The following is a 288,358-nucleotide window of genomic DNA, read 5'->3' on the forward strand; positions in this document are numbered from 1 at the left end:
TTGTGCCTTGGTTTGGGGCCAACATGCATAATGTTGATAGTGCATGACTAAAGTCATGACAGCATACATAAAATAGTTGGACTGTTCAGGTGCCCAGAAACGGTTCTGGCTGCTGGGTTTAACAAAAGCTGCACAGTGCTTCCGACATAGACTAGATGTCTGGTGGTATGGGATGGGGGGTTGCCCTCACAGTGGAGTGAATCTGCTACTCTCACAAGGACAGAATTATCACTGAAGTAGGATGTGGAAATATCCAGTATACATTTGCATGCATCTGAACGTTAAGAAAGAGAGAAAGAAAAGGAAGTAAAGGCATAAACCAGCCTGTGTTGGTTCCCTCCTGTGTTGGACTACAACTCCCATCACCCCCAGCCCAACACATCAGGAGGCATCAAGTTGGGGAAGGCTGTTCTAAACACTTCCCGCCACCGAACAGAATTTCGGCGTGTTGTTGCATCCCCCCAGATTTATTTTCTTGAAGTTTCTAAACTCCAGCCAGCAGGTGTCTCCATTCCGCTGGTCTCTGAAGCTCTAAGTATGCCTAGTTTCTTAATTAATTAACTAATTAATCAATCATTTTACCCCACCCCCACCCCTTTCTGGGACCCGGTGATAACAACCGAGAGATTCACTCTCTGGCCTCAGTTCTCGACCACCTTTCATCAACGTACAGGGCTACTGGGCGGGCAGCAGGAATTACAGCAGCTCTCTCGGCTAGCGCGGATCAGCCGCCTCCGGGCCAGATCCACCTGCGGAAAGCGCGAGCGCCGCTCCGCCAAGCCCGCAGGTGAAGAGACAGCCGCGCTCGCGGGAAGCGCCCCTCCGCCGCGCCGCTTCCAGGCTCAGCGCTCCACATTGTCTCTCTCTCTCTCTCTCTCTCTCCCTCCCCGCCCCCGCGGCTGTGATTGACAGAAGAGGCGGCCATGCAGAGCTGCAGGCGTCTGGAGCACACGCCTCGGAAGGCGGGCCGCGAGAGGGACGAAGGGGCTGGCCCGGGCGAAGCAGCCGAGGGAGGAGCCGCCGCCGCCGCGCTGGGCAAGCCGAGCGCTCCAGGCAGCGGCGCCCGCTCTAGGGAAAAGCCCCGCCCCGCGCCGCGCCGCGCCCCGCCCACCTCTCGCGCTCGCCTGGGACCGCCGCCGCACCTTCCTCCCTCCGCCTTGGGAAACGATGCCTGAAGCACTCGCCAGCAGCAGCCGCCGCCGCCGCCGGAGCAGCAGCAGCCGCAGCCGCAGCAGCCGCAGGAGCGACGGAGCGGCGGCTTCCGCGCGCGTCCGGAGGGAAGCGGGCGAGCGCGCCACTTGACCCGGCGATGGAGCCGCAGCCCGAGGGGGCCGTCGCGCGGCGGGCGGGTCTCTGAAAGCCCTTCCCGAGGGGGCGCCGCCCGCGGCGGAGCGGGGATGCAGGCGTAGGCAGGCCGGCCGGCCGGAGCCTCTCCCCGCCGCCGGACGGGATGTAGCCCGCGCGCTCCGCCGGGCGCAGCCTGCGCAATCCGCGGGACTCGTCCCGCCGCGGGAGGGCAGGCGCCGCCGCTACAGGTGAATCGGGCGCCCGCGCCCCGGGCCGGCGCGGGGCGGCTCTTCTGTTCTTGCCTGCTCATGCCGGGGGACTCCTGCTAACCTCTCCCTCCCTCCCTCCCGCGGGCTGGGCCGGATCTATTCGGACTCGGGTCTCCCTCGGCCGGGCGGAGGAAGATGGCTTTGGTGCGGCTGCTGCCCGTCCTCCTCTTGGCTCACCTGGGGTGTGCGGCCGAGGGCAGCCCGGGGCAGGCCGCGGCGCCCGGCAAGGGGAGAGCCGCGAAAGAGAGGGCGCCTGGTCCCGGTCCGGGCGAGAGCGCGGCGCTGCCTCCCTCTGCCGGGAGCAGAGCGGCGGAGGAGGGCAGCGCCTTGGCCCAGAGGCTGGCCCGGGAGGTGCCCCCCGGCGTGGCTGCTTTCCTCTACAGCGGCGACGCCCGGGCCCTGCGGCGGGCCAACTGCTCCGCGAGGTACGAGCTGGCCAGCTTGGCTGGGAAGGCTCGCCTGGCTTCGCAGCCGGCGCTGCACGGCGCCCTGGACACCCTCCTGCACGCCACCAACTTTCTCACCACCGTTCTGCAGAGCAATAAATCCCGGGAGCAGAACTTGCAGGAGGACATCGAGTGGTACCAAGTCCTGATCCGGAGCCTGCTGGAAGGGGACCCCAACATCTCGCGGGCGGCCCTCACGTTCAACTTGGAGCCCCTGTCCTCGGCCCCCCAGGTCTTCCTCCAAGCCAGCCGGCAGGACAGTCAGATCCTGCTGCAGGACTTGTCTTCCGCGGCTCGCTTCCTGGCCAACGCCTCGTCCAGCGAGACGGAGTGGTTTCACAGCCTGAAGCGCAAGTGGAGGCCCCACCAGCACCGGAAGCCCTCCGGACCCGGTTCTAAGGCGGCGGAGAGCAGCTTGAGGAGAAGGGAGGGCCACCCTGCAGAGAAGAGCCACATCAAGTGGTCCTCTCCGTACCTGGAGTGCGAGAACGGGAATTACAACCCGGCCTGGCTGGTGACTCTCTCTGCGGCTTTTTATGGGTTGCAGCCGAACCTCCTTCCTGAATTCAGGTAGGAGATCTGAGGTTTTGTTAAGGACTCTCCACCCCCCACCCCCATTCCTAGCAGATCTGAATAAGAGGCAACTTCATTAAGGTGGGTTTTTTTAAAAAAAGAAACCTAAGCTCAGGGGATGGAGCCATAGACTATACTTGCATAGCATGTCTGAATGGGCTGACACCTGTCTTCTTTTGTCCTTAGCTTGTGGCACAGCCTTCAGGGGTAACATTACTTTAAGTCATTTGCTGCACAATCCCATCTGTGTCTACATGGAAGTAAGTCCCGTTGAGTTCAGTGCATCTTATTCCCAGGCACATGGGTATGGGATTGCAGCCTGATCCTATTCAGAAGTTAGTTAATGGGATTTTCTCCCAAGTAACTGTGCATAGGATTCTCTGACATTAGAATGCTGTTTTCCAATGTCCAAGGCAAACAGTTAGTTTAAAAAAAAAATCAATTTGCAGCTCAATCCTATGTATTTTTACACAGAAGTCCCACTCTGTTCAGTGGTGCTTACTTTCAGGAAAGCGTGCATAGCATTGCTGTCTTGGATGCAAAATAGGAGCAGGAAGTATAAAGCTCTCCTTTAAAATTGGAGAGGTTCCTTCCTTTAAAAGAAACAAAAAATGTGTCTGGGCTGAGGTTAGTGGCATGCTCTAGAAGAAAACAAAGTTCTGTGCAATGGTTTTGCACACCCATCTGACTTAGGAGCTCAGGTGGCAGGGAATAGGCCTCGTGATCAGGAGTGTAAAGGATAAACAGAATAGAAAAGCAAGTCTATCGCCTCTCGTGATAACTTCCAGCTCCCTTGAATATGCCAGCTTAGCACTTTGGTAATGTTGCAATGAACACATCATGGCTCTATTCTAGATAAAGTTCATCAAAACTAAATCCCAGTGAAAGCAATGGGTCTTAAGTTAATCCTGAGTAGCATGAGACATTGGTTTCAGTGGGACTGGCAAGGCTCTCCTCTGCACTAAATCCCACTATGTTCAGTGGGGGTTACTCCTTAGTAAGTGTGTTTAGGACTGAGGCCTCAGTCATGACTAGCTTTTGCTGAATCAGGGCCCATGGCATTAAAGCAGCCCTCCCCATCCTGGTGTCCTCCAGATGTGTTGGACCACAGCTCCAATCATGCGGCAGGGGATAACGGGGGTTGTAGTCCAACATGTCTGGAGGGCATCAGGTTGGGGGAGGCTACATTAGTCACTTGACTCCCAAATTGCAGACAGTCCAGCCAGCCCCCCAAAGTTAACACCGTTATGTAATTTTGTTCTGTGCAGCTTAGCAGTTTCAATAATCTATTGGCTTTAGTGTATAGGGGCCGCGGTGGCTTAGTGGTTAAGATACTGAACTGCAGACTGGAAGGTCGGCAGGTCAGCAGTTCGAGACCCGAGTGCTGCGTGACGGAGTGAGCTCCCGTCTTCAGTCCCAGCTCCTGCCAACCTTGCAGTTCAAAAGCAAGAAATTGCAAGTAGATAAATAGGTACCGCCTCGGCGGGAAAGGTAACAGCGTTCCGTGCACCTCGGTGTTCAGTCACGCCGGCCACATGACCACGGAAGCGTCTTCGGACAGCGCTGGCTCTTCGGCTTAGAAACGGGGATGAGCACCGTACCCTAGAGTCGGACACGACTGGTTGGGGACACCTTTTTTTAGGCAATAAGCTTGCCTCTCACAGTTATTGCATTAATGGCAGCAGAGTAGTATAACTGGAGCCAGTGCAGCAAATGATTGATTAAGCTGTGATAGTTAATGTATAGTTATCATTAACTATGTAGAGGTGTTAATGATAGCCTTTTTCCCAGGCTGACTGTTCCGAGGATTCAGATCCGTGAGTTGTTCCAGCTGTGTGAAGTAAGCCACTATTCCCATTTTAGAAATGGGGATTTAGGACCAAGAGTAGACAGAAAAAAGTCCTACAACTCCTAGCATTCCCCAGCCAGCTGCGCCCTCAAAGCGATTTCCCTTAGTCTCAGCTTGAGCTGGGATTCGGATCTAGGCCTCCTAGTACCCCAGCTCCTTCAGGCCTGTCCAGCCAAAGCGCTGCCCCCCCCTTCATTTGGCATTGCTGCCTGATATGGATCTAGTATGTCTCGGAATTCACTAGGTTGGTGCTTCAGCTGTGCTATTGCTGGCTACTGCAAGTAGCTTTGAGATGATTTTTGAGGTGGTATTTTTAGTAAGTAAAGTAGGTGCCTACATTCGCTTTCTGTGGGAAGTGTATGGATTTATTTTCATGCCACTTCTGTTTTGGGAAGGAGCTGGTAAGCCCAAGGCATAATGGAGAAATAGTTGCTTACTGATATTAGCCACACACACAATATATGTACATGCTGCAATACAAACCATGGTATCCTGCACTTTTACATTTTGATCTGTTGGAACTACAGATGTATGGATTGTGTAAAATCTGCTCTGTCTGTTTCACGGATGGTTAGGCGCCTTTTGTTCCATTGTCCATTCACAGACGGATTTGAATTTTTTCCTGTTCTGAGGAAAAATACGCAAATAATTCCATAAGAAATTTCATAACAATTTACATAATTTACCTTAGTGCATAACATTTAGCGTATTGTCTCCCATTCCATTCAACTTTGCCCCGTGTATATTTACCAGTCTTAGCAGAAATGTGTGATTTTCCTATGAATAAATATGTATACATTTTGGGAAAGTAAAAAAGAAAAAAGATCCGGAAGTCCATGGACTCTGCCCGGCCTGAGGGGGATGGTCCACGGCAGAGTCCGCAGGTCGGTTTCTTAGAAATCCAAGCTCATTTTAGTCCATCTCAAATTTTTCCAGCATCCCTAATTGAAACAGTATATATCAAGAAAAGCTGAAGGCAGAGTTTCCAGATCTCTGTATGATGGAGGGATGAATTTATAGGAGGGGGAACATTATTCATTCTCTGTACCATCCTTGCATGGGTTCATATAAGAAAGTTACCCAAATAACTTCCAGGCATTTTATTTATTTATTATTTATAACCCACCTTTGTGCCAAAATTTGGTGCCCAAGGTGGCTGACAATAAAATATAGGTTAAAAACATCTTAATTAAAACATAACATAAAACAAATACTTTACAAGCACCACAAAAGAAAAAAGCAGCACCTAACGGATTAAGACCCCTTCAGTGACAGACGCAGACCAGCTTGCATGCCAAAGGCCTGCCTGAATAAAAACGTCTTTGCCTGTCAGCCAACTTAGCCTCTGTCAAGAAGGAGTTGCAGTGCCTGGGAGCAGCCATCGAGAAGGTCCCCTCCTGTGTCCCCGCCAAACATGCCTCTGATGGTGGCGGGACAGAGAGAAGAGCCATGATGGGTATCTAATGGAAAGACCATATTGATGAATATTTCAGATTATGGGTCAGCAAGCACTGGTGATGTGGAGACACGTGTGCACTCTAGGACCTTGGTAGGAGCCATCTGTATCTGGATGTGTTGTGGGATCCCTTTTGCAAAGTCACCTTTTTCTCAGGCTACTGTCACCTTGAAGACCCCCTCTGAGAGTTTATTGCATTAATGGCAGCAGAGTAGTATAACTGGAGCCAGTGCAGCAAATGATTGATTAAGCTGTGATAGTTAATGTATAGTTATCATTATCTATGTAGAGGTGTTAATGATAGCCTTTTTCCCAGGCTGACTGTTCCGAGGATTCAGATCCATGAGTTGTTCCAGTTGTGTGAAGTAAGCCACTATTCCCATTTTAGAGATGGGGATTTAGGACCAAGAGTAGACAGAAAAAAGTCCTATAACTACTAGCAGCTGTCTAGGGCAGCCTTCCCTGATCTGGTGCCCTTGAGATGCTTTGGTCTTCCAATTCCCATCAGCTCCAGCCAGCATGGCAGTGGTCAGGAATGCTGAGTATTGTAGTCCAAATCATCTTGAAGGCACCAGGTTGGGGAAGGCTGCTCTAGCGGTGCTTGCGTTGAACATTCCAAAAAGCAGGTAGACGTTGTCTTTTGCCCTCATTGATGCTGCCTGGTCCATCGTGGCTGTTCTTTGCCTGGCTTCCTTCCGTCCAGTCCAGGCTTCCTTCCTACTTTGCCAAGCGGCTACGTGACTGCTACCATTACTCCCCAGGTGAATTGGGGGCCGCTTTGGTTTCTTCCATTGGTGTTGCTGTCTGATTATGTCAGTCTTGCCCAACTTTGTGTCCTCCAGATGTGTTGGACTGCAACTTCCATCTTTCCCAGCCACCATTGGTTATGGTGGCTGGGAACAATGGAAGTTGCAGTCCAACACATTTGGAGAGCACCAGATTAGGGAAGTACTTGAGCATCTGTTAAAGTACCTGAGCAGCCTCAGTAAGCCTTTATGTTGGACTGGGAAAGAAATTAGTCCAGCTGCCAGGCTAACTTCCACTGAGTTTTTCAGAAGGCCAAATATCTGCCAACCTTGCTAGTAATAAAGGCTTGCGCAGAAACTGCCTCTGCCTCTTTAAAACCACTGGGTTGGATCCAGGATCTGCTTTCCTTGATAATAAGGGACCTTCCTCCCAATTTTGGGGGATCCCTCCCCTGCCTGTCACATCTCATCCCATTCAGCAGGGTCTACTGACTCTGTGTAGCATTTTCAGGGGATTGGAGGGATGGCATGGAAAGGAGGGGGCAAGGAAGTCCCCTCCGTCAGTGCAGTTGATCCAGTACAAATCTGGATCCAACCCTCCATTTTTCTAGATAAGTCTCACAGCTGGATGCCATTCACATGAGGATAGCCCAGGGCTTGACCAAGACATTTTGCCGCAGGATTTATCGCAAGGATTTATCTTGCAGACATATCTTTTCAGAGATCTCTGCAGGGTAATTTTTAAAAACTATGGACCCCTGAAGAAGGCCCAAAATACAGGGCTGAAACATGTTGGGTTACTTTGAGGAAGAAAAAGAGATATAGATATAGATATATATGAATTTGAGACTTTCTGTTTTTTTCCCATTGGGTTATTTTGGATGTTCTCCAGTTCTGTGTGGCCCAAGACATCTTGCTGTCTGCAACAAGGGACAAGATCCTCCCCTCCCCATTTCACACAGAGAAGCTGACTAGACTGGCAGTTGAGCCTGGACTGGCATTCTCATGGCATTGGGATGGTGTCTACCACCACACCTGAGGGCAGCAGTCTAGTTTAGAGGGTTCAGAACAGAGTGTGTGGCGCACACATCTCTGACCTCCAAGAGAGGGGAGTGGTCAGGGGGCTGAGGAGAAACAGTTGGTGCGGTACCACTGCTTCCCGCTCCCCCCAGCATCTGCCACCTGAGGTGGTTGTTTCACTGTGCCTAATGGTAGGGCTGGTCCTGGGATACTTGAAATCTGATTGTGTACTGTTGCAGTCAGCTCCGGCTCCTGGTTTTGGCGGGTCCTTGGAAGGCCACCTGAATGGCACCCTCCCTCAGTGAGTCTCCCTTCTCACCACCATTGTCACCAGTTGCTACCGCTCCTCTGCTTTCTCATCATTGCTACCACTTGCTTGTTTGACAGGCAGAGAGCCAGGGAGCAAGTAGGCAGGGTCATCTGCTGCTGCTCCTTCTCGCCATCTCTGTTGTCTGGACCAGAGCGAAAGGCAGGTGAACAAGCAGGTTGCAGTGGTGAAGAGGAGGTGCTCCCCCAGGGGGTTCTTGTCAGTAGGCCCCTGCTGGAGTGTGGGCTTTCAGCAGGTGCCCTACCATTCCTACCCTTGACACCGGCCCCGGTTGCAGTTCATGTTGGCGTTTCTCTTTCCCATACAAAGTATCATATTTAGATCAGGTTGAAGCAGTCTCGTAAAAGAAGCAGTCCTGGTCAGTGGGGCAACACTGCGGTAGTGCCAGCTGTCATCCAGCCTAGAAGCAATACTTTCCACACAAACTGTCCAGCAGAGGTCATCCTGGTAGCAGTGACAAAACACTTTCCTGCCTCCAAAGTTTAACCCCTTCTCATGGCACATTGACTCACATTTCCCACAAACCTTCCGACTTACAGTTTTGCTGTAAAATACCGTGGCACCCTCTGTGCCTTTGTATCTGGTGATTTTTCTCTCTCTCCTACTACCTTCAGCTTGCACATAATGTTAGGACAGCCGTGATTTGAAGTTGTAGCTTTTTCCTACCTGGAAAGGTTAGCATTTTAACTGGCCCTTTCAGCTTTGTTAAATTATGGAATTTGCTACCAGAAGTTGTGATGATGGTTACCAACTTAGGTCGCTTTAAGAGGGGATTAGACAAATCCAAGGCTTCTTGTCATAATGACTGTATAGAACCTCCAGGATCAGAGGCATCTGAATACCAGTCACTCTTCCCCTCAGATTCTTACAGCCACCTGGTGTGTGTGTCTATTTATCATGTTAGGGACCACATATTGCTATATAAGACAAGGGATGGTGGTGGAACCTCTTTCAGCCCAAAAACTGGATTCAGTTTCACAGAAGCTCTCAGGGGCTGCGTTCCAGTGGTGGGCTGGGCTGAAGACAAAAGCAGCCTGGTCAAAAAACCCAAATGTACCACCATATTTTATCTTAAAGCTCTAACTGCCAGTAACTAAGCATTAGGAGAGCATTTCAGCCTCTTAGAATGTGGAAAAACAGTCCAAAAGCTGGGAAGCTATCAAATGATTGGCAGTTGGAAGAAAGTGGGAGAACCAGAGGAAGGGGGACTTGGCCATCTGGGGAAACCTAGAAGGCTGGATTTGGCCCACAGGCTTGAAGCTGAACACCCCTGCTATAAGAGTCTGGGCCTTGTAATGGACTAGACAGAATCTTAAATGTTTTGTTGACTTATTTCTACATTGTTTGGCCTTTCACACACAGGGTTCTGAGTGAGGTACATGAGGTTTCCAGGCCTGTATATTGTTCAGAGGTATGTACAGGTATATGTACTTGTATATTGGTTGGATACTGGCCCAGTCCTCCTGGAGACTTTACAGCTGTGTGCAAATGGCCTCTTGAAATTTTCCACCCTATTTGTGGGCAAGGAAATTGGAGGGACCACTTCACTGAATTTCTCCACAGGGAGGAGACATTCTCCAGCAGATTCTCAGAGGTGGGGCACATCATTAGCAGTGGCAGTACTTCAGCTTCTTCTCTCCCCACCCTAAGATTTTGTTTTTTGCTTTTTTTGGCGGCCTAGTCACCATTTTGCATCCTCTACAATGCCCTAGACGTACCATCACTGTGGGGCATGGTGGGCAGTGGGAATGGCAGCTATCCCAAAGAACGGTGGAGAATATTCAGATAAAATTCTACAAGGTTGTGTCGTGTTTGATCATCCTCCCCCTTTGCAATCAACAAAACAGATACTTGTAGTTCAAGCTCTATTAGGGCTTTATTATGCTAAAGGCAAGCCTTTTCACAATGCACATTGAAGGAAGCTCTCAAACTCCCCCACGCTCTAAATGACTATTCTAAGATCTCTGTTTGGGAAGACAAACCACAGGGTAGTGAAGTTGCCGACAGTTTGCCCATGGACACCTACAGTCAAACCAGCCTATCGGTGATGCCCTTCCTTTAGGGTGGTTTCCTTCTACATTGGCTTCTAAGAGTGGCTATCCAGGCACAGCAACTTAGCCCTGTCCCTAACTCCGCCCTCTTCGACTTGCAATGTGCTCTGGCATCTCTCAAGTTGTGCCCCTCCTTATCGGAAACCTGGGTTCCTGCAGTGGAGGGGAGAGGTGGTGACTTTGCCTGGGCCATCTGTTTGTCAAGGCCTTGGGGGGATTCTCTTCCAGGCCTAGGGGGCTCTGGGGGATGTTCCTCCCCTGTTCTCTGATCAAGCTGTTCCAGCTCTGATTCAGAATCAGAGTCCTTAGAAATCTCAAGGAGCATGGGCTCAGCCCTGACAGTTAACTTTCTTTTTTCAAGGATGGGTGAGAAAAAAAAAACCACCCCTGAAAAATGTCTTCTGAGAAATTTCAGGTCAGCTCTAGTTTTCTTAGAGGGATTAGGAGGAGCACTCACACCATTGTCTGAGCCCAGTGAGCAAAGCTATATTATGAGGTTTCTTAGGTTAAGAAACACTGTGTCTGAAATCTAACTGTGGTGACCTGTACATAAACTCCTGCTTTTCACTACTGAGTGAAAATTTTAGCATTTCAGGGAATGGTGGGGAAGATTTGTTTGTAATCTTAACAAAAGTAGAAATAGGATGAAGAAATTTGGAAAGCAAAGTTATAGGATTGTGACTCAGAAAAGCCTCTCATATATATATATATATATATACACATACATACATACATACACGCACACACACACACAGCTTTTCCTATGCAAAGATAATCTGCTGCAGACATTAACTTCCCAGGTGACTGTAAAAATACATATAAGAAACAATGAATATATCTGTATGTACACTAGGTAATCAGTGCTACCTTTGGAGGTTAGGAGACTCTTTTTTCACACTATACTGGTAATGTATAAAAACAGGAACTTACAAGGGCTTGGATCCAGGATCTGCTTTCACAAGAGGAAGGGCTCTGCTCGTGTTTCTTTTCCAAGTGTGTGTTAGCAAATCATGAGCCTGAAATATAATTTTAATTTATAAGAGTGGGGTGGGGGGTGGGGAATCCATTCACAATCTGAAATTATAAAAACGAAGTGCAAAAATTATTATCATGTTATTATATCATTACCATTAATCACCACACATGTCTCTCAAAAATAGGCTTTTAATTTCCCTTTCTCTTTGTTGCTGAATGATAATGAAGCTTTTAAAAATTTCCAAACTCTTCTGTTAAGACCCTTAAGAGTAAAAGAAATAAAATATTCATCTTTCTCTCCTTACAAAATGCTGCACTGAGTCTTCCCCCCAGCAAAATGTCTCTATGAGCCATCTGTTAGAGACATATTAATGTTCTAGTTTACAAGCTCCTTCCCATTTAACTGGCTGGAATGAGAGAAATAACCTTTTGGTACATTTTCTTGCTAAGCAAGCATCCAACATCTGATATCTTTTCCAGTTTATCTTGGGGCTGCAGTATCCAAAGCAAAATATACCTACCCTTTAAAAGAGAGGGGGAAAATATCTGTGTAGCAGGGACATCGCTAATCCTAATCCTATGGGCCCCCAGCCCTGAATCTATTCCCCAGGGCTCCAGATCTATTCCTCAAAGCTCTGACTGTCGATTGGTGCCATGAGAAAGGGTCCCCCCCCCCCGCAGCTCAGTTTCCATACAGGGGATACGGTTCAAGGGGGATTGCAGCTGGAGAGGGAAACATTAACTCTCTTCTCTCTACTGGAGAAGGAAACGTTAATGCTCTCCTCCCTACATGCTGCACCCCCCCCCCGCCATCTTCCCCTGCATGTCAAGTAAGTTTGGAAACATACCCCCCCCACACACACACACATTTTCTACTGGTTTGGGATAATCTGGGGCAGGGTGCAAATGAAATGAAGAAGTTATTTATTTGAGATGATTTGGGTAGAAATTGAATTGGCTGGCTTTGGGTCTTGTGAACTTTAAAGAAATCCTAGTAATTATTTCTAAATTTACATATATAGATATAAACAACTTACGCAGAATTGATGCAGATCTCTGTCCTATGGGCCTGAGTCCCAAATCTTTTAATTGCCTAGCAGCACCCCTGCCGTGTAGCATTCTTCGCTCTTGGGAAATGGTTTGTATAGGCCAGGGGTAGAGATGTCAGAGAAACCTTCAATAAAACAAAAAGTGTTTGGATTTTCATGAGTCCATCCTTGGATTCTGCAGTGGACTGGCTTTCTCCTTTTGGGGCAGATTCCACAGACTTGCAGACTGTTTTTCTAACATTCCTAGGTTTTGTGCAAATTTTGCTGAAGAAAAATATGCAAAATTAAAAAACCAGCCAAAAATGCACATTTCCCCCATAGGCTAAAGCATGAAAAGGCACATTGTGCATTTTTGCATGTGCAAATTTGCGCAAATGCACGTTTGCACAAATTTTGGAAAAATCTGATTCTGTGTATGGGGGGATGATGCAACAAAAGGTGCTTGACAATCTGCAAAACACAGATGGAATGGATTTTACACAATCCTAGCCAGAGGTGGGCAAAAAGGATATCTGGATCTACTGGTAGATCTCTGGGTTCTTTGCAGGATATCAGCAGCAATTCCTGACTCCCAATTGTGTAACAACAAGCAGCAACAAAATGACCTCTCCCACCTGCAAAAATTATGTTGCTGAAATGAAGAAAGCTGGGAGGAGGGGGTGTAACCTGGAGTGAAGTCTTGTGTAGAAGGACTGTGAGGTCCATTCAGTTCTGGTAATCAAGAAAAATTTGTGGGCTCAGAATGCTTTAATTTAAGTGTATATCTTTTGCACGAGGCTCCAGTTGTTGGAACTCAGGATTCTAGTACAAAAACAAACCCCAAAGTAGATCCCACAAGCCTAAGGTCTGCCTGCCTCTGGAATATAGGCCGTGTTATTTCATAGACCCCAACAATCCCTGTTTTCTAGGACCTGCTCTTGGTAAATACTTGCCCCTAGTTGTTCTAAATGAGAATTGATCTCATGGTCATTCTTTGGGTTCAACTGCCTGCCCCCTGGTCTCTAGAAATCAACAGGGCATTCCTATACATGTCTACTTGGAAGTAAGCTTAGCAGCAGAGCTTGATGGGACTTGCTCGCAGCTAGATGAGTGCAGGATTGCTCTGCCATCTTGGAGGAGGGGGCGAGATGATGTATCTTGTCTTGAATGCACATGCATGTAGATGCCCACACGTGAATGCTATGGTGGTGTGTACCAACAGACTTGGCATGTTGATGATGCTCATTTTTTTTAGCCCGATAGCTACTCTCCCTAACCCCTAACATATCTTGAACCTAAAAAGCAAAGTAAAATAAAATAAAAACGTTACTGGCTCTTAAATCATAAGGAACATGGAAAGATGCCTTATACTGAGTCAGACCGTTGGTCTACCTGACTGGCAGTGGCTCTCCAGCACTTTGGGTAGCTCCTTTAGAGTTCTGACTGAAGCCCACTTTGGGTTAGGGGTGGCGGAGAATTTCTCCACGAATCTCGGGGAGGCCGAATGCCAATGCATTCGGCCCCCCGAAATTGGCGGTGAAATTCTCCGCCCCCCCTGGGATGGGACTTACCTCCCTCGAATGTCCATCTCGGCGGTGGGTCCCGGCGGCGGTTCGGCAGCAGTTTGTCGGGGGCGGGGGCGGCGGCTGGTCTTCCGACCGGCTGCCGCCGCCGCCATTACAAAATAAAGTAAAAAACAAAACAAAACACATGATAGGCTACATAAATCGTTACATAGCCTATCACGGGTGACTTTGAAAAAAAAAAAAAAGCGCGTACGCAAATGGCGGCGCCCATGGGCGCCGCCATTTGCGTTCCTTATTTGGTCCCAGGTAGTCTACGTAAAGATTTACGTAGACAATGGCGAAAATAAGGGCAACGCTATTCGGGGGTAGCTATTCGGAGGGAACTTCGGGGGGAGAACCGAAGCACCTCCCCCCCACCGCGAAGCAAGCTGCGGGACCAGGTAAGTGCCTTTCATACATCCCTACTTTGGGTAGCTTCTTTAGAGTTCTGACTGGTTCTGACTGAAACCCAGAGTGGACTCACTGCCCTACTGAAATAGGAGCCACCAGCCTCCACTGACCAAAGGTTTAAATAAATAAATAAATGGATGGGTGATTTGGGCAATATTAAAATGGTTTTTTTCCAAACGCATCCCTATTTCCATCTGTGAAATGTTTCGGGGGGTGTCACACCCCAGTCCTTGACTTTGGTTGGGTCATGTTTATCATCTTCTGTCTTTCCCACTGGGGTCTGCGTCAGTGCAGGGAATCCCAGAGAAGGCGAATATAGTGAGAAGCAGAGAATGACCAGGAATATCCCCCTGCCACTCAACCCATGTGTAAACACTGGCCCCACTCAGACCAACGGAGCAAGCTTTCCATAACCAACTCTAAGCCTACTACATCCATTAGGGTTTGGCCCACATTGGAGACACCGTCTGCAATGATGCTGCTCCCAGGAATGGCCTGACCAAACTGGGACCAGGATATATGTTTATTTAAGATATTTATAAACTGCCTTTCATCAAAAGATATCAGGTTGGTGAACAATAAATACTACAAAAATGGTCATGCAACCACAACATTCAATTAAAACAGTAAAATACCATCTTACAATGGTGTTGAGGCAATAAAAAATACAGTAAGGCGTAGTGGCTGATTTAAAATGCCAGGCAAACAGAAATGTTTTGACCAGGCGCTGAAATGATTGCAAGGTTGGTGCCAGTCGCAGCACCTCTGTGGGGAGGTGGTCCACAAAGAGAACCTCGTAGCAAAGAAGCCTCTTTCCCTAGTTGCCATGTTACCAGTAGAAGGTACTTTGAGAAGATCCTCCCCTGCAGATCTTAAGACGTGGGCAGGCTGGTGTAGTATATTGGCCCTCCTGGCTTGCCATAGCAGAAAGTGCCTGAGTCATGTTCGGCACTGCCTGTAGCAGTCTGTAGCATGGCCTGTTTTCAGCAAGCCTAATTTATTAAGGGCACAGTCTTATCAGATCCGCCCTAGGTAGTTATAAGCCTCCAAACCAGGAGGCTTACGTGTATCCAATGCAGAGCGAGAGGTGCATTGCACCTTCTGCTCCGCATTTTAGCTTGACAAGCTTTTCTGCCCATCTAGCAGAGGCTTTGGGAAGGGGGAGGGAAGGAAGCTGGGGTCAGCAGGGGATAGCTCATATCCCCATGCCCCTAGTCTCCTCCCCTCCCCAACCACCGACACATACCCTTTCCCCCTCTGTGAGCTCATGTTTGTGAGCTCGTAACAGCAGCTGGCGCGGTTCTGTCTACACCAGCTGTGAGGGGACGGGGTGGGGAGTGCGGGTTCCTGGCTCTGAGGTCGGAGCCCTGTCTCTGACCTTGGATCCAGGAAACCAAAATATCCTGTGTCCCCCCAGATGCTGTCTAGGGACATAGGATTGCTCCCTCCAGCTGATGTTGGCTGTTTTACACCCTCTGTGTGGCCTTTTCCTCATGATATATTTTACTGCTGACAAGGATGGGATGATGGGAAGGTGACACAGAGGATGTAAGACTACCAACAACGGCTTTAATAAGTACCAGCACCTTGAATTGGGACTGAAAGCAAATAGGCAACCAGTGCAGCTCCCTTAGAATTGGTGTAATATGGTCCCATTTGGCTGCACCCAGTTACACTGTAGCAGCCACATTCTTCCCTAGTTGATGCTTCCAGGGCAGCCCCACGCATAAGCATTGCAGTAGTCCAGTCGGGAGGTTACCAGGGCCTGGACCATCATGGCCAGACTATACCTATCCAGGGATGGTTGTAGCTGTGAACCAGCCAAAGTGGGTAAAAGACAGTCTGAGCCTATAGTGACCAAGCCTGATTCAGGAGTGTCCCCAAGGATGGTCTGCTCTTGTATGAAGCTTCCTGCTCTTTCGCAGGTACTGACTGCCACCTAGTGAAGTGAGTCAGACCGTGACTGAGGATCAGGCCTTCTCTGTGGTGAGGTTCTCAAGCTTTTTGATGAATTGAGAGTTAATAAATCACCAGGCCCAGAAGGCATTCATCCTAGGGTTCTTAAAGAACTCAAGTATAAAATTACTGATCTTCTAACCAAAATGTGTAACATGTCCCTAAGATCAGCTTCCGTACCAGAGGATTGAAAGATTGGAAACACCAATTTTTAAAAAGGGATCCAGGAAATTACAGACTGTTTAGCTTAATGTCTGTTCCAGGTAAATTGGTTGACAGCATTATTAAAAATAAAATTAGTTAGCACATAGAAGGACAAGCCCTGCTGAAAAAGAATCAACATGGCTTCTGGAAAGGTAAGTCCTGTCTCACTAACCTTTTAGAGTTCTTTGAGAGTGTCAACACATGGACAGAGGTGATCCAGTATACATTGTTTACTTGGACTTCCAAAAGGCTTTTGACAAAGTCCCTCACCAAAGACTCCTGAGCAAACTTAGCAGTGATAGACTAAGAGGAGAGGTCCTCTTATGGATCAGTAACTGGTTAAAGAACAGAAAGCAAAGAGTAGGAATAAATGGTAAATTCTCCAAATGGATGGATGTAAGGTAGTGGGGTCTTAGAGGGATCTGCATTGAGCCCAGTGTTTTTCAATTTATTCATAAATGATCTGGTATTAGGAGTAAGCAGCAACAAGGCCAGGTTTATGATGACACCCAATTATTTAGGGTGGTTAAAATGAAAAGGGATTGTGAGGAGCTCCAACAGGATGTCTCCAAAGTGGGAGAATGGGCATCCAAATGGCAAATGTGGTTCAATGTAAGCAAGTGTAAAATGAGGCACACTGGGGCAAAAAATGCCAACTTCAAGTATAATCTGATGGGATCTGAGCTAGCGGTGACCAACCAAGAAAGAGATCTTGGGATTGTGGTGGACAGCTCGATGAAATCTCAACCTATAGTGCAGCTGCTGTAAAAAAAGCAAACTCCATGTTAAGCATAATTAGGAAAGGAATTGAGAATAAGACTGCCAATGTCATACTCCCCATACGCAAATCTATGGTGTGACCACACTTAGCATACTGCATACAGTTCAGTCACTGTATGAAAGATATTGTAGATCTGTGAAAGGTGCAGAAACAGGCAACTAAAATTATCAAGGGACTCGAGCAAGTCCCCTATGAGAGAAAGTTACAACAGCTGGGATAGTTTAGCTTGGAAAAAAGGAGAGAAAGGGGAGACGTAATAGAGATGTCCAAAATTATGCATGACAGGGAGAATGTAGATAGGGAGACATTTTCTCCCTCTCATAATGCTAGAACCCAGGGTCATCCCATAGAACTGATTAGAGGGAGATTCAGGACAGATGAAAGGAAGGACTTCTTCACACAGCGCATCGTTAAACTGTGGAATTTGCTACCACAAGATGTAGTGATGGCCACCAATTTGGATGGCTTTAAAAGGGTATTAGACAAATTCCTGGAGGAGAAGGCTATCAATAGCTACTAGTCCTGATGGCTATATGCTACCTCCAGTATCAGACACAGTATGCCTATGTATACCAGTTGCTGGAGAACATGGACTGGAGGGTGCTGTTGTACTCGTGTCCTGTTTTTGGATTTCTGGTCTCCAGTTTGGTTGGCCACTGTGTGAACAGAATGTTGGACTAGATGGACCTTTGGTCTGATCCAGCATGGCTCTTCTTATGTGACACTCCAGCTCTAGAATTCCCTCCTTGAGCCTAGGAGCGTCCTTCTTGCTCTTAGGCACCAGGTGAAAATGGTTTGACCTTGGGTTCTTGAAAGAGGCAATCATTCAGTGTTTGTATTTTGGTTGGGGAGAAGAATCAATTTGTGACTTTCTCATCCTCCTAAAAGCATGTTTGCATATAGAAGCTTTCATCCGGTACCACATTTCCTCCGCTGGCACAATTTAGCCAAGCAGTAATTGAAGCGAGAAAAGATGATTTAACGAGCCCTTTTGAGTAAATTAATGGGAAATCCCTAGATATGCCATAATCCATGCCATATATCTGAAGGCACATTAGAAATTGCCATAATCCCATTGACAAAATAGATTTCACATCTGACTTCTCCATACTGTCCTGAGTGGTCCACAGGGATTCTCTCTGCAGGTGGATTCTAATTCGTATGCCCACATTGCTGTGCCCTGCTTTCTGGTTGCATTTATTTTTAGTAAAGACTGCTGACCCTTTGAAAGTGCATGCTGGAAAATGGTAGCAGTACATCTGCACAGGAGAGAGAGAGGGAGAAAGGGGGTTGGGGAACTGCTTGTATTCATGAAAAATGAACTACAGGGAGAATTCATGCAGTCAAGTTATATTCTCCATGTTGTCTTAATACAGAGGTGGTCCAGATCATGTGGTGTGGTGTGGTGTATTCCACTGGTAGACTAGAGCTCACATTTCTGCACTGCCCTTCCAGGGCTGGTTCACAGCTGCACATCCACCTCTTTCTGACTAGAGCACCGAGTGATTGTTTCCAAATGTGAATTGGGCCATTCCCTCTTATTCAGTCCTGCTTTTCTGTATCGGATGGGTTGAAGGTGGATTATGAACATTCATAAATGGAAACCAAGACTGTGAATGGGTCCATCAGACATTCTGAACAGGGGTAGAATCAATTTGGGTGGGGTGGGGATGGAGGCTCTGGATTATGCCCACTGGAACCATCCCAGCCTCCATGCGTTGATTGGTTGTCTGTACGCAGAGCCCATGTGCATACTTTCATAGGCTCCTCTGTATGCATAGTCTGGGACCTTGCATTTGGCTTACATACCTGCCTGGTGTAAATGGAGCTGAGTAACATATGGGCTTTGTGGGCAAGGGGCTGCAGCCATGATCCTGGCCTCCCCTCCATGTGTTGATTGTGTCCCTATTCAGAACGTCTGTATAGGGCTGAGCGGTTGAATGATCAAGTGATGTAACTGCCATGCATGAACCCGCCCTCAGTGACTTGCCTGAGGTTTGCTGGTTTCGTTCAGTTCTACACCTGCAAGATGGAACCCTTCATGTTCTGCCTGGGATAGAGGTTGTGTGAATGAATGGGATAGTGGATTGGAAATGACCGAAAACTCACTCCGAGCCAGAGATTAATCTTATGATCTGTTTTCCATGTTGGAATTGTGCACTCATGATTGCTCACTCGGGGAAGTTTGTGGGTCCTTTATACGATGTTGTCATCCTCCAGGGCCTCTCCTGTGCTTTACAACCATTATTGTGGGTTTTTTCCTAATGAGGAAAGTGTGGTATTATTTAGAAATGGCAAAATGAGAGTCTCATGAAATTGCACAATTCTGCTATACCACAGTGCCATCTAGTGGTTGTAAAATGAAATATACAGAAAGGCAGAGAAAGAACCCCCCTGGAACAAAGTACATGTAAAGGAGCGATCTTAATCCTGCAAAGAATCCGGAAGTAGTAGCCTCAGTAAAGGTGCGGGATAAAAGCCTCATGTAGAAGTGCCCCTAGTGTAGTGTAGTGATTGCAGTGTTGGACTTGGAAAAGGGGATCCATGTTCAAATCTCCCCCGCCCCGAGCCATAAAGCTCACTGGGTGACCTTGGGCCAGTCACTACTTCTCAGGGCTAAACTACACACTGTGTTAAATATATAGCACACAGCATTTTGTTTACCTTAGTGTAAGCATGTGGGGCCACGATGCAGACCAGAACCATGGTGCGTATGTAGGGGAGGTTTAAATCTCCCCCCCTAGCCACACTTCCCTCCCTCCCAAATCCCCCCCCCCCTGGAACTAAAGAGAGAGAAACCCTCAATAGGTGCCAGTGGAGTTTCTTTTCTTTTAGTCCCTGTGGAGGTGGTCCTGACTTGGATTGAGCCCCCACATGCTTACACTAAGGTGAACAAAATGGTGAGGATCAGCTGCATGCTAGACATGCTATACATTTAACATAGCATGTAGTTTAGCCCTAAACCTAACCAATCTCTGAGGGTTGTTTTTAAGGATAGAATTGGGGGCGGGGCGGGGAGGGAAGGAAGCCTATCTGCTGAGCTACTTTGAGGAAAAGCGGGACAAATGTAATACGGTGAAAGAGAATATTTTCTTCAGTGAGACAAGCTTCTAAGATAAGAAACTCATGTGCTGAGGGGCTCTAGAAGGTTGATGGAGCTACACTAAACCTTGGGAGAGGAGGGCAGCAGATTGCTTATATTGCAGTCTAGGTGGTATCCCTGAGAAATAGAGGTTGGTCTGCCAGGCTTATGGTCAGAATTCTTCTCTGGCAGCATGGTGGTGCCCTCCAGATGTTTTGCACTTCCACTCTCAGCCCCAGCCAGCATGGCCACTGGTCAGGAATGCTGGGAGTTGTAGTCAAAAACATCCGAAGGGCCTCAGGTTAGAGAAGTCTGAGCCAGAGCCTGGCTGTTGGGAAGGAATCCTGGTTTGAGTCCTATTCAGCCTTTGATCCTGGGGCTAGTTCTAGACTTAGTGATAATTATCGTCAACCCATCAAAATCAATGGGGCCGAGGTTAGTCCTGACAAACATAAGCCCTATTGATTTCAGTCTGTCTAGCCTAGGTATGACTAAATTGGAATCCAACCCCTGGCACCCCTCAGTTGTTTTCAGTTCTCTTAAAAATCTTGTCCCCCACCTAAGACTGAAAGATAGTTGTGGCAGCACTGAGTCCTGGCATTTTGCTGTTTAGGAACTAACAGCTGCTTAAAGGTCATAGATGATTATTCATAATGAATTGTTGTAGCCACTGGCCTCTAAGCCAGACTTCTAAAATAGAGCACTCAACTTGATGTTCTCTGACAGGTGTTACATTTTAGAAAGTAACCACTGTATGATAGTGGGAGAAGGATATTTCTAACCCATTCATGTTTCTCTATGTTTAACCGTTTCTTCCCATGCTTTTCCCCTGATCTAAATTGCACCCCCCACCCACCCAGGCTGCTACTAGCAATACTGCAGGAAAAAAAAGACAGGTACAATATAAGTACCTATCTTTTTTCCGTAGCGGGGTAATAGTAGCTTTTGGGTTGGGTGAATGTAGAGCAGGAAAATGGTGCCAGAGGAAAGTGTTAAACAACATCTTGTGCGGTACACCTTCCCTGATCAAACTAGCTGCTACCAATGGTTGCTCTGAAGTAAAGACAAAGACAGCAGGAGAGCATTATGTGTACTTTGGCATCATTCACATTCTTCTTTTCCCTTTGGGAGTCAAAAGTGTAGACTCAGGTGGTATCACTGATGGGACTGAGTTTAGCCCAGGGGTTACCAGTTGCGGACTCCAACTTTATCGACACAGCTGTCTGGGGCATGCTGGGAGTTGTAGGACTTTTTCTGTCCAAACATGCATAGGATTGTCCTTTAAGTGAGTGGCTGTCACTAGATCTTGTGACTGGGGCAGGCTGGGAGTTGTAGGACTTTTTTCTGTCTAAATGTGCATAGGATTGCACCCTTAAGTGAGTGGCCATCATTAGATCTTGTGGCTGGGGCATGCTGGGAGATCTTGCTGGCTGGGGCATGCTGGGAGTTGTAGGACTTTTTTCTGTCTAAATGTGCATAGGATTGCGCCCTTAAGTGAGTGGCCATCATTAGATCTTGTGGCTGGGGCATGCTGGGAGATCTTGCTGGCTGGGGCATGCTGGGAGTTGTAGGACTTTTTTCTGTCTAAATGTGCATAGGATTGCGCCCTTAAGCGAGTGGCTGTCACTAGATCTTGTGGCAGCAAATCCCATAAATCTCTTTTGTACTATGTGAAGAAATGCCCACTTCAACCCTCACTCACTGGGTGGGCTTTGGGCAAACTGCTATTCTCTCAGCAGTCACCTGCTCTGCAGTACAAGCACAGTAATACAGGGCTGCCTTACAGGCTTCTTGTATGGATTCCGCCAACGAATGGACACGAATTAACTTTGTACGCTTGAATGGGCGATAAGTTATCAGCAGTGTCCCTAGCTCTAACATGTGACTCCTTGTCTATGGGCATTCAAAGTATTACGTCTGTGGTACTTCGTGTTAGCAGTGGAAAACAATGCCAGATAATGGAATATTGATAGACATCAGGGAATTAGTGTTCAGTAGGAAAAATATGCTACATGGTTGTTGGAAGTCTACAATTAATTACCATTATTGGTTTGTTTATTTCATTAACATATCATTGAGGCTTGAATTCTGCTAAGCAGTACTGTCAGGCTGCATGAATAGCAAACTGGTGTTGTGCTGCTGACAAACCAAATTTTACTCATCATGCGGTTAATGTTCTATATCCGTATCAAACATCAGGGCAGCACAGCTAATAGGGCTTCTGCTTTGTTTAGCAAATAGATAATTCATTTTAAGTTTTTAATTCCACCCCAGTCATAAAGTTTGAGGGTAGGCTGTGACATATTTAAAGACTCCCCCCCTCAAAAAAAAGTACACTCCCCCCCCCCCACAAGGTAAAGCACGAGCTCAAAAGAATTCCCCACCTGCTGGTAAACTCCATCCACCATTGGACACCTTTGTGTTTCACCCCATCTGGTTCCTTCTGCCCAGCCCAGGACCAGCCCAAGACATTTTGCTGCCTGAGGCAGACCAGCCAATGGTATGACCCCCATTCCTCACTGGATGACCTTGGTCACTACTACTTCTAACCCACCTCACAGGGTGGTTGTTAGGGTGGGTGGGGACTGTGAATCAGCAAGCATGTGGGCAGGCAGGCAGAGTGTGTGAATGGGCACTGAGGAACCCAGTGCTTAGCTCTTCTTCTGAAGTGTGGCAAGTGGGGCAACGCTTCCTCTGCTAATCTCACCTTGCCTCATGGTTGGGCTGGCACTGGACCCTGCAGCTCATCCAGTACTCTGCCCAGTATCCTGCCTCCAACCCCAACCAATGTGGGGCTCCTCAGTTTGTTTCTGAAGCTAGACTGCCCCTCCCTCACCTGGACTCCCCCTTGTCTCTGCTTCTCAAATGCCTCCCTTTTAAAACGGTTTGGTTTTGTGACAGCGTCTGGCTTGGCTCACTTCTGTGAGACACGTGGAGCCTGCCTGCCTGCCTGCCTGCCTGCCTGCCTGCCTGCCTGCCTGCCTGCCTGCCTGCCTGCCTGCCTGCCTGCCTATCTATCTATCTATCTATCTATCTATCTATCTATCTATCTATCTATACCACCCAATAGCCAAAGCTCTCTGGGCGGTTCACAAAAATTAAGCCCAAAAAGCACACAGTAAAACATTATAAAATATGAAAGCATTAACATCACAATATAACAATACAACCAGAATAAAACCAGAATAAAACCCAGCAGCAATGCAGATATTTAAAATGAAGATTTAAAACAGCAAAGCTAAAAGACTAGAAAGCTAAAATATTAAAATGCTTGGGAGAATAAAAAGGTCTTCACCTGGCACGGGAAGGAATACAGCTTAGTTCTCTAGGAACGCTTCTTTTCATGGCACCCGTTCCTTAGGTTTGCCAGCTTTTTCCTGGCACTTTCATTTTGGTCTTTTTGGTGCCTGATGGAGACCTTCTTATTCTCCCAGGCTCTTTAAGCCAAAGGTGGGCAGAAGGTAGATTTCCAGATGTGTTGGACCTCAGTGGTCAGAAATGCTGGGAGATGAATTCTAAAACATCTGGAGACTTTCTTTCTCCCCACCCCTGTTTTAAGCAATTCTTGGGCTTCTGCTGTTTCAGTATGGACTTCTTTTAACCTGAGCTGCTAATTGTTTGTTTTATGCTGCCTCTGTCAGAAGGAAAGTTGTTTACTGCTGCATTTTTACTGTTTTAATTATTGCATTTTATATTTTTAACACTTTTTTGTCTAGTTTTGATCTGTAAGCTGCCATGGGAATGTTTGTTGGTGGGTGGTCATATACATTTAATCAATCAATCAATCAATCAATCATGTAGCTTTGAGCAAACATATGAGCAAACATTTCCATGTCATTAAAGGCTTCGCTTGTTTCCAGTCATGTAGTTGTTAAAGGCATAGGAGTAGCCCAGTCCAGGTCAGTGATGCAGCCAAATTCTAGGGCGCTTCAGCCCAGCCCCCCCTCCTCAAATGACCACCCAGAGAGCAGCAGGTGACGAGGACATCAAGGCAGAAGTTGCAAATTCCATTTGATTCCTGTAGTTACGATAACAAAATCTTATTTAATTATTTGTTGATGTATAGTCTAACTTACTGGTGTTGGGGGACTTCAATGTACATTCGGAGGCCATCCTCAAAGGAGCACCTCGGGACTTCATGGAGACCATGGCCTCCTGGGAGCTGCACCATATTCTAACTGGGCCCACCCATGTAGCCGGTCATGCACTAGACCTTGTGTTTGTTTCTGGAGAAGTGGGGAGTGATCTGGAAGTCGGGGGTATATCCACCACCCCCTTGTCATGGTCAGATCACTATCTGGTGACGTTGGACTTCTCGGTTCCACAACCCCTCCGCAGGGGTGGAGGACCCATTAAAATGGTCCGCCCCAGGCGTCTTATGGATCCAAATGGATTCCTGAATGCGCTTGGGGATTCTCTGGGGCATGCCAACGGCCACTCGGTCGAGACCCTGGTGGGTGGCTGGAATGCCGCAATCACTGGGGCATTAGATCAGGTGGCTCCGAAATGCCCTCTCCCCCTGAACAGGGCTCGGACTGCACCATGGTTCAATCCACGGTTACGAGCTCTGAAACAGGAGGTGAGATGGCTAGAGCGCTGGTGGTGGAAGTCTCGCTCCAAAGACGATCAGACACGGGCTAGAACTGTATCTTCAGCCTATCACGTGGCGGTGAAGGCAGCAAAAAAGGAATATTATGCTGCCTCCATCGCGTCTGCAGAGCGCTGTCCCAGGAGGCTGTTCCAAGTGGTCAGGAGCCTGGTCGGTCCTGTGGCTCCGGAACCACTGGAGCAGTCTAAGGCCTCCTGTGAGGCTTTGGCAAGGCACTTTGCAGATAAAATTGATCAGATTAGGTGTGTTACTCTGCACACTGTGGATACAGTTAGTGAGCAAGAGGCGGCCTGTAGCAAACTGGTTTTGTGGGATCGGTTCCAGCTTCTTCCTCCTGATGAAGTGGACAAGGTGCTTTCATCTGTAAGGCCAACCACCTGCTTACTTGATCCTTGCCCATCTTGGCTCATTTTGAGCTGCAGAGAGAGACTGGGTGAGGGGATCAAGGCGGTGGTGAACGCCTCCCTTGAAGAGGGAGTGATGCCATCAGCCCTCAAGGAGGCAGTGATAAGACCGCTCTTAAAGAAGCCCTCCTTGGATCCTCAAGTTCTGAACAACTTTCGCCCAGTCTCAAATCTGCCATTTTTGGGCAAGGTGATTGAGCGGGTGGTGGCGGTGCAGTTGAAAGCACACTTGGAAGAAACTGATTATCTAGACCCATTTCAGTCAGGCTTCAGGCCTGGGCATGGGACAGAAACGGCCTTGGTCGCCTTGGTGGATGATATGAGGAGGGCTCTGGATAGGGGTGAATGCTCCTTCCTTGTTCTCCTCGACCTCTCAGCGGCTTTTGATACCGTTGACCACGGTATCCTCCTGGACCGCCTGGAGGGGTTGGGCATTGGAGACACTGTATTGCAGTGGTTCCGGTCCTTCCTCTCCGGCAGGTACCAGAGGGTAGCACTGGGAGAGGAGGTTTCGGACCCGTGGCCATTTACTTGTGGGGTGCCACAGGGTTCCATCCTCTCCCCGATGCTATTTAACATCTATGTGAAGTCGCTGGGGGCTATCATCAGGAGGTTTGGGGTGCAGTGTCATCAATATGCGGATGACACGCAGCTCTACCTCTCATTCAAATCTTCACCAAGGTTGGCCGTAGAATCCCTGACCAAATGTCTGGAGAGGGTGAGTGGCTGGATGGGGAGGAATAAGGTGAAGCTGAACTCTGACAAGACCGAGGTACTTTTGGTGGGAGACAAGAGGAGGCTGGGGGATGTTGACCTGGTGTTGAATGGGGTATGGCTACCCTTGAAAGACCAGGTCCGCAGCCTGGGGGTCATTTTGGACTCCCAGCTGTCCATGGAGGCTCAGGTGTCAGCTGTGAGCCGGACAGCGCTGTATCAACTCCATCTGATACGGCGGCTGCGCCCCTTCCTTCCTGACCATCTGCTCCCATCGGTAGTACATGCCCTGGTCTCCTCTCGTTTAGACTACTGTAATGCGCTCTACGTGGGGTTACCCTTGAAGACGGTTCGGAAACTGCAGCTGGTACAGAACGCGGCGGCTCGCCTGATTAAAGGCAGCCGCCTGCGAGATCACATCACTCCAGTGCTGAAGGAGTTGCAGTGGTTACCAGTTATTTTCTGGGCCAAATTCAAGGTGTTGGTTTTGACCTTTAAAACCCTATATGGTTCCGGCCCAGCCTATCTTAAGGAGCGCCTCCAGCAACACCAGACAGGCTGCTTAACAAGATCAGCCTCGGATGGCCTTCTCTCTGTCCCATCAGCCAGGACAGCTAGACTGGTGGGGACGAGGGAGAGGGCCTTCTCTGTGATGGCCCCCACTCTGTGGAACTCCCTCCCTAGGGAACTCCGTCATGCCACCTCTTTAATGAGCTTCCATCGTGCATTAAAAACGTGGTTGTTCAGGCAGGCATTTGGGGTGGGTTAGGGTATTTTAAAAAAAAAAATTATGGTAGAATTTTATTGTTTTAAATTGTTTTATGGTGTGTTGTACATCGCCCAGAGTGGCTGGGTGACCAGCCAGATGGGCGATTAATAAATTTAATAAATAAATAAATAAATAAATAAATAAATAGCCTTTCCTAACCTAAGGAATTTAGTTTAAGCTGAACTTAAGTCCCATTCATTTCAATGGGTCTATTCTATGTAGGACTAACTTTGGATACCACCCATTGTGTTGTTAGGGGGACATCTTTGGCAGATCTCGGAGATCATAATGAGACACAACAATATCCAGATGTTTTGGACTTCATTTTCCATCATCCCTAGCCACCACTGCCAATGATCGGGAATGCAGGGAGTTCTAGTCTAAAATATCTGGAGGGCACCAGGTTAGGGAAGGCTGATCTACAGCATCCCTAAGGATTGGGGCAAATTAAGAAATAAAAAATCAGTAAGATGGAATAAGACTTAGTGAAATTTCCTACCCTTCCCTAATGTAACTTCGAGACCCCAAACCAGCTCAAACAGGTAAGCCTTACAAAATGTCTGAGGCTTGAACTTTGGCAAGTCTGCAGTTCCATAATGTGGGATAGGAGCAGCTACCAAGAATATCTTCATGCCCTTGATGATTGAAACTAGTGAACAGACACTGGGTTGCAGCCAAAATTAGTCCTATGTAGAGTAGACCCATTGAAATGAATGAGATGTAAGCTAGTCACCATTTCTTGAAACAAAAGGGGGAATGAGATACCTTCTAGTGTTGTTAGATACAGGCAAATTTGAGAGAATCAGCAATTCTTCCATTTCTGGAATGTTCTCCTGAGAGAGGCTTGCTTGGTGGCCTCCTTACCAGGCTAAGACGTTATTGTCACCAGACTAAGACATTTTTATTCTTTCAGGTCTACCATTATGCTAACATCATGTTATCATCAGTCTCTGTTGATGATGGTTTTTTATTCTTTAGTGGTGTTGTTTTTTAGCTCTTTTATGTGATTATGGGCACAATCCTATTGGGATGGCTGTAAGCCTCCGAACATGGAGGCTTACGGCCATCCAATGCAGAACGGGAGGAGCAGAAGAGGCCATCTTTGTCTCTGTGCTCCTCCTGCTCTGTATTTTGGCTAGACTGGCTTTTCTGCCCATCTAGCCGGGGCTCTGTGGAGTGGGAGGAAAGGAAGCTGGGGAGGCCTGAGGATACACGTAAGCTGGCCTCCCCAGTCCCCTCTCTTCACCGCCCACCGCCATGCCCCCTTTCCCTCCTCTTTAAGGTTGCTTTTGCAAGCTCTGAGAGGCAGCCGGCGCTGTTCTCTCTGTGCCAGCTGCAAGGGGGAGGGGGGAGCTCAGATTCCTGCATTTGTGGTCAGAGAGTTGTCTCCTACCTCTGGTCCAGGAATCCAAAATATGCTATTGCTCCCCAGACTCTGTCTAGGGGCCACAGGATTGCTCCCTCTGGATGCAATCCTATGCATGCTTAGACAGAAAAAAGGGCTACAACTCCCAGCTGGCTGGGGCATACTGGGTGTTGTAGGCCTGTGTGTGTGTGTGTGCGTGCGTCTAAACATGCATAGGATTGTGCCTTAATTCACTTTTACTGGTAGTTTTTTTCATCCCTTTATTCCAGACTTGGAACGTATTGTTAATTGCTGTGTTTGTGTATATATATTTTAATTTTTCCTTCTCTATTTAATTTTGTAAGTTGCGTAGGGAACTGTATTTTATAAAGCAGCTAATGAATATAGCTAGTATATGAAATGTCACATGCAAGTTCCTTTGTAACTCTTGAGGTTCTACCATGTGAGCCTGGAAACATCTAGATCTCCAGGCATCTGTCTCTCCTGGGAATCTGTAACATGAGCAACATTTAACAGTCTGTTTTGACCAGCTGTTCCTGTTGTTAGATGCCATTAGAATGGGAGAGAGGGAAGGCAGATGGAGGTCGCAGAAATCGGGAAAAAGGTCATGCTGCTTGGCTGAAATGGGTGTGATACAAGAGAGAGTCCATGTAAGATGCAGCTTTAGCAGAATGACTTTTCACTCATGAAGGGCAACCTAGTATAGACTCCCATAATTCAAGTTAGTTGGTTATAAATGGCCAGTCATAGCTTCCGTGCACTTTGCACTCATTTCAGCAGAGCCCTTGTGTATGCTTTACTTTACTGTTATTTTATTTTAAACGTTTCTGGGCTGCCTTTTTAAGGCTCAGATTGGCTTACAAAAAGTAGTTAAGACTGAGTAAAATAAATAGAAGACGCACATACGAAGGAGGTCAGAACATAGGCTGCTGCCTTAACCTGAGTCATACCTTGGTCCATCTACCCCAGTATTGTCGACACTGACTGGCAGTGCCCGTCCAGGGTTTCAGGCAGGCGTTTTTCCAGCCCTACCTGGAGATGCCAGGGATTGAATCTGGGAACTTCTTCATGCCAAGCATGGATTCTACCACTGAGCCACAGCCCCTCCCAACATAAAATGGCAATTTAGCCAGAAGGCTAACAGATTAGCCAACAAGACTAAGGACCCAGTGGGGAAGACAAACCTCACAACCCCATCTGGAAGATTGCAAGGTGAGGAGCTATGCACCTCTTGGTGGGAAATGAGTCCACAGCCTTCAGTGTCAAGGTCCTCTTCTACCTGCTACACTTCTTACCTTGCATGAAGCAGGGCCTCATTAACTGTCCTAAGTTGGCATGGGGTGAGGCGGTCTCTGAGATATATAGGCCTGAAGCCATTAAGGGCTCTGCCTGAAAGCAAACGGGCATCTCACTCTTAATTCCAGAACAACTTGAAAAGCCTTGGTCCCAATACAGATCTCTGTGGGACCCCACTATTTACTTCCCTCCACTGGGAGAATTTACCATTTATTCCTACTCTCTGCTTTCTGTTCTTTAACCAGTTACTGACCTAGAAGAGGACGTCTCTCTTATTCCATGACTGCTAAGTTTTCCCAGGAGTCTTTGGTGAGGGATTTTCTCAAAAGTCTTTTTGAAGAACAAGTAAACAGTGTCTACAGGTATAGATGTAGCATCACTGGTGTTGAGGTTCTCTAATAAAATAAACAGATTTTATTTCAAAATGTCAGTTTTATTTGATTTGGCCTCTTTTATTATTATTATATATATCATTTATTAGAAGTATTTTTACTCTGCCCATGTTAGGATATCAGGGACGGGGCTGCGTCAAGGATAGGCAGTCAAGGAGGGCCCACACCCCAGCAGGGGCCCATTGACAAGAGACCCTTGCTCTTCCTTTTCAGTATTGCAGCCTGTTTGTTCATCGGCCTCTCACTGTTGTAAGCTGGTCTGAGCCCATGGGTTACAGTGGGATAGTCTGTCTGTCTGTCTGTCTGTCCGTCCATCCTGTAATCAATTAAGTAATTCCAGCCCAATCAAGAATATTTTACATAGACAGTTAATTCCACAAATGATGCATAACATCTCACTGGATCATATAGACTATATTATTCCAATGTATGAAAATGTTGTGAAATCTGCCCGATACAGTCCATTCTGTGACACAGATAGCTTCTGTCGATGACAAACAAAATGAATGGCTCTGCTCCATCATAACAACACATAATCTCTGGATGATTCAGAACAATTCTAAGAGTCAATTGGAAGGTTATTGTCATGGTATTTTCAGAAAAAAAAGAGACGATATAGCAGGGGGGCTGAACTACTTTCAGCTCAAGGGCTGAATTCAATTTCAGAGAAGCTGGGGGGGGCACATTCCAGTGGTGGGTTGGACTGAAGGTAAAAGGAGTAGGGCCAAAAACACCAGCATATTTTAAATTAAAATTCTTACTGCCAATAACGAAACCTTAGGAGAGGCATTTCTACCGCAGAAAAAAATATGCAACAGCTAGGAGACCACCAAATGACTGGCTTTTGGGGGAAAGGGTATGGAGCTTGTGTTGTGGCCATCTGGCAAACCCCAGAGAACTGTATTGGGATCCCAGGTGGGTTGGATTTGGCCCAATGGGCTGTGCTTCACCATTCCTGCTGTATGGGATCAACGGCACCTTTTGGACTAGACCAATATCTGTGGGATGGGAGGATTAAAAACTGCATGAAGCTTAAAAAATAAAATAATGCTTAAAAAATATGCAACAGCTGGGAGACCACCAAACGACTGGCTTTTGGGGGAAAGGGTATGGAGCTTGTGTTATGGCCATCTGGCAAACCCCAGAGAACTGTATTGGGATCCCAGGTGGGTTGGATTTGGCCCAATGGGCTGTGCTTCACCATTCCTGCTGTATGGGATCAACGGCACCTTTTGGACTAGACCAATATCTGTGGGATGGGAGGATTAAAAACTGCATGAAGCTTAAAAGGTTTGCAGCCATTCATTGATGTATAGCAGCTGAGTAAATGTATCCCTTCTGTTCTTGGCACTCAGAAGCAATCCAATTTTGGCACTCATAACCAGGACAACTTAATGAGATGCTGCACCTCTCTCATCACACGTTCTCAGAAATGCAGTGAAGATTGAGCACTGTGTTTCCCCCATACTTGCCAGAGAAAGGACAATGGTGTGCTTGTGCTATGCAAATTAATAGTCTTTTTTTCTTTTCTTTTCTTTTCTTTTCTTTTCGTCTCTTCTCTTTCCTGTCCTCCTCTCCTCTTCCTCTTCTTCCAGGGGTGTTGTGAAAGTGGACATAGACCTGCAGAAGGTGGATATTGACCAATGTTCAAATGAAGGCTGGTTTTCTGGGACTCACACATGCCATTTAAATAGCACCGAGGTAAGAAAACCGCAAGGGCAAAATTTTAATTTCAGCCCTGTTTTGTACGTTTTGCAGTTTGTACGGAGTAGGTCTTGTCCTCACTTCTATGCCTCCTAAATGGGAAAGAGCCCTCCACACATCATGGGGTATTCAAGGTTCCAGTGGCGTTGAACTCTGGAATACAACAAGACTATGGTCGAGAGCAAAAGGCTGCTGTAACAAATGGGACACAAGAAACAATGTTTGCTGTGGTGGCCATAAGACAAATTCCAGAATCCATATTAAGTCAATGCTTTTATTAGGCCAACTCAAAGGTTGGGAAAAACGTGCAAGCTTTCTAGATCTCCAGATCTCTTCATCAGGCAAGAAGTCACCAAATTCAGATGAAATGGGGGAGGAGGGGTTGGCAGACATTCATATTAGGCTCTACCAAATTATGTGATGGTTTCAAGTTGCACATGGGCCTGCCCCTCGGAGTCCTGGGATCAACTGTTTGTTTCTTGTTCCCAGCAGTCCTAGGGGCAGTCCAAGGGGCAACCTGAAACCATCACGTCACCTGCTAGAGCCTAATTTGAATGTCTGAAGCTCCCTCCTCCTTCATTTCTTCTTAAGACTGTGACCATGTGGCCTTTGTGACTTCAACTTCCGCCTTTATCCCCACTTGTGTGTTGTTGTTGTTTTAATAACATCTTGCCTGATGAAGAGATCTGGAGATATTGAAAGCTTGCACATTATTCATGACCTTTGAATTGGCCTAATAGAGGTATTACTCTAATATGGATTTTGTAATTCATGGGCCAATCTTTCCATTGTGGGGATAGGTTTAGTAATCTTATTTTAAATGTGCGGACATACTTCCAAGTACAAATGCATGGTATCGCAGCTTTAGAAAGAAAGACAGGAGGGAACTGTCCTCAGCAGTTCTGGCTCCAGGTTTTGGAGGGCCCGTGGGCAAGACACCCTCAATGCCCCTCTCCCTCAGTGAGTCTCCCTTCTCACCCCCATTGTCATCAGCGGCCCTTGCTCCTCTGCCATTGCTACCACTTGCTTACTTGAGAAGCAGAGAGCCAGCCAGGAAGTAGGCAGGGGCATCTACTCCTTCTCACCACTTCTGCTGTCTGGGCCACAGCCAGAAGCAGGTGAACAAGCAGGTTGCAATGGTGAAGAGGAGAGACAAGTCCAGGGGCACTTGTCCATGGGCCCCTGCTGGGGTGTGGGTCCTTGGCAGATACCCGACCTTGCCTACCCTTGGCGCCAGCCCTGGTCCGCAGCATAGCAGAACAACTATGGATGGCAAAACAATTTGCTCTTTGTTCTTGATCAGTTGTTTGCTAAGGTTTTGCTTTAAGTGTTTGCTTTTGGCTAGTTTTATATGGAGGAGTCCCTTGGGGTTTTTTGCGCATGAAGGCAAGTTGAAAGTTGAGAGGAGGTGGACAAGGAAAAACCCACCACATCTATTAAACAGAGCTGCCTTCACCAACTTGGCGCCCTCTACATGTGTTGGGCCACAGCTTCCATAATTCCCAGCCAGCATGCCCATTGGTCACACTGGCTGGGGATTATGGGAGCTGTAGTTCAACACATCTAGACAGTGCCAGACTGGCGAAGATAGGAATAGAGATTTTTTTTTAAAAAAATCAAAGATCTTTCTCTCTCTCTGTGAGGAAGGTTGATAGTTACCAAGATGCTGCTCTGGCTTCAAGCCAGGTGGCCAGCCTGGGAGCCCAGGAGAAGAAGGATGATTAAGGAGCAGGGCTGTGGTAGACCTCTCACTGCTCCTGGCTTGCAGAGGCTTTGCCCCAAAGTTGCCAAGAGATGGTTTTTATACTGTTTCCCAAATCAGTGGCTCAGGCCCTGTCTTCTTCCACACCCTTTGTTCTCTTGAACACAGGCACATAAGAACATAAGATGAGTCCTGCTGGATAAGACCAAGGGTCCATCTAATCCAGTATTCTGTTCACAGAGTGGACAACCAGCTGCCCATGGGAAACCCACAAGCAGGACATCAGAGCAGCACCCTCCTGCCCATGTTCCCCAGCAACTGGTATACATAGGCATATTGCCTCTGATACTGGAGGTAGCATAGAGCCATTAGGACTAGTAGCCATCGATAGCCTTCTCCTCCATGAATTTGCCTAATCCCCTTTTAAAGCCTTCCAAAACGGTGGCCATCACTACCTCTTGTCGAAGTGAATTCCATAGTCTGACTATGCACTACATCAAGAAATATTTGGTTTTATCTGTCCTGAATCTCCCACCAGTTTCATGGGATGACCCCGGTTCTATATTATGAGAGAGTGAGAAAAATGTCTCCCTGTCCGCTTTCTCCACACCATGCATCATTGCATATGCAAAAGAGAGAGACCTCAGCCCTGTAATATCAGTGGCCTTGGCCGTTCTTCTAGAGGTCACACGGGATTGTATCATCTGGATTGGGCCTGCTCTTAGTCTGGGCCCGTTTAGACTTCTTCATCTTGGAATTGTGCAATTTATCTTCGGCCAGTTTGCTGTCACATGTTGCTTTCCGCTATCCCAGAAGCATTGGCCTTGTTCCGGCTTTCTTTGCCTGTTCTGTAATGCTTGCAGCAAATGTTCCTGCCTCTGAGATGTGAACTGCATGCTGGAACGAACATCATGTTGCTTCTTTCCCTCCAGCAAGAGTGTCTCTTTTAAGATATCCGTTCATTCTCACACATACTTGCACAATTCAAAGTCCAATAGCCTGAAACAATTTATATGAAAAGAGTGATAAGGCTTAATATATTTAGGTTGCATTCCTATGCATGTTTAGACAGGAAGAAGCTCTACAACAGCCCAAGCTGGCTGGGGAATGCTGGGAGTTGCGGGACTTATTTCCGTTTAAACATACATAGGATTGCACATTCATTCATTCATTCAACTTGTGACTCGCCCTGTAGCCAAAGTTCTCAGGGCAAGTTATGTAAACACAAAATAAAATACAATAAAATCCAGTTACATACAATGGATAGTATCCAGTGTGAATCCTACATAGAGTAGACCTGTTGAAATGAAGTTTGTGACTAACTTACATCTTATTCATTTTAATGGGTCTACTCTAAGTAGGACTAAGACTGGATGCTGCCTGATATAAAAAAACTAAGATTAGCCATGAACACAATTTAAAATAGTTCAAAGACTGAAATGTCAAAAACAACAAATACTACGAAGACTGAAAATATCTATGGAGATAGGAACAGCTCTAAGAAGCAACTTTAAGCTACAGTGGGGCAGTAAAGTGTATGGCAAGTTAAAAGGCAGGTAAGAATAAAAGGGATTTGGCCTAGTGTGGAAAAATCAACAAAGTGCCAAGTGGACCTCTCGGGGGTGGGGGGATTCCACAATTGGAAGTGGGTGGGGTGGGTATCACTGAAAAGGCCTTTCATGTGGCCCTAAGTTCTGAAGGGCTTTCTAGATTAAAACCAGCACTTTGAATTGAACCAAGAAACACCAGTGAAGATGATGCAACACTGGCGTAATATGATCAAAATATAGCAAAAAGGTATCTAAAGCCTAACAGGTTCAGTGTAAGGATCAACATCTTTCAAAGACTTCCCTTGATTGTTCCTCCTATTCTTTTTAAATTTATTTTAAAAATCAACACAAGCAAAAGCCTGTTACTTGTGAAAGGTTTGAATGCTATAAATAGCTATAATTACCTTCTGCATACAGTCTGAGCGATGGAGAGCGTTAGAAACACAATTAATTATAGCACAAACCAAACATTTTTAAAACGTTGGTTGATAACATGCTGTCCTCGTAGCCACCAGACTCAGGACATGATCTGCGCTTATGCTCAACTTGTATTTTTGTAAGCTGAGCAAAGATGGCAAAAATGCCATACATCTCCAGTGCTCTCGCCTCCAAAGGAATTAAAAATCTGGATAGTGTTGCCTAGTGCTCAAATTACAAGAGGGCCAGGCCACACTTGATCCTTCTGATGGCCCCTTTAGGACACAACCCTCTGCATGTTTAGACAGAAAAAAAGTCCTGCAAGTCCCAGCATTCCCCAGCCAGCTATGTTGTAGGATTCTCTAAATATGCATAAGATTGCGCCCTTAGCTACTTTTTTAAAAGAAGGTTTTAGAACAAGGATGGGAACCACTGGCCCATGTCCTGATGTGGCTCACAGGGGTTGGGTGGGGTGGGGGTCCCGCGATCTGACCTATCAGCTTCTCGCCCAGTCCCTACCCCCTGTCACCCAGACCAATATCTCTTCTCTCCCATCAGAGTTGGATCAGAGCTCTTCCCTGTTGAAAGTGTCGTTTCTCTTATCTCTGATTAGAGTTAAGGGATTTTCTCTGCTCCCCCCACCCCACCCTGTGTTGCCTTTAGGGTTTAAAAAAGACTAATTGCAGTGCAGGGGGCATTTGGGGGGCACTGCTGTGGAGGGAAGGTTCGGGGGGGTGGAGCATATGGATTTCATAACTTTTCTCTCATACTTTCAGCATTGCTGTTGCCTCTGGAAGCTTTCACGACCCAGAAGTGCAGAGTTTGTCGTAGTGGAACGGCAGTCCAGCACATGGTTTATACTCAGACCCTATGTGGAGATACTTTGAATGTGTCTTTTTTTGCTCCTGCGTCACACTGAGATGACAGTTTTATCATGGTTTCCAGCATGACCCCACAGTCCTTCCCAGGTGTTGTTGTTCAGTCACTAAGTCGTGTCCGACTCTTCATGACGCCATGGACCATAGCACGCCAGGTCTTCCTGTCCTCCACTCTCTCCCGGAGTGTGCTCAAGTTCATATTCATTGCATCAGTGATGCTATCTAGCCATCTCATCCTCTGCTGTCCCCTTCTCCGTTTGCCCTCAGTCTTTCCCAGCATCAGGGTCTTTTCCAGAGAGTTTTCTCTTCGCATTAGGTGGCCAAAATATTTGAGCTTCAGCTTCAGTATCTGTCCTTCCAATGAACAGTCAGGGTTGATTTCCTTTAGGATTGAGTGATTTGACCCCCTTGCAGTCCAGGGGACTCGTAAGAGTCTTCTCCAGCACCACAGTTCGAAAGCATCAATTCTTCAGCCCTCAGCCTTCCTTATAGTCCAGCTCTCACAGCCATAGGTTACTACAGGGAAAACCATAGCTTTGATTATACGAACCTTTGTCGGCAAGGTGATGTCTCTGCTTCTTACTATGCTGTCCAGGTTTGCCATAGCTTTCCTCCCAAGGAGCAAGCGTCTTTTAATTTCATGGCTACAGTCACCATCTGCAGTGATCTTGGAGCCAAAGAAAATCCAATCTGTCACTGCTTCCATTTCTTCCCCTTCTGTATTCCAGGAAGTGATGGGGCCAGATGTCATGATCTGAGTTTTTTTAATGTTGAGTTTCAAACCAGCTTTTGCACTCTCCACTTTCACCCTCAACAAGAGGCTCTTTAGATCCTCTTCGCTTTCTGCTATTAGGGTGGTATCGTCTGTGTATCTGAGGTTGTTGATAATTCTCCCGGCAATCTTAATTCTGACCTGTGATTCATCCAACCCGGCGTTTCTCAAGATGTACTCTGCATATAAGTTAAATAAGCAGGGCGACAATATACAGCCTTGTCGTACGCCTTTCCCAATTTTGATTCAATCGGTTGTTCCATGTCTGGTTCTTACTGTTGCTTCTTGTCCCTCGTACAGGTTTCTCAGGAGACAGGTAAGGTGGTCTGGTACCCCCATCTCTTTAAGAATTTGCCACAGTTTGTTGTGATCCACACAATCAAAGGCTTTAGCATAGTCAATGAAGCAGAAATAGACATTTTTCTGGAATTCTCTTGCTTTCTCCATGATCCAGCGAGTGTTGGCGATTTGATCTCTAGTTCCTCTGCCTCTTCGAAACCCAGCTTGTACTTCCGGTAGTTCTCGGTTCACATACTGCTGAAGTTTAGCTTGTAAGATTTTGAGCATAACCTTGCTGGCATGTGAAATGAGCGCAATTGTACGGTAGTTTGAACACTCTTTGGCATTGCCTTTCTTTGGAATTGGAACGTAAACTGACCTTTTCCAGTCTTGTGGCCACTGTTGAGTGTTCCAAATGTGTTGGCATACTGAGTGCAGCACTTTGACAGCATCATCTTTTGGGATCTTAAATAGCTCAGCTGGAATACTGTCATCTCCGCTAGCTTTGTTGTTAATAATGCTTCCTAAGGCCCACTTGACTTCACTCTTGAGGATGTCCGGCTCAAGTTCAGTGACCGCACTATCATGGCTATCAGGGATATTAAGATCTTTCCTGTATAGATCTTCTGTGTATTCTTTCCACCTCTTCTTAATCTCATCTGCTTCTGTTAGGTCCCTGCCTTCTTTGTCCTTTATCATGCCCGTCTTTGCACATAACGTTCCCTTGAGATCTCCGATTTTCTGGAAAAGATCTCTAGTCTTTCCCATTCCATTGTTGTCCTTGATTTCTTTGCATTGTTCATTTAAGGAGGCCTTCTTGTCTCTCCTTGTTATTCTCTGGAAATCTGCATTCAGTTGGACATATCTTCCCCTTTCTCCCTTGCTTTTCACTTCCCTTCTTTCCTCAGCTACTTGTAAAGCCTCATCAGACAGCCACTTTGCTTTCTTGCATTTCTTTTTCTTTGGGATGGATTTCGTTGCTGCCTCCTGAACAATGTTACGGACCTCCGTCCATAGTTCCTCAGGCACTCTGTCTATCAGGTCTAATCCCTTAAATCTATTCCTCACTTCCACTGTATATTTATAAGGGATATGATTGAGGTCATACCTGAATGGTTTAGTGGTTTTCCCTACATTCTTCAATTTAAGCCGAAATTTTGTGATAAGAAGCTCATGATTTGAGCAACAGTCAGCTCCAGGTCTTGTTTTTACTGACTGTATAGAGCTTCTCCATCTTTGGCTGCAAAGGACATAATTTGATTTCGATATTGACCATCTGGTAATGTCCATGTGTAGAGTTGCCTCTTGTGCTGTTGGAAAAGAGTGTTTGCTATGATCAGTGTGTTCTCTTGGCAAAACTCTATTAGCCTTTGTCCTGCTTCATTTTGTACACCATGGCTGTGCTTGCTTGTTATCCTGGTTATTTCTTGACTTCCTACTTAGTCCCAGCCAATTTAAACTCCCCTCACTGGACATTATTGGGGTGATCCGGTAGACATTGTTTACTTGGACTTTTGACAAAGTCCCTCAGCAAAGACTCCTGTGCACAGTTCTGGTCACCATACCTAAAAAAAGATATTATAGAGCTGGAAAAAGTGCAGAAAAGGGCATGGCTACCAATTTGGTTGGTTTTAAAGACGGATTGGACAAATTCATGGAGGAGAAGGCTCTCAATGGCTACTCGTCCTGATGGCTCTGTGCTTCTTCTAGTATTGGAGGCAGTAAACCTATATACTCCAGTTGCTGGGGAACATGGGTGGGAGGGTGTTGTTGCTCTTATGTCCTGCTTGTGGGTTTCCTGTTGGCATCTGATTGGCTACTCTGTGAACAGAACATTAAACTAGATGGACCCTTGGTCTGATCCAGCAGGGCTCTTCTTAGCCAGTGTGGTGTAGTGGCAAGAGTGTTGGACTAGGAGCTGGGAGATCCGGGTTCTAGTCCCCACTTGGCCATGGAAGCTCACTGGGTGACTTTGGGCCAGTCACAGACTCTCAGCCCAGCCCACCTCACAGGGTTTTGTTGTGAGGATAAAATGGAGAGGAGGAGGATAATGTAAGCCGCCTTGGGTTCCTTGCAAGAGGAAAAAAGGCGGGGTATAAATGCAATCAATCAATCAATCAATCAATCAATGTTCTTAATTTATTTAGGGTGCAATTTGGATATTAATTTATTTAGGGTGCAATCCTATACATGTTAAGACAGAAAAAAGTCCAACAACTCCCAGCATTCGCCAGCCAGCTTAGTTGGCTGGGGAATGCTGGGAGTTGTAAGACGTTTTTCTGTCTAGACATGTATAGGATTGCACCCTTAAAGCATTTTTATCCCATTGTTCATCCAAAAGGGCTCCCAGAGCAGTTTACAGGTCAGTAAAACAAAGAAGGCAGCCTTGCTCAGGGCTTACAATCTAAAAGACACAACACCAAAAGAGAAGGGGTTGGGGAAGGAGGAGGAAAAAGAAGCAGATCCTGGCACCAGTTTTTTACGCGACTAGCTGGGATGCAAGCAATTCAGGCAGTCTGATGGACTGGCTGCCAACTAGATCACAGTGGAGGTGACTGTTCTCTGCAGAGCTGATGGAATGGCCCTGCTTCTTTGCTCTCTCTCTCTCTGCTCTGCAGCCTGATGGAATATGTGAAATTAGAGACGTGACTTTAGTATTTATTTATTTATTGCCACACTGTGCCTAACTTTGCCTTTGTTTACACTGAATCTTCTCTGCTTTTTTATTTGGAGAGATCTGTTCGGAGTTCTTCATAGCATGCATGGCAATTCAGGACTGAGCACATACTGGCTGTCATAAAGAAAGATGTTTTTACTCGATAACCCAGACTCCTCTTAAAGGATTTATAAATGAACCTGGGGGAGGATAGTGCAGCCAGAAAATGGCTTGCATTCTCCTAAAGCGGGAGCAGCAGTATGCCAGATTTCAGGCCAAACAGCTTGAATTCCTCCTTCCTTGCCTGCCCCCAAGGCAAAATCTTCCTTCACAGCATAAGTTAAACTTGGGAGTTTTTGTTTGTTTTTGTAATTTTCTTATAGCTCATTCAAAGCCTTGTATTTTAAAACATAATTAAAACACAGTTATGTTAGTTGGTAAATAAATGTATCTTCAGGCAAAATATTGCAAAATCAGAACAAAGGAAGCCCCCTGCAATTTCTGTCCACAAGGAAGTCAATCATGTGATGCTTGAAGATAATGGTTATGGCTGCAGGCTGACTGTTCCTTTGTTAGGCTAATAGCCCAAGATGGACGGTTGATATTTCATCAATGCAGAGCTAATGACAGGAGATGGTTTTCCCTGATGGGGGCAGGAAATCTCTCTCTCTATTGAGAGAGGATAGCCCATCAGAGATTAGAGAAGAAAGTGATATCTCTCTAGTCCAGCAGAAGGGGGAGACAAAATGGACATCAGTTTATAAAATTTGCAAATTTAGAAATAGTTATTGTAATTTAAACAGAAGCACAGTACATCTCACCTTAGCAAAGAAGTCTGTGAGCAGGGGACTTGTGTAGCTTGCTCAGTCTGCTGTCCAGGTGCTGTTGATGAGCAAGTTTAAGGCCCAGCTCTATCTTCTGATGGTTCGTTATCTTTAAACTGGATTGGACTGGTCAGCCCTGCAAACAAAGGATGCCTTCAAAATAGGGGACAGTTCCCTAGCAGCCCTTCAAAGAGAGAACTGGCCGCTGTAAAAGAGGACACATGGCTGTGCTGGGTGGCAAATGCCATTTAATTTTATTTTGATTTTTTAAAGGTTAGGTGCTAAAATCAAATATTGCCTCTGAAGTTGGCTTTAGATTTACGTTTCACATCCCATTCTCAAAAGTCTGAATCTGCTGGGTTTTCGAATTGTTTTGCCTGCAGAATAAATTCCAGTGTAACTCTACTGCTTGGGCGGTTTTCAGATCTCAGGAGTATGACCAAAAGCATGACAGGATGTAAAAAAGCAGGAGATCATGAATGATGCATGAGAAAGTCTGCAGTTCCTGAGCATTTCACCCTTAAAAGTGGAGCTGAGTTTTATTTCTCTGGGCCAAGCTGTGTGGCAGTGGCTTTCAATTTAAAAAGGTGCTTTTGCAGGGTGTAAAACAGGTTAAAATAACTTTAATAAAACCTGATCTGTATGGAGCTTAGCGAGGCTCGGATTCAGAAGGACTCTACTTCTGGAAGGAGGAATTAGGGAGCAGTTTAGCTTCTCTGAGGGCCAAACTAGAAACGACATGGCTGGTTAGCAACTACATAAGTGGTTTGTAAAAACAGAAGTAAACAGCAGGTGTGGTGGGAGCTTTAATCTTTGCCTCCCCCCACTGCAGTTCCAATCTGGATTGGGGCCCCCTTCCTGCATCTACTGTTGGCATTGGAAGAAAATCTCCTGTTTGTGCCAGTGGAAGTTTTTCTTCCAGTGCCAAGAGCAGGTGAAGGGCCCTGATCTAGAGTGGGACCACAGCAGAGGAGATAAATGGTTAAAGACCCCCCATATCTCCCATCATCATTAGGGTTGCAAGCCAGATTGGGCCTCACATTTTAAACATTCTTTTAATTGCTAATTTTGTGAATGGAGTTATGCTTAGTTTGGGCCCACAGAAGACTGGGATGCATGAAAGCCCCTCTTACAGTACATTTTATTTTTTTATTTAGAGTGCCATCCTGTGGGGTTGGTGCTCTGTAAATGGAGGGTGCCAAGTTAGGAGCCCTTCATCGATCTGAAGTCCTATCAGGTAGAGTGGGAGGAATGATGGAAGCATGTTTGTCTCCCGTTCCTGCTTTTTACCATATTTAGCTAGACAGGCCTCTGAGTGGTGTGTGAGGGCAGGAATGGAGAAGCTCATGGATCCAGCAGAACCACATTTCATAGAATCATAGAACAGCAGGGTTGGAAGGGGCCTACAAGGTCATCGAGTCCAACCCCTGCTCAATGCAGGAATTCAAGTCAGAGCATCCCTGACAGATGGCTGTCCAGCCTCATCTTGAATGCCTCCAGTGTGGGAGGGCCCACCACCTCCCTAGGGAATTGGTTCCATTGTCATATTGTTCTGACAGGATGTTTTTCCTGATGTTCAGCCGGAATCTGGTTTCCTGTAACTTGAGCCCATTATTCCATGTCCTGCACTCTGGGATGATTGAGAAGAGATCCTGGCCTTCCTCTCTGTGAGGAAGTCCTTGAAGAGTGCTATCATATCTCCCCTCAGTCTTCTCTTCTCAAGGCTAAACATTTCTGCTCCTCCCCCTGCTCCTCAGCCACCACCCGGGGACAATTGCAACCTCGGAAGAGGGCCTGCTGCGGAGCTTTCCCTGGTGGCTGCGAGGGGGTGTGGGGCTGTGTTTGTGTGTGTGTGAAATGCCCACACAGATTTCCCCCTCCTGAGGTTGTAGTAGTGTCTAGGGCCTCAGGGGGCTGAGAATCCACAATATCCTATGGCCTCATGGGATGCCCACCCAGGGAGCATAAGACTGCTCTGTTAAAATATTTATAGGCACCTTTTAGGGGAAACCCCAAGGCAGTGTACAAAATTTGGGAGGAAAGGGTTTATCATCCCTTCCCTGTGCCCTGGAACCCTGAAAATCATCCCTGCTACCTTGCCGTTAACCTTTTTTGGGTTGGTGGTGGAGGAGTAGGGAACCCCTTGGTGTCAACAAAGCTTTTGTTTGAGGTGATTTGGATGGGAAATAAATCGGCAGGCTTTGCTTCCTGTGACATTTAAATAAATCCTAGTAATTATTTCTTAATCTGTTTTGGACTACAACTCCCAGCATTCTTGACCATTGGCCATGCTGGTTTGAAATGATGGGAGTTGAAGTCCAAAACATCTGGAGAGCACCAGGTTGGGGGAGTTTGCTGTAACTGTTTAGTAGAGACTTGATATTGCATAGGCATTGTCTGTAAGAGGCTTCTGTAATGAAATCCATGAATAAGGACTCGAGCAAATAGTAATAATGGAATGAAAAGAAATGGAAAACAGCAAGGATTTGACATTTAATGGGCTTAATGAATGGTGGTGCAGCTGGTGTGCTGTTCGCCTTTGGGACTGCCTTATGAAAGCCAGATCGAGAGTGCCAAGGGGCCAAGTTTCTATTTACACTCTTCTCAGAAAGAGCAAAGCAAGAATAAGTAGGTCAGGGTGACTGGGAGATTTTTTGTGTCGCAGCTCAGGAGAAAGAGCTGCATGTTGAGTAGAGGAGGGCAGTTCAAATCACAGGGACATAGCATTTGACATGGGAAGAAAGGTATACCTTAGGGCTGCTGAAATTTAGAAGGAAGGCTGACTTTAGATGGACTTGCCGAAGGATAAATGGCATGGGGAGATTAAACAGAGACTTTTTGAAGTTGGGGCTCATCCACAGAGACTGACGGGCAGTAGGCAAAATTGCTGTTTGAAACCATGGATATTCATGGTCTCGGGTGTACATCACAGGTAAGGGACTCCTGATCCAGACTGGGACCTTGGTCGGGAAGGGGGTCTTTAAGCTCCCCCCTTCCCCAATCCTGCTACCTGCACTCCCATTTGTGCCAATGGAAGCTTTCTTTCCACGATAAATAGCAGGCGCATGGGCTGGGCTGGGCTGGGAGTGACCTGGATTGGGTCAGCCATGGGGGACAAAGTGTTAATACCTACACCTGCCAGGATCCCAATCCTGATTGGGGCCTCCACACCTGCTATTTACTTTAAAAACACACACAAAACACACAAATGGTATTATGTGTAGTTTGGCCCTAAGAAAGCCTGTGTAATGAATAGACCCAGGAGTCCTAGGTTCAAGGCCTCACTCAGCTGTAAAGTGCTATACAAAGTAAAGCAGTTACATCAGGGATGCAGGACTTCAGGCCTGGGGACAAATCTGGCCCACCTGAGGGCCACGCCTCCTTCCCCTGGCTGTACTCCATTTCTCCCAACCACCAATTGTTTGGTGGTAGCTCATGTTTTGTGCAAAGTTTTGCCCCATTCTAAAAGGTTAGAATGCCTCTCCTAAGAGTTTCTGCACCCCTGACTTATATCCATTTTATGCATAGCTGAATGTCAATTCATATGACTATTTTTATGTGTTGAAGGTGCTGTAAGTTCCTACATGAATTCATATGTAGGGTTGTTTACAGTGGTGTCTTTCCCTCCGGGGGAAGGGAACTGCTGGTGGAACTGATGTGAGATCCATGTACTGAAGTCGATTCTGGGGCACCCACGTCTGACTGCAGGAAAGATCCACTTCTTACTGCTCTGCATATATTAATATTAATCTTATTGTATAAGATTATAACATAATGTGATTGGAGTTTGGAAGGCTTGAAATGTTGACTCCTCAGATTTCTACAGGAGGCCCAGTGGTAGCATCTTCATCTGTCACACCAACCCAAGTCCTTGTCATGGGGCACTTTGATTTTACCCAGTGGTTTGGGTATGTCATTTTAAAGGCTGCTAATTGTCTCCTTGCACATTTGGGACTGCATATGACTTTTTGTCTCAGGTTACTAGTGAAGAATGTTAGATAAGCTATACTTAGCAAGTGCAATATTGTGATAGTGACTCATTAAAATTTGAGTCTAAACTATTTTTGAGAATAAGAACACAGGTGGAGAACAGGTGCTATGTCAAAAACAAGAAAAGAAAAGAAAAAGGGAACTGCACACAACCCTCTGTTCTTTCCTAATTTGGGGAGTGAAATTCTGTACTCAGTTTAAAACTGCCAAAACAACCACTGCATCCTTCTGCAACAGCCAGGGGAAGGGAGGCAGTCCCTTTGGCAATTTGAGATGCTCTCCTGGGCACCATCACAAAATGGCTGCCATGGGAGGCATGGCAAAGAACAAGTAACCTGCCCTAAAGTCTGAGTACAAGGCAGAGCAGGGGACTGAGCCCCAACACACTAAACAATTCCTCTGAACCCACTGTTTTGGGCACCAACAGAAACCCCAGCTGCCAGTAAGAAAATGTGTTGATTTTTTTTTGCTTTGAGGGATGGGTAGGGCACCAAGAAAGGGCCTGGGGGCACATTGTGCTCGCAGGCACCATGCTGCCTATCCCTGGCTTAGGGTGTTAACATTTTCTATTATCGTTATTCTCAATTTGAAAAAAATATATTATGTATCAGTACATAAAAGGGCTGAAAATGTTTCTGATGCCTATGTCATTATGAGTAATACGAAAGCAAGAAAAATGAGCTCTTTTAGGGAAGCTGACAGCTCAAATTAGGTCTCAGGAGCACAATATCCATCTTAAAATGCCAGCTGCCCTTTGGAAACAGAAGTAATAGAAAGGTGAAGATTTTGTTGTGGTTGGCGTTTTGTGTGTGTTAATGAAATCCTTTTACCCTGACTTCCGGACTGCATTTGATCTCTGACTGTAATATCAAAATCCTATTTATTTCTCTAGAACATGTCATAAAAAAAAGAAGAACATGTAAGATTTGAGTGCTGGCAGGTTTCATACAAGCAAAATATAGTGTGTCGGGTTGGGAGATGCCTTTCTCTGCCTCTCAGACATTGAAGAGCTACTGCCTGTCATAATAGATGCAGTGGAGGCTGGTGTCTCTGATGTCAGTGGGGCAGTGAATCTGCTCCGGGTTTCAGTCAGAACCAGTCAGAACTCTAAAGGAGCCATCCAAGGTGTTTCACATCTTGAATAGCTCCTTTAGAGTTCTGACTGAAACCCAGAGGGGATTCACTGCCCCACTGACATTGGAGCCACCAGCCTCCACTGAATAGATGGTACTGGGCTAGATGGATCAATGACCTACTTCAGTGCAAGACAGAGTCATGCATTCACATTGCAATCATATACAAACTTACTTGGGAATACATCCCATAGACATCAGTGGGACTTAATTAAGAGTAAACATGCATAGAATTGGGCTACCAAACTGTACTGGACAAGTTTCTCAGAAAACCCGTCCCACCAGCAGATGTTATTGGCTAGAGGTTGCTTGCACTAGTGTTGACTAGGATACTGCTGGAAGTTAAGAACTTTACGACAAAATCTGATGGATGTTTGCTCAGATTTAATTCTCACGCGGTGTTACTCTCAGGTTTGCATGGATGGGATTGCAGCCTTAAAATTGCACTGCGACCCGTGGGATTTAAAAAGTGCTTAGCTCACCAGGCTCTTATCCATTGCTCTTTGGAGTTGCAGAATATTTGACAGAGTATCCAAGACGTTATGAAAAAGCTTTGGCTGGTGTGCAGTAAACGCCCTAGAGATATTCATCAAGTACGCACAATCAGAATTGGTTTGTGGGAATTGAAATGTATTCAGACACTGTTATTCCTCTAGCTCACGGGTGGGAACCAGTGGCCCTTGAGATGTTGGGCTGTGGCCATATTGGTTGGGGTTGATGGGACCTGGAGTCCAACAACATCTGGAGGGTCTCAGAGTCTCCATCTCTGCTCTAGTTAATTTTATTTTGTACTTGAAGTAAACAGTACTAGGGCTACCAGGCGATGAAGATATTCCACTTTTAATGGAGAGCCAGTGTGACTTTGTGAAAAGAATGACTGGACAAATTCATGGAAGATAAAGCTATCCATGGCTACTAGTCTTGATGGCTATGTGCTACCTCCAGTACCAGAGGCAGTATGCCCATGCACACCAGTTGCTGGGGAACATGGGTGGGAGGGTGCTGTTGCACTCATGTCCTGCTTGTGGGTTTCCTGTGGGCAGCTGGTTGGCCACTGTGTGGACAGAATGCTGGACTAGGTGGGCCCTGGGTCTGATCCAGCAGGGCTCTTCTTATGTTCTTAGTGGTGGACGGGTTAGAGATACTTATCAGGTACCTGTTTCCAAACAGTCTTGAGGAAATCCTCTCTCTCTCCCATTCTCAATTTATTATCTGCAAAAGAGGAACACCAATAACCAAACTCACAGGTTGTTATGGCAATTCTTATTTGCTTTGCTTGGCCTGCTATAATTGCTACAGAAAGTGTTGTTTATGATGAAGTTGTGGGAGTTCCTGCGGGGGGACAGTAGCTTGTGCACTTTGGTGCACTCACGATTCCCTGAGATTTAAGGGGGAAATGTGTTTGAAATAAATGAATGGATGCAGAAGAGGAGAGAAAAAGGCCAGAATATAACTGGCAGTTTTATAAAAAGTTGGCTTTAGTGAGCAACACAAATTTCACAACGGTATGAAGGTAGGTTGGCCATCTGTCCTCTTTTACCAAGGAAAGTCCTCTGTTTGAAGGGCGGCCAGGAAACTGTCCTCTGTTTTGAAGGCATCCTCTGTGTGAAGGGCTGTCCAGTCCAGGTCCATTTTAAAGATTAAGAACCATCAGAAGGCAGAGCTGGGCTGTGAAGTTGCCCATGAACAATTGGCACCTGGATAGCAGACTGAACAAGGCACACAACGCACCTGGTCACAGTCCTTCGCACCGTGGTGAGGAGTACTGTATTTCTATTTAAGTTATCATAATTATTCCTACATCTGCATTTGTACATATAAATTAGCACATGCACATTTTATGCCAAGCACTGTCCTCTTTTGTCCTCTTTTTTGTCTGTTCATAAGTGGCCACCCTATGTGAAGGTCCCACTCCTACACCGGGGTGGAGCCTTCGCTGAGCTGGTGGGGGGAGAGACCAGTGTGGGGAAGTTGTCCTGGTGACTTCACACAGCTTCAAAGAAGGGGGAGGGGGCCTGCCGGCATCTGTCTCTCTGTCTTTGCTAGGATGCTGTTAAGCAGGGTGGCTACTTACGAATCACCAAAAAAGACACAGTCTCTCCCTTCCCCCCTCTCTCTGTGTCATACATACTCACACAATGAGCTATTCCCTCATTTCCCCTTCTCCCCCCCCCATCTCTCCAGTTCCTGCCCCATCTCTGCTCCCAACAGCACAAAGAGGCTTTGGAGATAAGCTTTATTGCTGGAGGATGGGGGACAGGCATTGGGGCGGGGTCACAGCATATGGGGAAGGTAAGGTTAAGCCTTCCCAGTCCAGCTGTGACTCTCCCTGAACGTTGCCCTCCGATGCAGCAATTAAGCTTTTTAAAAAGACTCCATGGGTGCCCATGGAAACTTTAAAAAGTGCTGCAGGCCAGATGGGATGCCTCATGGCAGGGCCAGCATCAAGGGCAGGCATGCCCACTGATAAGAACCCCCTGGACTTGCTCTTCCTCATTACCATTACAACCTGCTTGTTCGAATGATGGAGGTGGTGAAAAGGAGGAGCAGTAGATGCCACCCCCAACTTTCTCATTGGCTCCTTGCATGTCAAGCAAACCAGTGGTAGCCATGGGGATAAAGAGGAGGAGCAGTAGTGGCTGATGACAATGGCAGGGAAAAGGTAGACTCACTGAGAGTCTACCTTTTCCATTCAGGGTCTCTTGCACAAGGGCCCCCCAAAACCTGGAGCCAGTGCTGCCTCCACGCCCATGGGCCACTGGTTCCCCACTCATGCTTTAGAGTTTCCGTAGTCTGTCCCACAGGATGAGACTTTCGAATTGCTCTGGGAATGACAAAAGGACATAAAAAGTGAAAACATAACAACTGGTTTGAAGCAGCCATTTTGTTGTATTGTTATGATTGATTGCTGTATTGTACTTTTACTCTTATCTTATTTTTATTGTCTTTTAATATACTGTTTTACCAGCTGGGAGGCCTTTGAGCCAGAAAGACATATGCAAATAAACTATAACAAAAACCTGAATGATATTTATAAATACTGCAAAAGCCAGTCCAGATCACTTGACACTCAAGAACAGGTATTTTTGAAATGAGACCCTTCTGCTATTCACACGTTCTCTAGACTGTTCTTTTTGTGTGTGTGTGAGATGGTTTATTGTTGCCTGGAGCAAGCTCTGGAGCATTATTTGGCAGTTTTGTGGCAAGATTAAAATGTAGATTATTGTGTGTGTATGTATATATGAGTGTGTTTGTTTGGTGTTTGCAACAGTTTCATTTATCAAATGTCCATTTGGCTTCATTCATTGCATTCCGGCTGTTACGCCATCCCCAAGAGAAGCGTGGAGGAAGAAGAATAGCAGGAGGGAATGATAAACAAAGCTGGTTGCGTGCAGTAGAGACTGGTGGCTCCTATTTCAGTGGGGTTGTGAATCTGCTCTGGGTTTCAATCAGAACCAGTTAGATCTCTAAAGGAGCTATCCAAGGTGCTGAATGCCAATGAATTCAGCACCTTGGGCAGCTCCTTAAGAGTTCTGATTGGTTCTGACTTAAACCTAGAGTGGATTCATTGGCCCACTGAAATAGGAGCAACCATCCTCCACTGGTTGCAGGTGTTTTTGGTTCAATTTAATGTATTGCCCTTGCCAGGAGCAAGCCAGAAACCCATACTGAGAAAGCACTCTCAGAAAGTCTTTCTGTAGGGCAGGGATGTAGAAACTCTTTCAGCTCAAGGGCTGAAGTCCATTTCAGAGAAGCTCTCAGGAACTGCATTCCAGTGGTGGTGGTAGGGTGCGAGGGAAGGGGTGTTGAAGGCAAAAGTGGGAGGGTGAAAGGGATGGGTCCAGACATCAAGGACACCAGCATATTTAGCTTAATGCTCTTACCTGCCAGTAACTACGCCTTAGGAAAGGCATTTCAGCCTTTTTGTAGATTGCGGTGGGAGGAGAATGCACAAAAGGTGGGAAGCTAACAAACAACTGGTGGTTTGGTAAGAGGGGCTGGGTAAGAGGGGGTGGGATCAGGGGAAGGGCCAACCCAGAGGGCTGGACTGGGAACCCCCCCTGGACTGATTTGGCCCCTGGCCTGAGGTTCTACACCCCTGATGTAGAGGCTTGGGGGCAGTGGGGGTGTACACTGTTTTAATAAAGTAACTAGGAGGGAATATGGCATCAAATTATGACTGCAATCCCACTATGAACTGATTGAAGTTAAAAAATAAACTACATGAACTAACACAAGTGATTCTATTTAGGTCTCGGCTTTTTCTTTAGAACAGGGATGCACAACTTGTGACCTTCCAGATGTTTTGGCCTACAACTCCCATGATCCATCAATATTGGTTATTCTAGCTAGGGTTGATGTGATGGGAGTTGTAGGCCAAAAGATCTGCAGGGCTTCAAGTTGCTCACCCCTGCTTTAGGACTTGAGAAAAGGGATTTTAAAAACTGGGCTTTGGCATCATTTGCCAAAAGCTTCTCAAGTGAGCAAAGGGCAGGGAATACTGGCATTCTCTTCCTGCTTTGCATCGTTGTTCTTCATAGGAAAAGCCTATATAGGAGAGCGACTTGGCACCAGTTTGTCCCTCCTTCAGAAAGAGTTATATATAAAGAAAGGTGGAGGCTTGGCAGAGCTTCCAGTGATAAAAGTAAGGCGTTGCAAAACATGTTTTTCAAATTAAAGAAAAAGTGGGTTGCTTAGCTACAGCTCTCCAGCCACCCTCCCTTAAAAAAAGAAAAACAAGGTGTAAATAACAATAAAGTTCATACGCAATGGAGCCCCTACACAACTGCTATCAGGAGTATATGGAGCATGGAGTCACTGATGGCATTACCTGGCACCTCCACATGGGGCATATACATATGTTTACCACAACTGGCACAGTCATAGTAGCTCAAGAAAGGGTGAGAACCTTTCTAAGGTGTGTGTGTGTGTGTGTGTGGGGGGTACAGGGACAATTGCCCCTGGCCTCACACATGGAGGGGGGGCCTCACACATGAAAGGGGCCACATTGCTGCATTGTTGCCAACTCTTTTCTTCCGGAATCCCACTAACTTGAACTCCATAAACCTAATGAAAAGGCAAAACAAAACAAACTCTACTGGTGGACCTGTCCTTTTGTCATAAAAGCCTGAGCAAGGTGGTTGCAGGCACAGGCAGTGCTGACAGCAGCAAGCCAGCCCAGCCATAGTCAGGCATACCCTATGGTGTCCTCAGTGCGGTGCCTACAGGCATCAGTGTGCTCACGAAGACCTACCGGAGTGCCCTGCATTTGAGGGGCCCTGAAATGAACTTTCTGTTTCAGGCAGAAAGTTCATTTGTGCCTTAAAAAGGCCTTGAAGAGGGATTCCTGAACCAGGCTCGTGCAGCTGCACAGTGGTTGAGCTTAGGTTATTTGAGGTATCACTCCTCAGGATTTCCTATCGAGGTCAGTTTTTCACATTCAGTAGCCCTGGTGACTCAATTCCATGCATTCTTTTAGGTCAGAGGCGGTTCACTGCTGTTCCCCACCCCACCCCCACCCACTTTCCAGAGATTGAGAGTGGGTGGCTGAATGGCTGAGTGATGTTGCAAGAGGAATACAGAGAATGGAAATAACACAGAGAAAAAGAACGTGTTTCCTCTGCACTGATGTGTAATCATGAGACTTTGTTGGAATTGTTCTTGGCAGGAGCCAATGTTCTCTCTCCTTTAAAGAGTCCCTCCGCTTTTACACTTTGCATTTCCTCCTCTGTGGATGGTACATCGAAGAAAATATGTCTCTGAAGATTGTATAGCTACAGCAGGCTCCCCAAACCCAAAGCCCTTCCAGATGTATTGGACTACAAATCTCATCATCCCCATGCAGCAGTGATGCTGGATGGGGATGATGAGAGATGTAATCTGTCCCATCTAGTGGGTGCCAAGTTGGGAAAGCCTGAGCAACTGAGGCCAGTGCAATGCCATTTTTTCGTGACCAATACTCTGCAGACCAAGAACTTCTAGGAGTGATCAGATGACACACAGTTGGATCCTCCTACTGTAAAGTCAGACACAGTAGGCTTCAACTGTCACTTTGCTTCCTTGAGTTGGAAATCCTTTTTAGTGCTATCGTAAAGACTAAGTACCAGAAAGGAACCCATCTTTTGCTTTCATTATTCTGTTTTGTTGTTTATTCGGCCAGTCGCTTCCGACTCTTCATGACTTCATGGACCAGCCCACGCCAGAGCTTCCTGTCGGCCGTCACCACCCCCAGCTCCCCCAAAGTCGAGTCTGTCACCTCCAGAATATCATCCATCCACCTTGCCCTTGGTCGGCCCCTCTTCCTTTTGCCTTCCACTTTCCCTAGCATCAGCATCTTCTCCAGGGTATCCTGTCTTCTCATTATGTGGCCAAAGTACTTCAGTTTTGCCTTTAATATCATTCCCTCAAGTGAGCAGTCTGGCTTTATTTCTTGGAGAACAGCCTGGTTTGATCTTCTTGAAGTCCAAGGCACTCTCAGCATTTTCCTCCAGCACCACAGTTCAAAAGCATCTATCTTCCTTCGCTCAGCCTTCCTTATGGTCCAGCTCTCGCAGCCATAGGTTACTACGGGGAATACCATTGCTTTAACTATGCGGACCTTTGTTGTCAGTGTGATGTCTCTGCTCTTCACTATTTTATCAAGATTTGTCATTGCTGTCCTGCCAAGAAGCAAGCGTCTTCTGATTTCCTGGCTGCAGCCAGCGTCTGTAGTAATCTTTGCGCCTAGAAAGATAAAGTCTGTCACTGCCTCCACGTTTTCTCCCTCGATTTGCCAGTTCTCAATCAAGCTGGTTGCCATAATCTTGGTTTTTTTGAGGTTTAACTGCAACCCAGCTTTTGCACTTTCTTCTTTCACCTTCGTCATGAGGTTCCTCAGCTCCTCCTTGCTTTCAGCCATCAAAGTGGTATCATCTGCATATCGGAGATTGTTAATGTTTCTCCAGCAATTTTAACTCCAGCCTTGGCTTCATCAAGCCGAGCACGTCGCATGATGTGTTCTGCATACAGGTTGAATAGGTAGGGTGAGAGTATACAACCCTGCCGTACTCCTTTCCCAATCTTAAACCAGTCCGTTGTTCCATGGTCTGTTCTTACCATTGCTACTTGGTCGTTATACAGATTCCTCAGGAGGCAGACAAGATGACTTGGTATCCCCATACCACCAAGAACTTGCCACAATTTGTGATGATCCACACAGTCAAAGGCTTTAGAATAGTCAATAAAACAGAAATCGATGTTTTTCTGAAACTCCCTGGCTTTCTCCATTATCCAGCAGATATTGGCAATTTGGTCTCTAGTTCCTCTGCCTTTTCTAAACACAGCTTGTACATCTGGCAGTTCTCGTTCCATGAATTGCTGGAGTCTACTTTGCAAGATCTTGAGCATTACCTTACTGGCATGTGAAATCAGTGCCACTGTTCGATAGTTGGAACATTCTTTGGTGCTTCCCTTTTTTGGTATGGGGATATAAGTTGATTTTTTCCAATCTGTTGGCCATTCTTGTGTTTTCCAAATTTGCTGGCATATGGCATGCATCACCTTGACAGCATCATCTTGCAAGATTTTAAGCAGTTCAGCTGGGATACCGTCATCTCCTGCTGCCTTGTTAGTAGCAGTGCTTCTTAAGGCCCATTCAACCTCACTCTTCAGGATGTCTGGCTCTAGCTCACTGACCACACCGTCAAATCTCTCCCCGATATTATTATCCTTCCTATACAGATCTTCCGTATATTCTTGCCACCTTTTCTTGATCTCTTCTGCTTCTGTTAGGTCCTTGCCATCTTTGTTTTTGATCATACCCATTTTTGCCTGGAATTTACCTCTGATGTTTCTAATTTTCTGGAAGAGGTCTCTTGTCCTTCCTATTCTGTTATCTTCTTCTGCTTCCGCACATTGCTTGTTTAAAAATAATGCCTTATCTCTTCTGGCTAACCTCTGGAATTTTGCATTTAATTGGGCATATCTCCCCCGATCATTGTTGCCTTTTGCTTTCCTTCTTTCTTGGGCTGCTTCCAGTGTCTCAGCAGGCAGCCATCTTGCCTTCTTGGTTTTCTTTTTCTTTGGGACGTTTTTTGTTGCCGCCTCCTGAACAGTGTTGCGAACTTCTGTCCATAGTTCTTCCGGGACCCTATCTATTAAATCGAGTCCCTTAAATCTATTCTTCACCTCCACTGCATATTCATGAGGAATATTCGTGAGCTCATATCTCACTGATCTGTGGGTCTTCCCTATTCTCTTTAGTCTGATTCTAAATTGTGCAATAAGAAGTTCATGATCTGAACTACAATCAGCTCCAGGTCTTGTTTTTACCGACTGCATAGATGTCCACCACCTTTGGCTACAAAGGATGTAGTCAATCTGATTTCGGTGTTGACCGTCTGGTGAAGTCCATGTATAAAGTCATCTCTGTACAGTTCCATATACATGGAACATTGGAAAATAAGAAGAGCCCTGCTGGATCAGACCAAGGGTCCATCTGGTCCAACATTCTGTTCACAAAGAGGCCAACCAGCTGTCGGTGGGAAATCTGTAAGTAGGATATGAATGTAATAGCACCCTCCTGATGGTGTTTCCCAGCAGCCACTGTTCATAGGCATAGTGCCTCTGATAGTAGAGGTAGCAAAGTGCCATCATGTCTAGTAGCCATGAATAGTCTTACACTGGATTCCTCCTCCTCCTCCTCCTCTGCAGTGGCATTCTTTCATAGGTTTAATTCAGGGTTGGGCAACCTGTAGGTCAAAACATCTGGAGGGTCACAATTCCCATCATCCCTCACCACTGGCCTTGTGGGGGCTAGGGCTGATGGGAGTTGTAGGCCAAAACATCTGGAGAGCTACAAGTTGCCCACCTTGGCTAAACTGATAGATGAAGCTACTCAGGATGCAAACCTATAATACTTACCTTGGAGCAAGTCCTATTGAATTCAGTGGGGCTTAATTCTGAATAGATATGTATAGGATTGCACTGTAAAGCTTTGTACTTTTAACTCTCGGCTTCACTGATCCATTCTTTTAAACAACAACAACAACAACAACAGTGAATTGACTAAAGCTTTAGTTTAATTGCCAAAGATCAATTTTAATCCACGAGGTTTAGTGTTGAAAGCACACACGTTTGGATTTTGAGGCCATTTTCATTCTGGTGTGTTTTTTCCTGTATTAGAATAAAACTGATTAGAATAAAGATGGAGTTTCCTTCTAAGTACAAAAGTGGGAGCTTTTGTTTATTATATTGTCAGTAATCTTATGCTACCTTCAATATCTCAAAGAGGCATCTATATTAAGGTTTTGGTAATGTAATAATTAAACTTTTTACTTTGCGAATTTTGTACTATGCAAATTTTGGTGCTATGCCAATCAATTACAAGGAAGGTGAATAATCTACTAAAGGCTTGGCCCAGATTTAATTAGAGTACACCCACTGAAAACAGTAGGATTTAATTTAATTATTACTAACTTTAGTCTCATTGTTTTCAGTGGGTTTACTTTAAGTGTGGTTAAATATGGATCCAACCCACTATCTTTAATTAGTTAGCTACTTCACCCTAGAGTGAAGTAGCAATACATGATTCTCACCTCTCTATATGGATATTCATTTTATTATATAAGCAAATTGGGCTGATATATTAGGATGAATAACTTAACATGGTTGGGATGGGGAACTGGAGGTGTTCATCCCAAGTATTTTTTGCAATAGGCACAACAATAGCATCTTCACTTGTCATTCCTTCTCCTGACCTTGTTAGGAGCAGTTTTGCTTTGCATGGTGATTCTGTCATAGTTGGCGAGATGAGAATCAGGGTATGGTGAAGTTATTTTGTGAATGCTCCATGATTTTGTCAGATTTCCTGGCAAGTTATGCTTTCTATAAGCATCAGTCCACAAGGTACTTCATGAAGTAGCATAAGGTACAAAAGAGAGGGCCTTCTCTGTGGCAGCACCCTGACTTTGGAATGCCCTCATGAGGAAGATATGATTGGTGCTATCTTTGCTTTCTTTTCAGCACCAAATCAAAATGTTCCTGTTAGCAAGGTGTTTAAAATTTTATAAGGTTGGATCGAGATATGTGCTTGCAGCCAAACTGTAGCAGTGGCATTGTTCCATGGAAACCTTGTGCAAGTGGTAGCACAACATGCACAGCTTAAAATATGGCCTTGAAATAAGAGGACATGATGCGTTGGCCAATATTGCACAAGAGTCCAGCCCTCATGTCACCCAGTATCCTGAACAAGGATCCCAGTGTTAGTGGAATGAGATCATGCAATGGGAAAGAAGGTTTTGCCCTTGCACAACATTCCTTCTATTCATGTAGGACAGAATCTGGAACCAACCCATTGGTTGTTTTTCAGTGGTGTGTGTGTGTGTGTGGGGTGATAGATTAATTGATTCATTCATTTGCTTGCTGATTGAATAGCTTTTATGCCTCTTATCTTGTAATTTTATCGTTGTTACTATATTGTATTTGCCCTTCTATAAGTTTATGTTCACCGCCCTAGGATCTCTTGTGGATGAAGGATTGTTTATATATATTTTAAAAAATACATAGATATAAATAAATGATGCCCCAAAGATTATACAATCTAAACTTCAAAAATGGACAGGGAGACATAAATACATGCTTTCCTTTTAAAATATATTTGCATCCTTAGGGGTTTTGCATTTGTTATTTCACCCCTGCTTGTGTGTATTCAGTCAGTTTCCTTTATGACATTTCTCTCCTGCTCATTTAGCCCTGTGGATGAGAAGCAGGATACTGTGTCAAAATGTGTGGAATTGCCAGCTGTCATCATGTTGAACTTCAAAGCCCTTATTGTGCATTGTGAGAATGCCCCTCTGTAATGCTGTAATTTAAATTTTGGAGGAAGGGACAAATGGGATGTGCTCATTTTTCTCAGCAATGGCTAATAGGCTTCCCATTCAGCAGATCAATCTTCCTTTATCACTTTCATTGATCCTGTCCTCCTGAACTCTTTGTTCAATTTATTCTTCTGTGCAAGGAGTGCATTTTTATAAAGTGGCTTTATGGATGTGGTCCAGAGAATTGAGGTCAAATGAGTTTATGGGAAGGTATAGATTCTAACCTTTTGAAACACAGTTTTGTATTTGGTGGGGGTGGGGAGGGAAGAAAGTACCCATTTATTTCTTATCTCATTTTTAAGATGAACTACAAGAAACAGGTGTCCTAATGATACGATGTATCCCACTTCCCTTATTTATCAGAGTTCCCACTGTTATAAATGCTTTGAAATCTGTGCTGCTTGTTTCCATTTAATCACCTCCTTGCTTCATCAACCATATTTTGAAAACTTTTGGGGGGGATGAGTGGTATTGATGCCCTCTCTTCCTTCCTTTGTTCATTGGACTTCTCTTTTCTTTTCTGCCTATCTCTGCTCTCCTCTTGCTTCTTTTACAATATTCCATATCCTAACAAGAACAAAAGAAGAGCTGTGCTGTATCAGACCAAGGTCCCTCTGGTCCAGCATTCTATCCACACAGTGGCCAAACAGCTGCCCACGAGAAACCCACAGGCAGGACAGGAGTGCAAAGCACCCTTCTGCTGCAGACTGATTTCAGCACTGAAAACTGTGGACAGCTCCTTCTACAAATGTTGGTTGTTTTCTGTATTCTTTGGCTTGATACCATTTCTACGTGAAAGGGATATTCCTTGTGAACAATGAAAGTTTCTTATATTTGTTTAAAACTTGTATGAACGTTGGATCTGTCTCCCCAACTGCTACCTTCTATAGTTATTTTATATTCTTGTCACCCTCACTGCGTGTGCAGACAGCATCTTGGCCAGTCTTGTATCACTTTGAAAATCACTCTCTGCTTTTCAAAAGGGATTATGCAAAAATAACACCATCTTTCTCAACAGTGACCATTGCAATCACATCTGCCTTTTTTAGAGGCAGCTGAACATTCTGTTAATTCTATAGAGCCAAGCTGCTCTGAGAGGAGAAGCAATATAGGATGCACAGATAAGGAGAATAAAATTAAGTAGCAACTAATGCAGCCTGCCATCAGGAAAGTTTATAATCAGGTAGGGAAAAGAATGAAATACAGGTAGACACTGCCCCTCTGACCAAAAGAAGAGATGTATATAAAACAGCTTCAGTGAGGTTCAGTTCACACAACTGTTTTTCTCCACTGTGGGGTGCCTATGTTTGCAGTCTGCTTGTATGTATGTATGTATGTATTGTTGTGGGTTTTGGGGTGGGGGTGGGGGGTTGAACAGGAAAGGTTTAATGGGGGGAGGTTGATGGTAAATGTTCCTCAGTAGTCAGTGGCAAAGTTGGCAGCCACATCTTTCTGTAAGCGAAATTACAGGTAAAATGGCCCAGAAAGGCTAGGAGATGTTGAAGGAGATGACTCCTTTTTATCCCTACTGCCTGCCAGAGAGAAGGGGCAAGTTAGGTGTGAGTGGAAAACAAGGGAGGAATTTTGTGAGACAGACTACAGTGTAGAGTGGGACAAGGAAAGATGCCCTGGGTTTACTTTGAGCATTGGAAAGTGCCTTTTGGGTGGCTGCTTCTTTCTGGACAGCTGATGTGAGGAAGTTGTATATGCTGTTTGAGTGTGGTAAGGGTGGGAGGGATGTAACCACCAAGAGTAGCTAGGCTGGTGAGTACAATGAACAGGGACTTTTCAATGTTGGCCCTGCACCAGGCTCCTTCTTTTTAGATCTTCAGGAAGGCTCTGAGGACCCACTTGTTTTTGCTGGCCTTTCCATTGTCTGTAGGATACAGGTTTTATTGGTGTTATCTGTTCTGTTACGGTATTTTTTATTAAATATTTATTTATGTTCTGTTGTATTTCGGCAGTATCCAGCGGCTCCATTCTGCAAACTCAAATAGCGCTAGTGGAGCTCTGGCAAATCTTTTTGTTCTCAAATGCTTGCACAAGCGCTTGTACAACTGCTTGCATAATGGCTTGCGCAATGACGCTTGCACAAATATAACTTTAGTTGGCTTCTCCTCTTGTGCATAGTTGGAAACCTAGTTTCTGCTAGTGCAATGTCATTTGCACTAGTGGAATGACACAGTTGGATGCTGCCCTATGTTTTTATCTTGTACACTGCCTTGAGGAGTTTCTACCCTTAAAGGCAGTTACCAATCCTTTTAAATATAAATAAATAAATGTAAAAAGTGAGGTCCCCCAAGGATCTGTATTGGGAATGCTGCTTTTAAACTTGTTCATTAGTGATCTGGAGTTAGAGGTGAGTGGTGAGGTGCCAGGTTTGACAGTGATAGTTCTCTTCTGCCAGAGCACACATTTAGGAGCAAGCAGCCCAGCTGTTACTCTTTTTCTTTCTGCTGTAGCTCCAAGTGCCAGGAAGTATTGGATGGATGAGATGTCAACAGTCCTCACTCAGCTTAGGTGTTCCAGGAGCAGCTGCTGGTTCTTAAAACCACAGAAGCCCTGATGTAACTAGATGATCTGAAAAAGGCTGCCATGGTTGGGCACTCTGTGCTAACTCATTTGGACAACTGTAACATGGTCTGTGTCTGCCTTTGAAAAGTGTTTGGAAACTTTGGCTGGGCCAGAATATTGTAGCCAGACTATAGACCAGGCTGGTTATAGGGAGCACGTGATCAGCTTGTTACAATAGTTTTGCTGGCTAGTGGTCTGTTTCTGGACACAATTCAAAATGCTGGTTATGACCTATAAAACTCTACATGACTTGGGAGCAGGCTGTTTGAAAATCCACCTTCTCCCATATGAGCCTGCCCAGGTTTTTTAAAACATTTGGGGAAGGTCCTTCTCTTGGTGCCATGCCATTGCAGGCTCATTCAGTGGGAATGTAAGAGAGGGCCTCATTGGTGGCTGCCCCACTTCTCTGCTCTAGAACTCCTTGCCAAGGTAGACTAGGCCAGCTCCATCTTTGTTGTCCTGCTGCTGGAAGGCAAATATGATTGTATTCAGACAGGCCTTTGCGTTTTAAGCCAACATGTTTGATCAAGTACGTTTTATTGGTGGGTGCCGTTTATTTCTTTTTGATGGATGAGTTCTTAACTGACTTTGCTTTTACGTTTTAATTATAATTGTGTATTTTAGTTTGTGGTTTATGGTTGTTAGCCACCTGAGCAATGTTTGTAGTGGAAAAGCAGGATATACATGTAATAAACAAACAAACTTGGTCTTGTGACCAGGTCCAAGGCAAGCTGTGCTTCCTCCCATTCCAACTCCCCATACATACAGATCATGAACCTGGCAACATTTTCCAGCATCAGTGGATGCATGGAGTAAGGGGCTTTGGATTCATGTTGACTCCTTTCATAGGATTAGATTAGCATGGAATCATACAGTCTTGTAATCTTGAAGGGGGGAAAGTGGTTATGGGAATCCATCCTGAGTTAGGATGACACACTGTCTTGTTCAGGAACAAAGTTTGTCTTGTTTGCAGGAATGAAGTCAGACAGTGTTGTTATACTGGAAGACAGAAGTTGAAAGTTGGCTTTATTTAGAGAAGTATAGAAGTAGAATTATGTATATATGAGAAGTAACCACAATTGGGCTCTGCATGCATCACTGTACAAATGGTTGGTGGTCTCGGCATTAGAAATACTGATCACCTGTTTGAAAGGGGGGGGTAGGAAATGCTTCTGAGCACCCCCTCCATGCCACTTCTTTGGTATCTGGAGGCTATGCAGTTCATCAGCCTTCCCCAACCTAGTGCCTTCCAGATGTGGGTGAGCCTAGCGGACTACAGCCCCATTATCCAGATCCAGCATGGCTTATTGACTAGGCCCACCCACTTGGGATTCTATGAGACCAAAATGTTTAGTCGGCAAACATATCCAGCACCTTCTTGCTACTCATAGTGGTGCTCCTCATACAGCAGTGGTGCAGGATTACAGACTGAAGGAAATTTGGCCTAGTGATCCCTGCAGATGCTTGGGACCTTTCCAGGAAGAAACAATCACCCTCTCCAATAAACAGAAAGAGAAAATGATTGATCATAAAAAGCTGAGTCACCCTTGGAACACTTTTCGTTTAGCTCATGATAATGTAATGATGTGGAAGGATGATTTCTCTTATCCAGTTCTGAAGAGCAATCATTCCACTAATGTTATACATAGAGATTAGTTAAAGAACATTTTAGCTCCTCAGACTCTATGGCTTGAAACAGCTTGGAGGTCATTTCATCCTGCCACCCCCCCGACCCCTGTCGAAGGCAACATCAATAAAATGCCACCCTGCTATCAATTTCATCCCCATTATGTTGTGTCACAAACACCGGAGTCTGGTAAGGACATTGATGGGGGTGGCCAATATGATTTCTCTCAACAAGATTTGCCACACCCCTTCACTCGCAATCTGAGACTTGGCATTCGGGAAGAAAAAGAGGCAGCCACAACAATACGTTTTGGAATATGTCAACCCCCAGCCAAGCCTTATGAACCAAAAAGCAGCCTTTCCCAGCTCTGGGTCCTCAGATTATATTGTAATACAACTCCCATAATCCACAAGCAGCATGACCAATGATGAACAATGATGGGAGTTGTAGTCCAACACCATCTGGAGACCCAGGTTGGGCAAGGCTGACTTAAAAGGTGCTCCTGTTCAGGGCAAAGCAGCCTGGATCAAGAGCCTTCTCGTCCTTCTTAGGCCTTGGCTGTATGGATGTTTCATATGTATGTGTTTCATACATGTTTCATGTATGTGTTTCAGTAGGAGAGAAGGGGGGAATGAACACCTTTTTTTCTTTTAACATTTAAAAAAATCCTAAGAAATCAAATAAAAATCAGAAGGGGCAGGGAGCCTTGGCTGGAGCATGCTGGGAGTTATAGTCCAAGATTTCAGGAAGGCACCAGGTTGGGGGAGGTTGGCCTATGAGCTGGCTGAGGAACCAGGCCTGAGCAGGAGAAACTTGGCCACACTTATTTCAGAGTCCAAAGGGGTTCTGTGTAGGGTGGCCATGTGTCCTCTTTTACAGGTGGCCGTCCTCTTATTTGAAAGGCTGCCAGAGAAACATCCTGTGTTTTAAGAGCTGCCCTGTCCGATTCCAGTTTAAAGATTAAAAAACCCATCAGAACTGTTGCCATCAACAGTTAGCACTTGGCAGGCTGGCAGCAGGCTGAACAGGCAGGTGCACAGAGGTCACCTGGTTACACCGTTTTGCACTGTGGTGAGATAGACTGAATTTCTATTTCGGTTATGATAAGTTTGCATCTATGCCTATAAGTTAGCAAATGCAAATCAGTGTCCTCTTTTGTCCACTTTTTTGGTGATGTGTTGTCCCCTTTTGGGGGCAATTCATAAATGGCCACCCTAGTTCTGTGCCCTAAAACAAGTTACAATGGAGAACGAGACCCTTCTCATTGTCAAGTCAGTGCTGTAATTAGACTGGAATTGGTTAAAAGCATTCTGGGCTTCTCTGGTTCATAGAAACCATGGGATTACGGTGGGTCTGACATGACCCCTCTCCAGCTATCCACTGTTGCTCCCAACGTTGCACTAGGACAGCCAGCTTTGCAGCCCATCACATCCCATTTTTGCCTTGCACAGCAGACCACAGTTCTCTGTATCCATGGCAACCCATCACCCTTAATGGGCTGTAGCTATGAACAAGGAAAATAACTCATTTCTACCCGAAGAATGTGGCATGTTTCCCATGAAAATGATTCAATTATATACCAGGAATTTGATAATTACTATTTTTAGCCTGTTTTTGTCTAAACACTCTCTAATTTCTGTTCTATTTCTTCTCTCCCTGTCTGAACAGTTTTGTTTTTGTTGTTTTTTTTTCTGCTGGGAAATGATTTCCAGCTTGAATTACTGTTGCTATGCTAATTAAGTTTGGTAGATGGAAGCATGTGGGAGAAGTTCATCTAAGATCAATGGAAAGCCACTTAGTCCTGTAATTTTTTGGGGGAGGGGGAAATTCAATACCCATACTGCTCTACGTCTGCAGAGGTCACTCAGTTTACAGCAGTGTTAAATGTTCAGTAGATTGCTTCCTTAGTCTCTGCTTATTTAATGCATTTCTTAGCCTGGGATGTTATGATGGAGACCACCAGTAGGGCTGTATATATACTGGGATTCCACAGAACAAGGTAAATCGGTGCAGAATTCTGTTTCTGGAGAATCTTTTCATTTTTTAAAAAACATAAGAGCATGTTTCTAGGCCAGAGGTCAGCAACATGGCACCCATCAATACCCCTGGGTGCTCCCACCAGGGCTCTGTTCCCCCTCCCCCTTCCCCCACTCACCCCCGCTGCCGTTTCTGCTACCATTCCTACCAGTGTGCTCAGCTCAGCGGCAAGGAAGCGGAAAGAAACTTCCTGCTTCCTTGTGTCACATTTCTTCATCCTCCCCCTTCGCAATCAACACACTCCAGGAAACAAGGCTTTGGGCTACACAACTTTATTAGTTAATGACTAGCTTCTTTACAAATGCAGATTCTAGGAAACTCTCAGATGGCAAAGGAACAGCTAATCCACACATCTGTGAATATCAGTAGAGGAGATGAAGTGGAAGTTAGAGAAGTTGCTAGTAGTCTGGGCAAGAACTTCTCGGCCGGACTTGCTTCGCAGGGATGCCCCTCCCTTAGGGTGGCTCCCTTCTACGTTGGCTTCCATGAGTGGCCAACCTGGCAGAGCATCTGAGCCCCACTGCTAACTTTTCCCTCTTTGCTCTGCGACAGACCCTAGCATCCCTCAAGTCATGCCCCTCGCTCTCCTCCTCTGAAACCTGGGTTCTCATGGTGGAGGAATGGGGGAGCCATTCAGGCTGAGCCATCTGTGTGTCAAGGTCTTGGGAAGAAAGTCTTGCCATATCCGAGCTCACTAGGGAGGGTGCCTCCCCATGTTCTGGCTGTTCCCCTTCTGAATCTCAATCTGAGCAGCTAGACATCTCCACGCTCTCAGATCCATTCCTGACACCTTGCTCCTGGGGTGAGTGTGGCAGCAGGAAGAAGCGGCAGCAGGGGTTGGGGAGAAGAGGCTACAGTGCTTGCGGGCAGGCAGGCAGAACTGGGGGCGGTAGGACCAGCGGGTGCAGGGGGCAAGAATTGGCAGCCGTGGGGTCAGTGGCGGGCAGGTTGGTGGGGGAGGACCAGAAGCTCTGGCAGTGGCTGGCTGGCAAGTGGGTGGGGGTCATCAGTAGCAGCAGAATGGAGGAGGAGCAGCAAAGGCAATCCTGAGTGGGGGAGGAGCAGCAGCATGGCAGTAGGCGGCAGTGGGGGAGGGGTGGCAGGAGGGAAGGGAAGGAAATCCTGAGCAGGGAGGAGGAGGTGGGAGTCCGGGTAATCTGGGGCAAGAGAATAGGGCATCTGGTAAAGGGGGAGGGGGACAAGAAAAGAGAGGATTGCGGAAAGAATGGTGAATGTGCCTGCGGGCCTGGGAAAGATGACAAATGTGCCTGTGGCCCCCCAAAGATTGCCTACCCCTGTTCTAGCCCCTGTTGCAGCAAAGATATGCTTTGAGGTGTGTGGGCAAAGCCTACTGGAATGGAAGAGCACCTGCTTTGCATCCAGAAGTCCCAGATTCAGTCCCCAGTACCTCCAGGTAGGGCCTGAAAAAACCCAGCCTCAAATCCTGGAGAGCTGCTGCCAGTCGGTGTCGACATTACCGGGCAAGATGGACCAGGGGTCTGGTGACTCAGAGACTGGTTCACACAATCGCCGTGGCCGCCTTCCTGGATATTCGAGCTGCGGCTGCAGCTTGTCATGTCATCTGAACCAGGGGACCATGGGTCTTGCGAGGGTTAAACAACCCTTGCCCAACCCACCACCCCCGGGTTTGGATGTGACAAACTGCGGTTGCGGATTGAATATTCAAAACGGCTGCTGGCACATGCTGCAACCCACGTACTGCAACCCACATGCCACTGTTTGATTGTGTGAGCTGGCCCAGTATAAGGCATCTTCCTCTGTTCCTGTATACTGAAATCTACCCATTCAGACTATTCATCCTACACAGCCCTGTGTTATTCAGAATAGCGGACACTCTCCAGGGTCTCAGTACAGTTATTTCCAATCACTTATTGCCTGATCCTTTTAAAGCGGAGATGCTGGAGACAGAACCTAGGACCTTCTGCATACAAAGCTGCTGTCCTTCCCTCTGAAATCGGCAGTGGAATCAAATGAGTCTGGCTTTCTATGACTCCGACCTGCAGATTCCACAGCAGACCGGCTTCTCCCAAGTTGCGAAGATTCCACGGACTTGTGGAGTGGTTTTGTGACTTCCCAGAATTTTACGCAAATTCGGTTGTAGAAAAATATGTACAATAAAAAGACACCAGCCAAAAATGTGCATCCACCCCCCATGAAAATGCCCATTTTGTGAGGATTTGCACATTTTCGCAAGTGCAAATTTTTGTGCAAATTTGGGGAATTGGAAAAAATCCAGTTCCTTCAATGAGAGGATCATTGAACGAAAGGCATCTGACAATCTGCAAAATGCAGACAAAACAGATGTTACAAAAGCTGTACATCCCTAGCAGAGGCTGAATAAGATTTCCAGCGGCTGGGGGCTTCAGTGTCCCGCACATCTCCTGGCCCCTCCCCATGACTGTCAACACCTGAATAAATCAACACCTGAATAAATCTCCCCATGACTGTCAACACCTGACTGTCAACACCTGTACATCTCTTTTATAAGCCCACTGTAGAATCCAGTCCATGGAAGACAACTGGCTTGCTGTTTGGAGGGTGTTTCTGCCACCTAGAATTAAAGGTCGTCAGCAGTGGTGTTTGTGTTTCAAGGGGAGGGCCCTTGCTCAGCAACACCACAGGCTTGGCATGCCAAAGGCCCCAGCTTCACTCTCTGGCATCTCCAGGTAAGGCTGGGCAAGACTCCTGTCTGAAGCCCTGGACGGCCGCTACCAGCCCAGGTAGATCAGCCTTCCCCAACCAGCCACCCTCCAGATGGGGTGGACTACAAATCTCATCGTCCTCTGCAAAGTATCGCCAATGGCTCTGCTGGCTGGGATTGATGGGAGTTGTAGCCCCACACGTATGGTGGGGTGCCTGGTAGGGGAAGGCTGGTTAGACAGTAATGGCATCAAATGGGCCAATGACCAAAGTCGGAATAATCCACTTCCTTCAGAGGGTGATTTGCTCTTTCCTGCCCCATCCAAAGTGAACTTCTCAGTCCAGCCAGCTGAGAAGTTATGTTGTCTCGTCTCTACACCTTAATTTAAAGGGGGGCAGTGGTAATGACTGCTCTGCGTTCTCTCTCCCAGCCTGGGGGGCGGGGTGGTGGTGGATGTGTCCCATTGTGCTGTCAAATCTAGTTGCGAACTGGGTAGGATGGCCAGTTATCTGTTTTGAAGGGCTGGCAGAGGACAGTCCTCTATTTGATGAGCTGTCCAGCCCACGTCTGGTGGAAAGTCAGAGAACCCTAAGGGGGACCCTTGCCATTACCCATCAAGAGTTATTACCTGGACAGCAGACTGAGCAGGCGCACAGGTCACCTAGTGGGTCTTCTCTACTCCACTATTGTATTTGTATTTCTTTTTGAGTTATAGTTAGGATTTCTAAATTTGCACCTATGCATATAAATGTGCACATGCAAATATTATAAAATTGGTGCTCTCTTTTGTCCTCCTTTTTTGTAGATGCATTTCCTCTTTTTTTGCTGGTGTGTAAGTGGCCACCCTCCAACGGGGAGTGCAGGTGAAGAAAAGAAGAGTTTTCTGCATCTTATTTCCTCAAATAATTTTTGGTAAAAAAAAAAAAAGACAAGCACACCCAACCCTTCCAGGCTTCTATGTTACATAATGGTTGAATGGCATACCACCCATAATGTCATTCTATCCCAAACAGATTTAGGCTATTATGACACTTTGGTTATTACCTGTGACTTAACTCTGAAATTTTATACTACAAAAATAGCATGTTAAGGGGGGGGGGGCAGGGGAAGCATTTTCCCTGGATAAATGAATCAGAGGCTTTTTCTGAAAAGCTTTCAGTGTTGCTGCTTTGATCTGCTATTCTCTTGGAGTCTTTGGCCTGCATTGAGTTGCATCCTTTCCTGTATGGTCTGTGAAATTAGAAGTGCGGGTAGATAAATCCCAGCAGTGCCAGTCTGAAAAGCATTTGGACTTGGCTGATTATGAGGAGAAGTCACTTCTCCACATAACCTTGGCAGAGAAGTGGAAAAGATGTTATCAACTCCTGGTCATTGCAAGGCCTGGTCACTGCTACCATGGTTGCAAAGGAAAGCAGACATCATCAATTTCAATCTCTAATGGTGCACCAGTAGGGTGGCCACATACACATCATAAAAAAGAGGACAAAAGAGGACACCAATTTGCGTAACATTTACATAGGCAAATTTATATGTTTAGGTGGAAATTTAGAAAACAATAAAACAATAACGATAATTTAAATATATAATACAATATATCTCACCATAGTGGAGAAGACTAACCAGGTGACCTGTGTGCTTGCTCAGTCTGCTGTCCAGGTGCTAACACTTGATGGGCAAATTTAAAGCCCTTGCACTGCCTCCTTATGGTTCTTTGACTTTAAGCCAGACTTGGACAGGACACCTCTTCAAATAGAGGACGCCTTCAAACACAGCTCTTCAAAACAGAGGTAAGGTAGGCCACCTGGCCACCCTGTGCACCCAGGCTGAGACACAACCACACTGTGCAGAGGCTTGATAGGGTGGGAAGGGCTTAGCACATTCTGCTCAGCTCTAAAAAAAGTCCAGTGAGTCCCTCCAGCAATCCCCCCACCTTCCCTGAGGGAAGCCATAGAATTCATCTTCAGATTCCAACAATTTTTGGAAGCTAACTTTGGAGAGACCAGGAGAGTTACCAGCATGGTTGTCAGTGAGCATGGGTTCTCCTCTGACTCCTCCCAACTGTGCATTTGATTAGCCTAGGACAGGGGTGGGCAACTTCAGGGACTCTGGAATTTCAACTTCCCAGAACCCCTCAGAGGCCTCACCCCCACTGCCAAATTTTGGTGGATCCAGGCGCAAAAGAATAGGCAGTTTTCTGCTCAACTGCAGCAGCAAACAATGACAGTGGCCTAAAAGGACCAGGTTAAGGATTAAAGTCAGGTTTGGCCTTTTTAGGCCACTGGCATAGCTTGCTACCTGAATCCAGCAGCAAACCACCATTTCTTGTGCAGCAGCAATTTCAAGGGCAGCACGGTGTGGCGGGCTCCGCACTTCATCCCGCATGTGGCCCACCCCTGACCCAGGAGTTAGAAAGTCAGTCTAATTCATTCCCAGTCAGAGGAACCCTTGAGCTTGTATGCTGCCGTCTCTTGGATTGACTGTGCTGGGAGGGGTCAAAGAACCATATCTGTATTTCTTGGAATTCCTTAAATGTCAAAACTGAAGCATGGTCCAGTTTGCAAAGTAAAAAGCACATTGTAGAAATGTCCCAGAAATGTAATTTCAGCTGTAAGTGCTGACAAGTCTCCAACAAAAGATCATTTTTCAGTTATGGGACAGCCAGTGATAATACTTTTCAGGATATGGTGCACGAGTTCAATAGTCTAAAGTGCATTTCTCAGCAAATCTTAGAAATTTGTGATGAAGTATGAGGTTTGTTAAGGTGTGCCCAGTTTATTCACACAAATCCTAATCACTTTCTGTCTCTTCACTCACTGACTCTCCCTCCCTCAGACCCTATCACCCTTTACAACCCCCCCTCTCCCCACAAGCTCTATCTTTTACAAACCCTATCTGTTTTAAACCTTATCTGCTTTCCACACACACAGCTTCCTGCTTACATAGCATACTTCATTTCTCCTTCCCACTCACTCAGCCAATCATCTCACATATGTGGCCTGACCATATTTCCTTGAGACAAAAACGGGATATTGGGATGACAAAAACGGGACGGGGTTATGTAATATTCCGTATTCATGAAAAAGTAAGACGATAACAAAAGTTTTATTACATGAATATATTGAGCTAACTATTATTCTTCAGTGACAGAACTCATACAAAAATTTAGGGAGACGTAGAAGGGTCTGTATTTCACCACGATCGTACCATGAATATTTCTCTGATGAAGTAATCTTACACAGCACATTTCGGTCTTTCAACACCTTATCATAAAACTTCTCACACTCCGTGACACAATTTTGTTTTATAACTAACATAGCCCTCGTTGTCTCAACACTTAATCTAGATTTCTCCTTTGACCACATACTGTTCATAACAGAAAATATTCTCTCGTCAGGTGCTGCACTTCCAATTGTGTACTACACACTATAACAAAACAACTGCAGCTCCCTTTGTGGTCTCTCAGGCTATAAGAGACCTAAAAAACAACCTAAACTCACTGCAAAAGAACATGGAAAGGGGCGCAAATGAATAACACTAATTTATTGCATATACACAAAAAACCACTCATAAATATACACATATAAAATACTTATAAAATATCACATGAGCAGTAAACAAATATGTATGGCATACCACACTGAACACTCTAATGCAGGACTGCAGTGGTCAGACTGCAAAAAATCATAAACATACACCAAAAAGGGGAAAAAAAAGGAATGAACGCCCCGACTGCTATCACAAGCCGGTATATGCTAAAGTCCCACTGGAGAGTTCCGCTGTAATAAAAAAATAGCTAACAGCCTGTTGAACTGAAATATGAGTCCGAAAAGTCCGAATCAAACTGAATGTAGGGCAGAAAGGATCTCTATGGGTGGAATGATGGTAGAAATAACAGTAAGACTCACCCTCCTGGCTCCCACACACTGAATGGGGCTTAGCGGCCGCCTCTCGAATTCCCCGCCACTGCAGACAAGCAAGGGGGCGGCGCCTGATCGTCGCTAGCTCAAGACGCCTGGCCCTGACTGGATAAGGGAAATGGAGCTTCCTCTTTCGTCACACTAGTAGTTTTACTGCACGCATTGATTAGCATAGAGCCTTATGAGAAACGCATTCAGTTTTTTACAAAAGATTAAAAACGGGACAAAATTGACATTTATATTAAAAGAATGGGACAGTCGGGAAATATGAAAAAAACGGTACTGTCCCGTTTAAAACGGTACATATGGTCAGCCTACACATATGCAGATATACCCTTCCTCCTGTCACTCATCCCTCTCTCACTCTAGATCTACTTACCAAAAACATATAGAGTTATAATATTAATACACATAAAACCACAGGTTTATAATATACATACGTGTAATGTCACACAGTTGCGGGAGGGGGGGCAATCAGAATGAGGACCACAGCACATGTGGAGGGGTAGAGTGGCCATGTGTCCTCTTTTACAGAGGATAGGCCTGTATTTGAAGGGCTGCCAGAGGACGGGACAGTTTGAAGGGCTATTTGAGGGGCAAATGTCAGTTTAAAGATAAACCATAAGAACTGGGCCTGCCTGCTGCCCAGGTGTTAAGTCTTGATGGGCAACAGTTCACAAGTCAGCTGGTCACATTCTTTCACACCCTGGTGAGTTGTACTGTAATTGTATTTAAATTATAAGGATTATTTCTACATTTGTACCGATTGCTATAAATTAGACCATGCAAATTTTATGCAAATTGGTCTCCTCTTTTCTCCTCTTTTTGGGTGATTCGTAAGTGGCCACCGTAGGAGGGGGGATTCCCCCCAGCTGACATTTGCCCCCGGAGAGAAGATTCTGTTGGTGCCAATGGGAGCTTTCCTCCACAGCTGATTAGCAGCTTCAGGGGGCAATTTTCATTGGACCTCAACTTGGGTGGGGGAAGGATTAAAGGTCTCCTGCCTGTGACCTTGATCCTGATCCCCCTCCCAGTGGTTGCTCTTTAAAGAACAAAAATTGCGCACATTCCATTTGGCATCACATCTAGTTTGACACCACATCTAGTTGAGCCCTATGGCAGATGTATTCCTGATCGTTTTAACTGGAGAAGTCATAGACTAAACCTGTGACATTCTTCATGTTAAAGCATGACTTCTGCCAATGAACTATGGTCCCGCTCTGATTTTTCCTAAAGGAACAGCCCTTGCCTCTCCTTCCACAATAGGGGTAAGATTCGGACATCTTCTGTTCTGCAAATGACAGTTCCAGCCAAGTTACCACCCAGCTACCAGCAAAAAATAAGTCAGGGCTGTTCCACGTCTGGGACACAAACTCTTGTTTTAGGGAAGCCTGTGCATTCTTTAGTCAAGCCTCCTACCGGGTTTGCTGTGAACCTGGGCCATTTAGGGCTTTAATGATAATAACCATCACTTGTTCCAAAAACAGACTGGGAGCTAGTCCCATCGTTTCATTTTTTCCCTGCCTTTTGTCCAAAACTCGGGGAAGCACTGATTTCTCCCCTTTCCATGTTATCTACATAGCAACCCTGTGAGGTAGGCTTGGCTGAAAGATGGTAACTGACCATGGTCCCCTTGTAAGCTTCATGACTGAGTGGGGATTTGAACCTGGGTTTCCCTGCTTCTAGTCTGACACTCTAATCACTACACCATACAGGTTTTCTTCAAGGTGAGAGTGGGTCTCACTTTAGAATGCCCGTTCCAGCCTTGATGTAGTGCACAGAGACAGAACAGTGGAGAAGACTGGGCACCAAGGTGGTATAGTGACAGAGAGGAGGTCTACCTTTCCCCAGCAGGAACAGCTCTCCTTTGCACCCCAGAAGGCCAAGAAACTACATCTTTGTCATCCATTCTGCTGTTGTCACCAGGTACCCCTTTCAGATTTCCCCTCCAGGATTGTCACTCAAGTCAAGTGTCCCATTTATATGATGGGCAGGCCAGTTCCACACCCAAAAATAGTCACTTGGAATTGCTTTTGTTCTTTCTTGCAATTGCTGATGTCTGTAGATAATGAACTACCACAGGCTGTTCGTTGCACTTGTACGGTCAAGCTCTTAGAATAAAAATAACCTACCATGATTTCACTTATGAGAGAACAAAAGTAGGGCTAGCTGGGTTGAATCTAGCAAATTGGGCTCTGAGGGCCAATATACAGCGAGTCACAGTTTCATCGGCCTTTTCTTTTGTGTCATTGAAACCAAATAATGTCTCTTGACTTTTTTTTTTTATCGTTGTCATTTTTTTTTAATGTAGAAAACCCCTCTTTAAATCAGTATCCTTGACTCAACTGGGCATTTTTAATATCTTTTCTGTTGCCAACCAGATACTTTCTTGCTCTGTGTCATCACCATGGCTGTGATTCATACAGCTTTGCTTTTCATGGAGATGAATCACTATGTTTTGGGCAATGAGATGGCCCTGCTGTCTATGACTACTTCATCTGCAATAGATTGATACGATGTTCTGAGCTACACTATTGTAGGACAGCAGCTGCAATACCTAATAAGAAGATAGTAGATCGTAAGCTGTGAATGAGTGAAAAGGCAGTTGGTTTGCTCCTCGGGGGAGGGGAAGAGCAAAAGGCCACCCATTTCTGAGTAGATACAGATTTGTGGGGGGACTGTATCTGATTTATTAGACAGATTCTGGGCGAATTACAATATGAAAAACACAGAGCCACCACCAAGAACAGCAGTCCTGGCCAGTGGAGACTGGTGGCTCCTGTTTCAGAGGCGCAGTGAATCCACTCTGGGTTTCAGTCAGACTCAGTCAGAACTCTAAGGGAGCCATCCTATGGCCACTAGACACTGTCTAGAGGGCCATAGGATATGCTTTTTTCCGGGAAACGACCTAGGAGCTCGCTCTCTGCGGTCAGTTCCCAGAAAACCGACCTCCCCCCATGCCTGCGCTGCCTCGGAGGCAGTGCAGAGAAGCCCCATCCTCCGTGCTCGGAAGAGGAGCATGGTGTGACTGAGAGGGGTGGGGCTGGGGGCATTCCAGGGCGGGGACAGCAGAGATGCGTATATGACACATCCTATGTGTCGTATATGCAGCCTCCTCTCCCGGTCGGCCCCCCTATGGCTAGACAGCCGAAAGTGGCTGTCTAGCGGAAAATAGCAGGGCAGGAGAGGCATGGAGGGAACGATCCCCCCCCCCCCGGTGCCTCTCCTGCCTTGCTTAGGATAGGCGGTTGCCTCTGAGTTCAGAGGCGGCCACCTATCTTGATAGGATTGCGCCCTAAGGGAGCTATTCAGAGTGCTGAATCCCAGCCTCAAAATTGGGTTCAGTACCTTGGATAGCTCCTTCAGCATTCTGATTGGTTCTGAAGGAAAACCCAGAGCAGATTCACCGCCCCACTGAAATAGGAGCCACCAGCCTCCACTGGTCCTGTCTGGAGTTCTTCCTCTCTTCCACTCACCACATCTTGTAATGCGCTGTATCATGTCCCAGTGTCATTTCCCTGCCATTGGCAGTCAGTGATGTGGACCTGGCCTGGGCGAAACATACAGTATAGTAATATTAGGTTGCAGGATAAGTTGCACTACACAGGGTTAGGCAACCTGGTGCTGTCCAGATGCTTTGAGCTATAACTCCTATATGCCCCAGCCAGCATGGCTGACGATTAGGAATTATGGGAGCTGCAGTCCAAAACATCTGGAGGGCACTGGGTTGCCTGTTCCAGTTATAAAGCAAGAGCCCACGACTGGTTTGCCCTTCTCATAAGCGACAGAACCAGTGGAGGCTGGTGGTTCCGAGGTCATGGGGCTGGGAATTAGCTCTGGGTTTCAGTCCAGGTTCCCCTGGCTGGGGAATGCTGGGAACTGTAGGACTGTATACTGTCTAAACATGCATAGGATTGCATCCGTAGAGCTGCTGTGCTCCTTGCTTCTCCTGTTCTACATTCTTGGAGAGGTGACTTAATCTTCTGGTATCAGTGTTTTCCCACAAGGCTGATCCACATTCTCATTCATCTGAATAGTTCATCATTTCTGGAGAGCAAAAGCATTTTCTGCACTATTCTATTATTTATGGCCTGGCAGAAGAATTTACCTGGTGAAGGCTGAAATGGCTGACATTCACCTCTTTTTGTCTAGGGTGTTTTTTTTTGGGGGGGAGGGGGGAGTATGAACATGAAAAATTGCTGGGGTGGCCTTATCCTTTGTTCATATCATCTGGTACTTTAGGATGTAAAATAAAGAAGAAAGAAAAAGGCATCCTTAAAAATCAATACTTGAATCCCTCAGCTCCTTCTGGAAGTCCACTGTACATTTTATCTGGCTTTACAGTATATCTATATTTATAAATATAAACATTGACAATGTCAAGTGCCTCCCACACCAGTTGCTGACCCATCCACTCCCTTAGATTTGACCAATGACAAATCTGGAGACTATTTATTAATTGCATAACACATTGGTATTCCTCTCTAGTTCCAAAGAGCTCTATACTGCATATAAGAGCTTATTCCAGTTTGTACTCTCAATAATCTTGTGAGGTAGGTAAGGCCAGGAGTGGGGAGAAACTAGATCTCCAGATGTTTTGGATTTCAATTCCTGGCATTTCTGGCTATTGGCCATGCTGGCAGGGGCTTCTGGGAGTGGAAGTCCAAAACATCTGGAGATCTACCTTCTGCCCACCCCTGGGATAGACTATAGGATAATGAATTGACTAAGGCCATCCAAATCAACTCAGATCTTTCCAGTCCCAAGTCTGATATTCTATCCATAATCCATTACATACTGTCATTCAGCTTTTGATTTCCCTAGTAAATGCTACCTTTGGCCTTCATTCAGACAAGGTTAATTCCTGGATGAGATTCAGAAGGGATTTATCCTTGGTCTCTCATCTGATCTACCAGCCACCCAGCACTGGCTGTGTGCTCCAGGGAGGACTGTGCAAAATGCGTGTGTGTGTATTCATTGGGCCTGGGGAAAGGTCACCAGTTTCCCCTTCCAGCAGTGGCTGTTCTAAGGTGCCCACTTCCACATCTCCAAAAAAGAGGACCACAGAGAGTATTGATTTGCATAAAATTTGCATATGCTGATTGTTCTGAACAGAAGCGAATTACAATAACTTAAATAGAAATACAATATATCTCACCATAGTGGTGAAGACTGACCTGGTGACCAGATGACCCATGTGCCTGCCTGCTCAGCTTCTTCTTTAGGTGCTGTTGATGGGCAACTTCAAGGCCCCTGCCACCCCAGCTTCTTTTGGTTCTTTATAATGGACCAGACAGTCCTTCAACTAGAGGATGCCTTCAAATGGAGGAGTGCCCTCTGACAGCCCTTCAAATAGCACTCTGTCCTCTATAATGTAGGACACATGGTCATCCCAAGCTGTTCCCACCTCTGCTCCTGAGGGTCTCCAGAGGTCATAGAATCATAGAATAGTAGAGCTAGAAGGGGCCTACAAGACCATCGAGTCCAACCCCCTGCTCAATGCAGGAATCCAAGTCAGAGCATCCCTGACAGATGGCTGTCCAGCCTCGTCTTGAACGCCTCCAGCGTGGGAGAGCCCACCACCTCCTCCACTACCTCCTTACCCATTCCTTAGGTAATTGGTTCCCTTGTCGTATTGCTCTAACACTCAGGAAGTTTCTCCTGATGTTCAGCCGGAATCTGTCTTCCTGTAACTTGAGCCCATTATTCCGTGTCCTGCACTCTGGGATGATGGAGAAAGTGTGAGCTGCTGCCAGAATGCAGAGATGGAGAAGCTATCCTGGGTGGGTAGTACACCACGTGCAGTCCTTTGGATTTAGGCCGTTGTGTTGGAAGAAGGCCTATGTACCCTTGTGCTTGTTCTCCATTGTTGCTCTTTCTTCACTTGGCAAGACAAATTTTTTTGTTTTGTTTCTCATTCATCGTAAGAGATTTGCCTGAAAATTCAAGGAGCCCCATTCAGCTGGGGCCGAAGAACGGTTTTCGGGGGGGGGGCAGAGTGGAGGGGGGGAATATTGTTTTGTGCAAATAGATTTCAGGGGCAAACCAACAAACCAACCCATAAAAGCTGTATCACTCGTGATTCATGGCTGCCCAAGGTACTTCACTGCATTTCCCCTGACGTGCTCTTGATTCCTCTGTTGCTTTTTAACTATTTTTCAGTGCTGAGCAAAATGGATAATAAAGTGTTACACAAAGCAACGTTTCCTGTTGTCAGCTGCACCCTGGCTACAGATTCTTCTCACCAGGGGAGCCACTGAATCAAGTGCTACGCAATCAGCTGGATGTATTCTCCCACCTTCCTCTTCTGGAATGATTTTGCCTTATTACCACACAGGTCTAGCTGGAAGCTCGCCATCTCAGCGGTCTGGTGGCGATTTCAAAAGGGAAAGTTGGGATTTAGGACTGTCGAATGCCGAATGAGATAAATGAAGCATGAGACCAGTTTTGATGAGGCCTGCTGTCTTTGTATCACCATGGCTATTAATGCCACCATTAGCTGCCTGGCTGGCCTAGTAGCTTGCATTCTTAAAATTACTTTGGTAGAAACCTCTCCGGCAGGGGAAAAGGGGGAGAGGGGCAAATACGCTAGGAGAGGCATTTGTATTCAGTGTCTCTTAATTTAATTCGTGTACGTGGGGTACAATCCTATGCATATTTAGACAGAAAAAAAGTCTACAACTCCCAGCATGCCCCAGCCAACATGGATGGCTGAGGAGTGCTGAGAGTTTTAGGACTTTTTTTTCTGTGTAAAGATGCATAAGATGGCATCCTTATTTGATTTATATCCTGCCTTCCTCACAAAGAGCTCAGGGTGGCCAACAGCATATGTAAAATACAGTACTCCACATAAAGAACATTCAAATCCTGACTCTAAAATCACAACTATATCATAAAAATACATTTAACTGAATACAATCAATTGCTCTTTCATACATAATGTATTGATTTTATTTATTTAATACATGTATACCCCACCTTTCAGGATGAAATATAAATAATCATGTGTGTGTGTGTATACACACAGAGAGAGAGACAGAGAGACTATGCACTTGGAATTAAGGCTTCAATCCTACACATGCTTACTGTGGAGTAAATCCCATTGAAGCCTATCTGCGGCCACTTAGCATGCCCAGTCCTCACTGGGTTGTTTTGGGGGCTTCCACCCTATAAGGATTTTCCCTAAGTTTTTTAGTACATTTGCAAACCCTGGGCCTATCACAAGTCCGTGGATGTCGCCTTGTGCAAGGCTGTTGCTGTTTTGGTTACATAAGCAGTGGCACTCAAATAATTCAGTTGGAACTGAGATATAGGATGATGGTATTTGCCTGCTCTGAATACTGTTTCCTCTTTGAGAACTCAGGAGAAAGTGAGTTAGATTAATCAGAGCCTTGTACATCTTGGACCTTTCATTCTGAATTACGTTTTTTCAGATTCTGCTGTGGTTAGTGTATGTGTGTAAACACACCCTGCCAAAAGAATATCACAGTTTTCTGCCAAAGGAAAATCACAATTCACTAATGGCCTCTCCTCAGTCAAATGTTGTACACCGACACTGTTGTAATTAATATTTGATCAGCTCCTAATAGCACTTTGTACTGAATGCAGAAATGCTGGGTGAGACTTTCCAAGGAGCTATACTTTCCAACTCCTGTCTGTTTCATTGTCCCTCCGGAGAACAATGTTTGTGTTTTATGAAATAATGCATTCTTCTTTGAATGCAGTATGTTTGAAATTGTGAGTTGAACACATGGGAGCTGAGAACGTTAACTGTATCTAATGGTGAAAATACAGACATTCTATTGCAGGGGTAGACAACCTTTTTGGGCTGTGGGCACATTTGGAAATTCCTGGGCACCACCACAAAATGGCTGCTATGGGAGGCATGGCAAAGGACAAGTAATCTGCCCAAAAGATTTTGTACAAGGTAGAGGTGTTTATTCTCAGAGGTCTGAGCCCCAACACACTAAATAACAGCATCAACAGAAACCTATTTCACAGTGATCCCAGCTGCCAGTAAGAAAATGTGTATTTTTTTTTTAAGTGGGAGGGGTAGGGCACCTTGGTGCCAAAATAGGTGTCTGGGGCTGCATTGGTGCCTATGGGCACTACTTTGCCTATCCCTGTTAGATTGGATCTGCTTTCTGCCAGATAACCTACATGGTTTCATGCCAAGGCCATGAATTTGTCAGTGGATATGAACCAGTATTTTACTACAATTACCTTGTCTAATTCAAGGTGTTGGTTTTGACCTTTAAAACCCTATATGATTCTGGCCCAGCCTATCTTAAGGAGCGCCTCCAGCAACACCAGACAGGCCGCTTAACAAGATCAGCCTTGGATGGTCTTCTCTCTGTCCCATCAGCCAGGACAGCTAGACTGGTGGGGACAAGGGAGAGGGCCTTCTCTGTGGTGGCCCCCACTCTGTGGAACTCCCTCCCTAGGGAACTCCATTATGCCCCCTCTTTAATGAGCTTCCACCATGCATTAAAACGTGGTTGTTCAGGCAGGCATTTGGGATGGGTTAGGGTATTTTAGAAAACGTTTTTATTGTAGAATTTTATTGTTTTAAACTGTTTTATTATACGCTGTACATCACCCAGAGTGGCTGGGTGACCAGCCAGATGGGCGATTAATAAATTTAATAATAAATAAATAATAAATGGCCTATGAGTCTTGGGGTACAATCCACCAACCATGGTTCACATGTTACTTGCACTAAATGAAAGAAGGTGGGGCAGTTGTAATTCTTGCTAGATAGGGACTATGAGCTTCCTCTTAAATCTCATGGGTTTACTAGAGGTATTTCTGGATGATACTGACAATCTAGGAGTACTTCAGTCTACCTTCTGACCCAGTTTTGGGACTGTAACATCCTTAGTAGATGAACTTTCCCAGCAACTAGACAGGAGAAGTGTGGCCTTGTTCATTCTGGTGGACCTCTCAGTGACTTTTGATACTGGCTGGAGGTAGAGCTTGGAGGCACCATTTTCCAATGGTTCCAATCTTTACCGGAAAAGAGGTCCCAGAAATTGGTGCTTGGGGACTAATGCTTGACTCTATAGTCTTTGGCTTATGGGGTCTTACAGGGTTCTATCTTGTTATTTAACATTTAAATTAAACCACCAAGAAAAGTGGTCCATAAATTTGGTGTGCTGTGTCAACAATTAGCTAATGATACCCAACTTTCCCTCTTCCTCCCTCTCTTATTTGCAGTGTTTCTGGTCAGACATACCTGTATATATGAATTCAGAGTCTGTATTCACAGACCAGATCTAGTTTTTACTAGATCCCGAACCAAATCAGGTCGATTTGAACAGATTTGGGAGATTTCCAAATAAAAGCCGGGCTCCTCCAAAGTGGACTGAATCTGAATACTTGTGCATGCCCCCACTGGAGGATTCCTCCCCTGAGGAGGAGCTACAGCTCCTGGGGACGGTCAACAGCAAAGAACCACCCATGTCAGGAGATCTGGGGGAGGCTGGGATCTCAGGGGAGATCACCACTAGTCCATCCCTGCTGGAGGAGGGGAGTTCTTTCTCTGAGGCAGCCCAATAGGGCTCCTTGGAGAAGTGCTCAATTACAAAGGAGGATTCCTCAAGAGGAAAGGACTCCTTGGGAGCAAGGACCTCCTCCTGAGTAGGACTTTTGCCAGCGGGCCTATAACACACTGCAGCTGAGCCCTGAAAGGGGCTCAGGAAGATCTGGCTACATAAACCTTCAGTAGAACATTGTTCTACTAGCTGCAGTGTGTTGTATTCCTGGCTTTGCCTTGTAATTAAACCTCTGTGCTACTGACCTGTGGACTCCTGTTTGACTCTGCTTCTGGACTGTGTATTGTATCTGGTTGCTTAACTGTGCTTTGACCCTTGTTTGTAACTTGACCACTCCTGTTTTAGCCTGAACCCATACTGGCCTGCAACCTTCATTCTTGACCATCTGCCTGCTTCCTTGCCTTGCCTTTTGGATTGCCCTGTAGTTTGCTCTAATGCAAAGTCTGATTCAGCCATAGCAGGACACCAAGCTGTCCCTAAAAGGGAAGCACCAGGATGGGGAGAGGTGGAGGTAGAGGAAGGAGTGAAGTGTGGTGACTTGCAGCTCTAGCTTCTAATCACAGTGAATGGTTTTAACAGGGCTCCCCCCTTCTACTGCTTTGGGAGAGGTATGTTGAAGTAATATATTGCAGGGCTGATCCAGTGTTCAATGTTCTGTGCATCTAGAGTACACCAGGTTGGGGAAGGCTGGTCTACTGGATGGGCATAGAAAGGGGACTGGCACCAATGGCCTATGCATTCAGCCACTGTGTGAACAGAGCTTAAATCAGGGATGGGGAATGTGTGGCCTTCCAGGTGTTGATGGACTGCAGCTCCTATTATCCCTCATCATTGGTCTTGCTGGCTGGGGCTGGCGGGAGTTGGAGTCCAACAACATCTGGAGGGCCAAAGGTTCCTCACCCCTGGCTTAAATTAAATACAGACATAGCAAGGATTCTTTCAGGCTGAAAAAGTAATGCTATTTATGGTGTTGCCATTGGATTCCCAGGAGCTAGCACACAATCAACGAAAAATGAAGCTGCTCAAGATGCTTAGAAGAAGAACCTATTAGCACCTGGGGAAGTGGGGCAGAAACTTAGGAGTGCAGCAGGGGATGAGAGATATGAGCCATCTCTTTTTAATAGGTGGTTAGGGGAGCTGGGAGCTTGTTCTCATCACAGAGTGTAAGAAAGCAGGTATGATCTCTTGGCATTCTTGGTTTAAAAGGAGGTTTTGTCTGATACCTGAGTTAATGATATCCCCAAAGTCCAGAGCTGAGCTGGAACTGAAATAATAAAATCACTAGTCTTGTTGATTCCTGCTTATGGAACTGGAGAGATGTTTCTTCTTTTGTATTATTGGGAAATAATCCAAGTTGGGGTGGTTCACTTTAGCCCAGGCACAGGTGGATAATGGGTACTTTCATTCGGCTTGCTATAAAAAGACCGTGAATCACTTCTTTTGCAGAAGTGGATAGCTTAAATACAGCTGAGCTTTTGTTTAACTCTATCTAGGCCACCGGTTTTCATACCAGGAACTGTGAGATTCCTCAGAAGCTAATCAGGGGTGAGAAAAGCAATGAGTGCGGGAACAAACTTCTCTGAGAAACAGCTTGACCGACAGCTACCGATCTTCATCTCCAGTGCACCACTGCAGGGTAGTGTTGGCTAATGGCTCCATACTAGGGCACCATCTCAGTTTGCAGAGGACAAAGGCCAGTGCCCAAGAAGACTGGATGGCAACCTGCTAGATCCGAGAGTCCATCCTAGAACATAATCCAGAATTGTCTGCAATATGTAGAGCCAGTGTCATGTAGTGGTTAGAGTGTTGGGCTGGGATTGGGGAGACCTGGGTTCAAGTCCTCACTCAGCCTTGAAGCTCATTGGGTGTCTTCGGGTTAGTCACAGACTCTCTGACTAGCCCACCTCACAGGGTTGTTGTGAAAATAAAATGGGGAGGAGGAGGATCATGTACACTACCATGAACTCATAGAATCATAGAATAGTAGGGTTGGAAGAGGCTATAAGACCCTCGAGTCCAACCCCCTGCTCAATGCAGGAATACAGCTCAAAGCATCCCTGACAGATGGCTGTCCAGCCTCATCTTGAATGTCTCCAGTGTGGGAGAGCCCACCACCTCCCTAGGGAATTGGTTCCATTGTTGTATTGCTCTGACACTCAGGAAGGTTTTCCTGATGTTCAGCTGGAATCTGGCTTCCTGTAACTTGAGCCCATTATTCCATGTCCTGCACTCTGGGATGATGGAGAAGAGATCCTGGCTTTCCTCTCTGTGACAACCTTTCAAGTACTTGAAGAGTGCTATCATATCTCCCCTCAGTCTTCTCTTCTCAAGGCTAAACATGCCCAGTTCTTTCAGTCTGTCATCATAGGGCTTTGTTTCCAGTCCCCTGATCATCTTTGTTGCCCTCCTCTGAACCCTCTCCAGTTTGTCTGCATCCTTCTTAAAGTGTGGTGCCCAGAACTGGACACAGTACTCCAGATGACGCCTAACCAGTGCTGTGTAGAGGGGAACTAGTACTTCACGGGATTTGGAAGCTATGCTTCTATTAATGCACCCCAAAAATAGCATTGGCCTTTTTTGCAGCCACATCACATTGTTGGCTCATATTCAGCTTGTGATCAACAATTCCAAGATGCTTCTAGCTTGTAGTGTTGTTGAGTCAAGTATCCCCCCATCTTGTACCTGTGCATTTGGTTTCTTTTTCCTAGGTGCAGAACTTGGCATTTATCTCTATTAAATGTCATTCTGTTGTTTTCTGCCCAGCACTCCAGCCTATCAAGATCACTTTGAATTCTTTTTCTGTCTTCCAGGGTATTAGCTATTCTGCCCAATTTTGTGTCATCTGCAAATTTGATCAGCATTTCCTGCACCTCCTCCTCCAAGCCATTAATAAAAATGTTGAAGAGCGCTGGGCCCAGGACTGAGCCCTGCGGTACCCCGCTCGTTACGTCTTCCCAGTTTGAGAAGATCCCATTGATAAGTACTCTCTGAGTCCGATTCTGTAGCCAACTGTGGAGCCACCTGATCGCTGTTTCATCTAGCCCACTTTGAGCTAGTTTGCTCATCAGGATATCATGGGGCACTTTGTTGAAAGCTTTCCTGAAGTTGAAGTATATTATGTCTACAGCATTCCCACAGTCCACAAGGGAGATGACCTGATCCAAAAATGAGATCAGATTAGTCTGGCAGGATTTGTTCTTGACAAATTCATGTTGTTTTTGTTCAGTCATGTCCGACTCTTCGTGACCCCATGGACCATAGCATGCCAGGCCTTCCTGTCCTCTGCTCTCTCTCGGAGCGTGCTCAAGTCCATATTCATTGCATCAGTGATGCTATCTAGCCATCTCATCCTCTGCCGTCCCCTTCTCCTTTTGCCTTCAGTCTTTCCCAGCATCAGGGTCTTTTCCAGAGAGTTTTCTCTTCGCATTAGGTGGCCAAAATATTTGAGCTTCAGCTTCAGTATCTGTCCTTCCAATGAGCACTCAGGGTTGATTTCCTTTAGGATGGACTGATTTGACCTCCTTGCAGTCCAGGGGACACATAAGAGTCTTCTCCAGCACCACAGTTCGAAAGCATCAATTCTTCAGCGCTCAGCCTTCCTTATAATCCAGCTCTCACAGCCATACATTACTACTGGGAAAACCATAGCTTTGATTAGATGGACCTTTGTTGGCAAGGTGATGTCTCTGCTTCTTACTATGCTGTCTAGGTTTGCCATAGCTTTCCTCCCAAGAAGCAAGCGTCTTTTAATTTCATGGCTACAGTCACCGTCTGCGGTGATCTCGGAGCCCAAGAAAGTAAAATCTGTCACTGCTTCCATTTCTTCCCCTTCCATATGCCAGGAAGTGATGGGGCCAGATGCCATGATCTTTGTTTTTGTTGGCTTCAAGTAATCACTGCATTGTTTTCAAGGTGCTTACAGATGGACTGCTTTATCATCTGCTCCAGAATTTTCCCAGGGATTGATGTCAGACTGACTGGTCTGTAGTTCCCAGGTTCCTCCTTTTTGCCCTTTTTGAAGATAGGGACCTTAGCCCTCTTCCAGTCATCTGGCACTTCCCCTGTCCTCCATGATCTCTCAAAGATGATAGACAGTGGTTCTGAGAGTTCTTCTGCCAGTTCCTTTATTACTCTAGGATACCTTGGAGGAAAAGATGGGATATAAATGTAGATTATGATGATGGCTTCTGGAGCATCCAAATCAATCCATGTGGAAGGGTTCCTTGATGGCTGGAAGTTGGAAAGCCACTGCTCTTGGAAGTCCACCTATGCAAGAATAACTGAATTATTTAGGTACAATGCACATCTTGATCCATGCGTCTCTAGAGTTTTTCCCTCCCATGAGCTGAGTGCAGATTATAAGGCCCCCTGACTGTGTTCATACATAACTTTAACATATTCAGGAAATCAGGTTAGCTTAGCTTACTTGGGAAGAAAGCAAAAGGCATCCAGATGGAATGGACAAATGTACGTTTTCCAAGTGGTTAAATAACATATATTCCCTGGTTTCACTGAGAGTAGAAGGAAAAGGATCAACAGACAGAAGCCAAATAGATGGGAAAGAAGGAGTCAGCCCTTGAGGGTGTGTTGCAGGATCAGGGCAAGAGGGGTGTAGGTTCCTTGGAACAAACCTGGAAGGGTGCTGGAAAAAAAATGAGTCTGGAAGAAAGCAAATGTAGGCACTTAGAACAACCTGGTGACTTCCAGATGGTCTAGACTACAGCTGCCACAGTTCCTGACCATTGGCCATACTGGCTGTGGCTGAAGGGAGCTGGCATCCAAAACATCTGGTTGGCATCATGTTGTGGAAGGCTCTGTGGGAAAAATTTCTGTGGGAAAAATGAAATCTGACCATTTTTAAACTTTTGCGGGGGGGGGGGATTTGTGCAAGTGTGTATTTGCAAATGAACAAAATTCTTGTACAAAAATTCCGATTCTGCCAATGAGCAAATGATGGCATGAAGGAAACCTGGCAATCCACAAAACACAGACAGAATGGATTTAACAAAATCCACGCATCCCTGCCAATAAGAAGCTAGCTTCTGAAAAAGGACGGGGCTCCTGTAGCATTAATATTTGTATAGCAGAGGGATTTTCAGGCCATGTAGCAGGGGTGGGCAACTTGTGGCCCTCCAGCTGTTTTGGCTTACAACTCCCATGATCCCCCACCATTGGCTGTACCAGCTGGGTCTGATGGGAGTTGTAGGCCAAAACATCTGGCGGGCCACACGTTCCCCATGCCTGCCATATAGCTTTCTTACCTCTTTATGAGAGGCCCTCTTTTACGCAACAGCTATGAAGGGTGCAGGAGTCCTGCCGCCTGCATCTGATCTCTCTTGTTGATGCCGCCGCTGCCAGCCCCTGCTACAGAGGGCACCTCTACACCTCCTTCCATTAGAGTGCTGGTGCTTCAGATGAGTCCCCATGCATTGAAAGAATACATGGCTAGGTCCATGAGGCTAGCCCACCTCTGCTGAGTACCGGAGCCCTGCCCCCTTCCATCCATACATTTGGCCCACATGTGAAGAGGCTCTATGCTGTGGCGGGGGGGGGGAGGGAGTTTGGCTAGGGATGTCGGAGGAATCCATTTGAGGGGGTGGAGTTCGATGAGCTTCCCTTGGGTTGCCCCCCTGAACTTTTCCACCAACTGGCCCAACTCGATCTGCATTGAGTTGGGCCAGTTGGCGATTTTTTTCCTATTTTTTTTTCTATTTGTGCAAATAAAATAATAATACGGAAAACGTCCCAAATTTGGGGGAAATCCCGCAGATCGGCCCACAAATGTGAGCTGCATGGGGCCCGCTGGGTATTTTCGTCAAGCCAAAAACGAAATGGATTTCCTGGTGACAGACACCATAAGAACATAAGAGCCCTGCTGGATCAGACCAAGGGTCTATCTAGTCCAGCATTCTGTTCACACAGTGGCCAACCAGATGCCCACGGGAAACCCACAAACAGGCCATGAGTGCAACAGCACCCTCCCGCCCATGTTCCCCAGCAACTGGTGTACTGGCTCACTACCTCTGGTGCTGTAGGGAACGCATAGCCATCAAGACTAGTAGCCATTGATAGCCTTTTCCCCTGGAATTTGTCCAACCCCCTTTTAAAGCCATCCAAATTGGTGGCCCTCCAGATCCTGTTGGACTAACTCCCTCCAGCTTAGCCAAGGGTGAGGGAGGGTGGGAGTTCCAGTCCCACAGCCTCTGGAAGGCCACACGTTCCCCAGCCCTGTTCTGTATGGTTAGGGATGTATGCATGTAAAGCTGCTCTATGTGAGGTTGGGTTGGAATCAACCATTGCATGGAGGAGTTCCATGCACATATCAGCTGAATTCTCAGGGGGCACATGGCTGCTCTGTTCATGGTGGCAGTGGCAGGCTAGCCTGCATGGCTGTGTGACATCCCCCCCATTTGTCCTTTTAATGCACAGGGGTGCTTGTCTGACCCCCCACTCCATTGATGTCCAGAGCAGAGGAAACTAGAGGGAATAGGCCAGCAGCCACCAGTCAGAGCAGGCTGTTTCCTGGTGTGATCCCGTGGGTGGCACTTTGGGCACTGCTGGGCCCCCTGAGACCCAGCAGGATGCACTCCTGTTGCCTGTCCTGGGGTCCCTTAAAAGACCAAGCCACCCCCTCCTCCAGAGATGATGGCATTCCCATCTGTTCCAGTCCGCTGCCCTGGATGTAGCATTGGCCTGGACCATTGTGGGAAATTTTAATGGTGGCCCGCAGACCCAGCCACCCAGTGGATGGAGCTGATCGGAGCCCTGCTGCTGCTTGCTGCTGCTGCCGCCAACTAAGCCCCCCTCCAGAGCTGGGGCGGGGGCTCCTCCATTAGTGAGCCCTCCCTTAGGAGGAGGCTTACCACAAGACAGTTCCAAAGCTGGCGCCAGCCCTGCAACCCACCCAGCTCACCTTGCGTGGATCCGGGAAAGGGCAGGCGTATTGAAAGAGAATTTGATTGGCATGGGAGATGTCAGAATCCCGCTCTTTCCCTGAGTTCCTTTTCTGTCTTAAATTATTTATCCACATCCTTATCAGAAGGGCCATGGCGGTCGGCGCTGCCATTTTTCTATCCTGCAAACAATTTCCAGCAGCAGCAGCAGCAGCTGACTTAGAGAAAGCTGGTCCGGCCCACTCCCGGCTCCCTGTGGCTGCATTTTAGTCTGGTGACACTGAGAACAGGCATGCGTTTTGAATGCTTAAGCTATAAGCCAGGGCTAAAATTATTCAGCATCTATAATAGGAGAAACTAGGTTTCTAGGTTATTGAGAGGAAAGAAACGCACAAGCTCCTTGCCACAGAGCACAGTATGAAGCGTCTTTCTTCTGCTTCCCTTCTTTTCCTCTCTCCAAACCTGCCGTGACTCTCTTCTCTAGTGCAGCCTTTCCCAATCTTGGGTTCCCAGATGCTGTTCCAGTGGAGGCTGGTTGGCACCTTGGATAGCTCCTTTTGAGTACTGACTGGTTCTGACTGAAACCCAGAGTGGATTTACTGCCCCACTGATGTCAGAGCCACAAGCTCTGCTGTATGGGACTATGACTCCTATCATCCCCAGCCAGCACAGCCAATGGTCAGGGATGATGGGAGTTGTAGGCCAACAATATCCGAGGACCCAGGATTTGTAAAAGGCTACTGTAGGGTTTTCAAACTTGTCTTTTTAAATTATGTCTATAATTTCTGAAAATGGTGTGTGTGTGTTTTTTTTGTTTAATTAAGATCACAATATGTGCTGAAATTTTCCAAAGTATTTATTTGGATATTATTACATATACTTCCATTTAAACACCATCTTGTTGCGTTTTAATACTGTAAGAGCACAGTCCTATGGACTGAGAAAGCCTCCAAACTTGGAAAGCCTATGGAAAGCCTCCAATCTTGGTGTCTTCTGGGTATCCAGTGGTGTGCTGGGCTGCTGCTGGCAGGGAAGGTAGAGAAACTGAGCTAATCTTTGCCTCCCCATCCTCCTTTCACAACTTTTCCTCTAGGCAGTGGGGGCTGAGGGGCCATAGGATTTCTCATATCCTGGTCTCTCCCCTCCCTGCCCACTGGGACACCCCCTTTTCTCTCCCTCCGAGGTCACATTTGTGACCTCAGGAGGCAGCCAGCACAGTTTTTTCTGTGGTGGCTGCCATGGGACAGAGGATCAGAAGTCGGAGCCCCCCTCCCGAGGTTGTAGCAGCATCTGTGAGGGGGACTGTGAACAATCCTATGCTCCCTGGGACACTGTCCCTGGTACCATAGGATTGCATTCCTCAACTATAAAAGATTGGGACTAGGCTATCTGAAAGACCACCTTTTTTCTTATGAATTTCCGTGTGTACTAAGGCGATCAACTGAAACTCTACTGTAGGTGACCCTACCTTCTTAGATTAGGTAACTGGAGATGACAGGGCCTTTTCTGTGGTAGCACCCCAACTGTAGAACATCCTTCCCAAACATGTTTCCCTGGAGACTGATTTAATTTAGGCACAGCTCCTATCAGCCATACCCAGCATAGCCAATGGTGAGTCATCATGGGAACTGTAGGTCAAAACATCTGGAGGGCCAGAAGCTGCCCACCCATGCTTTAGAGGATGAGCAGGTGAAGGAACCCCTGATGGTACAGCTAATGACATTGGATCCTATAATAGTATTGTACAAGAATCTGACATTAAAAATAGCAACACTCAGAAATCAAGACATACAGATGCTGATTTCAAAGTCAACATAACTTCAGCAAAAAGACCCCAAAGGGATGCTACAGTGTGAAATTGCTGAACTAAGGTAGTACAAGACCCGTTGTTGTATTTGCAGCAACAGACTTAACATGGATAACTATTCCTCTGGGAATTTGATTCTGTTTAGTTTTGACTTAATTGAGACTCTGAGTTTCTTTCCCAGTATTGATGTTAAATTAAGACAGCGTAGCTAGAAATAAAACATTATCACAGTGACTGCTGTTTTGACTGGGTCATACTGTTCTTATCTTGCATACATTTGTGCTCTGCCTGACCCACTGCTATTTCATGGCCTTTTGGCACTACTTGTCTTGTTCTGAGGTAGCAGAGCCCGTGGATGACCTGGGAGGCAGAGGTGAAGACAGCAGTCTGGGATGATATTGAGAATCTGGGTCACAGGCAGCCAATACATGTCCAGATTTCCAGAGGAGCAAGGCTTGCAGGATCAGGGGCAGATCACTGGATACATGCTCCTAGGTCCAAAATGGTGGCTCCTGGGCACTGATGTTCCAGCCTAGGCTCTACCCAACATGGCTGAGGAATGGGCATCCATAAATGGTTAGCCCTTGGCCTTGAAATTTAGCACTTTGGCCACAATTAGTGCATTTTCTGAGCCCGTGAGTAGGAACTGTGGAGTAGGAGATGTCTAGCATGGTGGGACTTTGTTCCTTGGGGTGGGATCATGCTTAGGAGAAGCTGCCTTTGAGGTCCCTGGGCAGCATCCAACTGCGCCATTGGCAGTTATGGCAAATGCGTTATGGGAAGCATTTCAACCTTATGGAATGCAGGGGGCAGGGCAGAATCACACAAAAGCCAGGAAGCCATGTAAGAACATAAGAAGAGCCCTGCTGGATTAGACCAAGGGTCCACCTAGTCCAGCATTCTGTTCATACAGTGGCCAGCCAGCTGCCCATGGGAAACCCATGAGCAAGACATGAGTGCACAGCACCCTCCCACCGATGTTCCCCAGCAACTGGTGTACATAGGCTCACTGCCCTGGTTCTGGAGGTAGCACATAGCCATCAAGACTAGTCGCCTTTGATAGCCTTCTCCTCCAGGAATTTGTCCACCCCCCTTTTAAAGCCATCCAAATTGGTGGCCATGGTTGATGGTTGGGGAAAGGGGCAGGGGCAGGGCCATTTAGCGGCCTGGGTTAGGAACTTGGCAGAGCCAGATTTGGCCCCTGGGCCCAAAGTTCTACATTTCTGCTCTAGAGTATGCTAAAGAGTGTAATCTTGAGTGTACTCTGGAGCAGAATCTGCCTTTGCCCTGTTGCATCAGGGAAAGGCATTATCCTATTCATGGGGGGTGAAACTACTGCTTGAGAAATTGGAATGTATGCTTGACATCTACTGATCATAGAAGTTGCTACTGATGGGCTTAATCAGGCTGTTGGAGAAGATTCTTCTCAACTTTTGAATGCTGCTTTAAATTAAAGATGTCAATAGAAGAATCACACAGAAGTTAATGGGCAAAGGCAATCTTTCAAAAAACATAGAATACATAAATGGCATTGCTAGCTTCTTGCGCAAAATAATTATTCACTAATCATTGGCCTGCGAGTTGATAATTTGCTTCCTTCAAGCTCATGCCTGAAATTTGAATATGTAATCTGAAAGTCGATTTATTTAATGCTAACAATATAAAAAAGCCTGCCTAGAATGTCTGGAATTTCATTATTCATTTTCTCCTCTCTCTTTGACAGTGTATCACTTTGATGAAAGTTAACCGAGGTGCACCACGAAAGTGCATCTGTATGCTTGTTCGCATGTATGTCTTTTCTTCAGTAGGGAACTCTGGGGAATGGGCCAGGGGTTAAGGTTGGGCAACCTGAGATCCCTACACTGTAAGTACATGACACATTCTGGCAAACCACGAAGGATCTTTGTGTTGTACACTTTGTGTTCACTTCAGTTTGCCTACATACAGCTTACCCCCACTATACATTCGCATGCGTGCACTTTAAGGGAGCAAAGCAGCCATAGGTTCCTACTGTTAATAACCAAAGCTAGTTCCTGTTTTAATTTTAACTCTATCAGATACACTGAATTCCAGCAACAAGCTTTTTGAGCCAACACCTTGCTATTTCTAAATAATAGAGGAAGTGTAAAAGCGTTCTTTCTTTCCAGTGGATATACTGTATTGCATCAATGCACGAGCCCTTGTCTCCTTGGTGCATGATATAGATCAGGAGTGAGGAACCTCAGCCCCAGGGGCTAAATATGGCCCTCTGGAGTTCCTTAGAAGGCCACATCGCCTTTCCCCCAACCAATAGTTTGGTGGTTTCCCGGCTTTTGCACAGTTACCCCATTCTGAAAGGCTGAAATGCTTTTCCTAAAGCTTACTTACTGCCAGTAAAAGCTTTAGGACGCAATTCTATGGCTGCTACACAGCGGCTAGACGGCCATAGGATTGGTTGTTTTCCAGGAACCAACCTTGGAGCCTGCGCTCCGAGGTCAGTTTCTGGAGAACCGTCTCTCCGTCACTTCGCCTGCCACCTCATGGGTGGTGCAGATCGTCCTCGTGCTCTGTGCTCATAAGAGCAGTGTGGAGCAGGGCAAAAGGAGGTGTTCCTGGGGGCGGGGAGTGTGGACATGCCAGTACAGCACTTCCTATGTGTCATCTGGCCTTCCTGCCCCCACTCCAAGGTCCTATGGCTAGAAAGCAGAAATTGGCTGTCTAGCTGTGAGTGCAGGGCAGCCAGAGCATGGAGGAGAAGATCTCCTCCATGCTGTGCCCACCCTGCATTGGATAGGCAGTTGCCTCTGAGTTCGGAGGTGGCTGACTATCCCCATTGGATTGTGCTCTAAAACTATAATACGCTCGTATTTTTGGCCCCACCACTTTCGCACCACTCACCACTGGAATGTGGCCCCCAAGAGCTTCTCTGAAATTGAATTTGGCCCTCAGGCTGAAAGAGGTTCCCCACTCCTGGTACAGATGATGTGTATTTCAGTGGTTGTCTGGAGGCCATTTTGATTTGTATGTTGTATAGGAATGTAGTATACAATTTGTCCTTCTACAATTCCACTATGTACACAGTTTATTTTCTGACTTCTGTTGTACTCACACAGTGCCACCACATCATTGCAGGGGTTTGAAATGTTTGGCTTCTTGGGAAAATTATCAACAGGAGAATTCATTGGAAAGTTTACTGGTACCTGATTCGAACACGACAGACCTAAACAAGTTCCATACTCTTTCCCTCTTCCAAGGGAACCTTGGGAATTGTAGTTCTGTGTGAAGAGAAATGAAATTGGTACAGCTATTCCTGGCATGGAGAAGACCGTGTTCTACCTGCCTGCCATACAGCTATTAAAGATGAGGCATATGAGGAGAAAAAAAGAGGGGGCAAGCCTGGTTCCTCACCACAAACAAGGCTGAATACACAGGGATTCAAAGCCAGACTGTTAAGAGCTAAGCACTCAGAGCCAAATGAACTAATTCTCACCTCTCTCTGGTCCCACCTCACCCCTTCTTGGTATGTGAAGTGACTGAGTACATGAATCATGTCCTCATCATGACTAGGTTGATCTTTCCGCTCTTCTATTAACGTCTGTGGATACCCTTCAGTAGATGCCCTCATTATGTTCAGTTTAAGCCCTCTGGGTGCACGTTTGCTTTAGTTCTGCACATGTGACTGCACATTGCTTTGACTGCACTACGCCAAACTTTCTTGACAGGAGGTAGAGTCAGTAGCCTTCTGAAATGCGGTCTCTTTTCTGGGCACACGAGATGGAATGGTTTTCCTGCACCCCCAATAATATTCTTGGCCATTGCCATGAAGTTTTGCAGAAGCATAGCACTGCATTCTGCATATCTAAAAAGAAATCAGTGATGCTAGAACCATCAAATCATAGAATAGTAGGATTGAAAGGGGCCTATGAGACCATCGAGTCCAACCCCCTGCTCAATGCAGGAATCTAAGTCAAAGCATCGCAGACAGATGGCTATCCAGCTTCATCTTGAATGCCTTCAGTGTGGGAGAGCCCACTACCTCCCTAGGTAGTTGGTTCCATTGTCATATTTCTCTAACAGTCAGGAAGTTTTTTGGATGTTCAGCCGGAATCTGGCTTCCTGTAACTTGAGCTCATTATTCCTTGTCCTGCACTCTGGGATGATTGAGAAGAGATCCTGGCCTTCCTCTCTTGGATAACTCCTTTAGAGTTCTGACTGGTTCTGATTGAAACCTGGAGCAGATTCACCTCCCCACTGACATTGGAGCCACCAGCCCCCACTACTCGTTGGCAAACCTGAGCAGAGCAGCTTTTTCAGAGAAAACTTGCAATTTCCCAATCTTGTGTTCACATTCAAAAATGAGCACTTTAAAAATGTGCATTTTCCCAAAAAGAATTTGCATTTTGACGCCGTGATCTAATGGGGGGCTGTACGCATTTGGTTGTTGCTCTTTTAATAATTGTGCATTTTTCCTGTTTGAACAAAATGAAAACAGAGCACAATCAAGCACGGAAAGGAGGCAAGGCGAGCTTCAAGCTGGTGTTCCGAGAATCTCAGCAATTGCGAAAATTGCCCATTCACCCCTAAACTGCTGCACAGATACCATACTAATAGAGAAACAATTATGACCCAGCAGTATTCCACAGCGCTCCCGAGAATAATCTTGTGATAGCAGTTAGGGTCAAAGAATCTTTACTTGTGCTGCCACCTTTGAGAAGGGTCACTGGACCGTGCAAGCCACTTTTCACATGCATAGCTATTGACACGTTGATTAAACTTGTTAATGAAACTTGTGTGATTTGCAATTCCTTACGACTTTTGCTCCAAAACTTGGAGGGTACATTTCAGCACTTGTATTTTCTCCATCTTGATTATTAGGGACAGTGATATACCAAAGAACAGATATCAACAAATAGGGATTATCCCTGGTAAATATGGACTGTAGGAGCAGCGGTGTAGGGGTGGCAGGTCATGCTGGGGCTTTGCTCTGGCACTTTTTCTGAAGCCAGCCCTCAGCCGGGTTGCAGTCTGCTAGGGAATCCAGCTGGGCGTGTGGACGTTTCTGTTGCGGGATGGGAGAGAGATAATGAAGGAGCTTAGGAAAGGCTAATGGGTAATGCTGGGGTGCTAAGGGAGTGCGCAAGGGAGCTGTTTAAATGAGGAGGGATCTGTCCATGAGGGCTGAGTTGAGAGAGTGAAGCTTCCATAGAGTATCATATTTTGAAAAGCATTTTGAAATGTTTGTGAGTGAGTGGGTGAAAAAGATTAACACCCCTGCATTAAAGCAATGGTATTCCCCGTAGTAACCTATGGCTGTGAGAGCTGGACCATAAGGAAGGCTGAGCGAAGGAAGACAGATGCTTTTGAACTGTGGTGCTGGAGGAAAATTCTGAGAGTGCCTTGGACTGCAAGAAGATCAAACCAGTCCATACTCCAGGAAATAAAGCCAGACTGCTCACTTGAGGGAAGGATATTAAAGGCAAAAGTAAAGTACTTTGGCCACATCATGAGAAGACAGGACATGGATGATATTCTGGAGGTGACAGACTTGACCTTGGGGGAGGTGGGGGTGGCGTAGGCCAACAGGAAGCTCTGGCATGGGCTGGTCCATGAAGTCAGGAAGAGTTGGAAGCGACTGACCGAATAAACAATAACAACATCTTTTCCTCAGACATCCATTGGAAATACCACTGGCTTACTCTCAGCTGCACTGTTTTTGGATCCCATTTGAAGGCTGTATATCTTACAAGGTTGTACAGTCTTAGAAGGGGCGTGGCTGTGAGGGGGCGTGGCTGTGACTGTCATGAAGGGGCCCCACACTTCTGAATTTGCCGCTACACTACTGCGTAGGAGAATATGTAGTAGTAATGGGGGACTTCAATTTCCCCAATATTTGTTGGGAGACAAATTCTGCAAAACATGGCCCCTCCAGGAAATTCCTGACTTGTGTGGTGGATAACTTCCTCCTACAGAAAGTAGAGGAAGGAACTAGAGGATCGGCTATCCTTGACTTGATCCTAACCAACAGAGATGACTTAGTGGATAAAGTAGCAGTTACAGGAACTCTGGGGGAAAGCGACCATGTTGTACTTGAGTTCTTGGTTCTAAGGGAAGCAAAAGCTGAGTGTAGTCAAACGCGTACCCTGGATTTTAGGAAAGCTGATTTTAATAAACTCAGAACAATGATCAGTAAGGACCCATGGCAAGCGACGCTAATGAGAAAAGGAGTCCAAGATGGGTGGGAGCTTTTAAAAAAGGAAATTCTCAAGGCACAATCACAAACAATTCCAACAAGAAGAAAAGGTGGAAGACAACAGAAGAAGCCAATGTGGCTTCACAAAAAGCTTAGGGATGACCTGAAAACAAAAAAGGACACATATAGGAAGTGGAAAGAAGGCCAAGTAACAAAGGAAGAGTACAGGCAGGTAGCACAGAATTGCAGGGATGGCGTCAGGAAGGCTAAAGCTGAGAATGAGCTGAGGTTAGCAAGGGATGCTAAAAACAACAAAAAGGCTTTCTTCAGCTATGTGCATAGTAAAAGGCAGAGGAAAGAAATGGTGGTTCAGCTATTAAATAAGGATGGCAAAATGATAACAGATGACAAAGAAAAGGCAGAGGTGCTCAATTCCTACTTTGGCTCAGTCTTCTCCCAAAAGAGGGTCTCTGACCCCCTGGCAAAGGCGAAGTACAGGCTGAAGAGGCAGGATTGCAGCTTGAGATCGATAGGCATATCGTCAAGGAACACCTAATTACTTTGAATGAGTTCAAATCTCCAGGGCCAGATGAACTGCATCCTAGAGTAATAAAGGAACTGGCAGAAGAACTCTCAGAACCGCTGTCTATTCTCTTTGAGAAATCATGGAGGATGGGGGAAGTGCCAGATGACTGGAGGAGGGCTAATGTTGTCCCTATCTTCAAAAAGGGTAAAAAGGAGGAACCTGGGAACTACAGACCAGTCAGTCTGACATCAATCCCTGGGAAAATTCTGGAGCAGATGATAAAGGAATCCATCTGGAAGCACCTTGAAAACAATGCCGTGATTACTCGAAGCCAACATGGATTTGTCAAAAACAAGTCCTGCCAGACAAATCTGATCTCATTTTTTGATCAAGTAACCTCCCTTGTAGACTGTGGGAATGCTGTAGACATCATATACCTCGACTTCCGCAAAGCTTTCAACAAAGTGCCCCATGATATCCTGATGAGCAAACTAGCTCAAAGTGGGCTAGATGAAACAACGATCCGGTGGATCCACAGTTGGCTACAGAATTGGACTCAAAGAGTGCTTATCAATGGGACCTTCTCAAACTGGGGAGAGGTAACGAGTGGGGTACTGCAGGGCTCAGTCTTGGGCCCAGTGCTCTTCAACATTTTTATGAATGACTTGGAGGAGGAGGTGCAGGGAATGCTGATCAGATTTGCAGATGACACAAAATTGGGCGGGATAGCTAATATTTTGGAAGACAGAAACAAAATTCAAAGTGATCTTGATAGACTGGAGTGCTGGGCAGAAAACAACACAATGACATTTAATAGGGAGAAATGCCAAGTTCTGTACCTAGGAAAAAGAAACCAAATGCACAGTTACAAGATGGGGGATACATGGCTCAACCACATTACAAGCGAGAAGCATCTTGGAATTGTTGTCGATCACAAGCTGAATATGAGCCAACAATGTGATGTGGCTGCAAAAAAGGCCAATGCTCTTTTGGGCTGCATTAATAGAAGCATAGCTTCCAAATCCCGGGAAGTACTAGTTCCCCTCTACTCAGCACTGGTTAGGCCTCATCTGGAGTACTGTGTCCAGTTCTAGGCACCACACTTTAAGAAGGATGCAGACAAACTGGAGAGGGTTCAGAGGAGGGCAACAAAGATGATCAGGGGACTGGAAACAAAGCCCTATGAAGAGAGACTGAAAGAACTGGGCATGTTTAGCCTTGAGAAGAGAAGACTGAGGGGAGATATGATAGCACTCTTCAAGTACTTGAAAGGTTGTCACAGAGAAGAAGGCCAGGATCTCTTCTTGATCCTCCCAGAGTGCAGGACACGGAATAATGGGCTCAAATTACAGGAAGCCAGATTCCAGCTGAACATCAGGAAAAACGTCCTGACTGTAAGAGCAATATGACAATGGAACCAATTACCTGGGGAGGTGGTGGGCTCTCCCTCACTGGAGGCATTCAAGACAAGGCTGGACAGCCATTTGTCAGGGATGCTCTGACTTGGATTCCTACATTGAGCAGGGGGTTGGACTCGATGGCCTTGTAGGCTCCTTCCAACCCTACTATTCTATGATTCTATATCAGTTATCCAGTTACATTGTTTTATTTAATCATTAAATATAATGTTTGATGGCACTTACTTCAGATTGTTTCCCCTTGGTCATGTTTATCTGATCTTGGAGGTCACTTGTCTAAATCAATATTTTTCTCTAAATCTGTGTGATCTGTGCTTGAATTTGCTACTTCATTTGTCTTGCTTCAATCATAAAAATGTGCCCTTAAATATTCAGTTGGACACTAGCACTAATGTAAATAATCGGGCTGTGCAGGGACCCCCTGACCTACCTCAGAGGCTGCTTTGGGGCTTCCAAGGCGAGCCTGACCCGCTTCAGGCTGCTTCGCCCCCCCCCAAACCACTTCGGCCTCGAGCTGAAGCAGGATTTGGATGGCCGAATCCCGCTTCACCCCGCCCCCCTGGATGCTAAGCGGTGCACAGCCCTAGTAAACAAGGGACCTTGAGCACAACAGCAATAGTTTTATCCAACACTACAGGATTCCCCCCCAAACTGATCTCATCAGCTAATACTATTGTCATTGCACGAGAGGTCCCTTATGCTAGCGCATTAGCACTAGCGTCCAGTTGGATATTGCTTCTTATCCACAGGTGGCTTGTGAGTTCAAAAGTAGATATAGGCTGAATCTACACATAGCAGTTATACCGTTATCATAACTGTTGGTGCCCATTGATGTCATGTGAACCAATAATTATGATAATGGTACAACTGCTATGTGTAGATTCAGCCATATAGATATGTTGTCTCAATGAAATATACATAACCTCCAAGCTGATAAAAGCCTTACTGCGATACTCAATGTAACATTGTGGGTTGATCTGCTAATGCAGTAAATCTAAAGGACAGGAATGGTTTTATCTCCCTTTTTTGTGTGTTTACCCTAAAGAGTTTTCTTTTTGCTTCACCCTACAAATATTTTTGAGTGTTTGTTTTTAAATGCAGAGGACTTGTGGGACTATGGCTGAATCTACACACAGCAGTTCTACTATTATCAAATTGCAGTGATAACTATTGGTGCCATTGGTGTCATGTGCACCAGTAGTTACCATTGCAGTATGATAATGGTAAAACTGCTATGTGTGGATTGGGCCCCTGTGTCACAGTTTTGTATAAAGTATTCATTTGGCGAGGATGCTCTGTCTGTCCAATTTGAAGTGTTGCAATGTTCACCAAATAAATCAGAAGTGAAGGGGTATGTTTTATGTTTTGCCCAATTCAGGAAGGGCAAACAATGTACAACATTGCTATAATATTTCAACGAAAAATGGTTCTGACACTGGAATCTTGTCTGCAGCAGTCATGTGCTTTTGATTTGTTGACACTGGCAGTGTCATTTTAACTTTTTTTTAAGTGTCTGCTGAGAAGAAAGACCCCTGCTGTCTTGTCACCCTCAAGATGAAGATATACAATGTCTGCATAAAGGAGAGTGGGCATGTCTTTCATCTTCTTTCTTTTTTCTTTCTTTCTTACAGTGTATGCCGATTAAAGGCCTTGGATTTGTACTTGGAGCCTATACATGCATTTGTAAGGCTGGATTCTATAATCCCAAAATATTTTCAATGAACAGCTTTCACAGTAAGTGCCTTTGCTTGAGTTTGGAAGAGAGAGCACATTAATAATGCAGGATTCCTTTTTATCCTTGTCAGGCTTATACAGTATATTCCCGATGGTCTGAAACTCAGGGATTATATAATCACTTAAGGAATTTTAGGACTGTGGTTTGTCATCCGTGATACTCTGGAGAATCCTGTAAAACATATCTACTTTTAAGTGTATCTGATTTGTAAACAAATATTAATTTCTGATGTTGTTTTTAAAATTGCTTTATTACTGGGCAGCAGTAACATTTTTGGCACCAATATTAGAGCAGAAGCTTGTTATATTCCTTTTTTGTGAGTGCATATTAGTTTTGCCAATTTTTCTTTGAAATTCTAGCTTTTATATAATGCAACTGTGTAAAACAGTTGAAGGGCCTCTTGGTTTTTTGGTCTTCAGAAGCCAAAAACTTAGAGGCCCAGGTTAAGTGGGTTTCTTTAGCTCTGCTTTCAAGAGTATAAACCCTTCCTATCTTGTATCATTTCCTGGAAGAGGGAGTTTGCTTATTCTCCCTTATCAAAGTAACAAGAAGTAGTTTAATTTGATCAGCTAGTCACCATTTGTGCACAGGATAAAACAGTAAACGTATACACGTTAAGTGTCCGTCCCTACAAATGCTTCCTCCACTTCTACATTTTGGATTACATCAGTAAATGTTCACTTGGGGACTCATGTTTACTGATGTAATACGTAGTATTAAGAGAGAGAAAGTGGTGTTGCCTATCATTCACTTTGGCCTTCTCTCAGACATAGGCCTGGTTCACACATAACACTAACCCATGGTTTATTTAACCCATGGTTTATTTAACCCATAGTTTGTTGCCCTAGCCAGCATTTGTCTGGCAGGTGAGCAAACAAACCATGGGTTGTTTTCTTAATCCCTGGGTTGCTTGCTTCCCTCCTTCTTTGCCTTCTCCCTCCCTGTATCCCAGATGCCTTTGCAGCACTGTAGTACTGCCATGTAGGGCAGCTGTTTTTTGTTTGTTTGTTTGTTTGTTTTACTGCTCTGGGCCATTGCCTCTGTAGCCTGGAGAAGCAAACTGTGAATAATTCATGGTTCTGGGCTGGCAAGTAACAACAACCAATGGTTTAAAACAACCCAGATTTCACAACCCAACAACAAATCATGGGTTCTCTTTCTGGGTTAACAAACCATGGTTTGTTAGTGCAGCTGCATTCACACATCATAAGCCAGAGTTCAGCAACCCATGCTATGGGTTAGCATTATGTGTGAACCAGGCTAATGAGTTCTGTAACTTGGTTGTTGCTACTTGTTCCTTTTGAGTGCCCCAAGTTAGCGGATTCAAAATGGTGATACAGACTCTCTTCCAGAAAAGCCAGTGGTCAAACGGACTATGTAAAATAATTGAATGACCTGCACCCTTCTCAGCATGTCGGTTTGTTGCCTAAAATGACAGTAGCCTGTAATCTTCTGTGCTCTGTAATGTGGTTTAAGTTGAGCAGAGAAGACAGTGGGAGACAGCTGAGTGATGGCTAAAAGGCTGTGGTGTTCCTTTTCCAATCCAGAGGCAGCCACAGACCCTCTCAGCAGTAGGTATTTCAATTGCATCAGTTCTTCTTGGCAGTAGCAGCTTTCGGTGTTCTTGATCTGGGGGGGGTCAACACTTAAATGTTCAGTCATCATTGTTGGGAGCCCCAGTACAAACTTGTAACATTGCCCCCCCCCCCCATGATCCCATCCCATATATACAGCATCATGAGTCATGGGAGAAAAGTTTCTGTTTTAAGTCTGAAATCACATTTTCTGTATTTATGAAATTACACCATGGTCCACACTAGGGCTTTTTTACCATGCCTCCAAATACCCATCACTTTTTGCTATTTCTGTTTAACATAACATCCAGCCTGAAGAAGAATCCTACAAAGCTTGCCAATGTATTTTGTAATGTTTTGCTTGGTCCTAATAAAGGTATTATCCTGTCAAAGTTTTAGTTTTTATTTATCCAGATGGACCAATGTGGCTGCAATCACTTCATAAACAGACCAGTAGACTCGAAAAAGTTGTATTTTTCTGGACTTTTTAATTGCAGAACCATGAATTATATCCCCATTTAGCCAGACATGGCAGTATGGTGCATGTATGTGAGGTAGACATTTACTCACATATATTTTGGGCCTGCAAATCTACAGCTTGAGCTCCCACTGTTTCTGGTGTCGATGTCCCTGATTATTATGGTGCTTTGTCCCTGCCAGTAGTGGTTCTTTCTTCCAGACTATTCACAAGGAACTTTGAGACTGGTAGTTCTTGAGAGAGCATGTCACACAGGGAAGCACAAATCTGTCCATCTCAAGTCCTAGTTTAAGTGCAGAAACACATAGGGTGCAATCCTATTTGGATGCCCGTCAGCCTACGAAGTCAGAGGCTGACGGGCAACCTATGCAGGGCCGGAGGCGCATGGAGGTGATCGTCACCTCCACGCTCCTCTCACCCTCCATTTTCACTAGATTTTGGCTGTCTAGCTGGGGCGCTGCAGAGCGGGAGGCAAGGAGGCTGGGGTGGCCAGAGGAGTCTTCGCAAGCCGGCTGCCCCAGGTCCCCCCCCCCACAGAACCACCCCCTTTCCTTCCTCTCCGAGCTCGCATTTGCAAGTGGGATGGGGCAGGGAGCTCAGACCCCTGGATCTGAGGTCGGAGCACTGTCTCTGGCCTCGGGTCCAGCGATCTGAAATATCCTATGGCCCCCCAGACTTTGTCTAGGGGCCAAAGGATTGCTTCCCCCGTCTCTGTTCTAGAGAAGGGTTTGGGCCAGCCACTCACTGTTCAGAATGTTGCTTATTCTGCTCTAACACTGCCTCTGATTGGCTCCAGCAAATATCACAAGGTCTGGACAATAGGTACATGGATATAGGAAAATACATTTTAATAAATATCCTCAAGCATGAGCTACAATTTAGCCTCAGTTTTTTCTCTTACGGTAACGTGGTTGCAGCCTGGGCTGCCTCCCCGCCACCAGCCGAGATTTCTGGACCCCGGTAAACTGTACCTTTTCCCTTCTCCATGCTTGGGCCTTGTGTTCAGTTCAACACATTTCAGTTCCACCCCTTAAATGTGCTTGTGGCCAGCTGGCATCATCCCTGTGCATGGCCATGCTGCTCCAGAATGGCACTGAAGGCCTCATTCCACTTAGCTCCCATGCTGCACCCTTTGTTTAGTTTTCTTCTCTGCCCCGAGAGTTATAAAGCAGGCCATTCTGTAGTAGTAGTAGTATAGCAAGAACCGGCCGGGGGGGGGGGGGGGCAGTGTTCCACGAATCCTGATTTACCTGACCGTATGTTGTTCCCCATATGGCTAAAGTAGGTGGCTTGGGAAAACATAAGTTGTATAGATGTAGATTACAGGGGTAAGGCAACCTGGCGCCCTCCAGATGTTTTGGATTGCAGCTCCCAGCATTCCTGGCCATTTGCCATGTTGGCTGGGGCTGGTGGGAGCTGAAGTAATAAGATAGCCATGTGTCCTCTTTCACAGAGAAAACAACTCTTATTTGAGGGACTGCCAGAGGACTCAGGGTCCTCTATTTGAAAGTGACCTCTATTTGAAGAGTTGTCCTATCCAATTCCAGTTTACAGATTTAAAAAACAGCATAAGAACTGTTGCCCATCAGCAGTTAACACCTGGCCAGCAGGCTGAACAGGCAGGCGCACAGGTCACCCGGCCACAGTCTTTTGCACCATGGTTGAAATTTCTATTTCAATTCTAATAACCATTTCTACATTTCCATCTAGACCTATACACGATCATATGCAAGTTAGTGTCTTCTTTTGTCCTCCTTTTTGGTGATCCATGTCCTCTTCTTTGGCAATTTATAAGTGGCCACCCTATCTCCAAAGCATTTGGAGAGCACCAGGTTGGGCAAGGATGATTTAGGGCAGAATCCTATGCACGTTTAGACTGAAAAAAGTCTTACAACTCCCCATGCTGGCTGGGGAATGCTGGAAGTTGTTGTTCTGTCAAAACATACGTAGGATTGCACCTTTAGAGGATAGTCTGCTAATTGTCCTGAAGCCCTTTAGAGAGTCCCTGAGAAATTAGGCTTTTCATTTTTTCCTTACTGTTTTCAGGCTGTCATTGGAAATAAATGGCAAAAAATGAATAATTGATAACATGGATTGAATTGTTGTTGTTGTTGTTCAGTCGTTAAGTCGTGTCTGACTCTTCGTGACCCCATGGACGATAGCACGCCAGGCCTTCCTGTCCTCCACTCTTTCCCGGAGTGTGCTCAAATTCATATTCATTGAATCGGTGATGCTATCTAGCCATCTCATCCTCTGCTGTCCCCTTCTCCTTTTGCCTTCAATCTTTCCCAGCATCAGGGTCTTTTCCAGGGAGTTTTCTCTTTGCATTAGGTGGCCAAAATATTTGAGCTTCAGCTTCAGTATCTGTCCTTCCAATGAGCACTCAGGGTTGATTTCCTTTAGGATGGACTGATTTGACCTCCTTGCAGTCCAGGGGACTCGTAAGAGTCTTCTCCAGCACCACAGTTCGAAAGCATCAATTCTTCGGCGCTCAGCCTTCCTTATAGTCCAGCTCTCACAGCCATACGTTGCTACTGGGAAAACCATAGCTTTGATTATACGAATCTTTGTCGGCAAGGTGATGTCTCTGCTTCTTACTACGCTGTCTAGGTTTGCCATAGCTTTCCTCCCAAGGAGCATGCCTCTTTTAATTTCATGGCTACAGTCACCATCTGTGGTGATCTCGGAACCCAAGAAAATAAAATCTGTCACTGCCTCCATTTCTTCCCCTTCTATATGCCAGGAAGTGATGGGGCCAGATGCCATGATCTTCGTTTTTTTAATGTTGAGTTTCAAACCAGCTTTTGCACTCTCCACTTTCACCCTCAACAAGAGGCTCTTTAGATCCTCTTTGCTTTCTGCTATTAGGGTGGTTTCGTCTGCGTATCTGAGGTTATTGATAATTCTCCCAGAAATCTTAATTCCGACCTGTGATTCATCCAACCTGGTGTTTCTCATGATGTACTCTGCATATAAGTTAAATAAGCAGGGCGACAATATACAGCCTTGTCGTACTCCTTTCCCAATTTTGAACCAATCAGTTGTTCCATGTCTGGTTCTTATTGTTGCTTCTTGTCCCTCGTACAGGTTTCTCAGGAGACAGGTAAGGTGGTCTGGTACTCCCATCTCTTTCAGAATTTGCCACAGTTTGTTGTGATCCACACAATCAAAGGCTTTAGCATAGTCAATGAAGCAGAAATAGACATTTTTCTGGAATTCTCTTGCTTTCTCCATGATCCAGTGAATGCTGGCGATTTGATCTCTAGTTCCTCTGCCTCTTCGAAACCCAGCTTGTACTTGTTCCGGTAGTTCTCGGTTCACATACCTCTGAAGCCTAGCTTGTAGGATTTTGAGCATAACCTTGCTGGCACGTGAAATGAGCGCAATTGTACAGTAGTTTGAACACTCTTTGGCATTGCCCTTCTTTGGAATTGGAATGTAAACTGACCTTTTCCAGTCTTGTGGCCACTGTTGAGCGTTCCAAATTTGTTGGCATATTGACTGCAGCACTTTAACAGTGTCATCTTTTACGATTTTAAATAGCTCAGCTGGAATACTGTCATCTCCGCTAGCTTTGTTGTTAGTAATGCTTCCTAAGGCCCACTTGATTTCACTCTAGGATGTCCAGCTCAAGGTCAGTGAGCGCACTATCATGGTTATCAGGGACATTCAGATCTTTCCTGTATAGTTCTTCTGTGTATTCTTTCCACCTCTTCTTAATCTCATCTGCTTCTGTTAGGTCCCTGCCTTCTTTGTCCTTTATCATGCCCGTCTTTGCACAAAACATTCCCGTGAGATCTCTGATTTTCTGGAAAAGGTCTCTAGTCTTTCCAATTCAATTGTTTTCTTTGATTTCTTTGCATTGTTCATTTAAGAAGGCCTTCTTTTCTCTCCTTGCTATTCTCTGGAACTCTGCATTCAGTTGGATATATCTTCCCCTTTCTCCCTTGCTTTTCGCTTCCCTTCTTTCCTCAGCTACTTGTAAATCCTCATCAGACAGCCACTTTGCTTTCTTGCATTTCTTTTTCTTTGGGATGGATTGAGTTGCTGCCTCCTGCACAATGTTACGGACCTCCATCCATAGTTCCTCAGGCACTCTGTCTATCAGGTCTAATCCCTTAACTCTATTCCTCACCTCGACTGTATATTCATAAGGGATATGATTTAGGTCATACCTGAATGGTTTAGTGGTTTTCCCGACGTTCTTCAATTTAAGCCGAAATTTTGCAAGAAGCAGCTCATGATCTGAGCCACAGTCAGCTCCAGGTCTTGTTTTTACTGTCTGTATGGAGCTTCTCCATCTTTGGCTGCAAAGGACATAATCAATCTGATTTCGATATTGACCATCTGGTGATGTCCACGTATAGAGTCGCCTCTTGTGCTGTTGGAAAAGAGTGTTTGCTATGATCAGCGTGTTCTCTTGACAAAACTCTATTAGCCTTTGTCCTACTTCATTTTGTACCCCAAGGCCATGCTTGCTTGTTATCCCGGTGATTTCTTGACTTCCTACTTTAGCATTCCAATCCCCTATGATGAAGATGACATCTTTTTTTGGTGTTAGTTCTAGAAGGTGTTGTAGGTCTTCACAGAACCAATCAACCTCAGCTTCTTCGGCCTCAGTGGTTGGGGCATAGACTTGAATTACTGTGATGTTGAATGGTTTGCCTTGGATTCGTACTGAGATCATTCTATCATTTTTGAGATTGTACCCCAGTACTGCTTTTCCCACCCTTTTATTGACTATGAGTGCTACTCCATTTCTTCTAAGGGATTCTTGCCCATAGTAGTAGATATGATGGTCACCTGAATTAAATTTGCCCATGCTTGTCCATTTTAGTTCACTGATTCCCAAGATGTCGATGTTCAATCTTGCCATCTCATGTTTGACCACCTCCAGCTTACCTTGGTTCATTGATCGTACATTCCAGGTTCCTAAACAATATTGTTCTTTACAGCATCGGATTTTCTTTTCACCACTAGACACATCCTCAGCTGAGTGTCCTTTCGGCTTTGGCCCAGCCGCTTCACTCTTTCTGGTGCTACTTGGAAATTCCCTCTGCTCTTCCCCAGTAGTATATTGGACACCTTCCGACCTGAGGGGCTCATCTTCCGGCATCATATCTTTTAGCCTTGTGATACGCTCCATGGGGTTTTCTTGGCAAGAATACTGGAGTGGGTTGCCATTTCCTTCTCCAGTGGACCACATTTTGTCAGAACTCTCCACCATGACCTGTCCGTCTTGGGTGGCCCTGCATGGCATAGCTTATGGCTTCACTGAGTTACGCAAGCCCCTTCACCACAACAAGACAGTGATCCATGAAGGGGTGGATTGAATAGTACATGTATATTCAGGTAATTAAAGGACACACAAAAAACAAACAAACCAGACGACCTTTTGTAGACCCCTGCAAAGCAATGTGATGGGTAAGGCCATTCACTTCTTTCTAGGAAGCGGGGTCCTTTGATCAACTCTCAGTCTGCCAAACTCAATATATGCATCTTATCAAAATCAAAAGGTGAGACAGCCAGTGTCAAGAGTAGAGACGCTTGTCAAATGATGAAAGCAAAGCCACTGGTTCAATGTATAAAGTGTATCCCATCTCCAACACAAAACAGAAATAAAGGGCTGTTCGCTTTGGACAATCAATAAGAGCTGTTATCATTGAAATGAATTCAAGAAGAGGAACTGGTGGAGGTGGGTGTTGCTGTAAAACAAACGCAATGACCTGAAGGTCTGTTGTTTGTATAGCTGTTTTGCTCGAGTCTGACAAGGAAAGAGATGGATCTGGACAGAAGTATAAGAGCACAAAATGTCCCTAGACCAATTGGACACAACCGTGAAGAAAGACAGAGGATACGGAAGAAGAAAGCATGGACCCAAATAAAGGAGGAGAAATACTGAGTCAGATAAGCAGTGAAATCCCATGCAGCGGTCAGCCTTACTGTTTTCAGTGGGACTTAGTAAGCATGTTCAGGATTGCAGACTTAGAGCAGAATCCTATCGATTGCACCCTTGGTTATCGGAAGCCCCTGAACTCGGACGCTTCCGATCATCCAGTGCAGGGTGGGAGAAGTGGTGGAGGTAATCTTTGCCTCCCTGTCCTCCTGCCTTGCAGATTTTGCTAGTTGGCGTTTTAGTAAAGGGCCATCTAGCAATGGCACTTCAGAGGGGGAAGGGAGGAGGCTGGAAGAGGCTCAGGATAACTTTCATCTTGGCCTCTCCAGTCTGCTCCCCTCCCCGCTCACCAGAACACCCCATTCTCCCTCTTTCCGAAGTTGCTTTTCTGATCTCAGAAGCCAGCTGGCATGGTTCTTTCCACACTGGCTGAGAGGGGGCAGAGGCAGGGCTCAGATCTCTGACTCCCCCTTCCAAGGTTGGAGCACTGTCTCTGACCTCGGAGGGGGAATCCCCACTGTACCAAAGCCCTCAGACAATGTCTAGGGGCCACAGGTTATGCCCGTAGCGGGCCATGTTTCACTGTGGCTATTTGCTAATTGGTCAGGATTTGCTTAATTACAGTTTTATGTTGTTCCCTAGGTGATTCAGTGGTGAAAGTGGGTTATATGCGGCCAGAACTGCTGTTATCTAAAAAAAAATCATACATTTTAGATTTCTCCTTTAGAAGGCAATTTTAAGTCAGGCTAGAATCGTGGAGATTTGTTTTTGCAGCCCTCTGATGCTCTGTGAAATTTCCTCAGCACATTAGTTTTAAAAAAGATTGTTTATCTAGCTGCCAGCTCTGCAAACCCAGCAAGGAATCTGAAAGTCAAGCTGTGTTCTTGCTTGCTCACCATCATTAATAATCAAGATTTTGCCGGCCAGATGCTTCTGCCGCTTAAAAACTTTGCCATCCTTCTGCTTTCTGTGAGGCTGGCACAGTTGTAGGTCGAGGCAGAATTGGGAGGCTAAGTGGGTTGCTGAGATAGCAGGGCAGATGGGATTCTGTTTGCAGTTCTGCTCCTGATGTAAAAACAGCCCGGTTGATTCTCTGGAAGCACCAGTGAAAAAGCTCAGTGGGAGAACTGATTCCGGCTGAGAGGAGTGAAAAGCTGTCCTGCTCTAGGCCAGATCCCACAGACTGGTGGAGGCTGGAGGCTCCATTGTCATTGGGGTGGTGAATCTGCTCCGGGTGTCGGTCAGAACCAGTCAGAACTCTAAAGGAGCTATCCAAGGTCCACACCTTGGGTAGCTTATTTAGAGTTCTGACTGGTTCTGACTGAAACCTAGATCAGATTTCCTACCCCACTGACATTGGAGCCACCAGCCTCCACTGTACAGTTGGCACCACTCCCCAAAAGGTTTAGGGCAGGCGCAGGCAACCCAGCACCTTCCAGAGCTTTTGGATTACAACTCCCAGGATCCCCAACTATTGGCCATGCTGGCTGGGGTTGATTGCAATTATGGTCCAAAACATCTGGGGGGCACCAGGGGAAGGTTGACCTACGGGGTGGAGGAATCCGGAATGAAGGGCAAGTCATCAGGACCACAGAGAAATGGGAAGTCAGATTCATACAGGCCAGTGACCATGCTGCTCTAGCCTGCCATTGGCCAGGCTAGGTAGGCACGCCCAAGTTGGGCTGGAGTCTGCACATGTGCAGAAACTTCCTTTAGCAAGAGTCATCACAGCCCTCCCTTAGTGAGGCTGACTTGAGAAACATAGATCTAGACTGAGAATATGCTGCCATTAGGCTGGATTTCATTACCTTGAATGCTAAGGATAAAGATTTAAATATTATATCCTAATATTTAAATGTACCCATCAGCACTGGTTGGACATTCCTGCACATGTGGAGTTTTCATGTGAAGGGAGTGGGGCTGGGATCACTGCTCCTCAGATAGGCATGTTCATTTGCACATCTACAATGTGTGCCTGCACACTGGCTCATGCATGTGCCAATAAACACAGGTGTAGGCTCATACATAAGCCCATGTGCATAATTTGTATGTGTATCAGCACTAGGGATGCTGGAGAAATTAAAAATGGACTAAAATGAGCTTAGATCTCTGAATCCAACCTGCAGAATCCTCTGCAGAGTCCGTGTACTTTTGGATGTTTTTTTTTTTTTTTTTACTTTCCCCAAATTTACACATACGTATTTACATACTTATTCATAGTAAAATATGCAAGTTTCTGCTGAGGAAAAGTTGAATGGAATGGGGGATAATATGCTAATTGTTACGTACTATGGTAAATTATGTACATCCTTACAAAACCTCTTACGTAATTATTTGCATAATTTTCCTCTTGACAAAAAAATTGTATCCGTCCATGAGCGGATGATGGAATAAAAGGTGTCTGACAATTTGCGAAGCGCAGGTGGAGCAGAATTTACATGGTTCGTGCATCCCTAATCAGCACATTGCAGACATACAAGTGGATGGAAATGTGGTGGGGCTTGGAGTGGGTCCTGCAATCTCCCCCCCCTCCCCCACACATGCACAGCATGTTCACTGCATAGGCATAGAAGATGGTGTTATTTTGTCTTCTACAAGGAATGGCATAATGCTATGCAACTGTGCTGCACAAATTAAGTAGGATTTGAGTGTGTGTGAAAGCATCATGGGGCTGCAGATCCAAGGGAGAGAAGGGAAGCAGGCATGCCATCAGGCTACAGTAGAGAAAGGGAAGGGAAGCAGTGGTGTTCCCTTGGCGTTGCTGAGACACCAGCTGCCTTTGGCTCTCCCTCCACTGTCAAGTTGTAGAATCCATTTCATCAGGCCGCTACAGAAAAAGGGGTGGGGAGCAGAGCCATTGTCTCAGCTCTGCTGAGAGAGACCAGCTCCTTTTGCCACCTCCTCTTCCGGAATAATATCCATTCCAGCTGGTCATTATAAGAATTTTGTAACTGTAAGAACTTGAGTTTTCTGTTTTCCTCCTTCCCCCTCCTCCAGTTTTCCTTTTCTGACATGTCTTTTAGATGGTGAGCATGAGAGCGGGGATTGCCTAGCTTTTTTTTTAAATTGATCTGTAAGCCACTCTGGGAGCTTTTTTGGCTGAAGAGCAGGGTAGAAGTGTTATAGACAAACTCTGGGCAGCATCCATTAGGGGCCTTGCGCACAGCAACCCCGCCAGTCGCAGTCTGCGTGTAGCACTACTGCTTGCGGCCACGACGTAGCACTTCTGGGGGCAAGCCCTGAAATGTGCGGAAATGAGCCTGTCCCTTCCAGAAACGAGCATTTCCCCTTGTTTTGGGGTCTGCCCTTGGAAGTGCTACATTGTGGCCACAAGCAGAAGGGGCCGTGCACGGGCTGTGACTGGTGGGGCTGGCTGCGAGTGCAGGGACCCTGCTGGATCCTGCCCAATGAACCAAGTAGGTTGAAGACCTGATGTAATTGAGGAACAACAGCAACAACCAAAATGTTATTCAGCATCTCTTCTATCGTTGTCAAAGGGCTAGTGACTCTGGTCAGCCTGCGTGAATAATATGAAATGCTAGACTTGTTTTGTGTCTTTGGCGTTGCTACATTCTCTCCTTAGACAGAAATTGTGGGCACCTTCTTTCTCACACACATACAGTTCTAATTACTGGATCCTGACCAAAATATTTTAGACCAGTTCTGTTTGGACAAGGAGCAGTAATTTATCCAAATCTTCCCGTCCCATATTCTTTATAACAGAGCAGGAATTTTATTCTTGATTTTGGGATCAAAGTAAATGCATTTATGCATATATCTGCCCTCCTTAGAATATAAAACAGGTGGAGTTGGTGGTGTTGAGGTATCTATGTTTAGATTAAACGCTGTCTCTGCAGAGCAAAGCAAAACAAACCCTTTTACTGTACGTTTTTGCACTTCGTTGCTGCAAGCAATTTTCTCCTAGATAGGGTGGCCATGTATCCTTTAGAAACAAAAACAGAGGACTGAGCTGTATTTGAAGGCATCCTCTATTTGAAGAGCTGCTCTGCCAATTCCAGTTTAAGGATTTAAAAAAATTAAAAATGGTTGCCCATCAACATTTAGCATCTGGTTGCAGTCTTCTGCACTGTAGTGGGATGGACTGTATTTCTATTTAAATTATAACAATAATTTCTAAATTTACATCTAAGCATAGAAATTAGCATATGCAAATCATATGCAAATAAGTGGCCACTTTTGTCCTCTTTTTCTGGTGATGCATGTCCTCTTTTTCGGCAATTCGTGAGTGGCCACCCTAAATATCGGAAGTGAGGTGGGCAGGGCAAAAATTGCTTGAAGTGAGATAAGGCAGAAGAGGGGGCTGGAGTTAGCTTCCTCTACCTGCACACTCCATTTCATGTAAGGAAATGGAATCCGCACCCACACACTTTCTATGTGGGCCAAAACAGACATTACTTTAAGACTGGGTTTGGACGATTGCAGTGGGGGAAGCAACCATTGTGGCTTGCAACACATTGTGGCAATGTGTTGCACGCATGACTGCCTTTTGCATTTACGCTGCAGCATGGGTTGGCGTGTCATCCGAACGTGGCGTGTCATCTGTTCCATCCTGTTTCCACATCAAACTACAAATTTAGAAATACGTATGGACATTCACATATAAATACGTTTTTTAAACACAAATACATTTTTGTACACAGTTTATAGTAAAATACACTTTTTATATGCATCTGTGTATGCTTTTTGAACTGAGAACTGTATTGCAAAATTTGTGGAAGTGCAAAAACCGAGGAATAACTGGTTTCCAATCCATGCATTAGTCCAGGAAGTGGAAATCAGTGTGCTTAAAAATGTGGACCAAACAAAAATCCTCAAATATCCATAACCACAACACCAGGGCTAGATAGATCTACACTAGTGCTTTTTATCAGGATTGAAGTGCACCAATGATAACTGTTGGGCACATTACACATTCCATATACCACGTTTCTAGCGTCATTTCCTGCTTTTTCTTCTGTATCATCCAAAATACCACAACAGATATCATTTCGTGTACTCCAAGGTAAAAATGTACAAGAGGGATATAGCGTTACCATGATGGGATCATATTGATATGACTTGAGGTATAGATCTGGCCCAAGTAATGATTTGCATGTGTGAATGGATCATCAGAACTTTAGCATTACAAAGTATTATATCAAATGTAATGCTTTTTGATGGAGTCAGTTCCTGCAATTAGCTGCCATTCATCTAGTTTTCAGTAATCAACTGTAGGGATAACTAGCAGATTTTTTCAAGTGGTTTTTCAAAGTTGCTATTAATGAAATGGTTCCTGTCCATCTTGAAAAATGGGTTGGGAGCAAAAAAGGAAACAAAAAGCAGTATCCAGCAGTGGCATTCCATTAGCACAAATGACGTTGCACCAGCGGAAACTTGGTTCTGAACTATGCGCAATAGAAGAATCCAAATAAAGTGACATTTGCACAAATGTGGTCGAGCAAGCAGACCACATTTTTGCATTATGCTTGTGCAACGCATTGTACAATTGCTTTGCACCTGTTGTGCAACCGGTTGCACAACTGCTTTGCACCTGTTGTGCAACCTGCTGCTCAACCACCTGCACAATTGTTTGCACAAGAGTAACCGGCAACTGCTTACACAACGGAAAGATTCCGCAGAGTTCCGCTAGCGCTATTTGAGTTTGCGGAATGTCACCACTGGATGCTGCCCAAAGGATTTTAAAGCCAGAGGTGCAGTTAAGTAATTTTAGACTCTGGACTTAATATTCGTACAGGACCCTCCCTCTTTAGATTGTAATATGCATTGATTCACTTACTTCAGAATATGATGCGCCTGCCTTGCTGCATTTGCCCCCCCCTCATTTTACACCCCCAAAGGGGCAGACATCAGCTTTGGATGTCCCCCCTCCAAAGACATTCCTAGATGCCACCATTCGCTTGAGCACAGGGCCTCAAATGATCGTTTCTGCTTCACAAATGACCACTGCACCACAAATCCACAGTCAGTTCTTTAAATGTATGTGTTTTGTGTTTTTATAGTATTTCATTGAATATTTACTTGTTGCCTTTCTATTTGTATTTGCATATTTTTGTCTTGTGCACACCACCTTGCAAGGGTTCTACCTTTAAAGGCAGCCTAAAAATAATTTTAAATAAAATAAATAAATGGGAGGGTGAAATATGAGTACTGGGAAGGTAAGCAGAACAGCCTTTTGCTTCCCCTCGTCCCCACTGCTTGAACTATCTGGTTATCTTTCTTCCTCTGTATTTGATACTTTTAGGGAAGGATGCAGAGAGCCATTTTTCTGGAGGCGAGCTGCCTGAGGAAGTCTACGCCTGCTTGCCCTGCAGGGAAGGATGTTCTTACTGTACAGATGATGCTCCCTGCTATGCACAGGAGGACAAGTATTTACGGCTTGCTATCATCTCATTCCAAACTCTCTGTATGCTGTTGGACTTCATCAGCATGCTAGTGGTCTACCGCTTTCGCAAAGCAAAGGTAAACCTAGGAACGTTTCCTGTTTTCTTTCTGCCTGCTTTAATTGTCAGGGACACCTTTCTTTACAAGGGAGTGACCCAAATTTGCTCCTCAGGGAAAGATTACAGTCAATTACGACAGTCCTAATGTAACAATCTGAACGAGCTCTCAGATTTTCAAAACCACTGAGTGCCAAGCTAGTTGCAGAAGTAAGGGCTGTGCTAGGCAAGTAAGATGACCCTGAGTTGAGGGATTTTAAGGTTTCTGACCTCCACAGTCTAGCGAGATTGGGGCGGGGGGAGGTTATTTCAGCTTGAATGGATCCCTGGTGGCTCACCTGGCAGAAAGGGAGCAAAGTAAGACTAGCCTGGACTGTGCATTCTGTATGGCTGGTTTCCTGTACAGAGCACTGAGGATTCAAAAGGGGAAAAGGTACCTGCCTTCCCCCACACTGTTACTGGTTGTCCACTACAGAGCTTAATTCAGGGTATAGGAAGCTGCTCTCTGGCTGAATATTCACTCTTTAAGCCAGATGTCTTACTGGCCTGGCTCGCTCATGGGTTGTCGTTATGTGAGAACCCTGCACTATGGTGTACGTATGGGTTGTTAACCACAAACAACTCAGGAAGAAAACCTATGGTTTACTGGTGGGCTGTCAACTCTGGGTTCTTCTTGGTCTAAAATGTTGAAATGCCTCTCCTGAGGCTTAGTTACGGATAGTAAGAGCTTTGCACTACAATATGCTGGTATCTTGGCCCTCCCCGTTTGCCTCTGACCCCACCCACCACTGGAATATGGCTCCCGAGTGTTTCTCCTTGGGCTGAAAGAGTCTCAGCAGCCCTGCCCTAAATGATCATTTGTTGGTGTAATGGGTTAAATTTTACTAAAAATAAAAAGTGTGACAGCCATGGACAGAATGACTCAGCCTTAAAAATTATCTCCCAGTTTACTCATTCTAGTCAATGAAACCATACTTGAATAATTGATACTTGAATCCCACTGTTCAAATTAGTCGTTGCAATCACCTCTTTCTATAAATAGGGAGAACTTTCTATTTAGCTTTCCTAAGCAATCATTGCACAATCAGCTGAACTGATGTCACGGATTCTGTCTCAGATAACTTCCTGTCAGTTCCCACAATTCTATGCCTGGCAGGAAATCTCAGAACTGGCTACAACAAACTTGCTTCTTCCCCTCCCCCCACCCCCATTTTTGTGGCAAATCCTTGTGTTTGTTAAGATTATGATATGTGTGTTTGCTACAATCGTGATGTGACACAGCTAGTTGCCACTATGTCAGTCTCAGAATCCCATTACTGAAAAAAGCCATCTGTTTAAATAGCCTGATGGTAACTTAGATGAAGAGCTCCGTTCTCGCTCTCTAACATTTTACTTCACTGTGGTAATATTATAGGTTTTTAATGGCTGTCTTAAATAACTGATACCATTAGGGAAACATGCATCATGAATTAAAATTAGCTTCCAAGTGTTGGGTGGAAAATCAAAGGCAAAATGTCTCTAATTCAATGAACATAGTGTTATCTTGGCTTTTGATCAGTGAACATGTATGTTTGTGAATGTACTTACTATTATATCGATTGATGTGTACATACACAGAAACATACACAAAGAGATGGGAGCAGGTAAACAACATTCTGTCCAGTGCAGGCTGGTGGGGAAGTGAATCTGCTTCAGGTTTCAGCCAGAACCAGTCAGAACTGGTTCTGACTGGTTTGCGCTTGGATAGCTCCTTTAGAGTTCTGACTGGTTCTGACTGAAACCTGGAGCAGATTCGCCACTCACTCCACTGACATCGGAGTCACCACCCTCCACTGGCTGGCCCTACCATTAGTCAGAGGCAACTGCTTCAGCAACAGATTTTAGGTGCCACGAATGGGCAGCAAATTGTTAGCTTATTTAATTTGCAGTTAATGTATTTTCCCAGTTCCATTGCCATCACCGTGGCCTGTTAAGTGATCCCTTTCTCCATAGCTAGAATTATTTTTAAAAAGACATGTTTTGAATTTGCATTAAAGTGTAAGTACACAGATTTTTAATACCCCCCTTATTTACACTACAGTGCAGTTTTGCTGATAAAGAAATAACCTTTTTAAAATGAAGAAGATAAGGACCAATGTTAAATGGATCTTGGACTTGTTGTAGATCACAAGCTGAATATGAGCCAACAATGTGATGTGGCTGCAAAAAAGGCAAATGCTATTTTGGGCTGTATTAATAGACGCATAGCTTCCAAATCCCAGGAAGTACTAGTTCCCCTGTACTCAGCATTGGTTAGGCCTCATCTGGAGTACTGTGTCCAGTTCTGGGCACCACATTTTAAGAAGGCTGCAGACCAACTGGAGAGGGTTCAGAGGAGGGCAACAAAGATGATCAGGTGTCTGGAAACAAAGCCCTATGAACATAGACTAAAAAAACTGGGCATGTTTAGCCTTGAGAAGTGAAGACTGACGAGAGAGATGATAGCGCTCTTCAAGTACCTGAAAGGTTGTCACATCTGTCGGGGATGCTCTGACTTGGATTCCTGCATTGAACAGGGGGTTGGACTCGATGGTCTTATAGGCCCCTTCCAACCCTACTATTCTGTGATTCTATGATTCAGTGTCTGACTGGAGTCACCCTTTCACATTGGGAACCTTCATGGATCACTGCCTTGTTGTGGCAAAGGGGCTTGCGTAACTCATTGAAGCCATAAGCTACGCTGTGCAGGGCCACCCAAGATGGACAGGTCATGGTGGAGAGTTCTGACAAAATGTGGTCCACTGCAGAAGGAAATGGCAACCCACTCCAGTATTCTTGCCAAGAAAACCCCATGGAGCGTATCACAAGGCTGAAAGATATGACGCCAGAAGATGAGCCCCTCAGGTCGGAAGGTGTCCAATATACTACTGGGGAAGAGCAGAGGGAATTTCCAAGTAGTGCCAGAAAGAGTGAAGCGGCTGGGCCAAAGCCGAAAGGACACTCAACTGTGGATGTGTCTGGTGGTGAAAAGGAAGTCCGATGCTGTAAAGAACAATATTGTTTAGGAACCTGGAATGTAAGGTCAATGAATCAAGGTAAGCTGGAGGTGGTCAAACATGAGATGGCAAGATTGAACATCGACATATTGGGAATCAGCGAACTCAAATGGACAAGCATGGGCGAATTTAATTCAGGTGACCATCATATCTACTACTATGGGCAAGAATCCCTTAGAAGAAATGGAGTAGCACTCATAGTCAACAAAAGGGTGGGAAAAGCAGTACTGGGGTACAATCTCAAAAACGATAGAATGATCTCAGTACGAATCCAAGGCAAACCATTCAACATCACAGTAATTCAAGTCTATGCCCCAACCACTGAGGCTGAAGAAGCTGAGGTGGATTGGTTCTGTGAAGACCTACAACACCTTCTAGAACTAACACCAAAAAAAGATGTCATCTTCATCATAGGGGATTGGAATGCTAAAGTAGGAAGTCAAGAAATCACCAGGATAACAAGCAAGCATGGCCTTGGGGTACAAAATGAAGCAGGACAAAGGCTAATAGGGTTTTGCCAAGAGAACACGCTGATCATAGCAAACACTCTTTTCCAACAGCACAAGAGGCGACTCTACACGTGGACATCACCAGATGGTCAATATCGAAATCAGATTGATTATGTCCCTTGCAGCCAAAGATGGAGAAGCTCTATATAGTCAGTAAAAACAAGACCTGGAGCTGACTGTGGCTCAGATCATGAGCTTGTTATTGCAAAATTTCGGCTTAAATTGAAGAACGTAAGGAAAACCACTAAACCATTCAGGTATGACCTAAATCATATCCCTTATGAATATACAGTGGAAGTGATGAATAGATTTAAGGGATTAGACCTGATAGACAGAGTGCCTGAGGAACTATGGACGGAGGTCTGTAACATTGTTCAGGAGGCAGCAACTCAATCCATCCCAAAGAAAAAGAAATGCAAGAAAGCAAAGTGGCTGTCTGATGAGGCTTTACAAGTAGCTCACGAAAGAAGGGAAGCGAAAAGCAAGGGAGAAAGGGGAAGATATATCCAACTGAATGCAGATTTCCAGAGAATAGCAAGGAGAGAAAAGAAGGCCTTCTTAAATGAACAATGCAAAGAAATCGAGGACAACAATAGAATGGGAAAGACTAGAGATCTTTTCCAGAAAATTGGAGATCTCAAGGGAATGTTTTGTGCAAAGATGGGCATGATAAAGGACAAAGAAGGCAGGGACCTAACAGAAGCAGATGAGATTAAGAAGAGGTGGAAAGAATACACAGAAGAACTATACAGGAAAGATGTTAATGTCCCTGATAGCCATGATAGTGTGGTCACTGAACTTGAGCCGGACATCCTAGAGAGTGAAGTCAAGTGGACCTTAGGAAGCATTAGTAACAACAAAGCTAGCGGAGATGAAAGTATTCCAGGTGAGCTATTTAAAATCCTAAAAGATGATGCTGTTAAAGTGCTGCACTCAATATGCCAACAAATTTGGAACACTCAGCAGTGGCCACAAGACTGGAAAAGGTCAGTTTACATTCCAGTTCCAAAGAAGGGCAATGCCAAAGAGTGTTCAAACTACCGTACAATTGCGCTCATTTCACATGCCAGCAAGGTGATGCTCAAAATCCTACAAGCTAGGCTTCAGCAGTATGTGAACCGAGAACTACCGGAAGTACAAGCTGGGTTCCGAAAAGGCAGAGGAACTAGAGATCAAATCGCCAACACTCGCTGGATCATGGAGAAAGCAAGAGAATTCCAGAAAAACGTCTATTTCTGCTTCACTGACTATGCTAAAGCCTTTGATTGTGTGGATCACAACAAACTGTGGCAAATTCTGAAAGAGATGGGAGTACCAGACCACCTTACCTGTCTCCTGAGAAACCTGTATGAGGGACAAGAAGCAACAGTAAGAACCAGACATGGAACAACTGATTGGATCAAAATTGGGAAAGGAGTATGACAAGGCTGCATATTGTCGCCCTGCTTATTTAACTTATATGCAGAGTACATCATGAGAACCACCGGGCTGGATGAATCAGAGGTTGGAATTAAGATTGCCAGGAGAATTATCAACAACCTCCGATATGCAGACGATACCACCCTAATGGCAGAAAGCGAAGAGGATCTAAAGAGCCTCTTGTTGAGGATGAAAGTGGAGAGTGCAAAAGCTGGTTTGAAACTCAACATTAAAAAAACGAAGATCATGGCATCTGGCCCCATCACTTCCTGGCATATAGAAGGGGAAGAAATGGAAGCAGTGACAGATTTTATTTTCTTGGGCTCCAAGATCACCGCAGAAGGTGACTGTAGCCATGAAATTAAAAGACGCTTGTTCCTTGGAAGGAAAGCTATGGCAAACCTAGACAGCATAGTAAGAAGCAGAGACATCACCTTGCCGACAAATATTCGTATAATCAAAGCTATGGTTTTCCCAGTAGTAATGTATGGCTGTGAGAGCTGGACTATAAGGAAGGCTGAGCACCGAAGAATTTATGCTTTCGAACTGTGGTGCTGGAGAAGACTCTTACGAGTCCCCCTGGACTGCAAGGAGGTCAAATCAGTCCATCCTAAAGGAAATCAATCCTGAGTGCTCATTGGAAGGACAGATACTGAAGCTGAAGCTCAAATATTTTGGCCACCTAATGCAAAGAGAAAACCCACTGGAAAAGACCCTGATGCTGGGAAAGATTGAAGGCAAAAGGAGAAGGGGATGGCAGAGGATGAGATGGCTAGATAGCATCACCGATGCAATGAATATGAACTTGAGCACACTCTGGGAGAGAGCGGAGGACAGGAAGGCCTGGCGTGCCATGGTCCATGGGGTCACGAAGAGTCAGACACAACTTAACGACTGAACAACAAAATTATTTCTAAATGTGCAGCTATGGATATAAATTAGCATAAACAAATCTTATGCAAATCTGTATCCTCATTTGTCCTTTTATGCGCTGCATAAGTAGCCACCCTTGTGCAGTCTTCCCCAACCTGGTGGTCTCCAGATGTGTTGGGGACACAGTTCCCATAATTCCAAGCCAGCATAGCCATTACCCATGCTGGCTGGGCATTATGGGAGTTGCGGTCCCAGCACATCTGGGGGGCACCACATTGGGGAAGGCTGTCCTAGTGGGTTGGACTTACCAGTTTCACCACCATAACTTTAAGTTTTGATGGGTCCTCCTAATGTGATAGGTTACTGCCCTGGCCAGCAGACCGAGTAGGTGCACAGATCACCTAGTCATGGCCCCCCTCACTATGGTGAGATGTATTGTATTTCTATTTAAATTATAGTCATGATTTCTACATGTGCGATATCTACATATGAATTAGCATATGTTCATTTTATGTAAAATTTTGGTAGTCCTTTTGTAGTGACACATCTCCTCTTTTTTGGCAATGTGTAAGTGGCCAACCTACACTGAAATGAAGGGGTCTTAAATCAGTCATGGCTAACTTATATTCCACTGATTCCAAAGGTCTATTCCAAGTATGACTAAGTTTGGATCCAACCCATTGCTATTAATTGAATTACTTCCAGGTGTACACCCTTAATGTTGGTTTGCTTGTTGAGCGTTTCCTACATTACACAGACGTTTGAAGCATGTGGTTTCTACTTTATGAAATCACTCTGGCTTTACTATGATGATATATATACCAGCCCGTCTAACTGTTAACATCAGTTATAGAGCCTTCTATTAAATAAAACTGAATCATTCCTGTTTAATGACTTCATATTTGGCATGTTAAAACCGTATTTCCCATGTTTTTACTCTTTAGATTTTGTCATCAATATATTATGCTAAAAGCTATCTTGAATTAGTTCCATCTTTATACTGCCAACCACAGAAATCAGCAGTAAATTCTATATATGATCTGAAGACAGACAAGAGAAAAGCAAAACAACTCTTGTAAGCCTTGCCTGCTTTTCCGTAACCAGCTGAAAGCTAATTTTGATCTGAGCTGGAGAAGAATTTGGGAGCTTTAAAAGCTTGCCTATAAATTGAGACAGGCTTTTATGAGCCCTCAGACATCTTATACAAGTACCTTTCACCAGCTTTGGCTGATGTGCCACCTGAGACCACTTCTGGACAGAGGTGGCCTGGCTACTATGATTCATGCTCTGATAACCTTCAGATTAGAGTCCTGCAATGCATTTTATGTGAGGCTGCCTTTGAAGGCTTCTTGAGAACCTCAGTTAAGGCAGCAATCTTATGCATGTTTAGACTGAAAAAAAAATCCTACAACTCCCAGCATCCCCCAGCCAGCGCCTTTCCCATGGCTCTTTTCACCCGGTTATGTCCGGTAATGGAATTCCACTGGAGAGAAACCCCTTCAAGGGGAGAAACTGCATGATGGTAAGGCCACAGGGGGAGTGGGGCCTATACTACTCACCCTAGTGCCCCTTTTGCAGTTCAAAAAAGTGTTTTAGATGATGAGGATGATGTCATATTTTATACATATTTCTATTTAACAGTCATGCCTAATATTATTCCAAGAAGTTGATAATTACTTATATTGCTTCATAACTTCACATAGCCTTTTCCTCTTTACAGTGTTCCCTGCAGATTATAGGGTATCCTTCACCACCTGAAAGGACCTAGCACTAAATCTTGATATCTTTTTCTCCAGCACTTAAGCTCGAGCCATTAAAGATCCAGTGTGTTGCAGTGGTTGGAGTGTTGGACTGGGACTCAGATTTGGGTTCTAGTCCCCACTTGGCCATGAAACTCACTAGGCGACTCTGAGCTAGTTCCTGACTCTCAACCTAACCTACCTCACAGGATTGTTGTGAGGATAAAATAGAGAGGAGGAGGGCTATGTAAGCCATCTTGAGTTCCTTGCAAGAGGAAAAAGGTGGGATATAATTGTAGTAGTAGTAATAATTAGGATGATGGTGATGAATCAATTACAGGCATTTATGCCAAGGTTTTCCTAATCATGTGCCTATATGTATGCTACATGTACCGTCATTAATGGTAGTTTTCTAGCACAAGTATAACCATGAGAGAGGGTAACATGGAAATATTTTGACATTTATGACAAGCTTCATTACACCAAAGAAATGGCTCGGTTTGTCAGCCTGTGGGAAACAGCGTTGCCCAAAGACAGCTGCACCATTTCAGCAAAGAGATATATAATGATCCTCCCGGGTGGAAGAAATGCAGATTTCTACCTAGCACAAGAAGCTGTAGTAGTCCCAGCAGAGTAGTCCCAGCAGAAATAACTGAATGACAACCAAGAGTACATAATTCACTGGGGAATGTCAACCCTTTCAGGTTAGGTTTTCCCCTGACCACTTCTTATACATTGAGGTATGCTGTGCTGATTGCTTAGATTATGTAGGAGGAGAGGTAAAGAAAAAGAAGCAGCAGGAACAAGTAGTCTTCCAATTCACCTTCTACAAATTACAGACATTTCAAAATGCCAGTAATCATAAATTTCATGTCCTCTGATGCTGCAAGCCAAAATAGTTAAAATCATTACCGGAGATGCAAAGAGGAAACCGAGCATCCTAAAGCAGCGTGCAGTTACGCTTCCCAAAGAGGGTTTTCGGGCATTTAAAAAGGAAGGGTTGATATTCTTGGGGTGAATTTCCCTAGATTTGGAACTGTGATGGGCTGGCTATGTCAGCTACTGGGTAACTGTCTAGTAGTAAGCAAGGGTCCCAGGGCTTGTTTGGAAGTAGAGTAGTTTGTCTGATTGAAAACAAACATACATTGTGCTTATTTATGATGACTTTTCCAGTATCAGTCTAGCAGCCTAGAGATATATATCTTAATTAAATATCCCTTTAAGCTGTATTTAAATATGCTGATTGGTTAATTTGTTAAAAACAAGGAAGCCAGTTATTGGAAATAGGTCAACAGCCGTAGCTGAAATACAAGCATTAGCAGGGTGTTTTAGAGGTACTTCATTGTTCAAAACTGCTGCTGTTGTAGGATGGCTCAGTGCTCCTAAATGTGCTTGTTTCGGAGGTGGGAAATAAGGCTTCATTTGCAACTGATTAATCCCTGGGCACGCTGCAATCACTGTGACCCATTCAACTTGCTGCTGGAAGATAATGGAGCATTAGGAGGTAATTTGCCCTAAAACTAGCAGTGTTTCCTTTTTCTGGCATTTGTGGGAACATGTGTTGAGGGTACAGTCAAACTATACATTACAGCTGTGACTGGGGTCTTAGAATATGGAGCATTTTTAATTAATTCATTTATTACATTTCATACTGCCCAATAACTGAAGCTCTCTGGGCAGTTCACAATAATGAAAACCACAAAATACAGCATAAAACACATACAGATTTAGAAGTTTAAAGCTATAGTATGGGGTCTTAGAATATGGAGCACGGCAAACTCATTGCAAGCAGCCTGCATGTGTGTGTGTGCACGCGTGCGCACGCAATTTTAAGTGGAGAAGCAATAGATGGGATGAGGCTATTAAACCCTTCTCTCACCTCCCCCCCTCAAACCTCCTCCCTTCCAGCCAATTTATTTCTAGTCAGCTTCAAGATTGAAAATAATAGTTATTTGTGCACAAAATCCACATCATGGATCCCTCCAGTGTGTAAAAACATTATGGTTGGGATACAGAGAGTCCCATGTGAGTGTGCAAAGCAATTCCTTTAGGGTGGCCACTTGTGAATCACCAAAACGTAGGGCATGCATCACTGAAAAAGAGGACAAAAGAGGATGCAGATTTGTATTAAGATTGCATATACTAATTTATACATAATGTTAATTTAGAAATAATTATTAAAGTTTAAATAGAAATACAGCACATTTTGCCATAGTGTGGAAGGCTGTGACCAGGTGACCTGTGTGCCTTGTGCAGTCTGCTGTCCAGGTGCTGTTGATGGGCAGCTTCGGTGCCCAGCTCTTCCTTCTGAGGGTTCTTCATCTTCATCCTGGACTTGGGCTGGACAGCCCTTCAGATAGAGGATGCCTTCAAAATAGAGGACTGTGCTTTGTAAAAGAGGACACATGGCCACCCTAACTTGCTTGCACCCCAAAATTTGTGGCCAGTGTTCTACTTTGGGTGGAAGTGTCTTGCATCTCATCTGGTGCTTCGCCAGAGCACCCTCTACTATGGCACTGCTGCTGGGACAGGCCAGCTAAAGTTTCTCTGCATATGCAGAACACTAGACGTAGTATTTTCAGTCCTGGCCAATAATATTTACTATCTACCCAACTTCTGTGCAATGACTTCAGCAGTTATTGATTGTTGGGAATCCAGCAAAAAAATTTGTTGTCCGAAATGGTCCATTGGCCAGTGGCTTTTATTGGCCATTTGTAGATACATTATTTATGCTGTTTGTGCATAATGCTATGAAAATGTAAGGCAGAAATATTAAGACAATCATGTTGCCATATGTGAATGTCAAAAGCTCTGGTTAGAACTACCACCTTGTGTCCTCTTGCAAAGGAATCTTAATTGCTCATATTGTTGAAGAGATTAAATAATGCACAGCATTTATGATTAAACTGATCAGAACATATGCAAGCCGACATGGAAGGTGAGAGCTGAAACTCACAGTATCAGCAGTGCAGCTTTAAGTAAGAGCTTGGGATATGATTAGAATAGATAGCGGCTTTATTGTCCCAAATTAGGAGCAGGGGGCCAGAATATCTGAAAGACCACCTCCTCCCATATGGGCCTGCCCGTAATTTGCAATCTTCATCAGAGGTCCTGCTGTATGTCCCACCACCAAGTGCATACATGAGACAGAGCGTTTTCAGTAGCAGCACCCCAACTATGGAACTGCCTCTTACTGAGTTTTAGACAGGCAGTAAAAGCTGTACTGTTTTACCAGGTCTTTGATGGATTTTAAACACTGGTTTTAGCCAGTTTTCAAGACTCCGTTGTTTCTGTTTTTATTCTGTTGTGATTTTATTGTATTGTTATATATATTGGTTTAAATTGTACATTGCTTTGAAAGCCCTGGTGGGTAGAAATGGGATTTATAAATACTTCAAATCAATCAATCAATCAATCCTAGAGGGGAAATTACCATTACCTCCTAGGATACTCATATGCCCATTGCAAAGAATCAAGCTACAGGGCATTTACAGTCCCTGTCGACCTTAGTTATCTGTTTGAATCATCATAGGAGACGTGCATGCTGCTGCCCTTGGGTTTCATCATGGAGGTGAAATAGGTTTAAGTATTCTCTGTGTAGCAGTAATAAACTACATAAAATGGGGAGCACTTCCATTGACACTGGCTTTTCTTACATTGATATCAGTGGGGCTAATGCTGCCACTGTAATAGCGCAATCCTATGGGAGAGGAACCCAAACGATGAACTGCTCTGATCTTGGAGACTTCCACACTTGTCCCCAGAAAAAAAACAGTGGAGGCATTTTTTGCCTCTTCCACTCCCCCAACACAGAAAATTCAGTTAGACAAACGTCACAGCTGACCTAACTTCCCCTCTGTGTTGGGGGGGCGGTTGGGGGGTGAGAGTGAGAGGACAGTGGATCCTTTGGATCCATGGCCCCTCCCTTTGTCCACAGCCACACACCCCTGCATGTCTATTCCCCCCTCCTTCTTGAGGATGGAGTTCTGCCCTCATAGAGGGAGCCCCTGTGGAAACCTCCATGGTGGCTGGGCAGAGCCAGGAGGGCGGCTCCAATGTTGGGAAAACCCCTTTGAGGTTGGAGCTGTGATGAAGACTTCGGTGGGGCTTTTCCGAACAATCTGGTGGCCCCGGGACACTGGCTAGGATTATTTTCTAAGTATAGGATTGCTTTCTAAGCATAGCAGCTAGGTAGTAAATCGTAGTAAATATGGGAACCTACTTGTAAGCAGATATATGAACTAGGATTGAAAGCAGTTTAAATCCTAATATTCACTGTCTAGATTAATTGATTTGCAAATCAGATTGATGGTCAGGATTCTGTCTTGTGCTGAACAACAAGAACAACAATAAAATGTATTGAACTTGTTTATAGTCCATCAGTGTAACCATTTGAATTTCAGACATCTGAATGTTTCTGCTATAAATATATGCTAGAAATAAGGGAATGGTCATGTCACTCTAATTTCTTGTACCTGTTTGTTTTTGTTCTAGAGCATCAGGGCATCAGGTCTCATTCTCTTGGAGACTATCCTGTTTGGGTCGCTGCTTCTTTATTTCCCGGTGAGTTACACTGTTTTGTTCTTAAAGGGTAAAATACAGGATACTAAGGGACTAAGGGACCGCGATGGCTTAGGGACCGCGGTGGCTTAGTGGTTAAGATGCTGAACTGCAGACTGGAAGGTCGGCAGGTCAGCAGTTCGAGACCCGAGTGCTGCGTGACGGAGTGAGCTCCCGTCTTCAGTCCCAGCTTCTACCAACCTAGCAGTTTGAAAGCAAGAAATTGCAAATAGATAAATAGGTACCGCCTTGGTGGGAAAGGTAACAGCGTTCCGTGCACCTCGGTGTTCAGTCATGCCGGCCACATGACCATGGAAGCGTCTTCGGACAGCGCTGGATCTTCGGCTTAGAAACGGGGATGAGCACCGCACCCTAGAGTCGGACACGACTGGTTGGGGACACCTTTACCTTTTTAAGCTATGCATCCGGTACTTGTGACCTTGTTCTCATCTGTTGGAGGACCTCTACATACCCCTAGCCCCACACAAAAGATCACTGCCTGAAGATTCTTCAACCCACCCCCAGTCGTCCACAGTCATAATTTACTTTGGAATAGCCTGTCCTGCATGAGTTTCTTGAAGAATGGTAGACTTAGCACAACTTTCCCCTTTTTAAACAAATTAAGAATGGTTTATAGATCATTACTTATAACAAGCCATTGTGACATGAATTGTAGACAAGCAGCACCTGAAACACATGAAGGAGGTGGATAATGAATGGTGGCTAAGAGGGAAGCAGCGCACTGGTGTTTTGTGACCATGTGTGTGTATTTGCATTGCATACACAGATGCAACTTCTATGGGCAGGGAAGCTGAAATTTGAAAAACTTGTAGGGCAGGTCTGTGCTGTGACTATATATGCTGACTCTCTCTCTCTCTCTCTCTCTCTCTCTCTCTGTCCGCACGCACGCACGCAACTGCTCCCCCAGTGGAAAAACAGACAAATAGGGCAGTGATTTCCAGAGGCAGGTACTAGAAATAGGGACTGTTCCTAGTAAACTGGGATAGTGAAGCATATGCCAGTAAGAAAGTGATGACTTATGATATCACATGCACTCACTACTTATAAATACTTGTTATTTCATAGTCTATATCCTCCTGCAATACCTTTCACCTGCCTAACTGATACACAGAAGTACTCACGGTTCCCTCCAACACACACTTCCTCTATCTGTCCCACTTCCCATCTAGGCCAATGTTGTTGTTGTTGTTTATTCGCTCAGTTGCTTCCGACTCTTCGTGACTGCATGGACCAGCCCACGCCAGAGCTTCCTGTCGGCCGTCGCCACCCCCAGCTCCCCCAAGGTCGAGTCCGTCACCTCCAGAATATCATCCATCCACCTTGCCCTTGGTTGGCCCCTCTTCCTTTTGCCTTCCACTTTCCCTAGCCAATAGGCCTTCAGAATTCAAGAGGTTGTCACTGCAGCCTCCCTTTGAGCATCCCAGTAGGGAAACCTTGATCTTTTCTTATTTACAGTCCTATTTATTAGCTTGTGAAAAATAATTTGTAAATTTTAGTTGTGAAAAATAATTTGTAAATTTTGTGCATCCTCTCTCTCCTTTTCCTTGAAAAGGGTTCAGTTGATGCCAAAACTACAGCATCTGTCTACTGTTCTTTGGAGACAAAGGTTGTATTCAGAGGTCATGAAAAACTATGGTTATCAGGATGGAAATGAACCAAGCCTCCCCTTGGGCCCGCATGCTTTCCCCTTCTGTCTGGCCCGGCTAAGAGGAGGAGTTTGGAAGTTGTCACTTCCATTTTTGATTAACTACAGTTTAGCATTACATCTGATTCTGAAATGCTGTTAAATATAGTTTGTTTGAAACAAGCCAACTTCAGACCATGGTTTATTAAGCTGTTTTTTTAAAGGAACCATAGTTAAGATTAACCACAGTTTGGGTTTGGACATAACACTAAACCGTGGTTAATCAAAAATGGAAGTGAAAGCTTCTGGTCCCCTCCTCATAACTGCCCCAGGAAAAGAGATGAGAGGGGGAGCGTGCAAGGCTGTGGAGAGGTTAGGCTCATTCCTGCCACACTAAACCATAGTTTACTGTATCATCCAAATGCAGCCAGGAGAATATCAATAATTTATTTATTTATTATTTCGTTTCTATACCACCCAATAGCTGAAGCTCTCTGGAAGGTTCACAAAAATTAAAACCACAGCGTGTAGCGTAAAACAATAGAAAATATGAATGCTTAAAACCACAGTATAACAATACAACCAGAATAAAACATAGCAGCAACGTAGAGATTTAAAAAACAGATTTAAAACACCAGAGCTAAAAGATTATGAAGATTATGAAAGATTTTAGAAAAGCTAAAATACTGGGAGAATAAAAAGGTCTTCACCTGGCACTGGAAAGAGTACAATGTAGGTGCCAGGTGAACCTCACTAGGGAGCTCATTCCACAGCCGGGGTGCCACAGCAGAAAAGGCCCTCTTCCTGAATATGTATATATGTACAGAAAACAGAATATATATTCAAAAGGCAAACTCAAAGAACCTGTTGTCCTCCCACTATTTATTATAATGCAGGCAAATTGACGAGATTTGCCCCATCCCCTGCACAGTGAAACAACATATATAGACACTGGATTTTCAGAACACACTGCTATTTTTGTTGTACGTGGGTACACTGTGGAACAATGCAGAAAAAGAATGATACTGTGTTGTTTGGTTAGAACACCTACCTTAGAGAACAGATGGCTTTTCTGGAACATGTGAAGGAAAGGCATTGCTAACCACCTTAGCTTATTTCTAGCATAACATGGTTCTGGGCCCAGAGAGTTGCATGGAAAAACAGGAAGAACAAAAGGAGCATCCAGTAAACTGCAGTGTCTGGGGGTATCATTCAAGGGTAGTGCTTTGCATATGTAAGATCCCTGAAGAAGTGCCTATTTCCATACCAGCCCACCCCTGCTCATAGGTGGGGATGCTGGAGAAATGCGAGATGAACTAAAATAAGTTCAGTTTCCTAAGAATCTGACCTGTGGAATCCGCTGCGGAGCGCCTCCCTCAGGCTGTGTGGAGTCCGTGGACTTTCGGATGATTTTTTTACTTTCCCGAAATTTATGCATATAAATTCGTAGGAAAATACTATGTTTCTGCTGAGGAAATGTTGAATGGAATGGGGGACAATACGCTAAATGTTACGTACTGAGGTAAATTATGTAAATACTTACATAAATACTTTCGTAATTATTTGCGTATTTTTCTGCATGACGAAAAAAATATTCGCATCCGTCTGTGGGCGGATGACAGAACAAAAGGCATCTGACAATCCACAGAACACTGATGGAGCGGATTTTACACAGTTCGTACATCCCTACTCATAGGTAATCTGCTGATGCTCCACTCCTGAGGTCTCCAACATGGTGCTCATGGGCACCAGTGTGCCCACAGACACCGCCCTTGGTGCCCACCAGGCTCCCCCTCCCTCCTAATTTTTATTTTATTTTTAAGATTTTTGTAATTCAGAAAACCTAACTGGGAGGTTGGCATGCTGCAAAGTGACGTGCTGCCCTCCAGTGTCGATCTTTGTTTGAGTTCAAAGGGTGGACCCCCACCTCTGCCTTGTACTTTAGGTTCTTGGGCAAGTTACTTTTCTCTTACTCTCACCAGTTTGCCTTCTGGGAAGTGAGTGATTTGTGACCAGCCATGCTTATGCTAGCTGCCAATTTATGAATGGACAATCGTGTTGCCCCATGGCAGTCATTTTGTGAGAGTGCCCACAATGTGCCCTCATAATTCCAAATGTGCCTACCAGCCCGAAAAAGATTGGGGAACCGTGCTCTGCATGTCTTCCCTGTCAGAAGTGAGGTGAGTTGCAACTAGAGAGAGGCCATTTTTGTCTATGGTACTGTGACTATGGAGTGTTCTCCCCTGGGAGGCCCATCTTGCACCAACATTGCTTTCTTTTAGGTCAGGGGTGGGGAACCTCAGGCTCAGGAGCCCTCCAATGTAGCCCTCCAGGGCTCCTATTCTGGCCCTCTGAGGTTGCTCAGAGAGCCATGCCCCCTTCTGCTGCCTCCACCCATTTCCCTCAACAACCAATTGTTTGATGGTTTCCTGGCATTAGGGCTTCCCCCCTGTTTTAGGTGCTAGCAACAAACTTTTTATTTGCTCAGGATTCTAAAGTACTTTTAATGTGCTTTTAAGCTCTTCTATCTGCCAGCTCATTTTTGTTTCAAAGCGGCTCATCTCGCTATGAACCTGCCTTGGTATTGAGATCTGCACGGTTGGGTGGGGGATTCTGGGAGTTGTAGTCCAACACATCTGGGAGCAGCAGATTGGGGAAGGTTGGTCTTCACTGACTGGCAGCGGCTCTCCAGGGTTTCAGGCAGGATTCTTTCTTAGCCCTACCTGGAGATGCCGGATATTGAACCTGGGGACCTTCCGCATGCAAAGCCATTGAGCTACAGCCCTTCTTTATAGTTCGTATATGCAATAGCACATTTGAATTGGAATTATTTGATCATTTGCTTTGTTTTTGCTTTGGCATTGCTCTCCTCCCCAAATTATTAGCAAGTCTGTTATTGGGCGGTGTATAAACTTTGTTACTAAATTAATAAAAAATAAATAGCATAGGAGCATCATATAAATAAATAAAAATACTCATAACTCTGAGCTAATCTGTGAACAGTCACTGTTCAGTGTACTGTTTAGCATTAATTCATGTATGAGAAGAATGGTGCGTAGTATTTCTTAGTAAAACTTCGTAAATAATATTGAATTATCAACAATACAGCTTTTTAGTAAATGAAGTTAGTTTTTATATCCTGCTTGATGATGTTCATTATGCACAGATGTCAAAGGTTGGGCGGTTTTTGCTTTACTTTCCCCAACATATTTAGCATGGAACAGATTGCTACAGGAATCTTGCATTGGGTTGTGCCTGAAGACTTGCCAATGTCTGCATATTCCCAGTGTGGGACTGTTTTGTTGTCGTCTACTTTGGGAAGTGTTCTCAATGTTCTGAAAGTGTTCCCCTGCCCTGTGAAGACAACTGGGGAAAATTCACTGTGCCAGCTCCAGGCTAGTGTAGCTGTGCAATCCTGGGGCCTTCTGGGAGAATGGAGGGGAATTGGATCCAGGGATCTAACTGCCACCTCCCTATGCCCTGGCAGTTGATCTATGCATGTAGAGCTTTCCAGTGCATAGCCAGGGCCTCTGAGGCAGTCTCCCACCCCTGCCATAGCTCCTCTCTGCCCCATCCTAACCACCTCTAGCCTGCAGATCTTGGGGATTAGAGATGGTGCTGGAAAACACTACAGAAAACATAAGTGTTATTGATTTGTTGGGCTGCTAAATCCTAACACTCTCCGCTTGCACTTGTCAGCATGCAAGGATTTTAGAGCAGTTCAGCATAGGTCTTTGTTCTCCTTTACATGGGCAAAAGTATACTCAAAGGCACCTTTGGCCATAGAATATATGTTAGGAAACGTATGGGAGGAAGGAGGCCTGGGGAAATTTGGAGAGATCTTCTCAAGTTTGGTCATGTGGAAACATGCTGATGCTACAGTTTTTTATTAGATAATTTTGTTTTTCTCTCTTTGATTGAAATAAATATTTGATCTTGGCATCCAGGATTTAAGCACCGTCTTGTGAGGCTTGCTTATAATGTCTTTAATGAGGCCGACATGAAAAGCATCTTGTATTTCATTTCTGTCACCCTTTCTTATCTTCTTATGCTTTTGCTCTCCTACTGTCTATTGCCAGTTGTCTCTCTTAACATAACCATTACCACATCCTGGCCCCAATCCATTCCTGTAAAGTCTGCTGTATCTTTTTTTTTTTTAAAAAAACAACCCTACATTTCAAATGAGACTCAAAAGTTACTTCCTGCACAGTTCTAATACCATAACCCTGTTCAGATGACTGGAAACAGCATACACTATAGATAGATAGATAGATAGATAGATAGATAGATAGATAGATAGGCAGGCAGGCAGGCAGGCAGGCAGGCAGGCAGGCAGGCAGGCAGGCAGACGAGCCAGTGTGGGGCAGTGGTTAGAGTGTTGGACTAGGAGCCAGGAGATCCAGGTTCTAGTCCCCACTTGGCCATGGAAGCTCACTGGGTGACTTTGGGCCAGTCACAGACTCTCGGCCCAACTTACTGCACAGGGTTGTTGTTGTGAGGCCAACATGGAGATGAGGAGGATTATGTACACTGCCTTGGGCTCCTTAAGGAGGAAAAAAGGCAGGATTTAAATGCAGTAAATAAATAAATAAATAAATAAATAAACAAATAAATAAATAAATGTGTGTGTGTGTGTGTGTGTGTGTGTGGTGCTGGTGGTGAGAGCAGGATTATAGCACCACCCAACTCAGCATCCCCATATGTAGATTGTGCCCTGTGCACAGATCCTATATGCATACAAGCTCTATGTGAATAAGCTCGATATAGAGCTTTGACTTATGGGCAGTATAGACATGTAATACATGTAATAAAATAAATATATCAGCCTTCCTCAACCTAGTGCCTTCCAGATGTCTTGGACTGCAATTCCCATGCTGGCTGGGAATGGTGGGAGTTGCAGCCCAGCACATCTGGGGAGTACCAGGTTGGGGAAGGCTGGTCTATATACATGAACTATATATATATATACATTTTGCAGACTACATGCACAAAAGGCAAGTAAAGCATCAGCTGGAATTTTCAGAAACACCTAATACCCTAAATGTAAACATACTTCTTGCGAAGCAGTGATCCCTCTTAGGTATCAGGACTCTGATGAGTGAGAGTTTTAGCCCTCCTTGTCCACTTCAATCAAAGAAAGAGATGCGCGCACCCAGTGGGATTTATGTGCAGAGTTGTTCTGCCCTTGAATGGATGTGAAAGCCCATATGCACAGGAGCTCCTTGTGAGCACTGCAGTACACCTGGCTATTTGTTCGCTTGTTTTACTGGGCCAAGCACATGGAAGGAAGTTCTACTGAAGTCTGTGAGACTTCGTTTCCCATCGTTTGTTTAGGATCAGGGTGCCAGGAGCCTTAGCAAGTTGGCCCCAATTAAAGCGAATGCCACTTGGGAACACGTGCTCCGAAATCACCACAGGATGCTTTTGAAAATCTCATCCAGTGGCTTTATTTAGAATTTAAAAGAAACTGACCTTAAGCCACTTTCCTCAGAAACCTGTTAATTATTATGATACTTATTAGCTGAGGAATGACATTTAAGGACACTGTTTTTCCTTTAATACCTGCTCCACAGTACAGCTAGAAAAGTAATTAGAGTTTCACACTTTGATTTTTTCCTCCTCTCCCACAGTTTACTCTCCTGTAATTAACTTTACACATCTGAAGTAACCAGAAAGCTTTAATAGTATTTGAATGACTAAAAATGTCTTAAGTTAACCAACTAACATATTTCACAAAAACCAAGCTGAAAAAATGTCTGTTGTTATTTTTGGTGGGGAGGGGGAAGAAATTTGTTTAGCTCACTTTACCTAATTTTGTACATTCAAATTGATACACGAACCAAAAGTGAGTTATCCCTCAAAATTTGCAGTTATCTGAATTTTGCAATGGAGATCTCCAGCCCCCCAAAATGCATACAAAAATGTGAACATTGAGGAAAAATGCAAACAAAAAAAAGGCCTGTATTAGTGAAAATAAAAAGGGCATTATATTAGGAAAATTGCTTGAAAAACTTGTGTATATAAGGCAAAATTGCGTACAAAAATGCATGTATTAGGAGAAATGCACAGAAAAACGTATATGAATTTTCTGCAAACTTAAAAAAAAAAACTTGAAGTTCAGGACTGAACTTAAGACTGGAAAAATGAGAAACTGAGTGAAACCAAAATTAATAGATTTGCCTGTCCCTAATTTTCAGTGGATTTGAGTTGTATTGTTCATACATCCCCTTCGCACATTATATACAAATAGAGACCTGCCCAAGGATTAAGATCTGTTGGAGGAGCCCTCCTCTGCGAGACATACACTATGATGGGATGTGGGAGAGGGCCTTCTCTACTGTGGCACCCTGGTTGTGGAATGCCCTCACCTTGGAGGCCCGATTGGTGCAGACATTGGTTTTATTTTGGCATCAAGTTAAAACTTGGCTTTTCACCAAAGCCTTTGAGGGCTAATTGAGTTCCTTAAAGTTGCACACTGTTTTAACTCTTTTATTGTTTTAGATTTTTTTTAACTGTTATTAGCTTGTTGAATGGTTTAATATGTTTTTAGCTGTTTAAATTATTTATTGTTTTAAACTGTTTAAATTTATTTTATGTGTATGCTGCCCTGAGAGCTTAATGAAGTAGGGCGGGATACAAATGTGATAGATAGATAGATAGATAGATAGATAGATAGATAGATATGCCACCATGCAAAGAACCAAGGAACGAGTTCTGCACGCCCAATGGGACTTTTAGGTTTGTGTAATCCAAACAGCAGCTTCTCATTCCACATGGACAATTTTGGGAAAACAAATGATGAGGACTGTGAAAGAGAAGCCATGCTTAAAAATTATCCAAGAGGGGAGATGTTATAACTTCCCCTTCAAAACAGTTTATTAAAACATTCATTTTAAGTTAAGCAGGCATATACCACTTAATTGAATCAGACTGGAAACAAGTTTGTTTATTGCTAAATATCTACACATCAGCATGGGAGCTTATTTTATGTTATAAACAGTGGGCTTTATGTCTTTTATCAGGTAGTATTGCATAATCAGTTATAATTGAATGGGATGGACTGCTGTTTTACATTCCCTGAATTTAGATATCATAGGTTATCTTAATATGCAATAATAAGCTCGGGGGGGGGGGGGGAAACAGGGTTTTGGAAAGTGTAGCTCCAAATATCCAGAAGAGTTTGGATATTTCTCCTTATGCGAACATCAACTGGCTGGGATGAAGAGCTCCAGTGACAAGGGAGGGATGCATAGTCATGCCCCTTACAATGAAATCTTCACCGGAGGCACTCCTCTGGATGCCCCCACTATCTGAAGTGAAGCGACATGGCAACAGGGGAGAGGGCCTTCACGGTGGTTGCACCAGATTATGAAATGTTCTTTCCAGGGTCACCACTCAGCATGTTGAGGCATTTTCCGGGGCCCACATGCCCCAACAAGGACCACCAAGGCTAATGTCTTGCCTGCCCTCCCAGCCCCTGCCACCACTTGGAGCCTTTGGCCTCCCCTCCCCTTGCTAGCAGCTTTACATGGCAGCGGCGCTGGAATGAGCCAGTAGCCAAGAGGCTCTGTGAAAGCTTTCTCTGTAAAAGGATATACATCTAGTCAAAAGGGGCTGGGTGTGAGCCACAGCAGGCGTTCCACTCAAGCTATAGTAATCTGTCATCAGCCTTCATATGCGTATGTAGTTAATGTGGGCCTGAAAGCAGAGAAAGGCCATTTTGAAATCCAGTGCGCATTCTAGCTCCTGTACCATTACCGTCTGGGTGGCCCTTGTGGCAGGTCTGTGTTTCATGATGCCATGCGAACATGGAGTCAAACAAGGTGAAATCAGGTTTTGGTGGCATGCATAGAACTTACATGCAAACTGAAATCATTACTTTCAGTGTCAGCACAGTTTCATGGCGGCACCCCCATCCCACAGTTTTACCAAAAGATGCAAGCTGGAAAAGCTGACTGTCCGGTATTGTACGAAGAACAGAACAAACAAAAGGTGGAAAGAGCAAGTGCGTAACAAAACACTGAGTAAAAAAACACTATTTCACTCAAATAATCATAGCAAGACACAATATCACACCACAGCAATATCATTTTTGTATTCTATAAGAATACTTTTGCTATACTGTATCAGTCCAGTTCTGCTGTGAACCAGAAAGTGCTTTCTGATTATTCAACTGAAGTTGCCGTATCTCTCCTTTTTGTTTTATAGGTTGTCATTTTGTACTTTGAGCCAAGTGTATTTCGCTGTGTTCTCCTAAGATGGGTTCGTCTTCTGGGATTTACTACTGTTTATGGAACTGTTACACTCAAACTGCACAGGTATTACATACATTATTGTTGTCATTTCTGTGTAAATTGTGTGCACACATGCATAGGAAATTACAGTGATGAACTGTAAATTTTTTCTCATGATAAACACACTTTTCTCTCCCCCCCCTTAGCCATGATAAATGCAATGAGATCCAGTATCTCTTGGTTTTGAAAGAAATATTTTTTAATGATTATAATCCACACCATCTTTAAATAAGAATATATCAATACTCCAATGTAACTTTTCATGGGAGATTGCTTCTTGAGAGCAACTGAACTTTCAGTTCTATTGGAGCCATTCTGAATTTAGTAAGATTGATTGGTATCAAGCTATTCTGATTTAGTAAGGTTGAGTGTATATCCAGATGCATTGTAACAAAATCTTTATAAGTTATACCAAAGCTATACCAACGTCATAGAAAGATATATGTATGATGGTTTCTGCTCAATCTGTACTCCTGGGATCTTGCTGTCATATCTAATGGCTATAGCCAAAGGTTCTAAAAAGAGTGCAAGCAGCAAAAAGAAGAGAGAGCAGCCCTGCTGTACACCTCGGTGCATTGAACATTGTAAGGAAAGAAGGCTATTTATGAAAACTGTTGCTGTTGGGTTCTGGTACATCAAGGTTATCCAATTTTAAATTGCCCTCCTATATTGCATTCATCAAATGCTTAATATAGATGGTCCCATTGGATACAATCAAAGGCTTTTTCTCTCAGTCGAGAAAGAGGATTGCTGTTTATTTGGAATTGTTTTGTGAAATTTCAGTACAATCAAATGTTTAATATTAGTTTTTATTGATCTGTTTTTGAGAAAACCTGTTTCTTCTTTGTCTATATGGACTGTTATCACATAATTTAGTATTTCTGTGATGACTGAGGACCAGATTTTGAAGTCTTTATTAGTAAAGAAATGGGTCAATATGAACTAGGTAATGTTTGATCCTTGCCTGGTTTTGCTATTAGGATTATTTTGTTTCACTCTGTGAATCTGATAAAGTTTAATGTGTATTGACTTTATTATTTGAGACAAAGATGGTAGTATTGTGGTGTAAAGCTGTCTAAATGTGGGGATTTGTTATGTATTTATTTTTTCATGATATTGAGTATTTCATGTTCTGATAAAGTTGCTTCAAGAGAGTTTAGTTCTGAATGGATAAATCTTGGTAATTTATATTGGAGAATAATGCTTTAATTGAAGATGAAGTAGGACATTGTGATGAATCTAGGTCAAAAACTAATTGAATCTTTTGTGCTGTTCTTGCTATCACCCGTACATATGATATTGGCGGGATCCATCTTTTCTCTGTTCTCCTTGCAATGTTTTTGTTAATAATTTATCTGATGGTTTGTTGCTCCATTTGAACCATTTTGTTTTGAAAAGTTTGCTGGTCTTCTCTAATGGGATTTACAAAAATGAGATTCTATCATAGATTCCTTTTTCTTGATTTTGTTTATGATGTAGCTCTGGTTGCATTTCTTCTTGTTTAGATCTTTTAAACAATTCATATGATTTCTTAATTATAATGCCCCTTAAATACGCTTTTGCTGCGTCCAGTGCTATCTAGCATATTATTTAATTTGAACAAGGCATCAATATGGTGTTTAACAAATAAGACAGTTATTTGCTATGCAACAAAATCGTTCAACTTCCAGGTTCTGAGTTTATCAAAATTGCTTATTATTGAAGGTGAATGTGACTGTGGCATGATTGGCATAGATCATGGGGTGTATCTGTGAATTAATAACTTATGCGACCAGCAGTGGAGATTGTTTTTTTTACTGGGGCACCTGTTCTTGAGAGCTACTTTGTTCTCCAGACAGTTCCAGGAACCTGAGGTGTGTTTTGGCTCACAAACTGAGGCCTTCAAAAAACACAGGGATGTTCATGGCAGAATGTTTTTTTTTAAAAAAATATGAATTTTAATGTTTTAAGCTGTCTTGGGAGGGCTTCTGCCCTGAAAGGCAACCTAGAAATATCTTAAATAATAAACAAACAACCAAACTGGCTAAACGGACTAAAGTTAATAAACACACAGATAGACGTAGTCATATAATACTTACATGTTCCATTTAAAATAAATGAGAAAGATGTAAAATTAAAGTGCAGAATCTAGAAAGCATCTTCTTTTTGAGTGAAACTGTGGGAGGGCTGTTATTTTGTTTTTCCTGATGTTGTTGTTTAACCGTATCTTAATTTAAACTTTGGCAGGGTTATCCATGGCAAGATAAAAATGTCCTGAAGGGATGGATTCTGCCTATAGGCCACTGCTTGGCCACCCCTGGTTTAAATAAATGGATGTGCATGTGGGTTGCAACTAGGGATGTCTGAGGAGTTCTTTTGGTCTGCATTTTTAAGTGAACTGTTCTGATTCACATTTCCTGGATATGGATCTGAATTATCCTTCATTTTTCACACTTTTCCATGTTTTGCAGTGCAGTTCTCTCAAAAAATGTACCAAAATGCATATAAAATGCATGGGGGGGGGGAGTTATAAGGCACACATGTGTATTTGAGGGTAAAAAATTGTGCAAAAATAATTCAAATGTTCATATGTTTTAAAAAATACATTAGGGTGCAATCCTACCAGGATAGGTGGCCACCTCCAAACTTGGAGGTGACCGCCTATCCAATGCAGGGCAGGAACAGCGAGGAGGGGATCTTCCCCTCCACACTTTAGCCTCCCTGCATTCATGGCTAGTCAGCCAATTTCAGCTATCTAGCTGCGGGAAGTCGGAGCAGGGGGAGGGACGCCAGACAATGCATAGGAAGTGTTGGAAAGGCACGGCTGCCTTCCCCACCCCAGCTCGGCCCCAGGAATGCCCTGTATTCACTGCTCTATGCCCCTCTTACAAGTGCGGAGCGTGGAGCTGATCCGCACTGCCTATGAGGCAGCACGGGACGGGGTGGAGGTCAGTTCTCAGGGAACCGACCTATCCTGTGGCCATCTAGCTGCTGACTAGTGGCCATAGGATTGCACCCTTAAATGGTAATAGCAATAATTATAATCATAATTACAAATTGATACTGAAATGGGATGGAATAGATTTATCAATGAACACATGCAAAACTGACAGGGTCTGGAAAAAGACTAATCCATCCACCCCTCATTGCAACCTATGCCCAGTGAATGCTTCGTAGATACCATTATTTCATTAATCATTATTTGTGCACAACACGAAGTAGGATTATGGCCCTCTTGTTCCTTTACAGTTTGAAATGACAGAAATCACTCTACCAATCAATTGGAAATCAATTACCAATTGACTTTGGTAATATACATGCATAGCATGCTAGGATCTTTGCTGCTAATCATTTATAGAATTCTAAGCTAATAGAGCTCCCAGGCTTACATTAAGCTCCAAAGCTAGACTAAATGGTTTGCAGAACTGCTAATGGAACGTATCATAGAATAGTGGGGTTGGAAGGGGCCTACAAGGCCACCGAGTTGCACAGCTTGCGGTCACTGTCTGCGGAATAAGCACAGGAAGGATTGTCGCCTTCTGGCTTTTCATGGGAGTCTGGGAATTGACAACTCAGGTCTGCTGTGGGCAAACATGGGATGCTGCCTTATGCTGAAGCCAGGATAAACTAAACGTGATGTTAAACCCTTGATAGGCCATTCCATGCTTGATTGTGGCTAAATAGCAGCCACTTGGGGGAGAGCAATGTGACTGGGGACCATGGCGTGGGGGATGGAGAAGGGATTTAATCTTGTACCCCTGGTGCAGCGCGATCTGGATCAGGATCCTTTATAGCTGCCTTTGATATTAGTGCCAATGGTAGCTTTCCCCCTGGGGCCAATAGCAGCTATTGAGGGTGGGGATGAAATCCAGATCAGGCCTGCAGTAGGGGATAAATCCCCTCTCCATCCATACCATGGTCCTGATCTGAATTGGGTCTCCCACAGCTCCCATTTAGTAAACAAAAACAAAAAACTCCAGCATGCAAGGGTCAATCACATCTAGCTTGACCTTCAGACCACTGGTCCCAGTATTGTAGACTCACTATTGTAGACTCTGGAGCTGTTCACACAACATGCTAACCCACACTCAGTGGTTGAGTGTGAGTTGTTTTGCACCGTGGGTTGTTTGTTGAACTGTGGGTTATCTCATTGTCTGAGTGGAGCCATGGTGGCTTGTTAACCATGCAGTGTGGGTTATTTTTCTCAAAGCCACCTTGAGAACCCATGGTTTGTTGTTGGGTTGTTCAGGGTGGTTAACAAGCCACACTGCATGGTTAACAAGCCACCCTGGCTACATTCAGACAACACGATAACCCACCCTGCGGAAAACGTGCTGCATTCAGACAACACGGCAGCCCAATGTTCAACAGACAACCCATGGTTCAAAACAACCTGCACTCAATGACTGAGTGTGGATTAGCATGTTGTGTGAACAGCTCCTTTGACTGCTAGAAGCCCCTCAAGCTCTCAGGCAGAGACCTTTCTCAGCCCTGCTACCTGACAGCTTTTTTATCTGGACGTGCCAGAGAACAACCCTGGAACTTTATGTATGCAAAGCATGTGCTCTTCCAGTAATGTCTGTTGATTCCATCACTTGCTTATAAATCATAATAACACACAAGTGAGCTATATTTATGTCGGCTATCTCCTTGATTGTTTTCATAGACTTGAATCTCTACAGACTACACTCCTGTACCCATTTACCTGGGTGAAGTCCCACTGAACTTGCAGGACTTATCTCTGAGTAGACATGTATACGATTGTGCTTTTAGAGAAATTAACTTAATGAAGGTCACAGAATGCAAATTTGCGCAAATCTGAAAACAAAAAATCTGATCCTTCCAATGGGCAGACAACAGAATGAAACGCGCCTGACAATCCACGAAACACAGATGGAATGGATTTTACACAATCCATATATCCCTATCTGTTGCCAATCAGTGTTGACAATACTGGGCTAGATGGACTAGTCTTTAGACTCGGTATAAGGCAGCTTCCTGTGTTTTTCTCTTGCTGCTTGAAACAGAAGCCAGGAGCCCGTATTTGCAAGTAGGCCTATTTGACAGGAAATGTTCCAGCTTGGTGTTTCAAGTGACAACGTTGACAGGGCCAGTGTTCCTTGCGGAGTCTCACCATAGATGACATACTTATTGCCCAGCAATGCAAGCCAAACATGGAGTCCTAATCGATGATGTGGTGCAGTGATTGCACCAGCTGTGCATGAGACATGTCTTGGGAAAGCCATAATAGTTTGGACGTACATGATGCCTTTCTCCTGTCTTGCTGTAGCAAAGTAGATCTGGCTCAGAGCACTGCACAGATATGAGACTGTCAAAGAATCCTGTGTTAGTTCCTTTGAGATCTGGAGGAAAAGGTGGCTGAAAGTGAACCAAATAATAATCACGGACTGAGTACCTTCTGTACATCCATGAGCTTTATTTGACTTCATCAGCTCCCACAGGCTATACTTATGGTCTCTGGAGTCCTGTGTGCATATTGATGAGCTTCTACATATGTGTGGCTCTCCATTAGCACACATGGAGCCTTCTCCCCAAACAGCACCTTGCTTCGTTTTTGTTATTTAAAGTTTTATTGCTTTCCATGAACTGTGCACTACAATTGTCAGGAGCTGCCCCTTTTCAGTGTGCACCTCCTTTGCTGAGGGAACTGCACTGGCTGCCTATTCGCTACCGGGCCAGGTTTAAGGTATTAGTACTAGTGTACAAAGCCCTAAAGAACGTGGGACCAGTATACCTGACAGAACGCCTCCTTTCTTGCCAACCTGCCCAGTCACTGAGATCATCAGAGGCATGTTCCTGGTGGTTCCACGTGGACCTATGGCCCGGCTGGAGCCCACCAGGAAAAGAGCCTTCAGTGTGGTGGCCCCCTTCCTGTGGAACTCCCTGCCTTTGGAGGGCAGGCAGGCACCAACGTTCCTTCCGGCATCTCCTGAAGACATTGTTATTTCGAGAGAACTTCCTTGAGTGGTCAGCCGTGGTTTATTAAATTTGGCCTTATTAGAACTTGCCTTTTAAAAATGTTTTAACTGTTTGAACATGGTGTTTTATTCTTTTATCTTTGCTGTTCACCACTCCAAAATCTTTTGATGTGGAGCGGTATATAAATACTGTAAATATTACACACCTGCAGTTTCCTCTACCTACTCCTTTCACCTCTATCCTAACCATATCCTTCCATCTTCTCCCTATAATAAAAGGAAAGGAAGCTTGCAGAGAGGACTTAACATTTAGTGGAGCCTTCCCCAACCATGGTGGCTGGGGTGATGGGAATTGTAGTCTAAGTTATCTGGAGGACACCAGGTTGGGGAAGTCTGATTTAGTGTCATGCAGAAGGTTAACATATGCTTATTCATGCTGTCACTGTTTCAGGTTAAATGAAGCCTTCTCTGTAGATTTAGAAGTGATAAGAAGAAACTGCTTTGACGTGTAACATTAAAAGCCGTAATAATGATATGATCTGTTCCTCCTGCATACATCTTGGCATAAACACTGTCAATAATGAAATAGCATCTGGGCAGGAGATAATCTTGCCACAATTATGAGATTCCTTATCACTGTATCATTAAATAACCCAAAGCACCGAGTTACTAGATCACAAGACAGAAACCTGAGATTGTCTAAGAGGGACAAGATGAGGAATCTTTGGGGGAAACTACATGGGATGTGCGAGATCGATGATCAGATCTCCTGATGTCATTTCTTTTCATTAACAGCAGCCTCAGAAGCTGAATTTGGATTGGGATCACAGTGCTGCGGTGGGGGTGGTGAACTTCATATGCTGTGCCTATTCCCCAGCACAAACCTCTCCTCGAAAGTGGGCATTAGCTGCAAAGGGGAAATATAGAGATTGAACACCTCCTTTGGAGGGCCTCCTCTGAGTGTCTCCATTGAGTGAGGTGAGGCGGGTGGCTATGGAAGAGAGGGCCTTTTCAGTGGTGGCATGCCAGCTGTGGAATGCCCTCCCCAGAGACCAAGCCTCTCAGAGGAGGGCATTCTACTATGGGGTCCAAAGCAGATGTCAGAGTCTGAGTAGGTACATTTGGAAAGAGGCAATCTTCAATCTGGTTCCAAGCCATGAAGGGCCTTGAAATGTCAAAGCCAGCACCTTGAACTGAGCCCAGTACAGTCAGGGAGCCAGTGAGAGTGGGGAAGCACTGGTATGATGTTCAAGTCCCCACTCAGCCATGAAGCTCACTGGGTGAATTTGGGCCAGTCATTGACTCTCAGCCTAGCCTACCCATCAGGGTTGTTGTGAGGATAAAATGAAGAGTAGGAGGCCATGTACACCGCCTTGGGCTCCTTGGAGGAAAAAGAGAGAGATAAATGTAACAAATAAAATAAATTATCTGAGCAAATCAAGGGTGAGCCACAGTAGAATTCAGGGGCTCATCAAGTGCTCTTCCTTTTTAAGGCGGGCTTCCCGGTTGCTTTATTCCACTCACCCAGCTTGGGAGAACTTCACCAACTTCTCTGAAAATGTGTTCTCGAAACCTGGTTTTCAGATTTTGCTAGGGCCTTTACAGACACACACAGTTAATACAACTAGGGTTGCATTTATCCAACAATAAAATACTGGACCTGATGAGAAAATTAATTCCCTCAGGACACTTAGACAATGGTTTTGATTCACTTTTTAAACTTTTCTGTAATTAGATATGGCTCACTATTTAAGCTGCGTACAAAGTGTAATTAAAGGGACTCCTCGCCACCAGAGCTTGAATTGAATTGATCTGTTTAAGTGAAAATGATCAATGGCATGCATAATGTATAGAGAGGTAAAGTCTGGACTGACACAGGAGTACTCCACAGCCATGTAGCTTGCTGCCAGCAAAGACTCTAGCCAAACTGTTAATCAGAGCAGAAATAACCTTTCCTTCTGCTGTAGTTTTTCAGATGTTGGCACTCCACATTTTCCCCCTGTTAATTTTACCTTTCTGTTTGGAAAGAGCTAGGTCTTTTTCCTCTTCTGCGTTGGTCCCATCATATGGAAATAGTGCTTTAGGCTGCAATCCTATAGTATCACCCATTATAATATTACCCATAATATAAGCTCCACTGAACATGTCCTGAAGTTTTTCTAATCATGGAACTCAGCCCCTCTGATTTTGCATGGCTCCCAACACCATACATTACACTGCACAGTAGTCAGATGAGTAGTTATTTACAGGGGTTGAATGCTGGCTGCAGTTGTGTCTGCACTAGCTTTCATGGCTGTGTGTAAAGCTCTCTATTTTGAGTTGGTTTTTGTCTTTTCTTTTCATGAATCCTCATGTGCGGTTCATCCTGGTTAAGGATGTGTCTGCTAGGAAATTAATCAATCAACATGTCAACTGGTAGCCTAATCAGAGAATTAGAGAAATGTTGTTGGGTCCACATTTTTAAGCAAATTGATTGCATTTGCATTTCCCAGGCTAATGCGCGATTTGGAACACAGTTGTCCTTCAGGCTGTGCACTCCTCCAAATTTTGTGATGCAGCTCTCAGCTGAAAAATTGCATATGAAAGTCTTGGGAGGAAACATTGCATACAAAAAGAAAAAGCATATTGAAAGTGTGTGTGCGTGTGTGTGTGTGTGTATGTTTAAATTGCAGACTGATACGGAAACTGGACAGAACAGATGTATGATTGAATACACGTGAAATCAGCATGGACAAGAAATAAACTGATTTGACCATCCCTGGCATGACTTGAGCAAATCTGTTACTTTGGCATTATTTCCCCCTTATGCTGCTGTTCCTCCGCCTCCTCATTTCTTTAGCTTACATCTGGGGTGCAATCCTATGCATGTTTAGGCAGAGAAAAGGCCTACAACTCCCAGCATTCCCCAGCCAGCATGCTGGCTGGGGAATGCTGGGAATTGTAGGCCTCTTCTCTGCCTAAACGTGCATAGGACTGTTCCCTAAAAGCCACTTTACTAGAGTCCTTGTGAGGGATGGGAGAACCAGGGATGCTTGAGCGTGCTGAAATTCTCTGAACTTCACTTCAAAGCTCGGTTCAGCTTGCTCCCATTCTCATTTGCAACCTGTGTTTTGGGTTCATTCAAAGAGGAAAAACTACATTTTTCAAAAGATGTGCACTTTTAAAGTTGTGCACTTTTTAAAATGCACATTTTGCAAACGCGAATGCAAGTTCGGGAATTTGCAAACATTTTCAGAGAACGGGTGCTTCCATTTGTATTCGGGGTTGCGAACAGGGCATTTTGAGTGAATTGTGAACTGAAACAAAATTCTCATACATCCAGAGTCCTTGTGTTTCTTTGTTCTCCGTCAGCTGCAGACATCGACATTTAGCAGATAACCCTCCAAAACCCAGTAGTCTGAGTCTGCCCTGCCCCCTTCTTGGGTGCCATTTAACCAGAATGTTGTTTCAGTTGTGGTCTAACTGAGAGTAGTTTAAGGTCCATGTTTCTGCTTTTACAAGTCCTACAACTTTAATAATAACATAGATTTAACATGTAGTAGCCTATTTACGCAACTGGTAAATTTTGAATAAAAGAACCCCGCCCTATTCAGGGGTTATGCCTGAATAGGGTATACTAACTTGCATGAGAAGTATAGGTCTGCATGCACTGGTCCTGCCCCCAATATCCTTGTCCATGCTGGCCCCATCCTTTAAGTCTCCAACCTCTTTTTATTGAGCAGGGAGGTTTGCAAGGGGCTTTTACTTGCATTTGCTTGAATGTGAGTAGAACCGTTTGCACAATTGGGAACCTGGGGGGTATCTCCATGACAACGGAAGGAGACAGAAGGAGAAGCCAATTGTGGCTTACCCGGATTTTTCAGGGAGCCGGCTTTGCTCTGCACAGGGCTCCATGAGCGAGTGTATCTCACCAGTAAAAGTCGCTTCACAGAACATACTTCCAGGTATGGGGGGGAGGTTGGAGTGAATGTCATCTGACAGGCAGGGGCTGCTCAACCAAGAAGAGAGGCTCCCCCCTCCAGGCTCCCTCCCCTTTCTCCTTTGAGAATAAGAGAGGCTCCCCTGCATTCTGGGGACAAACCTCATTGACCACAATGGGAGTTACTTCTGAGTAGACACTAATTGGTTTGTGTTTGGAAACACAGGAGGGGACAGAAACAATTTCCTCCTCTCTCTCCCTGCCCCTTACCTCCTGAAATAAGCAATCCTTTCCAGAGCACAGTGTTCTAGCTGCCCTGCTGCGATCAATCGAAGCTTCGAACCTTTGACATTACGGCTCTCTAAAAGTGTTATTTCCATTTAGGGGACAAGCCTCACTGACCACAATGGGAGTTACTTCTGAGTAGACACTAATTGGCTTGTGCTAGGAAACACAGGGTCAGGAAACACCCCTTGACCGGGGTCATGGTGAAAAGCACACCCCTGGGCAGGGCCAGCATACCCGAAGTCTATGTGGGGGTTGGGGCACACAGCAACTATAGCATGGAGAACCTGACTTAAGGGAAAGAATCGGACTTTAAGCAGTCTCAGGAATCCAGTTTTTCCCTGATAAGCTCCAGGGTGGCTGTTGGATGGCCTCAGCGTCATATATCCGTAGCAACCTCCAAACACAGCCAGCTCTGAGTAAATTGCTCATGGAGACCCCCCCCCCCAATAAAGCAGGGTTGCTGGCTGCATGGAGGACTCTATTCACATTTAAGCAAACGCAAGTAGATCTCTCTGCTCAACACAGGGAGGATAGTGCTGCTGATGGGCTCCTTGCTGCCGCAGACGCCCATCACCTCTGCCTTCACTGCCACCTCCGCCTTATTTTACCTGGCGGTGGCATGGCAATAGCTCCTCCTCACCATCAACCAGCTGGCCCTGCTGGCAAAGCAGTGCGGCACCATATTTTTTAAAATTGTATTTGGAGTAGCAGCAATCTGTACCAATCAAACACTCCTTTGCGGGGAACACAGCCAATGAAGGCACAGTAGTGATGTAAAGACTGCCATGTGCCCTCATTGGCCATGTCCTCCCCACAAAGGCAGTGTCTGATTGGTTCAGATTGCTGTTACTCCAAGTGTAGGGTTTTTGTTTTTGTTTTAAATTAGAATGGAGCCTTGTGGGGCCTACAGGCCCGGCCCTTCCTTTTGTCAGCAGGGTCAGTCAGTGAGTGAGCAAGTGCACTAGCAAGGAGGAAGAAGAGGATGGTAATGGTAGCAGCTACAGGAGTCTCAGGAGCAGGGATGAGCCCTTCAGAGCCACTGGGCCCTTGACTCCTGCCTGCTCATGCCAGTCCCTGACATCGGTCCTGCTATAAACACTTAACTAGGAGTTAAGTCACATTGAGTATAGTGGATCTAACTTCTGAATAAACATGTATAGGACTGCACTTTATGTGTAAAATGTCTTCTAAGACCTTTCGTGCGATGACGAACGCTTGGAAGTGAATTACTCCCTTTGTTATAGTAGGAATTTAATTTTCATCAAACCCAGAGAGTCCATTGATCTTTTTGTGGTGGAAAGCTTGAATGTTATAACAAGTGGCTGTTAACTAATATATTCCCTTGGAAAACCTGCAAAAAGAATGGCATTATGTCACGTTAATGGCACTATTAGTATTCTTCAAGCACTATTTCTCAAGGCACTTAATTAATTAGACAGCACCAGGTGGAAGACAAACTTTTGTGGAGGAATTGCTTTCATTCACTGGAGAAACTACTTCCATTCGAGGGGATGAAACTCAATAGCCATTAATAATGAAGATTATTATGTTGTGATAGTGCAAACGTATTAGATTTTAAAAGGAACAGAAAACCAGAAAGATGGGAAAATATGAAATACTTAAATTTCATATGCATTTATAAAACAGAAATATAATAAATAGCAGAGTGCCTGTTTGTGTCTGAATTATTATTTCTTGTATTATATTAGTATTACTGTCATTTCCTCACATTCCTCCAAACTGTTTCGGGACTCTGCCAATCCTTTCATGACAATAAATAACTAATTATAATTCATTCAAGCCACAATTCAGCCAGAGTTAAGCACTTTTAACACCCAGTGATTTTAATAGGATAATGTTTTTTTTTAATTAACAACAACAACAACAACATTTATATACTGCCTTATTTGCTATAAAGCCATCAAGATAGTCCTTAACATTATCCCACTTGAAATTCATGGGATTCATAGTTCAATCCTAAGAATGTTTACCCAGACGTATAAACCCCTTTGAATTCAGTGGGACTTACTCTCTAATAAGTATGTGTTAGGATTGTAACCTTCAAAAAGCTTCAGGGTGTAGTCCTATACATGTCTACTCAGAGGTAAGCCCCACTGAATTCAATGGAATGTACTCCTAGGTAAGTGAGTATACTGCAGCGTAACTTTGACTGGATTGAGCCCTGTAGGAAGCAATTCTAAGTCTTCTTGGAATTGATATAATACGGCAGGTTTCTGTGCTGCTTCCAGGCCTAACTTTTTGCTGGAGTAGGACTATTTGGTTTCTAGCATGCAGTTGAAACCCTGCCCTTTCTTACACTGTAATTCCCATAAGAGGCTATAGAGGGGCTTTCTGTAAGGAATAAACTTCACTATATGGCACATTAAAGGCCCAATGCCTGTGGCAACCCCCCTGGCTATTTTGCTTTTAAAAAAAAAAGTTGTGGAGGGGCACATGGTTGGTTCTGGAGGGAGGGGAAGTTGGCCCCCAGATGCCCAGAGAATGCTTACCCTTGATTTAAACGAACTCCCTGGCTGGTCTAAATGTTCCTCAGTGTTTGGGGCTTATGAGGGTTTTAGATCTTTCAGAACCAAAGCACACCCCCAATTGTTCCCCGTCCCGCCCCTCTGATGTCAGAGCTCTACTATGAGAGGTGAGGAGCACGTATCTTTCTGAGGGATGGGAGGAGAGATCCGAAATCAGAACTCCTCCTCTGAACTCTGTTTCCAATTTAGGATAGCAATGTGCCCTCTTTTACAGAGGACAGCCCTTTCCTAGAAGGGCTCCCAGGGGATTATCCTCTATTCTGAAGGCATCCTTTATTTGCAGGACTATCTAGTCCAAGTCCAGTTTAAAGATAAACTGTCAGAAAGAAGAGTTGGGTCTTGAAGTTGCCCGCCAGCAGACTGAGCAAGGTACACAGGCCACCTGTTCACAGTCTTCCACACAACGGCAAGATGTAATCTATTTCTATTTCGATGATAATAATTATTTTTAAATTTTCATCTATACAAATGAGCACATGCAATTTTTATGCAAATCGGTATCGTCTTTTGTCCTCCTTTTTGTCAATTGATAAGTGGGCTCCTATTCCATCCTCAGAGTCGGGTTTCTCATCTGTCCTATAGCCTCTAGGATGCTATCCCATGGACCATAGAACTGGAGCCTAAAAGGACTAAGCCCATGGCAAACCTGCAGAAGTTCTATCTCACCAAGCAAAAAACAGTCCATAGATTGCAGCCCATAGGGGCTTCACACAATTCCTCCTTTTGCTGCTTCTCTAGAAGATGCACCGTCAGGCCACAATTACAGGCTGTGTTTGGCCTGGTGGATCACAAGTTGTACTGGCCTCCCCTAGCATGTTATTATCCTCCTCATCCACAAATACATCTGGAAGTGCTTGTGAAATATTATAGGTTACCTCTGCCCCCAACCCTCATGAGTATAATGAAGAAATCCAAAGTCTAGGAAGAGTAGACAATTTTTCCAAAAGACAAATGGAAAAACAATGTTAGGAACTTCTCAAGCCATAACGCACAACCAGTCTTGGCTCCAGGTTTTGAGGGCCCTTGGACAAGACACCCTCAATGTGCCCCCTCTCTTGCTGAGTCTACCTTCTCACTGCCATTGTCACCACCTCTTAGTGCCCCCCATCCTCTTTCTCGTCTTTGCTACTGTAACATTTTTTCTTCAGGATCTCTAAAGGGACTCAAGCAAAGGTCTTGTACAGGGACAATTAACACATATCATTTTAATTTCTTAATTAAAAACAATAATAATAATGCCCATGTAACAATTTTACATGCATAACAAATTCACTTATCACCAAAACAATAAAACAGCACAGCCCTCCCAAAGTTCCGTCTTTTAGCTTGAGTCCACAACAAAAATATAAATAAAACTTCTCTCTGAAGCTTGATTTTTATGCTGGCCAAAGAAAGAAAACAGCCTCTACTCAGTTCACTCCAGCTCTGCAGTAATCTTCTCAAAAATGGATCATGATCCAGCAACACAGGAACAACTTTGTAAACAGCCCTTTATATAATATAAAAGAACATAAACAACAAGGTACTCATAGTGTTTGTAAAAACATCATGACTCTTCAAACATTTTTTTTAAAAGGAACCCTCACTACTAACCTGTCTCAAAGGCTCAGGGTCTTACAGAGAGGAGAAAGCAAGCTTCTTCCAAAATGCATTTTGGTAACTGGTGGCCACTCCCTATCTCACTTCCTTAATGAGCACGTGCAGGAATATTCTCACTCAAAATTGTTAAAGAAAAATATACCAATGGGTTATACTACCACTTGCTTAGTTGACAGGCAGAGAGCCAGTGAGTACGCCAGCAGTGGCATCTACTGCTCCTCCTCCTCACCACCACCATTGTCTAGGCTAGAGCAAGAGGCAAGTGAACAAGCAGGTTACAGTGGTGAAGAGGAGGAGCAACTCCAGGGGACTCTTGTTGGTGGGCTTCTGCTGAGGTGAGGGCCCTCAGCCGGTGCCCAACCATGCCTACCCTTGACACTGGTCCTGCTGCCAATTAAACAGCCTCCTTCCTTGCATGACCAGCCCTGGTTTGTTAAATTCCACTTTATTGGGGTTTGTCTTTTAAAACATGTTTTAACTCCTTTAACCTGCTGTTTTATTCTTTTACTGTGTTGTTCACTGCTCCAAAATCTGCTGATGTGGAGCGGTATGTAAATATTGTAAATAAATAAAATAAATAAATTATGAATTTGTATCTCTTGTACACCACCTGGAATATCTTTGCATGAAGGATGGTTTAGAATAAAATAATAAACAAAGAAACAAAGATGCACTGCCCAAAAGCTGAATTATATTCTTTAGCTGTGATTTCTTTTTCTTTCTTTCTTTTTAGCTCATCTGTTTTAAAAATAGAGCAGATATTAAAAATGCATTCCCTGTGCATGAAGAAATTTGTTGTGAAACTTTAAAAAAACTGTTAAGGCAAGAGAGGTTGCCTAGGGAGCAAGAGTTACCTGAATTTTGAACTGTGCCTCATCTAATAGTTTTGTTATATTGAGCCTACTCAGAATTGGCAGGCCCAGTTCTGCAAGGTTTTCCCACAAGGGCTGTGTGTTCAGCTGAAGCTGTAAGCTCCAATTTGGACCTGGGGGTTATAAAAGAAAGTTTGGAATGCCTTCCTTGAGCTGGCTGTGCTTCAGGAGAGGATTACTAGAGAGCATGACTCAGATCTAGTTTCACGTGTAAGCTTCCTGATAAATATTGACCTTGAGATCTTTTGTACTCCTTGTTCTGTAAAACTTTGATAAGGGGAGAAATAAACAAATGGTTTAGGGTGAGATTATAATCTCTTGATGGGTTCTAAGGAAGCAAATAATTAGCTTCCCCCAGCACCAACGCACTCTGTGCTTATGCGTCCCACCCCCATGCCCCATCATAGATTGGATCAGGTGTGGGCAACCTGCGGCCCTCCAGATGTTTTGGCCAACAACTCCCATCAGCTCTAGTCAGCATAGCCAATGGGGAGGGATGTTGGGATTTGTAGGCCAAAACATCTGGAGGGCCGCAGGCTGCCCGTGGGAGCTGAGAAAGAAAGTAGAAAAGGCAGGCTCAGGATTGATTGCAGAATAGCAGGGGAGAGAGATTTCAAACTCCAGGAACTGCTACTTTCGCCAGGCCCCTTATGTGAACTTTCACAAGCCCGGGTTTGAAGGATCTTCAAAGAGACCACCAAGCTGAACCCTGGAGCTGGTGCAGTCCCTGATCAACCCTCCCCTTTGCGGCCCTGGCTCTTGGGAGGGCAGGATGCCTTGGCAAGGTTCCAGCTGGCAGGATGCAGGAACGATTGGAAAAACACGGGAGTGGCCTCTTCTTGCTTTCGCCTTGTGGGAGGGTGCTGCTGGCCTCTGTGCGAAGAGGGCCCATAGGGTGGCCACTTCTTCAGAGGACATGGCTTTTCATAAAATTTGCATATGCTAATTGATATAGATTTAGATCAGCCTGAGGGCTGAATTCCATTTCGGAGAAGCTCTCAGAGGCTGCATTCCAGTGGTGGGCAGGGCCAAGGGCCAAGAGGGTGGGCCCCAAAGGCAAAAAATACTAGCACATTTTAGCATATAGCTCTTAATGGCCATAGTTAGGCCTTGGGAGAGGCATTTCAACTTTTTTAGAATGGGGAAGAAATTACCCCAAGGCTACCAAACGAAAGGTGATTCATTGGGGGGGGGGCAAAGACCACTTGGTGGGGAAGGTGGCAAGGCTATTTGTGGGTAGGGCCAGATTGGGCTTCCGGGCCCTAAGGTTCAACACCTCTGACCTAAATGCAAGTTTTGGCAATCACGACTATAATTTCAACAGAAATCTAATCCATAGCGGGGAAGATGATGAAGGGGGTGTAACCCGAGCCCCCAAATCACTTCAGCACCTTGGATGGCTCCTTTAGAATTCCAGCTGGTTCTGACTGGAACCCAGAATGGATTTACAGCCCCACCAGAATCTGAGCTATCAACCTCCACTGGCCCTGCTGCTTAAATAAAACAGAATAGGCCAGAGAGAAAGAGAGAGAGGCTTTTCCTCTCGCATCTGTTCCATCTGCTGCTACTGCCACCACCTCCCCCTTAGCTGAGAGAGTAGGGACTGCAACACAGCACTGGGTGGAGAGAAGCATTGAGCTGTGACGGCTGGGCTCCCTCACTGGCGCCCTCCCAACTCATCCCTTTGCGGAGGATCAAGGACAGATCCATTTGGCTGCTCAGCCCACAAAGGCTGTGCCTCTGAAGTTTGTTTGTTTTCTGTAAAGAATAACCAGTTTCGGAGGAGTGAGCCCTCCAAGAAGGAAGCCATTTTCTTTCTTACACTGGGGTGCGTGCATGTATGCGCATGCGCCTGTGGACTCCTGTGCAGTTGGCAAAATGAAGCCGAAGCTGCCAACCAGGAGTTCCTTCCTAGCCCACAGCTGTAATGGAGCAGCAGCCGCCACCAGATGGATTAAAGAAGCCAGCACAGTGCAGTGAGGCCTCGCAAAGGTTTGGGTTTTTTAAAAGATTGGGGGTGGGGATTGACGGGCGGGTGTCAAACACCCTGCCCTCTGATTTGCACCACCACCATGCAAGAGGCTAGAAAGGACAGGGGGAACTGGGCAGAGGTGAGAGGTAACTGGAAGATTAGGACATTGACTGGGGAGGGGGCTGCAATCATGGAAGAACAGTGAGCTTAATAAAAGAGGCCTGCATCCAACCAACTCCCCCTGTGAAACTATCCACCAGATGTAGCCCTGATAAAGCGGTAAGCGCAGAGTACAAACAGGCTTCCTTGCCAGAAATAAACCTAATTATAACATTTAGTAGAAGCTCCATAACTGCAAGAACACTATTTATTAAATGGCACTTAATTCTTGCTCACCAAGAAGCGGTTGCTATCTAGATGCCTCAGGCCACATATGTACAATAATTTCTGCTTCCTGTCCAGCAGGACATAGAGAAATGTTGCCCAGGCTGGCATAGAAGGATAACAGTGGCACTGATATAACATCAGTTAATGGAGGCTGCTGGCTCCAATGTCAGTGGGGTGGTGGTGAATCCACTCCGGGTTCCAGTCAGAACCAGTCAGAACTCTAAAGGAGTTATCTTAGGAGGCTTTAGAGTTCTGACTGTTTCTGACTGAAACCCAGAGTGGATTCACTACCCCACTGACACCAGCCCCATCCACCATAGTATGGATGGGGACTGGGCTGTTCCGTGATTTAAGATTGCACCCCTTAGTGCCAGGGCTGGCCCAAGACATTTTGCTGCCCGAGGTAAGGAACAAGGGGGTGCCCCCTCCCATTCCACATACAAAAGCCTTGTGGACTGGCAGATCAATCTGTTTCCATGTTAATGATGGGACAGCATCTTCCACTGCACCAGTAGGCAGCAGGCTAGCTTGTGGGGTTAGTACAGGCTGCATGGCACACAGATCTCTCCTCCCAGCACCTTGCTGCTGCCTCCCAGTATCTGCCACCTGAGGTAGGGCTGGCTCTGGTTAGTGCATAACATGCAGTTAGACCCTGAATTTTTTTTTTAGGGATTAGCTGGTGGGGAGTGCTGGGCGTTGTAGTTGAACACATCTGGAGGGCACCAGGGTGGGGAAGGCTGGGGTAGGGTGTCAGACCCAGGGTCAAATCCCTGCTCAGCCAAGAAGCTCGCTGGGTGACTGGGCTAGTCACTGCCTTTCAGCCTAACCTACTTCACAGCATTGTTGGGAGTATAAAATGGGGGAGGCAGAACCAGGGATACCACAGTGAGCTCTTTGACAAAAAGGTGGGATAGAAATGAAGTTATCTAATTGACTGATGGATAGATGATAGATAGATAGATAGATAGATAGATAGATAGATAGATAGATAGATCACATGTTCAAACCTCATACTGTCTGGGTTTACAGTGGATACATGGCAACCCTATTCCAGACTCTGAAACATTTTCATCTGAATTTTTCAAGGAGAACAGCTCTTTCTCCATGAGGTTCATTTTCTACTTCACATACATAGATGAGAAGACCATATCGGATATGTTGATAGAAAGAAGAATGTTTTTAAAGCAGTTTTGCCTGTAATCCATTACCATTAGTTAAGCAGAAGGAGCCTTGGACATGCCTGGGGTTTCCTATTCTCTGTATGAGATGGAAAATTCTTGGTGCATACGGAGAGAAATACCCAGGAATCCATAGAATAGAACTTTCCCCCCTTATAGAACTGAATGGGGTATCTTGCATATGCATGGCTTTGGATCAGAGTAATAGAGTCATACTAGTATCCAGCTATGTGTGGACTAATTCCATTGATTTCCGTGGAACCAATTCATGAATGAGTAGGTACAAATCTACAGCTGTAACTACCTGAGGGTGTGTTCTATCAGTAGAACTTAAGTACACTTAGCTTATTTTTAGATCGTACCCGTGATCTACAAAAGGAAATATTCTTACATCTGGGTTTCCCCTTCAGACTGAATTAGAGGCTATAAATTGCTGTACTCCCAATGTTCTGGGCTGGTAATAACATCTATGGTTGGGTTCTTCCCCTGCATGCGCTGCATGCACAACCATGATTTGCATAATTACCTGCAATGCAGCGTGGGTTGCTGTGTTGCATGGTGTGGTGGGGTAGGTAAGAAGCCACCCCCACCACGAACCTGATGCATGGTGTGGTGGGGGTGGCTTCTTACCTACCCCACAATCCATGGTGCGCCGGGTTTGGATGACACTGCAATCTGGGCTGCATCGCAAAACGCAGTCATGGCATGCGCAGGGGTGGGGGAAGAACCCACGATGGGTTCTTTCACCTGCACAATCGTCCGAATGTAGGCTTTGTCTCATTCATCCTTCCAATAACAGACTGCAGTACAGCAGTATACATTTTGAGCAGTACACAGTACACAGGGAGGAGAATAAATATATTGGGTCAAAATTAGAGTGCTTTCTGCAAAAATTGTGTTCTGATACTGCGAGACTGTGTTCTCATCCAGGAGGCATATAGCATCTGCATGAGCGACTAAGTATGTAATCATAAGATTACAAAACCTGTGATGCAGTACAGGCATGAGTGAAAGGTAAATACATGGAAGCTACCTTCAATACAGCCATGAAGCAAGAAAATATGGCAATTTGAGAGTGAGCAAAATCCACATATGCAAAAAACATATAGGGCCCATAATAGAATTGAGAGATTGCTAATGCAGGAAAGTACTCAGCATGCTACTATGCAAATTCTGCTCTGTTTTGGAGAAGAGATTTCAGGGTAGAAATCATTAGTTACCCACTTGTAGAATAATTTGCCTTCCAGCTTTGTTTCTGGATAAATGGGATAACATTCATCATGCTACATAGATGATGATGACCACCAGAAGAAAGATGACAAAATGCAGAATGTCTTGAAAAATCTATGAGAGTGAGTGACTAACTTTTCTGTAAATAGTTGGTGTGATTTTTCTGCTGGTTCAGCAGTTTGCAGATTTTTCATCTCATCATTCCAAGCTATTTTGCTGATGATAAGGTAAGAAACAGGACACCCAGATGTTCTAAAAATAATTGATATCACAGATGTTTATTTAATCCTCCTTTACATGCTAACACTATATAGATACAAAATCGTCTAAAGATGCCCTTGAGTTTTATGTGATTTTTCTGTGCTGCCATGTATCCCATGCATAGTAGCAATAATTCAGAAATGGGTGGGGGGGGATGAGGATGTTGTCAATCATGCAGAGCTGTCCTCTTCACGAAGAATGGATTTCTGTGCCATCTGTAAAATATTGAGAAAAAGAAACTGCTAAGAAGACTTGGATTTAAAGATCACGAAAAAGGTGGCTTAGGGCGCAATCCTATTGGGATAGGCGGCCACCTCCGAACTCAGAGGCGTCCGCCTATCCAATGCAGTGCAGGAGAAGCATGGAAGGGATCATCCCCTCCACACTTCAGTCGCCCCGAATTTGCAGCTAGACAGCCGATTTCGCTCCGAGCATGGAGCGCAGGGCTGTTCCGAGCTGCCTGTGAGGCAGCACAGGAGGGGGCGGAAGGTCGGTTCTCAGGGAACCGACCTCAGAGCACAGACTGCAAGGTCGGTTCCCAGAAACCAACCTCGGAGCACAGGCTCCAAGGTCGGTTCCCAGAAACTGGCATATCCTATGGCCGTCTAGCCGCTGACTAGTGGCCATAGGGTTACTCTCTTAAAAGACTTGTCAGTATGTTGTCTTCTTTCTGCTACTGCTTCTTGCGACATTTCTAAAACAAGAATTCTAGGGAGGCTATATAGATATGTGGCTGTAGAGATGAAAGTAGATACGTATGCTTTCAGTAGAAATGTCTATCCAAAAAGAAATCTGGTAGACTGTCTGACCTGTGAAACTATGCAGGAAATCGAGCTTTTCAGTATGTTTAGATTCTTTCCCTTTTCAAATGCATTTTTCCTATCATAGTTACTAACACAAAAACACCAAACTTCAAAATCTGAAACTGCACTCAGTACCAGACGTTTCACAGCCTATTTTGTTCATTAATTTTATTGACTGCATTTCTGTACCACCTTAATGAGACTTATTGTGCGGTTACTAGCTCAGTAGTAGGAGACTCCAAAGTTGCAAGTATAAGGCTACAGGTTAAGTCCCTGCCATTTCGAGCTGAAAGGTTTCTGGTAGTAAGTCTAGGAAAGACCTGTATACAAAAATGCAGTGGAGACTGGGGGCTCTGATGTCAGTGGGGCAGTGAATCTGCTCCGGGTTTCAGTCAGAACCACAAAGGAGCTTTCCGAGGTGAGAAGCACCGCCCCACTGACATCGGAGCCACCAGCCTCCACTAGTGCCATTACCCACAGAGGCCCATCTGTAGGGCATGTGTGAAAGGGCTTTCTCCTATGTTGCCCCCAAACTCTGGAATGCACTCCCTCAAGAACCACGATTTGCCCCCACTCTCTTCTTGGCCTTTAGAAAAGGTGTAAAAATACATATTTTCAATTTGGCCTTTCAGAATGTGTAGTTTTAATGTTTAAGGGTGCAATCCTAGGCATGTTTAGACAGAAATAAGTCCTACAACTCCCAGGATTTGGAGGACTTATTTCTGTTTAAACATGCCTAGGATTGCACCCTTACTGTTTTTACTGTTCTTGTTTTTGTTGTTGTAACGTGTTCTTATTTTAAATTGTTGCACACTGCCTTGTGGCTTTTTAGCAGATAAGGTGGTAAATAAATAAATACATAAATAAATGTCACCAGGGGTGTGATGGGATGCAAATTTTAGAACAGAGCTAAGGAAAAGGGGAATTAGTGTGGAGAACTATATTTTCCAGACCCCGTGGTACCTGGGATGTCAGGAAATTTGTACTAAGAAGCTTGGTTGACTGAGTCCAATTCTGAAGTGGGTATGAGGAGTTTGCCCATTGCTGTCGCTCTCCCTGGGGCCTGAGACCTTGAAGAGCAGCTGCCAGCCAGAGTCAGTAGACAACACTAGACTGGACAGACAAATAGTCTGATCTGGTATAAGGTGGCTTCCTACTACCAATGTGTCAGGGTTGGATCTGAGCCCATAGAGTCCCAAAGCAGTTCTGATTCTGAGGAAGAGATACAATCCGTGGGAGAGGAACCCACTTGTTTTTCAGAGGCACAGCTGGAGGGACAGCCCCCCCCCTGCTCACATTCCTGAGAGCGACAGTGACCCTAGCAGGGAGAGGGAGAGACAACTTGAGCTCCTAGACACGAGGCGCAGAGACAAGTGGGAGGTTGTGGGTGCCGAGAGGAGGCACTCAGCCCGCTTGGCGCAATGACAACAGCTGCGCCCCGATGCCCCACGAGAAAGGGGTGGACTCTCCCCTCCTACTCCTTAAGTTCAGAGGATTGCCGCACTTTTCCTCCAAACGGAGACCAACTGATTCCCTAAAGCTAGAATCCCCTGGTAGGCTGCTCCTTTGAGTTTTCCACTTAGGCTCATGCAATTAGCATCTGTAAGCGTCATTAGGTTGAATGGAAATAAAGCCTTGGAAAAGAGCCCTTTTGTCTGCATGTTGATTCTAGCTACTTGAGGATTACAGAAGGCAGCAAGGGCGCTCCCAACATAGTGCAAAGGAACCCAAGCCAATGCTGCCTCTGCCATATTCCTCAGACAGCATGCATGTGGCAGACTGGGTAATTCCCATTTCCTTCCTCAGGTCCTAGTAGCACTCCCTACTTGGGCACTTTGCAGCTGTGAGCCACTGAGGCATGATGCTGAAATGTCTTGACATAACACTCAAAAGCGAGCCAGTATACACAAGCCTTCCTTTCTTCCATCAGACCTGATGTCACCAGGTGGCATCCTTAGGCAGTTGCTGGGGCCCCAGCAAGGACCACCACTGGTGCTCTAGGCCCTGTCAACAGTGTTGGGCAGCAAACTGCCATTTTGCTTTCCCACAATGCCGTGGATCAACTGTGTGTCGGGGCATGGTGGGGAAATTAAAATGGTGGCTCACTATGTGCGGTTGATCGCTGTCTTGTCACTGCCAGGGGAACCCACTAGAGGGCCCCACCACAGGACACCTTGCCAAAGGACCCCACAAACCTGGAGCCAGTCCTGAGTTCCATGTTGCTTTAGGCATGTTGGCCTGGATATTTAGGTCAATCAGTTAGCTGGGGATCAGTTTCCCTTATGGTGATGGTGGGGGAAAAAACATTTGGAGTACATCTCTAAGGGGAACACAGTACGTTCGAGGAAGAAAGGGGTGAATGTTTTAACTTTATACAGCGTTAAACGACCATGAGTTTGGTTTAAAGAAAATACATGTGAAAATCACAGTGCTTTAAATATCATTTCTTTAAATGAAGCAACCAGAACTACGCTTTTTCTTCAAAATGACAGCGGCATACAAAGAACGATTACTCTGCATGGAGAAGCAACAGTGGCAACTGAAACTCTTTGATGGGGGAAGAGAGCTCTGTTGTAATCCTGTGCCTATTTGATTGTGCAGGGTTTTGAAGGTGTTCCTCTCTCGAACTGTTCAACGAATCCCATACATGACCGGTGGACGAGTGATGAAGATGCTGGCCGTGATTTTTTTGGTAGTGGTTTGGTTCCTTATAGGCTGGACTGCTGCAGTCTGCCAGAACCTGGAGAGAAATATTTCACTCATCGGCCATGGGCAAACATCAGATCATCTGATCTTCAATATGTGCCTGGTAGACCGGTGGGATTATATGATGGCTATTGGTAAGTTGACTTTCTTGTTCTTGATGATGATCTTTAGCTCTAGTTTTGATTTTTGTTTTTAAGTGGTTGCCTTTTTAAAAAAATCTGCTGAATTATAGCCAAATCTCTTAAGTACAGCCAACAGCCTGATCCTGTGCGTGTGTACTCAGAAGTAAGCCACACTTTCACTGGAAGTTACTCCTGAAATTCACATATGATTGTAGCCTTAAAATGTTGATGGATGTTTTGCCCGTTTATAATGGAAAAATCTTCAAATAAACTAGCATACAAAAATCACTCAGGAGAAGCAGTTGATAGAGGATCACAACTGGAGTTGGGACAGATGAAGTTAACACATATGGGTGTTTGGTCTCACATGTTGTAACATAAAAAATAATAATGTGATCATAATGTCAAACAAACAAACAAACAACTGTGCTCCATTAGCTTCCAGAAGTCAGCCTGAGCAGTGAGACGAAGTGAATAGCCAGTTTTCCAGGTCCATGGTTCATTTAACAGCTGCAAAAGAAAGACTTGAAGTAAGAATTTAAACAAAAACAACAACGGAAAGGGTCTAACAAATGTGAATGTCCTTTAGAAATGAGCATTCTAGTCTGGCTTTCTAGTAGATTTAATTAGCACTGTATTCTGCCATTTAGGTCAGCGGGCTGGGGGAAAGGTGACCCAACTCTAACTGTGCAGTTGTAGCTCCCCTCCCCCTGTATATTTTGCAAACATTACATATGTTCTGTAATTACTCTGTAAATTTATGGTGTGCTCCAGTAGTTTAGTGGTAGAGCTGAAAGCATTAATCAATTAATTGGTTCAATTATGCAATTACTGGCTTGAGAGTCAAGTGGAAATACATCTCTGGTTAATTAGAGATATCCAGCTAGGTTCTGTCACTACTGCCATTGGGACATGACTGGCTCCTGTTGTAGTCCAGGTTATTCTTCCCACAGCTAGCTGAATCCATTGGGGAATGGAGATAGGGTTCATCACGACTGGTCCTGCAGGTGAGAGAGTAAAACATAGGCCTGAAGAAAGCGGAGAGAGACACCTTTACTGGCAAGCTAAAGGGGGTTTTCAGCTCCATGGAGAAGAGGTAGTTCTCTGGGGCAAACGTATCTGTATAGGTATACATAAATATTGATTTTAAAAGCAATAGCAAATCCCCATGGGTCAAACTAGATATGAGGAGTAATCTCAGGTATTTTACTTATTTAAAAAATGAATACATATCTTTGTTTTAGCAAGGAAGAGGAATAAAAGCCAGTGTCGTGTAGTGATTAGAGTGTTGGACTGGGATTCAGAAGATTCAGGTTCTAGCTCCCAGTCAGCGACGAAGCTCACTGGGTGCCTTTGGGCTAGTCACTGACTCTCAACCTAACCTACCTCACAGGGTTGCTGTCAGGATAAGTTGGAAAGGAGCAGGCTCATGAAAGCCACCGTAGGTTCCTTGCAAGAGGAAAAAAGGTGGGATATAAATGTAATAAATAAATAAATCCCTTCTCTCTCACCCCCCCCCCCAACCTTGACTGCATTCCGCTGCTTTTAAGCAGGCAGGGACAAAATGCCTTAAAGCTACACAGCGCAGTGAGCTAAACTGGAAGAAGGGTTGGGTTTCATTTACCTTCTCCCTGCCCCAGTCCTGTTCACGTAAGGCAGGGGAGCATAACCTTTTTGCCTCCAAGGGCTGCATTCAGTGTCAGATGTGGGGCTGGGGGCCAAAATTGTTTATGCGTGTGCATGCGCACATGCACATATCTGCATGCACAAAAATTCCCTCCCCCACTTCCGTCAATTAAGCAAGTTAATTTAATTTTTCAAATTTATTCATTTCATTTATGATGTACATTGGTGTTTCAGCTGGTATCCTTCCAACAGCTCCCCCACTCAGGCAGTTTTGTTTACTTCAACTTTAACAATTTAGGGTGCAATCCTATGCATGTTTAGACAGAAAAAAGGCCTGTAACTCGCAGTATGCCCCAGCGAGCATGGAGTTGTAGGACTTTTTTTCTGTCTAAACATGCATAGGATTGCACCCTTACTTACTTTTCCTTGCTTTTGAGAAGAGTGTTCCCCTGTCCCCCCTGGCAGCAGCAGAAGCAGTTACAGTAAAGAGGGCATAGAACCTTCTGTGAGCAGTGGCCGCATCGCCTTCTAGGTGACAATCTGGCAGCTGCTCATAGAGGGCTCTCTGGTTCTTGCCCTCTTACTCTAGATCCTAGAGTGACCTCCTGGAAGAGGGAAGAGACTTTTCAGGGAAGGAGTTAGGGGTGAGTTAGGAGAAGGGGGCAATCGGTAGTGGGGGTGGGGGCAGGCCCAAAGCAGAGCAAACTGGTGGCGGTAGCAGTGCAGCTGGGTAAGTAACATCAGGGATGGCACCATGGCACGCAGCAGGGCTACAGTGGCCTCAGCAGTGTGAATGGTAGTGCAGTTATTTGACAGTTTTCATGGTGTCAGCTGGAGGTCTTTGGGGGCCGCACAACACGGCTTGAGGGGCCACCCGTGAACCACAGGCCATGGGTTGTACACACCTGGTATAAGAAGTAGATTTGCCACACTACCCCAGTTTATACATGAATGGGGAAAATATGTACTTAAGATACAGGAGATGGCCATGCATGTCTAGTTTGGCCCGAAGTGTCTAAGGAATGTCTCTAGGAATTGGGGGACCAAAGAAGAAAGAGTTACCAGAGAGTATATAGTGAGAGCTGTAGGCAGCTTGTGTTGCTATTCTGTCACACTGAATTTTGAGTTGACCACCAGTAAACTTGTATGTTGCATATTTACACTGATGCAACTTCTGCAAGTGGCAGAAAACAAAATTGTTTGAAAAGCCTATGTTAGAGTATAAAATACTTTAGAAAGGCAGCTGTAGAGAACAATTATGAGATTTAGCATGTAACACTATTATATATCCAGCGCAAGATAGGAATAAACCTAAAAGCAGTGTATTTTATAAAAATATAGGGATGGGGTGAAATTCATTTGGGTCACGTATTACTATGTGAACAAAATATTAAATTCCTGGAGGAGAAGGCTATTAATGGCTACCAGTCCTGATGTCTCTATGATACCTCTATTATCAGAGGCAGTATGCCTATGTATACCTATTGCTGGGGAACATGGGCGGGAGGGTGCTGTTGCACTCATGCCCAGCTTGTGGGTTTCCCATGGGCAGCTGGTTGGCCACTGTGGACAGAATGCTGGACTAGATAGACCCTTGGTCTGATCCGGCAGGGCTTTTCTTATGAATTAGTGTAATTTGTACTTCCTGAACAAATATGTGACTATTCTTCCTTTTTTGCTCTTCTCCGAACTTTGCAGTGCAGTTCATCTGATCAAAATCTGCATACAAAAATGTGTACGTTTGGGGAAATTTTATACAAAAATATGTACAGTAGGAGAAAGTTCAAAAAAGTGTGTATTAAGGAAAATTGTATGCGAGCATGTATACCAATTTTCTTACAAAAGTGCACATGAATTTTTGTGCAGACTTTTTTAAAAAAACAACATTCACCCACTATTGCGGAAAGAGTATGGAATGAACTTGTCATTTAAAAAACTGTGAATGTTACAGAAAGTGAAATGCACAGTCCATTCCTATAAAAATGTGGATACAGTTGATTATTTTTTAATGAAACCATCATTTACAATTTACAGATATATAAATCCCTGCCCCACGAACCATTCTTCTTTTTTGTATAGTCTTATAATCAGCATTTGTGTCTGAACTTGTAACTGTGTTTCTTAATATACATTGGTGTATCCAACTGAAAGTTCTAGGGTGATGTGAGAGTGTGTTTGTGAGTGCATGTGTCAGAAGAAGTTATGATCAGGCTTTCCACAATGGTATGAGCAGGGCTGAAGCAGAAACTCTAGGAAGGAAGAGAGATGTTAAATGGATCCATTCATGCCAATTTAATTATGGTGTAATGGTCAACATTATCTAAGAAGCCAAAATACTTATCTGTCTGGACTTGAGAATTGGCCAGACAGGAAGAACCTTGGTTAGGCCAGCGCTAGTCTAACCTAATTTGCTTAGCTACTGAATTTCACACCCTATTCCCAAAATGCTGCTGTTGTAAGAGAGATGTCATGTGGAAAAATGTCTTTGAACATCAACAGTATTTTTTTTTAAGTTTCTGATTAACTTCAGAACAGAGCCCATCACTCAAACATTCAATGTTCATCTGTAAGGTAGTAAACAGAATAACAGTAAAGGCTGAAAACCTGCACGTATACGGAAGGGCCATTGCTAACTGGTAGAGAACATGCTTTGCATGCAAAAGTTTCTACGTTCAATGCCTGACATCTCCACTGAGGGTGAGAAAGGCTCTGGTGTGGCTCTCCTAAGCAGTGTAGGCCAACCTCTCCCAACCTGCCTCCCTGCCTGAGCTGATGGAGGTGGTCTCGGACTTGGTGTTGAGGACCCCTAGGATGATGGTCCTGGGGGATCTCAACTCCATGCTGGGGCCACTGTATCCGGGGCAGCTCAGGACTTCATGGCCGCCATGACAACCATGGGGCTGTCCCAACATGTCATCGGCCCAACGCATATAAAAGGACACATGCTTGATCTGGTTTTCTCGACTGGGCAGGAGGATGGTGATCTGAAAGTGGAGGAATTAACATCTGTCCCTTTGTCATGGTCAGATCACTTCCTGCTGAGGTTTAGACTCCTGGCAGCCTTCCCCCTCTGCAAGGGTGGGGGACCTATTAAAATGGTCCGCCCCCGGAGATTAATGGATTCCGATGGATTCCAGAGGGCTCTGGGGGATTTTCCTGCTGGTATGGCTGGTGCTCCTGTTGAAGCCCAAGTTGCTCTGTGGAATGCAGAGATGACTCGGGTGGTTGACACGATCGCGCCCAAGCGCCCTCTCCCTCTGAGCAGAGCCCGGCCAGCTCCTTGGTATACACCTGAGCTGAGGGCAATGAAGCAAGAGGGGAGACGGCTAGAATGCAGGTGGAGGAAAACTCGTGCTGAGTCTGACCGAACACCGGTAAGAGCCCACTATCGAGCTTACTCTGTGGCGGTGAGGGTGGCAAAGAGACAGTTCTTTTCCACCAGCATTGCATCTTCTCAGTGTCATCCAGCGGAGCTTTTCCGAGTGGTTTGCGGCCTGTTACATTCTGGGCCAGGGAGAGAGATTTTGGAACCCTCGGTAGCATGCTGTGACAAGTTTGCACAGCACTTTGAGGATAAAGTCACTCAGATTTGTCATGAATTGGACACCACCATTAATGCAGTTCCATTGGTAGAGGCGTTCAGAGCACCATCTGGTCCAGTTTTATTGGATGAGTTTCAGTTACTGAGGCCTGAGGATGTGGACAAGGTGCTTGGCCAAGTCCGATCGACCACTTGTGTGCTTGACCCTTGGCTTATTAAATCAAACAAGGAGGGGATGTCTGGCTGGATCCAGGAGGTTGTAAATTCCTCCTTGAGAGAGGGAGTGGTGCCTGCCACTTTAAAAGAGGCGGTAATTAGACCACTCCTGAAAAAGCCTAACCTGGACCCAGAGGATGTTAACAATTATAGGCCAGTGGCCAACATCCCCTTCATGGGCAAGGTGCTTGAGCGGGCGGTTGTAGGACAGCTCCAGGCACTGTTGAATGAAACGGATTATCTAGATCCATTCAATCGGGCTTCAGGCCTGGTTTTGGAATGGAAACTGCCTTGGTTGCCCTGTGGGATGACCTCTGCTGGGAGAGGGACAGGGGGAGTGCGACCCTGTTGATTCTCCTGGACCTCTCAGTGGCTTTCGATACCATCGACCATGGTATCCTTCTGGATAGGTTGTCTGGGTTAGGAGTTGGAGGCAGTACACTACAGTGGTTCCGCTCCTACTTGGATGGCTGATTCCAGAAGGTGGTGCTGGGGGATTATTGCTCTGTGCCATGGCAATTGTGCCATGGGGTTCCACAGGGCTCTATTTTATCCCCCATGCTGTTTAACATCTACATGAAACCACTGTGGGAGGTTATCTGGAGGTGTGGGCTGAGGTGTCATCAATATGCAGATGACACCCAGCTCTACCTCTCTTTCTCATCAAACCCAGGTGAGGCAGTGGCTGTTCTGAATCAGTGCCTGGGCACGGTAATGGACTGGATGAGGGCCAATAAACTGAAACTCAGTCCAGACAAGATGGAGGTACTGTTAGTGGGTGGTTTGTCTGCCCGGCTAGGTGATATTCAACCTGTTCTGGAGGGGGTTGCACTCCCCCTAAAGGATCAGGTTCGTAGTTTGGGGGTGCTCTTGGATCCAGAACTGTCACTTGAGGCACAGGTGAACTCAGTGGCACGGAGCACTTTTTATCAGTTTAGGCTGGTATACCAACTACACCCTTATCTGGACAGAGATAGCCTAGCTACAGTTATCCATGCTCTGATACCTTCTCGTCTGGATTACTGCAATGCGTTATACGTGGGGCTGCCTTTGAATACGGTCCGGAAACTTCAGCTGGTCCAAAACGGCAGCAAGATTGTTAACAGGGACTGGCCTGCGAGCTCATATTATGCCAGTACTTTTCCAGCTGCACTGGCTGCCAGTCCATTTCCGGGCCCGATTCAAAGTGCTGGTATTAACATTCAAAGCCCTTAACGGCTTGGGGCCAGGTTACCTGAAGGATCGCCTCCTCCCATATGTGCCTGCCCGGACCTTAAGATCATCGTCAGTGGCCCTTCTCCGTGAGCCCCTGCCAAAGGAAGTGAGGCAGGTGACTACTAGGAGGAGGGCTTTTTCTGCTGTGGCACCCCGGCTCTGGAATGAGCTCCCTAGTGAGGTTCGCCTGGCATCTACATTGTATTCCTTTCGGCGCCAGGTGAAGACCTTTTTATTTTCCCAGGCATTTTAGCATTTTAGCTTTCTAAATTTTTATCTTTGCTGTTTTAAATCTGTATTGTAAACTCCTGCACTGTGCTAGGTTTTATTGTGGTTGTATTGTTATATTGTGGTTTTAATGTTCTATATATTTTAAATTGTTTTATTGTGTGTTTGGTTGTAATTTTTGTGAACCGCCCAGAGAGCTTCGGCTATTGGGCGGTATAGAAATGAAATAAACAAACAAACAAACAAACCTTCTGACCTCCAGATGTGTTGGACTACTACCTCCATCATCCACAGCCAGCATGCTCCCATGATGGTTGTGGATGATGGAATTTGCAGTCCAGCACATCCAGAGAGTACCGCGTGGGGAGAAGGCTTGTATAAGCAATCCTGAGCGAGGTGGGCCAGTGGTCTGATTCTGCACAAGACCCTACTGACTAGGATAAATCCGAGGCCTTTTTCTGCTGAACAGAAGTGTAGAGCAGTGTCTGTATGAACCAGGGTCTTTGTCACTAACGATCGAATTCAGAAGATCCTAATGTTTTTAATGCCACAAATTATTTAAGCAGCTAGCTGCAATGCTAGGAGCTTCTCTTTATACCTCCTTTCTGCGCTGCATTAGATGCAGTTGACAAAATCATGTCCAAGCACAATCAGGAAGTGTCACTTTTTTATTTTTATTTTTGGTGTGGCATCCAGTAAATTTCAGCCATTGAAGTCTGCAGAAATTTGACCAAAATGGGCTCTATTGGTGAATGTCACCACTGGTAAATTTCCTAGCCCAGAATGTCATGTAAAGCAAAGACTCCAAAACACAACCTAGACATCAGTAAGACAGATATAGATGTATGGTGCTTTTCCCCAGCTGCCATTAAGCAGCCATAATAGCAGCTTACCCTCCGTTAGGTATTATAGTCATATTGGCCAGCTGGTAGGTCATGCATTTAGAGTGAACACCTCAGCAGCCAACACCATAGCCTTTACTCTGTAGTGTGCCACTGCGAAGTATTGATATATTTATTTTATGACATGAATGTAGCTAAGCAGGGTCAGCCCTGGCTAGTACTTGGACTGGAGACTGCCTGGGAATCAGGTTTCCTGCACTGAGCAGGGGGATGGACTCAATTGTCTTGTAGGTCCCTTCCAACCCTATGATTCTATGAAATGCTTCTAATTAGAAGCAGCCTAGTTAGCCTCTTTGTCCATCTAGCTCGGTATTGCCTGCACCAGGGATGGGCAGAAGGCAGGCTGAGATCTACTGGTAGATGTCGGTGTGAGTTGCAGTGGATCAGCAAGGGTTTCTGGCGCCCAGTTCTCTAACAACTGCAACAACAAAGGGGGATGAATCCAGTTTTCCTCATATTTAGAGTAGACCTGGGGTGGGTAAGACACCGCCTGCAGATGGCATGCAACCCCATGCCCGTTTTTGTGCTCCAGCTGTGTTCCTCTGCCGCTGCCGAACTTGCTGCCCCCGTGTTGGCAAAAATAGCAGCAGTGTTGCAGGGAATGTTTGCAAGCAGAAGCACGCTCCTAGAACCCTCCCAGGAAGCTTGGAAATAAGGTGTATGCTTCCCTGCAACATTGCTGTGATTTTTGCTGCCAGTGTAGCAATTTTGGCAGTGATGGGAGTAGGGTGCGGGCGGGGGGGGGCTCTACCCTTGGAAGTTGCCCACACCTGGACCGGACCCGTTGAAATCAGTGGGACTTAACTTAGTCCCGAGTAACTTAATTCCCATTGGTTTCAATGGCTGTATTCCAAGTATGACTAAATCTAGATCCCACAAGGGCTTTTGGTTTTCAGTTCTGGTTCTGAAAATAATGTTAGAATGCCTGGGCTGTAGTAATTCCAATGGCGCTTTGCATGTATTTGCGCAGGTCATCCCAGTGTATGGCTCATGGGGTGCATGAGCCATGCACTGGTTATGTGTCCTGAGCCACCATTTTACATCTGGCCCTACCCACCAGCCACTATTCTGCATAGCAACCTCTACCACAGAGCTAGAATTCTTTCCCAATGGCTCTGTTGTCAAAGATGATGTCCTGGAACCTGGAGAGTGGTCCTCCTTGCCACTCTCCTCCTGACATTTAAATGTGTATTATTTAATTGCTGTCCCTCTCCTATGAACTCAGGGAGTCATATACATGGTCCCCCATTTTATCTTCACAACAACACTATAAGGTGGGTTAAGAGGATAGGATATTGTGCCTGACCCAAGGTCATCCAGTAAGCCTTGTGTCTGAGCATGGATCTGGACCCCGGGCTCCCTGCTCCAAACCCCAGTGCTCTAGCCACTATACAACACTGACCTCAATACCCCTGTGCCATCTAGCCTCTTTCTTTCTGTTTCTAGAAGACAAGACTTGGTTTTCTGTGACCTCTGCCTGCTAAAAGCCTCAGAAATTCTCAGAGAGGAGTGCCATGTGCCATGGTTATTTCCCATATCCATCCATCCATCCCTAATATCCATTTCCTTATCTCTGTTCAGACTCAGCACTATCATCTTCCTCACCAGTCCCTTTCCAAGCAGTTGCCTGGCGGGCTGCCAGAAGAGGCTTTAATGACCAGATCGTTTGAGCATTGGCCTGGGATTTGAGATCTAGTCTGATTATATAATACAAAGGTGGGGAATCCTCATAATCCAAGGAGCTCTCCAAGATCCAAAGAGAGGGTTGGGCCCAGATTTAGTCATACATAGAGTTGGCCTACTCTGTGTCATGGACCAGTCCCTGAGCCATCATTCTCAGAGGATTCTGACCCTCCATCCTCTGAAGAGGCTTGGGAGTCAGTAGGAGAAGATCCAACCAGGGAAAGGCACTGTGAGACTTCTGTCTCCCCGGGGCCCAGTTCTCCAGAGGAACCCAATAGGCAGCTATCCTGCATAAAGGAGAGGCCCTGTTACCAGCCTCAGGGCCCTGAAGGCACTAACTTGCCACAACCACTCCCATGTTGCTGCAGTCAGAGCCTGCTGGACCAGGCCCCTTTAAAGGGCAAAGCCTCAGTAAAGGCAGAGGTAGAGCTAACCAGCCTAAATGCTGGTAACTTCCTTCTTAAGCCTCAGTCTTGCTCTGACCTTTGTTGGAGCAACATACAGATAGTCCTCTCTGGCTTCCAGCACCACTTGGAGCTTTCCATGGTGCTGATCTCTTTCTGCCTTACTTCTTGAGAAACCTGACCCAGCCTGGTACTTGCTCAAGATCTGATCCCTAACAGAACCCAAGTTAGATCCCTAACTGTAACCCAAGCTACATCTCAGAGCATCACCAGAACTCACAGCCTGAAATAGTATACTCTGACAGACTGGATACATCAAAGGCTTCCTGTTTTGTGGCTCTGAAAGCCCTGGGAAAGGTGTGTGTTTTCCAAGTATGCTAAGGATGCCAGCATCCCGGTCAAAGATGTTTGTAGCTTTAGAGAAATAGACACTGAAGGGCAGCTCCATGCCAAAGCCCTGTCTTCTTTTTTTCATCTGGGCTCCCTGCTCCAGAATGATGACCATCCTATCATCATAGGGATGCTAAAGGCATTTGATCTTCGCACATTCCTGTGTGAAATGACATGGTTTGCACCTCTTGGACTAATGTGCAGGTCAGAATGTAGCTGTCAACTGGATTTCACACTAAATGCTGCAGTGCAGTTCCTGACAGTTTTGACGTATAAAAGTACACATTTAAGTATGTATTTTGAGAGGAAATACACATTGAAATTGTGAGAGGATTTTTATTTATTAAAAACCATTTTCAGAAACGAATGGAATTATGGTTTAAAACATGCAAATGTGACATCGACTGGGAACAGACAGATTCTCCCATCCCTGTATCTTCACTTAAATGTCATTGCCTTTATTTTATTTATTTTATCATATTTCTGTCCAAACTTTTTTCCTGCAAGGAACCCAAGGCGACTTACATAATCCCCCTCCTCCTTTCCATTTTATTCTCGCAACATCCCTGTGAGGTAGGTCAGGCTGACAGTTAGTGACTGGCCCAAAGACACCCAGTGAGATTCATGGCCAAATGTGGACTAGAACCCTGATCTCCCAAGTCCCAGTCCAACACTCGAACCATTACACCACACTCGCTCTTTAATTGGGTTGGTCTCTGATTCCAAGTCACTTCTCACAAAACCTAGACTTCACAAACTAAGGAGACCTGATTTCTGACTGAAGGAAGTGTTTCACATGAACTGACTAGAAATGGAGGTAAAACTATCCAATATATGGTGCACCACTTTTAAAAACCCCAAACCCTTAATATTCACCTACCTACCTTACAAATTCTGAAGGAATTCAAATGTGGTCATTCTGGCTTACAGGCGTGACGCCATCCTCTGGCCTTCGTCCGCTGCTATGTAATGCCAGACATGTATTATGGAGACCTGGCTAGACAAGGCTGCTGCTCCCACTCTTGCGGCCATTTGCCCTGCCAGATTTTCTTATACGCAGCAGCCGAGGGCTGGGGGTCGTAAAAGGGGGAGTGGTTGTTATCTATTGGGAGCCCTTGGTCCTCACCAGACTCCCTCTCTGGGAGACCAGAGTTGCTGATTGTAATTACTCGAGGTTGGGCCCAAAGGGCAGTCTCGGGTTTCTGCTTGTGTACTGAACACCCTGCTGCATGACAGACTCCCTGGCTGAGGTGGTCTCTGCTGTGCGGGTGCAGTCCTCGAACTTGTTGGTATTCAATGTACATTCAGAGGCAACCCTTGTGGGGGCACCTCAGGACTTCATGGAGACCATGGCTTCCTGGGACCTGCACCCTATTCCAACTGGGCACACCCATGTAGCCGGTCATGTGTTAGACCGTGAGTTTGTTTCTGGAGAGGTGGGGAGTGATCTGAAATTGGGGGTATATCCACTACCTCCTTGTCATGGTCAGATCACTACTTGATGTGGTTGGACTTCTTGGTTCCACAACCCCTCTGCAGGTGTGGAGGACCCATTAAGATGGTCCGCCCCAGTTGTCTTATGGATCCAAATGGGTTCCTGATTGCTCTTGGGGATTTTTTGGAGCATGCAAATGGCCTCTTGGTCAAGACCCTGGTGGATGGCTGGAATGCTGCAATCACTGGGGCATTAGACTGGGTGGCTCCGAAACACCCTCTCCCCCTGAACAGAGCTCAGACTGCACCATGATTCACCCCATGGTCGTGAGCTCTGAAGCGGGAGGTGAGATGGCTAGAGTGCTGGTGGTGGAAATCTTGCTCCAAAGACAATCAGACATGGGTTAGAGCTGTAGCTTCAGCCTACCACGTGGTGATAAGAGCAGTGAAAAAGGATTTTTATGCTGCCTCTATCACATCTGCAGAGTGCTGTCCCAGGAGGCTGCTCCAAGTAGTCCAGAACCTGGTCGGTCCCGTTGTTCCGGAACCAATGGAGCATTTTAAGGCCTCCTCTGATGAGTTTGCAGAGCACTTTGCAGATAAAATTGACCGGATCAGGAGTGCTATTCCATGCGCTGTGGATACAGTTAATGAGCAAGGGATGGCCAGTGGCAGACCAGTTGTGTGGGATCAGTTCCAGCTTCTTTCTTCTGAGGAAGTGGACACGGTGCTTTCATCTTTAAGGCCGACCACCTGCTTACTTGATCCTTGCCCATCTTGGCTCAAGATAATAACATAGATCCTACAATTTATTTATTTATTAGATTTATTAGCCGTCCATCTGGCTGGCTACCCAGCCAGTCTAGGCAGCATACAGTACAAATAACAACACAAAATATAACATACTCCACTAAACAAAACAACATTGCTCTAAAAAAAAAAACCCTAACCCACCCCAAATGCCTCCTGAGCAGCCAGGCTCTCAAAGCTTGGTGGAAGCTCATCAAAGAGGGGGCATGGCGGAGGTCACTAGGGAGGAAATTCCACAGAATGTGGGCCACCACAGAAAAGGCCCTCTCCCTAGTCCTCACCAGCCTAGCTGTCCTGGCTGATGGGACAGACAGAAGGTCGTCGGAGGCCGATCTTGTTGAGTGACATTATTATCCAAATAAATATTGGATTAGCAGAGAAGTACACCATAAAATGTTAGAGGAATTCTATTGCTTCACACTGTAAAGCATTTATTAACATTCTGGCAATGATGTCCCGATCTGCTTTCTCTCGTTTTCACGTACACAGTTCTCTATAAGGTCATCGTTTTTGTGTGAGACAAAAGAAAACCCTCTTTTCCTTCCTTGCAGTTTTTCTTACCAAAAGGTTGAATGGATGATTCATTGCATCAGAAGCAAAGTTTATCATGGTTATGAAAGCTTCCCCTCTCCTTATGGTGACATTTATGTGATATGCTTCTGGTGGCAGTTAATACAACATGACCTTTTGCTTTTCTGTATGTATTCAAATGCAAAGCAACACACACACACACACACACAGAGAGAGAGAGAGAGAGAGAGAGAGAGAGAGAGAACTGGTTACCCTGGCTAGGGTTAGGGATGTCATGAGAGTCCACGGGGGGTGGGGGTGGCGCCCAAACACTGCCTCTTGCCTGCCCTCCTATACCCATCTCGCCGAACCGCATGGTGCTTGCAGACCTGCTCGGTGAGCACCCAGCAGCTGCCCGTCCTCCCTGGCAAGCTGCCATTTTGTGCAACAGTGGCAGGTAACGTTGCATACTTGGCAGCCATTAAGGGCCCACTTACGCAACATCACAGGTGTGAATGAAGCATTCACACCTGCAGCGTTGCATAAAAGGGGCCTTTACGGCTGCTAAGTATGCAACATTACTGACCCGGAAATGCCCGAGCCGCCATTGTTGTGCACAATGGCAGCTCGCTAGGGAGAACAGGTGGCCCTGCGTCTTCATTGGGCTCTTGCTGGACCTCAACGAAGCCTGTGAAACATCGGGAGAAGGAGCGGGAGGCAGCAGCGGCTTGGCAAGCACCTGACGAAGCCAGGCGTGGGTGAGTCCGTCCATCCCTAGCTAGGTCTGATGGGAGTTATAGGCCAAAACACCTGGAGAGCCACAAATTGTCCACCCTGAAATAGAGGGTGCCTTCAAATAGAGGACAGTCCTCTGGCAGCCCTTTGAATAAAAGACAGTTCTCTGTAAAGTAGGACACGTGGCCACCATATTGTTATGTCTGACTGTGTGCTGTGTTTCAGGCACAGAGAACTGGGGGTGGGGGGTAGTGTTGGGGCAATAATGGCTCCTTTTTAAAAAGCGGTCGTAGAGGCAACTGGAATCTTTTGGACACATTGGCCAGGATCCAAAGAAGTGTGAGAGCTTGTTCCAGGGGCTCAACTTAGTTTTCCTTGAACAGGAAGCCTCCCTGACTCACATGCTCCATGCAATACTGCTTTTGCAACGGATGGCTTTGGAACAAGCTGCCTTCGGAGGTCCGCCATGCCCCATCGCTGCAGACTTTTAAGAAGGCCTTGAAAACATACTATTTTACCTTGGCCTTCTGTTAATATGACCGCTACTGCTGTTGTTAACATCATTGTTGGTTTTAATTGTTGGTTTTTATTGTTTTTATCACTTCTAATATTTTAACTGTTTTTATGTATTTCATTGTTGTAAGCCGCCTTGGGAGGGCTTCTCCCCTGAAAGGCGGCCCAGAAATGTTTTAAATGAATGAATGAATGAATGAATGAATGAAAGAAAGAAAGAAAGAAAGAAAGAAAGGATGGCTCTTTCAGAAGCCATTCATAATTTGGCTCGGGTGCAGTGGTGCACTCAGGGCAGAACTTTGGGACAGAGGTCCAGAGCCCCACTTAGCAGAATGGGCCAGGGGTGGGGGCGGAATGCAGCAGGGCTGACTTATCACATCTTGAAGTAAGTGAAGTTAGACATAGTGGAGAGTGTTGGCTTGAGCATCAGTGGGACAGTGAATGTGCTCTGGGTTTCAGTCCGAATCAGTCCAAACTCTAAAGGAGAATTCCAAGGTGCTAGCTCCTTTAGAGTTCTGACTGAAACCCAGAGCGGATTCACTGTCCCACTGACAATGGACCCTCCAGCCTCCACTGGTAATTCATATTATCCTCTAAAGAGTCCCCCCACCCATTAAGTTCATTTGACCGTTAAGTTCAGAGTCTAACATCCCTAGCTGCATGGGGCCAGCTGTTCAAAGACAAAAAATCAAAGCATTCTGCTAGGTTAACACTAATGGTTTGGGTTCTGGCCAGCATGTATTTATAGGAACTGCTAAAGAAATGGGGTGAGTTTGGAAATACTGTAGCATCAACATGCAAAACATATCTTTCCCTATTGATCTGAAAACATACTGGTTTTTTTTTTTAGTTTCATCAGGATAACAATTATCTTAAATTGCCCCTTGTTCTTTTTGTATAATCAGAATTACAGTGCACAGTCCAACACCCACATAAAAAATGCAGTACATTTGGTAACATCTGCAGATTTTTCTATGCAAATTGTGGTGTGAGTCTGGAGTTAAATATATAAACCCACTTCCCCCACCCTCCAGCAGAATTCTGTAGGATACACTGAAGCTGCATAATTGATGCTTTGGGTAATAAATGGTTTTATCAAGCAGAATGGTATCTTTGTTATTGCTAATTAAATAATGCTAATGTTAAGCTTAGCTAGAAGATATATGCTCTTCATCATCCATGCATTAGAAAAGGATTCCTATTTTTGTAGAATTCCAGACATAATGGTAATTGTTTTTCCGCCGCCCGAACATCTCCACTTTCTAAACTTTGGAGGTGTCTGTCTCATCTGAGTTCCATTTCTTAGGCAGAGAGCAGTCTTCCCCAACCTGGCACTCTCCAGATGTGTTGAACTACAACCTCCATCATCCCTGGCCGGCAAGACCATTGGGAGTCATAGTCTAACACATCTATGACAGATGGACAGCAAGAGTGGACTTGAGAGCCCTTACAGTTTCAAAGGAACTCACACTGCAAGCCCGGAAGGATAAACACCCACCACCTATCCTTCAGTGGTCTGAAGATCTTACTGCTCTTGCTACATTTGAACTAGTGCTGTGCTGAAAATTCCTGCCCCCCTTTTTTTGACCATTCTCATTCAATTTGATAGAAGAGAAATTGCTTTTGAAAAGAAATTCAATGGTGAAGAAATTTCGGAGAAATTATCATGGGTTGGATTTGGGTTTCTGGGGCTTACCTTACTTAGGAGGTGGTCAAGGAGTGAGCTCAAGTGTGCTGTTTTTGATTGAACAATCATCTCTCTGGCCACCTGTGGCCTCCTCAGCTTCCTACACTTCAATGAAAGCCCAGTTTAAGGCACCATGAGGTAATTCCTCCCATAGGGCTTTTTCAGATCAGGACATGCAGGCAGCCTGGGAGACTAGCTATGATCAGGTAAGCTCAAAAACACCACAAAAATAAAGTATAAAACATCCTGAATGAGGCAGAACAATGGAAGCCTCTTCCATGTGGGGAGAAAACTTTCAGAAAATTGGAGGACAGATTTTGGCAGAGCACTAGCTCCACCTCTAGGGATGGCGGAGAATTCCACCATGGATCTCGGTGAGGCCGAATGCCAGTGCATTTGGCCCCCCGAAACCTGTGGCAGAACGAAGCCCCCCACCCCGTGAAAGGCACGCGAAACGGCACCTGCTGCTGTTCGTGCTGCTCTGCGAATGGCGGCCGCGTCTGCGGCCACCATTTGCTTCACCATTTTAGCCATGATAGGCTACATAAATACCTATGTAGCCTATCATGGCTAACACAGCGACGCCTTCTTTTGCATCCCTGTGGAGGCAGTGATAGGCACATAAATATTTACGTAGCCTATCACGGCAAAAAGAAAAGGGAATGCAAATGGTGGTGGCTACGGCAGCCGCCATTTGCGTTCCCCCTTTTTTTTTTTCTGCGATAGGCTATGTAAATATTTATGTAGCTTATCACGGATAAAAAAGGGAATGCAAATGGAGGCCACCGTAGCTGCCGCCATTTGTGTTCCCTTTTTTTTGCCATGATAGGCTACGTAAATATTTGCGTAGCCTATCATGGCAAAAAAGGGACGCAAATGGCGGCAGCTACGGCAGCCGCCATTTGTGTCCCTGCGCAGCCCAGCAGCGGCCGGATGTTGCGGGCTGCCCCGGCCGGCGGCTCTGCAGAGTTGCCGCAGAGCGGAGCCAGCCGGAGAGGATTTTGGGGGGAGGGACGGAGCACTTCCCCCACCACCACAGATGTACGAAATGAAACAGGTAAGTCGTTTTGTACATCCCTATCCACCTCATCCCTGGAGCTAGACTCAACGCTGCCCCCACCTGCATTGTGGTGGATGCAAATTGGGGGCCAGCCCACCAAAGCAATGAACTTGAGCACGCTCCGGGAGAGAGCGCAGGACAGGAAGGCCTGGCGTGCTATGGTCCATGGGGTCACGAAGAGTCGGACACGACTGAACGACTGAACAACCACCACCAAAGCAGTTGATGCTGTTGCAGCACGAAACCCCCCAAACCCCCTTATGAAAAAAGAAAGACACTGTGCTACAAGCCCTGCCAATGGGGAGCCCTAGCTGGGAGAAACTGTTGAGAATTTTTCCTGCCCCTGGAGAAATTCGGCGAAATTGTCTCCCAAATTTCTCTGCCCACAAGTAAGGCGGAAAATTCCAAGAGGCCATTTGCACACAGCTGTAATTTGAACATATGTTCTACAGTCGTCTGTTTCGTTTGGGCACTTATTTTATTTATTTATTTATTTATTTATTTATTTATTGAGAGAGAGAGAGAGAGAGAGAGAGAGACTGCTTATATTAATCTATATATTTAGAATAGAAGTGTCAAATCTTATTTTCCTTTTCTTCTTATTAATGGTGTTGTGAATGATTATTGTAGATGGATATGCGTTTATGTTGTGTTCTTTCTTCTCCCCCACCCATGTTTTGTTGCTTCCCCCCCTTTTTTCCTTTTCCTTTTGTTATGTTTGCAAATTTAAAAGAATAGTCCAACACATTTGGAAGGCACTAGGTTGGGTATGGCTGACATAAAGCATGGGCTTGTGGCACCAATGCCTGTCTGAGAAGTTTTCTAATGATCACAGATATGGAGATTTATTAGGCATAGGATGAGCTTTGTCCCCTCCATTACAGTTTTCCACATTTATTGAAACATAGCCATGTTTTTAAGGCTGAATTTACACATAGCGGTTTTACTGTCATCATACTGCAGTGATAACTATTGGTGCCCGTTAGTGTCATGTGCACCAATAGTAACCATTGCAGTATGATAATGGTAAAACGGCTATGTGCAGATTCAGCCTAAGTGTGATTTGTATTTGCTTCGTGCAATGTTTGCTGATAGACAAATTTATGGAGATTCCAGCCCATCTTGACTAAAAAGAGTCTTCATGATTATTCTACTATTTAACATTTGTTGAGACATCACAACTAGGAGGTGATGTACAGAATGGCTTGGAGTGGACAAGCCTTAGGATTGTGTGCTTACCCTCACCTTTCCTCCACCACGGTCACAAGGAGGCAATCAGCAGCTTTCATCTACATTTTCAACTAGCTGCTGTTACTTGTTATGTTCACACTGGGGACTATGGTTAGCATTAACTGTGGTTTAGTGAAATAAGCCAGGATCATGGTTTGAAATCAGCTTGTTTCACTAACTACAGCTTGTTCAGGTTTGGACCCAACAAGTAGCCGTGAAAGCTTCCAATCTCCTTGTGGCCTTTCTTGAGGAGGAAATGGCAGGGGGAGCGTATAAGCCTGAGGCTCATGCATCAGTATTAAGCCAGTCTTCCCCAACCTGATCCCTTCGAGATGGGTCGGACTTCAACTCACATCTTTCCCAACCAGCATGGAGCTCTAAGGGAGCTGTTGCTTCAGTGGTGATTCAACTCATATTCAGAGCTAATATTGTAGCTGGGAGCTCCGCCCTTTCCTGGCTGTCAGCCAGTCCTTGATCTGGACAGGAGGTTACACATGCTTCCCCCTCCTCCTGAGTAAACTCGCATGCAGCTAGCTGGACACTTCAGGAGCCCTGAAGCTTCTGACTGGCTCAATGGCTCCTCTGTTGCTCCCCAACTTGGTGGGGGAGTCATGCTCCCCCTGCTCCTCCTTTGAGGAGACCCCAAGTTCCAGGTCTGGACAGGCCTAAACCCTGACAATGGATTGCCTTGTTATCCTAATTTGTACTAGAGTAAATGTAGGTCTAATTTGCCTAAGGATCCTTGAGAAGAGGCATCTTCATGACAATGGATGATATATTTCCTTCTTATGCGACAAGCCCTACTTACTCCAGCTCCTCAGGTAAAGGAGCAGATGTTGGTATTTTTCCCCCAATATAGTTTGCATATTGAAGAAGAAATGGAAATGAGTGGTAGCTACTCTCAGGGGAAAACAAGATCACATTTTCTGTTTGGCAGTCTCTACTGCAAGATTGCCCTGCAGTCACTGTTCTCAAAGTGTGGTGTAGGCGTTGTAAAGGAGGTATGGGCATCTGCCATGGGTGACATGAACAAAGGCAGAAACAGGGTGAAAGGTGGCGGGGGGGAGAGAAAAGGAAGTGGAGAAGCAAATTCAGATAGCATAGTAATTGTCTCCCAAATTGCCTTTGAAAACTTCATTATTAAAACACCACAGATTCCTCTTGAGAGTCACGATAGGCAAACATTTCTTTGCTATCTGATCCGATCCTTGTTTTACCTACTGCTAAAATTGAAATACCGAGCTCCAGCTTCTTAATCCTAAGCTTTGGGAGAAATCATTCCAGTATCTCATGTATTCTACTATGTAACATTTTTTGACAGAAGATGTCATGTATGACAATTGGCATTTGTTAAGTAGGAAATCGAAAGAAGACGCTTCCATCCATTAACAAACTGACTGAATTGTCCCTATCCCACACAGATCCAGAGTGGCTGAGGGTTGCCCACCTCAGGGGTACAGGAAATGCCTGCAGGAACTAAGGAACTCTGGGATGTGTAGTTCTTGAGAAAGAATGTCACATATGGTAGCATACTAGTCTCTCAAACTAAAAGCCCTACAGTTTTCTGTACATGCTCTCTTTCTCTTCTATAGAACGGCCTGGAACAGAATGTTACTTATTCTATTCTAACGCTACTTCTGATTGGGTCTGGACACCGCAAATACATACAGGAAAAGATCAGTGGAGGCTGATGGCTCCGATGTCAGTGGGATGGTGAATCCGCTCCAGGTTTCAGTCAGAACTAGTCTGAACTCTAAAGGAGCTATCCAAGGTGTTCTGACTGAAACCTGGACAGGATACACTGCCCCACTAACATCGGAACCACCAGCCTCCACTGAAAAATAAGTTTGCATAGGTATAGGAACCGAGTCAGCCCCTTGATCCATCTAGATAAGTATTGTTTACATGGACTGGCAGCAGCTCTCCAGGGTTTCAGGTAGGAGTCTTTCCCAGCACTACTTGGAGATGCCGGGGAGTGAACCTGAAAACCCTCACATGCAAAGGATGTGCTGTACCATTGACCCACGGTCCTTCCCCATAGATCCTACAGTCTTTTCTCTTCTAGTTTACTGCCATGGATTTTGTAGTGGTTTTTATTGTCTCTTATGGTTATATAACCATTTTGGTCTCATTTTGTTAAAAAAGGTAAAGGTAAAGGTGTCCCCAACCAGTTGTGTCCGACTCTAGGGTGTGGTGCTCATCTCCATTTCTAAGCCGAAGAGCCAGCGCTGTCCTATCAGTTTCTCCCAGTTTCTCATTTTTCCAGCTTCAGTTCACTCCATCCCATTTCAGCAGGGGCTTGGAATTTTTTTAAAAGTCCACATTGAAATGTGTGTGTGTTTTTATATGCATTTCTCCTAAAATACACATTTAAAATACATGCAGTTTTGCCAAATACATGCATTATTTGCAGTTTTCCCTTATATAATGCTCTCTCTTTTTGGTATGTTTCTTTCACTAATCTACACATTCTAGTGCACACATTTCCTTATTATATGTATATTGTACACTTTTTTGTTTCTGGAAAGTTGCATTGCAAAATCTGGAGAACTGCGAATTCCACAAGACAACTGCATTCTGGTTTGCATATTGTTTCGGCAAGTACAAATTTGGTAAGTTTGTATCACAATGTGAACTGAATGAAATTCTCCTCCACCCCTACATTTTGTACCCTGTCCTGGTATCTTCTGATGAAGAATGCTTTAAAATCTTGTAATAAATGCTCCATTTATCTACAGTTTTGTCTCAGTTCTTTTCTTCATAGTAACAAGCTTACACAACCACAGCCTGTACACACCTGGACCTTGCTCCCTCAAGCCAATTTAAAATCAGATTTGATTGCAGTGATTAAGGCTATGGAGCTGAACTCGGGTAAGGTGTAGAGCATGGTGGACAGCATGCAGCCCCTATGGCCCCTGCAAACCCCCCACTTCCCCCCTAAAAAGGTTTAACAATTATTTTTATTTTTTACAAAGAAAATGGCACCCTGAGCTGGATTTGACCCTTTTAGGGCTCTGTAGCTGCCAGGGAATGCTAAAAGGGTCAACATTAGGTTGCAAACAAAGCAGACCTTTTTAATAATCTGCAGTGCCATTTGGCTCTGGGTGCCATTTTTCTGTTTAATTCTTTTTCTTTCTTTTTTTCAAATATCATTTTTCAGCAGTCTGCAGGGGGGCAGGTCCAGGGGGCTAAAATTGCCCCCAGGCTGCCTGAAGTTGCCCACCCCTGGTGTAGAGAACCCTATATTATGAGGAGGGGCAATGTTGCAATGAGATTTTAATTTGCAAGGCTTCTAATTCACTGAACAGCTTTCTGTGAATTAGAGAAGATGCCATCTTTTTTTTCCCCAATGAAGCAAGAACCTGTTAAGAGAATGCAGAGTGGGACATTATCCATAAGTTGTCTGTCTTCAATCTTGCCCCAAGCCATTGCAAATAAAGATACGTTGGCAAGAATTACTGCTTATCAGTTGTGATCATCTTGTAACACATTACTAAGTTCTGTTCCTCCTGGGGTCCCAAACCTGCCCTCTGGGGTCCTCTGTGGCAACAGTGCCAATAGGGACCAGAAAAAACAGCAGTAAGGCTGGAAGCCAAAGTCAAAAAAAGAACAGCTGCACCAATTTAATATCTAATGCGTTTTGACACTTTGCCTCTATCAAGGGAACTGAAGAATACAAAATATAAAATACACAATGAGTGGTATATAACCCCATGAAAAAAATGCATGTAAAATGTATTTTAAGTGTTTTGGTGAGCATTGTATATCATGTATTTTATATTCTTCAGTTCCCTTGATAAAGACCAAGTATCGAAACATGTTGGGAATTACATTGGTGCAGCTGTTTCTTTTTTGACTTTGGGTCCCCTGTGGCCTACTGTCCTGCAACTACTGATTATTTGGTGGTTTCCCAAGTTCTGTGCAGTGCCCCTCCCCTTATAAAAGATTGAAATGCCTGTCCTAAGGCATAGGGCTCCTTCACACGGAGCTTTTATCCTGCTATTGAGATTGCTCGCTCCTGGAAGTTTGTGGGTCCTTTTCATGACACTGTTAAACTCCAGGACACATCCAGAGGTATTTCCTGGTTATTCCATCTCAAATAGATCTGGAACTAGTGAACCATTTTCTTAAACTCGGAATGTTACAGCCACTAGATGGCACCGTTTCATTGACTTCTATGGAACCTTGAAAATTAAAAGCTTCCCCTCCCAGCAATCATGGTTGCTGTCTGGGGGCTTGTGATAAATGTAGAAAGGCTCTAGAACGGGAGGACTGCAGGGGCTTTCTTTAGTGTAAAGGCAGCCTTAGTTACTGGCAATAAGAACTTTAAGCTACAACATGCTATGTTTTCTATTTTTGGCCCCATCATGTTGCCCTTGGCCCCACCCCCTCTGCCTTCAGCCCCACCCACCATTGCAATGTGGCCTCTGAATGGCTTCTACAAAATTGAAGTTGGCCCTTGGGCTGAAAGAGGTCCACACACACACCCCTTCTAGCAGATGAATAGAGCTGGTGGAGCAGGCCACATGGTGCAAAATACCGTACCTTTTTATTTAGTCTCTTTATAAATAAGTCATGCTGTACCTCTTCTTCTCTACCTGTTTTTGTGCTGTGTAATGATTCTGTGCACCTGCATCCAGTGCTGGTATTGATGGGCATTGCTGTTCTGGGTCAACATCCTGGCTTGGTTGGGGTTGGTCAGTAATGCAAGGACATATTCTGTGGTGATGTGCTGGCAAGCCAACCTTGCGCTACAGGTTTATATGCAGGACCAATAATTCCATGGATCAGAAGCCCTTTGTAATAGAATTATTCTGAAAACCTTGGAGTACTGGCAGCATTGTAGCTTCAGAGTGAAACTGAGCATGCCAGACATAACTTTGTCAGCAGTTGCTGTCATAGGTTTCATGAGGCAGAAAAACCTTAATAACTTTTGAATCACTGCTCAGAACTTCACCAAACCAATGAAGGGCACATCTCTTAAACAAGCCTGAATAATGTACATTGGTAGTTTTCTCCCAAATTTGAAAGAAATATATGATATGCTGGAGGAAAAAGTACAAATGGGTCCATTCTCAGCACATTTTAACTTATGTACCCGAGGCACTTCTTACCAGATTAGTTTGAAATTTTGCACAATTGTAGACCCCATCAGGTAGATCATGGGTGCCAAGTGTCAAGAAATTAGCTCAGCAGGTCATGTTTATAAGCAGTAGAATTTTGAGGCTTATAATGGCAGAAGCTTTTTTTGTGACTCACCTTAATGGAAGTATTTGTCTAAGAAGAATAGCCTTTCTAATCTCTGAAATGAATGTGATTATATTGGCTATTGCCTGTGAAAGTTCATACCACAATAAACAAGTTAGCCTGCAGTCCTAAGTCTGCTTATTAGCTTCGTTGACTTCTGAGTAGACATGTTTCAGATCACGTTGTTGGTTTCTAACATGCAGCTGCATTTGATGTTGGGAAGGGGCAGTTTTTAGTCCCCTACACAACACTCTGTTTAGTCTTTTTTTAAAAACCCACCCTTGCTTTAGAAGTAAACCAGTGTGTGCATGTGTGGCGTACCTGTCTAGGTTCCACCTTTTCCCCAAACAATGTTACTACTTGGGTTTTCTTGACATAGGTTTACCGATCACTATTTTGTTTCCTTAGGGCTCAATCCTATCCAGATAGGTGGCCACCTCCAAACTTGGAGACGACCACCTATCCAAAGCAGGGCAGGAGCAGCATGGAGGGGATCGTTCCCTCTGCACTTCTCCTGCCTTCATTTTCTGCTAGACAGTCGATTGCCTAGCCGCGGGAGGACGGAGCAGGGAAGGAGGCTGCTGTACGACACATAGGATGCAGAAGGACAAACGACCTCTCTCCACTTCCGTGCTGCCTTGGAGGCAGCGCAGAACAGCCCCGTCCTCCACGCTTGGAAGAAAAGGGGCGTGGCTGGGGGCATTCCGGGGTGGGTAGGGCAGAAATGCCTAATACGGAAAAGATGTGGACCCCCAAAGAGCCCCACCCAAACAAATCCGCAATAAGGTATCAAATCAGATAATCTCATCCACTAATAAATATAGTTATACATAATTCCATCTAATTTTAAAAGCAGCCATTGCAAATAACGAAACCTGGTTTGAAATATTTGTTCTGATCAGTCCAAAGCATACACATTTTCCTAAAATCTGACATCTCAGGTCAAGAAAGAAACTGGTTAAATCTCTATATACCCTGTACAAAGGGCAGTACAGCAGATAATACCAGATGTCCTCCACCAATCCCTGCCCACAAACACAGAGATGTTGGTCCCATGGAATTTCAAGGGACCTTCCTTCCAAACAGGCAGTAGACATAGTTAGAAAGCACAGCTTGGTAAAAGCCTTTCTTTATCAAAGAAATGTAAACTCGTGTAAATACCGCTGCAGAGTATTCACTTTATATAGCTATACCACAGAGAAAACCTGGTATTTGCTAGATTTTCCATATCCCAGTTGCAATCTTTGTTGGACTCCTTATTTTAATCAGTTTTATTTTATCCCTCCAAAGTCAGTTCTCCCTAATGTCTCAAATGTCCCTAATGTCTCATAGTCTTCGGACAGTGCTTCACACCTCTCTTTCCAGCTTTTTGGGCCTAGTTGTTCCTGGAAGCATAGTTTTGGTAACCTATAATCTAGCATTTGCTTCACCTTTATATAGTACATAAACAGTGTCTTAACTATGCTAGCCTTAATAGAGGGCATACCAACTTCAGCTCTAAACGTCACAGCTGGAGTACTCTGGGGCAAACCTAGTAAACCTTTCAGAAATTTGTTCGCTATCACTTCCAAACAGCTTAAGTCACCCCATCCCCGTAACTCTGCCCCATACATGTTCTGGGCAATAACTTTTCCTATGATTTAAAAAAAAAAAAAATGGCAGTACCAGTGAAAATAAAAATCAGGCTAGTAACTTTCCTAGCCTTATATACAAGGCTGAAATAAATATTGTGTGTGCATTCCATCGTATGTATGACACTTCCCTCTCCATTGAAATGAATGGAGGTGCTAATAGATGCAGGTTTACAGGTGCACATTGCAGCATACACTGGATCATTGGTGGGTATTCGAGAAGTGAAATAGCATTATGTGATAGATGTACAATTTTCGTATCTGAAAGTATATTAGCATATGCATGCATCTGGTCGTTGACTTTTTAATCCAGATGCACGGAAAAGGAGGAGAGGGATTGATAATTTCACATTTCCTATCTTGTTTTTAATCCACAAATATTAATGGCACAATTTCTTTCTGTTCTTCTTTCAGCTGAATTTTTATTCCTCTTGTGGGGCGTTTATCTCTGCTATGCAGTGCGGACAGTACCCTCGGCGTTTCATGAGCCACGCTATATGGCTGTTGCAGTTCACATTGAGCTCATTATCTCTGCTATATTCCATACAATTAGGCAAGTGACCTGTAGTGGCTGCTAGGAGAGGTGTGGCAGAAAGCTGCAATGGATTCAAATGAGTTCAGATTTCTGTGAATCCAAACTGCAGATTCCACAGCAGACCAGCTTTTTCTGAGTCGTGCAGATTCCATGAAGTTGCAGACCATTTTTAAACGTGGCGGGTGCGGGGAGAGATTTAATGCAGATGGACAGTCGCGCTACTGCACATTAACGCAAATGTGCATTTACAAACAGGAAGAAATTCTCATACAAAAATCTGATTCTGTCAATGATCGGATGATGGAACGAAGGACAATCCACAAAACACAGGTGGAACAGATTTAACAAAATCCATGCATCCCTAGCTCCTAGTTCTTAACTGTTTGCTTTCAAGTTTCTTCCCACAGTGCAGTTTAAATGGTCAATTGGGCTAAGATGCATACCAGATGGCCTCAAATGAAACATTTATTCTGCAAAGTAGGAACTTCTTTCAAGATGTCCTCAAATGGCTGGAAGAGTATGTGCTGTCTCCCTATAAATGATGCCAGCAGGGTTTCTCATACTGGCTTGTTGGCATATTATTTATGTTACAGGTAAAGAATGAGCTTGAGTCAGCAGGTCCAGTCCCCAATTAAATCTTTTATGCAGAATGCCTTAGTTGATATACTACAAGCGTGAAGGATCATGGAATTGTTGTAGATCACAAGCTGAATATGAGCCACCAATGTGATGTGTCTGCAAAAAAGGCGAATGCTATCTTGGGCTACATTAATAGAAGTATAACTTCCAAATCATGTGAAGTACTAGTTCCCCTCCACTCAGCACTGGTTAGGCCTCATCTTGGGTACTGTGCCCAGTTCTGGGCACCACACTTTAAGAAGGATGCAGACAAACTGGAGAAGGTTCAGAGGAGGGCAACGAAGATGATCAGGGGACTGGAAACAAAGCCCTATGAGGAGAGACTGAAAGAACTGGGCATGTTTAGCCTTGAGAAGAGAAGACTGAGGGGAGATATGATAGCGCTCTTCAAGTTCTTGAAAGGTTGTCACAGAGAGGAAGGCCAGGATCTCTTCTTGATCATCCCAGAGTGAGGAACACGGAATATTGGGTTCATGCTACAGGAAGCCAGATTCCGGCTGAACATCAGGAAAAACTTCCTGAGTGTTAGAGCAATACGACAATGGAACCAATTCCCTAGGGAGGTCGTGGGCTCTCCCACGCTGGAGGCATTTAAGATGGAGCTGGACAGCCATCTGTCAGGGATGCTGTGACTTAAATTCCTGCATTGAGCAGGGGGTTGGACTCGATGGTCTTATAGGCCCCTTCCAACCCTACCATTCTATGATTCTATACCTTTAAAAATAACACCTGCCCACTCTATGTTCTTGTACCAAAATAAATCTCACACAGTGTATATGTATCTGTAAAAACATTTCAGTGATGCCTTTTATCCCCAACAGCCCCCAAAACAGTTTCCATCCATATAATGTTAAGACAATAAACTTTAAAATAGTATTTAAAATCCAGAATAACAACAGCATAGAAAACTGACAGCAAGTGGGTTTGGAATACATTGAAAGCTTGGCAGAACAAAACTGTCTTATCTCCCTCCTGAAAATCACCAAGGAAAGAACCATTCTTACCTCTCTTTGGAGAGAGTTCTTTCAATAGGGCCTCCACTGTCTCGTGTTCCCATCAGCCACACTTCTCTTGGTGGTGGAACATGGAGTAAGGCCTCTGAAGTTGATTGTAATTGACAAGTTCACGTGGGAGCGGGAGATCCGACAGATATTCTAGTCCCAAGCTATGTAGAGGCTTATAGGCAATATAAATTGGGCCTGGAAATTAATCAGAAGTCAGTGCAATTGGTGTAAATATGATCTGAGAAATGATTACCAGTAAGTATTCTGGCCACTGCACTTTGCACCAGCTGACGTTTCCAAACACTCTTTAAGGGTGTGTGCAGTAATCTAATCTGGATGTGACTAAGGCATGTGTAGCTGTGGTTAGATCCATCCTCTCGAGGGGGTCCAGGAGCACTCCCTGACTTGTTTTGTTTTGTAAACTGATCAGGCTATATAGGGCTCACTACTTTGGATGCTCTGGTGGATGATACTGTGCCAACACAATGATGGAGGTGAGGTATGTTGATGGTGAAGAACGATTTCTTTGCCTCCATCACCACCATGGAATAGGTCTTAATGGCCTGTGTTCAGTTGTTTTGAGTCTTTTTTCACTGTTACTCTAGTTGTCTACCCCATCTGATCCCAACATTCTGTGGCCTCCTGCTGTGCACATAGAGCTACTGCCCAAGCAAATTCCAGGCCTGGCATCACCATCTGGTATCCCCAGGCACCTGGTAGAGCCCAAGCACACCAGAGGGCCCACTGGTACTGACACTGGGTCTGTGCCCCCATACCATCTATGCTCTAGGGCCAGAACTTACTGAGCAGCAGCAGTGGCTGCCCGGGAAGCGGCCATTTTAAATGGCCTGCAACGCTCCCAGGTTGCACTCCATCGAGGTATTATGGGTAACTGCAATGGTGTGCAGCTCCCATCCACCCGCTTCAGAGTGCAATGTTGCTGCTGCTGTTGCTGTTGCCTGCCAATAGTAAGGATTTTTTTGACAGTGGGGCCAAAAATCCCAGTTCCATGTATACTCCGATGGGACCTGAGCCACCAGTGACTGACCAACAAGGAGGTCTTGGAGTTGTGGTTGACAGTTCAATCAAAATGCTGACCCAATTTGCAGCTGTTGTGAAAAAAGCAGACTCCATGTTGGGCATAATTAGGAAAAGAATCAAAACTAAAACTGCCAATATCATACTGCCCTTATACAAATCTATGATGCGACCACACTTGGAGAACTATGTACAGTTCTGGTCCATGCACCTCGAAAAGGATGTTGTGGAGTTGGAAGAGGCGCAAAAAAAAGGAGCAACTAAAATAATCAGGGCTGAAGCAACTCACCTATGAGAGAAGGTTGTAACATCTAGGATTGCTTAGCCTAGAAAAAGGTGAGTAAGGGGAGACATGGTAGAGATGTACGGAATTATGCACGGTATGGAGAAAGTGGACAGGGAGACATTCTTCCCCCTCTCTTGTAACACTAGAACCCAGGGTCATCCAGTGAAACTAAATGGTGGGAGATTCAGGACCAATAAAAGGAAGTACTTCTTCACACAGACCATACACTATATTGGTAGCCATCACTACATCTATACAAGATGTAGTGATGGCCACCAATATGGATGGCTTTAAAAGGGGATTAGACAAATCCATGGAGGATAAGGCTTTCCAAGGCTGCTAGTCCTGATGGCTCTATGCTACCTCCAGTATCAGAGGCAGTGAGCCTATGTACACCCATTGCTGGGGAACATGAGTGGGAGGGTGCTGTTGTGCTCATGTCCTGCTTGTGGGTTTCCTGTGGGGAGCTGGTTGGCCACTGTGTGAACAGAATGCTGGACTAGATGGGCCCTTGGTCTGATCCGGCAGGACTCTTCTGATGCTCTTTCTTATGTTTTTAAGCCCACTGACGTCAGAGGCAAGTCACCAGAGGGCATTTTGTCAGGGTGCCTCTCACACCTGGAACCAGGCCTGCACGGTTCCACTCCATTGGGAACGGAGTGTTAAGGATGGCTTTGATCACGCACAACAGGAGGCATGCACATGAACTGCATGGGCATGTTAGACCTCCCATGTGCCTATGAGGTTCTTGGGGATCTGGGTGTGTGAGTATGTGTGCTGAGGGAAAGACAGACAATACTGTAGCATTCAACTGAGCAATGCAATGTGAGACTAACATCTTTATATTTGGGATTTTGCTCTGCCAGTGTTGTCAGGAATGTTAAAGATCTCACATTCAATGCAGGGGAGGAAAGTGGAAGGAGATGCATTTGCCAGCCCTGTGTGAATTCTATTTTCAGGTTCAGTCTTGCCTCAAGACTTCAGTCTGATTGGATGCTGATGCTGTTCTTTGCGCACACACACTTGACTGTGACAGTCACCATTGGGTTACTTCTGATCCCGAAGGTATTCTTCCTCAACCCTTTTCTCTTGTGAAGTCTCAGGACAAGACATATTATGCAGGAAACTCTCAGTGATTTTTGTTTTGCTTTAAAATGGTTTAAATTAGACTGGAAGGGAGCCCCCTTGGGGCAGTTCTGTTTAATCCTTTCTCCTTTGCTGTTTCCACGATCTAAATCATCCTTCCAAGTTGCTCTGAGCTCCATATATAATGGTGGAGAATATGTAGGTGCCCCCCTCAATGCTACTGCTCTGATCTAATTTGGATCCCTTGGGGCTGCTGTGAAAACAGCAGGAGCTCCAATCACAGATCTCCCACATAATGTATACTTTGGGTCTCCAACAGATCAATATAACTGCAATATAGTGCTTTGTAGCACTTATTTGTTGAATTAGGGAATAGTCTGGTGAAATTAGAAAATAGCCTAATGTGTTGTTGCTTGAGAAAATCTTCTCAGCCTGACAAATCATCTCAGGTTTTAAGAAATGTTTAGGATAATGTGCAGATATATCTATATAGAACTACAAGGTATGTTGCATTTTTTTCCAATTAATACTTTTGTATACCACGCCAGTGTTCATTTTTAACGAATTTTGAACGTCTTGGTGTTTTAGCACATCAGTATACCTTATAATCTGGATGGAAACAGACAGACAAATCTGTCCCTTTGTTATGGTCAGATCACTTCCTGTTGAGGTTTAGACTCTTGGCAGCCTTTCGCCTCTGCAAGGGTGGAGGACCTATTAAAATGGTCTTCCCCCAGAGGCTAATGGATTCTGATGGATTCCAGAGGGCTCTGGGGGATTTTCCTGCTGGTATGGCTGGTGCTCCTGTCGAAGCCCAGCTCACTCTGTGGAATGTAGAGATGACTCGGGCGGTTGACACGATCGCGCCCAAGCGCCCTCTCCCTCTGAGCAGAGCCCAGCCAGCTCCTTGGTATACACCCGAGCTGAGGGCAATGAAGCAAGAGGGGAGATGGCTAGAATGCAGGTGGAGGAAAACCCGTGCTGAGTCTGACCGAACACAGGTTAGAGCTCATTATCGAGGCTACTCTGTGGCGGTGAGGGTGGCAAAGAGACAGTTCTTTTCCACCAGCATTGCATCTTCTCAGTGTCATCCAGTGGAGGTTTTCTGAGTAGTTTGCAGCCTGTTACATTCTGGGCCAGGGAGAGAGACTTTGGAACCCTCGGTTGCATGCTGTGATGAGTTTGCACAGCACTTTGAAGATAAAGTCGCTCAGATTTATCATGAATTGGACACCACAATTAATGCAGTTCCATTGGTAGAGGCGATCAGAGCACCATCTCGTCCAGTTTTATTGGATGAGTTTCAGTTATTGAGGCCTGAGGATGCGGACAAGGTGCTTGGCCAAGTCCGATCGACCACTTGTGTGCTTGACCCTTGCCCTTCATAGCTTATTACATCAAACAATGAGGGGATGTCCGGCTGGGTCCAGGAGATTGTAAATTCCTCCTTGAGAGAGGGAGTGGTGCTGGCCTCTTTAAAAAAGGCTGTAATTAGACCACTCCTGAAAAAGCCTAACCTGGACCCGGAGGATGTTAACAATTCTAGGCCAGTGGCCAACATCCCCTTCCTGGGCAAGGTGCTTGAGCAGGTGGTTTCAGGACAGCTCCAGGCACTCTTAAACGAAACAGATTATCTAGATCCATTTCAATCGAGCTTCAGGCCTGGTTTTGGAATGGAAACTGCCTTGGTTGCCCTGTGGGATGACCTCTGCCAGGAGAGGGACAGGGGGAGTGCGACCCTGTTGATTCTCCTGGACCTCTCAGCGGCTTTTGATACCATCAACCATGGTATCCTTCTGGATTGGTTGTCTGGGTTGGGAGTTGGAGGCACTGCACTACAGTGGTTCCGCTCCTACTTGGATGGCCGATTCCAGAAGGTGGTGCTGGGGGATTATTGCTCTGTGCCATGGCAATTATGCCATGGGGTTCCACAGGACTCTGTTTTATCCCCTATGCTGTTTAACATCTACTTGAAACTGCTGGGGGAGGTTATCCAGAGGTGTGGGCTGAGGTGCCATCAATATGCGGATGACACCCAGCTCTACCTCTCTTTCTCATCAAACCCAGGTGAGGCAGTGGCTGTTCTGAATCAGTGCCTGGGCACGGTAATGGACTGGATGAGGGCCAATAAACTGAAACTCAGTCCAGACAAGACAGAAGTACTGTTAGTGGGTGGTTTGTCTGCCCAACTAGGTGATATTCAACCTGTTCTGGAGGGGGTTGCACTCCCACTAAAGGATCAGGTTCATAATTTGGGGATGCTCTTGGACCCAGAACTGTCACTTGAGGCACAGGTGAACTCAGTGGCATGGAGCACTTTTTATCAGCTCAGGCTGGTATACCAACTATGCCCTTATCTGGACAGAGATAGCCTACCTACAGTTATCCACGCTCTGATAACTTCTCGTCTGGATTACTACAATGTGTTATATGTAGGGCTGCCTTTGAAAATGGTCCGGAAACTTCAGCTGGTCCAAAACGGCAGCAAGATTGTTAACAGGGACTGGCCAGTGAGCTCATATTACGCTGGTACTTTTCCAGCTGCACTGGCTGCCAGTCCATTTCCGGGCCCGATTCAAAGTGCTGGTATTAACATTCTAAGCCCCTAATGGCTTGGGGCCAGGTTACCTGAAGGATCGCCTCCTCCCATATGTGCCTGCCCGGACCTTAAGATCATCGTCAGCGGCCCTTCTCCGTGAGCCCCTGCCAAAGGAAGTGAGGTGGGTGGCTACTAGGAGGAGGGCTTTTTCTGCTGTGGCACCCCAGCTGTGGAATAAGCTCCCTAGTGAGGTTTGCCTGGCACCTACATTGTATTCGTTCCGGCGCCAGGTGAACACCTTTTTATTTTCCCATGCATTTTAGTATTTTAGCTTCCTAGTTTTTTAGCTTTGCTGTTTTAAATCTGTATTTTAAATCTGCACTACTGCTAGGTTTTATACTGGTTTTATTCTGGTTGTATTGTTATATTGTGTTTTTCATGCTTTTATATTGTATATTGTTTTACTGTGTGCTTTTTGGTTTTATTTTTAAAAATTGAAGAGCTTCGGCTATTGGGTGGTATAGAAATGAAATGACTGACTGACTGACTGACTGACTGACTGAATGAATGAATGAATGAATAAATAAATAAATAAATGACACAATTCTCAGTCCACTGGTATCACTGGCAGGCCTCTGATAATCTGCAGGGAGTTAATAAAGAGTTTAGAATGGGAATTCATAAGGTGGCTAATCCCTGGACACCATTAGCTGCACTATGTTGAATAAGAAGCTCCAGTTTGTTTAAATGTGTAATTGTCTCAGGATTCAGAAAGCATCTTTTAAAATATTTCTTCCAATTCTAGTACAGGTTGCAGTGCTCTCTCAGCTAACGCTAGCTAGGGCTTTGAGTTCTCAACTATGCCCCCTGAAATAACGAAAAGCTGTCAGCCTCCAGTGACTAACTTTACACATGTCCTGCAAGCAGGAGCCCCAGACACATAAGCAGAAATATCCTAAGTCAAAAACCCACATGCAAGTAGTCTAACGTGTTTACAGTTATTTAGGCTGCAAGATTTGACATCAGCAGATTCACTTCCAAGTAACCGTTCAAAAAATGGTGCTGTTAATTTACGATTTATTTACGTCTTTCATCATCTAGCTTTGAATTTTGATAAACAATTAAAATGTGCAAAGCCTCCACAGTCTGGAGTAGGTCTGCTTCTTACTGAATGGTTGGGTAGAATAATATCTGCACATTTCCCCTTATTTCTAGACACAAAGAACAGCTAGACACAGACTTTTAAAAAAGAGAAAGAAAGAAAGAAAGAAAGAAAGAAAGAAAGAAAGAAAGAAAGAAAGAGAAAGAAAGAAAGATGGCAATTCAGGGAGAGGGACTGAAATATCTCCAACAGGACTTACCCACATGGGCCCTCCTGTAGCTATTTCCTTGCTCGACACCCAACAAGTGAGAGCCACTTTTGTGTCCAGAGGGTGGATCCAGGATCTGCCTGCCATTAACAGCAGGGCTCCTCTCACAGAAGGTGCCTCTGCCTGCCATTTTCCCCATTCACCACAGCCAGTGGAGGCTGGTGGCTCCGATGTCAGCGGGGTGGTGAATCCTCTCCACGTTTCAGTCAGAATCACTCAGAATTCTAAAGGAGCTCCTGTAGAGTTCTGACTGGTTCTGACTGAAACCTGAAATGGATTCACTTTCCCACTGACATCGGAGCCACCAGCCTGCACTGACCACACACAGCACAACCCATTCAGCAAGGCCCCCTGCAAATGTATAGCATTTTAAGGGGGGTGGAAGGGCTGCAGTGGGGAGGTCCACTTCCACCAGGCCAAAAGCACACACCTAAATCCGGATCTACTCCCAGAGTGTCAAATGACGTTTAGTAAACAACAGGTAGATGTTCCTCGATGTTCCTTAGTATAGTGACCAAGGCATTCACTTCAAAATCTCCTGTTCTCTTCCAGTTTTCCCGTTCAAGCCATAATCCACGAGATGACATAGCTACCGAAGCCTATGAAGATGAGCTCGACATGGGGAGGTCTGGATCCTATCTGAACAGCAGTATCAATTCTGCTTGGAGTGAGCATAGCTTGGACCCAGAAGATATTAGGGTATGTGCCAGCTTTGTAAATTGCATGTGTGTTTTTTAAAGCCTCTTGGAGGCCCCCCACAAAGGTACAAAATCGTGCCAGCTCAGTCCTAATAAAAACCACAGTGTGGGAAAACCAGTCCAGTGTAAGTGGCAACAGTTGCTGGAGAGTCAGTCATTGTAGACTGCCTAGAACAGTCTTTCCCACCCTGGTGCCCTCCAGATGTTTTGTACTACAACTCCCATCACTCCTGACCATTGACCATGCTGGCTGGGGATGACCAGAGTTGTATACCAAAACACCAGACTGGGGAAGGCCATCCAGGAATGAAGAATCCACTACAAAGACCACTTTGTATCTTAGTTAGATAGATTCTTCCTGTCAGTTTTGAAGGACTTAGGTTGGTGTTACATGTTCTTTTGTCACTGCCACTGTGTTGTTCTAAACGTTACGAAAGCACATTCATTTATTATTTGGAAATGGCATCCATTGTGCACTGCTCAGAATGTGGTGTTGTTTCAATGCGTTCCGCATGTGCACCCCAGTTCAGTAGGAAATGTATGTGCAAACGGAGGCACATGCTTTTCTGGGCCATGTTCGATTCTGCTGATAGTCTGTTCAGGAAGAAGGAATTGGGGATGGAAGGCTGGATTCTGTCCTCCCACTTCATCATCTGTTGGAAGAGATGATCCACTGTATTTAACTCAGTCTGATTGGGACTGCGTGCAACCCCAGCTCCAATGAGGTTTCATCCCAGGGCATGTGTGTTTCCTTCTATCAGCCTCCTTGTTTTAAGTAAGTGAAGTGATGCACATTACCATCTAAACATAGGGGTCCCCATAAGACCAGAGTCTAAAATTGCTTAACTGCACCATTGGTTGGACCTTCTCCTAATTTCAGCCTCCAGTAGCTTTATTTAAATGGAGAAAATAAAAATGGTCAGGAGGAAGAATCAAGGTACTAAATGCCCATCCCATGTTGTTTTGATTTGTTCAGGGCCACTCTTTGAACTTCATAGCTGAGTGAGTCTTTGAATTTGGGTTCCCCATAACCAAACCCAAAACTTTAGACACTGAACCACACTGCTTTTGACTGAATATATACAGCCCTTACTTGATTTGTCGTTTGTCTTGCAGGATGAACTGAAGAAGCTGTATGCCCAGCTAGAGATCTATAAGAGGAAAAAGATGATCACCAACAACCCACACCTTCAGAAAAAAAGGTGCTCCAAAAAGGGCCTGGGTCGTTCAATCATGAGAAGAATTACTGAAATCCCTGAGACGGTCACCAGGCAGTGCTCACGAGAGGAAAAGGACCTTCTGGAACATGGGGTGTCAAAGAATACCACCGTGGCCAGGAAAAACCCACCAGATTCCAGTGGACACATCAAACCGAAGGAAGACTCTTTAAGAAACAGAGTCTTCTCATTAAAAAAATCGCATAGCACTTATGACCACGTTCGAGACCCAACTGAAGAGTCTAATAGCTTAACTACAGAAAGTGTCGAAGTTATAACAGCCACAGAGAATTCCTTGCTTGATTCTCTCCCAGGGAAAAAGCCGGCCAAAAAAGCTGGGGAAAAAGCTGAAGCCACATCCACAGAAAATGTCCCCTTAGTGTGCAAATCTTTGAGTGCTCACAACTTAAGTGCCGATAAGAAACCCCTCCACCCGAGGACATCGGTGTTGCAGAAATCGCTCAGTGTTATTGCCAGCGCCAAGGAGAAAACGCTGGGATTAGCAGGGAAAGCACAAAGTGAAGAAAGTGGCAAGTCCCACAAGTCTCAAGCAAAGGGCAAAGAGGTGAGCAAAAAGCACTCAGCCTCAGAGAAAAATGACCATAAAGACTCACACCGAAAGAACTCTGCCCATGGAGAAGAGTCAAGGAAGCCCCATAAATCTGGGATAATGAAACAACAAAGGTCTAGTCAAGTATCTGGAAACCCTGATGCAGGGGCAGGTAAGTCACTGCCAAAGAACAGCGTTGATATAGGAGAAGTTTGTCCTTGGGAAATCTATGACCATAGCCCTGGGACTGGGAGTTCTGATTGTAAAGTTCAAAAGCATGTGTCCATTGCTTCGTCTGAATCGGAGAAACCCCATCCTTCACAGACAAAGGGCAAAGTTCCTCACAAGGCTGCTGAAGGGCATCAGCTACTCAATCAAAAGAGCATAGACAGATGTGAAGTGTGCCCTTGGGAGAGCCAAGAAGAACTGGTGAAAGAAGACCAGAAAAAGCATTCGAGTCCCAAGCAGGTAGCTCCTGAGATAAAAGGGGGACATATTAATAAACAGTCTGAAGTCAGGGTTTGTGCTGGAGAACCCCAGGAACTGCCTCAAAAGGCAATGGCACAAACCACAGAGAAAGATATTCTCATTAAACTGGGAGACCAGACCAAAAATGCAGCCTCCACTCTAGCAGGGAATATGCTTCCCTCTGATTCTACGAGGTCATCAACTAGTAACTCGCAGAAACCTGTAACCTCTCGTGTGGAAATCTGTCCTTGGGAATATGAGGTGCCAGAATTACCGAAAGCAGAAAGAAGTATAGCTTTATCAAATGCAACCAGTTTAAGCTCAAACAAAATGGCGACACATCCAAAATAAGAAGGGCTTAAAACTAAGCGACAGCAGAAAGAAAAAGGGCAGGGAAAAGGGGGGGGGAGGTCAAGAGGATCTGCAAATTCCAAAGGAGCATCACTTAACCAGGTGATGATCACACTGAATACGTAGGAACTTGGCAAAGGAAATTGTCTCTTTGTTGGTTTGTTTTTGTCATTGAGTGCCAACAATGTTATCAGTGCGATCCGGGACAAGAGGCCCCCTCCCCTCCCCCTAAAAAGTTTACATTCCAAATGAATGAAAACATGCCTTTAGAAATCTTTTTATGTTATTTTATTGTAAAATGTGTGGGGTAGGATACATTAAAGTACATGAAATCAAGTGTAATTGTCCCTAAAGGCCCTACATTGGCTTAACACGGGTATGAATTCATTAAATACGATAACATGTAATGGAATTGTTCTCAAAGGCCTTGAATCGGATGAATAATACCACCGAGACTTTAAGCAAATGGATGACTCTGAATGTGATGAAATAAATTCTGTACCAACGAGCAACTTCCAGAAAGAAAAGTGATGATTTTTCACTTTCCTTCATCTCTACCCTTGATAGCACTGCTAACGTAACGCATTCCCCCCAATTATATTTTTATATGATTGCTCTCATTTTTCTTATAAGTGTATGTACGTTGTTGTGTCTCATATTAAAGCATTCCAGTTTGTATAATGTTTGCAAATAACTTTGATAGGATTATGTGACAGAACACATTTATGCAATTTGCAGATAATCTAAGGTTGCAATCTTTTACAAACCCCCCCCACCTTCTTTAGATCTTTATTTCTAGAACCTACTGCAAGGTCTCCCTGGCTCGTGAAGCCATAAGAAAAACACTTCGGATTTTTTTGGTGATGGTTTATATGGGGGTGTTTGGGTTGTTTTACTCTGTTATTTCCAATTATGATTTAATGCTGTATGATGCAGGGTTTTATACAAGGTACGTTTCTTATCTTGCACTTGTCCATTTATGATCATTACTATCAAAAAACCATACCTGAGGGAGCTGTGCACCTCGGTAAATGATCATGATGATATTTGTTATTTCTGTAGTGCTTAGAAACCAGGCACCGATCAAAAATAAATCCGAGGACAATGTCTGTGTTGTTTCTTAGACAACTAGAAAACATTATATATCATTTCTGAAGTACCACTTTAATAATTCCTCGTCATGATCTTGCTCGGGGTTTTACATTGAGCCTGTTAAAAGAAAGAGAAAATGTGGAAGGGTAGAAAATGTATTCTGATGAGGGCGCATAGCTTTGCTGGAATACTGTCTGAATTCATTTTTAGGAAGAGGGATTAGACTTTAAAAAGCCTTGTTTATCATATTGTTATACTTCAAAGATAACAAAGGAAGGAGACCTCCCTGCCCTTACCTGCACCAATTAAGAGAGCCAAAAGAACATGAAAACAGGGAATTCCCATTCTTTATTCATCACTTGTTGAGAGCTTGTACAGCCAAATCCTGTGCGTGTTTACTCAGAAAGAAACCCTGCTGAGCCCATTGGGGATTACGTCCAAGTAAATTTGAAAATCAAGGATTGCAGCTTTAATCTGCCAAACATTTTGGGGGGTAATCCTTATTATTCACAACTTTATAGCACTTTTAATGTTGAGAAATATCTTATAGTCTACCTTATCTCTACACCCCACCATTCTGGCTGACCAAGGTTGCTAGCTCCCAACCTGGAGACTATCTCTGTTGTTTTAACAACTCCAGGTCAGTAAGACAGCATTTGCGAAATGTGCCTCCCATCCCAAGGTTACAGCAGTCCACTCAGTCGGCTTATAACTCTCCTGTTACAAGAAGGACTCCAGTTTTGCCTTATAGCATGTGAGGATGGGGTGGTTGAATGGAAGGCACCCTGCTCCCACATGCTGTCTCTCTATGGGCTTAACTATATATTATGGATATGCACAACCGCATTTCCCCAAGCAGTAGGAAGTTCTGGGGGCAGTTCTTTGGGATGAGAAAGCACTGGAGACTTAAGGAGTTGCAAATATATAAGTAGGGAATATGTGGAAGCAAAAAGGCAGCCCTACAGGGCGGAGATGCCCTCAAAAGCAACCCCTCTGGGCTGGCCTGCCAGTTCAACTAACTCCAGCTGAAAACTCTCAGATCTCTCTCTGTCTCTCTCTGCCTCTGCTTTTTCAAAGACTGATAGTTCTCACAGTCTCATATCTGCCCTTCCATTTTGGCCAGAGAGGTGTCACCTGCTCTGCACTCTGATGAGTATCTAATTCCAGTCCACAGGAGGATCGTTCACCTATCAGGATACCATGTCCTAAATATTAGCTCCCTTTGATGAAAACTGACTGACCATTCTGGGCTATGAAGGGCGCAATCCAATGCATGTTTAGACAGGAAAACTCCTACAACTCCCAGCATGCCCCAACCAGCACTGCTGACAGCTGTAACATTACAAAAGAGCTGTCACTGCCACACGGCACCTCTTTGCCTCCTCTTCCTCAGTAAACACACTGCATGGCATGATGCCATTGCTCTGTGGCAATGCCAAGCTCCCCATTGCTAACTATCAGTGAGGTGGGTGTGGAAAGAAGGGATTCACAGTGCAATTAGATTACTTTTCATGCTGTTTTTACCTAGACATGATAGGAGGGGTGTTACCCAGAGCACTACTTCCTGCCCCTAGCCCTACCTTCACGCTCCTTCATCCTCCACCTTCACAATCAACACACTCCAGGAAAGAAGGCTTCAGGCTACACTACTTTTATTAGTTAAGGACTAGCTTATTTACAAATGCAGATTCTAGGAAACTCTCAGACTGCAAAGAAACAGCTAATCCACACATCTACGAATATCAGTAGAGGAGATGAAGTGGAAGTTAAAGAAGTTGCCAGCAGTCTGGGCAAGAACTTCTCGGCCACAGTTGCTTCACAGAGATGCCTCACCCTTAGGGTGGCTCTCTCTGTAGGCTTCCACAAGTGGCCAACCTGGCAGAGTATCTGAGCCCTGCCCCTAACTTTTCCCGCTTTGCTCTGCGACGGATCCTAGCATCCCTCAAGTCACGCCCCTCGCTCTCCTCCAAAACCTGGGTTCTCATGGTGGAGAATAGGGAGCCATTCAGGCTGGGTCATCTGTGGGTCAAGGTCTCGGGAAGAAAGTCTCGCCATATCTGGTCTCCCCAGGGTGGGTGCCTCCCTCTGTTCTGGCTGTTCCCATTCAGATTCTGAATTTGAGCTGCCAAACATCTCCACATGCTCAGATTCATTCCTGACACCTACTCCCTTGCCCCTAGCCCTGCTCCCTTGCCCCAAGCCCTGCTCCCTTGCCCCTAGCCATAATCCCTTCCCTTAGCCCTACTCCCTTCCCCGAGCCTTACTCTCTTCCCTGCCAATTGTTAAAATACGCTGGCATTTTTGGTATTTTGGCCCTGCCTCATTTGCCCCACACCTCACCCTCAAGACCATCTCCAAAATTGAATCCAGCCCTCAGGCTGAAAGAGGTCCAACACCCCTACGTTGTAGCCAAGAGGGGAAAGACACACAGAATGGTTGCAATTTTCTTCCATGACATCTACTTGAACTGAGTTGGCCCTGCCATTAGCCAGAGAGAGGCAGTTGCCTCAAGCGGTGGATGCTAGAGAGTGACATGGTGTTGGAGGACCGAGCTGTGTGTGCCACATGGCCTGCCTTTGGTCCCTAAGCTAGCCTTCTGCCTTTGGGTGTGGTGAAGGACATGTCCCATCACCAGTGTTGAAGTTAGATTCAACTGATAGTATGGTCACCTTCTGTACATGGAATGGGAGAGTGGAAGTGCCATATTGTCCTTCACCTCAGGCAGCAAAATGTCTTAGGGTGGCCTTGACTTGGAGGTGTTAAAGCAACAACCACAGTTCGGGTGTCAGGAGATGGCTACCCTACTCACAACATACCATAAATAAATAAAAATAAAATCGATGCACTGGGCAACACTGGCTTTTAAGATGTATCTTCTTCATCTTCACTATGCTAGTTAAGGTAGGTGGCTTTTTGGTAGGCTCAGAGCATGGTCTGAAAGCATATGATGCAGTTCTACTGCTGAAGCTAAGCAGCTCTAGCCCTGGAAGCTACCTGGATGAGAGATGGCCTAGGGACCATTTGTAAGCCACAATGAGCTTTGGAAGAAGGGCAGTGTATTCTGTAATAAGGGCATTTGATCCTGCTTTTCAGATTAAGAACAGAGGCTGAGAGAGAGCCGTTTACCCAAAGCTATTAATATTGTCTAGCTCAGCAAAAATTTGAACCCAGTTTTGATCCCAAGAATGAACTATGCACCAGTCCAGCAAAGATGTAGCCACTTGCTTAAGGTTATGTATGGAATAGCCCCAACTCAAGCCAGCAGTGACAGTGATGGACAAAAATTAATACATCTTTGTAAGGATAGGATGGAGGTTTGGAGACTGCAGGATCTGAAAACCCCATTGCGTAGTACTTCAGCTCCATAGGTTGCAGTCTACATCCTCAGTTAGGCAGATAATAAAATGTCCAATGGTTTTAATGGCTCAGGATTATATCCCTGCTGCCCGATTTGAGCATCTCATACATTCTCCCATACATTGATCTGTGGCATGCACAGAAGGCTCGATTCATCTCCATAGAGCAGGGGTATCCCTACAGATGTTGACTACAAATTTCATCATCCCTGACCACTGGCCATGGTGGCTGGGGCTGATGGGAGTTGAAATCCAACAACATCTGGAAGGCTGCAGGTTCCCTACCCTTGCCATAGAGGAGGGCGATTGCATATGTAAAGGAAGCGCTCTCGGATCTGCTCCCTTTATTGAAATGAATGGGGAAGCTATTCTGGCCAGCAGAGCTCCATGCATGCATTGGAGCTTCACCACTCAACATGCCCCAGACCTCTAGTGCAGGCAGGCACTTTGATGTGGTGTTAATGTTAGCAAGTGTGTGTGTGTGTGTGTGTGTGTGTGGCAGGGGGGAGTAAATGCAAGGTTGATGAGGGGTATGTAGAGAGACCATGCACTTTAATCATTTCTATGCTATTTTCTTATGGAGCCTTTGCAAATTCCTGGGAAGAAATTCAGGGCATTCCTATAGTGTACATAGTGTACACTATAGGAATGAACACTATAGTGTACATCGGATTATTATTATTATTATTATTATTATTATTATTCTAAAGGAGAGTATAATCTGAAACATCTGACCTTTTCTTGGGTTTCCCCCTCTTCCAGCAAGTACACTATGCACCTGCTACAGTAAATCATTCATAAAGGAAAGATCCATTTTATGTGTGACATTTGTCTTGTGAATTATCAGTTATGGGCCCCAATCCAGAGACAGCAACTTTGTCAGTAAGGCACTGCTCATGACGAAGAATGAGTAGGGAAGAGGGATGTCATAGGTGTCCGGTTGGGGCTTGAGGCTCAGCGATTTCTTGATGGCTCAGCCCGCAGGATGCCATTCCATGGATCCTGGTGCTTTCCCAACACGGCACCGAGTCAGGCAAGTGCACGACCTCCTGCTCCCTCGCTGAGCTGCCATTTTTTGTAAAAATGGTGGCTCAGCCTTTTACGTAAAGGCTGATTTTGTGCAAATGGCAGCCAAAGAGGCCCATTTGCACAGAATTACAGGCATAAATGGTCTAAATAAATGCCTGTAATTTTCCATAAATGGGCCTTTTAACAGTCGCCATTTGTGCAAAACTGGCCTTCATGTAAAAGGCCAAGATGCCACTATTATGCAGAATCTACTGTCAACCTATGGCAAAGAAGGTAAATATCTGGAATTGCCCCTATCCACCAAGTAGAATTAGGGATGGACGAGAATTTTGTTTCTGTTTGCAAAACGTTGGAACAACCTCATTTCGCAACCCCGAACATGAATGTGTACACATTTTTGGAGAAAACGTTTACACTTTTCCAAACTTGTGAGCCTGTTCAAAAATGCACATTTTTCAAAATGTGCATTTTCCATGCTTTACTGAAAGGGGCGGGGATTCGTATTTTCGATTGGGGTAAATGTGCATTTTAAACAATGCCATTTTCCCCAATCGAAAATGTGCATTTTTCCTGATCAAAAGAAGAAGAAGATGACACTCATGTTTGGGAATGTGAACAAGACAAACTGAGCTTCAAGGAGGAATTTAGAGATCTGCAATGAGCTCAAACATTGCATGTTCACCCATCCCTAGGGATAATGGGATATTGTGCAGGTTTCACATGAGGGACAGTACCCAAGACCTACTGTATGGCGTAGGCCATTGCAGGACCAGAGCCCATATCAGCAGGAAAGAAATGTTGGGAAGAGGGGGAAGAACTTCATGAGGGCAGGGAGTGCTATTGAACCTGACTTCAGAAGTCTGTATATTTTGTCTTTGAAAAGTCTGTTAGCAGTCTTTAAAATGTATTTTTCATAAATTAATACGCATACATACACACACAATATAAAATAGAACAACTATTTAACCATTCTGAAAATTGAAAAATGTAGAAAGTATAGGATTTCAACTCATCTAAAAAAAGAAGAAATCAGACTAAGAAATAGATGGGAAAGCTATATCTTATGGGTATAAGGAAGACATAGTTGTGAGGAAAGAAATGTCTAAATCAGCATGACTACTCCTCAAATAATACTCCAACTAAGATATATATCTTGGATACGGTATATTGTCACACATGTGTTTTCAATGTTCACAAAACATTGTGAAACTTCACAATGACCTTTTTCAATAAAAAGAAAAATGAAATTATGGAGATTTGCAGAAGCTAAAGTAAGGTGGCCATTAATTCACTTTTTCAGAGTTGTAGTGGAAAGCATGGATGCTATCAAGGTGATGGGATGAGCAAGGTGATGGGACTGTTGTGAAAAGCTATGTTGAGAGTTAAGGACCTATTCCTATTTTACCTTTTGCTGACACAAGTCTTAGAGTGCATGTCCAAATTCAGTGTGTTTTAGCACTGAGACAGACGAACCATTATGAAGATTCATTGGGACACGCATAATATCAAACACGACCCTTCATTCCTTAGGGATGAGAGGATTTCCTCCATTCCATTTGTCTCTTCTTTCTCTGTTCATGGGAACCCGTGTTCTACTTTTTTGGAAGTCTGGTTTAACGCTGAGAACATCTAAAATCAATTCCCAAATCGGAGCATATACAGTTGTCCTCAGACTTGGGGTCCTTCAGTTTATTTACATCTCTCCACCACTACCACCCTTCTGTGTTACTGCACATGTTTGAAAAGTGTTGATAAAACACTGCAAAAAAATAAAAAAAAAGTCTTGATGTGATTATACATACTATGGCATTGAAATTTTGTTTTGTGCAATGTTTTCCTGATGTGCACATGCGTTCCTTCCCATTGGAAAAAAGGAACCTTGGATACATCTGAATGTACAGTCACACCAAAGTTTTTTTTTGGGGGGGAGGGTGCTTTATCAATGCACACAAGTGTCCTCAAAAACAAAAGAAAACCAATCTTGGTGCAATTGTGTACAACCACTTAAAAAACTGCTGGGGGGGGCAGTGGTTTATCAATACAGATAGAAACATAGGTATTGTAGGTGGAGGAAACAGGAAAAGACTGAAAGCTGCAGCAAATTGCAAATGCACAGTGCTCTGTGCAAAAGTTGGAAATAGCAAAATGGAACAATGGAAAGTTCCCAATAATTTGGTTCCACATCAGAGACAAGACCAGGAAATTCAAAACACCAAAACCAGAGGGGAAATTTGGAGCATTCTTTGCATCATCTTCTGCTTTTTTTTTTTTTTTTTTTAGAGCAGCCTTCCCCAATCTGGTGCATTCTAGAAATATATTACTTCAGCTCCCACCACTGGCCATGCTGGCAGGGAATGCTGGGAGGTGTAGTCTAGCCTATCTGGAGGGCACCAGGTTGGGGAAGGCTGGTTTAGAGGTTGGCCCAAAGCCTATAATCCAACTTCCATCCAGGCTCCTAGGCCACATCAACAAAGTATGGAGTTTTGTAAATCTGGTTCAAAATAATTTAGGAGGATCAGTGTTTTGAGTGGAAACAGCTTTTTGCCCAAAGGCAATGAACCCAAAACTGATATATTTCCTGCTCTTGGAGCTGAAGATCATGAACCATTCTGAAATAGCAAACAGACTTGAGATCCCTGTGTATGTTTCAATGAAAATCTTATTTTATGACTGCCTAGGAAGTTCCGCCTATTAGCATTTAATCCCTTGAAATTTCAGCGGAAGTAAAGAAGGGGTGAGTTTCCCAGCTCTTCCAGCTTGTTTTAGCTACACTGAAGCCAGTCTTCAGTGAACAGCTGAGAATCAGACCTTGCTCTGTGGACTTGTTTTCTGATGCCCTGAATGTTTTTGTGTCACTTTAAATAAAATGTCTACTGACATAGGTTCACTCAAGTTGTGTACTCTCTATGCTTGTTAGAACCAGAGATCTCTTTGTAAAATGAAATACTATTTCTCATGCACATACAGTTACTAATGTTTGTGATGCTGCTGTAAGTACTTAAAATTCCTTCAGCACCTTAGAAAACAAAAGAAAGCCAAACACCATTGGACTTACTAATACTGTACATCATTATGAACCTGTTGGAAACATCGCTGTATCCTGACAAACCCGAGTTATCCTAATCGACATCCCCTTTTCCATAGATTCTTCTCCACCAGCATCTACTAGCTAGATGGTTTTAGTTGTCCTTTTTCTGGGGTTCCATTGATGTTCTTCTGCCAAGAGAAATGCAACTCTAGATTCACGGTGTTTTCTAGCACATCTGTGTAGAAGACAGGTAAATAATTTGCTATGCTTACAAACATTTGCTTGGTTGTCTTTCTCAAAATGCATGACCAGTCTGCATCTCTCCTTTGTTTTGAAGACATGGTTTATATAAAGACATAGATTTATACCAATCTTATTAGACCTGTATATTTTATGCAAGAAGTACATGCTTTTAAAATATCAAAGTGACTTACCCATTGTTGGCTTTGGTGGCATCATAGATCTAAAAAAACAGACACTGATTTTATATTTGCTGCTCTCCTTCGGTTTTGCATGCATATGATGACAGGTAGGCCTGAGAAAACACTGCCTTTTGACTTTGAACATTTTAGCTACTAAGAGTTGTAGAATCAATAAAGCTGTGCGTCTGTTCACTTTAGTCTGTGGTTCTTCTAAAAAATATATTATCTGGCAACTGACAGCATCCACCATGAACTGTTTGATAGATTTATGTTGTAATGTATCGCAGCATGTAAATATTATAACTTCTCTGTAATAAAACAGATTTATATGAAAGAAAAAAAAAGATTGTGGTCTCTTTTGTGCATTGCCATTACGTAGTGGGTTGCTTCCTGTATATGAACAATTGAGCTTTATCATAATTATATCATATCATATCTTCCTCACTGCACCCCAGCCCAGTCTGTTAGCATTTTCAAGGGGCTTGAGGGCATGCTGTGGGGGACAAGAATGCAGGGAATTCCACTTCCGCCAGCCCAGTTACACACACCTAAATCTAGATCCAACCTGATATAACTATGTATGAATGTAAAGGAACATGATATATATTTTTCTTAGTGCGATATTTTAATTATTTGATTTTATGCTGTACAGTACTCATGAAACAGAATTGCATATATATTATAATGTGTACTTACGAGTCACGCAATTTAAAATAATTTTAAAAAGATGGGTGAAACTTGAAGGAGGACTGGGATTTGGACCCCAGATTTCCATTGAATGGAAACTGCAGCTAGATCTAGCCAGAAATCTGTGGACTTTGCCTGGAGGCTGCTAGATATCTGAATGCGCCAGAAACATCTGACCTGGCTTAGCATGACCTATCACAGTATGAGGACCCATCCCAACTTGAAAGATATGGTGGTGAATATGGTAAGTCCAACCCACTGGAACAGCCTTCCTCAATGTGGTGCCCTCCAGATGTGTTGGGACCGCAACTCCCATAATTCCCAGCCAGCATGGCCAATGGACATGCTGGCTGGGAATTATGGGAGTTTTGGTCCCAATGCATCTGGAGGGCACCAGTTTGGGGAAGGTTGCACTAGAGTGGCCACTTATGCATTGCGTAAGAGGACAAAAGAGGACACAGATTTGCATAAAATTTGTTTCTGCTCATTTGTATCTATAGATGCACATTTAGAAATAGTTACTTTGATTTAAATGGAAACAGCATATCACACCATTGGGGAGGGTGGGGGAGAGAGACTGTGACCAGGTGACCTGTGCGCCTGCTCAGTCTGCTCTTCAGGTGCTACCAGTTGAGGGGCAGCTCCAAGGCCCCTGCTGCTCTCCCTTCTTAGGGTTCTTTGTCTCTAAACTGGACTTGGACTGGACAATGCTTCCAAAAGAAGATGCCTTCCAATAGAGGACTGCCCTCTGACAGACCTTCAAAGCGAGGACTGTCCTCTGTAAAGTAGGACACATTTTTTATTATTTAATTATGTTTGTAGTCCACCCACTAACTGATGTTCTCTGAGTGGACACATGACCACCCTGCAGCCCACACACCCAGCAAAATCCACACAAGGCAGAATTGGGTTCAAAATTCAGGCTCTGGCCAAGTGGCCATGTGTGCAGTTGGTGGGAAGGGAGCTAAAGAGAAATAGATGTGTGAGCCAGTGAACTGGTGGGGTATGAAGGTGGGACGAGGGCTGTTCTCTCTGAATGTTACCATAATGCAAAAGTATGCAATTCAATGTCAAGGGCCATTCAGACTGTATTTCAATTTTTACCAAGTTCTCTCTGCTTGTTGAACTTTGATAAGGCACAAAAATCTGCTGGTTTGAAAATATTTGTTCCCACCCCCATTCTAAAAGAACACTGGAATTTCCTCTGTGTACTTTTTTGTGGTTCACCAATTACATCATGCCCTTCCCTTGTACACATAAAGCACCAGCCAGAATCTTTCTAGGTCCTTCAAATATCACGCAAATGTCATCAGAATAACTCTGAGCATTTGGTCTTGCAGTGTTTGTCAATGGAAGTGTAGCGACTGTTTAAATTTGACACTGTACATTCCTGCTGGAAATGAAAAAAGAATCAAATGCAAACAAAACCTTAAAAGATTCTGATCTTTCCCTTTTTCTTTTTAAATTCCCTAATGAAAAAAGAAAAACTGAGCTAGGCAGGTAGTGCGTGTATAAGAAACAAACTTGTAGCAGTAGAAGTAAGTGATCTGTAATTGGAAAGAAAAGTATGCTAGTCTCGCATGTATAAAGAAATCAGTACAATCACAGAGTCATAGAATAGTAGGGTTGGAAGGGGCCTACAAGGTCATCAAGTCCAACCCCCTGCTCAATGCAGGAATCCAAGTCAGAGCACCCCTGACAGATGGCTGTCCAGCCTTGTCTTGAACGCCTCCAGTGTGGGAGAGCCCACTACCTCCCTAGGTAATTGGTTCCATTGTTGTATTGCTCTAACACTCAGGACGTTTTTCCTGATGTTCAGCCAGAATCTGGCTTCCTGTAACTTGAGCCCATTATTCCGTGTCCTGCACTCTGGGAGGATCAAGAAGAGATCCTGGCCTTCCTCTCTGGCCTTTCAAGTACTTGAAGAGCGCTATCATATCTTCCCTCAGTCTTCTCCTCTCAAGGCTAAACATGCCCAGTTCTTTCCATCTCTCTTCATAGGGCTTTGTTTCCAGTCCCCTGATCATCTTTGTTGCCCTCCTCTGAATCCTCTCCAGTTTGTCTGCATCCTTCTTAAAGTGTGGTGCCCAGAACTGGACACAGTACTCCAGATGACGCCTAACCAGTGCTGCGTAGAGGGGAACTAGTACTTCTCGGGATTTGGAAGCGATGCTTCTATTAATGCAGCCCAAAAGAGCATTGGCCTTTTTTGCAGCCACATCACATTGTTGGCTCATATTCAGCTTGTGATCGACAACAATTCCAAGATCCTTCTCGCTTGTAGTGTTGTTGAGCCACGCATCCCCCAGCTTGTAACTGTGCATTTGGTGTCTTTTTCCTAGGTGCAGAACTTGGCATTTATCCCTATTAAATGTCATTCTGTTGTTTTCTGCCCAGCGTTCCAGTCTATCCAGATCACTTTGAATTTTGTTTCTGTCTTCCAAAGTATTAGCTATCCCACCCAATTTTGTATCATCTGCAAATTTGATCAGCATTCCCTGCACCTCCTCCTCCAAGTCATTCATAAAAATGTTGAAGAGCACTGGGCCCAGGACTGAGCCCTGTGGTACCCCACTTGTTACTTTTCCCCAGTTTGAGAAGGTCCCATTGATAAGCACTCTTTGAGTCCGATTCTGTAGCCAACTGTGGATCCACTGGATCACTGTTTCATCTAGCCCACTTTGAGCTAGTTTGCTCATCAGGATATCATGGGGCACTTTGTCGAAAGCTTTGCTGAAGTCGAGGTATATGTCTACAGCATTCCCACGGTCTACAAGGGAGGTTATTTGATCAAAAAATGAGATCAGATTCATCTGGCAGGACTTGTTTTTGACAAATCCATGTTGGCTTCGAGTAATCACGGCATTGTTTTCAAGGTGCTTAGTGATGGATTGCTTTATCATCTGCTCCAGAATTTTCCCAGGGATTGATGTCAGCCTGACTGGTCTGTAGTTCCCAGGTTCCTCCTTTTTACCCTTTTTGAAGATAGGGACAATGTTAGCCCTCCTCCAGTCATCTGGCACTTCCCCTGTCCTCCATGATTTCTCAAAGATAAAAGACAGTGGTTCTGAGAGCTCTCCTGCCAGTTCCTTTATTACTCTAGGGTGCAGTTCATCTGGCCCTGGAGATCTGAACTCATTCAAAGAAATTAGGTGTTCCTTGACCATATGCCTATCAATCTCAAGCCACAATCCTGCCCCTTCAGCCTGTACTTCGCCTTTGCCAGGGGGGTCATAGACCCTCTTTTGGGAGAAGACTGAGCCAAAGTAGGAACTGAGCACCTCTGCCTTTTCTTTGTCATCTGTTAAATCCAGTAAGGGGATTTTCTTTTTAAAATTCTTTTCCATTACCTTCAAGAAAACCTATTGAGTATTGATGTCAAATATAGCATGCTTCCTAGCTTCTAGAAGAGTCTTTGGGGTCACAAATGTACTCCCCATTCCGCTTCCTGCTAAGCTGGAGTTCCATCTGTATTTCAGAGAATGCTTTGGCACACAACACGAATGAGCAGAAGGTAGTTCTCCAGATGTTTTGGACTCCAACTCCCATAGGACCCTGCTGGCAGGGTCAATGATCCAGAAGGCTGAGAGTTGAAGTCCAAAACATTTGGCGATCAACCTTCTGCCCACCCCAGCCTACAATATATCAGAGGAGCTGTGGCTGGATGAGTGACACTATGGGCCAGTTTGGATATACACTTCCTGGCTTTAATCCTGGCTTAATAAACCATAGTTTATTAAGCCAGGAATGAGTGTCAGGCCTGAGCACTGCCCTCTCACCTCTTCCTGTCATGCGCCAGCCTTGCTGGGCACTTTGATTCTGGTCTCTTTAAACCTTAGTTCCCCACTACATACATACGTGCGTGCGTGTTAAGCTAAATGTTTCAGCTTCCACCCTCATCAGTAGCTGTGCTGTTAACTGGCTATCAGAAGATACCCTCCTGATACCCACTTAACAGCACAGCTACTAATGAAGGTGGAAGCTGAAACATTTAGCTTAGAATATATATTTTAATACTATGTTGTTAGTCTTTATATCTTTCTTATACATTTCATCTTAAGACGGGTTGCATCCACAGTAGACCCTGAGCCTCCTCGTTGTTTTGCTGTCATGTCGCTTTTCACCAACTATCTATCTGTCTGTCTGTCTGGTCTGTCTGTCTGTCTGTCTGTCTAGATATAGATATATAGATATATAGATATGACGAGGCCCAGTGGAAATATAGTATGAAAATGCTACAGTTACTTGGGAAAGCATGATAAGTTCTGGGGCAGGGGATATTAGCTGCTCATGTTGGCCTCTCAAAATTATCCACCCTATTTGTGGGCAGAGTAACTGGGGGAATTATTTCACCAAATTTCTCCAGGAGAAGGAGAAATTCTCCAATAGGTGCTTGAAGTGGAGTTCGGCATTAGCAGTGGCAGTAACACAGTGGCACTGTTTACGTAAGCTATTACAGTTCGGCATTAGCAGTGGCAGTAACACAGCTTCTTCCTCTTTCTTTCTTTCTTTCTTTCTTTCTTTTCCTTCCTTCCTTCCTTCCTTCCTTCCTTCCTTCCTTCCTTTCTTCCTTCTGTCCTCCCTTCCTTCCGTCCTAGCCCCAGACCTAGCATTGTTCTAGGGTGAAAGACAGTGTGGAGAATATTAAGAGAACGTTGTTTAAGGTGGCCTTCTTTTTCAGGGTGAGTGGTGGAAGTGGGTGGGCAGGGGGCAGGGAGGAAGTGGTGACAAAAAGAATATTCTGAGAAATTTTGGCTCTGCTCTAGCAAACAGCGACATTCAACATCATGCGAGTGGACTTTGACTCATGCAGTGGGACTTCCCCTTCCTCTCCTCCCCCGGCATCCCCCACCACAAATCTGCCCTAGAGGGTCCCCCAACCCTCCGGAGCAGATTTTGGAGAGGTGCAGGGGCCTCTAGGGCAAGGGGGAATCTGTTCCACCAATGGTACCTGTTCCACTGATGGACAGACAGCATTGGATTTCAGCCAAAGTCTCTCCTTTCCATACCACCACGATCATCCTAATGTTAGCAATGTTTTTAATCAAAATGATCTATCCACTGGACTCGGTAACATATTACAGCAGATACGGCAGAGTTTTGTTCCTCCCAGAGTTTCCACTATGTGAGTTTTTCTGTTTCTAATACAGACACTTCATGCTAAATTTCAGATTCTGTTGCCAAGGAAGTTAATGAGAAAAGGAGAAAATCCAGTGTAAGATCCCCAGAACATGAAAAGACTTTGATCATTAATTATGCAGAAGACTACAGCTAAATTCATTTTCCTCATGCTAAAAATAAACCAGAAGTGTAAAAATGGTTCATGCTGCTTGCCAAGGCACCAAGCTTTCTGCGGCTCACAATGAAAGATTTTTATTTTTAAAAAACTACTTTATCCAGTTTAGACATATAACTTGAGACCAGAGGGCTTTATAAGTCATTTAGGGCGCAATCCTATCGAGATATGAAGCCGCCTCCAAACTCAGAGGCGACCGCCTACCCAAAGCAGGGCAGGGGAAGCACTGAGGGGATCGCTCCATCCGCGCTTTTCCTCCCCTGCTTTTTCGGCTAGACAGTTGATTGTGGCTGTTCAGCTGCAGGAGGGCGAAGCGGGGGAGGAGGGTGCTGTACGACTCATTGGATGTGTTGTACAGGCATTTCCACCCTCCCCACCCCGGAACGCCCCCAGCCATGCCCCCTTTCGACTGCTTCACACTCCTCTTGTGCGCGGAGCACGGGGCTGTTCCATGTTGCCTTGGAGGCAGCGCGGAAATGGAGGGAGGTTGGTTCCTGGAAAACAAGATACCCCATGGCACTCTAGCCACTGTCTAGTGGCCAACGGATCACTCCCTTAGGGTGCAAACCTATGCATGTTTAGACAGAAAAAAAGTGCTATGCTGGCTGGGGAATGCTGGGAGTTGTAGGACTTTTTTCTGTCCAAGCATGCATAGGATTGCACCTTTAACTCCCCCACCCAAAGTCTTTTATATGGGCTTAATCAGTGTTGGGTTGGATCCAGATTTATGCTGGATGAACTGTGCTGAGGGGAAGTGGACTTCTCTGCCCCCTCCTTCCCACAGCAGCCCCTCCAGGCCCTTGAAAATGCTATGCAGGGAGTCAGGAGAACTTGCTGAATGGGGCAAGATGTGGGGGGAGGGGATCCCCCAAAACCAGGCAGAGGGGCCTTTGCAAGTGAAGCCCTTCCTCTTACATAAGGCAGATTATGGATTCAACCCAATGAATTTCCCTTCTTATATCAAACAGTGTGTGAGTTGGATCTCAAAGCACATCCCACTAGCTGTGTATCTGTTGATCAATCTGGACACATTTTAGCAGACCCCTTCGAAGGACTTTGGTGTCCCAGAGAAAGGAATATTCATGACCCCCTCCCCTGTGATATCATTCCAGTCTTGAATGTCTGCCAGCTGATGGTGAGAGGCAGAGAAAGGATGCACGATGACCCAGATGTTAATTTCACATCTGTGACTGAACCTCTTAAACAACCAGTGACAGAAAGCATGCCTATGTGGGGCTCTCCGCCAAATGGTATTTCTAGATATTGTATCTAGACATGCGGTTCCAATGGAAGCAACTGAAAGTGGAGTCTCACATGTGCTCATAGACACATTGGGCTGGATCTAAGATCATTGCTCCACAAGTGGAATGGACACCACTGGCAGAACAGGACTTCCCCATCCTCTCTTCCCCACTGCAGCTGTCTGTGCACTCCAAGTATGCTCCAGAGGATCCCCCAACCTTCCATAGCAGAACTGCAGGGTGGAGGAGAGGATGGGGAAATCCTGTTGTGCCAGCTGACTGAATGATCGTCTTGGATCCAACCTAGCATTTGACTCCAAAACAGTGCAAACATGTTGTGGTGACAAAATACTGTCTGTGGGCGGTGAGTGCTTTTTTAAGGTCACACATTGCTCTGCTATGAAGTATCCTCTTCACAGATCCAAAGTTTGTCAATTATACCACCTATTACCAATCCTTTGGGACATTCTCCTTAATTATGCAGGAATTTACTAACCACATTACATTTTTGGTCATTTCCCCACCCCTACCCCCTTTTTACACTCATGGTTTTTCCCATTTGTAGTGGCATATCAGTCGCCTTATTTTGAAATAACTTTATTCAAGTTCGAAAGTGGTTTTCTTTTCTTTTTTTATATTTGAAATGCAAACAGAACTTGCATTAAGAATCTGATTTCAAGATAGGTTTGGGAAAAACCCAGTAGAAGACGTTTCCAGAAATATCTCCTTGCCTAGATTGGGGCACTAAATAGATATTTATTAATTCATACATACATACCCCATCCTTCAACAAAATTCCCAGGGCAGATTATAAAATCATAATACAATGAACAGTTAAAATACGGTCAAATATAGGGTTGGATCCAGACTTTGAGAGCAACCCTATGGTCCCTGGGGAACATCCCAGGGACCGTAAGATGGTTTGGAAAATCCCTCCAAGGTCAGAGACAGTGCTCTGACCTCAGAAGGGGGAGTCAGAGATCTAACCCCAGACCCTCCTCCTCACAGGTGGTGTGGAGAGAACCGTGCTGGCTATCTCTCCAAGATAAGAAAAGCAACCAAGGCAGAGTGGGAAAGGGGACATTCCAGTGGGCCAGGAGGGGAGGAGACTGGAGAGGCCAGGATATGAGATATCCTGAGCCTCTTCCAGGCTCCTTCCCTTCCCCCCACAAAGCATTCTCACTAGATGGGCTAAAAAGCTAAAAAGCCCATCTAGTGACAATCACCCAAGACGGAGGACAGGGAGACAAGGATTGCCTTCGCAGCTCCTCCTGCCCTGCCAGCTTCAGGGCATAGGAAACTCAAAAGCCTCCAAGTTCAGTGGCTTCTGAGCGGTGAGGGCGCGATCAATAGTATTGCGCCCTTAGTCATGTTTAGAGTAGACCTATCGGAAACATGACCTCGTCATGGCTTACTTACAGTGCAATCCTATGCATGTCTTCTCAGAAGTAATTCCCATTTAGTAGTATGGGCTTTACTCCCAGGTAAGTTTGTAGAGGATTACAGCCATTGTCAAGTAAGTCATGACTAATGTAAGTCCAGTTGATTTCAATGAGCCTACTCTACGTATCACTAACTCTGGCTCCAACCCATAAAATGCAAGAACAATAAAATATAACACAGCATACAATCATCCAGTGGATGAGAATCAGCTTGGATTAAAATTAGTACAGATTAAAAACCCTAGAAAAAATAAAAATAAGTCTTCATCTGGTGCTGAAGTGACATCAACATAAGAGTCAGGTATACCTCCCTAAGCATACCTGACACAGCTGGGGCACCACCATCAAAAATGTGCTTTCACCGTAGCCATCCACTACACCTCTGAAGGCAGAGGCACTCAGAGAAGGTACACAAATGAAGACCTTTGGGTTCAGGCAGGCACATGTGAAACTCTGGAAGTGCCTCCCCCCGCCCCCAATTCCATCCAAATGTCAGAATGGTGAATCCTGTATATATGAAGCCATCAAATAGCATATTAACAGTCCTGGGATACATGTACAATTGTACAATTCACTTGGCACTTTCTCCTCTACTAAGAAGGAGGGGAGGGCCTACCATCCCCCTTTCCCTCAAGTGGCAAAGACCACTGGGGGGTTTAATATACTAAAATTGGAGGTTTCCTCCCTGATCCAGCCATGATTTACACAAGGAAGCAGACTTCCATCCCAGCGATTTCATTTTTTGGACTGGGAAGTGCACATTAACACGGGATGTGGACGCAGACCTGCACGCATTTCTGGGGATCGCTGTTCAGTGGTGTAGTGGAGATAGGACTCACAGGGTTAAAGTCAGTGGAGGCTGGTGGCTCCGGTTTCCATGGGGCTGTGAATCTGCTCTGGGTTTCAGTCAGAGGATGCTGGGAGTTTATTTGAATGGATTTGTAGTCCACCTTTCCACCAAGAAAAAAGTCACTCAAGGCAGCTTACAACCATAAATAAAACTTGATGAAACAATAATAAAAACAAATGCATTAGAACGTACTTAAAAAGACATTTGAGTGCACCAGGTTGGGCAATATAGGACTGGGCTATTGCTCTAATGAGCATGGTTCCATCTAGGCTTCATTCAGTGACCAAGGTTTCTCTGATACTTCTGTCTCTTCCTGTGCCTGTCTTCCTCCTTTCTGACAGCACCTGCTTCCAAGCTCCCTGCGCACTCCTCTCAACTGTCTTTCCCAGCCAGCAGCTTCGGAAGACGTCTTCACACAGCGTCTCCCTCTAGATCATTGGCCTCACTCTCTGCAGAGGGGTTGCCTTCCCCGCACACATGCTGTGCCCGGCTGTCGTGCTTCTTTGGGCAGCTCATTCTCAGCAGCACAATGGAGTCAGGGCTCACAGGGTCCAAATGCCAGGACTTTTCAGTTAGCAGGGACAGTGATATCATCTGCCCGCGCCCCCTTCAGGCCCCCTTCAGGCCTCCCTGTTCCCTCTGAGCTTAGACTGTAATCCTGACAGTAGCTGGGAGAAAATTGATTTCCCCAGCGACTATATATTGTTGTGAGCTCTCCCTGTTGTAATGCAAGGTATTTCAGGGTCACCTGTAAAGCGAGTGGGTAATTAACAGCCAATCTACATTACAACTTTAAACTGGTTTCAAACTGGTTTATCTAAAGGGATCCTGCAGTTTCATGAGGGTACTGAGAATTCTTTGCTAGAGACCCCTGTCCCCTACCCAAGCGGCCCCTCTTCCTAGAGCTACAATTCCCAGAATTCCTGCATTTGGTAGCCGTAATCACTAAAAACAGGTTTGAAACCAGTTTAAAGTTGTAATGTAGATTGCCCCAAGACCCACTAGCTTTACAAAACACCTGCAATGGACATATCACTCACACACACACACACACACACACACACACACATCAACGCTGCTGCCTATGTTTTTGCATGCTCCTTGGGGGTGTAGCTATAGAACAGGGGTGTGGAACCTCAGGCCCCTGTGCCAAATCCCTCCCACCTGGGGCCAAATCCAGCCAGGGTTCCCCAGTTGGCCAAGTCCCCCTTCCCCTGATCACTAATCATTTGATGGTTTCTTAGCTTTTGCACATCTGCCCCTGTCCTAAAGGTTGAAATGCCTCTCCTAAAGCTTAATTAGTGGCAGTAAGTGCTTTAAGCTAAATGTGGTGGTATTGGGGGTATTTCTGGTCTTTTTGTTCCAGCCCCCCTTTTGCCTTCAGCCTCGTGCACCACTGAAACGTGGCCCCCAAGATCTCATCTGAAACTGAGTTTGGCCCTCAGGCTGAAAGAGGTGTGACACCCCTGCTTTAAATCTCCGTTGGAGAGACAGAGCGATGCAGGGTGCCACTGAACACAGACAAGAGGTCTTGGGGGTGGGTAGGCCAATGCTAAAGTTCATACAGCATCCCAAGTCATTATGCTTGGGCACTGATGGAATATTAGCATCTCTGCTGCATTATGTGTAACACCCCTTGTAATCAGCGACTTGAGGTTGGGATTGGCTGGTGGTGGAAAACATGAACAAGCAGAATTCAGACTGTCCTCTATCTGCTTGTACATCTATAATGCATGGATCGTCTTGGAGGCTGTAAAGTTTTGCTGCATGTGTCTCTTTCTTACTGGAATAATGAAGTGAAAGCAATGAAATGCCTTGCCTTTTCATTGGTTGCAGAACACTGAGCTGGGCGTTCAACATTTGTTTTTTTTTTATTTTTGCCCAGGGTCAATGAAGGAGAAGGCACAGACTGCGAGTCTCAGAGTATGATTGCACCCACTGCATATATATGCATCTCCCTTTTAACATAGATGGATGGATGGATGGAAGGATGGATGGATGGATGATAGATAGATAGATAGATAGATAGATGATAGACAGACAGACAGACAGACATAGATGATAGATAGATGATAGATAGATATTTTAGCATAACATATGTCATAAAAGAAAGACAGATAAAGTGCAAGCATCTTTTCTAGATTTCCCTCCACAACCTTTTTTCTCCTCTAAAAATGAAAGCCAGGAAGGGGTGGAATTAATACACACACACACACAATATTGAGAAAAATAAATGTGTGTGTGTGTGTGTGTGTGTACGTGTGTATACACACACACACACACACACACACACACTTCTTTATACGTACAGTGCCAAAAGGATACAGGTGAAAAATAGACCCCTGCTCTCTAAGAGCTTATAATTTAAAAGTTGAGATCTGGTTTAGAAAGACCACATAGGGAGAAGAAAGGTAACAAAAGATTAAGTGAACACACTTCATTACAACATGGCAAACTGTTCAGATTAGTTGGGATGTACGAAAGTCACTTACCTTTTCCAAGAGTGACATTCGCGGTGGGGGGAAGGCACTCCATCCCTCCCCCCGAAATTCCATTCGACCGGGCTCCGCTCCGTGGAGATTCTGCGGAGCCGCCGGCCAGGGCCGCCCACAGCTGGACATCTGGCCGCTGGGCAGCCTGCAGGCAAAAAACCCCCAACAGCATATGCAAATGGCGGTGGCTACGGTGGCCGCCATTTGCGTTCCCCTTTTTTCGGTGTTTTAACCTACGTAAATATTTACGTAAGCTATTACGGCGAAAAAAAGGGGAATGCAAATAGCATAGTGGGCACCATTTGCGTTCCTTTTTTTTTTTTTTTTGCCGTTTTAGCCTATGTAAATATTTACGTAAGCTATTACGGCAGGGGGAAAAAAGGAATGCAAATAGCGCCCACTATGCTATTTGTGTTACCTTTTTTTTTTCACCGTAATAGCTTACGTAAATATTTACATAGGCTAAAACACTGAAAAAAAGGGAACGCAAATGGCAGCCGCCGTAGCCGCCGACATTTGTGTATGCTTTTTTTTTTTTTTAGCTTGCCATGATAGGCTACGTAAATACTTATGTAGCCTATCATGGCCTCCGCAGGGACGCAAATGGCGTCCCTGCGTTAGCCGTGATAGGCTACGTAATTATTTACGTGGCCTATCACAGCTATGATGAGGAAGCGAATGGCGGCCGCAGTGCAGCCGCCATTCGCAAGTCAGCGTGGACGGCAGCAGGTAAGTGCTCTGTTTTGCGCGCCTTTCATGGGGGGGGCGGGGGCGTCATTCCGCCACGGATTTTGGGGGGCTGAATGCACTGGCATTCAACCTCACCGAGATCCGTGGTGGAATTCTCTGACATCCCTAGTTTCTTGTGAGTTTGACAACCCTATTATAACATTACAGGGTATTTTTCAACAGCATTTAAAAAAACTGTAAACACCTCAACCATACTTTGTTAGGAATTAAAAATATTTAAAATACAGGAAAAGGAGGTCCGTGTAATGCAATCGGGGGCGGGTGTGTGTGAAAGGAGTGAGAGATAGAGCACCACGTAGTGTATTATAGTGGACACTGCAAGGTATGGTCTATAAAGGAGGTATACGACGTTCTCCAGTTCTTTATGTTATTGATTCATTTATTCTGCCACACCACCGCAATCACCCAACGCAGAGCCCTTAGCTTTCTAGAGCATCAAATGAGTTACAACAATAGATTCATTTTCATAAGAAGAAGAATAACTGGCCTGGCTTGCTACCCTGCCCTTAACAGAGTCTGATCTGCAAAACACAGGTTATTTTCTCAGTTAAAAAATCTTTTCTCATGGCATGGAGCTAAAACATGATCATGACATTGTCCTCTGTGGTTGATCCAAACTTCGGGTGAGGGAAAGCTACAAGGTCTGTTTCAAAAGTTGGCAGTCCTTGCAGGTGGAAAAGGAAGAGACTTCCTTTGGCTGGTTTGATCTGCAAAAATCAGGAGGGGATGCTTTTGTGAGTTGGATGGAGTCCAGAAGGATGGATCTGTCAGTTTCACTTCTCCAGCATTCAGTTTTTTTAAGATCTTTCCATCCCCTATATGAAGAAATTTACAAGCTCTGATAAATTCTTATAAACTTTTGAAATAAGTTTTTATCAGCATTTAAAAGTTAATGCCACTTTGTTTTTAACATTAACACCAGCTTTTAAAATATGTTTTAGGTTTTTGTATTTTTATGTACTTTAATATTTGTATTCTATTATACGTGTGGAGGGATGATCTAAAAATATTCTAAAATAAATAAATAAATACTGAAGCAAAATTCTTACCCATCTCCACCAGCCAAATTCAATAAGTACAGGTATTCTCAGAATCCCAGCATGGAGAGATCCATGTTGTACCTGCCTGCCATATATCTATTAAAGATGAGAAGCCTGTCAGAAAAAGAGAGGACAGCAACCCTAATGCAGTGCCATGAACATGACTGAAAGCACCGGGATTAAAGGCATGTGTTTAAAAGTTAAGCATGCTAAGCCCTGGGCCTTAATGGATGGATCTGTCCATTTTGGATTCTCTTACTTTAGAATTTTTGTATTCTCAAGTTCTGTAATTATCCGGAGAGCACCAATTTGAGCTAGGCTGCGTCCTGGAACAAATGAACAGAATTAACAGAATCCCTAACCCTATGCCTGATACCTGTGCAGGTTCTTGCTACCTTGGAACAGGGCAGAGAACAAGCCCCCCTCCCCAAAAGCACTCACACAGGGCCAACTCCAGGTTTGGGGGGGGGGGCTCCTAGCCTCGGGGAGCCCTGGCGGTGGCAGCAGCAGCAGCGTTGTGAATCAGCACTAGACAGTGCCTTTTAATTTCCCACAATGTGCTAGAGGCATTATGAGAAATTATAATGATGATTCCCTGGCACTGATTGGAGCACCAACTGCCATAAATAAAATATGGTAAGGGATTCCCAGGGCAGGTGTCAGTAGAAGATGCTGTCAGGGCCCTGGTAACTGCCTGAGGATGCTGCATACATAACACCCTCCTGGGACAAGAGGACAGGGCTACTCCTGCGGTCCAGTTCATCAGATGGCATGATAGCAGTTAGAATCTTGTCCCTGAGCAAGGAGCTAGAGTTAACGGTTTCCTGAGAACTGCAGGAAAGGGCAATTAAAATGATCAGGGGGCTGGAGCCACTCCCCCGTGAGGAAAGGTTACAACAGCTGAGAAAAAGCGAGGGGAGACATGACAGAAGTGTAAAAAAATATGCAGGGTGTGGAGAAAGTAGATAGGGAGATATTTTTCTCCCTCTCTCATAATACTACAACCCAATGAGGCCATCCCATGAAAATGATTGGTGGGAGATTCAGGACAGATAAAAGGAAGTGCTTCTTCACATAGCGCATGGTTAAACTATGGAACTCACTACCACAAGATGTATGGTGGCCACCAATTGGATGGCTTTAAAGGGGCATTAGACAAATTCATGGAGGGAGGATAAGGCTATCAGTGGATGCTAGTCTTGATGGCTGTATGCTGCCTCCAGTATCAAGGGCAGTCTGCCGATATACACCAGTTCCTGGGGAACATGGGCAGGAGGGTGCTGTTGCACTCATGTCCTGCTTGTGGGTTTCCCATGGGCAGCTGGTTTGTCACTGAGTGAACATGGACTAGATGGACTTTTGGTCTGATCCAGCAGGGCCCTTCTTAACCCAGCAAAGGTCTGGAAGGAGACTGAGGACTTCTATGCGTGCTGTCAGCTCCCTTCCTTCCTGGCTCAGCAATTGCAGCTGGGTCTGCGGCCATATTGTCCGCAGGCTGCAGCTGGGACTTCCCCTCTTCCCGAGTAAACATTTCCTTCTGAGTAGGCAAAAGAGTCTTCTGGGGGCCAGTTGGGCCCTCTGGGAATAATCCTGAGCCTCTCACCTGCTCTGCCACCACCTTCTGTGCTCCAGAGAACCATGGGACACACAAGGAGAGTCGGGAAGCAAGGCAGGACACAGGGTAGTGTTAAAAGGGTTCTTTGTGGCCTCAGGTGAGGCATCCCTGTAACAGGACTCCCCCAGCTGCCCCACAGCTTCCATGGGTGTGGGGTTTGCTGTGGAATCCCAACCCTCCACCTCTAAAGAAGTCTCCCCAGAGCTTGGGCTGGCTGGGAGCCTGAGATACCTTCACAGGTGGGGACCTGATGGAGTGGTTCTCCTAGTTTGCTGATGTCAGTGACATCAGAAAGACAGTGTGCTGTAGTGGTTAGAGTGTTGGACTAGGTCTCAGGGGATCTGGGTTCTAGTCCCCACTCAGCCCTGAAGCTCACTGGGTGACTTTGGACCAGTCACTGACTCTCACCCTAACCTGCTTCACAGGGTTGTTGGGAGGATAAAATGAAGAGGAGGTGGACCATGTAAGCCATCTTGGATTCCTTGCAAGAGGGGGAAAAGGTGGGATATAAATGTAAAAATAAATAAATAAATAAATAAATAAATCCCGGCTACCTTGACAGTAGGCCAGACAACACCCCCACCCCAACCTGGAGCAGAGTTGATAACAAGGTCTGGTCTAGGAGAACAGAGGTGCTCCTGCTGCCCCATTTCTCCCCACTTAAGATGCCAAACTTAAAAGAGCATGGTAAGAGTTTTGGATCAGCAGAACCTCACAGCAAACTAGGTACAATCAAAATATCAATGGATTTCCAAAATGGGAACAGAGTCAGGTAAAAAAGCTAGCTGATGCATACAGCTTCTACTTTGTATTTCTCTCTTTCTTTCCTCATGACTCCACCACCACGATCCATGTTCCAGATTCCTTATTCCAGCAGTTATTCAGAATCATGCAGATTGTCACTTCGTAGAAACAAGATGATCATAAATAGATGTGCTGGCTGTAAGTAAAACAACAACAACCCTCCTTGTAATGGAAATATAAAGAGTGGAGAAAATTACATCATTGACTTTGATTTAGCTTTAGAGCAAGGCAAGGCAAGGGACAATTCAAACCCAGTACTTTAGTGACCCCCAGCGTACAGTGTGGGGAATTTCACACAAAAGCAGGGCGAGGAGAGAGAATCCTTTTGACTGAGAATCCTTTTGACTGAGCTTTTGACCTTGAGACCATAAGAAAGTTATATAAGCTCGTGTCCTGAGATAAGGCTTTGTTTGTTTGTTTGTTTATTGCATTTATATCCCCCCTTTCTTCCTAAACAGCTCAAGGTGGTGTACATTTTATCTTCACAACAATCCTGTGAGGAAGGTTAGGGTTCATTATGAGGTGGACCTTCATATCAGCAGTAAACTTGGTTGCAGTCCTTTTAGATGCTGGGCTAGGAGTCGATGTATGACTAGATCTGAAACTCTGGATGAGTTCATTGACACAGATATTATAAGAAGTAAGACTTTGATCTGCTTGGGTGGAGAGATCCTGGGGGAACAAGAACCGCACTCAACATGCTTATGCTAGTTCTGTTCACTGTGCCTTCTACTTAGGTGAATATGACATTTTGATATTAACCGTCAGAGGAATTTAGATCTTACTGTGTTCATAATGTGCTTGCTACTATTTCCATTATACTCTTAGCGCTTATAACTTGCTTGTATTTAGGAATGTTTGTGATCTGCCATACCATGATGAAAGCATTCTCTTAGACTGTTTGAGCAATAAATATATATTCTCCAATACCAAGTTCGTGTTGACTGGCTTGAGAGATGCTTCAGGGACCACTGCCCACACTTTAATTCTTGAACCCCCAAACGCACAGTTTGGATTTGTAAATTTATCACTGAGTGGAGTCTGTCCTCGAAGCTGTTATATCCTCACTTGGCCAAGTGAATCGGAGATGCACCCACTCAAATAGGAGAAGCAAGCTAGTCAGATGGAGTGGGAATAAATTACTCGTCTCAGACTGAAAAACAGAAATGTAATTGAAAAACAATTATGATGTCTAAAACCAGCAAGTGCGGCAAAACAAAAAACAAAAAACACCCAGGCTGTGTTGACAAGCTTACAATCTAAAGCACCCTTCCCCAACCTGTTGGCCTCCAGATGTGTTGGGCTACAACTCCCATTGGCCATGCTATCTACTGATGATGGGTGTTGTAGTCCAGCACATCAGGAGGGCATCAGGTTGGGGAAGGCTGGGGTAAAGTATTTGGTGCTTTTTAGTTTAGAAAAAAAGGAGACTGAGGAGCATGGTAGAGGATTATAAAATTATCAGTGGCGTGGAAGTGGGTAGAGATTATATAATATTTAAACATAAGATTGCCCAATGAAGTTCATGATCAGGCACATCATGACTGCTGGGCTAGGTGGGACCAAAACTCGAGATGGTAGGTTATGGAATTTCTATAGATCCAGGTGTTTTGCTAGTGGCTTTTGAGTTGGGTCCTGAATTAAATCCAGTGGAGGCTGGTGGCACTGATTTTGATGGGGCTGTAAATCCATTCTGGGTTTCAGTCAGAGCCAGCCAGAATGTAAAGGAGCTGTCCAAGGTGCTGAACCTGTTTGGGGGATATGGTTCAGCTTCTTGGATAGTTCCTTTAGAGTTCTGGCTGGTTCTAACTAAAACCCAGAATGGATTTACAACCCAAACAGAATTGGAGCCACCGGCTTCCACTGATAAAATCCGTGCTCACTGTCTGTGCCACGGCACATAATAACATAGCTCTTTGCATAATGATTTTCCACTAGTGAGTTGTCATCGGCCTCACTATTCACCCTCTCTGTCTGAAGCTATTGGTCATTGTGGGTTTCCTTATGACTTCCTTAAGAACTCCTATGCCACCCATTGCGATTGGTCATATGCTGTCCACAAGAGGGCAATCGCTGGTCAGTTTCCTAGTCATGCTTAACTGCTGTGTGCTGTTGATGCCAGTTTCTGTGGAGTAATGTGAATTATTTCCCCCTCCTGCTGCTATGGAACTAGTCCTGATCCAGCTTGATACTGAACAAATGCAAAGGACAGAGACCTGCTGTGGCTGGGCCAGACTCCATTTGTCAGCCTGAGGTGCAGCCTCAGTCCCTGGTCCAGCATAGGTCAATGAAGCAAAGCCTGTAAGGGCACAATCCTATGCATGTTTAGACAGAAAAAGTCCTAGAATTCCCAGCATGCCCCAGCCAGCCATGGCTGGGCCATGCTAAGAGTTGCAGGACTTTTTTCTGTCTAAACATGCATAGGACTGCACCTTAAATGTCTTCCGATCTAGTCAATTTCACTCCTACAAGGTCACTTGTAGAAATATTCTTAAATGGCAGAATGAAATGACACCCATGGGCTGATGGAAATCAGCTCTTAGACTTTCTAATGCTGATCCTGCGTCATAGGGCTAAAATGATAAGCTACGTTCAATACGTCGCATGCAGCTGATCCTCACCATTTTGCTTACCTTAGTGTAAACGTGCAGAACCCAGTGGTGATCAGGACCACTGTGCAGGGGTAGGAGGTTTAAATCTTCCCCCCTGCCACTTCCCTCCTCCAAGATTTACGCCCCCCCCCCCCTGCTCACAGCAGGAGCCAAATAGAGAGAGAAAACTCCATTGGTACCAATGGTGAGGATCAGCCGCATGCTATGTATTCAATGTAGCGTACAGGTTAGCCCTTAGTTTATACAGAGTTCTGTACTTGTTTAGCAATATTGGTCCAGAGATCATGGGAACACCTGCATTCATGGGGTTTATTTGGCCATTTTTTTCCACTGCTCCATCCTCATAGTCAGGTCACAATAACAGTTAATAGTGCTTCCCATCAACTCTAGTTTCAGAGACATCCATGATCGTTATCTCTAATTTTGATCTAGCTTGACTGTTCTACCAAATTCAGTACTCCAGCCTTCCCCAAACTGGTGCCCCCCAGACATTTTAGACTACGAATCCCAGCATTCCTGACCTCTGGCCTTGCTGACTGGGACTGATGGAAGTTGATATCCAAAACATCTTGAGGGCGCCGGGGTGGGGAAGGCTGATTATATGAGCAATAGATAACTCTAACGTCCTGATGCCCACTGGCCATGCTGGCTGGAGCTGATGGGAGCTCAAGTCCAAAACTTCTGGAGGGCAACAAGACGGGGAGGCTGTAGGCGGGGGACAGTGGCAGCTGGTGACTCCGGTTCCAGAGGGGCTGTGATTCCATTCAGGGTTTTCGTTACCACCAGCCAAAATGCTAACAGTGCTATCGAAGGTGCTGAACCTATTTTGGGGATAGGGTTCAGCACCTTGGATAACAGCTTTCAGCACTTTGGATAGCACCATTAGAGTTTTGGCTGGTGGTAACGAAAACCCTGAATGGAATCACAGCCCCTCTGGAACTGGAGTCACCAGCTGCCGCTGTGTGGGGAAGCTGTAGTACTCTAGGTGTTTCTGCTCTTGATGTCTTGGTCCAGACCACATTTTACTGCCTGAGGTGAATGACAAGATGGCACCCCCTCCCATTTCATGTACAAAAGCTGACTGGGCAAGAAATTGAATTTTTGACACTGGGAATGAGATAACATCCTCCACCTCAAATGAGGGCTGCAGGCTAGTTTAGCAGGTGCAGGGTAGGTTGTGTGGCCCATAGCTCTCTCCTTCAACATCTTGCTGCTGCCTCCCAGGATCTGCTGCCTGAGGAGATTGCCTCACTCTGCCTAATGGTAGGGCCGGCCCTGGTCCAGACTACCAGCAGCAGTTGACACTGAGCTGGAGGAAGAAGGGGCCAATGGAATCAGGCAGGCTTGTAGCACAACCCACAGAGTTGCTGGAACCTGACACCACTGAGCCTGAGTCCAGTGGTCTTCCAAACCAGGGGCCCCAGTGCCTGCAATCCCTGAGCTGGACCCTGCCTCTTTTGCATCTGGTGACATAAGGAGAAAGATGGAAAGATCCGGTAAAAAATAAATAATTGTAAGTGGATCTCATCTTGTGGCAGGTTGGGTTAAAGGTGGGTCTGGGTCTGATTTAAAGACTGCAGAGTTATAACAGCGCATCGCTGACTTCATCCATATAGTATCTGTCACTTTCTCGAGGCACGCCTCCTGAACACCCACCATGCCTATTAAGCCAAAGGGCAGTTCAGGAGAGACAATTTAGCCTCCATGTCCTCATCAAAGCTCTTCTCTGTAGTGTAGGTTGCTATGGTGATTTCCCAGGCTGTATCAGCCTCTCCAACTGACCCATTACCAGATAGCTGCATACTCAAAATGAGATTCTCAGCAATGCTATGTTTGGGGCATGTTGGAGGCAGACTTACCTAAGAAGGCTAATAACTCAATTTCATCTCCAGCAAAAGCTAACAAAAAAAAGGGAACAAGAATGAGATCAGATTTTCCTCATCAGACATTTGGGATTGATGAGCAATTTTTTGGGATGGTGAACAAAGCTGGGAAACAGAAAGAAGTCATCTCTGCTTGGCACACTAAGATATCACCACCCTAAGCCATGGAGGCTGGTGGCTGCAATGTCAGTGGGGCAGTGAATCCAGTCCGTGTTTCAGCCAGAACCAGTCAGAACTCTAAAGGAGCTAGCCAAGGCTACCAGCCTACACTGATCCCAAGAGTGTTCATTTAGAAGGAAATCTTTCTGAGGTCTCCTTAGCTTGACAGCGTCTTGCCATTTTCAAAAGCGAGGTTTATGTTGGCATTTGCAAAAGGACATTGCCAAAGTTTGTGACTGACTGGCTGCATTACAAATCAAGCAGCATTTCCCTCAAAAATTATTTTCTGTCTCAGAATTTAAACAGAGTATTTCCCTCCATAGCACCTTGAACACTGCAACAGCAACTTGCCAGGCAAGGGTGACACTGGGAAATGTAATTTTTCCAGAGTGCCGGAGTCATTCGCATGGGCATCGGGTGCCTTCGAAACTACATGTCCCAGGACTCCTTGCTTCTGAGATGCTGTTGTGAGCATGCTCAACAGCGTTGCAGGAGCAAGGAATGCGTTCAGTGTCATTATTACCTAGAAGGATTGGCAGCTCTATTTTAATTGGGATTCTCTGCTTTTAACTCTTGCAATTTCCTTATTCTTAGACCTTGTTGTGCACACTTGCTCGGGCATTACCACTTCTTGAAAAAATGGTGCAGGGGGAGACAATACTAGGTTTTAAAAAACACTAGGCAACCTGTCCTTACGCAATGGCTGGTAAACAATTGCTCAGAGACACCCCCCCTAAATAGCCTTTCTCCCATAGGGTTCCAGACCTGTGTTTGCAAGGTAAACATAGGATGCTTGCAGACAGAGAGCTTCTATCGCTACCAGTCAAAAGACATTGTTCATCTATTCTGTCTTTTCTTTAATGTTTTTTTTGGGGGGGAAAGAAAAAAGACAGGGCCGCAGTGGCTTAGTGGTTAAGACGCTGAACTGCAGACTGGAAGGTCGACAGATCAGCAGTTCGAGACCTGAGTGCTGCGTGACGGAGTGAGCTCCCGTCTTCAGTCCCAGCTTCTGCCAACCTAGCAGTTCGAAAGCAAGAAATTGCAAGTAGATAAATAGGTACCGCCTCGGCGGGAAAGGTAACAGCGTTCCGTGCACCTCGGTGTTCAGTCATGCCGGCCACATGACCACGGAAGCGTCTTCGGACAGCGCTGGCTCTTCGGCTTAGAAACGGGGATGAGCACCGCACCCTAGAGTCGGACACAACTGGTTGGGGACACCTTTACCACCTTTAAGAAAAAAGACGGGGCTGCAGTGGCTTAGTGGTTAAGATGCTGAACTGCAGACCGGAAGGTCGGCAGGACAGCAGTTCGAGACCCAAGTGCTGCGTGATGGAGTGAGCTCCCGTCTTCAGTCCCAGCTTCTGCCAACCTAGCAGTTTGAAAGCAAGAAATTGCAAGTAGATAAATAGGTACCACCTCGGCGGGAAAGGTAACAGCGTTCCGTGCACCTCGGTGTTCAGTCATGCCGGCCACATGACCACGGAAGCGTCTTCGGACAACGCTGGCTCTTCGGCTTAGAAATGGAGATGAGCACCACACCCTAGAGTTGGACACGACTGGTTGGGGACACCTTTACCTTTTTTTTTTTTTTTTTTAAGAAAAAAGACAGAGGAAGCAGTGGGAAAATACAGGTGGGCTACAAATCACCCTGCCTACAGGATTTTGTCATCATCTGGACTCACCATAAAATCCCATAGATGAGGCAGGGTGATTATACAACAAAAGCCTTGTCTGGAGAACCCAAAGTAACTTTGGATAGGGAGAGTGACTCAGGGAGAGTGTCAGAGAAGAAAAGGTTGGTAGGGGAAGCCTTAAGCACTCCTTTCTCCCCCCCCCCCAACTGCTTTTCCTCCTATGGGTGGGCAATTTGCAATGAAGGGCTGCCAGGCTAGCTTTGCATGCAACTTCAGAGGAACATGTAGTTTGGCCCTGAGAGAAGATAAGGAAAGAATCCTTACAGCTGCTCTCCCCTTCTTTTCACCTAAGCGGAATAGCTAGTGGTTCTTACAAAGCTTTTAATACAGTGATTGGCCTTAAATCCTTCCAGTATCTGAGCACGCTATTCTGTGTTTTCAGTAAGCTAAATTTAATCCTGTTAGTAATTCCTTTTGAAAATATGTTCAGCTTTGTCACATCCTCAACTACACAAAAAGACTCTGATCTGCTGATTCATGAATTTGGGGAAAAAAACGCCTTTGGATTTTGCCTTTAACTACAGATAGAGCCTTATTTTATCACGTCGCATGCCATGTAAATGATGTGGTTTTAGCTGTAATTATAGACGTATTATTTTTTATTGTTCTTACTGGGCTATATTTTAGTGTGATTGGGGGTTCTTATTTGATATTTGACAGAAGGCTTTGCTTATGGAGGGTGTCTCCACCTGATTTTCGTGGATCCCCCTCCCCCACACCACAGCTCACCCCATTCAGCTGTATCCCCCAACCCTCTTCGTAGCATTTACAGGGTGATGGTGAGGCTGCTGTGGGAAGGAGGGCATAGAGAAATCCACTTCTGCCAACCCAGTCTCATGTGCCTGAATCTGGATCTAACCCCATATATTTTGCTCTCATAGTTTAAAGCCCCCTATAAAGCTAGGACAGGTTTAATTATTTCTCTTTGTTCCCTTTGTTATATTGAATCAGCAGTGAACATATATACCCTTTGTTTTTCATATTTGCAATAGAGTTCTAATTTACATAATTTCTCTCTCTCTCTCTCTCTCTCTCTCTCTCTCTCTCTCGGACATGAATAACACAATTGTATGTCTATTCACAAGGTAGTGAACTCTCATTGAGTTCAATGGAGCTTACTCACTGGTAAGTGGATATAGTACTGCAGCCTTAACAAAAAGGCAATGCTACAGTGATTCTTGAAGCTATGTCAGTATAATGCTTCCCTTTCTAATCTCTTAAAATACAAAGGGGTCTGTGGACTAAATGAAAAGTAAATATGATTGACTTGACTAATAACATATATTTTACTGTTTTGTGTGTGTATAGATTGCAGCCCCTCTGAGATGCAAATATTAGGCGATTATTGGCACACTTTGAACAAAATCTGAGAGGTAGCAGATGTCTCATTTGAATGTTAAACAGTGTTAATGCATTTCTTGATGAATGCTGGAATCTTGGGATAATTTTAAAAATGATTAAATAGCTACTGTTAATAATAATTTTTAAAAATCACCCACAGTGGGAATTTAACATCCTTGTTTCCAGACAGAAATGGCTACTTGCCAGTCTCTCACCCAAAAAACCAAATTCTGTTATGTTTATTATAAAAAACAGCCCTATGGCATATTTATTTAAAATATTTACTGAAAGATATATAGCTAAAACAACAGTATTAAAATACCATTCCTGCACAAATAAAACAAAATAGAAATCTGCAACTGTTAAAACCATAAAGCATAACCCAGGATCAATTAAAAGACTGAAACATTACGGCCCATTTAAAAATAGGGAGGGAGCCGGGTGTATCACCTGCAGACAAGCATTCCATAATGATGGGGCCACCATAGAAAAGGCCATTTCTTGTTCCCACCAACCTGTTAGATCTCACCTGTGGGCATGTGATCAAGGCCTCTGTGGCCAGTCCTAGGGCCTGGACAGGTTCATACAGGTGCATCCATGAGTGACAAACCCTGCTGTAGAACATGTCTCTGGATGAAGGATATGCCCAGACATGCTGAAAAACTCTAAGTACCAAACATTGCATTATTACACACCTGAGGTTTGGCTACTCCTCTTCATCCCCTCCCCCAATGACTCAGCCACATGTTAACTAAGGGAATCATGCACCTTAGGATGTATATGATCAGGTCACCTCCAGTGAGTGATTGATTAGTTTGGATTTCCAACCCACTCTATGGAAGTTGAGTTCCCCTCCTCCATAGAAATACCTTTGACTGTGAAACCTTGCTTTGCCTTTTGTGCTGCTGGCTAAGAGACAAGACTGGACCCCAGAGATCCAGGTAGGGCTCTTCCCTCCCCAATCTGCAAGCTACTTTGAAAACAAAGGGATTCAGTTCCTAATAAGTATGATTTCATTAGCCAATTCTAGATTTTATTTTATTTTTAAAAGCAATTGACTGTTTCGGAACTTCTTTCTGCTTAGTTCTTGAATAGATATACCCCATTGGTAAACAGAGTTTATTAAGGTCTTTCATCTGGCCTGAGGTTGGTCTTACTCTTGTGCTGGACTGTTTGGAAGCTATGGTAGCTACTTTTTCAAGGAGATTGAAGGAAACTGTGTAAAACGGGCCTGTTCTTCTCCCTAAGTGTAAAAGTCTCCCAAGTGTACAAGCTTAGAACTAACAGTCTCATGGGTGGTGGCAGCAAATACCCCAGAATAAGGGCTGGAAGCGCAAGGTCCGTTTTCTCACAGTGGACCTTGTCCCAAGCCATTTAGGACTTTAAAGTCAATAAGCGCTTTCCATTGTGTCTGGAAACACACTGGCAACCAGGGCAGCTGGTACAGAATTGGTGTGAAATGCTCTGATAATCACTTAGCCCCCACAAGCAACGGATGGCTGCATTCTGCACTAGCTGAAGCTTCTGGACCATCTTCAAAGGTAGCCTCATATACATCACAGTAGTCTAATCTGCATGTAATTGGGGCATGATTGACTGTAGGTTCACTTTCTCCTGTTAAGGATGCAGCTGGTGAATTGGTCCAAGATACTCCTGATAAACAATGATACCTGTGGTTACACAGATAGTGCCAGGAGAAACCCCAAGCTATGCACTTAGTCCTTCAGGAGGAGCGCAACCCCATCCAATACCTGTCTCACACTTCCATCCAGATCAGCAGGTTTCCCCTCCCACAGTACCTCCATCTTAGCTGGATTAGACCTCAGCCTATGTGCCCTCATCCATCCCGAAATAGCTTGCAGACACCAGGATTTCCATACTCTCCCTGGGATGAGTTGGAGGAAACAAGAAGCAGAGGTGTGTGTCATCCACCTATGGATGATACTTAGGCCAGACCTCCAGATTACTTGACCCAGTGGCTTCATGTAGATTTTTAAAAGCATGGGGGCCAAGCATGGGGGTACCCTGAGGCACCGCAAAGGCCAAGAATTACCCAGCACCACCTTGTGGGTGTGTCCCTCCAGAAAGGACTGCAGCCACAGACCCTGTTCACAAATAATGTTGTTTAACCCAGGTATTGGCAGGGGTCATGGGAGCGAGCACACAGAACAATTGTCTATGGTTTGTTGTTGGGTTAACTCTGGGTTGTTTAACCTGTAAATAACCCAGAATTTCTGGATTCAGATATCATGAAACAACCTAGCAACAGGGCATTCTTGCTTCATTTCCAAAAGTTGACTGAAAGTGGAAGTGGTGAGCAGGGGGGAGGCAGTGTACCCCCACATGCCCCATAAATTCCAAACCAGGAATTGGCCATGATGTGAGAACCAAGCCACTGTAACACTGTGCCCACCTAGTCCTACCCTGGTTAGGTGATCCAGAAGGATACTATGCTCGATGACATTGAAGGCTGTTGAGAGGTCCAGGAGATCTAATAGGGTTGCACTCCACCCATCTGTTCCCTGGGGTAAGTCCTCCACCCAAGTGACCAAGGCTGTTTCTGTCCCAAAGCCAGGCCAGAAACCAGATGGGAACAGATACAAATAATCATATCATTGAAGGCCACCTGGAGTTTAGAAGCCACCATCTTTTCCAGTATCTTTAGAATAATACATTAGCTGGACTTCCGGTTGGAACCAATGTCGCTCTGGTAGCATCCCATGGGCAGCTCCGTGTGGGAGCTTTCTCAAACAGCTTTTTAAAAGGTTGAAAAACCTTTTCATTCCCCCTGGAATTAAAGGGGGGGCAAGGCAACATCTGGATAACATCTTGGAGAAAAGTACCCCCCTCAAGATAGTGGGGGGGCTGGATTCCAGGATTATCTCTCCAGAGCTTTACTAACGCAAAAAGCTGTACTAAGACTCCTATTCCATAGGAGATAACAGGGCTGATGTGTTCCATAATAATATATGCTTTAAGAAATATCAACAACTTCTGAGGGATGATTTAAGAAATGTTAACAATATTTGAGAACATCTGAGGACCTGCAAGATATGTTTGAGAGAAACATGACTGCGCCGAGGAGAAGAAAGGAGCTGGCATCAACTCCCCCCACACCTCCTGTGTCAAAAGTTTCAAGAACAGAAGATATAGGGGAATTATTTACTTTGATAAAGACTTTATCTTTGCAATTGACGGAGCAAGCCAAAAGGTTGGATTTAATCCAAAATTCCATCACCATCTTGCAAGGAGCTGTAGATTTAATTAATGCACCATGGCAAAAAATGGAGATGAAAACTAATGAGCTAGAAAACTGAGTGGCAGGAAATGAAACTACGACACAAATTTGTTTTAAAAATGCCTCTGATAGAATTTCTCAACTGGAGGCCTTCACGAGGAGATCCAATGTAAGTATTATTGGGATTAAAAATCTGTCTAATGATGTAAAATTGCCTATTTTTGTGGACAAACCTTTGCATGAGATACTCCCTATCCCATCTGATTATTTACTTGATATTGAGCAGGCATTTCCTGTGCCAAATGTTAAAGGGACTGATTACATGATCATAATCCAATTTGCAAAAGTCTCTACAAAGCCTTTCCTGGAAACAAGATAAAGTTATGTTATTTCCAGACTACATCAAAGAGGTGGTGAATAAAACAAGGCAATTTATCAAAGCAAAAAATATGGCAAAACAAATGAATTTACAATATTACTTAAAATATCCTGCTACACTTTGTATTGTGACAGAAGGTCAGATGAAGAAGTTTCTAGATCATGAAATGGCGGATGCATGGCTGAACGTAAAAATGTGTGAGATTCCTGTTACAACCCCATGAACTGGAATCTTTAAACAAGCTTTGTTAACTGTTTGTGTTTAGTCTACATGATCCAGGCTAGCTCAGAAAATAAATGATTATACATATATTCATCTATTCTCTTTCATCTTTTGTTTTTTCTTGCTTTTCTTTATATTTTCTATTTTAAAATAGAAAATATAATCTAGTATAAAATATATTACTGACTGTTGAAGGTTTATATTAAATTTTATTATTATATAACACTATATATTAACAACAACAACAACAATAATATAGGGTTCTGGGAATGAATTGTAGACCTGTTTCTTTGATATAAGATTGATGATATGATATTGAAATGTAAGGTTGTTTATTAAACTGTAAGATTATTAAGGTTATAGCTGTAGTTTTTAAAATAGAATGGCATCGGAGGCCGGGGGGTATTGGAGTTTAAACTTAATTCTTTAAAGGGGAGGGAGAGGAGAAGGGGAATCTTCTTCTTTCTTCACTTCCTTTCCTCCTCCCTTTTCCTTTTTTTTTCCTTTTCTTTTTCCTTCTCTTTTTTTATTGTGGTGTCCTCATCAGAATATTGTATAGTTGGGAAATTGTAGTATTGATCAGGTTGTTGGTAATTTTGGTATTGTTTATTTCATTTATAAAGATAAAATAAAAAAAAATTAAAAAAAGAAAGAATAATACATTAGCTCAGGGGTGGGAAAATCCGGGGGGTTGGGGGAGCCACATTGCCCCCCCAATCCACTGGGGGCCACCTCCACTGCTGAATCTGCTGTGGTGGCAAAGTGCAGTGATTTTGCAGGGAAACAAGATGCACAGGGAGGGCTCGCCTTGCTTACTAGCAGATTCATGCTTCCAGAAGCACAGTTTGAAGAGCTGGTGTTAACATTCAAAGCCTTTAACGGCTTGGGGCCAGGTTATCTGAAGGATCGCCTCCTCCCATATGTGCCTGCCCAGACCTTAATATCATCCTCAGCAGCCCTTCTCCGTGAGCCCCTGCCAAAGGAAGTGAGGTGGGTGGCCACTAGGAAGAGGGCCTTTTCTGCTGTGGCATCCTGGCTGTGGAATGAGCTAGTGAGATTCTCCAGGCACCTATGTTGTACGCCTTCCAGTGCCAGGTGAAGACCTTTTTATTCTCCCCGGCATTTTAGCATTTTAGCTTCCTAGTCCTTTAGCTTTGGTGTTTTAAATCTGTATTTTAAATCTCTGCATTGCTGCTAGATTTTATTCTGGTTGTATTGTTATATTGTGGTTTTAATGCTTTTATATTTTATATTATTTTATCCGGTGCGTTTTAGTTTTAATTTTTGTGAACTGCCCAGAGAGCTTCAGCTATTGGGCAGTATAGAAACAAACAAACAAACAAACAAACAAATAAATCTGCTTGAAAATTGGGCACACTCTGCACACGCCTTCTTTCCGTACAAAATCACTGCAATGTTTGCTGCCATAGTGGCAATTTTGGTGGCAGGGACCCGGTTGGGGCACAAAAACAGCTGGGGAGGGCCCACATGCAGCCTGGGGGAGGGGTGCGTGAGTTGCCCACCCCTGCATTTGATATTGGGTGATAGTTATTCAGTATCCAGAAATCAAATCTATTAAAAAAAACAAACCAGGGAATTAACCACTACCTCCTTCTGTGGGAACTACACTGTCTCTCAGAGAGGCATAAACCACCTCTGAGGTCCAGATGGTACGCCCCATCATAGCAGTTTTTAATATCTAGGAAGGGCTTTAAAGACCGACAGTTTTATTGTGGCATTAGCTGTCTTGGATGAAAGCCCACTTTGTCAGATGTGTGGTGCTATCCTCAATCTGCAGAGATATAAATGAATGTTGTAGGGGGGAGATTTGTAAACAGTAGGGACAAAAGGTCATGAAATGCCAGGGGGTAGCAGTAGGTCTGTGACATTTCTATGGGGAGCCCAAATGTATACAAGAACAGAATGTCCTCTTTATAACAGCAGTCAGTGTACCAACACTGTCTTTGTAGCTACACTTTAATATGTCCAGTGGGAAAGAAACCCAGAGTCCTGATTGAGCCTGAACTGCATAGAATTGAATTTGCTAACAAATTCTAGCTCAGCCATTTCACACTGGGGCCTCCCTTTGAAGACGTTTTGTTGAAGTATGGTGACTTCAAGGTCCAGAGAGAGTGTCATAGAACACTGAAATATTCTTGCACTGAATCTTGCTGTTTTGATATCATGAGCATCTCTCCACCAGCCTAAAAAATCCTGCATTTAAAACGGGGCTCTGTGCTACCGTTTTAAATGTAGGATCACAATGACTCCCTTTTTCATGTGCTACCTTTTCCCCCTCCCCTTTCCCCCACATCTAAGTCTTCCATGTCTTTCATTGATCTCGCTCCTCTTCTTGCCGCTTTTCCTCTTTTCACGAGGGAACTCAAGTGGAACACAACAGGGTAATTTGATACCTCATTATCTGCAATCTATTTAAAAATGGAACAAAGGGCATTTAGGGCAAGAGACTCCCTGGAGGTTCATGGTGTCATCTAAAGAGCCCACAAACTTCTGTGAGAGAGCCACCTCAATAGCAGGATAAAAGCTCTGTGTGAAGAAAGCCCACATAAGGGTCCATTTATCCTCTTGCATAGAGAATGTCCTATGTAGACAACAGAAGGACATTGTTCATGGCATACAACATTTAGGAGTGCTTTTAGTAATTTATTCTAAAAGCACTCCTTTTAGAACAAATGCTGGGGAGTGCTGGGAGTTTAGAATAAACTCCCAGCACTCCCCAGCCAGCATGGCTGGCTAGGGAGTGCTGGGAGTTGTAGGACTTCTTTCTGTCTAAATATGCATAGGATTGTGCCCTTAATGTACTCTGTCATGCTGATTCAATGATCTTCCTCCCATATTCAGTGGGAGTATTGTGCAGATGGAACAACTGCTCCAAAAGGGCAATTCATGCAAAGAAATCTCTTTCCTCATATGAAGATTTTTGTACTCTAAAGAACAAATCTGGATTCTGACAAATCCATGTCATGTTTTCATAAGCTGTTAAAAAACATTTGGTATTGAGGTCAAAGATAGCCAGAAAATCACTTGCGCTAAAGTGGAAAGAAATACCATTTAAGCAAATGATGTAGTATTTAGACTTACAAATGTGTGTGACTCTTTAATGGGGCAGGAAGGAAGGAAGGAAGGAAGGAAGGAAGGAAAGGAAAGGAAAGGAAAGGAAAGGAAAGGAAAGGAAAGGAAAGGAAAGGAAAGGAAAGGAAAGGAAAGGAAAGGAGAAGGAAGGAAGGAAGGAAGGAAGGAGGCAAACTTACGTAGAGCTGCCTCACGTCTCTGTTTTATTAAAAAGTATTTATATTCTTCCTTTCTGTCCCATTCTGGGACCCAAAACATGCCCAATAACCAGTATTTAAAAATGCAATAAAACAATGCAGCTTAAAAACAACAAACAAACAACATGAAAACAACACCATAAACCAGCAGTAACATTATAATAATGAAGGATTTTTTAAAAAGATAGACCAGAACACATTCAAATTGTTTCAAGGTATGCAGCATAGTAAGAAGCAGAGACATCACCTTGCCGACAAAGGTCCGTCTAATCAAAGCTATGGTTTTCCCAGTAGTAACGTATGGCTGTGAGAGCTGGACTATAAGGAAGGCTGAGCGCCGAAGAATGGATGCTTTCGAACTGTGGTGCTGGAGAAGATTCTTACGAGTCCCCTGGACTGCAAGGAGGTCAGATCAGTCAATCCTAAAGGAAATCAACCCTGAGTGCTCATTGGAAGGACAGATACTGAAGCTGAAGCTGAAATATTTTGGCCACCTAATGTGAAGAAAAAACTCTCTGGAAGACCCTGATGCTGGAAAAGACTGAAAGCAAAAGGAGAAGGGGACGGCAGAGGATGAGATGGCTAGATAGCATCACTGATGCAATGAATATGGACTTGAGCACACTCTGGGAGAGAGCGCAGGACAGGAAGGCCTGGCGTGCTATGGTCCATGGGGTCACAAAGAGTTGGACACGACTGAATGACTGAACAACAACAACAAAAATGCTTGAATGCTTGCCTAAACAAATTTGTTTGCGCTTAAGGTCATAAGAGAAGCCCTCCTGGATGAGACCAAAGGCCTATCAAGTCCAGCATCCTGTTTCCCATAGTGGCCAAACAGATGCCTCTGGGTAGCCCACAAGCAGGACATAAGAGTGATGGTCCTCTCTCAATGTTGTTCCCCAGTGACTGGTATTCAGAGGATTGCTGTCTCTGATCCTGGAGATAGCATATAGCCATCAGAGCGAGAGAAGGCCACACAGATCTTCCAGAGTAAAGAGTTCCACAACCTTGGGCCTACTGCTGAGAAGTCCCTACACCAAGTACATTCCGGTCATACTTTGGACAGTGCTGGAATTGTGATCAGGGCCTCCCTTGATCTGGATGTGTGTGTGTGTGTGTGTGTGTGTGTGTGTGTGTGTGTATATATATATATATATATATATATATGTTTGTATTGGAGGAAGAGGTCTTTCGTTCAGCCACCTTCATGTTTTTCTTCTCATTTTGTTTTAATAAAGTTTCACTGAACTTTATAAAGGTCAATGTAATGCACAACTCAGACTACCACAGTAGCCACTTTCATTTTATAATTTCTAGGAAAGCCTCCTAACTCTTACGTCCTCTCTCTTTTGTTGTTTATTTATATGCTCTAACCTTAAATGCAGGTTGCTGCAAAAGAAAACGAATAATGGCCAGGATGAAGTGTGTTCTTTCACCCTTCAGAAACCACAGCATCAAATTACAGGTCCAGAAGGCACCTGCAAATTACAACAGGGAAATTTTAAGTATAGCTGTGTAACTCTTTATTGTCATCATCCGAGGTCAGGAGGAAATCAATTTTGTTTCGGTGACACACTGTTTGATTTACCAACCAAATGACTCACACCTAATTGATGATATGTTGCTAGGCTGAATGGTTAATTACAAAGATAAAGCATACCCGTTGTTCAAAGATAGCACATGGGGACAAGAGAATACACTAAAACTGTAAAGTTTAAATTAGCATGTCTTGAGTTGAAAATGGTGGATAAACATGGCCTATTCTTCATTAGTAATCACCGCGTAAGTGACTTATTTCCCCCTTTCGTTTTGTGTCCTCCATTTGACAGAGCAATCTGATGTGACCGTCAAAAGCAAAAGCTCGTAGAGGGTACTCTTAAACATGGTCAAAACAAGTATTCTTAGAGCTTTGTTCTAAGAGTGTTCTTAGAGCTAGAAGTTTTCCCCAGGAGTAAATGAGGAAATCAGTGTGGCATTTACTTTGGAAATATGATGTGCTCGTAGCACAGCCACCAGCAAAAGGGTGCAGCAACAGTCCGTCCCAGCATAAGGTTCACTGGAGATATCCGGGCACTTCTACATGCTTTACAGGTTTCCCCAAAAAGTCGCTTTCTGAATGCTGTCATGTGGGCAATGCTTAATTCCTACAGGGGGCTACCAGGACTCAGCCTTGCATGGAGAATTCTGCCATTTGCCCAGAAGGAAGTCCTACACCAGGGTGCAGAACCTTAAGTCTGGGGGCCAAATTTGGCCCACCTGGGGTCCCAGTCCAGTTCCCCAGAAGGCCCTGCCCCCTTCTCTCCAACAGTGGTTTGGTGGTTTCCCAGCCTTTGTGCAGTTGTTTCCGCATTCTAAAAGGGTCAGTGACTGGCAGTAAGAGCTTTAAGCTAAACTATGCTGGTATTTTGGGGGGGCCTCTCCCCTTTTCCCTTTGGCCCCACCCACTGCCGAATGTGGCCCCCGAGAGCTTGTGCGAAACGGAACTTGGTCCTTGGGCTGAATGGACTGAGTTCCATTTCACAGAAGCTATCGGGGGTCAGATCTTCATGGCAAGGTTCTGGCGACAGCTCCAGTTGCTGAGTGGCGAGAGAGAGAAGGCGCCCTGTACATACCCAGGAGGACTGTGCTTTCTTATATTGACCCAGGTGCAAAATCCACCCAGTCCCCAACCACTGTAGCTGTCAGCTGTATGAGGCTTCCATTTCCAGTTCTTCTCCTATAGAAAGGGTAGGCAATCCTTTTGCCCCCAAGAAACACTGTCAGGTGTGCTAAGCACCTCAGATGGCTCCTTTAGAGTTCTGACTGATTCTGACTGAAACCCAGGGCTGATTCATAACCCCACTGACATTGGAGCCACCAGCCTCCACTAGCATGGGTGGACAGTGGCTGGCAATGGCCATGGGCCATGGGTTGATGGGTGAAGCCAGGGCCGGTGTCCCCCTCAATCCTTCTCACATTGTTCCACACTCACTCACGGGGAGGACATGCATGGGGAGGGGAGGGGGCTGTTTTGCCCAGCACAATTATTATGATGGGCAGAATATGCCTCTGTCCAGATAGCGGTGTAGCTGGGCCACCAATCAAAGCTGGTAGAATGCAGCATTCCTCCCTGTCCAAAAAGCTGTTTATTCGTTTAGATATTTATAGAGCACCTTTCATCAGATGTTATCGGAGAGGTGAACAATAAATCTGAAAAAAAAAAAATGGCTGTGGATATGCTAAATCATATCAGTGCCTGGCTGTGACAATGGACAGGATGAGGGCTAATAAACTGAAACTTCATCCAAACAAGACTGAGATGCTATTAGTGGGTGGTTCTTCTGCCCAAATGGAAGGTATTCAACTTGTTTGGGATGGGGTTGCACTCCCTTTGAAGGAGCAGGTTCATAGTTTGGGGGTTCTCCTGAAGCCATCCCTATCACTTGAGGCTCAGTGGCTTCAGTGGCACAGAATGCCTTCTACCAGCTTTGGCTGGTGACCCAGCTATGCCCCTATCATAGAATCATAGAATAGTAGGGTTGGAAGGGGCCTACAAGGCCATCGCGTCCAACCCCCTGCTCAATGCAGGAATCCAAGTCAGAGCATCCCTGACAGATGGCTGTTCAGCCTCATCTTGAATGTCTCCAGTGTGGGAGAGCCCACCACCTCCCTAGGTAATTGGTTCCATTGTCCTATTGCTCTAACAGTCAGGACGTTTTTCCTGATGTTCAGCTGGAATCTGGCTTCCTGTAACTTGAGCCCATTGTTCCGTGTCCTGCACTCTGGGATGATGGAGAAGAGAGCCTGGCCTTCCTCTCTGTGACAACCTTTCAAGTCCTTGAAGAGTGCTATCATCTCTCCCCTCAGTCTTCTCCTCTCAAGGCTAAACATGCCCAGGTAGTTCAGTCTCTCTTCATAGAGCTTTGTTTCCAGTCACCTGATCATCTTCGTTGCCCTCCTCTGAACCCTCTCCAGTTTGTCTGCATCCTTCTTAAAATGTGGTACCCAGAACTAGACACAGTACTCCAGATGAGGCGTAACCAGTGCTGAGTAGAGGGGAACTAGTACTTCCTGGGATTTGGAAGATCTGCTTCTATTAATGCAGCCCAAAATAGCATTTGTCTTTTTTCCATCATCACATTGTTGGCTCATATTCAGCTTGTGATCTACAACAATTCCAAGATCCTTCTCGCTTGTAGTACTGTTGAGCCAGGTATACCCCAGCTTGTAACTGTGCATTTGGTTTCTTTTTCCTAGGTGCAAAACTTGGCATTTATCCCTATTAAATGTCATCTGTTGTTTTCTGCCCAGCGCTCCAATCTATCCAGATCACTTTGAATTTTGTTTCTGTCTTCCAAAGTATTAGCTATCCTGCCCAATTTTCTGTCATCTGCAAATTTGATCAGCATTCCCTGCACCTCCTCCTCCAAGTCATTCATAAAAATGTGGAAGAGCACTGGGCCCAGGACTGAGCCCTGCAGTACCCCACTCGTTACCTCTCCCCAGTTTGAGACGATCCCATTGATAAGCACTCTTTGAGTCCAGTTCTGTAGCCAACTGTGGATCCACCTGATCGTTGTTTCATCTAGCCCACTTTGAGCTAGTTTGCTCATCAGGATATCATGGGGCACTTTGTCAAAAGCTTTGCTGAAGTAGAGGTATATTATGTCTACAGCATTCCCACAGTCCACAAGGGAGGTTACTTGATCAAAAAATGAGATCAGATTCATCTGGCAGGATTTGTTCTTGACAAATCCATGTTGGCTTCGAGTAATCACTGCATTGTTTTCAAGGTGCTTCCAGATGGATTGCTTTATCATCTGCTCCAGAATTTTCCCAGGGATTGATGTCAGACTGACTGGTCTGTAGTTCCCAGGTTCCTCCTTTTTACCCTTTTTGAAGATAGGGACATTAGCCCTCCTCCAGTCATCTGGCACTTTACCTGCCCTATCTGGACAGGGATAACCTGGTATCAGTAATCTATGCTCTGGTAACTTCTAAGTTAGATTACTGCAATGCACTCTACATGGGGCTGCCCTTGAAGACTGTTCTGATGCAGCTTGTGAAAAATTTGGTAGCCAGATTAATAACTGGCACCAGAAGGTCTGAGCATATAACACACATTCTGGCCCGCTTACATTGGCTACCTGTATGTTTCCAAGCCTGATTCAAGGTGTTGGTTTTAACTTATAAAGCCTTACACAGCTTGGGATCACAATACCTGGAGGAGCGCCTTTGCCAACTTGAACCCAACCAGACACTACGATCAACATCTGAGGCCTTCCTCCAAGTGCCACTTTCAAGGAGGATTGGAAGGTGGCAACAAGGGAGAGGACCTTCTCAGTGGTGGCCCCCCGATTTTGGAATGATCTCCCCACTGGGACCTGCCTGGCGCCAACACTATCATCTTTTTAATGCCAGGTTAAAAAGACCTTTCTTCCCTATACTCCCAGGCATTTAATGCCATATGATAGGTCTTTAATAGTCTAGTATTTTATTGATATTAGTTTTAGCTGTTTAAATTGATTTAAATTTTATATATTGAAATTTTATGCTGTATTTTATTATCTTGTATCTGTTATTTTGTGAATTGTTGTGAACCGCTCAGAGAGCTTTGGCTATTGGGTAGTGTAGAAATGAAAATAATAATATTAACAATAACAACAACAACAATAATGGCAATTAAAACACACACCATAAAACAGACTGACTACCTTAAAAACCCTGAGCAAATAGAAAAGTTTTGACCTGGCACCAACATGATTGTATGGACAATGCCAGTCATGCTTCTATGGGGGTGGGGGTGTTCCATAAATGGAGCACTGCAAGAGAGAAGGCTCTTTCCCTAGTTGACATATAATTAGTAGAAGGCACCTTGAAGCTCTTAAAATACAGCAAGTCTGGTATAGCAAGAGACATTCCTTTGGGTACTTGGGTTCCAACTGTTTATGACTTTATAGGTAAGCATCACACCATGAATTGGGCCCAGAAGAAAATAGACAACCAGAGCATGGACCACCATGGCAGACTATACCTATCCAGGAATGGCCACAGCTGACAAACCAACTGAAGCGTCTGAAAGGCCCTCCAAGCCACTGAGGACACCTGGGTCTCCAGTGATAAAGATGGATCCAGGAGTATTCCCAAGCTACACACTTGTTCTTTCAAAGGAAGTGCAACTCCATTTAGAACAGCCTGCACACCCATTTCCTTAACATGAAAACCACTTACCCACAGAGCCTCCATCGTGTCTGGATTCAACTGCAGCTTTCAATACCATCAACCATGATATCCTTCTGGATAATTTATCTTGGTTGGGCTTAGGAGGCACGGTGTTGAGGAGGACCTCTGAGGTGGTCAATGCCTCCTTCCTGAAGGAGTGGTCTTGAAAGGTGGTGCTGGGGGACTTCTCTTCCACCCCTTGGCCCTTAGCCTGTGGGGTGCCTCAAGGTTCCATCCTGTCCCACATGCTTTTTAACATCTACATGAAACCACTGGGGGAAGTCATCAGGAGGATAGGGCTGAAGTGTCATCGGTATGCAGATGATACTCAGTTGTGTCTCTCATTTCCATCTATACATCCTAGGGAGACTGTCAAACTCTTGAACCAATGTCTGGAGGCTATTTTGGAGTGGATGAGGGTGAATAAGCTGAGACTTCATCCAGGCAAGATGGAGGTACTGTGTGCTGGAAAACCAACTACTCTAGATGGAGGTCTACAACTGGTCTTAGATGAGTTTGCACTCCCCCTAAAAGACCAAGTGTGCAGTCTGGGAGTCCTCCTGGACTCTGTGCTAACCAGAGAAGCCCAGGTGGCTGTGGTGTCCAGGAGTGCATTTTACTAGCTTGGGCTGATATATCAGCTGTGGCCCTATTTGGAGAGGATGGACCTTGCCACAAGTTATCCATGCACTAGTGACATCGAGGCTGGACCACTGTAATTCGTTGCACATGGGGCTGCCTTTGGAGATGGTCCAGAAACTTCAGCTGATGCAGAATGCAGCCACTCGAGTGTTGGTGGGCGTGAGGTGAGTAGTGTGCTCTTGATCGTGCTTGGTCATAGTCACCGTGAAATTTACACCATCCACATTCTAATTGTTGTCTGCCCTATTACATGGCACATACTTCCCCAGACAGCACAAGAGAGGACACTTGTTGGGGCTCATGGAAACACAATTTACAAGGGGAGGTGGCAAATTCAGCTACATGTGGGAATTCAGTGGGAGCACCTACATGGGCCACATGGAAAGCACTCAGACAATGGAGGATGGCTTGTCCACATGTATGCTAAAGGATGCTCTCGCTCCCATATTCTTGTTTTGTAAATATTAATTCATCTCTCCTGCATCCGAGAAGCAGTTTATTGTTGGTCCTTAAGAACTACCATTGACAGCAGAATTTTGGCTTCAAGCGGAATTCACACTGAATTTGGGCATTCCTCCTCAGACAATGTGGCTGAGCTATTTTGATGGAAGCCAAAAGAGCTTTGATGTGCCCAGCAAAAATTCTCAAGGGGTGGGGGAGGTTCCACTCATCTCTGTTCAGAGCAATTGATATCCTGGTTTCCAAAAGTGCAAAGGAGGTGTAGGACTTGTGGAAATGCTTTCCTGAACTGCAAAATAATTCATTCATCTTTCCAGAAGATGGCACTGTGTCTGAACAGAAAGCCAAAATGAGAGACCACCAGTGGAACACCCCCCCCCCAACACACACACACTGGAAATAATAACTCATTTATTGGGTTGAATGGCTGACAGGCACTTCAGCTTTTCCCTGAGTATTTTGCTAGCTATTTCCCCCTTTAAAAATAAGAAGCAGAATACAAGAAAAGTTTCTTATGATTTATTTATAAAATGTTTTAGCAGCATTTTTTTAAAAAAGCTTGAGGCAGCATACATACTATATGAAGCAAAATCTAAAAATGCACAACAAAAACCAACACAACAACAGATGTGGCCTAAATATTGCCATGCAGACCAACCTGTCAGAGTCAGCAGTTAAAAATTAAAAGTCCGAAGATGGGGAAGAAACTGTCATCAGGTGTAACTGCCAAACTTCCTCAGATGACAGGCCTGGCAGCTAAGGTTGATGGTTCAGTATGTAGCAACTCAACCTGCACTCAACAGGAGGTTACTCAGCCAGGCCAGAGTAAGCAGGTATGTAGAAACATATAGGATTGTATTGGCTCAGCAGGTCACCTGATCTTGCAGGACTGAAGCAATGCCAGCTCCAGGTTTTTGAGGGCCCTTGGTGATACACCCTCAATGGCGCCCTTCCCTCAGTGAGTCTACCTTCTCACTGCCATTGTCTCCAGCTGCTATTGGTCTTCATCCCCTCTCTTATCATGGTTACCACTTGCTTGCTTGACAGGCAGAGAACCAGTGAGCAAGTAAGGGGCGGCATCTACTGCTCCTCCTTCTCACCACCACCGTTGTCTGGGCTGGAGCGAGAGGCAGGTGAATGTTTCAGGTTGTACCTGGGCCTCCTCTTGGACTGCTGGGATCAACCGTTGTAGGTTTCTTGTTCCCAGCAGTCCTTAGGGCAGGCCCAGGTGCAACCTGAAACCATTACATCGTTTGGTAGAGCCTAATTTGAATGTCTGTACCTCCCTCCTCCCCTATTTTTTCTTAAGACTGTGGCCATGCAGGCTTCATGACTTCAACATCAGCCTTTATCCTCACCTGCTTTTTATAACATCTAGCCTGATGAAGAGATCTGCAGCCCTTGAACATTTTTTGTGACCTTTGAACTGGCTTAATAGAGGTATTACCCTAAAATGGACTTCATAATACATGGGCTGATCTTTCCATTGTTGGAATAGGTTTAGTAATCTTTTTTTAAATGTGCAGACACATGTAATTTTTTTTCATATGCAACAAGGACAATTCTGAGAAAGATCTCTAGGATACTTAGGAATGAGACATTTACTCACATATATTTTGGGCCTGTAAATCCTACCAGTACCACTTGCTCCCATCATTCCTGGTTTTTGTAATTTTCCCGTCCTACCAGCTATCCCTCCCTCCTGCCTGAGTTCAAGGAATTCTTGAGGAAGCATGTCATGCAGAGAAGCACAGATCTCACTACCTCTCAAACTACAACTACTAGTTTAACTGTATTTGAAAACTGTCTGTTCTAGAGAAGGGCCTGGGCCAGCAACTCCTTGTTCAGATTCTTGCTTGTTCTGCTGTAACACTGCTTCTAATTGGCGCCAGCCAATCCCACAAGATCTAGACAATACATGCATAGATACGGGGGAATAGGTTAGGTTTCCATAAAAAACTTGATGCATGATCTACAATTTAACATCTTTTCCTCCCTCATGGTAATGGGGTTGGAGCCTGGTAAAGTATATTCAGAGTGAGGTAATCTTCACTCTGTGAATCAGTGAAAAAGTTCATCATTTGCAGCCTTCCCCCCAAAATAGCTCAAAAGAGCAGCAGCAGCACCATTTGCTGATGACGATTGTGAAAAACGCATGTATGCATCCTTTCGTCTCAGCCTGAAAGTTCACTGCTGCTCCAAGGGTCAAAGCCTAATCTACTCTGTCAGAAAACCTTTTGCAAATATTTTTGCAATGACAGATTTGTGCTGGGAGTGGTTAGCGTGTGTTTTTTTTTTTTAAGGAAAAACAATAAAAACAAAACACTCCTCTGTCTATTGCTCACCATGCCTAGCTAAGCCTTCTTTGCCTTTAAAGGGAGCAGCAATTTGGGATGAACAGATAACAGGCTTCTTAATCCATTGCTGTTAGTTATACAGAAGGAAGCATCTCAGACCCTACTGTTTTTGCTTGAAGCCTGACCGTATTTACCTATATTTTTCTAAGTATCTGTATTTATCACCCCAATGCTAGGATTTTCCTTGGCATGAATGAAGGAATTAAATGGTATAGGAATACAGTAGCTAGAACAGCCTTCCCCAACCTCCTGGTGCCCTCCAGATGTGTTGGACTACAATTCCCAGCATCCCCCAGCCAGAAAGGGGGTTACAGTCCAACACATCTGGAGGGCACCAGGTTGAGGAAGCCTGTTGGTGGGGAGAGTTGCCATTAGTTTGCCCAATCCGCTTTATTTTTTGGAGAAGCAAAGACTATGCATCAGGTGACTCATCAGTCACAGTGAAGGAAAAGCAGGTTTTCTGAAAGCTTCCTCACTGTGCCTATACAAGCCTTGAGTCTTCCCAGTTGTTCCTACTGAATCACAATATTGGCTCCAAGGCTTCTTTCTTGCTCCCCCCCCCCCGCAAATAGATTAGATGGCTGTCTTTAAGCATGGGAAAATATTACCCAGCAGCCTTTAGGATTACGTTATCAGCTGCAACCAGATGGAGCCTATCAGAGCTGTGTCAATCATTGTACACCTGTTGGTCTTATAAGACGCACACAAAAAAAAATTAATTGCCTAGAAATGTAAAGAAGAGAGATGCTAAAATGAAAAGGGAGTGTCATAATGACTCAGTGCATGCAATGTTCAGAATAAATAAATAAATTTAAATTAAAAACAAGGAAAGGAGAGAGTGTGAGAGTAGAAACCGCCCATTGCATCTCAGTGCTATTTATGTTCAAATGGAACTGGTTCTGTCTCCACAATGAGTCTGGAAATACAGAAGGAAGAGAGTGTTTGGAATAGAAAGTCCAGTGCAAGACAGTATTAGAGATTTCTAATAAGTAACACACACACACACACACACATGCAGCACAAGGTGTTTATCATAAGAGATGTTTGAGACCAGCATTGACCTTGAGTTTTCCCTAAAGTGAAAATAATCTGTGGTGCTTCCAGACAACGCTTTTATTGTGCAATTGCCCTGCCTCATTTATGGAATTTTCCAGTGGGGAGGGAATGATCCAGTCTGATGTCCTCTTTTCTTTGTAGCTCTGTTGTCCCTCTGCTTCCTCCATCTTCATTGTTACTGCAGCAAATCTATTGAGGAGGGAAAGACAGAATAGCAGCACAATGCCTTTTGATTGGTTGTGATCAGAGCTGTCCATCTAGCGGCACCCCTCCTATAGATAACATATATTATAAAGATAGTAGATAATCAGTTGTCCCTATGTCTTGTCTGGCTTTGGTGCTATTGTTGCTGTTTTATTGCTGTTGATATAAGAATGTAAGAAGATCTCTGCTGAATCAGACCAAGGGTCTATCTAAGTATCCTCTTTCCCATAAGAGCCACTGCCTCTGGGAACCCCATAAGCAGGCTGTGAAGCCAATAACCCTTCCCTGCTGTTTGCCCACAATATCTAATATTTAGACTATGATAGCAGTACAGCCAACTGCAGGACTGCCCAGTAGGGACTGGGAAGAAATGCATTCAGTTCTCAATTTAATGTGAATTTACCTAATTTCTGACTTTCGAACCACTGTGCGAACCAAAACTCAGTTATCCTTCAAAATTCACACTTCTCCAAATATTGCAATGGAGTTCTCCAATCAAAAATGCATGCAAAATGTGTATATTAGGGAAAATAATGTTTACAAAGGCATTATATTAGGAAAATTGCTTGCAAAATATGTGTATATTAGGCAAAAATAGTTAAGACATGGCAAAAGCCTCCTGCAGTTGCTTCTTCTCTTCACCACTGCAACCTGCTTGTTCACCAGCTTCTCTGTCTGGCCCAGGCAACGGTGGTGGAGAGGAGGAGGAGCAGGAAATGCCACAGCCTGCTTGCCCCTTGGCTCTCTGCCTGTCAAGCAAACAAGTGGTAGCAATGAGGCAAAAGAGAGGGAAGGGGCAACAGTAGCAGATGACAATGGTGTTGAGAAGGTAGACTCATTAAAGGAGGGGCCCATTGATGGTGTCTTGCCCAAGGACCCTAAAAAAACAAGCAGGCACTGAGGAGCTATGCAACCTGGGGGTGGGGGTGGGTGCAAATGCAGCCCAATCCTAATGCATTTTTACTCATGTTTGCACAGACATAATTCCCACTGAATTCAATGGAACTTACATCTGGAAAGTGTGCATACGTTTGTTTGTACCCTCCAAAATAAAATCTTAAGAACTGGGAGAGCATTGGCATGGGAGAGAGGAGACATTTATTCAAGTTTTCCTGTCCCCACTCATTTTAAAGATACATCTGCCCAGATGTGGAGAAAGTGTTCTTTTAGTTTGTTTGTTTTTAAAATCCATTTGCAAATGCCAATAATTGTCAGGCTTGTGTCTATTATGCAAGGGAACGGACTTGTCATTTGTGACGTCATAGGCAATATCCAGTCTTGTGTCTGCAACTGTCACTCAACTGTCAAAATCGAGGGGTAGAAGCCATGGATGCTAGTAGAATCAGGTTTAATTAGAAACCTCCAGTCTTGGTGTGAGGTTGGGAGGAAAAATGGAGATGGGGAACAGTAAGAATATATCTGCAAATGACAGGTTACAAGCCCCCCCCCCCCCCGGAATTGGCTGTGCAATGCTATAGAAAAACAGCAAGGAAGAAAGCCTTGAATGAGCACTTTTGCTAGAAAATGTGTTATCCGCTTGATAACCTGACACACGACACACACAGCTGGTTCCAAGCAATGGTGCAACAGTGACATCCAGTGGTACTATAGGTGTATCCTAGGTGAAAGAAGTAAAGGAATAGTCCCCTCAGCACCACCCCACATAGATTTTCTACCTCAGTATTCCTAGTAGGAAATGCAGTGGATATTCTTTTTACAAATGGATGGATATCAGTGTCTTATATAACTGTTGTTTGGATTTTTGTATTGGAAGAGTTTCCAACTAGATCTAGTGGGTCTAACCAGATAAGTATTTTTTCAGTTACAGGAACTTGTGCCCTGATAAACAGGTACTGTGTCTTCTGGGTGTATTCTGAAGATGTCTGGCTAATCCTTAAATATGCCATTGAAGAAGACTTCAGAGTGGAAACATGTTTGGAATCATGCAGATGGTGACTGTAGCCATGAAATTAAAAGATGCTTGCTCCTTGGGAGGAAAGCTATGGCAAACCTAGACAGCATAGTAAGAAGCAGAGACATCACCTTGCTGGCAAAGGTCCGCATAATCAAAGCTATGGTTTTCCCAGTAGTAACACATGGCTGTGAGAGCTGGACTATAAGGAAGGCTGAATGCCGAAGAACTGATGCTTTCGAACTGTGGTGCTGGAGAAGACTCCTCTGAGTCCCCTGGACTGCAAGGAGGTCAAATCATTCCATCCTAAAGGAAATCAACCCTGAGTGCTCATTGGAAGGACAGATACTGAAGCTGAAGCTCAAATATTTTGGCCACCTAATGCGAAGAGAAAAATCACTGGAAAAGACCCTGATGCTGGGAAAGATCGAAGGCAAAAGGAGAAGGGGACGGCAGAGGATGAGATGGCTAGATAGCATCACTGATGCAATGAATACGAACTTGTGCACACTCCGGGAGAGAGCGGAGGACAGGAAGGCCTGGCGTGCTATGGTCCATGGGGTCACAAAGAGTCGGACATGACTTAATGAATGAACAACAACAACAATCTGTATTAGACTGTACATGTCAGCTTATTTGTAGCTTTTGTTGTGAAGTTTTTATATTGAAGTTTAAATTTGAGTGGTCAGGATGTTATTCCTCATTTTTTTTGGTTTGGTAATAGGGGATGCCGTTTGCTGCGTCACCTCAAACCAGCCTTCCTATGTCTCCTGCCTCTAGCCTGGCTTGTCTAGAGTGGCTACTTGTCAATAATGCAAAAATTAGGACATGCATCACCAAACAAGACACCTATTTCCACAAAACAAGACACCTATTTCCACAAAACAAGACACCTATTTCCATAAAATGTGCCTGTGTTGATTTATATGTAGAGATGCAAACTTAGAAACAATTATTATAATTTAAATAGAAATACAGTACATCTCACCATAGGTGACCTGTGTGCCTCATTCAGTTTGCTGTCCAGGTGCTGTTGATGGGCAGCTTCAAGGCCCAGCTCTTCCTCCTCGTTGTTCTTCATCTTTATACTGGAATTGGACTGGACAGCCCTTCAAAGAGAGGATGTCTTCAAAATAGAGGACAGCCCTTTGGAAGCCCCTCAAATAGAGAATGGTCCTCTGTAAATGAGGACTCATGGACTCTCCATGTTTGTTTGATCCAGTAATTGACCTCTGGCTGGTTCATGACCATGCCTCCCACCTTAGGTGGATGTGACAACCATTGCTTGGGTCAGACACAGACTCCATGACAGCTTCTTGCAAGCTGGGCCTCAAGCCTGACAACCCATCCTAGACAATGGCCCAGAATTGGCTATCAACCTTCTTTCTTAGATTGCTAGCAGCCCAAGGCTAACACTGACAGGATGTATGGACCAGCTGATATCACAACAGCTCTGATATCTCATGTGGTGCTTAAGAACAATCATAACAATAATCGTGAACTGCCCAGAGAGCTTCGGCTATTGGGCGGTATAGAAATAAACAAACAAACAAACAAACAAACCACTAGAACCTAGGGATGTCAGAGAATTCCGCCACAGGTCTGATCCCACCACATGATCCCAGTGCATTCGGCCCCCCAAAATCCATGGTGGAATGAAGCCCCCCACCCCCTCACCCCACGAAAGGCGCGCGAAACGGAGCACTTGCCTGCTGCCGTTTGCACAGCTTTGCAAATGGCGGCTGCGGCCGCCATTCACTTCATTATAGCCATGATTGGCCACATAAATAATTACGTAGCCTATCACGGCATTTGCGCCCCTGTCTTTTGCCGTAATAGGCTACGTAAATATTTACTTAGCCTATCACGGCAAAAAACAGGAATGCAAATTGCGACCGCCATAGCCGCCGCCATTTGCGTTCCCTTTTTTTTGCCATGATAGGCTACGTAAATTTATGTGTAGCCTATCACGGCAAAATACAGGGACATAAATGGCGGCGGCTACGGCAGCCGCCATTTGCGTCCCTGTGCAACCCAGCGGCCGGATGTCCAGCTGCGGGCAGCCCCGGCTGGTGGCTCCACGGAGTTGCTGTGGAGCTGAGCCGGCCGGGGAGAATTTCGGGGGGAGGGACGGAGCGCCTCCCCCCCACCGCAAATGTCACCCTTCAAAAAGGTAAGTGACTTTCGTACGTTCCTACTAGAACCATATTTCAAGGTCAAATGTAATTAGTATGGTGAAGTACAAAATGCAACTTCATAGTTAAGACAAAGAACAACCCAACAACATCTTATTTGAAGAATATTCAGGTTTATTGATTTTAAAATTGTATTGGGATACAGTTTCTTTCATCTTCTGACATTCAAGGTAATGATTCTGACATTGAACCCCCCACCCTTCCCTGCTGAGCAGAGAGTATATGCTGAAGCAGAAGACTGTAATGATAAAAAGTACAATAAATGAAATAAATAAGTAGATGACATAGCCAACATCATTATTTAGGATTTATTTATTTATTTCATTTCTATACCACCCAATAGCAGACGCTCTCTCAAAAATTAAATAATTATATTAGTCTATTGAATATGCTTAGTCAAGGGAAGACATCTTGGCAACTTTTTGGCTTAAGAAGAAACACTGAGATTTTAAAAAAGTTAAGAAAACTCCCCTATTTTTACTCAAAAAAATTAAATTGAGCTATTTTTGTAAAGCTCCCCCTGCACTGAACTGACTGAAGTTTAAAGTTTCATAAAAGCTGTGCACTGTTTTTAGGTTTGATAGAGAATGTCAGATGGTATGATGAACCAATTGTGCAGAATACCAGAAAATATGCAAGGGATTTCCAGATTTTTTATTTTTATTTTTTTTAAAGTTAATGGTCCGATGCAAAAACTTGCTGCACTAGCAGAGAGATGTTTGGCTTATGGTGCCTACCTTTGCACCTTGTGCATTGCTGACTATGAGGGTTATGCTGAACCTAAACTGCTGGAGACATCAGTGGAAATATTTCCAGTGAGAGACAGAGAACTGGGCCCAGCAATACCAGGTGGCATCATTTGGTAGCTGCCAACAAGTCCTACAATTGCTCTTCCTCTTCCCCAGTTGTACTGCCACTTCCACTTCTTCCACCCCTGCCACTGTCACCTTCTCCTCTTTCTCTCCTTTCCAGCTGTATGCAGGGAGATCTTCCCCATCTGCCAAAAGCAAACTTATATAGCAGGGGTGGGGAACCTCTTTCAGCCCATGGGCCAAATTCAGTTTTGAAGAAGATATCAGGGACTGCATTCCAGTGGTGGGTGGGGCCAGAGGCAAAAGGGGTGTGGCCAAAAATACAAAAAGTACTGGCTTATCTTGGCTTAAAGCTCTTATTGTGAGTAACTAAGCTATGGGAGAGGCATTTCAACCTTTTAGAATGGGGAAAAACTGCAAAAAAACTGGGAAACCACCAAATGATAAGTTGTTGAGGGAAAGGGGATGGGGCAAGGAAAAGGACATGACCATTTAGGGAATCCTGGAGGACTGTATTGGGACCCCAGGGGGGCCCAATTTGGCCCGTGGGACTGAGGTTCCCCACCCTTGTTATATAGGATGGAGGGGCAGGAGAAGGAGAAGAGGAATGAGCTGAGGGTGTCCACCACCTGCTGAAATGGGGAGAGGGACATGGGTATGGGCAATGCTGGAACCATACAAATCTGGAGCCAACCCCAGTCAAAACTTTTTTGTTGGAGATAGTAGCGTGGCAAAATTAAGTGGTATGTTCACCAGGCTTCTAAATAATAGCCACTCACCTGTGGTGAGTAAGAATTGGCTAGCAGATGATCAGGCAAGGGCACCGGTTCTTTGCCATCCCCTTCTTTCGGGCTATTAGTGCAGCACAAAAGACTTCCTTTGGTATGTTTGGTCTGGCAGGCTAACAAAACCACTTTGAGCTAATACGTCTTGCGCACGTAAATTTCAAGTCTGGCATTGTACATCAGTGGGAGTGATGGTTCTGCCATAGCGTCTTAGCTCTCTTGAAAAAAACTGTCCTCTCCCTCTGTCTCCAGCCTCTGTTTCTTGATGGTTTCAGAGTGAAGCCAAGCCATTCGGCTTTAAAACCTAATAAGTTCACTGAAGTATCTTTCGAACAACGTACAGAGAACTTTCCCCTCTGGTTACATGTTTCAAATGGCAGGAAGCCAAGCCTAATAAATTAGCAGTGCAGTGCAGGTTGAGGAATGCAGGGATATAAAAAGGGAACCAAAGACCCTTAGGGAAATCGGCAGCCAAGAGGTTGGCCCTCATGTGCAAGCTAGAATAGCTCATCTCTCCAGGCTGGTATCTTCTCTTATATGAATCACCCTCAGCCAACTAATCAGCCTTAGCCAGATAAAGGCAAAGCTTATTACTGGTTATGCAAGACTGATTTTTGGATTAGTGCTGAAGGCCACACCATTGGTGCTTTGTACCTTGGAAAGCTCCTTTAGAGTTCTGACTGGTGCTGACTGAGACCCGCAGCAGATTCACCACCCCACTGACATCGGCGCCACCAGCCTCCACTGGAGCAAAGGTTAGGTCCAGGAAAGACTGAACAACAACAAAAAACAAACTTGTAACCTGCCCCCCCTCACCCCACCTCTCTCTCACACACACAAACACACACAAACCATGGTCCCAACCCATCCATACAATCTCAGAAATCATGCAAGAAAAGCTTCCATTTCTATTCTGAAATTAGATTGTCTACGTGTTTTAAATTATGCTTTGGTCCTCACTCACTGGAGGTTTTTGATCATGCTCCACCTCCCAACCCTGCTGTTTGTTTTTTTGCCTAACATAACATCCAGCCTAAAGAAGAGTCCTACAAAGCTTGCTGAGGGTTTTGCAACTTGGTTGGTCCTAATATAAGCATGATCCTGTTGATGTTTTGCTTTTGAAAATTCTAATGGACTCATGCAGCAGAACTTTAGAGTGTTATTTTTCTGGTCTTTTTCATCATAAAACCATGTATTCTCTCCAAAAATAATGTTCCCTTGCAAGTACACACTTCATAGACAAGCTAGGCGGCTTACACTCTCACTTTAGCCTCGGCCAGCCTCCGACCCATGGTAGGGGGGTTGCGCCCAGGGCTGGGACCATCTGGTTCTCTGGGCCTTGGTAAAGTGTACCCTCTCCTCATGCTTGGTCCCTGAACAAGGACATTCCCCTGACTGGTTTGCATTGCGGCATCATCCAGGCATGGAAGATAAACTCTTGAAATAATACAATCCTGGGCTGTGCCCAATCTGACAATGAAGAACAAGAATGAGAAATGTAATTAAGGGTGCAATCCTATGCATGTTTAGACAGCAAAAAGTCCTACAATTCCCAGTGCACCCCAGCCAGCATGGCTAGCTGGAGAATGCTGGGAGTTGCAGGACTTTTTGCTGTCTAAACATGCATAGGATTGCACCCTAAGAGTGCCATCCTATGCCTGTTTAGACAGAAAAAGGGCCTACAACAACCAGCATGCCCCAGCCAGCATAGGATTGTGCCTTGAGACTACAATCCTATACACACTTAACTGGAAGTAACCCCCATTGAACTCAATGGGCCTTACTTTTGAGTAGACATGTAAAGGATTGCACTTTAAGGAAATCACAGGGTGCAATCCTATGCCTGTTCAGACAGGAAAAAGCCCGACAATGCCCATGGGGAATGCTGGCAGTTGTAGGACTTGCATCTGTCTAAACATGCTTAGGATTGCACCTAAGCAGTCTGGTGTTGACAGTCATTGCATTGAACCAATGGTTTTGGTTTTCCCATTGTTGCACTGTCTTTCTTTCAGCAGGAAGAGGGCTAGAGAGTACAGTCATTATGCTAATGCCAGGACTGGGCAACCTGGGCCTCTCCAGATGGTTTTGGACTGCAACTCCTATCAAACTTCAACCTTGGCTTTGCTGGCTAGGGCTGATTGGAGTTGCAGTCCAACATCTAGAAGACCGCAAGTTGCCCACCCCTGCACTAACCCATCTTTCCCTACCCTGGTGCTGTCCAGATGTGTTGAATCATACCACTGGGATGATGAGAGTGGCAGCCAAGCACATCAAGTGTGTACCACAGGCTGCACTAATCTATCATGTTGTTCTTCTCAGTGCTGCTCCGTCAGCTTTTAGCAAGGAAAGGGATGGGATATTTGCAGATTGGAAGTGGCATCCAGCATCTGCCTTCCTCAAGAGGGACCTTCCTTCTCATGGAAGGTCCCTCGGTCCATGTTTTGGGGATTCCCCCCAAAGCTTGCCCCATTCTGCAGGGTTTCTTGACTCTCTGTGTAGCATTTTCAGGGGGATGGAGGAGGTGCCTTGAGAAGGCGGGGGCAGGGATGTCCACGCTCATTAGCAGTTGATCCAGCATAAATCTGGATCCAACCCAAGACCTTGCTTCAAACAGGAAGCTTCAAATATGAGTGCTATTCTCTTCGCCTCCAGAGGTTTCACCCAATGGCTATGATCCTTACAGAAATGTGATCCCTCTAAGGAGTAGAGCCATTCTGCTAAGCAGTCATGTTTTTCTCCAGTTTTTCTGCATGGTGCAGCTTGAATAAAAAGATGCCACATAAGTTAGAACAAAGATCCTTTGGATCAAATCAGAAGACCATTGTCATTTATTCTGGATGGGCTTTTTAGTATGTGAACTAACACTGAAGAGTGACGATGAGCATGTGCAGAGTGATTTCCCCCCTCCCGGCTGAGTTGCCAAAGCCAGGCCCACACACATTTTCAGTTAGGAGGCTCAGTGAGTTGGGTGCTTTTTCACAAACCCCAACTTCTTTTGTTTAAAGAAATTACTGTAGCTCCTGATTGAAAGCATGAGCAAGAATAGGCCTTTGTGAACAATGCCTCAGGTATTCAAGGACTCCTCTTGTGGCTAGCTAGCCAGCTGGAGCTATGAGCTGGATGTAATTAACCCCAAAGCTCATGCAAGGAGCATGTTGACTGAACAGAACGAAAGAGCTGGCTCAGGTGAAAGTCTGAAATGGGGACCTGTGCAAGAAAGGCATAAACAAATGTGTTTAGGATTTACAAATGGTAAGCCTGTAATCCTATAACCACCCACCTGGGAGTAAGCCCCACTGAATTCACTGGGACATACATCTGAGTAACCACATATAGGATTGCACTGTAACTTTGCAGCCTTAACCACACCTACTAGGAAGTCAGCATTATTGAACCAAGTGGGACTTACCCATTTGAGCAGTGAGTAAGCACCTTGCAAAGCACCTTGGATGGATCCTTTAGACTTCTGACTGGTTCTGACTGAAACCCAGAGCGGGTTTACCACCCCACTGACATCTGAGCCACCAGCCTCCACTGCAGTTGAGTAAAGATTTATAGCAGCCTCCCCCAACTTGGTGGCCTCCAGGTGCTTTGGACCACAATTCCCATCAGACCCACCTAACATGGACAATGGTGAGGGATAATGGAAGCTGTAGTCCAAAGCATATGGCAGGCACCAGGTTGGGGGATGCTGATTGATATGCTTGGGCTATAACTCAAAGAATAGATTCAATACAGTAGGCCAAATTTGTGATCAACCCTTGCAAAAAAAAATAGTGATGGTGGGAAAGGGATATACATTTTGAGACTCACTGGCTGACAGAATCCTGGCTGTATTTGCTGCATGGTTTGCAAATAGTTCATCCTAAAAAATGTCTGTCTTTGACTGGTGGCCACATTATTTCTTTCAAACGAAGGCAAAGACATTATGATTATTTCTTCGCTTACTTTGATGCTTACAGAGGGATTAAGATGCTTTCAGCTTAATGCCAATCATATGTGCTCTGAATTCAAACAGGCCTGCCTGTGAAATTCTGGACTATGACCTAAAATGAAATGCTAGAAAATAATATTTCATAATTATGCTGTAGTTCAGTTTTGCTAGCAGTGTTTAGGATGAAGGCTAATGACATTTTTTCAGGGACAGTAGGGATCCAAATATGAAACCCAGAAAATCTGTACACAAACAAACACTTTGGAGATAAAGGGAAAATATAATATAGAATAAAGGGCCGTCACTTAGTGGCCGAACACATGCTTTCCATGCAGAAGGTTCCAGGTTCAATCCCTACTGTCTCCACTTAAAAGGATCAGGTAGCAAGTGAGAGAAAAGACCTTCACTGCCTGAGATGTGGGAGAGCAGCTGCTAGTCAGAACAGATGATACTGGGCTAGATGCACAAATAGTCTGACCTGGTAGAAGGCAACTTTCAAGGTACCACATAGCTGATATGGTTGGGTATGGTATTGTTTCACATTCTCTATTTCCATGGGTGGTACAAAGTTCTAGGGCAGCCTTCTACAGAGTCAATTTCCTTGCGAGTAGAGAGCACTGGGCACTTCCTGACAACTTTTGTAATAAATGTTTTACAGATGTAGAGATTGAGTAGATGGAAAGCAACCAAGCATGCACTTGCGCGCACACACCTGCACACACCCACACACACCTGGTCCCCAAACATCACTAGTTGATCATTCTAGAACAGATACAGGGAACCAGCTCTCCATGGGCCAAAATATATTCAGGGGGGCCATGCCCCTGATGTCAAGAGGCAGGGCTACACCCCCGGACATCAGGGGGTGGGCCACACACCCTGACATCATTTGGTCCTAGCTGCATGTGCGCTTATCCCAGGGCCCACAGGGGGAGCCCAAGCTTCCATGGACCAGATGGGGAAATGTTTATGCTTTACTCTGAAATGTGAACTCAGGTTAAGAGTGAAAGTAATCTTGACTAACAGGTTACATCACTGAAGTGAGCCTTGAGTCATTGTTCGTTTCTTGGCAGCCTGGTATTTAAAAGATTTTCTTTTCATTGAAGGTTGATGGCTCCGATGTCAGTGGGGTGGTGAAACCGGTCCAGGTTTCAGTCAGAACCAGCCAGAACTCTAAAGGAGCTATCCAAGGTGCAAAGGGAAGCTCCTGAAAGTTTTGACTGGTTCTAACTGAAACCTGGAACGGATTTACCATCCCACTGACACTGGAGCCACCAGCCTCCACTGGATTTTGTTTTTAACTTGCAAATTAGTAGAAAAGAATGTAGGCACCTTCTCAAGATTTGACAGCAGCAATTTATATACTACTCTGCCTTAATATGACAATCTCAGGGGTGGGAAGTCTTGCTCCCAAATCATAAGCCACTGGGACAAGAAACTGCCATCTGGATGCCAATTGCAATGAGGGGCTTGTTTTGGCCATCAGATATGTCTGGTCAGTGGTTGCTGTGAGGGTCAAGCTAACATGTGATATTAATGTGTAGTTTGGCATTTCGTGTTCCTTTTTTCAATTTTGAATAGGAGCCGCCAGAGAGGAGGGAGGCTATCAGGATCAGGGCACACAGAGGGTTAGATCCAGATTTATCTGGATGGAAGTGGACTTTCCCATTACTTCCTTCCCATGGCAGCCCCTCCAGCCCCCTGAAAATGCTACGCAGAGAGTTAGGATATCCTGCCAAATGGGGTGTTCTATTTTGTGGGGGGAAGTGGAGATCCCCAAAATTGGGTAGACGAACCTTCCATGAGTGGTGCCCTTCCTCTTGAAGAAGGTTCCTTCCTCTCATGGAAGGCAGATCCTGGATCCCACCCAAGGAGGGAGTTTTTCCCCTTCTTTCAATGCAGTGGTTTGGGAGAAGAAGAGAGCACCTATTCATCCTGCCCCCTCCTCTTCCATCTTTGGATAGCTGACCATGTAAATGTGCTACTGGACTGCAGGAACTGGAAGAGCTCAAGGGCAGAACAATGCTCAGTGTTATAGCTGGCTTCCTCCACAATAAATTAAATGTTACGTTTTCTAGAGAATTGCATGTGCAATGTGACATGTACAATTGTAATTATAGGGTCCCTCCTGTAAATTCCTTGGCCTATCCTCTCTCTGTGGTGATTGTGGATGGGGGAGAATTTAATTCACTCCTCACTTTTATGCAAATCAACTTAATTTGTCTTCCTGACCTGAACTAATATGTGGATTAGAACACAGTCTTCAGAATGCACACTTCTCAGAATTTTGCTATGCAGTTTTCAGCTCAAAGATTGCATAGAAAAATGTGTATATTAGGGAAAGTCATATACAAAGATGCATATATTCAGGAAAGTTGCTAACAAAAGGGTGTATATTGGGAGGGAATCATGTGCATGTTAGGAAATTCTGTTTGAAAACAGATGTACATTTTCATACAAAAATGTGTAAAAATGTGTATTGCAGAATCGTGCAGAAATTAGATGGAATGGACTTATGACTGAATATATATAAAATCGACATGGACCAGAAATCGAATGATGTGTCCCCCACTCCCTTTATTTATTTATTTATTTATTTATTTATTTATTTCATTTATATCTTGCCTGTTTCCTCTTGCAAGGAACCCAAGGCGGCTTACATTGTCTTCCTCCTCTCCATTTTATCCTCACAACAACAACCCTGTGAGGTGGGCTGGGCTGAGCTGAGAGTCTATGACTGGCCCAAAATCACCCAGTGAGCTTCCATGGCCAAGTGGGGACTAGAACCCGGATCTCCCAATTTCCAGTCTGACACTTTATCTGCTATACCACACTGGCTCTCTTATGGTTACTCTCCTCCTAGCTGTCTCTTGGCAGCAGAACACCAGGAAAGGCATTGACTGCCAGTAACTAAGACTTAGGAGAGGCATTTCAACCTTTTAGAAGGGGGGGGGGAATTGCCCCAAAGCCGGGAAACAAAGGTCCGATATACTGCTGATGTTAACTGAAGAGGCTTGCACTGCCATTCCCCTCCACACTTTTAAATAAGACGTTTGACTCTGAACAGAAGTGACAGGCAATGATGAACTGAAACGTTTGCATAACTATGCTTTTATGCCAAGTTGTTTCTTTTCTGGGCTCAATTGCACTTATAGTGGAGGAGTGAATCTCCCTCTCTCCAAGCATGACAAAGGGGGTCCCATGATATTAAACCTGAGGTCCATGGTTTCAGAGTGGGAGTAATCATGAAGCTAAGTATGTAATAGACTAGGACCCCTGGTGTAGTGTTAATACAGAGAGTGCCTTCGTTACCTTGTTGTGGTGCTGGAGCTTGAGCACTTCAATGACGTCATGAGCTAAACCGTGAAGGGGCACCCAAGACGGGAAGGTCACGGCAGAGAGGTCAGACTAAATACAATCCCTGGGGAAGGAAACAGCAACCCACCCCAGTATTCTTGCCATGAAAACTAAATGGATCAGTACAACCAGAGATATGTCGGTATACCATCGGAAGATGGGACTCCCAGGTCGGAAGATGGTCAAAATGCTACTGGGGAGGAACAGAGGATAAGTTCAGCTAGCCCCAGATGTGATGACGCAGCTAGCTCAAAGCCGAAGGGATGGCTAGCAGCCGATGGTGCTGGTGGTGAACGACGAATCCGATGTTCTAAAGATTAACACACCATAGGAACCTGGAATGTAAGATCTATGAGCCAGGGCAAATTGGATGTGGTTACTGGGGAGATGTCAAGATTAAATATAGACATTTTGGGTGTCAGTGAACTGAAATGGACTGGAATGGGCCACTTCACATCAAATGACCACCAGATCTACTACTGTGGACAAGAGGACCACAGAAGAAATGGAGTAGCCTTCATAATTAATAATAAAGTGGCTAAAGCAGTGCTTGGATACAATCCCAAAAATGACAGAATGATCTCAATTCGAATTCAGGGTAAGCCATTTAACATCACAGTGATCCAAATATACGCCCAAACCACAGATGCTGAAGAAGCAGAAGTAGATCAGTTCTATGAGGATCTGCAGCACCTACTGGATAGTACGCCAAAAAAAGATGTTATTTTCATTACAGGAGACTGGAATGCTAAGGTGGGTAGTCAAATGACACTTGGAATTACAGGCAAGCATGGTCTGGGAGAACAAAATGAAGCAGGACATAGGCTGATAGAATTTTGCCAAGACAACTCACTGTGCATAACAAACATTCTCTTCCAACAACCTAAGAGACGACTTTATACATGGACTTCAGCAGATGGCCGACACCGAAATCAGATTGACTACATCCTTTGTAGCCAAAGGTGGCAGACATCTATGCAGTTGGTAAAAACAAGATCTGAAGCTGATTGTAGTTCAGATCACGGACTTGTTATTGCACAATTTAGAATCAGACTAAAGAGAATAGGGAAGACCCACAGATCAGTTAGATATGAGCTCACGAATATTCCTCATGAATATGCAGTGGAGGTGAAGAATAGATTTAAGGGACTTGATTTAGTAGATAGGGTCCCAGAAGAACTATGGACAGAAGTTCGCAACATTGTTCAGGAGGCGGCAACAAAAAACGTCCCAAAGAGAAAGAAAACCAAGAAGGCAAGATGGCTGTCTGCTGAGACACTGGAAGCAGCCCAAGAAAGAAGGAAAGCAAAAGGCAACAGTGATCGGGGGAGATATGCCCAATTAAATGCAAAATTCCAGAGGTTAGCCAGAAGAGATAAGGAATTATTTTTAAACAAGCAATGCGCGGAAGCGGAAGAAGATAACAGAATAGGAAGGACAAGAGTCCTCTTCCAGAAAATTAGAAACATCAGAGGTAAATTCCAGGCAAAAATGGGTATGATCAAAAACAAAGATGGCAAGGACCTAACAGAAGCAGAAGAGATCAAGAAAAGGTGGCAAGAATATATGGAAGATCTATATAGGAAGGATAATAATATCGGGGAGAGATTTGACGGTGTGGTCAGTGAGCTAGAGCCAGACATCCTGAAGAGTGAGGTTGAATGGGCCTTAAGAAGCATTGCTAATAACAAGGCAGCAGGAGATGATGGTATCCCAGCTGAACTGTTTAAAATCTTGCAAGATGATGCTGTCAAGGTGATGCATGCCATATGCCAGCAAATTTGGAAAACACAAGAATGGCCAACAGATTGGAAAAGATCAACTTATATCCCCATACCAAAAAAGGGAAGCACCAAAGAATGTTCAAACTATTGAACAGTGGCACTTATTTCACATGCCAGTAAGGTAATGCTCAAGATCTTGCAAGGTAGACTCCAGCAATTCATGGAAAGAGAATTGCCAGATGTACAAGCTGGGTTTAGAAAAGGCAGAGGAACTAGAGACCAAATTGCCAATATCCGCTGGATAATGGAGAAAGCCAGGGAGTTTCAGAAAAACATCTATTTCTGTTTTATTGATTATTCTAAAGCCTTTGACTTTAGAAGAGAGTGCCTTGGACTGCAAGAAGATCAAACCAGTCCGTACTCCAGGAAATAAAGCCAGACTGCTTACTTGAGGGAAGGATATTAAAGGCAAAACTGAAGTACTTTGTCCACATAATGAGAAGACAGGATACCCTGGAGAAGATGCTGATGCTAGGGAAAGTGGAAGGCAAAAGGAAGAGGGGCCGACCAAGGGCAAGATGGATGGATGATATTCTGGAGGTGACGGACTCGACCTTGGGGGAGCTGGGGGTGGCGACGGCCAACAGGAAGCTCTGGCGTGGGCTGGTCCATGAAGTCACGAAGAGTCGGAAGTGACTGACCGAATAAACAACAACAACAGGCTTATCATTCATGCTTCTTAGCCAGGGGTCACTTTAAAATTCCCCTACCCTGTTAGAATGTGGTAGTGCGTGTGTCAGTTCCTTTATTTTCAGATGAGCAAATATTTGAACTATTACTGCCTGCGCTGGATTATGGAGAGCCTCGTGTGGCGCAGAGTGGTAGGTGGCAGTATTGCAACCGAAACTCTCCCCATGACCTGAGTTCGATCCCAGCAGAAGCCGGGTCTCAGGTAGCCGGCTCAGGTCGACTCAGCCTTCCATTCTTCCAAGGTCGGTAAAATGAGTACCCAGCTTGCTGGGGGAAAGGTAGTCACGACTAGGGAAGGCAATGGCAAACCACCCCGCTACAGTCTGCCATGAAAACGCCAGCAAAAGCGGTGTCCCTCTAGGAGTCAGCAATGACTCGGTGCTTGCACAGGAGGAACCTTTCCTTTCCTGGATTATGGAAATGCTGTTCCTCATTTTTTAAGCTATTGTAAATTGCAGTGTGCTTACCAGGAGCAAATAGAAAGGACAAATTTAATATGTATTTTTCCCCAAGTTGATAAAGCAGTAACAATTGTCTGCAATCAAATTCTCAACTGTCCAGTGACGGAGTCAGAGCCCGGCTTATAAGTGCCATATGCTGCTCCTAAAACTGGCATTTCCACTTGTATGTCTCGACTACCCTGGCTGTAATGTTTGGAACCCCTCCTGGCATAAATCATCCTAAGACTCAAACTTCACATCATCCTGCAAAAAATACCCACCTCAATATTCACTCCAGTTCTCCATAGAGAAATAACATTGGGTACAGGCTACAGCTTTACATTATTGCAGGGATGTACCTGAAATCAGTATACCAAGTTTCAGTTAATGCTCTCTACCATCCTTGATGGTAGACTAGCTAAGGACACAGTCCTATGTATGTTCAGACAGAGAAAAAAAGTCCTACAATTCCCAGCATTCCCCAGCCAGCATGGCTGGTTGGGGAATGCTGGGAGTTGTAGGACTTTTTTCTGTCTAAACATGCGAAGGATTGCATCCTAGGATTTCCTTAAAGTGCAATCCTTTACATGTCTACTCAAAAGTAAGCCCCATTGAGTTCAATGGGGGTTACTTCCAGTTAAGTGTATATAGGATTGTAGTCTCAAGGCACAATCCTATGCTGGCTGGGGCATGCTGGGAGAAGTAAGCCTTTTTTCTGTCTAACCATGCATAGCGCACCTTAAGATACCTTACTATTTATGCTTTTGCCATTTTGGATCAGATGACATTGAGGATCTTCCTCATCATTTGTTTAGGTTGCAATCCTATCCAGATAGGCAGCTGCCTCTGAACTTGGAGGCGACCACCTATCCAATGCAGAGCAGGAGAAGCACGGAGAGGATCATTCCCTCTGCGCTTCTCCTGCCCTGCATTTTCAGCTACACAGTCAATTGTGGCTGCCTGGCTGCGGGCGGGCGGATTAGGGGAGGAGGCTGCTGGATGACACATTGGATGTGTCGTACAGGCATTTCTGCCCACCCTGCCCCGTAATGCCCCCAGACATGCCCCTTTTCAGTCGCTCTGTGCTCCTCTTGCGAGCCCGGAGGAAGGGGCTGTTCCACGCTGCCTCTGAGGCAGCGTGGAAGTGGGGGGAGGTCAGTTCCTGGAAAACAAGATACTTTATGGCTGTCTAGCCGCTGTCTAGCAGCCATAGGATTGCTCCCTTAATTGATCTTTTGATGCAAGATATTAGAGGAAAATTTGGCTTTATATAAAGATTTTGAGAAGGGTTGCTACTTTCCTAATGGCATTAGCTAAGGGAATATTCATGGCAGTTTTAATAAGACAGGCATGAAAGGTTGTGCCAAAGATGTTTGTAGTTTTGTCTAAACATGTGTAGGACTGCACCCTTAGTTTGTCACTTCTGTATTATTAATTGTTTTCTTTGACCTATGTCTAATTTGTCCATTTTTACTTTGGTAATATATTGGTTATTTTTATTTGTTATATTTTGATGACCTACAGTTATAAACAATAAAACTGAACTTAACAGAAATCAGAATAATTAATTTTACCATGTGCAGAGGTGTGGCCCTGTTAGTCTGTTGCAGGAGAAAACAACTCAGGGCCTTGTGGCATCTTAAAAACTAACAAATGTATTATGGCATAGACTTTTGTGGACTACAGTCTCCCTCAGATGCATGGAAGTGTTACAGATATTGTCTGACTTCATGAGAATCACCCGTAAGGTCAATTTGACAGCCAGCATAATTGTGTACTGGGAATAAGTGATGTGGTGGTATGCATGTTGGACACCCTTTGTCTGTGGGTGTGTGGCTGAGCACTATGAATTAAAACACACACACACCAAAGCTGCCCTTGGGATCTTCTTAACTGCCTTGTTTATTATTATTTTGATATGAAATATAGTGCGGGGTTGTGTGTGTTTTAAAGTGCTCTCCCATGTCTTAAAATCATGATGTGGGAACCAAACTTTAAAAATATGGGCCAGACCTGAAGACCTGGAAATTTACAAGCCTCTGAGAAGGCGGTGGCTGCCCATATGCTGGGTTTTAGCCAAGGGCTTTACAAACACTCAGTAGGGAAAATTAGATTCAGCCTGCCTTTGTAATCAGTGATTCTCCATAGCCCCCAAAAAGGGCAAATGAATTTCAACATCCAAATCAAACAAAGAAAAAATTGCAGCTGTCTAGACCACAAACCCTAGTAAATACTGGCCACAGCGGCATCTTTCCCGACAAGACTGTGGCACGCAGAGCTGCTGTGTGTCGTATGTTCGCAGGGAAACAGGAGACAGCTGCAAAGAATAAATATTGCTTCTCATCTGTTTTAAGGGTAAAATATCTTTGCATTCATCAGGCTCTGTAATGGAAGAGTATTATTTTTCATAAATGAGAATGGCAAAAAAGTCTGATATCTAGGTACAGCGGTTTAATCGAAATTGTCTCGCATGTAAAAAAAGACCTGGTTGATATTCCAGTCACGATGTCTCAGAAGCTTATTCCGGAGTTCATTCAGAGGAGGTAATGACTAGGAAAATGACAAAGAAAACTGTTACTGACCATTAGTGAGCAATCACTCTGTCATATTACCAAGATAATTTAGATAAATGAGGGAGGGGGGAGCTGTCTCCCAAGGAAACAGGATGCTGATATTTCAGACAGTAGCAGCCTTTTCAGATCTTGACATATTTCTCAATATATATGTGGATCATTCTGCAGACTTTGACTGGTTCCTTCGTAATCTGTCTGATGGAAATACTACCAATCCATTTCAGCCATTTGAGAAGGAAAATTGAGTCTGAGGTTCGTTTCACAAGCCAGAAGCAACATGGACTTAGATCTGGGGAAGTGCTCCCATGTGGGGGCATTTCAACCTCGCCCCTTCCACCAGCACTTTCTCTCTCTGCTGTTGTGCCACAAGACCCCCCCCCCCAAGCAGTACCTCATGAGGTCACAATGCTGAGAAGGAACAACTTGAGGGGCTCTTTTCAGTGGGCCCCTGCTGAGGTGTGGGCCCTCAGAAGGTGCCTAACCATGGCTACCCTTGATGCTGGCACTGGTCTGAAGGAGGCCTAGGTATATACAGCTGTATGTGCCTATGCCTCTCCCTTGACATTCATGTTGTATGTGTGAATGCCATGGGGCAGAGCCTTATGGTGCAACCCCGCTCCCTGCTCGCATGTGGAAGTAAGTGGGTTAATTAACATGCAAACAGGGCTACTGGCTTCTCTGGATCCAGTCCATTATCTTGCAACAATACAGGTGCCCCACTTTTGGAAACACACGGTGTTAATTACATGGATTCAAGGGTGTGTGTGTGTTTGGCACTGTAGGTACAACACAGCCAAATGTATATGTTTTTAAGCATGTGTTTATGTCTCCCGTTGACCTTAGTGGGACTTCAAAGTACTTAAGGAGTGGCTCATGCCCCACCTCTGCCCCTTGCCCCTCCAGAAACCATTTTATTACTTTCAGTTCTGCTTATTATGCAGTTTTAGTAGAACAGTAACAGATTGATCTATGTCAGGGGTGGGGAACCATATCGGTTCCAGAGCTGGGTGCCCTTCGTAGTCACTGCCCCCCAGGCTGGATGATGTCAGGGAGGTGGGGCCCTGCCCATAATGTCAGAAATGAAGCCCCGCCTTCTGACATCATCAGGTCCCCAGCCGAGTCTTATACTCACTTACCTGAGTATGACTGAGCTCAGTGGGGTATTTGAGTAGACATGTATAAGATTGCACTTTTAATGGAAAGGTAGAAAGTTTTTCCTTAGCACAAACATCCATTGCATATTGTTGTCATGTAAGTTAGACAAGGGGGAAGGCGTTTCCTTTATTGGACTCACACTCTGGAATACCATGCCTGCAATCTATGCAGTAACTTTCCTCTATAGTTTCCATTCCTCCAGTAACTTTATTTTGAAGGATTCCCTCCAGCCAGGCATGAGTTCTGGACTGGCATTAACTGGAAATGCCTCTATGATTGCTGGTTTTTATTTTCTTAATATTTTTATGTATTAGTTGAATACTTTTTGAGTGGCTTTGATAGTTTTAGAAGTTTTGAGTGGTTTTTCTCATAGACAAGTGACTAACCTTATATAAATAAATGAATCGGGTGTGGGTTTTTTTTTTGTCATTTTTCGTTTTGGGGCTTCATAGCAATAATTAGGGATCAAGGAATCTGTCAGTTTGTGTTTCTCTCATTTCTCATTTTTCCAATCTTGAGTTCATTTTGTCACAAACTTTGGGAATTTTTCTAATCTTAAATTCGTCCCATCCTGAACTTTGAGAATTTTTATTTTTATGAGTTCACATGAAAATTTGTATGCATTTTTGTGAGCATTTCACCTAATACATCATAGAATCACAGAATAGTAGGGTTGGAAGGGGCCTACAAGACCATCGAGTCCAACCCGCTGCTCAATGGAGGAATCAAAGTCAGAGCATCCCTGACAGATGGCTGTCCAGTCTTGTCTTGAATGCCTCCAGTGTGGGAGAGCCCACCACCTCCCTAGGTAGTTGGTTCCATTGTCCTATTGCTCTAACAGTCAGGAAGTCTTTCCTGATGTTCAGCTGGAATCTGGCTACCTGTAACTTGACCCCATTATTCCGTGTCCTGTATTCTGAGATGATGGAGAAGAGATCCTGGCCTTCTTCTCCATGACAACCTTTCAAGTCCTTCAAGAGCGCTATCATCTCTCCCCTCAGTCTTCTCTTCTCAAGGCCAAACATGCCCAGTTCTTTCCATCTCTCTTCATAGGGCCTTGTTTCCAGTACCCTGATCATCTTTGTTGACCTCCTCTGAACCCTCTCCAGCTTGTCTGCATCCTTCTTAAAGTGCGGTGCCCAGAACTGGACACAGTACTCCAGATGACACCTAACCAGGGCTGAGTAGAGGGGAACTAGTACTTCCCAGGATTTGGAAGCTATGCTTCTATTAATGCAGCCCAAAATAGCATTTGTCTTTTTTGCAGCCACATGAATTTTGTTTCTGCCTTCCAAAGTATTAGCTATCCTGCCCAATTTTGTGTCATCTGCAAATTTGATCAACATTCCCTGCACCTCCTCCTCCAAGTCATTCATAAAAATGTGGAAGAGCACTGGGCCCAGGACTGAGCCCTGTGGTACCCCGCTCGTTACCTCTCCCCAGTTTGAGAAGATCCCATTGATAAGCACTCTTTGAGTCCAATTCTGTAGCCAACTGTGGATCCACTTGATCGTTGTTTCATCTAGCCCACTTTGAGCTAGTTTGCTCATCAGGGTATCATGGGGCACTTTGTCGAAAGCTTTGCTGAAGTTGAGGTATATTATGTCCACAGCATTCCCACAGTCCACAAGGGAGGTTACTCAAACAAAAAATGAGATCAGATTCGTCTGGTAGGATTTGTTCTTGACAAATCCATGTTGACTTCAAGTAATCACTGCATTGTTTTCAAGATGCTTCCAGATGGATTGCTTTATCATCAGCTCCAGAATTTTCCCAGGGATTGATGTCAGACTGACTGGTCTGTAGTTTCCAGGTTCCTCCTTTTTACCCTTTTTTGAAGATAGGGATAACATTAGCCCTCCTCCAGTCATCTGGCATGTCACCTGTATTCCATGATTTCTCAAAGATGATAGACAGTGGTTCTGAGAGTTCTTCTGACAGTTCCTTTATTACTCTAGGGTGCAGTTCATCTGGCCCTGGAGATTTGAACTCATTCAAAGTAATTAGGTGTTCCTTGACTGTATGCCTATAGATCTCAAGCTGCAATCCTGCCCCTTCAGCCTGTACTTCACCTTTGCCAGGGGGGTCATAGACCCTCTTTTGGGAGAAGACTGAGCCAAAGTAGGAATTGAGCACTTCTGCCTTTTCTTTGTCATCTGTTATCATTTTGCCATCCTTATTTAATAGTTGAACCACCATTTCATTCCTCTGTCTTTTACTACGCATGTATCTGAAGAAAGCCTTTTTGTTGCTTTTAGCATCCTTCGCTAACCTCAGCTTGTTCTCAGCTTTAGTCTTCCTGATGCTATCCCTGCAATTCTGTGCTACCTGCCTGTACTCTTCCTTTGTTGCTTGGCCTTCCTTCCACTTCCTATATGTATGCTTTTTTGTTTTCAGGTCCTCTCTCACCTTTTTGTGAAGCCACATTGGCTTCTTCTGCTGTCTTCCAGGTTTTTTTCTTGTTGGAATTGTTTGTAATTGTGCCTTGAGAATTTCCTTTTTTAAAAACTCCCACCCATCTTGGACTCCTTTTCTCATTAGAGGCACTTGCCATGAGACCTTACTGATCATTGTTCTGAGTTTATTAAAATCAGCTTTCCTAAAATCCAAGGTACACATTTGCCTACACTTGGCTTTTGCTTCCCTTAAAACCAAGAACTCCAGTGTAACATGATCGCTTTCCCCCAGAGTTCCTGTAACTGCTACTTTATCCACTATGTCATCTCTGTTGGTTGGTTAGGGTCAAGTCAAGGATAGCCAATTCCATAGTTCTTTCCTCTACTTTCTGTAGGAGGACATTATCAGCAACACAAGTCAAGAATTTCCTGGAGGGGCCATGTTTTGCAGAATTTGTCTCCCAACAAATATTGGGGAAATTGAAGTCCCCCATTACTACTACATCATGCTTCCTTGAAACATTGGCAATTTGCTTTTCAAAAGTTTCATCCTCGTCTTCTCCTTGATTGGGTGGCCGGTAGTAGACTCTGACCACCAGGTTCCTTTTATTCTTTGCTGCATTTATTTTAACCCAGATGCTCTCGATGGGGCTACCAAGCTCGTCCTCCTGTATTTCTGTGCAAAGATATGTATTTTTAACATATAGTGCAACCCCACCTCCCTTTCTGTTCCTCCTGTTCTTTTTGAACAAGTTATATCCTTCAATTGCTGTATTCCAGTCATGAGAGTCATCCCACCAAGTCTCAGTTACACCTATCAATTCATAATTCCCTCCTGTATTAAGAGTTCAAGTTCGTTCTGTTTGTTTCCCATACTCTGGGCATTAGTATATAGACATCGAAGACCATGTGCTTCATGGTCTTACTTTCTTCCTACATGTTTGTGAAGACTATTATTGAGTGCTATTAGAGCTGTTCTCTCCATTGCGGTGCATGAGCCATCATCCATTGTTACCCCTAACTTTACGTCTCCCTTCCCCGTAGGATTCAGTTTAAAGCCCTCCTGATAAGTTCTTCATGCTGTGGCCAAACACATTCTTCCCAGCCTTTGTGAGGTGCAACCCATCCCTTGCCAACAGTCCATCTTCCAGGAAGTATAGCCCGTGGTCCCAGAATCCAAATCTCTCTTGTCGGCACCACCTTCATAGCCAGTCATTCACCCAGAGTATTTTTCTTTCCCTTTCCATCCCTCTTCTAACTACTGGAAGAATGGATGAGAAAACTATCTGGGCCCCAAAGTTCTTGAGTTTCCTTCCCAAAGCTTCAAAGTTTGACGTGATTTCTTTGTAGCGCCGCTTGGCGGTATCTAGGGGTGTACGAACCCCACTCACCCGAGTCCACTGGGGGGTCCGCAGGGGGGGAGGCGATCTGTTCCTCCCCCTGGAATCCTCCCCGGCTGGCTCCGTTCCATGGCGAGTCCACGGAGCCGCTGGCTGGGTCTGTCTGCTGCCAGACTTCTGTCCACTGCCAGTCTGCAGACACAAATGGTGTCCGGCGTAGTGGACACCATTTGCGCCCCTGCTCTTTGCTGTGATAGGCTATGTAAAGATTTATGTAGCCTATCACGGCAAAGAGCAGGGACGCAAATGGTGTCCACTACGCCAGATGCCATTTGTGTCCGCAGACCGGCAGTGGATGGCAGCAGAGTGAGAGGACAGACCCGGACCCAGACCCAGACCCAAACCCAGCTGGCAGCAGGTAGGATCCAGCCAGTGCGAACTTCGCGGGGTGGTGGAGGTGAGTGGTCCATTCAAAAGAATCCGGCCCCCCGGAGTCCGTGGCGGAATTCTCCGCCATCCCTAGTGGTATCATTTGTTCCCACATGGATGAGAAGAAAGGGATACCTGTCAGTGGGCTTTATGAGTGCAGGCAACCCTTCAGTCACATCTCTAATCCTTCCTCCTGGGAGACAGCATACCTGGCGAGTTCACGGGTCTTTGCAACATGCCTGGGTTTCGATCCCACGCAACAAGGAGTCTCCCACTACTACTACTATTCTTGTTGTTGTAGACCTTGGTTTCATTGCCTCTGCTTGGCTGACCTTCAGCCTCTTGCTCGCTCTCATGCAGGTCCCCCTGTAATTCTTCATCTGCAGGCTGTCCTCCAGTCTCATCCTCAAGTACCTGGAAACAGTTCCCTAGTTCCACTGCCTCCACTAGTGCCAAGTGGCTTCTAGTTCTTCTGCTCCTGTCACCCTTTTCCAAGCATTTTTCCTCACCTCAGCAGTTTCCTCTTCTGCCTCAGCTTGCTGTTGCTCTTCTAGCTTCTGTACTTCACTTTGCTGCTGTAGCTCCACCATTCTGTCCAAGAACTCTTCGTGTTCTCTTATTCCCTGGAGGGTCGACACTCGCCGCTCCAGTCCTCTTACTTTTTCTTCCAGCAGTGTGATCAACTTGCACTTGTTGCACATGTAGGCCATGTTGTTCTCAGGCAAGGAAACAAACATGTCACACACCTTGCAGGTCACCACCACTGGAGAGTCTTGTCCTTCCATAGTCTCTTTTCCTTTTTGTGTCTAGCTTTCTGATTGTTCTAGAGTAGCCTGTGCCTGGTCTTCTACTCACTGGAGGTTAAAAACAGAGAGTCCCACTGGTATGGAAGTGTGTGTTACAAGACAAATAATTTTTTTTAAATGAAAAAAATGAAAAAAAGTTTTTTAAAAAAATGTTAGGGGCCTCCCCCTTGACCTCCCCTGCCGAACTCCCCTGGCCAACTCCTGTTTGCTCCCCCTGCTCGTTCGCTCTAGTCACTCGCTCTCCGGGAGCTTGCTTGCTTCTATAGTCCCTAGACCAGCTGGAGCAGCTTCCTCTGCTCTGCTCTGCTCAGCTGGGAGGCAGGAAACAGACTGAAGCTTCCTGCCCACATAGCTGCTGAGAGTACTCAGGCCACACACACCCAATTCAGTTGGAGCTCTCAGGAGCACCTGGTGAGATCACAGCCACTCAGAGGGAAAAGAACACCCCCCTGGGCTTCCTCCAGCCCACTTACCTCTTTGCCTTTGTCTCCTTTGTCTCCTTTGTCTCTTCTTCCACTGCAACTCCCCTGGCCAACTCCTGTTTGCTCCCCCTGTTCACTCACTCTGTTTGCTCTCTCTCTGGGAGCTTGCTTGCTTCTATAGTCCCTAGACCAAGGGGGGGGGCATGCTAACTCTGCCCCTCTTCATGCATTTCCTTTGCCCTCTGCACATGGAGGGTGATGTTCTGAACTGGAGAGCTTCCTCTAACTTCTTTATGCTATCTGGAATGTGGGAAAATGAGTGTTTCAGATCACCACAGATAGGGGAAGGTCTCCTATCCAGAATGTTGCCCTCCACTAGGGATGTACGAAACACCTACCTGGCTCCGCACTGGGCAATCCGCGGTGGGCGGGAGGTGCTCTCTCCCTCCCCCCAGAATCCTCGATGGGGGGGAGGCGCGCCGTCCCTCCCCCTGGAATCCTGCCCAGCCAGCTCTGCTCCGCGGCAAAGCCGCGGAGCTGCCAGCCAGCTCCAGCCACCCACCCACAGCCAGACATCCGGCCGCTGGGCAGCCCTGCAGGGACACAAATGGCAGCTGTCATAGCCGCCGCCATTTGCGTCCCTGTATTGAGCCATGATAGGCTACATAAATATTTACGTAGCCTATCACGGCAGGGGGGAAAACCCCAGTGTACGCAAATGGTGGTAGCCACCGCCATTTGCGTACACTGGGGATTTTTCCCCCCTGCTGTGATAGGCTACATAAGTATTTACGTAGCCTATCATGGCAGGGGGGAAAAAAACCCAGCGTACGCAAATGGTGGTAGCCGCCATTTGCGTATGCTGGGGTTTCCCCCCCGCCGTGATAGGCTACATAAATACTTACGTAGCCTATCACGGCTTCTGCAGGGATGCAAATGGCATCCCTGTGTTAGCCCTGATAGGCTACGTTAGTATTTACATAGCCTATCACGGCTATTGAGAGGAGGAAGTGAATGGTGGCTGCAGGAAGGCCGCCATTCGCAAAGCAGCACAGACGGGAGCAGGTAAGTGCTTCGTTTCGCGCGCCTTTCGTGGGATGGGGGGGGCTTCGTTCCATGATGGATTTCGGGGGGCCGAATGCACTGGCATTCGGCCTCACCGAGATCCGTCGCGGAATTCTCTGACATCCCTACCCTCCACATGTAGAGCACAAAGGAAACGCAAAAGGAGGGGGCTGGGTTAGGACACTCCTCTTCCTCATGTGTTTAGCCTGCACACTTTACAAACACTTGAACAGAGCTTCTCAGTTGTTCTGATGCTGCTTGTTTATAATGCCAGAAGCCATCCAGAGCCATTAAATTCTCAACAGAACTACAATTTAAGAATAATCCCAGCTCCTCCACTGATTCTAATCACAATATTCTGATTCCCAGATAAATCCAAGTTAATCCCTGTATCTATAGAACTCCAGTTCCTGTCAACTCTTGTTGGGGTCTATCCACAACATAGCTTTTTAAAAAACCCTCTGAGTGTGATAGTTTTCTAACTGTATGGGGCGATCTGGACTGTTCGCAGTTCCATGGCTATTCCACCACCTGTGCATGCATCACACCATAGACAGCAGTGGCTTCCTTGTAGTGGCACCATACATTGTTTGGGAAATTGGTATGAACACTTGAAGTTGAAGCCACTGTGCAAGTTCTGAGCTAAGATGAGAAAAGGGAATAAAGGAGGAAGAGAGGTTGACAATTAAAGTTCATCTCTCCCTCTGCTCCGTAGGAAGCACAGATGTTTACTGCAGGAAAGTGTCCAGTGTTCTACCACAGGAAGTACTGATGGCCACCAGTTTGGATGGTTTTAAAAGGGGGTTAGAGAAATTCCTGGAGGAAAAGGCTATCCATGGCTACTAGTCTTGATGGCTATGTGCTACCTGTCAGGGTTGGATCGGAGCCCACAGAGCCCCAAAGCAGTTCTGATTCTGAGGAAGAGATAGAAACCATGGGAGAGGAACCCGCATGCTGTTCAGAGGTGCCGCCAGTGGGAGAGTCCCTCCCTGCTCACATTCATGACAGTGGTAGCGACCCTGACAGGCAGGGGGAGGGACAATTGGAGCTTCAGGATGCTAGGCACCGGCGAAGGGACAAGCGGGAGAAGGAGGGCCGCGAGAGGAGGCGCTCAGCCCGCTTGGCACGACATCAACAGCTGCGCCCCGATGCCCCATGGGAAAGGGGTGGACTTTCACCTCCTAGCCCTTAAATCCAGAGGTTTCCTGCCTCTGTCCTCCAAATGAAGATCAACTGATTTCACTAAGGCTAGAAACCTCTGGTAGGCAGCTCTCTAAAGTTTCCCTCATTAGGCTTATGCATTTAGCATCTGTAAGCGTCATTAGGTTGAATGGAAATAAAACCTTGGAAAAGAGCCCTATCGTCTCTGTGTTGATTCTGGCCACTTGTGGATTTCAGAAGGCAGCAAGGGTGCTCCTGACACTGCCTCCGGTACCAGAGGCAGTGAGTCTGTGTACACCAGTTGCTGGGGAACATGGGTGGGAGGGTGCTGTTGTGCTCATGCCCTGCTTGTGGGCTCCCGGTCGACAGCTGGTTGGCCACTGTGTGAACAGAATGCTGGACTAGATGGACCCTTGGCCTGATCTGGCATGGCTCTTCTTGTGATGCGCCTTGAAGCAGGAAAGCAACTGGAAGTGCTCCCTGAACCCAGCCAGTGCCTTCTCTGAGGGAGTCCTTCCTCAAGGTGAGGCATTGGACCTAGCTGGTGGAAGTGGTGTTCTGTGGCATGCAGCCAGCGGCAGCCAGCAGCCAAAAAGACATGGCCAGTAGCAGTGGGTGGCCCACCTGGCAGTGTTTGGGGGGGGGTCCACTGCCTCACATGATCTGCTGCCCGAGGGTCTCACCCCGACTCATAGGAAGGCTGGCCCTGGCTCAGTGATAGATCGCACACTTGGCATTCAGAAGATTCCAGGTTCAGGTCCTGCCATCTCCAGGTAGGGCTGAGAAAGGCTCAGTCTGAAACCCTCTGTCAGTCACTGTAGACAACACTGATCAAGATGGGCCAGTGGCAGATTCCTACATTCCAATGGAATTTGTTTCTAGTTGTACAGCATAACGGTGACCATGGGCTGGATCTAAATGTAGTGTACACTGGATCAACCGTGCTGACAAAAGTGGACTTCCCTGCCTCCTCCTTCCCACAGCAGTCTCCCTGGTCCCCTAAAAATGTTACACAGAGCGTCAGGAGGCCCTGCTGAATGGGGTGGTCTGTGCAGCGAGGTATCCCCCCAAATAGGGCAGAGGGACCTTCCACAAGCAGAGCCATTCCTCTGATGGAAGGCAGATCCTGGATCCAGCCCCATATATAGAATTGTCACCAAAATGTCACCTAAAGTAAAATTAAATGCAAATGTAGGGGTTCCTCCTCAGGCAAGATTGATGGATGGATGGATTTATTACATTTATAGCCCACTTTTCTTCCATTGTGGAACAAGGTGGCTACATGTGGTTCCAAGGTGGTCTCCCCTCCAAGCACTGACCAGACCCAGACCTTCATCAAGGTGGCTGCCTTGTGTGCTTTCAAATCATCCTAGGAGGTGCCACATATGAGGAATTAACACGTGAACCTACAAGAGATGACTGGCAATTTTTGTTCCAGGAGAGTTTTGCCTATTCTTAATCATATTTAGAGTTCTTACCTTCTAGAGTCACCAGCAGTTACATCCTGAGAACTGAAATACTAGTGCTGGACTCAATAATACCTTTTTGTAGGGGGTTTTTCCTCTCTGTCTTTCAGAATATTACAGTGTAGCCTAGCCTTGAGTGTGAAAAATAGCAAGACGCTCGAGCTAGTTCTTCTAACAGCAATAATCTGTTCTATGAAGCACAAATTCCTTTGTAACATTTTCCCGACAGATTCATAGATAACGGATGCCTTTTCCCATGGCTTCTGCTTGTCAATTTTTTTTCTTAATCACTTATCATTTGAAAGCAAGGCGTTTCTGTTTCCCAGCCCATTTTCTCCATCTTTACGACCTACAGAGGGGTTGTTCTACTAAAACTGTAATAATGACACAATGATTGCCATGGCAACAGATGGATATCCTAAATCATGACTGCAATTTCCTGGCATAAAATGAGCCAAATTCTAGCTTCGAAAAGGAAAGCTCGGAATCAAACATATATCTGAATATCAGGTACAAAAATGTTATAAGTAACGAGATGCCTCCCCTTTATGGAATATAACTGTAATTATATTTGAAACCTGTACGTAAGAACTGTAAAACACACACACACACGCAAAAATACCCTACAGATGCAACTCAGAGACATTACAGCCAGTGCTAACATAGGGCAGGACAGACCTGTGTTCAAATCCCCATTCAGTCACAAAACTCATTGGATGACCTTCTTGGGTGAATTATCTCCAGCCTAGTTTGGACACCCAGTACCTCACTTGCAAAACCATGGCAGCTGGAAACATGTGACAAGACTGCATGTCCACTCCTCGATGCTCCTTCCTTCCTCAGCACTTACATCCTGGTTTAATTAAACCAGTTAGTCATTACATCTGAAATGGGGAACTGTAGTTTACTGTAATTTTATTACCCAGGATCTTTAGTCACAGGTTGAAGTTGGGTTAAGATCTTGGTGAGTAGACCGATATTAAACCACAGCTCCTCATTTTGGATGTAATGGCTAACTATGGTTTAATGAAACTAGGATGCAAGTGCCAAGGAAGGGAGGAGGTTAGGTGAGGGGTGAGGAGGAAGTGTGTGGTCTCTTCACTTGTGCCCGGTTGCTAATCTCTGAATTGAGCATCTAAACCAGGCCTCTCTCAACCTAAGAAGAACATAAGAAGAGCCCTGCTGGATCTGACCTAAGGCCCATCTAATCCAGCATTCTTTTCATGAAGTGGCCAACCAGCTGCCTGTGGGAAGGAAGCCCACAAGAAGGACATGAGTGCAATAGCACCCTCCTGCTTTTGTTTCCTATCAACTGGCATCCAGCCTCTAATACTGGAAGAAATATAGCCATCATGACTAGTAGCCATTGATTTCCCCCCTTAATGCCTCTGGTTTCCTTGTTGCTTACTTCTGAGTAGGCATAAGATTTCAATGTTTGTGTTTATATTCCATCTCCTTAGAAGTGGCTTAGAACTGGGAGGGAAAAGAACGGTCTGATGTAATAACACTGCAGAGGCCAAGTATTGCAATTGTAATAAAGTGTAAGTGTAGTGCAGATGAAAATGGTTATGTCAGTAAAGAAGTATGGGTTTGAAAAGATTACACATGGAACTTCAAGGAGCCTCCCCTCCTGCAATACATTAAAAGGAACAGCCGGTCATATTGATAGCTCCGCATTCAAAGACCGATGATAGAAAAACAATACCCCAGATTAATGAAATGTGATGGGAAGCCTTTTCCCCCAGATGTTCAATAATATCAGCTAGCTGAAAGGCTTTCAGGATTCTTCTAGATTATGTGTCCTCATTTCTGTTCCAAAGGTACAGCTGGCAATGTCATGCTTAGCTAGTGCTACATGGTGGCGATTGGCTAAGAAGTAAATGTGGCAAGATGATTTAAATGTAGAAAGCTGCCAGTCTGCCAGTCACTTTGGGAGTTGCCTTTAAAAGTGGTCACTGTTGCAACTCCATTAAAGAAACCATGTAGGGTTATTGCGCTGACTATTAGCAGATTACGTTATACTGTAAAGACTTGGTTGCTGGTAAAATCAACTGGCATGAAATGCCTGACTCCACAGTTAAATCCCACATTGATAATTCCCTACAAAATCAATAGGCATGAAATGTTTGCTGCTTAAAACCACAATTGTATTAGCCATGCACAGACTGGGGGAATGGGGAGGACAACTGGCTGATTTCATTAAGTTTAAAGGGGAATTCTAAGTATTGATGCTTTTGACGCAGTGCAATAAATGTGGGCTATTTTTTTAAAAAAAGATTTAGGCTGGTTCGTAAAATGCTTGAGGCCAATAATGACTCTATATTTGCTTTGGCATTAAACTGGATGGCATTGATTAGCATAAAAGGGGTCTGAATTCTAAGGACTCAGCATTCCACTGACATTTCTAGAGCTCTCATTGTGCCAGCATGTCACAATGGTGGGCATGATGACAAAGAAAGCTCTCGTGCCTTGATTTCTAGTAGGTCGTCACCTAATTGCGTGAAGGAGAGAATGCTGCTTGCAAAGGGGCTTTCATGCAAATAGAGTATAACATTAACATGACTTAGCTGTTACTGCTTTTTGACCATGCCTGATGCATTGGGTTTTATATAGTAAGTGCCTTTGGCAAAATAATAACGAAATTATTTGGTAATGAATTTTTGTAAGAGTAGCATGCAGGGATTCTGGCCCATAACAGAAATCTGTGTCTGGCAGCTACATCATTTTTTTTCAGTCTTATTCTAGAGTAGATGTATGGGGCCCGATCCAGATTGTAAAAGCCCCTTGCCCCCTTCACGAGGGTCCCAATCCAGATCAGGGGCCCTGCACCTACTGTAGAGTAAAAATGAAAAGATGTAGCTACTAATGCTTGGAGCAAAGCTATCACGGGACTGGCAAAATTTAAATGGCAGCTCTCAGATCCTCATTTGAGGTTGCCATTTTAATTTCTCACAATGACCTGGAGTGATACTAAGTTGGGGGAATTGTGGGAAATAAAAATGGTGGCTCACTGTTGGGTGCTGATCAAAAGGCCCAAGGTAGGCATCAGCAATGGGCCCCAAAAGCTGCCCAAGGATGTCACTTGCTGACACCAGGCCAATCCACTTATGGGACCTCATTACAGGCCATGGTATAGCATCATTGAAATTGTGAATGTATTGCAATAATCATGCTGCCAGGTGTTCCAGCTCAGGTTGACTTTACTTACGGCAGTGCATGTAACCCAAAGCTGACTTCACCATATGGAAAATTGTTAGCCTTTGTAGAGCGTAGCCCGGCAGTGGGGAACCTCAGGCCCAGAGCCCAAATCTGGTCCTCCTGAGGTGCCAATCTACCCCCCCTGGTTCCCCAGATAGCCATACCCCCTGCCCCCACCCTCTTCCCCCACCCACCAATCATTTGGTGGTTTCCTAGCTTTTCTGCCATTTCCCCCCCATTCTGAAAGTATGAAATGCCTCTCCTAAGGCTTAGTTAGTGTCAGTAAGAACGTTAAGCCACAATATGCTGGTATTTTTTGTAGCTTGGCCACACTCCTTTTGGCCCCACACCCATTTGGCTTCAGCCATGCCCACAGCTGGAAGGCTGCCCCCGAAAGCTTTTCCAGAACTGAATTCAGCCCTTGGGCTGAAAGTGGTTCCCCACCTCTGGTGTAGCTAAACGACATCTGTCTCCAGCCTAACTGCACTGTAAAGGGCAGCCAGTGTAGAGGCAACGAGCTCCATTTTGTGACCACTCTTTCTTCTGTCCTCCTTTTCTATCACCATCACCATCTGTCCTCCTCCAGCCTGCTGCATTTCCATCCATGTTGGTTGCAGAGGAAGGGGCATCCCTCTCTCCGCAAGCCATAGGGAAACCAAAGAGTTTGGAGGAGAACGGATGAGGAGATCCCTCCCTCCCTCCTCTGCCAACCCACTCACCTGCCTGCATGGAATTCCACATTGCCTATGGCTACCAGGCAAGTTGTTAAACGCAAGCCTGGTCCAGCAGTATCCCAGCTGATAAAAACTGTCCCACTTCTCTTCTGGCATTAGGACTACTTACTCTCCATCTCTCAAATGTCATGACGTGAACTCTACAGTGCTGTTATCACATACATACACACACACGGTGGCTGGACCTACACTTACCGCCTTTTTTCGCTTCCAATGAGGTTTCACCACCCGCCTTTCACACTATGCGGTACCCGCCTCAAATTGGAACCGGAATTTCCCACTTCTGTGCTTCCGCTTTCAATACCCTAATATCCCGGTATTTCTCCTTAATGTGCTCTGATTTTCTGCCTTCACTACCATATCCGGTCATAGTCCCCTCCCACACCTGTCCATATACGGTGGTGTTTGTATTTCCCTCCTGTCCGATCACAGCTCTCAACAGCCCTATGTCTTCTTCTGGCTACTGATCACATAGCTTCCTCAGCAGCCCCTATTTCCTCAGCAACAAGCAAAGGGCTGGGTGTGCAAGCGCTGTCTGATCTCGGAAGCTAAGCAGGGTTGGCCCCGGTCAGTAGTTGGATGGGCGACCGCCTAGGAATCAGGCTTCCTGCAAGGAGCAGGGGGTTGTTCTATCCCTTCAGATGAGATTAAGTTTTACCCCCTCCTATCCCCCGCTCCGGATGTTTTTTTTTAAATTCAGGGGTTATCCTCACAGAATCAGGGCTTCTCTGCAATGTTTTTTTCCCCCTAATTCAGGCAAGATCTTCGAAGATTTGAAGGAAAACAGCACAGCGCTTGAGTGTGAACCGAGCTCGCGCATTCAATGAAGCACTGCAACAGGGAAAATAGGTGAGTGTGAATAATCATGTTTTAATGTGAGAGCATTTAACCCAATGGGACACCAAATTCATTGCAATGGCGGGCACAATGTAGATCGGCCTGGAGGCTAGTGACTCCAGTTCCAGAGGGGCTGTGATTCCATTCTGGGTTTTAGTTACCACCAGCCCAAACTCTAACAGTGCTATCCAGGGTGCTGGAAGGCGCAATCCAAGGAGCTGAACCCAGGGTGGTTGTGGGGGCTGGGGTTCAGCACCTTGGATGACCTCTTTCAGCCCCTTGGATAGCACCACTAAGTTTCTGCTGTTTTATTTCCCCATTTTTCATTATTTTATGATACACACTGGCTAGTGTGTTAAAGCTTGTCAAGTGCAGCCATCTTCTGGGTCTGTTTCACTGGCATCTACATATTTTCTCTAAATCTTTTCCACTTCCTCATTTGTTCGTTCTTTGTGGTTCTATCCTGCTATTGCACTGTCATAACTACAAGGCAAGTTTTGGGTTATAATGATCTGGGCCAAATGGGGAAAAAGCAGGGCTGGCCCTAGCATTAGGCAGAGTGAGGTGACTGCCTCAGGCAACTGATTTTGGGTGTCATGAAAAGGCAGCAGAATGGTAGTTATTTATTATTATTGTAGTTTAGTACCAGGGAGGGGAAGATATGTTTGTTGGATTCTGTGCCTCAAGCACCAGATAACTTGGTTGGCATGGGTACTATGCAACTTGACTTGTGGAGGCTCAGTGCCCTTTGCTGCTCCCCTCAGGCATCCCAGTGTCTTAGGTCGGCCCTGGAAAAAACAACATATGGCCATATGGAATTAGCCCGACCAATTAGTCAAACAGTCAAAAGGACAATTGGATTTTACTTACCTTGGGAGGAACAGACATGGGACAGGTGAGAATTTTGTTCAGCTCATGGTTTGATAAGAACTTACCAAAATTTGTAAATTTCTTCCTAAATCAGATGGAAAGATGGTGAATGTGGGAAGAAGAGAAACTGACAGATACATCCATCTCCAAAACAGACTAAATCATAATGTAGTGCATTAGTAAGCCAAGGAATGGCAAGCGGAAAGCACAGGCATTTGACCAGCTTGCTTTGCTGTTAAGATGACCAGTTGACTCAGACCACTGATGAAGCAACATCAGCCAGGACGAAGTTCAGTTTAGGTCACCAGCCACTGTTTACATGACAATCCCTACCAATCTAGGGGTGCAGCTGGCAAATAAACTCCTGGAGATGGACTGCCCATGACCCCATAATGGCGTAACTCAGTAACTCTGAGTAGGGCAAGCAAGGAACCACCAATGCTCACTTCCTAACTATGGATGCTGCTTGACTTGTCAGTGATCACAAACAAAAACAAGCCTGTTGTGGTTTATTACTTATTTATGTATTAAATTCCTCATAAAATAAATATCTCTAGGCATTTTACAATAATTATAAAAATATAACAAAAACACAATAGCGCAACAATGGTAAATCAGAGGAGATCTGATCATGGTTCTCCTAACACCACCTCTACTTTGGCTCTTTTCCAGAGGTCTCATGGCCAAAACAAACCTGTATCTGTATCTGGCAGGTATGTCTCCCCATCCCCACTTTTTTTCCCCTCTAGAGTAGGCACAGGGGCCCTGATCTGGACTAGTGTGGTATAGAGGGGGCAGTTTAAGATCTGGATCAGGGCTGCTGCACCTACTCTGGAGTAGAAGGAAAAGAAGGCATAACTGCTACAGAAGGATTTAAAGAAATATCTGTTCTGGTCTTCACGAGGGGTCTCTCAGGTTCTACAGAGGCCACACTGTGCCTTCTTCTTGAAATCCAGTATCCATCTCCCTTAGCTGAACAATTCCTTTCAAGGTTAGAATCCTCCAGGCCACATCCAGTCAATGCCCCCTAGGGTCACAGCATGGCCAGAAAAGGGCACGCTTCTTCCCTAATTTCTGCCCACTGCAAGACCTGAAATAAAGGACCCACTGGCCACTGTGAAAGGGCTGAATAATCTCCTGCACGCCCACCCCCCCTACCCCCAGTCTTCTCATTTGGAGTGAGAGCTTATTTCGAGGCCTGTGGCTTAAATGAAAAACCACTTTTGTGTCAAATGACCTTGTCCATGTGAGGCATTAGATTGCTGGTGTTTAATAATAGCCCCAAGGTTGGCCAGAGAGGAGGAGCATGCAGGATTCAGCATGTAGGATTCAGCATGTAGTGTCAAAAGGTTATACTACCCATGCTTCAGAGAGAGAGAGAGAGAGAGAGAGAGAGAGAGAGAGAGAGAGAGAGAGATCTCCAATCTAAATTGCACTTTGTGGGTGTGTGCTTGAGGAAAGCGCCAGGCAAATGAAGCAAATGGTATAGTACCAGTGGGGTCATTCATAAATGGTTGCAAAACGTCAAAGATTCCTGCACAGATACATTGTGGCACGAATCTCAGAGGTACAGAGGAAAGTAGTGGGCAGAGAAGGGTGTGTGTGTTCGCATTTGGCTTTTGAGCAAGGAAAACATTATCCTATATTCCTGACTGGTCCAGGAGAGAATGTAAAGCTGCATGTCAGTACCAGCTGTTTTGTCTTCTTTCTACTTTTAGGGAGCAGTACTATCGATTGTGCCCTAGATGATCATAAGCTCCTAACCTCTGAGGCTTACAATCATCCTGTGCAGAGCAGAAGAAGAGGTGGAAGTGATCTTTGCCTCCCCGTCCTCCTGCCCCACATTTTTCACTAGGCGAGCCTTTTTGCCTGTCTAGAGAAGGCATTTTGGAGCCGGAGAGAAGGAGGCTGGCAGAGTCTCAGGACAGCTCATATCCTGGCCTCTCCAGTCGCCTCCCCTCCCCACCCATCAAAATGCCCCCTTTTCCCTTCTCTGAGGTCAGGTTTCCAACCTTGGAGGGCAGTCAGTGAGGTTCTTTCCACACCGGCTGCAAAGGGGCAGGGGCAGGGGCTCGAATGTCCAATTCCCCCCTCTGAGGTCAGAGCAGTGTTTCTGACCTCGGATCAGGGAATCTGAAGTATCCTATGGCCCCTCAGATGCTGTCTAGGGTCCATAGGATTGCTCCCTCCACCACTGGAAAAAAGCTCCCAAATCCATGTAACTCAGCAACAATGTTGTTTATATAATAATTGTAAAAAAGGAGACCCCAGACTTCCATGACCCCAGACTTGGTTGGTCTATCTTGGGTGTGTTTGACCAGTAGGACCAACCTATATATTTATTTATTTTACCTGATTGGTCTCATGTTGCAAGGGAGGGGGACTCATTTTAAAACAAAGCAGTCTCAAGCTACAAGACTAGTATCGTATCCAAAAGCCATGGTAACTTAGGATGCAATCCTATGCATGCGGTCCTATGCATGACTTCGATTGCTGGACTTTGGGGTTCTCGTAAAATAATAATAATAGTAATAATAATAATATCTATCTATCTATCTATCTATCTATCTATTTATTAGATTTATTAGCCGCCCATCTGGCCAGCTGCCTGGCCACTCTAGGCAGTATACAATACAAATAACAACACAAAATACAACATAGTCTACTGAACAAAACAACATTGCTCTAAAAAAAAAACACCCTAACCCACCCCAAATGCCTGCCTGAACAGCCAGGTTCCTAAAGCCCGGTGGAAGCTCATCAAAGAGGGGGCATGGCGGAGGTCACTAGGGAAGGAATTCCACAAAGTAGGGGCCACTACAGAAAAGGCCCTCTCCCTAGTCTTCACCAGCCTAGCTGTTCTGGCTGATGGGACAGACAGAAGGCCTGCCGAGGCCAATCTTGTTGAGCAGCATCCCTGGTGTTGCAGGAGGTGCTCCTTAAAGGTCAATACCAACACCTTGAATTGGGCCCGGAAAACAGCTGGTAACCAGTGCAACTCCTTCAGCATTGGAGTGATGTGATCTCGCCGACAGCTGCCTTTAATCAGGCGGGCTACCGCATTCTGCACCAGCTGCAACTTCCAAACCATCTTCAAGGGTAACCCCAAATAGAGTGCATTACAGTAGTCTAAGCGAGAGGAGACCAGGGCATGAACTACTGATGGGAGCAGATGGTTAGGGAGGTAAGGGCTCAGCCACCATATTAGATGGAGCTACATCTGCCCTTCCCTGCTGTAGAATGACTTGGTACTAATTAACTGCTTTTGTAGCCAGGGAATAATACTGATTTAGGGCAAAGGCTTGTGGCAAGACAGGCTGATGGTAGCTGCAGACTAAATAAATAAAGAGCCTTGGCTATTGGGTGGTATAGAAATGATTTTTTTTTTTTTAAATGATGGTTATTTCCCATGTATATGTTCAGTATCCCAACTGGTCTATATCCCCAGCTGGTTATTGTTAGCTGCCAGCGGTGGGGAGCTGCTGACAGACAGAAAAGTGGGAATTAAGTTTTTTAAACAGAAAAAATAAAAGAGAGAACTGGGGCTGGAAATCTCAGAATTGGGTCACTTCTTTTAACAGAGAATCAAAAGATGCCCATTGGAGTAATAATTGTTTTTATTTACAAATATCATCTTTCCTGTGGATGAACTTCGAATGGTGAAAATACTTGCAATAGGAAAACCACAAAAGGTTTGTAAAAAGTAAGACAAAGACAAAGATGTTCTTACCAAGGACTTCTCTTTCTGTCTTCTTGTCCTACTCATCTCTTTCTGCAAGCCGTTGCTGTTGCTATTCAAACTCGGGTGATAGATCTGGGAGCTCAACGTCAACCCAAGGAAGATTGGCTGCAGTCTGCCTCCAGTCGTTGGCCATTTATGTGAGCTCCACAGTCCTAATGGATGGTGCAAGGAGTATCTTCTTCTGGTCTAGCTCAGCTTTTCAGTCTCCTGAATGAAAGGTTGCACGTATAAAGCGAAAATCCTCAGGTTGTTCTGTTGGTTTCAGAAATGTATCTTTCAGCAAACTTGGAAGAAACTCAGTGAAGGGTATATTGGCTAAGCTCTTTGGCAGGATTGCCCCCTACTGGACCAAAACTATTATGGAAAGTAAAATGGGCTGCTTCTTTCTGTATTTGCATTTCGACACCATTGTAATCATACACAGGAACCTTATCCAGTAGTATAGTGGCAAATTCAGAAGTGCAGGGTCCCTTCTTGACAGTCACAGCCATGCCCCCTCACAGCCACGCCCCCTTCTAAGATTATACAACCTTATAAGATATACTGCCTTCAACTGGGATCCCAAAACAGTGCTGCTGAGAGTAAGGCAGTGGTATTTCAATTGGATGTCTGAGAAAAAATGCAGGGGTGTTAAAATCTTTTTCACTCACTCACTCACAAACATTTTAGGTTTTCAAACTATGATACTCTATGGAAGCTTCACCCTCTCATCTCAGCCCTCATGGACAGATCCTTTCTCATTTAAACAGCCCCCTTGCACACTCCCTTAGCACCCCAACATTACCCATTAGCCTTCCCTAAGCTCCTTCATTATATCTCTCCCATCCCACAACAGAAACATCCACACACCCAGCTGGATTGAACTACACGCACACACACACACACATGGTGTAGTGGTAAATTTGGAAATGCAGGAGCTCATTGTGACAATCTCCAAAGGCAATCCAAAAATTTCAGGCGGCTGTGTCGATTCATATCAACAAACCAGTTCTAGGAGTTTTCCTCTCCACCAGGAGCACGTCTTTGGTAAAGCAAATAAGTCTTAATTGCCCATTCCAGACCAAGTCATCCCAAATATTTTGCATTCCAACATGGAACAATATATTGTTGCTTGGAAAATTCATTCCCCCCACAGCTACAGTGAGGATCGCAGCTAAACTCAGAGGGAACAGGGAATTCTGAGCAGGGTGGCAGATGACATCAGAGTCCCTGCTAATGAAAAAGTGTCGGGGCTGCGTCCCTGCAAGCGTTGCTTCCACTACACCACTGATCATATCAGTTCTGGCCCAGTTCACATGATCATCGTCATCACTTGATTTCTCTGCCTTTGATTACTGCGCACTTGTTTAGCAGGCGGTGGAATGTGTGAACTGGCTCCACTGAAGCGTCTTGTACTCAAAATGATGCAAGGAGATTTGAAAGTGCTGCCTATGGTGTTTTCTATCTGTCATGGCCCATTCACACATACAAGCCATCACTTGATGAAATGTATGAGTGAAGCAACTGTATGAAGGGTGGAAAATGTGTGTATAATATGCAGTTCTTCCTTCAAAAGAGATGTGATATTTGTGCTGAACTAATCCTTTCTCTAGTGGGAGTGCTATAGACAAGGACCCTGAGCCCCTGTAGACTTTTCCATCACCATTAGTGGTTCACAGAGCAGGACCTGGACAGTTGGCTGTAGGTGCTTATATGGAGATGATGTTTCCTCGGGGATATCTTAGTATACCTTCCTGTATTTCATAGATAAAATTGTGGGAATACAGCCAAGATAGACTAGTATTGCTTAATGCAGTAGGAAAAATGCACCACAGAAGTTCAAAATGAAAATTCATCCCATACTAAAACAGGGAGAGTAATCCTGTGGTCCCAGGACAGTGTCCCAGAAGTCTCCACAGGATTCTTTGGAGTCCACAGTCCAAGGCCGTAGACAGTGCTATGGCCTCAGAAGGCAGACACCAGTATCCGATCCCTTCCCCTGCTCCCTCACGGCCGCTGTGAAAAGAACCACGCCACCTGCTTCCTGAGGTCATAAAAGCAGCCTAAGAGAGGTCAAAAAGGGGGGTTACCAATCAGCATGGATGGGAGAGGCCAGGATATGAGGAGCACTATGGCCTCTCCAGCCTCAGTCCTGCCCCCACCAGCGCACCCTCTCTGGACAGGTTAGAGAAAAAACCAAAACACAGAGGACAGAGAGGAGAAAACTGCCTCCGTTGCTCCTCCCACCCTGCCGGCAGCAGCTCACCAGGGCACTGGGTATGTGGAAGCCTCTGGGTTTGGAGGTGTTCTGACTCATGAGAGTGTGATCCATATGCTTGTGGCCTAAGTCTATGGTTATGTAACTAGTCCTATTCTCCCCCTGTAAACTTATCTTAGTGCCCACTGTCCAAATTTAGATTATAAGCTTCACAGGGCGGTGTGTATGTGTGTGTGTGTGTGTGTGTGTGTGTGTGTGTGTGTGTGAACTGCCATTTTGCATGTAAAGCACCATACTTATTGATAGTGCTTTATTAATAAAATAAAAATAAGAAAGATATCATTTGAGCCTTGAGAAAAGTAGGAATATAAATATAATATAAAAGCTTTACAGTGCAATCCTATGCATGTTTTGTTTTGAGCTTAGTCTGCTTGGCTTTTTACGCCTCTGATCTGTTTTTATTGTAACGTTGTTTTATGTTTTTATTGCGCGGAACCCTGTCTCATGTGTGGTTTGAGAGGCAGACACTGTGGCAAGCTTCAAATGCCTCTTGAAAATGTATTTGTTTACATAGGCTTTTCCTGACCTGTAAGGGACTATGGCACTGCCCTGTTTTATTGTCATCTTTTCTGTTATGTTTTTAATTATTTCTCATTGTATACTGTTTTTATATTGTATTTCACTATATTAATTTAAGCAGTGGAGAAGTGTGTGTGTGCGTGTGCGTGCGCGTGCATGTGTATATATACAGACACACAGAGAGAGAGAGAGTATTTGTGGGATATTTTGGTTCCTACATTTTTTGTTTACAACATTGATATCTTAGGATGAATGGCAGGTTAAAAATACTTTTAAATAATAAATAAATAAATGTCTACTCAGAAGTCTCAATGTGTTCAGTGGGGCTTATTCCCAGGTAAGTGTGCTTAGCGTTGCAGCCCTGGTATCAGAGATCAAATGTAAATGAATCCTTCCAGACACATAATGCATTGATTGCTTGATGCTTATTAATGAGTCTAGGTTTTTTAAATGTCACTTCTAAGGGCTGGGAAATGGCCATTGTTTTGTTTGCTGTGTAACTCTGCTATATTCCTCTGCAGCGTGACTGTGTATGAAAGATAAAGCAGTATTTTCGGGTGGAAGGCACTACTAATTCACAAACTTTGCCTTCTGCCAAACCACCTACTTCTGTCAATATATATTATTTTCACTATATATGTTCTTGGCCTATTTCTTTGTGATAAAAGCTTTAGGTCACTTGCACTTGAGGTTTGGTTGTTGTTTTTAAAAGCATGTTTGTTGGAGTTATGACCACAGGCCGAAGAGCGATCTTTATTTGTCATCTAAAGAAGATGTCTAAGGTGCTTCCTCTGGTGACTGAAGGTATAACACAGGAAATAAAACAGGTAGTTTCTTTCAAAACATGGTCCTGTCAGGCCATGGGCCAGGCCTGGGGTACCCAGAATACCTGTGGGCAGGAGTGGAGAGCACCAGAGGTTGTTTTGCCTTGTTGACCAAGCAAAGCCAGAAAACCAGGTTCTTGGGAAGGTATACTTGATCTGGCAAGCCAATTTGATTTGGCTGAGGGGCCTTGTCACAGGCATTGCAAATGCTCAGTGATGCCTAGCAGGTAGCGTGTGGGCAATGCAAAACCAATTTTCACATCCCTGTTCTGGCACAAGCTTCCGAAGTAGTCATGGGCAACCTCATTGTTTCTCAGCCTCTTCAGTAAAAATTAGGCTGTTAATGGCATCTGTATTAAGCTCTTGTAAACAGAAATGAGACAAGTGGGACCTGCAGACGAAATGCTAGCGTGTGGAGTGCTTCTGTTCATAGTTCCAGCCAGCCAGGCCTCTTCAAGGACACTCCATTCCGCCCCCTCCCCCTTGCCAAAAAGTCAGCATTCTGTGATCACTGAGCATCCTCAGTCCTCATTAGGCTGATGTAGGGGGACCTTAGGACATTTTTTTCCTTAAGATTTGTTGTACTTCTGCAAACCTCTTGAGTTCCCTCAAGCCTGCTGGTACCTCCCTCTTGTGTGAGGACAGTGCCTTTGGGCTACAGAAGGTTCCACACTGTGTGTTTCCAGACAAGGTTTGTATTGTGCAATTGCCCTATTACTGCATTCACGGAATTTGACAATGGGTGCTGATGATGACAACTTCAATTTGTAACTCTCCCATGTTTTCCCACTGCTTCTTCCGGGCTTTTTTCCTGGTAAGAAAAAAATCCATTAAGGAGGAAATGAAGGAATAGTTGCACAATACCTTTTGATTAGTAGTGCTACGATCCCTCCATCTGGAAGCACCTTCAAGAGAATGAGTTTGTTCTTCGCATATAGGACAGTTGCATGGATCCTGTGACAGCATGTGCATATGGAAAGAGGTATCTGCACACAGTTGTAGAACAGGCCCCCATGGATGCAAAAAGGTGCTGCTACCTGCAGAAAGGTGCTGCCTTTCCCACTGGTGGCTCCCCTCCATCCAGGACTCAGAGCTGTGCATGCAGCACCAGAGACAACAAGACTGAAACTGTCAAAAGCTGACACCAGCTATCTACATTGGGAGTGTATATAAATGGGAAGATATCCACATTCAGCAGGGCGCACATGTAAGAGGATTGGATCCAATGGCACAAACGCTGCAATCTTGTACACCAGCCTCCTCCCTCAAGATATGTTGGGCTACAACTCCCATCTTCCCGAGCCAGCAGGGTTAGTGGCCATATATGCTGGGGATGATGGAGGTTGCAGTCCAACACATCTCTAGGGTCCTTACCTGGGAGTAAGTCCCA

General features: G+C 45.0%; 1 protein-coding gene across 1 annotated transcript; it reads left to right on the top strand.

Annotated features, from left to right (window-relative positions):
- Window positions 1-1,383: 1,383 nt before the first annotated feature.
- GPR158 (G protein-coupled receptor 158) lies at window positions 1,384-195,484 on the top strand. The gene is made up of 11 exons (XM_084860483.1): window positions 1,384-2,572; window positions 31,173-31,278; window positions 97,154-97,256; window positions 111,468-111,685; window positions 123,733-123,801; window positions 133,652-133,761; window positions 157,312-157,550; window positions 183,015-183,153; window positions 187,062-187,167; window positions 191,650-191,796; window positions 192,912-195,484. The coding sequence occupies exons 1-11, from the start codon at window positions 1,692-1,694 to the stop codon at window positions 194,379-194,381; spliced, it is 3,588 nt and encodes a 1,195-aa protein (XP_084716609.1). The 5' UTR covers window positions 1,384-1,691; the 3' UTR covers window positions 194,382-195,484.
- Window positions 195,485-288,358: the final 92,874 nt, after the last annotated feature.

Source organism: Heloderma suspectum, chromosome 5 (genome assembly GCF_057233095.1).
Source record: "Heloderma suspectum isolate Gila_16-S chromosome 5, 16-S_ref, whole genome shotgun sequence".
Lineage (NCBI taxonomy): Eukaryota > Metazoa > Chordata > Lepidosauria > Squamata > Helodermatidae > Heloderma > Heloderma suspectum.

Excerpts from the sequence above, each read along its gene's own strand:
- GPR158 (XM_084860483.1), top strand. The coding sequence starts at position 1,692 with ATGGCTTTGGTGCGGCTGCTGCCCGTCCTCCTCTTGGCTCACCTGGGG. Across the intron at positions 97,257-111,467 it reads TTCAATGAACAGCTTTCACA|GGAAGGATGCAGAGAGCCAT; the intron begins GTAAGTGCCTTT and ends TGATACTTTTAG. Across the intron at positions 111,686-123,732 it reads ACCGCTTTCGCAAAGCAAAG|AGCATCAGGGCATCAGGTCT; the intron begins GTAAACCTAGGA and ends TTTTTGTTCTAG.